Raw genomic sequence first — 270488 nt, forward strand, 5'->3', positions numbered from 1 at the left:
ATTGGCCATGGTCGGTTGGCAAAGTCCGCGATGAACATCTCTTCAGCTGTCTTGTCTTGGTCTTTCGAATGACAGGCGATACTCACTTCCTAAGCACGTCTTGTCAGCAGAATATAGTCTGTGTGACCAATGACTACTATACCTATTACGCTTCTTTCCAGACTACGGCTTGTCTCATCATACCTCGTCGTCTCAGCTCCTCTTACAAGCCGGTATCCATATGGTAGACGAAGCGTAGCACTCAAGCGTCGAAGTTGAGGAACATTTATCTCGATCTTTCGATATTTAACCAAGAATCCACTAGATCTTACCTCAAAAAGACGGTTTGTTCAATGTCGTTTGTAGACGGGCGATTGCGTCTCTCAAGAGCTCCATCTCTTTCACCACCAACCCCAGCCTTTTCAGCCTCTGCTAAACAAGCAGCGGCACGGTTCACAACACCTTCTCCTTGCCCAAAGAGAAGAAACAAGCTACATCGGGTGTAAAACCGCAGGCCAGGAACCTCTGCTGGTGGCTCATACACAACCAGCACGCTCAGCCAGCTCTTTTTCCCAACGACGCGGCTGTGGCAGGTTTTTGTCCTACAAGGGGCCCTCCCCCTACTTTTGCTGCATGCTCTTGCACCTCTCCCCCTACCAGATCATGAACCACGGCATCTTACCTCTCTGCATATGCGCGTCATACCTGCTTTGCAGGCTTTCCTTTTTTTCCACTCCTATCATTCTGCTGCATGCTCCTGCTGCATACACTTCGTGGGATGGCTCTCCTCTGCGCGTGCGCGCGTGCGCAAAGCCCTGTGCCCCGTGCTCTTTGTCTAGACCGCAGTCCCTCGACTGAAAACCACGGCGAGCTTTTGTGGGATTTGACGGGGGCAGCATCAGCCTCCGGGCTGCCTCGCTGCAGATCTCTAGTCGGGGTCCCCCGCTAGATTCGAAGCATACGATGCTGCCTGCCTGCTTGATATGCGGTCAACAATTGTTAATTTGACAGAGCAGAGCAGAGTACAATGTACAACCAGAAATTCTCGATGCAGAGCCTCGGCCTTGAGATCTCGGCTATGGAACCGCTCATTAATGTGATATGAGCCAGAACATGGGGGTCCCAGCACCGGTAGTACCACAAGTAGTACTACTACTAGGTATCACAATGAATGCCATGTCCATACCGTTTAATCTCTCAACAAGGGCGGGGTGACTTACATAGATCACCCGTCAACGCGCCATGCCGCTTTGCATGCTCTCTCTTTGCAGAAATCTTTCTCATCTTCAGCGGTTTTCCTCGCCGACCGTACAAGAGCTGAGCTATGTACCTTGGCGGCGGCTGCTGCTCAATGTCGCTTCTCCTCACCTACATACGGAGTCCCGGAAGCTTCCAGCCAATCCCCACCTTGCAGGCTACCAAGGTAAGATAGTGTGCCATGCACGGGCAAGACAGATGAGCCTCCATGCACATGTACGTATGTACGTCAGTTGGAGACGTACATACATGCCGAATTCACATGTTGGTACCTACTGCGAGTACCGTCCGTGACAAAATACTTTGTGCCTCAGCGCGCCTCCGTGCGTCTTTTAGCTCATATACTCACGCGAGCATACAAAGCCCAGTCAGTAGGTTTAAACTGAGGGATCATAGAGCTCTGCTGGCAACCGCCCTGCTCATTCATTGTTCGTGCGGTAGCAGAGCTAATGTATCTCCACAGTTGGCACGCTTTGCACTTGAATGCTGTACATCCCAACATATGCTGCTTGCGTGAGACGAGAGAAGGAGAACCCAACCCCGTATCAACCACCCAGATCTTTGTGAGCTCGGACATCTCTTTTAAACGCCATCGGCCACGCAGCGTACCACACAGGGTAGGTCCCCATATCGAGTGCTATAATAAGTGCCATACGGGCGCCAGCCACTCTAGTTCTCCTATCGGCAGAGCTCCCTTCTCGCCAGCGTTTCGTTTTGCTCGTACATATGTGATGGTGATCATGCTGTAAGGAGCATTAATGACGAGGGGGAGTTGACCGGGGGCCGGCCCTGGCCACCCACAACGCAGGCAGCTGTCATGGCTCTATTTTTCCTTTTTTGTTTTTGCCCTCTTTGCCGCCAGCCGTGGCCCCGGCTACACCTAATTTGCCCTCCTTGCTTTTGCACCTACAGCTGCAGATTCCATGTACGAATAGGTGCCACCATTGCTTGCATACTTGCGTTTGGTGGTAGTAGTAGTAGTAATATCAATCTTGTCGTATGCTTTGACTACCACGGTTGGCCAAGCAATCCTTTCCAGTCTTCTGATTGAAAAGCGCCTTTGCTCTCCCTAGACATCATCAGTCTAGTTAAGCAGCCACCAACAGCTTGGCCACAGACTTGTACCGTGGCCATGGGAAAGGACTTCTGCAGTCTGCCCACGGACCGTCTTGTTGGCGGGCGGATCCTCCCCTCCCCCCCCTCCCCCCGGTTCCCTCTGAGCTGGCAAAGGACCCAGCACAAGAAAAGAAGGAGAAAGTACGTATATCAGTCGAACAGTTTGAGCGGGCTCACAGGAAGATTTGTGAGGAGTGCCTATAGTATACTGTAGAAAAAAATGGCTGGGCCAGCGAGAGCCTCCGTTAACCCAGCCGAATCGCCCGCACGCCCCCATCCGCACGCCCCCCTCCAGAGTGGCACCATGCAAAATCGGGTATGCAAGGGAAGGGGCTGCTGTTAATCCATCAGCGTGCGCGCGAGCAACGCAATAAGCGGTGAGGGGAGAGAGGCGCTAGGCAATGGAGCCACCAAGAAGCTAGACCACCAAGACCTAGGTCTATCAACGTCTCCAGTTTTGAGCGGCAAGACGATGGAAGAAGGGGATAGTACTCCGGAGGGTCCATCGTAAGGAGATGTGGCCATCGTCGGACATAGAAATCCATAGCGGCCGAGAAAAGTTTCGGTCTGAGCAGACTGCCGGCAGAGCCCCGAAAAAGACGTGGGCAAAGAGCGAACCACGGCATGTCACGTCCTCTTCCTCCGGGCATATGCTCCACTCGGTGTAGAAGCAAACGGACGTCGAATTGCAAAGTACATATAGCACTGACCACGTGGTTCCAAAGAAAGCAAACAGATTCCAGAGACTGTGCATGAGCGTGAATTGAGAGAGGAAAAGACGGAGGATTGACCACGCCAAAGATCCACCTCGCCATTATCTCCCAACTGCTACACGCAACATGCGTCTGTATATACAGTATCGTTGCTACAGTAGCTGCCGGGTTAGCTGGCCTAACTAGACGTTTATACCGTTTATTTATTTGCAGGACCTATTGCTCAGGTGAGACTACTACTTCATTAATAAACAGTATGTCACTAGGGCTGTGGAAATTCGCAGGGAGAGACAGTCCAGCGGTCTGTGCTTGTTGGTTGGCTGAAGGGTATTGAAAGCCAGAGACAACACGACGACCGCTAGCATCCTGGTAGCCACGGAGTGTCAAGAGCCAAGCTGTATCAAATAGTAACACAGACGGGCGTCGGAGGTACTGGACCTAATGTAGTAAAACCAGGAGAAGCCGTAGCATGGAGCCTGCATATCATCTTTCACCATGAAAGCCAATGCCAATTTCTTGGGAAGAAGGGTAATTGCCCGCGGATTGCCGTCAAATACACCATCATTTCGCCTCACCTCGCCTCGCTTCATCTTGTCTTGCCTCGTCCGTTTGGAGACCCCTAAACCTGACGGATGGCGGAATTAGTCTGCCCTTGACAAGCCATACGCGTTTCGATGGTGCCCTGGTGCCTTTGGAACAATCGGTATGTTGTACGTCGCGGACATGTAATTCACAAATAGGGTAGTAGTGGATATTGTTATTGTAGCAAAATGATGAGGGGAAGTCATATAGAACAAACCTCGGCCTTCCATGTGAAGCGGACCTTTCTTCTACGCATGTATCTGTAGACCGTACCCGTACTTCGTACAAGTCGAAGGTATACATCTGCCGAGCCGGGGCCAGTCTCACCAAAAACACACGCTTGTCCCATCCATCTGCAGGCAAGTGCGCACTTGTATGAAGCCGCGCCCACCATAATAATCAACCAGCGTGAATTTCTGAATTTCCTCTACTCAGACTTCAGGCTCGGGCCTCCTTTCCAGTTGGTCTAAGCCATGCTGTCTACATGTAGTACTCCATAGCGAAGGAATTGCAGATTGAAGTCTTCAAGGCAAGAAATCATCACCGGGGTCGTGGTCGTTCGAGGGTGCAGCATCAAGAGAAATCTGGCGGCAGACGCTAGCTTCTAGATTCGGCAGAGGAAGAAGCAGGGTGAGGAGCATGAAGATCAGAGAGCAACTGCCCAATTCCTAAGCAATCACTAGTCCCGTGTCGCAGGGCTCCTCTATGGCTTCGCTTATGAACATCCATTGAGTAATTGGATAGCTCATCCTTGGAGCTCCAACAGACGCTGGATGTGCTGGCTCGACAAAACCGCCCTTCTCTGGTCCGAATGCTCCCACAGGAGGTCCAGCCCTGCGGAGGAGTTGACGTGCTTGGCTGGTGCTAGGGTGGGAAGCCACACAGCAGCCCCGGCGACGGCGGCGGACGGTGGCCCTGCGCGGGATCTGGTGTGGTATGGCAGAGACGTGGTGTGCTCTCATTGGTCTGGCTGGTTTTGAGGACCCTCGCCGCCCTGGCCACTGGAGTCGCTAAAAAAAAAAAACCACCGCATGATACCAAAGACTCATCTCGTCTCTAGTAAGCCCTGGGAGCAAAAGCAGGAAATCGGAAAAGAAAGAGAGGGAAAAAATCTCCCCCGTGAATTTGACCGCAGCCACCAGTTCGATCGACCCGGCCCATGGCCAATGGTCTTCGGATGGGTGGGTTGTCGTGTTGAGAAGCTGAAAAAGAAGAGAAATATCTTTCCCATTCTAGCCGGACCGGAAGCTGTTGCAGGAATAAGTACTTGTGCCCTTAGCCATATGAGGATAGAGAGCGGATGTCAGAAATGGCGAGATTGCCATCAGCAGGAAACCCAAGTGCCAATGCTACACAGCCGAGAGAAACCAGAGGTCTCCATGCCATGACCAATTCGACCGGGATCAAGGCTTGAAGGCTTGAATTCTCCACTGTATGAAGCTTCAGCAGAGTTGGGAAGATCTTGCGGGCTTCAGCCGGCAACGTATTGAAGGCCTGGTTACTATATTCCCGTACTTAGAGTTCACGCTTCAGCTAGGCCCTGTCGTGGGTGAGTTAGAACTCAGCAACACTCAGCATGAGTAGGTACCCATCCCGCAACATCGTGCATTACGGGGAGCGCCGCCCAGCTGCTCCGGAGTCGGTACCCTTCTCTCCTGCTGGCTGACGGAAGTACTTGCTCGCATCCGGACGCCAAAGGAGACGGGAAGCCTAATGTAGGATCTACCAAACGAGAGCGACAACCTCCACCGAAATTGACACCGACACACAAGGTGGAGAGCATCAAGTTCAGCCATAGTACCATGCGGCGTGTCGGATAGAGACCATCCCAGCATGCCAAGGGATATGTTGGTTGTATCTTCTTGGCCACCTTGGAATAACAAATGTATGTAGCTAGCGAGGGCACGCTGTTGATGCTACCTCTCTCTCCGAGTAACATCATTAGTCGTGCTTGATATACGTAGTTGTACCCATGTACATACTTTGGACTCCATGGCGATTTAGAAAAATAAAACGGAGGGCTGGAAGTGGCTGGTGGTCTTGAAACGGCTCAGGAGGGTACCCCATGCCACTTGGAGTCTCCACGCGAAGCACATTGATTGGATAAATGTTAGACATACATAGCCGCTGTGCATCATGCAAGTGCTAGCAAGCTAGCATGGCCACCCCTCCCCCTCTTCTTCTGGTCTGGGTTGTATCATTCTAAAGAAAGCTTCAAGCTAGGAGCAAGGCTGCAGGGACTCTGCCGCCATCTCAACCTCGAGCTTTTGAGTCTATGAAATGAGGAAATGAAGGACCAGTTGGCTTCTACCTATGGCAGCATCTCAAAAAGGGCACCTTGAAACATTGCTGAAATTATTCGGGTGAGCTGGTGAAACGCCCACTCACTCATCCTTTATAAGATAAAGGCGATTTGATGATCTGATTGGGGAGACCGAAAACCGGTGGCGCAGAAATGTGAGTGTCGAGCTTGGATTGCGACGCGGGCTTTGAAATTTTGCCGGAGCTTGTATGACAGCAAAATAGATCGTCGACGCCTTGGGGCCTTAAGCCACTGAACTAGTATTTTGCGAAGTACGCCCTGCCCGCGTGGTGTGTAGGTTTGGTTTCACAGATTCCCAGAGTGTTACTCTGTGTACGGCAATTTTCAGTCGTATCTATCTGTGCGAGTGCTTCCAAGACAGTGGCATCAACGCTTTGATCACGAAAACGTCATTGCCGGAGGTCTTCCAAACTGAGCTGCCTTGAGCGCTGGACGGAAGAGTAGAAGGACGGATGATATCGCGCAATGTAGGTATACCGCTAGCCTTGAACCCCTTCCACAACAAGTCCAGAGAGTGTTTCGTTCTTTGCTGTGAGTATCTGACGGAATACTCGTCTTGATACTCTAGCAACCTTCAAGTGCCACCAGGTATCAGTCAATCCATTGTATTTGACCTTGGCGCCCCTGAAGTGAAAGAGAATAACGCCTTCTAAACAAAAGTCAAAAGCAGACGGTTGACCCATTTTCGAGGCTCTGGCCTGCAGCCCGCAGCGAAGCAAGGCTGGGGAATGAGATGCTTCGGCCAGGGTTGTTTGTATAGCCGTATGCCAGATCAACTCATGCTTCATACTGCAGCATGTCATGCATAGCGAGTCTCGGGCAGCCCGCACAATGTGCAGCGTATCAGTAGCTAGCAGAACAGAGTGCCCACCTCTTCACTCGCATGGGACGAGAGCCGAGAAGGAAGCAGTAACAACCGCTGTCACTTGATAACATTAGCAAACGCTGCTAGCTGAGCATTCATAATCCAGTCGCAGCTCCTGAACGAAGTACATGAGCGATGATTGGGCGCGTATCCGTGTTATCGCTAGCATCACTAACATGTACTGCGTCGAGGGAGGACTGCTAAAGCCTGTGTTCTGTTTGCTTATACGTACAAGAGTATCCCGCCGAGTGGCAACTCCCTGCCCTGTTTATTGGGCTCTAATGGTGATCACAACTGGGTACGAAGTACAAGAAGCAGCACCCTTTTACTTACCGCACTTGTATTATCACCGTCCGCTTCGTTGAATTTGATTCGTACATCTTACTACTTCCGGCCGCTGGACCAGGCCGTTATATTGTGGGCACATGCTCGTGGGAAAGCACTCATCCATCTTATTCACCTTTCGTGTGCTGCGTGATGGCTGTTCCGAAGCAAGACAAAAAAAGATCAAGATCATGGCCAAAAAGATACTAGTTACTCCCGGGAGCGAGTTGGTTGTGTGGCTGGCCATGTGTCCTTTGTTGAAACGTGCTGGCGAGATGATACAGCCAGTGGGGAACGGCCAGCTGTCAAGCCTCCCCAGATGCAAGACACCACAACCACTCTAGTTGGCTGAGTCTCTTGTTCCCCGCCCTGCAAGATTTTCCCGGTAAGATACGAAGACCGCCCACGATGTAAATTCTCAATTGGGGAGGATTTCAAACGCTGTCTGAGCTGGGTGTCGTCCATTCGCATAGCGGCCATCTGTTTCGTCGCGAACCGAGTTTTCTTTCTGGTAAGCCGTACCCTGAGGGAAAAACTCTCACGAAAAGAGAAAGAGCAAGTCAAAAAAGAAGGCGAAAGGAGCTTGTCAATCCATACCCCCCTCCCCCTCATCTTCCACTCCCTTCTCTTCCACTTCCCCTACGCTCAGGCCATGCCTCAATAATAGATGGCTGGTAAGAAGTACCGGTACGGGGCAAGTGACCTTTGTACAGTGCGAAGACCACAATCTCCCACTTCTTTTAGCCATGGTACTTTGTAATCTTGTGAGCAGCTGTGTTGCGATGGACCTTTTGCTACCAGTTAGCGGCTTTAAAGTAGGCACCTGAATGAGAGCAGAAGAGAGGCAGAGTACTTACATATTTGAAACAGATGCTGCCAACCCTTCCTTGATGACGGTATGAGCCACAGAGATAATTGATATAGTGCCGCCGTTTACACGCGTGAAGAACCTAGAAGAAAAAAACCCCCCCGATTTTATCATGCTAATACGGGAGCGGATGTCGGGACATGGTCCATGAGTCAAGAGATGGCGTGGGTAATCGATCCCTCATGGAGGCTAGTATAGAGTCTGAAGCTGAGCATCCGTACACAGCATGGCGAACGCCTTTTGTTGTGGACATATCGCGGTTGTGACCCCAGTCGTGAAGAAATCCTCAGCGTCGTTGGTGGCAAACATGGTCGACGGGCTTCGTCTACCGAGCGTGCATAACGCATTCATGCAAGATATGTGCAAGACACTCGTGGTAGGCAAAGCCGTGTCAAAGGCATGCATGTTATGGTTATGCAAGTACGAACTCTTGCACACGCCGTGGTAAGCGTGCATCAGGCAAGATGAGCGGCGCTTTAGTCCCCGACGGAATCTTGCATTCGGTCGGCAGCACCCCACTCCTTTTCTGCAGTGGCACCACATCCCAAAGCCGGCATGTCGCGGATATCAGATCCTCGCTCGCCGTATCAAGGCATGCGCAAACATGAGTAGAGCATCGCGACAAGAGCTTGGTACGGATGCTGCAGCTAGGTACGAGCCAGAACCGAGGCGCAAGAGGAGCGAATAGCCGCCTCCCACGAGCAGCCGTCTTCCGCGGCAGCATGCAATGCGGAATGAACTTCTCCGGGATCGCAACGGTTAGCAGGGAAGTCCTTGCAAACGCACTTGCGCTTACACTTGCGCCTCTCCACACATGCCAGGCCCTTGGTGATCTCAAAACGCCCGCCTGGTTGGTTTATCTTCCAAACTGTGGGGTCGCCAGGCTGTATGCACGTACTGCTTGTACGGAAAGCTGTATAAACCATAGATGGGATGTTGAAGCATTATGGTCCTGGCAGTTTCATTGTACGACCAACAAGGCACAAATTCGAACCATAGCAGCTATGCTTTCAACGGAGAGGCACTTGAGTAACTTGAGCGATGCCAGCAATGAGGGCCGCGATTGATCTAATTTCTCCGATGAATTGGAGGGTTGGCTTAAGTTTATGATGAAAAGATGGTGGTTGCTAAAGCTGGCTCTGGGGCCATGATCATCGGAGTCGTATCAGGAAATGAAATGATGCAGATAGCGTTCGGTCCAAAGTAAACACTAGGCCTAGGCGAAGACGTAGATCGGGAATTGCATGTGACATTGGGGTTGACAATCTTGTTTGCGGTGTTTCCTATTTTGCTTTTGTTGTTTCTGTGTGCGCAAACGTGTCTCTCTCGGTAAGCGCTGCATAGGTAGGCATGTGCGGGAGCTAATGAGAATGAGATACTTTCTTTCGGTGTCTTTGGCAATGATATAGCTAGGACGAGCCCAATGCAAGCTAAATCTTTGTGGGCGAATGTCTCACCACACAACCATACAAGCCTAGGATTAGCAAAGAGCCTATGGTCGTCCGCTCAAAGGCAAATTTGCAGCAAATGCTACTTGTACTTCGCCATGGCTGCGGGCTAGCTAGCCGGAGCCGAGGGACCCAGAGCCTATACGACCACAGCGCCTTGGATCATGGCCCGGCCAGGCCAACAAACTCAATGGCTTGCAAGTGCTATATGTCGAGCCACCGGCGCGAAGGCGGGCTTGCAGAGGCGCCCATGAAGGAGTGCCTGCCCCAGTATGCATGATCCTGGAAGCTTAGCCATGCGCCGTGGCCAATGCAGAAAGGATGCATCGTGGAACTCTGTTCCTGATGCGAATGTGCGCCGTTCCCCATCGTGCGTGCGTGCATCGTGCGTCGCGGCTCTGGGTGCATGTCGGCACCATGCCATGCCAGATCGCCTTAATCGCCCGCCTCTTGCAAATCCCATGCGGTCGCCAAAAGTCCGTGGAGACAGAGGCGGCTTGTACTGGGTATCTCGTGTCGTAGCTCCGCTTCTATTTTCGGCGGGTTTCGGTCAAAACGCTGCCTACCCTGAATTATCGCGGCACTTTTGGCGAAGCCGGATGAGCGATGGAGCATCAGAGTGGGCAGAGAGATGAGGAAGAGAATTGGCCTCTGCCATCGCGAGAATGGGGGACCACGGGCTGCTATTCTTGACAAGCCCAGATTGGAGTACAAGTACTGCGCCTGCCTTGGATCGCTGCAAAACGTCGATCGGAAAGCGGGGTGGCCAAGATAGCAGGTGCCACTTATCGATAATGCTGAATCGAGGGCACTTCGTACTCAACGTTTGGGGCATTTACAGGTACAAACTTCAAGCCGCAACGGCGCATTCCGGTGCCTCTAGTTGACAGCGCCACGTCCCTGTCAACCCAACAGATCATCTATTGTTGTGCGTTCGGCGTAACTCACTGCTCGAACTGCATCATCATAGGGCAGCTCACGCCCTCCAGACTTTACTAGAGCACTCCGCAAAGCCCGAGTACCTGCAGAGGCTGTGCGCCGGGCTAGCAGCCCGAGCCGTAGCTGCTTCAGCCCGCGATGTTAATTCAGCCCGCGATGCTAATAACGCCGGATTTTTTTTTCCTCAACTTCTTTTTGACTTTGTCCATGCCAATTAGCTCTGTCATCTCAACACAGTTTGCTCCATTCGACTCATGTGCTATCATTTTTGAGGAGCGTTCCGTGTACCCGAGCGGATAGCGCAGGTGCAAGCGATCACGTTAAGAATTGCAACGGCAGAGGTGGAATACGAAGGCTGAGAGCGGGCTGGTGTTAGTCAGTATACTAGCCAGAGTTAGCGGAGAACTCAAGCTTCATACTTTCAGGAACCGGCCGAGGAACAATGAATGGAAACGGTACCAGAACTTGGGTATCACACACGTGTTTGTGCAGCCGCTGCTTTTAGCACCGTTATTAACGCGGAGCTATCCGATTTAGTGCTTGAAACAGAGTTTTGCGGCATATCGCTGCAGCTGCTGAGCATACAAAGCAGCCATACGAGGACAACCTGAAGCATTAATTTGGACTGTCCGCTAGTCATGGCATAACATTGTGCTGATCAGCGGATAATGCCCTTAAGATTGGTGTCTGCGCCACCACAAGGTTAAAAAGATGGCGCTCTTCCAGATAGGCCCGCAGCCGGCTATTTGCTCAGGATAAAGCTGAGATTCGAACTCCCTCAAATATTGCTACCGGTACAGCTATGGAGCTAGGACCTGGCCAGCATGATATGTGCTTGAGTAGTTGTCATACAGCCTGGATTCTGCCGGTGTTGCGAGGATCAAGGCGGAGAAAGGCGCCGGAGTGAGGATCGGCTAAGCAGAAAGCTTGTAGCATCGAGACGGAAGCAACAAGAGTGCAATGGACTTGTCTCGGCAACGCCTGAGCAGGGCAAAGTAGTGAATGGGTTTGCTGACGGTGGCCCAGCCACTGGTGAAAACAGTCGGACCAGTTTGAAAATGCTTTGTCGGCCGACGACTAGGCCACTACTAGACTAGCATGGGTAGGCAGGCAAAAGAGCCAATGGCCTGAATTTGTGTCGGTATCGCACTGGTGGCCAACTTTTGCCATGGATCTTCGGTGCCGGCATACGGCGCACCGCTCGTGCTTGTAAATCCCAAGGGGAGCATCGCGACGCTAAAGGCTCTTTCGCGAGATCATGGTGCTCGTAGCAATTCCGCTAGGACATGATACCAAGGCAGGGACGGGAAGTTGAACTATGACGATGGATATTAAGCCCCCCTCCTCTCAGGCTTCTCATGAGAGAGAGGAAGCGCTTGTACCTCCCCCGAGAGCTCAAAGTACATCATTCTCCGTAAAGACAGTATAGCAGGACGGAGCACCGTAGCATTGGCCTGCGCTCTCGCTAAGTCATCGCAAGGTGGCTAGCGCATTCTCCATTGCCCGGCCCCCCAACCCAGAATCGTCTTATCTAGGCAAGATCTCTGATGCGATTGTCTAATCGTATCAACCCTAGTCTCATGTAGCACCGTGCTCCGTATCCGCAGCAGGAGTGAGAGCTCTCAGACTGATAGCACAGGGTCCATGTCCGGGCATACAGGTGCAAGTAGACTCGCTCGAGCCTGGTCTCCGGAGCAAGAAGCGGTCCACAGTCCAAGATTCAGGGATGTCAGGCCACGCCCAATGCCTACCTAGCAAGGGGACAGAGACAACGCGTTACCGGCGGCCAGAGACAGACGGAGGGAGCGCGAGAGAGCGGTGGACGAGAGTCAAAAAGGGCACAGCACAGCAAAGCTCTGCTCTGTTGACGGCAGCAAAGGGCAGCGCCAGCCAAGCAAGCGCCGTCAGCACTCTGGGATTTGGCCGGAAGCCCCGTCTGCCCGTTGTCCGTCCGTCCCCTGTCGACAAGTATGGGTGGGTCGCAGCTCCTGCTAACGACCATCGTCCATCACCACCTCACCTTGACCCCATCGAACGAATCCTGGTGCTACGCTGATCCACCCACGCCGCGCTGGCACACCCCTCGGACCCTTGTCCAGACCCAGGCCCTGCGTTGGACGCCCAGCTCCACCCCAAATCGCACGTCTGCACGTACAGGTACCAAGTACCGTGCTCTTTTCGCTCGGGAGACAGCTCCTGCAAGCTTGCTCGCAGTGCGCGCCCAACTGTGGAGCTGGCGCCGTGGCGGGAGAGACTTGCAGCTGCTGGCAGGAAGAAGGTTCGTCGATTGCTGCAGCGTTTGGGCCTCCACGGGCGAAGGATGGCAAGATATCGCCCCTAGCCAGCAGGCGCTGACGGGCCAGAGGGCGAAGAGGGAGGACGACGAGAGGGAAGAACGAGGTCGGTGAGGAGTCGTGAAGGGGGGGGGGGACGTCCAGAGCTGAGCGGTGCTATGGAGAGAAGAGGCAGCGGCTGGACCGGGCCAAGCGCTAGGTAGATGGCCGTCCTGTGTTTTTTTTCTCTCTCTCTATTTTGCTGCTCCAAGCACTATTTGATGGAAGCGCGCTTTGGCTCAGCGCCACAGGCTGCCTGTCCAGCGCGCTCCAGCGGCAGGTGCCCTGGCGAAGCCCCGGGGCCAGCGAGCCAGTGGAACAGAACGGCGTCGGTACGGCGATGGGGATGGACGCCAATCGCACCCGACTGTACCTTGCGTGGCTCGTCAACGTCTGGTCCTCCAAGCTCTGCGCAAACCCACTCCAGGCCTACCAATCCACAGTCTGGCCTAACCGCGACGGGCTGCTTGGCCTGCGCAGACCCCCTAGCTCCCTCAATCGCCTGTATACGCGCCCAAGGGGCCCGGCGCCTGGTCGCTCGTACCGCCTGGCCGTACTGTACCTGGGGCGGCGCCGCCACGGTCTGCGCACTGTCCCGGCCGCTGAAAGTGAAAGTACCGTCACCACGCCCACTGTAACCAACTGGCAGCGGCCTCTGTTCCCCACCCGAACCTTGACTCTACCGCTATTCCCTGGCCTGGCCCCGTTGGTCTGCCTCCCCTCAACCGCCAAAAACAAAACCGTCCCCAGCCTGGCCTGGCGACAGTCTCTTCGATTCTCTTCCTCTCTCTTGTCTTCACGACTCCGCCGACCTCCTCAATTTTTTCTTCTCTTCTTCCCTTGTGGTTCAGCTTCCGAGACTGAGAGGCGAGAACGAAGGTAAGTCGAGCATTGATTGAGTCCTTGTCGCTGCCCTGTTGGCGGCGTCTTATTCCCCACCGTCATCAGCCGACTGAGAAGAGAGGAAAAAAAAAAGAGACATTGCCGGATAAGCTAAGCTGGCCAGGCCTCTACATCTCTTTCTCTTTTCTCTCCGCCATCCGCACAACCCTCCTCGACCGCCTTTCTCCTTTCCAACTTTTCTTCTTCTTGTCTTTTTCCTTTTTCTTTTCAGCATTTCTCATGCCCCAGCATCGTTCCGCCTCTTCTCTTCTCTTATCCGGCATTCAACGCAGCTAATCGCTCTGCATTGCAGTAGTGGGCGACTTTGACAAGGAAGCGAACAAACGCCTGCAGTTGTTTGCACACAGCTGTGGTCCGTCTTAAGGCTTCCTCCACCTCTCAAAACCGACCTTCTCCCTCTCACTTCGACACAGTCTTCACTCGCTGCTGGTATTCTGTTACTTGCGGCGTCTGTTGCACCGCCTTCATCACCGACTTTTTCATACTGCCTCAGCTGTTCTTTGAGAAGTCTTTGCTACGGCGTCTTCGAGGCAACATCCTCTCGCATGTTTTACGATTGAGACGAAACGATTGATATTGATGCCCTGTTACGACTAAAAACGCTTCTGTCACGAGTATCTCTTACTGTTTCGCAAAGAAGAAAGAAAAAAGTTCCGCCTCGTCGTTCTCATCGTTTCTCAAGCGTTTGATCACTAGATTTGTCGAGCCTGTTGGACCTCCTTGGACCACCTCCGTCTCCCCAATTGCCTTGTCTTTCCGATTGACTTTGGACTCTTTCATTGCGAGCGTTCTTCGTTGAGTGGCTAGCGTCGAATTCCATCGTTTTTAACGTCTTCTTCCTATTTTCCAGACAAGGCTTTGCTCTTGTCTGCACCATCCCCTGTTCTTACAAACAAGGAAAACAACCGGAAAGCTGGATTTGCCACACAGCCAAGTGCAGACCCGAGGGCCTTCTGACCTCCCGTACTTGGGCTTTCACGCTGCTTCCCGCTCATCGTTTATGAGCAGCGATAGATTGCCGTCTCTTCCGCCGCTGCCATACCAGGCAGACTCTTCAAACACCTCTTCACCGCGAGTTGGTTCCATTGCCTCGTCAATTAGCTCTCATACTGGGTCTCTGTCGTCGTATACCTCTGTTTCATCGTCAAACGGCCCCAAGACTCCGTCTCCAACGCTGCCTGCCCAAGCCATCACGGGGCCGGCCACTGCCATCGTCAGTTACGACGCGATGAACCAGAGTGCCGACATGTACTACGCAGGGCACATGTCAGCTGGGCAGCCGCCCCCTCCTCAGACCGTTACTTCTGGTCTGACGCACTATTCACACCAGCCTCAGTTGCTCCCTCCTGGGCCTTCACCTTACTCCAACCAAGCTCCCTACAACCAGTATGGCTACAATGGCATGACATCCCCTACGGCTGCACCTCCGTCAGTATCAAATCCCATGGGCAACCAGTCAACTGTTCTGCCTTCTATTCCCGGCGTGGCTGGCCAAGCTCAGTACGTCGGATTCGATACTACAGGACAGCAACCCCCTCCGGGCATGAAGCCTCGTGTCACCGCTACACTGTGGGAGGATGAGGGCAGTCTTTGTTTCCAGGTTGAGGCTCGAGGCATCTGTGTTGCTAGACGAGAAGGTATTGCAATCCCTGATATGTTTACACGCCTTCTAGTATAAGACAATTGCTAATTTGATTTGGTACAGATAACCACATGATTAATGGAACCAAGCTACTCAATGTCGCTGGTATGACTCGTGGCCGTCGAGACGGCATCCTGAAGAGCGAAAAGGTTCGCCATGTTGTCAAAATCGGCCCCATGCACTTGAAGGGCGTTTGGTATGTCTGCTCATCCCCCTTTCTCATTGGTGAGAAAAGAAGATGAATTGATCTCCAACTAACATTAAATCAGGATTCCGTATGAGCGAGCATTGGACTTTGCAAACAAGGAGAAGATCACCGAAATGTTGTATCCGCTCTTTGTTCACAACATTGGTGCTCTCCTGTACCATCCTAGCGCGAATCCCGCAAGGACAAGCCAAGTCATGACCGCCGCTGACCGACAAAGACGCGAGAGCGTTCCCATGCGAAACCCACCTCCTCCTGGCCTGCCATCAATCGGACAGCACCACCCATTGGCTCTGCCCGGGCCTCAGCAGTCGCTGCCTTCACAGGCAACCACCAGCAGGCCCCCTCTTGATCGTGCAGTAACCTTCCCCACGCCCCCTACTAGTGCTTCTAGCGTGATGGGAAGCATGGCCACCTCCGAAGGCTTCAACTGGTCGAGCCAGGGCATGAATGGATCACAAGGTGCCAATTCCATGACAATGGATGGCGGCCTTAATGGCGCACGCTCTATGCCCAATACTCCTGCTGCAACTCCTCCGGGCTCCATCCAAAGCATGCAATCTTATCCCTCTGCCGCTCAAGGATATGACAACCAGCGTCCGATGTACAACGCACCGTCGGCTCAGCACTCGCCTTACCAGAACTCGGCGAACCCTCCGCCGGACCGCCTGTACAGCCAGCCTGGCCCGTATACAAAGAGCGAGATGGGCCCCCCTGCAAGCCGACCCCCTGCGGCCATCTCTGGCGAGCAGCCTGACACCAAGGGTCCTAATGAACATCAAGGCCAAAACCACCCCGAAGAAGAGGGTGAGCATGAGGCGGAGTATACCCACGACAGTGCTTCGTATGATCACGCTCGTGCTCCGTACAACTACAGCAATGGAGCTGGCGTAGCAGCTATGCCCAACGATGCAAACATGCCGTCTGACATGGCCAACTCTCAGAGCCATCCTCCTGCCTCAGGGCGAGCGACGCCTAGAACAGCGGCGCCTCCCCAACCCTACTACCAGCACCACACTGGCTACAACTCCCCGCAACGGGTTCAACAATCTACCAGCAACTTGTACAACGTCATGTCAAGGGACGGGGCGCCACAGAACGGTGCCCCAGGCAACGACGTATATGCACAGCCCACCGACATGCCCAGCACCATGTCAAACGGCTATGCTACCCAGCCTCCGGTAATGAATGGCTCAGGTCAAGGCATGAAGAGAGGGCGGGACGACGATGATGACATCGTGCGGCCCGCAAGCGATGATATGGGTATGGACCTTAAGCGACGAAAGACCATGCTGGAGACAACAGTATCCGCACCTACGTACGACGCTCTGAACCGACCTGCTTCGGCTATCGCAGCTCCCCGCCGCGGGCGATAGAACCAAACTACGTAATCTGAACTTTTTGCCTTGAGTTTCATGTTTCACTATGTTCCATGTTCTCGAGGTATAGCAGCATATCAAGGTCAACCACGGTGGGGGGAAAACAGCGGCGGCGTCATGAAATAATATTTTTTTCTTTTGCAGCGATTTGTGGCACCATTTGCTTTTGGCCATTCTTCTCTTTCCTCCAATGGGGGTGTAACGACATTCCTTGCCGTGTACTTTTTTTTTTTTTTACACTTTTTACGTTTCTTTGCACCCGCAAACGACGATTCATGGGCTTTCGCTCCATGCCAAAGACGCAATGATGAATTCACGACTAGCCATCGATTCTATGTTATCTACGATGCCCCTGTCACGGATGTACATGGCTGATAAGTGACGGCTCCTTTTTTTATGCATGGAGGAATTTAATTGCACAAAAAGAAGGCGGCACGCGGTTGTCGGCTTACTCGTTCTCTCTCATTGTTCTTCCCCGTGGCTCTTAAGGCGGAGTTTGCGCGGACGGAGAAGATTAGAGGATTTACCTGTAATGATCTTCAGGCGAGATACAGTCAATCATGGGGTGGATTTTTCCCCATGAGTTTTAGCCTCAGCTTTTGTCTTTGATTTTCTTTTGCTTTTGTTTTTTTTGGCCTGATTTGTCCTTTGCCTTTGGTTTCTTTTCCTTTTCTTCTCTTTGCTGCTCTTTTTAGCTTCGAGGATTTGTTTTATTTCGCGAAGACGTGCGGGTTTTGCTTTTGGAAATGAGAGAAGACGTCGGGGCAAGTCCTGATAATGACCTTATGACCTTACCCTTGCTTTTTATTTCTTCTCTTCTCTGGTTATTAGCCATAAAAAGCACTACAGACGGTGCATTGGATGGGTTGCGTTATTAGGTAACGAATTTATGAAAAACGACAAATAAAAGCTATTGAGTATACGTTGGAAAACAAAAAATAGACTATCGAGTGTTTCTTGTGAGTAATTCTTTGTGTGTATGCATGTGTGAATGAAATATACCTCGAGTAGCTATCTCTGCTTGAGGGACTGTTGTTTGTGTGGTGAGTAAAGGCGGTTGAGGAAGTGAGGCCTAGTACAATTCCCAATGAGGTTGTTGTAAAATATTTGTAAGCATTGAAGCAGAGATTGTTACATTTTCCCATCCATTCTATGACCATTTACACCGGCTGCCTTGTTCTTTTTACATTTTGTTTTCTTTCTATTTTATGTTCTCACAACATGTATTCCCTATCATGACTCCAGCGGTGGCATAAACGCCATACCTTTACCCTCGCCTCCATTCACGCTCTTACTTCGAACATGCGTCCTCAGCTTCTCCAGGATCTGGCTATCCTTCCACCGTTGCGGCACGGGCCTGTACGCAGGCTTGAAATTGCCCACGGTCTGTGCCCATTCGCCCTTGGGAGGGTCCTTGGGCAGCTCGTCCTGCTTCCTCTCCATGAACTCGGAGCCTGAAGAGGCGCTGGCAGGGCTGGATGTGACGGAGGGGTTGGTGGAGGAGTTTGGTTCTTTCTGGGTGGCCCAGTAGTAGATGTCCCAGTCGTTTTCGTCGAGGAAGAGGTCGTATTGGGTCAGTTCCTCGGTTGCCATTGTCGGGAGGTTTTGAGAGGCAAAGGTGGAGAGGAGAAGATCCGACTCGAGGGTTCCGCGCTTCCGAGACTGGTCTTTTCCGAATCATAGTTAGTTCGAGGCTGAAACAATTGATAAGAGCTTTTTGTAGACATACATAGCAGTCTTGCGCGCTTGGTTGCATCGTCTTCGCCGACCCTTCGGAGAGGCTCAACGCGGAACGTTGCGCCTTGCAGTTCTCCCACTTGAAGCTCACCGGGCGTGACATTGTCGCTTCGTCGGAGGGCGGTTGTGCTGATGGCGCATCGTTGAAGCAGCGTCGTTTGAATAGAAGATGAGCGGGCGATGAAGCTCCGTAGAGGCGCTGCCACAGGGCGCATGGCGGCTGCACTGACAGACGGTGACATTGTGGGATTTGTTGTGGTTGAAGGCGTTTACGAATGGGTTTATCAGATAGCCGGAATGGCTGCTTTGACGGAACGACTAAGTTGCAAATTCGGCTATGGCGGGGCCGAGGACGGGACGCCACAAATAGCCTAGCGCTGTCTTTTGTCCTCGCAGTGCGCAGTGCCCCCTTTCAAGGGCCTTAGAGGGCCTTTTCAGGGCTTGTAGAGCGACTTTCAGGGCCTGCAGTGGCCAGGATTACAGCGATTGTGAAACTCTTGTAATGTCCCCTCACGTGAAAATCAGCGCAGGGCTAGTCCCGTTGCGGCATAACGCATAAAAGTTACTGGGTCAACAATGCCGCATAAACACCTTGTTCGCATATTTTGTATTAATAGGCCAAGGTGGTGGCCCTGGGGGGGAAGCCTGGAGAAGCTTAGCGGTTCAAGGTTGCTTGCTTCTGAACCCACCTCAGTGACACCAAAGTTCCACCAGCGAAACGAAACGCAACCACAAACAACCTCTGGGAAACAAAAAAGGAGGAGAAAAACGTCAGCGACGAAAAATAAAGAAAAGGGAAAGGAATAATAATTTTTTTTTGTTTCTTTCATATCATGTCGTCGCCGCGATCGACGGCCTCCGATGCAATGCTGAATTCGACCTCATCCGCCTCTGGAAGCGAGAAATACGAAGACGCCTTGGACGATGGCATGACCAGCACGCCCAAGACGGAGACGTCCAGCAGCAGCAGGCCCGAGTCGCGGGTCAGAAGCGACGATGCACGATCCAGCCAGGAAAGCGTGTCGCCAGTCAAATCCCGCCACAGCCGTATTATGTCAGGCACAGAGCTGTCGCCGCTCAGGATTGTGGAGAGCCAGCGCAGCTCATTGGACGGTGCGCTGCTCAAGGCAAGTGGAGGTGTGCGCAGCCCTCGCAAAGTGTCGCCCGATCGCCGGTTTCCTGTTAAGATCAACATCGGCGGCAACACCATATCGCGGGTCGCAAACGAGCAGTCGCCCAGCATCGACGAGGTGGTTTCCGACAGCGACGGTTTCAAGCGGCCAGTGTCTCTTTTCGACGACCGGCGGCGCAGAGGCATCCAGGAGGAGGACGAGGAGGCGGCGAACCACAGCCAGGCGGGGGACTCTACGATTGGCATGGAGGACGTCGAGACGCACCACCGCGGCGACGCGACCGCCGGCGACGAGGACTTCACCATGGACGTCAGCACCTTTAGCAGCTTCTCGGCGGTGCCCAACATGGCGATGCTGGCGAAGCTTGGCCGGACGCCGACGGGCAAGCGCGGCGCCCATGCGATGGACGATGACAACTTGAACGAGCGCCCAAGCCGCTCGCACAGGTCGTCGATTTCCTCTAGACGCGACATCTTGTCGCCTTCGCGGACCACGCCCAATCTGCCGTTGACGGCGACACCTAGCGGCAAGCTCTCTAGTCTCATTGACCTTGACACGCCTAGAAATGTGCCTTCCATCACGGCTCGAGAGTTGGAATCGCTCAAATCCAACTTTCTATCTGAAATATCCTCGCTCAAGGCTTCGCTGAGTGGCAAAGAGGCTGAGGTGCACTCTCTCAAGACGGCCGTCGTGGATGCCGAGACAAGGGTCGGTGAATCGATGGAGAAGATGCGTGAGGAGCGTTCGCTGAAGGAGGAGATGGAGAATGTGCTCCGGATTGTGAGAGAGGAGATTATCGAGACTCAGAGAGAGAAGGATGAGCTGGAGCAGCAGCTGGACGAAAGCGAGAAGAGAAGAGAGATGTCGGAGATGATGCACCAAGAGGCCGAGAGCAAGCTGGCCGGCATGCGTGCTGGTAGAGATATGGAGAAGAATGCATCGCCCGAAAAGCCTTCTAGCAACACCCGTGAGGTGGAAATGGCCGTCGAGCGGGTGGCACGCGAGCTGCACGCCCTCTACAAGAGCAAGCACGAAACCAAGGTTGCTGCGCTGAAAAAGTCATACGAGAACCGATGGGAGAAGAAGGTACGAGAGCTGGAGGTCAAGATCCAAGGGCTGACTGAGGAGAATGAAAAGCTCAAGTCTGGTGGCGACGTGACCATGACCAAGTTTGACGCTGTTGAGATGGAGGAGTTGAAGCAGTCATCCGTGCGAGACCACGCGACCATCAAGGAGATCGAGGCAGACGTTCAGCGACTGGAGGCCATCGTCTCGACAATGCGAGCGGACAATGACGAGCTGCGCATCAACCTGCAGCAAGAGAGAGTCGAAAAGGGAGAGCTGGTTCAGCTGGCGGAGGAGCTCATGGCCATGCAGACGGTCCAGCAGGCGCCGACACCAGCACCGCCGCGTCAACCGTCTCCGCCCCAGCCTGCACCCCAACGAGAGATGCGGTCGCCGCCGCCCCGAGAGATGCGATCACCGCCACCGCGAGATATACGATCGCCACCGCCGCAGGTGCGCCAGCCAACCATTGGACGGGCAGACTCGGTGTCGTCCAAGGGACCGAAAGCCAACCCCGCCAACCGCCTCTCCGGACTCCGGGCCCCGGGGACGATGCTTCGACAGCCGCACGAGCGGGGAAAGGGCAGCGTGGGAGGCTTGCCTCGGCCAAATGGCGCGAGAAATAGTGGCATCTTGGGCAATATTGAGAAGATGGGTTACAGAGGACAATAATGCAAATGCTGCCCTGTGCTTTGTTTCTTTTTAACCCTCGCAAGACAAGCATAGCGACGAAGGGTACATAGAAAGAAAAGATACACTACTATATGGAGTTTTCTTTGCTTTTCTCCCTTCTTTTTGATTTAGAATTTTGCCACTTTCTCAACTACTCGCGCTTTTTGGGTTTGGTCTTGGATGGAAACGGTCGGGAGGTCCTAGGAATGACTTGTCTTTTGTATGAGAACGTGCGCACTGTGTTTCTCTTGTCCCCTTTTTCTTTTGAAGAGGGAGAAGAAAGAAGAAAATAGTTGCTGCCCGCTTCATGAGGAGTTTATTCTTTTATGATGAGATGATATCCTATTGTTGTTGTTGTTGTTGTCGTCGTCGTTATTTGACAAAAGTGAGGGGTGCCATTTTTCTTCTTTTTTTCTTTTATAGCTCCCTTCTTCGATCTTGTTTTCGTTTCGTCTTTCTGTTTTGCCCCCTTTTTGTAAGGACGGAATGGAGAGGGTCGTTTTTGTTAGTATTACACTTGGATGATGATGATTTTATGTTGATGAAGACAATTTATTTTACTCTTATTTTATACTTTAACAATACTTCTGTTTGCGCTTGGGTTTGAGATGTGATGGTACGAGTGATGCTTGCTAGCTTTGAGTCTAGAGATTTTGTTTCTCCAATATGCATGCTATTATGTTATGTAGAGCTAGATAAAGAGGTTCATTCATACATCTCATTAAGAAGAAAAAGATAAGGAAAAAAACAACGAAAAACTCTCAATTCGTCGCCCTCACAGTTTGTACGCCTCCTTGGCCGTGCCCCCAAAGATCATGGCCCGCTCCTCATCGCTCAGCGAGCCCATGTAGCACATCTTCTCGACAACCTCCTTCCACTTGGGCCAGGCCTCGTCCACCTCGTCCATCTCCTCGTTCTTGTCCTTGCTGTCAAAGCCGACGGTGCACACGGGCCAGTCGCTGGCAAACATGATGCGGCTGGGGCCAAAGGTGGCGAGCACGACGCCCAGCCAGGACAGCGTGGACTGGAAGATGTGCGAGGGGTCCTGTTCGCGCAGGGCGGGGGTCATTTCGGCGAAGCCGCCGGAGAGCTTCATGTAGGTGCGGGAGCATTTGCCGAGGGAGAAGATGGCGGTGCGCCAGGCGGTGAAGGAGGGGTCGGAGGAGACGTTGTAGACGGTGAGGTCGGGTTTGCAGAGATGGTCTGTTATTTGGTGTTAGTTGTATAACATGCGTATAGTATATAGTATTGGGGGAGAGACTCACTGATGATGAAGGTGACCTTTTCCTCGTCTGGAACGCCTTCGTGTGCCCGCCCAATCATCTCGACAGTCTCTTCCAGCTGCTTCCTGCCGCGGCGGTGCTGGTCAATGGCCACTTCGAACACGAAGCCTCGCTTGCCCAGGTACTTCAGCCCCTCGATGAACTTGTCCTCCAGCATCGTGCCGTGCGGCTTGTCCTGAAGAAGGTACCTAAACCCCTTGATCTTAGGCCAAGCCTCACCGGCCTCCTCCTCGACTCTGGCAATGTATTTCTCTAAAATCTCAGCGCCGCAAATGATGGGCGCCCACGGCACAATGGCCAGACATAGCGACTTGTCCTCTGGAGCGTGGCCCTCGCCGTCGAGGGGCGTGCCGAGGGCGACGCGCTTCAGCCAGCGGACTTCCTTCAGGGGTCCCTCCCAGCCGGCCTCGGCCTCGGCGCCGCCAGAGGTGATTGCAGCAATGTCGTGTTTGCGGTCCGTCTCGACGAAGATGAAGCCCAGCAGGGACGGGGCGGTGCGGGTGGCGCGCTTGTACTGGTCGAGAGAGAATTGGCCGGCGAGCGGGTGGTCGGGGGTGGCCCAGGCGAGGTTGGAGACTTCGGATTCGGGGTAGATGTGGATGTGGGAGTCGATGATGGGGAGGACGAGGCGGTCTTCGGGGGAGGACATGGTGGTGATGGAGATGTCGGTGTATGTGAGGGAGGGAGGCGATAAAGAGGATTGGATTGGTGTTGTTGCTCTTTGTTTAGTGGATTGGCAGTGAAGAACAATTGACAGCTCAAATGGTGGTAAGAGTCACGAGAGAGAGAAAAGGGAGATGGAATCTATACGAAATACAAAAAGCATCTCGAGCGTTGCTACCCCGAGCTCAGCTCATGGAAGGTCCCCTTTTTATTGACTTGACTACCCCGCCATGCTGCAGAACTGAAGACCCCCCTGAAAGCTCCGAGTGGGGGGAGTGACGTCCCTGGTGAAAGTGCCGGTGGTGGGCAGGAAGAAAGTGGGGGATCAAAGCCTGAGAGTCATGCTGCTGGGAAGAGCAACTGGAGGCCTTTAACCCGAGGAGCCGGAGGGCATCAGGGGATTGGAGAGAGACTTGTGAGATTATGAGGGGGTTCAGGTTAGTTTGACGGTTTAGTATACAAGGCAATTGGCAGTGTATGGTGGCTGAGGGAACAGGCAGTTTGTGGAGCGTGGTGGCTTTTTGGTGGCTGCGCGCTAGGAGTTATTGTTTTGGTTGTTTTATATGCGACGGGTATTTTGGTGTTGAGATGGTTGGTATATACCGTGAGGATGTGGATATATAGACTTGAGCCTCATTTAACTAGATGAATAATGGGAATTTTCTTATTCAAGACGATAAGAGCTACTGCAGTGTAACTGATCTGATTGATAGGTTGTACGTTTCTTGGTTGCTACTTGTCCAAGTCTAGCTCTCTTATATCGAATCTACTCTGTACCAGACACTCTGAACTATAAACTACATCATGATTCTTCCATCACAATGAATTCTCAAGCTCTATCAGCCCCCCCACCGCAGCATCCACCTCGCCATCCAGCTTCGCCGCATCCACCGTGCTCCCCAGCGGCCGCCTGCTCCTCCCGCCGCCGTAGCCATAGTACTTTTGCAGCGCCGCCTTGATGCCCGCGATGCCCAGCTGCACCAGCGCCCAGTCGGCCCTGCTGAAGCGCGTCTGCAGCTCCTGCGCCTCCTTCAGCCTGCCCTCGTCGTAGAGCCGCAGCATGTGGGCGTGCGTCTTGGGCAGCAGGTTGGCCGTGGCGGCGATGACGCCGTGCGAGCCGCCGACCAGGCCGTGCAGGAAGAAGTCCGTCTTGCCGGCAAACGCCGCAAAGGGCCGGCCGATGCGCGGGTCGTGGGCGATGCGCTGCAGCTTGCCCATGTTGCCGCAGGTCAGCTTGCAGCCGACAATGTTGGGGCTGGCGGCGGCGAGGCTGGCGATGAGGTCCGAGTCGAGGTCGATGCCGCCCGTCACGGCGGGGAAGTTGTAGAGCAGGATGGGCAGCGGCGAGGCGGCGGCGACGTCGTGGAAGAAGTTGAAGATGACGGGCTTTTGCATTGCGCCGACTGCACCGTGTTAGAAGGGATTGACTCAGATATATAGGACTTGACTTCGTACCCCAATAGCTCGGCGACAGCACCAGCGCATAGTCGGCGCCCGCCTCCTTGGCCTCCTTGCACAGCTGGATCGTCTCGCGGGTGCTCTGCACGCCGCAGCCCGCAACGATGACGGCGCCTGGCTTGCCGTGCTCGTCGAGGACCTCGCGCGCCAGGCGCAGCACCTGCTGGCGCTCGTCGTGCAGCATGTGCATGGCCTCGCCGTTGGAACCCTGGATGACGAGCCCGTCGACGCCGCCCTTGGCGAGGCGCGTGAGGTGCGCGCGGATGGCGTCAAAGTCGATTGTCTCGTCGGGGTTGAAGAAGGCGACGGCGGGGACGTAGATGCCCCGAGGGGGGCAGGGAATGGAGGCTGTCATGGTGGTGGTGTATGCTGTTGTTTGGTGTTGCTGCTCGGCCTCTTCAGTTTCTACTCCAATTCAACAAGAAGCAAAAGAATCGACTATTCAATCCATCAACGAACCATTACACTCAATGCTTCTCTTCGGCTTAAGGATTTAAAATCCATCAATGGGCGCCCGATTGCGGAGACCCATCCCGCCGTGTAAGTGGTTCTGCTGCAAGAGCATTACCCCTCCATCTCCAACCCGCCAGCGGATTTTTATCCTGCTCAGCTGTATTGGCGTCTTTGAGTTGGATGGCTCATCTTTCTACCGCTTTTACACCCATTACCACATATTAATGAGCAATTGCAGATACTACCCATGAGTGAAGTGAAGCACGTACCAAGGCCGATACGGCTTGATTTCCCCTGCATCGGCTTTTTATACAATATGCCGATGGCAGAGATGGGTTGGAGAGTTTTGGTGGTCTTGGCCTGAATGGTGGCAGCGAGTGCTCAGTGAAATTGAAGAGTAGATGGTTGGGACTGGCGACATGAAGTAGTATTATACGCTAAAACTGCAGCCTGCTATAGGAATTGGGTGGCATGAGACGGACTAAATCAAAACATATAGCGTGCTGCTTGCTAAACGCCGAATGGCCTGAAAAGGATGATACTAGGCCCAATTGTTAATAATTTGATTCCTTGTCGACTACGATGCGGACTTCTGGTCGAAATCCATGGCTTTAGCAATATCCTGAGCGCCGGACATAACCAAAAAAAACCTAAGAGTGGGGTTATGATTCGGCCCCAGAAAATTGGTCTCGGCAGCGCCAGCCGGGAGTGCTTTGGTGGGGGGAGGGATCCATGGACGACTTAAACGCCGAAATCGTCCAATGGCGTTAGGCCCACACGCTGCATTCTACTACTTGGCTTCGGACAACAACACGTCGAGGGAACTAAAAGACATGTATGAGAATGAAGCAGGGGACTTTCATCCGGAGATGAGCTGGAGATTTGGAAACGTTCCCTTTGTAAAGCCCGAGTATGACCGTGTGGCTTTTTCTTTTCTTTTCTTTTCTTGGATGGCTTCTATTTTGTGAAGAAGGGTTATAAAAGGGGATGAGATGGCTCTCAGTCCCTCGGCTTGAATCTCGATACTCACTTCAGTATCATCACCTTGATAACAAGCCAGTTAATCAGTTCAATTGCCTTACAAGTCTTTCGACTTACATCTTATACCCATACATAGCAAGTCGTACACAATTGCTAGGTAACTACGCAACATATAATACCCAAAGCATCAAATAAGCCCCAACAACCTTAATTCAACCACCATGGCCGTCACGCCCGTCTGGTTCATCACCGCCGCCTCCTCAGGCTTCGGCCAGGCTATCGCCATCGCCGCCCTCCGCCGCGGCCACACCGTCATCGCCACCGCCCGCAACCCATCCCGCATCCAAGACCTCGCCGCCGCAGGCGCCCACACGCTGGCCTTTGACGTAACCTCTCCCCTCTCCACCATCGAGGGCGTGGCTAAGGACGTCTTCGCTAAGCACGGCCGCGTAGACTACCTCATCAATGCTGCGGGCTTCATGCTCGAGGCCGCCGTTGAGGAAGCCACGCCCGAGGAAGTCTACGAGAGCTTCAACACAAACGTCTTTGGCGTGATGAACACGCTGCGTGCCTTCTTGCCGTACATGCGCGCGCAGGAGGTGGCTGATAATGGGGTCCGCGGCGTGGTGGCCACGTTTGGCAGCTTGGGAAGCTGGCGAGGCGTTGCTGGCGGAGCAGTCTATTCCATGACTAAATGGGCGTGCTCTGCACTGGCTGAGTCGCTGGCTACCGAGCTGGAGCCGTTCAAGATCAAGGCCACGGTTGTTGAGCCGGGATACTTCCGCACGGGGTTCTTGAACCCGGGAACGTTGGCCTCGTCAAAGGTTCGTATTGATGCGTATGAGGACGAGAAGACGCCTACGGGACAGACGAGGAGGCGGCTTGTAGTGACGGATGGGAATCAGCTTGGCGATGTGAACAAGGGCGCGGAAGTCGTGGTGGATATGCTGTCTGGTACTGGGGTTGCGAAGGGGCGAGAGCTTCCGGTGAGGGTTGTGCTTGGAAGTGATACGGAAAAGGTGATTCGGGACAAGTTTGAGAGCACGAATAAGATTCTTGAGGAGTGGAAGGACGTTTTGAGAAGTACCGACTCTCCTTTAAACTAGACAAGGCGGTATCTGATAGAGGTTAACTTGCACCATGATTTCAGCATATTTGCTCAGCGCCATAGATAGAAAATGTAATGCTTCAAATTCGTTAACATATGTGCTACCTATGCTGTCGTGAACGCATTAGAATCGTCTTTTCATTTCATATCATCCATAAAAAACTGTGAACCATTTTCATGATTGATATAAGGCATAACCTCTCCTCCATCCGGAAAAAGCAAATAAACTCCGTGCTCTTTTAAAAAAAATCCCTAAAGACCCAAGGCGCCTCGCAAGATCTGCATAAACTTCCATACGTCCTCAAACCGGCTGTATAGCGGCACTGGTGCCACACGTAGCACGTCTGGCTTTCGCTTATCGCACATGACTCCGTTTGCCTCCAGTGCCTGGGCGATGTTGTCCAAAAGACCCTCGCGCAGTAACAGACTCAGCTGTGTGCCTCGTCGGGCGGGGTCTCGAGGAGTGATGATCTTAAAAAAGGGCTGCGCGGCGTTGGATTCTGCGTTGATCTTGTCTAGCAGGTGCTCGGCATAGGCTGTCAGCACGAGGGCCTTGGACCGCAGCTCGTGCATGCTCGTCTTGTTAAAGATGGAGAGGGCGGCTACAACGCTGGCCAAATCCAGCGCTGATGGGTTCGACACCTGATATCCGGCTGCGCCCGCGGTAGGGACAAAGGTATTGGCCATGTTGAAGCGGACCCGCTTGTCGCCTCCGTACCAGCCCGCCAGGCGTGGCCGGTAGGTTGGGTTCTCGGGATCGTTGGAAAAGTCGACCTTGCCGTACTTTTCGTGCACAAACGCACCCGCGGTAGCTCCCGGTCCCGCATTGATGTACTTGTATGTGCACCAGCAGGCAAAGTCGACGTCCCAGTCGTGCAGCTTCAGTTCCACGTTACCGGCCGCATGGGCGAGGTCCCAGCCGACCACAATCCCCCGCTCCTTTGCATAGGCCGTGATCCTGGGAATGTCAAAGAACTGGCCCGAGTAGTACTGGATACCGGGGAGCAGAATCAGGGCGGTGGAGTCGGCATGCTCATCAATGGTGGCCAGCACCTTTTCTGTGGAGATGATAAAGTCGTTGTCTGGCTCAATCTTGATCATGCTTTGGGCCGGGTCGTGACCGTGCCAGACAATCTGGCTCTCAATGGCATAGTGGTCGCTGGGGAAGGGCTTCCACTCCAGAATGACCTTGTGCCTCTTTGCGTCGGGCTTGTAGAAGCTGGCCATCAACACATGCAGATTCACCGTCAGGGTGCTCATGTAGACAATCTCATCCGGAGACGCACCCACGAGATCGGCAGACCTTCTGGCGCAATCTTCGGCCATGTCTTGCCATTGCACCAGCGGCGACTTTCCCATATCCAGGAAGTGGCCATTGACGCCGACAGACGCCCACGTTTCCAGCTGGGCAAGGACATACTCGCGGACGGCCTTTGGTTGGGCGCCGAGCGAGTTTCCAACAAAGTAGATGCCCTGCTCGGCCTCTGATGCATTCCCATTGACACCGTTAGTGCCATTGCTCAGCTCACCTGCAGCATCCAATTAGCATCTCAATGGCTCATCATTACAGTACAATGAATTTACAATGAGATCAAAAGAAAGGATGATCCATGTCCACGACGCTGAGGTGATGCCGTGACGGCCTTTGATTGGACATACCGGGAATGGTGCCATCCAACGCTCGCTTTTTCAACGAGCCCTTGGTGGGCAGAATAAACTCGTCGCGCAGGTGTCGCAGCGAATCCTGCGAGTCTAGCTTCTGGGCGAACTGCAACGAGTCTGCGTCCGCCGGGAACTTGGGCGGGGCGCCGCTACGAAGGCGCTCGACAAACGCTGGCAAGTCCATATTGTTGGTGTTGTTGACCCTGCTATTGTTGTTGCTGCCGTTACCGAGAAAAGCAAAGTCGCTGGCTCTGGCTCTGGGGCTGAATGCAAAGGCTCTATTCAGCGCCGTCGTTGGTTTGAGGAGCTGCCGTCGGGGCTGAAGTCTAGCGAGAACAGACATTGTTGCGTTTTAGTGGCTTTGGTAATCACTTTATGTTTCCACGGCCCGGCGCCCCTTCCAGCAGCCAGAGCGGTTGTCCCGCGCCCATGGCTCAAGTCCGTGCCGATTGTAGCAAAATAGGCGGCAAACAAACTACGGCCGTAGATAGAGAGAGAGAGATAGAGGCGGATCTGTTGGGCCTATTCTAGCCGCAGCCGCAGCCGCCTGTTCCGGCATGGATCATCCGCTCTTCCGCGATCCGAACTTCCGCGATCCGTCTGCCGCAGTATCGCATCGCATCGCTCGCATCTCAGCAGCGCCAGCTGACGAATGTGCTGCTGTGCCGCATCCTGACGCTGCCCTATTTGGTAATGATGTCGTATACGACTTCCGGGGTGGATCCCGGGCTCGGGGCTCACCAGGATGCCCAGCTCAGAGCTCTCCTGCAAGGTTTTGCTAGGCTCATGTACGTGCTTGTCTATCCAACAACAGCTCTCCTCGATAGCACTAGTCTTACTGATGAATAGCAGCGGAGCTTCGGATGAAACTCCCTAATCGCGGATGGCGGATCGAAGGATGCTAGAATCCGAAGACCAACACCCGCATCTGCCCCATGCTCCCTGCTCTTATTGCTGTTATGCCCTGAGCTGCATGGATTAGACGTGCAGACGTTGGACCGTGGCAGGAGATGGTTCCTGCTGAACAATATTACGGAACTACTCGCATGGCGTGAAGCTTTCTCATTCCACTCCAGCCGCTAGTAATCATTGTTCCTGTTCCTGACCGCTCCCACGTGCGATACCTTTCATATAAGGCCCTTAGCTGCCCCGTGTTCCGTCAAACTCAGTGATAGAGGCATTACCAGCGAAACAAACTGAAGCAACAGCGTTATACTGTCTCGAAAAACTTCAGTTTGGTCGATCCCCCCCACAAAGTACTACCAACAGTAGTTGTCCATCATGTCTCCCCACGCTATTGATTCACAGACTCTGGGCCAGAACGACCACTGGAACCTATCCAAGTTTGCCGTCACAAAAAATGCCTTCCTCCCTGAGGAGAGCCAGCCCAACAGGTTGTCGGACCCCTACTACGAATCATGGGAGCTCGTTGCCCACAACCTAGCAGAGCTTATCGAGGCCGGCCGAGTTCATGATGCTATCAAAGAACTTCCCGTCCTGTCAACGGACTTGCTCAAGTCTGAAGCTGAGTGGCGGAGAGCCTATGTTATCCTGGCTTTTTTCACTCACGCATATGTCTGGGGAGGAGAAAAGGCTGAAGAAGTATGACTGCCATACCATCCATCTTTATCCTATAACCATAATGCATATTTGAAACTAACACTGATATCATTTCATAGATTCTCCCAGCTTCAGTCGCCGTTCCGTTTCTCAGAGTCTCTGCCCGCCTCGAACTCCCCCCTGTCTTGACCTATGCTGCCTGCAACTTGTGGAACTTTAGCTGCTCAGGAGACGACTTCTCCAAGCTGGAAGACCTCAGCACTCTCGTCACCTTTACTGGAACTGAATCCGAAGCTTGGTTCATGCTAGTCAGTGTTGCTATTGAGGCCACTGCCGCACCCATCATCCATACTATGCTTCGTGCTCTTGATGCCGTCAAGACCCGCGATTACGAGGTCATTATTAAGTCTCTGCAAGAGCTGAAAGTTGGCATTGATAACACTAGTGACCTCATGGAGAGAATGTATGAGCGCTGCGACCCCATGGAATTCTATTACAAAGTTAGACCCTTCCTTGCCGGCAGCATGAACATGGAGGATGCCGGTCTGCCAAATGGAGTCTTTTATTCCGAAGGAGATGGTAAAGGCGAGTGGCGCAAAATCAGGGGTGGAAGCAACGCACAGAGCTCGCTGATCCAGTTCTACGACGCTGTCCTCGGCATCGACCACAATGGCCACTCAACCTCTACAAAGAGCTTCCACGACGAGATCAGGGAGTACATGCCCGGTCCTCATGGAAGATTCCTGGTGCATGTAGCCCGTTCTGGCAGCCTCCGCGGATTGGCCCTCGAAACACCTGTCCGAGAAGAGCAGCACCGTCTCAGAGAGGCTTACACGGCTGCAGTGGATGCCCTCACCGAGTTCAGGGGCAAGCACGTCAAGCTCGTGACAAGATACATCATCATTCCCTCCAAGAAGCCCTGGGCTGGAACCACGCGCAGAAATCTGGCCAGCTCTTCATCGAGAAAAGGAGGAGAGGGACTGATGGGCACTGGAGGCACCGAGCTTATCCCGTTCCTGCGGCAGGCAAAGGTCGAGACCGAAGTTAACAAGATTGAAAGGCCCGAAGATTCTGAGAAATGATGATGTTTTCATGATCTTTTCCGATTCCAAAAAGATGAAAGACGGTCTCAACATATATGAATAGGCGTTTTGGATGGTTTTGGTTTTTTTTCTGTGCGAACAGACGGACAGCGAGTGTTTATTGGCCTTTAACAGGTACATTATTCTACAGATACAGGCGTATCAGATATCAATATAGTAGAGAACATGTAGATATTAGAAGCGGCACATGTGTGCCTTATGAGAAAATATGCATCAATTGCTATGAAAAAGCTCTCGTAGATACCTACTGTCAGGAATTTCAACAAACTTTACAAGCAACTTCCCTGTTCGTCGTCCAAACATTCAGCCAGTTCGGTATATGGATTCGAATTAGCTCAACTAACGGAACGAATTTTATTAGCCTGTGAGTCAGTGAGCCAAAGCCCCTCGGTGGCGCCGCCGCCGCAAAAGACTCGGCAGTCACTCGCTATATACTAGTAATCTGTGCTACAGAACAATATAGGCAATTATGCTGACCTACAAGATCTAGTTCCCGTCTGCAAGGCCGTCTCGTGATCGACTACTTGGGTAAAAAATGCTGCTATATTCTGCACGATATGCATGTCACGCGTCCTATGACTGGATGGATGCCGTTATGCAGTCCAGAGTGGGCGCTCTAGGCTGGAGATGCTGTGCCCCGCCCAGTTACAGGCGACCTTGGGCCCCTAAGCACTGTAGCTGCTGCTGCAAAACAGAGCCAGCAGGGCCCAATTAGCGGCTCGCTATCGCCTAGCGGAAAAAGAGCGGTGACGACGTTTTTTGTGTTCGTCGTACAAGAATCTTTGGGCTGTCAATGCTGGCCTGAAAGCAGTTTAGTGAGTCATTGGAGTTCTAGCTGGGGGCGAATCAGATCGCAGACCCCACCATGAGAACTAGAAAAAAAAAAAAGGTTTGGGAATGCTGGCAAGAGGTACCTGGTACCCTGTACTACTAGTATTATTTCACTCGCGGGGGCCTTCAAGATTTTTTTTTTCGTCTCCTCTCTTTTGCTGCATCATCCGCAATCAACCTTTCAAGCCAGACAACGAAGTCGCCCTATAGCCCAGAATTCCCACTCAGAGTCCCCCCAGTCAGAAACTTCGTCGAGCCACAATGCCTTCGGCCGTCGCTGAGCTGTAAACGCCCACTGCGGGCCGTGCCCATCACGGCTCGCAGTCCAGCAGTTCAACGAGTCTAATCAACAACATCTTCGACGTCAAGTTTTTCAACAGGTTTTTCCCGCTATTGAGTCCGCATGCTCTTCCGAACAAACCTGTCTCTGAACCCGCCAAATTCTGCTAGTTGCCCGCTTTGATAGGGCCTTCAACGTCTCAATTGCTGGAAAAAGTTTTCAGTTACTCGAATCTTTGACAGCCATTGCCTTTACGCTCCCCCCCTCAACCCTCAACCCCCTTCCTACGACCAACAATTTATATTGCAGTCGGCATCCAATTCGACACCCCAACATATCGACTGGAAAAAAAACAAAACAGCCTCCGAAACGAATTGAACAATCATTAGATCACACTTACGACGTATCTATTCATCTGCCCATCCCTCCTTTCAGCAAAAAAAGCTCTCTAGAGTTAGCCCCCTTGTATAAAGGACAATTTCCAGGCCCACAAGTTCATCTGAATACAACTCTTTACATAATGTCTCGCAACATCCGTCAAAAGTATCCCGCAGCTGCGGCTAAAACCCAAAAGCGTCGCCGCCTTTCGGAGTCTTCCTCCTCCCTTGATCTCTCCGACGATGAAGGCTACTCAGCCGTGGAAGATATTAGCGACTCTGAGGACAACGATGAGGAGGATGTAATAGCGGTCGAGGAGGAAACAATACTCTTTGAGGGTTTACCTATCCCCCCTCACGCTCCTCGACCGCTCTTGGATGACGAAGACGAAGAAGAAGGAGAAGCAGAAGCAGAAGACGAAGGAGAGGATGCTGATGAAGAAGAGGAAGAGGAAGAGGAAGATGACGACGACGATGGAGACGAACACTTGGACGAAGATGCTGACAATGCAAGCTGGGCTGGCATACTGTCAGACGTTGAAGATGGCCAAGCATCCGACTTCTATCACGACTCGAATCCTTTTATCTCAGACCCCATTATAGAACGACATGTCCGCTTCGATATACCGGATAGCGACTCAGACTCTACTGAAACAGAAGATGACCACGCCGATCTTTTCCCCGACATCTTTGTCTCACAAAACTCTCTCGACCCTGCGTTCCGCAAAGAGATTGAACATGATACTGATGAATCGTCCGGTTCCAACTCCTTTTGGGATTATCATGGCCACTACGAAGAAGAAGGGGGAGACGACTCGGAGTCAGAAGCTGAAGAAATAGTCCGACAACTTTCGGATGACGAAACCGTAGCTGCCGTGCCGACTCCTGACGCCGCCATTGTACCGGAACATTTTAGCCCTACCTTTGAAGAATCCCTAGAGCTTGATGGCTACGAATGTGAGTCCTACTACTTGAAGCGGGACACGGGTGCCCTTTACTACCTTTTACTAATACCAATGATTCAGCTGATGGTGACACCACTGATGAGGAAGACATTCCTGAGCCTGTCATCCGGAAGAAGGCTCGACGTCCATCTAGTGCATTGAGCGACGAAGCTTCAGACTCAGAGGCGGATTCGCCTGTTAAATCAGAACGCGGCCAGCCTCGTGTGGGCCGCTTCAACCTGGACCGGTCTGATAAGAAACCCATTGCTGTCCTCAATCCCTTGACTCGAAAGATGATGATTTTTACTCCTCATCGACGGAGACATCTTGACTTGTCACCGGAGCAGTTCAACTTTCCCTGGGCGATAGAGGACCAGACCACTCCGCTGCTCAGCAACTCGGCCAACATGATGCTCAGTGCCATGTTCTCTTCCAATACGTTTGGAGACTTTGTCAATGCTCAGACAATGGGCCCTGCGGAAGCATTCTTCCCCTTCCCCACCGAGACCAACGAAGATGATAGCTCAACATCTCCCAGCACGGATGGCGAGGACGACGATGAAGAGAAGCTTGACATCAACGACTTTATCACGTTTGGTGAAGCTGCCGATGACGAATCATCTGGCGATGAAGGTGATAATGACAAATGGGGTGCGTCACCCAAGCGTCCAGCCACAGCTTCTGGTGACATGGGAGCGCTGTCACATCTTAATTCGAACACTGTTGGCGCCTTCCGCCGCAACCAGATTAATCAGCAGCTGATCCTGAGCAGCCAAGCGACTCAGGACTCGCTGGCTTTCAGCGGTCCATATAACTACACTGCTCTTCGAGGTCTTAAATCTGACCGTTTCGATACTGCGACCGTGCCTTTGACCCCCGCTCGACGGCACAAGAAGCAAATCAATGAATCGACCCGGGGCTCTCTGGAGTCAACTTCGACAAAGCGTAAAGCTGCAGGCGAAGCTGCCGAAAGTAACCATAAAAGGCACCGGAGCATTTCTGACGTGACTTCTCTACGGATATAATGCGTATAGAAAGCTGCGCGTGAAGCTACTAAATACGAGCGAGGACGGTGCATAAACGTGCCCCTGGCCTCGCCATCTGATACATTCTTTCTGGCGTCTCATTCCCTTTTTTTTTCTCTGTCCATTTTTGAACAATTCGACGAGGACTCGATATTTCGTCCCAGCGTTTACGAAAGTTGACGGCTTCTCCATCGGGTAGACGGCGTAGGCAGGAAACGGTCTTGGAAACAAGCTATGTCGTTATCGGGATACTAAACATGGTTATAGGAGAATCTCTGGGAACACAAGCATTAGAGGCTCATATTCACACCAAAAGTTTTTCTTTTCTTTGTGGTGCCCAAAGACAATGCAGGCGTGCTTTGGTCTTTGGGTATAAAAGCTTCCCTTTTGCGATTACCGCGATACTAATGACTTAATGCCCATCGATGTGTGGAAACAGCGGAGTACATAGTCTCATTCGGAGCTATGGCTCTTGTTACTTTTGCGTGTACAATGAACATGGTCTGAGAATTTCTCATGACTTTTTTTCATTCGTTTTCTGTGTTACTGCTACTATTTGTTTTCTTTTAGTATGTACGAATTGAACTAAGGACATTTGAAAGTTAAACTTTTTCCTATTCCTCTTGCTATGTTTGTGTGCATCTCGCTTATAGTCCCCTTGCACAGTGACATTGTTAGGCGACGAACTCACAGGGATGTGAAGCCCAAAAGAAGAAAAGCAAAGAAGAACTAGCAAGGGTTCTTGGTTACCTATTGAAATAGGATTAGATCTCACTCAGTCGGTGAATTTTATAAGTGATAAAACAATTAACAAAAAGCGAGTAGATAAAGAAGAAAAAAATAAACATAAGTCTAGTCCGATCTAGCCAGGACTCGAACCTGGAACCTTTGCCACCGGAAAGCAACGCGCTGCCATTGCGCCACTAGACCAATAGTTGTGAAAGAAGAAAATTATTTGAGCATATATGCATCGGCAAAATTGTGTATTCTCAAGTGATGCTTGATTGAGAGAACTTGATTGAGTTTTTCAACTTGTTGTTTATTACGCACAAGGTGATTACATGTACCTTGTTTCATGCACTCATTCCCCAACATCAAGTGCGTCTATGTGTTCTACATAAAAATTCTATTGAACTCTCGCTAGATTCATGCTAGTCCCGGATCTGAAACCATGGGAAGGATGACAGTAGCTTTCAAGCGGGTGGCAGTAAAGGATTCATTTGACTGACTCACCGGACACCTTGTGACTCTTTTTGGGGTCTGCCGTGATTCATAATGGAAATAAGCTGATATCGTCGGGTAGCATTATGCTGCCGGCGCGGGATATAGCGCCCGTTTCTGAGTGTTCTTGGGTGGATTTTGGACACGTCAAACCAGATACCTTCACTTAATGGCGTTTGAAGTAGCAGTAACATGGTTGAGTTTGTGGGTGTTTTGACCTGAGAAGAGGAAGCTAATGTGGAATATGGGCCACGGGCCTTATCGTCGCAAGGTGTTCCTGTGTGCTTGGTGTAAGTCGAAGTGGATATAGGATGCCGCATAAAAGCTACCGTGTATACGGCTATGCAGCCAACATCCGAGTCTGGGCTTACGGCTGGCGGAGAACGGCAGACTAGATGCATGTTTTTGAAGAGCTTATCCACAGAGTACATGTACATGCAATAGGAAGTAACCTGGATGGGGTTAGGACAGATAGGTATGCAGCCAAGACAGAGTGAGCTGTGCATGTTGGATATTGCCACAGGACGGTTCACCGCGTGATGTTGGGCCGCTATAATAAGATGGAGTGATGATAACAGTCTTTTGCGAAAAACGTGTCTATCCGGCAAGTCATGAATCTCAATGCTTCTATTTCGTATAGGCAACAGTATAACAAGTCATTGTAAACGATGAATGTCTTTTTCACACAAGAATAAGAGTTTGAGAGACTGCACTAGGCATGCATGATGCATGATGCTCTCCCCCTGCAGATAACGGCACGGTGTTATCAGATGTCGATTTAGGTGCGGCAGAGATTCTCACCGTCATTATCAACATGCATTTTCCATCTGTCCAATCCGGTTGTTATTCGAATCGACGTGCTTACATTGCGAGCTTTCATTCGCTCTTGCTATTTGGCGTGCTTGTTGATGTGTATGCAGGCGCGGTTACCGGGTAGGAGATGGTTGCGAATCAATGAGAAATCTGGCTTGGCATTGGTGGATGTGTATAGAAGAGGAAAATGCCTACCCCGAATCCATCCATTTTATTGTCAATGATCGGTAAGTATAATGTACTAGATACTTTTGATACTTGGAGCTTATTAGAGATGGCGTTGATAAACAGCTGATGTTGAAATTAGAGCGAGACATATTCTCTTGGGTTGATCACTCCCTGTGTTATTAAGCTCTGCTATTGACGCATTCTTTTACAGATCCTACCGCCAAATCATCATTCCCATGACTTGTATGTAATTTTGTTGGATTCTAGTTGAATGGAGTGGAAGGCAAGAACATGCTATAGTAGACCTGGCTTTACTCCTGTTGGCATATGTTTTGCAAGGACAATAGATGCGGGAGGGAGTGGAAGTTGATTATTGTCCCTACGCGTGACTGAAATTGAAACTCTGTTTCAGGATTTCCATAAGAAATGTGTGACATAGGCGATGTTGTAAATGCATGGAAGGATAGGCAGTAAAAGCATTCCGTGGGACTTGGCTGTCAGTGAAAGTAATCATAGTTAATAGGATTCTATTCTTCAAGCGAGAGCCGTTAGTTTCTATTGATACTATGCGAAAAAGTTCCAAATAAAGTGCTGCGCATGTTGTTTTCTTCATCGTCTTAATGGCCAGGAATATTGCAAACGCTGTAACTTATGCAGCGAAGGGCATCCCTTTCAGTTTCAGGAGTATCAGCATTTAACAATAAGACATACGTTTTCTTGCTGACAGAGAGAAAGGAGATCATTGTTCATATGTTTCATCAACATATTGGCTATTCATATGGCTGGGAGCACGCCGTGGACATCTGCCCCCTCCTGATGCAAAGTGACCTCATTGTAGATGCTCTTGGAGGCATTCGCTCCTCATGTCTAATGGATCTATCCTATTTGGCATTGCGTATAATAGATGATATCCTTGCTAACGAGCGGTTACGATGTATTTGTCGAATCATATCACGTTGGCGAAGCAAGACGGGCTGCAGCCACGGCCCGGGAAGTGAAAAACGTTTCAATGTCGTCCATCTACTGAGCAAAGTTTCTGCCAATGGAGATTATGCAAAGAGTGATTGCGAAAGTCAGGCGGATTATCCGGTTAATGAACCTGAGTGTCTGGATTCAACCCATACATAGGAGTGCAATAGCTGGCGACTTGGCAGAAGTTACCAAACCCATCGTGAAGCCCCTCAGGGTGATTGAACGCTGCTAAATATGTGTCGATCTGGATCCCGCCTCGAGGCATTAGTGGCAGATATTCTTCGGAAAGCTGGAGGACACTCTTCGAAATTTAAGGAAACCGAAGGGAACTGGTATCTCGAAAAAGGGGAACAGCAACGGGAGGCTGGAAGAGACAGAGTACGAACATCTGGCAATGCTGCATATGTCAACATATCACTTGCTTACATATACTGAAGTCAGCTATTCCAATTGTTATGAGCATAAAGGATAAACTATCTATGCCAATCTTGGTAAGTATCTAGATGAGCGAGATCATATTGGAATCTCCATAAGCGGCGTATCAAAGGAACAACTCTTGGACAGTCTCAGTAGGGTCTCGTTGCTCATGGATCGAGAAATGGGCAAACCGATGCAATTATTTTCACGAGTGTGAAAGTGTAGACATTGAATCATAAGAAGGAGGCTTGGTTTAGTGCAGGGCTCTGAGATTAAACAAATGCAATATACTAGGATGTTTGGTCAGATAAACACCTTCTGATTGATACAATTGCGAATTCATGTGAGCCACTTTATAACATCTGAGATAGATTCGTCAATATTGTGTCTTCTAGGTGTTGTGGGGATTTTAAGATGACGAGTTCACGTCGAGTTGGATGAGCATGCGAGATATTCGTATATGCCATTAGAGGATTGCTGCGAAGAATGAAGTTATGAAGCGCGCTTTCGCTATATGATACCTCGAAAACGCTGTTCTTGTATAATCAAAAGTATCAGCCTGACTGTGCAAAAATACTTTCAGACGCCACGAACGTGGAGTTTATTGGAGCAGTAATGGAGCATATGGAGAGACTCTGGGGTAATCTCCAGAAAGCCATCGACTAACTTGCTGGCATAATCTTGAATATGGGAGCCACTGTCATGACAACTGTCCAATTTTAATACCCTTCTTAACTATACTGATATTATAACACGCGGCAGCCTAAGCTGCTGGTTCATGCTAGAAGTGCAGATAGAGAGCCAGGCACACGGAGATAGATGTTGCTACAATTATACATGTAAGCCACAACCATGAAGAAATGTAGGTATATATTTATATAGAGTGCACAGCTATATCCACATAATTACTTGTACAATGATTCGATTAGCTAACGGGCTTAGATCAAAGATGATGCTAGTACGATACAGTACTGGCGTTGTATTACACTGACTGTAAATGGCCTACTTGTTGCTTGTAATGACTCTGGCAAGACAGAAATGGGCTATAATATTACCTGTTAGTACGTAATACTGCTATTTGGTTGGCCCAAGATCGAATACGAAGCCAGTCCGGATTACTGCCGTGATCTGCAGATCTCTAAGCTGGGGCGCGCGGCCTTTTCTGGTTTCAGCAGCGTCAGACTTTCAAAGGGGGTGCCACATACGACAAAGATGTATCCGACTGCCGTATCTCCTAGCCAAGAAAAGGACTATTGCTCGTTTTCATCAGACGTGAGACGCAATGGAAGAGAGAGAGAGAGAGACGAGATGTGAAAATGGCATAACTAAAGTCGTGAGGGATGAATGAGGAATGCGAAACCTTCTATTGTTAGGGCCAGCGCCGCAACATGGTTGCTGGTACCAGCTTTCATCAGGGCCACGCGCAGTAGACTGAGTACAGAGTACCGCTGATGCGTGGCGTGTGTATTACGAGGTCCAAGCCGTGACAAACGTGGGGAAGAAGCACGAGACACAAAACAGAATCGCCTGCGCCATTCCACGGACTCTCCGCACGCAATTTTTTATCCTTTCAATCCTCCCTCAGCACAGCACCTGTCCTTGTTCTTTTGACCTTCTCTTCCGCCTCTCCTCCTGCTCTATGCGCAGCCCCTGAAAGACGACGCCGATAGCAGCAGCAGTAAATAAATCAGTCAATCGCCTTGATTTCTGCCAGCGGATCTCCAAACCGTGTCACAAGCCGCTCGGAGCTTTTCCGTTGGCGCATCGCAGGCCCGCTGTCGTCATCGCTTCTGCTCCAGATCCACTCGGCAGGGGCTCCCTTCGCTGCGACAAACGCCGTCATCGACGTCGCTGCAATAAATAGCATCAGCATCTTGAGTCCGCCATCATGACCTGGGAGCTCAACCGACGACGCTTTGTCCGAGCCGTCAACAGCAAGTTCATCTATGGACGTTTGGTACGTGCGCCGCTACACGCAGCGAGACATTTTTCGAGTTTTGCACCGCCGAGTCGTTCATTCATTCCCTTGAGCTAGCGATTCATGTTCGCGGCCTCGCTCTCTCTACCCCATTCACACTACAACGCCATTGCCAGAAACCCGTTGTCTCTTTTTGCATAGATTCGCTCGCTGACTGATTGATTGCACTACTCAACAGCCTCTGCTCCACACAATCATCTTCCTTATCGAAATGGCATTCGTTGCCCGGCTGACGGCGCGTTTCAATGCGTACTATGAACAACGACCTCGTACGTCCCCACGAGCGATCGCGCCATACAAGAATATACCCAATTCTACCCCTCGACTTCTGCTATACATGATTGCTAACTCGATAATCTGCATCCGCAGTCATGACCATGATGGTCACCAATGCCATCCTTGGTGGCATCGCCGATACCGTCGCGCAAACCATCACATCTGTGCGCGAGCGTGCTCTCCGAAAGCCAGGCGGCATCACCAAGGACGATGACATTGCGATTGAGATACATGAACTAGATGAAAAGAATCCGTTCACAGACCGCGAGCTCATTCCCGACTCCAAGAAACTGCCTCCGCCGTTCGACTTTGAGCGACTTACAAGATTCATGGCCTATGGTTTCTGCATGGCTCCAGTTCAATTCAAATGGTTCAAGTTTCTCTCATCAGTCTTTCCCATCAACAAGGGAAGTGCATTTGGGCCTGCCATGAAGCGAGTTGCCTTTGACCAGCTCATCTTCGCGCCATTCGGTGTCGGCGTCTTCTTCACGGCCATGACTCTGGCTGAGGGAGGGGGTCGCCGCGGAGTCGCTCACAAGCTACGAGACATGTATGTCCCTACGCTCAAGGCCAACTACGCTATTTGGCCCGCAGTACAGGTTATCAACTTCCGCTTGATGCCCGTGCAGTTTCAGCTCGTGAGTATCTATGTTTAGACTGTAATCTTTGTCCTTGTAGCTAACATTGGCCATTAGCCATTCGTCTCGACAGTTGGTATCGCCTGGACTGCCTATCTCTCCCTGAGTAATGCGTCCGATTAAACCCCAGGACAGACGAGTCTCCACATCGACCAAGGCTTCAATATGTCGGGAGTGCCACAGAGCGCTTAGTGGGGGGGGGGGGGGTATTGTGAGGAGGAAGTATGACAGCTAAACCAATAGCCTCATCTAAACCCATTAAACAAGATCTGATAAAAGTGGCAAGCATAGCAGAGCTGCCATTGAAAGAGTACGATATACGTTATTATCAAGATGAAATTTCCTGCTTTTTGCGACAGAGTTTGCAAACAAAGTAGTGGCGTTTGGAGTTTTGGCTACAAGACTCGTTCATTGGATGTCTTCAAGCTGCTATGGCATTTTTGAATCAACGGAGCAACGTGCCTCTGGATTTTATCGCTCATCGTTTTGTGTAACGGAATAGGATTATAACAACTAGAGTGAAAAATAAATAAAACCAGAGGCGAAAAACAGCATTTACCAACCATACGAACCATGGCAGGTTATCTGAGCACCATGCGGATACGGCACAATTGCACGACCCTGGATAATAGCTAGTCTAAGATGAGGGTTCAAATCCATGAAGTTGTGATATGACCTGATTAAAGTCCGACTCTACGTGATGTATCGCCATTCATCATTACAGATACAGGTGATGATGGCAAAGACAGATTAAGCGTGATTTATGCCGTCGAATGGGCCTCACGTCACTCTGGCGTGGTCCGGATGCAGCCGCTTAATGGCTCTTGGTCCAATTGACTGGCCGCTGAGATACAGAGGGTGCCCCCACCACAGCTCCCTGTATTAATCAATCGATTAGCTGTAATCTATTGAATTGATTGCCCGTGCTTCAGCACGGACCCCACCTCGCTGAGCCCCTCCATCCTTCTTGGCCGTCGCAGCTCAAAGTTCTGCGTGCTTTTTCCTTAAAAACACAGAGCTCGTCTCTTCATCCACAACGTCTTCCTTTGCAGCGCGAGCCTTGTTCCGCTTCACACGCCAATATCCAGCCAAAATGTCTCTCTCCAACAAGCTGTCCATCACCGACGTCGACGTCAAGGGCAAGAGGGTCCTGATTCGGGTGAGTCCGGATTGCCCCGCCATTGCAGTGATGAAAAATGGAGGGGACGATGTTGGGAGCTTTAAGCATCGACGTCAAAGCTCTGCTAGAGGAGCGCCGTCGAAAAGGCCAATTTCTCGCTGGCTTTGGGCGACATGGGGATATTGATGGCAGATATCCGAAGTTTTGCTTGCTCGTACTTGGCTGACTGAATGTGTTGTGTTTATCCAGGTCGACTTCAACGTGCCCCTCGATGAGAACAAGAACATCACCAACCCCCAGCGCATTGTCGGTGCCATCCCCACCATCAAGCACGCCCTCGACAATGGCGCCAAGGCTGTCATCCTGATGTCCCACCTCGGACGCCCCAATGGCGCTGTCAACGCCAAGTACTCCCTCAAGCCTGTTGTTCCTAAGCTCGAGGAGCTCCTGGGCAAGTCTGTCACCTTTGCCCCCGACTGCGTCGGCCCCGAGGTTGAGGCCATTGTCAACAAGGCCGACAACGGCGCCGTTATCCTGCTGGAGAACCTCCGGTTCCACATTGAGGAGGAGGGCAGCTCCAAGGACAAGGAGGGCAACAAGACCAAGGCCGACAAGGCCAAGGTTGAAGAGTTCCGCAAGGGCCTGACTGCTCTGGGCGACGTCTACGTCAGTAAGTGCAATGCTCTCTTCTCGTCTGGAAAGCTGTTTTGTTTTCATAGGTGGCTAATTTGTGTTGCCAACTAGACGATGCTTTCGGCACTGCTCACCGTGCTCATTCTTCCATGGTTGGCGTTGAGCTGCCCCAGAAGGCCGCCGGTTTCCTCATGAAGAAGGAGCTCGACTACTTCGCCAAGGCTCTCGAGTCCCCTCAGCGACCTTTCCTTGCCATTCTGGGCGGTGCCAAGGTCTCTGACAAGATCCAGCTCATCGACAACCTGCTTGACAAGGTTAACACCCTCATCATCTGCGGTGGCATGGCTTTCACCTTCAAGAAGGTCCTCGACAACCTCGCCATTGGCGACTCTCTCTTCGACAAGGCCGGCGCCGAGACCGTTCCTAAGCTGGTCGAGAAGGCCAAGGCCAAGAACGTCAAGATTGTCCTGCCTACCGACTTCATCACCGCCGACAAGTTTGACAAGGACGCCAACACTGGCCTCGCCACTGACAAGGATGGTATCCCTGATGGATGGATGGGCCTTGACTGTGGTGATGAGTCCATCAAGCTGTACAAGCAGGCTATTGACGAGGCCAAGACCATTCTGTGGAACGGCCCTGCCGGTGTCTTTGAGTTTGAGAAGTTCGCTGGCGGCACCAAGGCCACTCTTGACGCCGTTGTCGAGGGCTGCAAGAACGGCAAGATTGTCATCATTGGTGGTGGTGACACTGCCACCGTTGCTGCCAAGTATGGTGTCGAGGATAAGCTGAGCCACGTCTCCACTGGTGGCGGTGCCAGCTTGGAGCTGTTGGAGGGCAAGGAGCTCCCTGGTGTTACTGCTCTGTCCAGTAAGTAACTGCATACCCTACTTATGGGTCGAACGATCGAGAGAAATAAATTGATGACGGGGGGATATGGCATAAAAAGGTCGGCTCGGGGCACCCCATCTATAACGGAAAAAAAGTATATAAACATATACTAAGGGGGGGGTCTCTAGAACAACCAAATCCCTATGCTAGCTTCACATAGCACAGGGGGCACGCTAAATAGGAAAATATTTAATAAAAAACATTACTTTAGCGCCTTGCTATTTTATATAAGGAATTAAGTACTTTTATTAATAAAATTACTTTAATTTCAGGTTGTTTTCCTAAGGGATAAATTGAAAATAATTCTTTGATTTATATTCGTAATCGAGGAAGTGCTGCTTGCCCCTCCGGGTTTGGCCGTCCTCCCAATCGCAAGACCCCTGCACTGCGCCTCCAGTACATAAATATTCCAACCTCCGCCGAGGCCTTCGACATGTACTCTTGACTTCGACCTTCTCCCTTTTTCTTCTCCTCCTCCACCTATCCTACTACATTATCCGCTCATCATGTTGCAACCCGTCGCAAGCCGTGATTTCGTTCCAAGCTCGTCATACACGCATGATGCGGCCGTTTGTCTCAACTCTCGATTAACCGTCGCCGTCTCCTCGTCTCTGCCACACCTCCGTTGACCGAGTTCATGTGACTGCTTTGACCACCGTTTTCTCTACGAAAACTAGAGCTACTACTCCGATACACACAACTCCGCCGGACCTATCACACCTCGAGCGATTCACCAATCTTCCAAGTTGTTCGTCTCCCATCCACGTCAAAATAAACCAAGCGTTATTTTGGTCACCTTCGTTGATCGCGCAAAGCAGTAGCCGCAGTAACAAGCCTTCTGCCCCAACTGGTGCAACGGCCGCCGCCCAGAATCTTAGGACTCGCTCAAATTGTCATAGAAACTGCCGCAGTCGGCTGATTGTGTCTGTGCTCGGCGCGACGCTGATGTAGTTGAACCAACATGGCCCCATGAGGGGAGCCTAAACTGCGGCGAGCCAACCTGAGCTGGATTATCTCTCTCTTGCCACACGACCATCCGGATGAGGCGTGATTCGCATCAGCAAAAGACCCTCCGAATCGACTGCTCTCCGTCGCCTAGGCGCAGTTGTGCTCTTGTTGCCTGGCTTCTCCGCGACGCTCGCCCAATGTAAGTTCCGCAGCCGAATCAGGCCAATGCCACGACAGCGCCCGCCGGAACTTGTCTGCCGTTGCACCCAATCCGACCGTGCATTGACTGGTGGCACTAAGACTCTTCATGTCAAGCCACTTTCACCACATTAAATAAGAATTATCACTATTATACACACCCAGATAACTACCCTCAATAAGAGATAGTCAAAATAGCATTATCCAGCGTAAATCCAGTATCTGGACCCTTATAAAGGAGCAAGAAGACGTATATAAGGTGGCGCAATGCACCTATCCATAGTTATAGAATCAATGCAATATCACGATACCTATGTGCTTTTTAGAACTTCTGACAATTCACTCAACAGTTTTGCTTTTTCCCGGACTCCCGGCTAAGAACCGTGAAGGCCGCCGGTTCGCTCGCGCATTAGCTGTCGCCGGGTCTTGTCCTTTTCTGCAATCAACCGCCGTTAGCAAATAGCCATATGATTGTGTTACAGTCCCAGGAACTATAGCTTACCTCTGTCATAAACCAAGAACTCGTGGAGGCCAGCACCTGCTGGTACCATAGGCAGGACAGGCACCTTCTTATCGGTAACAACCTCGAGAAGAGCTGGGCCGTCTGTGTTGATGAGCCACTCGAGGCTAGCCCGAACGTCCTCTGGCTTGGAGACCTTCCTCGCCTGCACACCCATTGCGTCGGCTAACTTGATAAAGTCCGGATTCCGCTGGTGGGTGTGTGCATAGCGGTCCTCGTAGAACAGGTTCTGCCATTGGGTAACCATGCCTTGCTCCTCGTTATTCAGGATAATAACCTTAACGGGAATGTTGAATTGAGCCGCGGTGGAGAGCTCTGTTAGGGTCATGTTAAAGGACGCATCGCCGTCAACGTCAATCACCAGGGCGTCTGGTCTCGCTACTGCAATTCCAATCGCACTTGGCAGCCCAAAGCCCATCGTGCCTGCATCCCAGGGTCAGAATTAGGGTCGTTACAAACTTCAATGACTAAGTAACATGACAAGATTTAGGTTTGGGGTTAGGAAAGGCCGGAGAGAAACGGCCAAGGTGCTGCAAAATTATCACATACCTAGTCCACCGCTCGTGACAAACGATCGAGGCTCTCTCCACGTGAAGTGCTGTGCTACCCACATTTGCTACTTCAAGTCAGTTGGTGTTCGTAATAGTGCTGGCTGCTCATGAGAAACTCACATGCTGGCCCACTCCAGTTGAGATGATTGTTTTCTTATCAATTTTAGAGGTGAGATCGCTCAGCTCCTCAATTAGGGACTGGGGTTTAATGAGACCGTTGCCTCCAGGAGAGTCAGCGCGCTCATAGTTGGATAGAGGCCACTTGGCCTTCCATTCGGATATCTTGTTAAACCATTCGCTTCGTTGCTCCATGCTTGTAGGTGTGAGCATAGGCATAAGCATCTTGAGGTTAGTGGCAACATCGCCCTCGATAGCCTCAGTTGCTTGAATGACCTTGTTAATATTCTTAGGTAATATATCAAAATGAATAATGCCGCCTCGCTTCTCAGCTGCTGCAGCTTTCGCATTAGGAGCAAATTTTGAAGTATTCAGGACAACACGGTCATCAAAGCGAGCACCAAGAGCAATAATAAGGTCGGCCTCCTGCATAGACATATTGGCATATGCCATGCCATGCATACCCAACATGTGTAATGACTTCTCGTCACGCTCATCAAACGCACCAAGGCCCTGGAGAGTTGTTGTAACAGGAATAGAACACTTATTAGCTAGCTCGCGAAGAAGCTCAGGTCCACCATTAGACTGGATAATGCCTTGGCCAGCGTAAATGATAGGCTGCTTAGCTACTTTAATAAGCTCAGCAGCACGACTAAGGGAGGTATTAAGCTGCTTCTCCATTAGTCGTTTGGCAGCCTGAGAAGCGATGCTTGGAATAGAGGGTAGGCGAGTTTGTGTTGGTATAGCTTTTCGAAGAATTCCGGCTGTAATATCCTTAGGGAGGTCAACGAGAACAGGGCCAGGACGACCACTGGTAGCAATCTCAAAAGCCTCGTTAATTCGACGCGGGAGCTCAGCAATGCTTGTAACCATGCAATTCCACTTGCACGCACTCCTGCTAATGCCCACAGTATCGCACTCTTGAAACGCGTCTAGTCCGATCGCACTTGTTACGACCTGTCCAGTGAAGACTACTAGGGGAGTGCCATCTGAGAGAGCATCTTGCATGGGTGTGATGACATTGGTCGCTCCCGGACCCGATGTGACGAGTACAACGCCAGGTTTTCCGGAGGCACGTGCGTACCCTATGATATGTTAATATGACCCCTTGTTCAACCAAGCAAGTCTTACCTTGTGCCATGTGGCCGGCGCCCTGTTCGTGTCGAGGCAAGATAAAGTCGAAGTGTTCCGAGTTGTAGATGGCGTCAAAGACGGGGAGGATGGCGCCTCCGGGGTAGCCGACTAGGACTGTTTAGCACGTGGGTTCTCATTTGGCCCTGCCGGCGAAGACAAGTTGGCTTGGAGAAGGGAGACAAACAAATATGCTTCACATCGTGTCTGAGCATCATCTCATGAAAGATTTCACCGCCGGTCTTTCCGATAAATCTGAAAGTACATGAGCAAGGGCTTATCGTGGTTTGAGAGAGAATTCTTACGACTCATCCATCTCGGGTTTCGATCGGTTGATAAGAGGCTGAACATGATGACGAGATTCGGGTTCCAAGTTGAAGGCGGGGCTGGGCACAGGGTGAGTCTGACTGTAAAGCAGGTCAGCAACATGATTGAGATAAGATCAACAATGAAACATCGATTGACTTGGTGGAGCGAACGTTGGCGTACTCCTCGGCGTCTTTCGAGTCAGGAACACGGATAGTTGTTGGGCGTTGAAGCGTGACACCACGAACGAGGTTATGAGGGTGCAAAGAACCAAGGAAAACAGTCAAAAACTTACGGCGCGGCAGAAGTGGTAGCAGTGACCTTTGTTCTTTGCGTCGCGGGCAGCTTTGACTGCGCAAGAGTGGCTGTGGGCGGCGTCGTCCAGGCCCTCGCCTGGCCAAGGGCGCGGATAGCCTTTCTCGTAGGGCGATTTCGGAGCATCGCGGAGGAGTAGAAGGATTCGGAGGGGAGGAAAGTCGGGGTGGGATGGGAAAGTTCCCAATTGCGTGAGTGAGCACAAGCGCTCAGTGAGAGAAAGAGAATCCGAAGGTGCCAGTCTTTGATTCGGGATCGAGGATAATGAAAAAGAAAAGTTGTTGTTGGAGGAAGAGGCGCTGGCGCTGGCGTTACTAGGTTAGTGCAGCGTAGCGCAGTGCGAGGATGCGAGGGAGGTGGGAGAGGCTAGCCAAGGAAGGTTTGGCTCTAGATCGGAGCAAAAGCCGGACGAAAACCTGGGGCAAGACTCAAAATTTTTTTTAAAAAGAAATGAAAATAACAGTCACTGTAGAGTCGGGCGACATCGGAGTAAATGATCCATGACGAGCTGCAGCCACTTCCAACTCTTCCCCTCGCCCCATCCCGCCTCCGGTACACGGAGCTAGCCAAGTTCTCGAATCGGTCTGGGGCTGGAACAGACAGATCTAGATCTACATACATCAGCGGGGAGGAAGACCAAGGCGGCGTCCACCACGCATGCAGTATTGCGACAAGAACAATCTGAAAACTTTTCTCTTCTTATTTTCTGGTGGTCGCACGGCACACGCGAATGGACTTTGTCTTCTCAAGTGGTTGTTTTGTCAGGCACTACAGGTTACACTGTCTTGCTGAGTTGATGAAATGATTATCCAAATACATAGTTTAGTAACACAAACCTGCCCCGATTCCAGCCCAGCAACCTCGCAAACACCTGGTTCGTCTCACAGTCCTTGTCCACAGAGCTGTTGGACTTCGCTTCAGCTCGAGTCTCGCTGAGCATGTACTCAGCTGGCGAATAAATATCCGCCGAAAACATGACATGATAACAAATCACACAACATTCGCGCGTTCCTCTGTCTCCTCGTCCAAAGAGCCGCTGGTCTCGGCTTTGGCTTCGGCTGCAGCTTGTCGTAGATATACCCGTCTAGCACGAAGCGCATTTACGGTTCGCCCCATACCAAACTTATCCACAAACGCCATGTGGACTGATTGCCAGTCCTTATCTTCTACTTCCTCCTTCGTCACTGTCAGCAACCAAGCGTCTTCCGATGGGCCCACCTGCTGCATCGCGCCATGCTTTCCGACGCGTCTGATAGAGGGTACAGCCTATGCTGGATGGCATTTGTAGTCCGCGGATGTCCGAATGCTTCTTCCCACGTCGGGGCGAGCTTCTTGGCGAGCTTCCATCTTTTGCTCAGGTCAGGATAGGAGCGCAGGTAATTGTCTTCTTCCAGTGTCCATCTATGAAGCTCTCCACGGGGACTTTTAGACAGAAGAACAAGTCTAGCTTTGAGACTCGTCAGAGTCCTGGTAGGGCCAAACTCTTTCTTCCAAGCCTGATACCTCCTCTCGTCGTTGTATCCATCCCGGAGGGTCTCGAGAAATTCGGCTTCCTTTAGAAGTCCAACGTTTCTGTGAACCTTGGAAAGACGAGGAGTGATTGTCGCATTCGGGATCAGGCCCGTGACCGAGATTGAGGCTGAGGTATTCAATTCTCTGGATAATGTCCTTATCGGTTCGCTTTGTCTCGGTCGCCGACTTGAAGGCCTCAGTCATCGGCCGCGTCGTATCAAGGCCCTCGCATGCGGTCATCAGCGCTGCGTCCTCCTCGTCAGTCCAAGGAACAGCTGTCTCTGCTGCAATAAGCTTGAGGCGAGCAACCACCACATCCGGAGTTCTCTTGGAACCAGTCTGCTCCACCCACGATTTCACAGCGGTTGGTATGTGCTCCCCCGAACTCACAATAGTCCGGAGGTGAATGAACTCTGAAGGACTCCATTCCGGGTGCCCAGACTCGGAATCGGGCCCCATCAGAATCTTTCTGTCTCGATATCGCATTGGTGGATCGATCGTTGTGGAATTCCTTGTTCACTTCGGCTGCAATCTCACTGGCCGATTTCCCAAGCTGTGCACCCAGTATGATCATCGCTTATTCTGCCTCGGTATATGGCGCGGCCTTTTTAACAAGCCTCAATTCTTCGATCCTTTCTCGAACTTGATTGACCTTGACTTGACTGGTGCTGCTGGGTCCTTGGCTCAGTTCGGCCGATTTGCCCATGCGTTTTCCGCAACTCCAAACCCAGTTTAATGGTTTCGTCTTCCTTGGGGGTCCAGGCCCGCTGCTCGAGTCTACGCATCAGTTGACCAACCCTCTTGTATATCGTGCTTTGGGTTCGGTCAATGTCGGATTCCTGGTGAACTTCGGCCGCAACTTGCTGCTGCGTTTTCCCCGACTTAAAGTAAGATTTGATCGTCTTGTCTTCCTCAGGGGTCCAGTCCCAGCGCTTGCTTACGTGCACCGGTTTACCATCCTCATGGGTTGTCGTATCCGTGGTACGATCGGTGTCAAATTTCTGGTTCACTTCGGTCGTTATCTGTTCCTCCATTGCGCCCAGCTCCGCATCCGACTGCATCATGTCGTCCTCGGCGTCACAGCAATGCCGTTTCTTACGCTTGTGCTTCGGCCTGGGTAGAGGCGAGGTTTCGTCGGCCGGTCGTTTTCTCGCCGACGAGGTAGAAGTCGAATGCTGTTCGAGTTCAGCATCCCCTTCCGCATCCTGGCCAGCAGTTCCGTGTGAGGGCACCGAAGGGCTGCTTTGCTGAACAGGTAGCTCGCTCTTGTCAGCAGAGCCATCAGGTTGGGCAGATTGGGGATTCAGCGTTTCAAGATAGAGCATGTCGATTGCCTCCATCAATGTCAAAAGAAAGGGTAGGTGCAATGATGCCTCCTGCGTGTAGTCTCTGGGGAAAGGGAGCGTAGATAATACGTGGGGGAAAACTTCCTCAGTGTCCTCGTGCGAAAGTTTCGTGTGCATCCAACTACGGCGTTCCTTGACCCGAGAATGTTGAAGTCGCTTATGCCGATCGATTTTGTTGAGGTGTCCCCTGGCTCTCAGTTGAATCTCTTAATGAGTGGGGTTGAAACCTGATAACGAGCAGGCTGGGCCAACATAGGCCATTTCGCCATGAGCAGACTCGGCTTTGCAAGGGGCGTGAAGAGCGTAGACACCAATCAGGTTAGGTATCTGGCCAATCCCGTCCGCTAGCGACTTGCTCTCAAGTCTACCGAGCAGGTCTTTCCAGTCCCTTTGGCCCAAAGCGGCTCGGTTTCGAAAGGACCGCACATGTGAATGGAGCAGAGCCATCGAAATGGCATCTCGTGCAGCACCCGTGTTATTGTTTTGCAGCCATCGAAAAAAAAAGCAGGATCAAATGGCGACGATTTGACTGTTTCCCACGTATAGCTGGCCGCTGCGTTGAGAATACTGTTGAAGATGGCCGTGTACTAATAACCATGGCGCCGAATGTTTTGTTGGACACGCTCAGGGCCTACAGAGATGAAGTTACCTTACTCATTAGTAAGGTCTTGTGTAGGCAGGCCCAGGAGAAGGGGGGGGGGGGGGGTGCAGAGGATACTTACACGACTGTATATCGGCCACTGGGCCCATAAATAGACATAAGTCGTCACAATGATATTCTTGGCATACGCGGGTGTGAAGGTGATGAGAGAGATGAACTTGTCAAGCGCAACGCTGGCCTCTGTTCTGACTTCGTTTGCATAGTCGTCCGCGGCCTCTAACTCTGACTCCTAATCTGAGGCAGGCTCCGCGTCATCACTGTCGTCAATAGTGTGCATAATCCAATCCTTTACACCCCTCATCGGATCCAATGCCTCAGAAAGTTGAGGTCGGCGCCGTTTCTTGGACTCCTGATTCCGAATAGTGTGGCTCCGAGTTACCGGGCTGGGCTGGGCTGGGTGATGTTGAAATGCACCGGCAGCTTACCGAATTCGGCGCTGTAGTATGTCTCCTGCGAGGGCGCCATGCTGGAAGAATTCGTTGATGACTGTCGCGGAGATTTCGATGAAAGAAAAGAAAGGTAGGCCAAGTTTTGATTGAATACCATGAAGTGAGAACTCACCGACTTGACCCAGCTGCTGCCCCCTTTTGCGTCTACGCGTGAATATTACTACTAGTAGTACTACCTACCTAGTAGGTATTGAACGGCAGAGCTAGTCCGTAGTTTAGGCTAGTACACAATGGGCTAGCATATCAGCATACTGTACCTTTGTGTGCATCTGTACCGGTTCATTGCTTGACTTTCCAACCACTTCCGTAACTTTGTCGGAGATAATGAACAGGATCGCTTGCTTGGGATAGAGGTACCAGTTAGGCTGGACGAACGCTTTTGACCCATCCCACTGCTACGTCCTCGTCGAGATGCTCTGGATACCATGACCGGCAGCACCCAAGGTAGCCACAAGTCGGGCTAGTTTGAGTCCTGGGCTGGTATATAAAATACTGGCCTCGAATATGTACCAGAATATGATGAAGTAGAGGCTGATTCAAAATTCAGGCTGGTACATTGATGTGCTAGCTCGAAGTTTGGACTGGTATAACCATATGCTAGCCCGACTTTTGGGCCAGCCCAATTGCAGGCTGATACACTCTTCGCCGGCTGACAGGAGGGATTCACTGCCTGATGTGCAGTGTGCAAAAGTGCTCACACCGCATTCTAGGAGCGAGTGCGCCTCCAAGTTCTGCTTTCTCTATCTCTGAGGGCGCTCTCAGTGTTTCCCGTTTCCCTATTTTCCTACTTTCCTGTTTCCCTGTATTATGCGGTTGCTTGCCCCCAGCTTCTACCTTCTACATTCTGAAAGCGCTCCCCTACAGCTTTTGGTTTCTCTATTACTAAGGGCGCGCTCGCCCCAAGCTTCTGGTTTTCTGGATCGCAGCTTCTGCTTTCTTTATTCCTGAGGTCTCAGGTCGCCTTTCAGAAGCAAAGAGGTGGAGAAGGCTTTCCAGGACTTGCACTACACGGAGACGCTGTTTCTACGAGGGAAGCTTTTTCTTTTCTGTACATTCTCGAAGCGAGGAGCTGCGAAGCAAATAAATATGTAAACCAATCTTTTTCACTTCATAGGATATCCCACGATTGTCAATGCGAGGGCGTGTGTCATTATTAGAACCGAGAAAAAAGTTTACCGTCCCTAACAAGCCCTGTTGACGTGATGTTGGCTCGCCCAACCGATGTCCCTGTCGTTCCTTGTTCTTCCCTCCTCCTCAAGTCTATCTCCGCTTGGCCGCCTCAACCTTTTTAAGCTCTTCCCTATGAATAGAAAAACACGTCAGGATCCGTGTACTCATAAGGAATAAAACAAAAAGCAAGGGAGTAGCAAGAGTGTGTAAACAAGGAAATATGATGATAAGAAAAAAAGAATAAAGGAAAAGATAAAACCCAAGAAAATAGTAAACATTATTAGTCCCATGTATATATGTATGTGTGTCCCCCCGTGACAAACGCGAATGTTGGGGGGGTTATTTAAACCAGTGTGTGAACAATAGGAGAACAAATTCTAAATCGACAGCAGCAGCAATGATATAGCAACGACAAATCAGGTGTTATAAATCAAAGTGTTTCTCATCGAAAGCGACGACGGGGACGGAAATCGAGGGACAGCGCTGTGAGGAGAAGGGTAGAAACTAAGAGAGAGCCAACCACCCACTTGAGCTGATTCGAAAAGTCGTCGCTTGTGTCGTCGTCGTCCCAGCTCTCCTCCCATAGGTGCTTGGTTTCGCCGTTGCGCTGGGCGGCTTCGGTTTGGTCGGCGGGCCAGTCTGTTTGGCGATGAAAGAAGATGGCTTGGGTTAGCATGGCTGTTCTTCGTCTTTGATTCTTTGGTATTTGCTTCTAGGGAGAAGGGCGAGAAAGGGAGATTGGAGTGCTTCGAAAGTGGCCATAGGAGAGAGGAAAGGAGAGGAGGTGGCAATGTACCGTCGACGGGGAAGTCTTCGAACTCGTCGTCTTCGCCTAGGGCCAGGTGCTTCTGCTCGGGCTTCTGCTGTTCATTTGGGGTGGACTGTTCGGGCTCAGCGACCTTGGGCTCTGTGGTTGATGCCATTGTTGGGGAGAGAGTGATGATGCGGCGAGCTTTCAGCCTAGCGCTGGTGGTGGAATTGCGCTTGAGGTGTTATCGAACGGAATTTGAGAATGGCGATGGGCCAGCAGTGTTGTGGAGAGCTGCTGGGATGACGGAGATGAGAAAGAGAGGGAGATGGCTGAGGCCCTGTCGTGGTTATCGTTTGGCTGCTGTTGTTATTTGTTGTTGATGCAAGGATTGGCCAGGGACTAGCTGGCGATGCTGGCTCGAGCTGACTGGTCGTGACGACTAGCTGTGGTTTCCTAGGAGCCCCCCCAGGCAGTACGGCGGCAGCGGTGCGGCCGGTGCCGGAAGAACGCTGGGTCCGGGGAGCTGCAGGTCGCTGCGCTGAGCTGAGCATATGGGCATCATTGTTGCGGCTTTTAGTGCCGGAGGTGCCTGAGCGGCTTACCAGTTTTGCCTGTTTTAGGGGACTGGCTTGACTGGCATCTGCGGGCGGACCTTTTTAGGGGCTTGATCGAGCCCCAGGATACAGCGAGAGGCGCCTATAGCAAAAAAGCGCGCGGACTAAGAGATCGTGTGGCGAATACTATTTTCCCTTGTGCCTTGATCTTCTTCTTCAATTGCCTTACGGATGCAGCGGCAAAAACGGGAATATGTAATATGAATAGTCTGGACGTCTACACAGGAATCGACGGAACGGTATGACGAAAGACTCCCTGCCGTAATTATGTACAAATATGGTTAAAAACAGCAGCGAGTAAAATGAGGGCCGCGCAATGTGTAGATGTCATCTCCTGGGCTTAACGGACTCGTCGCTCCGGAATTCCGCAGAGATCTCGGGGCTGAGCGTATTGATTATTACCGAGCTGATTGAGGGCATAAGAAATGGACTTGACGTTGACTGCGCACTGGTGTTTAGTATAAAGCCAAAATAAGCCCGGCGAGCCTCCGGGGAGAGACGCCCCCACGGCGAAAACTCGACTTTCTACAACCACCTACAACTGCAGCTTCTTTTTCCACTCTCTTCTTTTCTTTCCCTTTCCATATCTAGAACGGGTGGCTTCTTTATACTTATTTTCTTATTTCTTTTTTGCATTGTCTAAGTTTTTTTCTGTCGAGCATTGGCCTACGCTGCTTTTGCGTTCAACGGCTGCCAGCAAATCGAGGAGCCACGAGGGGTGCATGCATGGCATAAGCGTCGTCCATTTCTCTGATTCTTACTACTAGCACTACCGATTCCTTTTTTTTGGCGGCAATTTTTTCATTCATGCGGGATTGTTAGTCGACGCAGCGGTGCCCTATCATCTGTCACTCTCGCCGACTATTTAGCTGAGCCACCCGCCCAATTCGAAGGGTACCCGATATCTCGCAGATCTTTGTAGGCGAAGAGGCGTGTTGCACTGGGAGGATTGATTACGCCTCGATACGCCCGATCTTGGCACTTAGCCTCACTCGCAGTAACTGTCTTATTTAACGGCTTTGTTCCCTGCTATCGCTCTTCTCTTTCTGCAGCATCAATCGCTCCCATCGCCACTGCTGGACAGACCATTTGTCCACCATGAGTCGTTTAGCCGGTTGGTTCCGCTCTAGCGGGAAAACTGAAAATGGTTCCAACTCGAGCCTTACCGCCACGGACAGCATCGCGAAGGAGAAGGAGAACTTGGTGGAGGCAATGGATTGGATCGAGCTCATCATGAACGATGACATTGACGGCGCCTGGGAAAAGCTGCAGACGGGCGACTCTTCCTTCCACGAAATGGGCTCTGCGGTAGCCTTCTTCATGCGATCCGTGCTGGGCTTTGAGAAGCAGATTATGACTGAAGCCACGGCAAGACTGAATGACTGTGAAACCAGAGCGTGGTCAGATCTCAAACGGGCGCAGAAGCACGGTGCGGCTTACAACAGCAGTAAGCTCTACCCGCCGGGGACCGAGTACGAGTTGATCATTGCCGAGACGCAGCTGATGGGCGCCGTTGTGGGCGTGCTGCACGAGAGTCTGGTCGAGGCCATGAAGAGCTTCTACAAGCTGCGAAAGGCGTTCCTGACGCTTGATGCCATTGTGACGTCGGAGGAAACGATCTTTAAGAAACCTACGCCGGGCTCATCTCGCATGTCGCTCATAGGGAGCAGCTCACCTGGCGACGGGTCTGAGACGGAATCTAATGGAAACACGGCCACGCCTAGTAGCGACTCTGAGACCTTTGTAGATGCCAGGGAAACTTTGTCCGGACTGCAGACGCCAAGCGATCAGACCGATGCTTCGTCGACATCGGCGGCCTCAAAGCTGGAGAAGCTGAGCATCAGCAAGTTGGAGGATACGTCGAAACTGAGCCTGCGGTCCAGAGATTCCGATTTGAGCTCAGACGTCGAACTGGACAACCCCGTCGACAAGTTCATTCACTCTGGAGCCAACATGTGTTTTGGAGTCCTATTGCTTATCCTCAGTCTCATCCCTCCTGCCTTTTCACGCATCCTCTCCGTTGTTGGATTCCACGGAGATCGCCGACGAGCTGTCAAGATGCTCTGGAAGTCAGCCGTGCATTCTAACATCAACGGCGCTGTGGCGGGTATGATGCTGTTGGTGTATTACAATGGACTTCTTGGAGCCGCGGACATTCTGCCGGATCGCAAGGATTACGATGAGGATGCCGAGGCTGTCGGACCCCCGATCGAAAAGTGTGAGCAGCTCTTGGCCGATATGCGAAGACGATATCCCGACTCACAGCTGTGGCGAGTGGAGGAGTCGAGAATGCTGGCCAACGAACGAAAGATTACGGAAGCGTTGGAATTGCTCAAGTCGGGCAAGGAGTCGAAAATGAAGCAGGTTGCTGCTCTCAACAACTTTGAGCTATCGCTGGACGCCATGATGTCCTACGAATGGATGCTGATGCGCGATTCATTCCTGAGGTGCTTGGAAGTCAACGACTGGAGTCCATCACTCTACTACTACCTGGCTGGCTGTGCATCTTTGGAGCTTTACCGAGATGCTTTTCACAGCGGCGACAAGGACGAGGCAAGACGGCAAAAGGCCAAGACAGAGGAGTTCTTCCGCAAAGCGCCAACTGTGACTGGCAAGAAGCGACTGATGGCACGCCAACTTCCTCTGGAGACATTCTTACAGCGAAAGGTTCAGAAGTGGGAGGACCGAGCCAAAGCCTTGGGCGTTGACTTGGCGGATGTTGCTGGATCGAGCCCTGCACTAGAGATGTGCTACGTGTGGAATGGACAGAAGCGCATGGGCACAGCACAACTGGAGAAGGGACTTGATTATCTCAAATGGGAGAGATGCACAGCGAGCAGAGAGGTCGTTGCTAAGATTCAAGAAGAGAAGGATGAGATGGCTGTCTGGGCGGTGAGCATGGCATCGCTTCTTAGAGGTTTGGGCAGGCTGGACGAGGCTAGAACACTGCTGCAGGAGAAGGTCATCGCTTACGACCGGTAAGTGTATTTTCTACGCGAGGAACTAGAAAGAAAATTGCTAACAAAAATGAAATGCAGATCCGTCTTCAAAGGCACATCAAAAGACGACTATGTCCTGCCATCGGCGACTTATGAGTTGGGCGCCATTGCGTGGGCTGAGTGCTGCGACCCTCCAGAAGGCGAAGCTAAAGAAATTCTGGAGTTTAGACGCAAGAAAATGCTGGAATGCGAAGAACAGCTCAACAAAGTCAAGGTGTGGGAAGCCTACGCCTTGGATACGAGAATTGGCTTGAGAGCGCAGAGCGGATTGGAAACTCTGGCTTGGTTCAAGAAGAAGAACGGGTGGTGAAATGATATGATTGGGAAGTAAAGCTTTTTTGGACAGGCACTATATATGGGTTGGATTTTACACAGACCGGCATAGAGGGACTAACTAGACGACGCACGCGATACTGCTTCGCCCAGCTCTTATCTGGGATTTGATCTTTGGGGACTATATATAAATGGACGGCTATCATGGCGTTTGTGTCACGGGTAGGGCGTAAAGATTTATACGGAGGGAGATGGGACTTTCAGAGGAACAAGCATAAAGGCTGCATTTACATTTGCATATGCATATTGGACATAGATTGGAAAGCTATATTATCATCATCCATCGTTCCCTTTTTTTTCACCTCATAGTATTAACCGCCTCGTTAAAATTAAAAATAAATACATGAAGAAAATTGACTACACTAATATCGTAATTCATAAGGACTATCATCATGGTATCAATACTACTTTATTCAAAATAACAAACAAACAAACAGTTGACTTTTCCAATAACGCCCTCACTGCGACGCCTTCTTCCTACTGCTCCTCCTTGTCTTAACCCCCTCCCTCACCGCACTCATCCCCTGATCAATCTTCTTAGACGACCGCTCCTTGACGTGATGCTTCTCCGCCTCCCTCTTCACATCCTCCAGCACATCCCTCCCCTTACTCGTCCCGTTGACCCAGTCCAAGATGCCCCACGAGCCGTAATTCGACGTGCCCTTGCTCGCGTAGTGGATCGCCGAGCGCTGCACGATGCCGCCCATGATGATGCCCGGAACGACGGTGTAGCCCGACATGGCGAGAGTTTCTTCAAGGGTGCAGATGGTGAGGACGAAGAAGTAGGTGAGGATGTGTGGGCGTATAACGATGGCGGAGAGATAGAGCGGGAGGAAGCGGTAGAAGAGCAGCGGAAGCGGGTGGTCGGCCATGAGGCGGAGGCTGAAGGGCGCGCCGGCCTTGGCGTGCGCGTAGGCCTGGTGGCGCTTGGACAGCCAGCGGTACGATTTGCCGTGCAGGACGAAGCGGTGGATGTAGTAGAGGAGCGTTTCGCGCGCCGAAAGTAGAATGAGGACGTGTTTGGCGATGCCCCACGGCAGCGGCAGCGTGGTCGTTGTTTTGAACACGGGCTCGTTGAAGATGAGCATGAAGACAAAGCTCAGGACCCCTTCAATGGCGGTTATGATGGAGACATTTAAGAGCACCAGGCCGAGCAGCTTGGCGAGCGCGGCGGCATCGCGGGGAGGCAGGGCGGAGCGCCCGCCGTGCTTGATGCCCTCTGCGAGGCTGGGCAGCGAGACGTCGAAGAAGAGCGTGGCGAGCGAGGGGATCAGGAAGAAGACTATTCGGATGGCGAGGATGCCGAAGATGTGGACGACGATGGGCGGCTGCGAGAGCACGAGGGTGGACCAGGTCATGTAGAAGAAGAGGAGGTTGAGGGAGGTGGACCACGAGGAGAGGGCCGGGCCGAGCAGGTACCCGAATATGGGGAGCGAGAAGAGGACGTCCATGGTTTGAAGATCCTTGTTGGTGATTACCAATTGAGTGAATATGGTGATGGTAATCAATATAGCTCTTGGTGTTTGTGTTGGCGGTGAGAAGTTGTAAGCTCCATGTAGGTATGGGTTGGTGGCAAAAAAAACGTGGGTTGATGTATGCAGGTACCGCAGAGCTTAAAAAGAAGACTCAATAGAGAAATCACGGTTACGAAGTAAGTTTCGCTTTAGCTCTCTCTGGATCGAAATCTTGATTTTTGTGTGTGTGCCGAATGCTACTCTCACAGAAGCTGTGGTTCATGGTGGGGTGCTGCTGATATGACGTACATGAGCGCGATGGACGAAAGAGGCTAGCCAATGACGACGATGGCGAGGCCAGGCTGTGAAGGTTTCTTAGTGGAGGCTGCGATGACATGCGAGAGAAGAACGTATTTGCTCTATTGGAGAAGAATTGGTAACTGCTAAATTTCCTCTAAGCTAATTGATATATTCTATGTACAGTTGTGAAAAGAAAGAAATGTCTTCCATCTATATGTTCGTTAAATCGTTAAGAATCATGGCCAAAGCTATGCTAGCAAGATCATTTCCAAAATTGGACGAAGCGACAAAAAGCATCTGGTCTAGGTAAAATATGGTATATTGCTTGAGTGGCTGACTGGGACTAAGCCGACTCAGCGTAGGGGTAAATAAAATGAAACAAATAAATAAACAGTGCTGTCTGTGAATCTGAAATTATGAAAGTAGGGGTCATGTTGGAGGTGGAGTGCCTGCCTGCTCTTGCGATTGACAAACGGGAGGTGAGACAGCAGCTTCCATAGCAAGAGGAGGCTCTTCATGGCCTCCACCGCCATCACCATTGTCGCTTGGGCTGGGGGGTAGGCTTCGACCTCCACTCATTGCTATTATCGGTGTAGTTGTTTCGGGGCAGTGAATATTCAAGGTGTTGTAATGGCTCACTGTAGGAACTTCAAGAGTGTCACTTCTCATCCTCTGCCTTCCTCTGGTTTGAGCAGGTGATAGAGGTGGACTATTGTTCGGAGGCCCATGTGAATATCCTCCTGGCAAAGTGCTTGCCCGATACTGTCGTGAAGGGGAGGGAGAAGGTCGAACGATGGAATGAGAACGGGAGAGCGATAAGTCTGGCCGAGGTGATATGCCTCGATAGCTGCCCGCTCGGGAACGAGAGCGTGGTAAGGGAGTAGTATTACCATCTGCGTCTCGAGGGACGTTGTACGCATGCCGAATTCTTAGCAGTTCTTTGTTTCTCCATTCCTCTCCAGGAAGCTCTGGAAAATCGAGGGCCTTGCCTGATTTATCCTGATCATCGACCCAGGTATGCGCCTTGTTACCGAGTGCGTTGCCCACAGAAATAAGCATCTTTGCAACCTTTAGTCTATTGCCCGAGTCTGCGGCGGAAGTTTGCACTGTGCTACCTGAAATATGCCGGCCAATGGTGGATGCGTCATTTGAAATGCCAGTTTGCATGGTCGACATACGGTCAAGAGCACGGGGTGATGCAGTAGAGAATCCTGTATCGGTATGCCTCATTGCTGGGAAATGGACCGACTCTGGTGTTTCTGGGGAATCCACTTCTCCAGAACTCCGAGGTTGGCCATCTCGGTCAGTTGAAGAAGAAGAATCCGTACCGGGAGATTCGCGTCGACTTTGATATTCAAGGTGCTGATGGGAACTTTTGCACTCTTGAACGACATGAGGATCGTTCCCTTCTTTGGCGGCTTCTACATCGGCTGCGAGAACAAGGTAAAGAGAGCCTATGGCAGCTAATCCTGTTCCAACAATGGGCGCCCACTGGCCTTTTGCATTGCAAAGGTACATTATATATGTTAGCTAAATGAAAAACAAGGAGAGAAAATACCATGCAAGTCAACTTTGTGCACTCACCAATGCTTGCTAGAGGCTCGACCTGGTAAGAGACTGGGCCGCTGAAAAAATTAATCTCTCCAACTATAATGATAGCAAGCCCGGCGCCCCCAAACACGGGAACGGCCACGACGGAGAGGAAGAGACGAATTTTTCCGTTTACACTCGTCATAGTCTTTTTTGTTGCGCCGTTGGTACCTGAGATTGGTTCATCAACCGGGGTATCGTCGGCCCCGAAACCAAGGCGAAGGCGAGACTTCCACTTGCTTTCGAATACTTTGTCTGTCATAGACGCCATCCAGACAATTGTATGGACGCAGCAACCCGCCGCTAGCAGTGTGGCAGTGCCAAATGTGAGTATTCTAGGAGCGGGAATCACGTAAATGTTGTTTGCTGACCCTTGTCTCATGGGAGAAGACGGCCCATCCCCCACGGAGCAACGCAGTCCGCATTTTGTGTCATCGCCATAAGGGAATTTTGAGGGATTGTTAGAGATTGGATTTCCTTGGCCATCCTGATGACAAGGATATGATTGGATTCGGTAGAATTCGATGGATAGGCTAAGGAGTCCTGCATGCAGCAAGGCGTAAGTCAGCCGCTGGATCCATCAAATTGATATTTAGTGGTAGATGAATGCTTGGAGGGCAGGCATCTGAATCACTGACTCAAAATGGGCAACAATGCTCACCAGAAAGAATCAACCCTGCCCATAAAAAGATTGTGTTGCGGCCACGGGTATTGAAGTAAGTCTCAGACAGCCTGACTGTCATTGGAGCGACCAGAATGGCAATCGAGCACAGCTGAAAGGCGCCGTATACGTCCATATCTACGGCTTCTAAGCATGGCAAATAAGCAAACAAAAACTGAATCAGCTTGACGGTTCCAACTGCATAACTGATCGGGCCTTTCTCTCACCGTCTCGATGCAGAGCTGCAAGGACGATACCATGCACCGCGGCTACAGCCGGGAAGAGCAGCGCTGCAGCCAAACAAGCATTTTTGATCCACTCAGCTTTTCGAGCAAACACGCACGCTGCTATGAGCACGTAGTATCTGTAAAGGGATTCAACCGAGTTAGAAACATGGTAATGTTGGGGGTGATGCTAAACCAAGTGGTAGCTCAAGTGGCATGGCTTACAAGACTCTCGATCCCGGGCCATATTGGCCAGAAACGGGCCATGCGCAAATGACTTTCAAACCATCGTCGGCAGGAATCGTGGCGTTGCCTGCGGATGCGAGAGAAGCCGATAAAATGCTGCGATGAGAGACATCTACATCACCCAGCAGCTCAGCCCATGAAAGCGCCGGCATCAGCCCTCTGCGTCTGCCGAAGGACTCGGCCAATTGCTTTGCAGCAAGCGAGTATTGGTCGCTATGCAGCGGCTGAGCAAACAGCTGGTTTCTCTGGAATGCAAGCTAAAATCAAAACTCCCCCAACAACTGACGCAAATCCAAAGGAGCCTCATGTAAGGGGGAGGATGGTGTTGATGGTAAGCGGGCGTCTTATAAAGCGACGACAAGACATGAGAGAAACTGTCTTAGTTGCTGTGAGGCTCTTCCATGGTTCTCTCACTCCCTCCCTCCTCCTTGAGCCGACTGAGGCACTAAATCCGCTCCTCGTAATCTGTGTAACACACGACGAAAACACATGTCTGCGAAGGGCAAGGCGTGGGTGGTTCCGAAGGATTGTCTCCCTCGTCACACGCAGTTGCTCGCAAAGTGATATCGTCCAGGTATCATCTTGCAGCTAGAAGGATCCAAAGTGGTCTAGCTGCTGCCAGAGCGTCGCAGGCAACAGAATTATCTCACTCGCCCTGCTGCAGCAGGCTCTCAATGAGGCATAGTAGAGCATAGCCATGATTGCTGAGCTGGGGTTGCACGGCCTAGGTCGAGGCGGGCAGTCGCTGATAGGGCCAATAGAGGGCGGATCGCCAGTAGCTGGTGTGAGCCCCCACAGCCGGATACATGTATTCGATCGTCGGCCCCAGCCGTCGTCACCGGGGTTGCCACCGGAACCAGTTCAAAGCTTGTTCTTGCCCAGCCCAGGTCCATCCTCGTCTTCTAGAAGTTTGGTCAGAGAGTTTAGGTCGTGGCTGTGAGGCTCCAGTGACGGTGATGCACTGCACAGGGAGCGAGGCGAGCCCAGGATGCAGAGCCGAGAGCCGGGCTGCAGTAAGGCAACCCTTATATATGAAGTTCGGTGACCCGATGGAGAGGCAACCATTTCATTCCGAGGTGCTTACAGAAAGCTGGGTGGCTGCAGCTGCGGGCATTTGAACAGGAGTTGATCAGCAAACTTGCCAAGTCCGCCCGTCGTCGATGCTCATCGCTCATTGCTCATCGCTCATTGCACAGTACCAAGAGTCCAGCGGGTTTCTTTGTTCAATTGTAGCCGCCAAGTTTGCGCTACTGCCAATCCGAGGGACACGTGAAGCTGTTTGCCGCATTGCCCAGAAGCGCCAAGTATCTGCGCTCTGGCCAAGAGAAGAACGATTTAGGGACAGGAAGAAGTCTGACGGTTGGATTTTTCTTTCCTGTTCTCGCTCATATTGCTGATGAAAAAGGCAGACCAGAAAGCTGGTCTCGAAATCTTCCCAACCCTTCAGCGCTGCTTGTTTAATACAGCAGCAGCCTGGCCAGCGTCTGCTGATCAGTTGTAGCGGCTGAGTGGCCTGAAGAGGCCTGTAGCCAGGCGGTGAGCCTAGTTGGTGGAGCGGGAGCGACCTACTCATTTTCTTCAGCCTCTTCTCCAGCTCTCACCAGTTAAATTTGAGCCAGAGATCCATTACCTCATCACGGTCCTGCTCGACGAAGCCGCCATCGTCGACATGGCTCAGAGCGACAGCGATTCTCTGTCGACGAGCCAGATCAAGGACTGGCGGTCCATTATCACATTGATTGTATTTATCCTCACAAGTGAGTTTTGGCGCTGCAGCACCATGAGAAGAAAAAGGATTTACTGACTTTCATTCTTGGTTGAAATAGATATCAATGTGCTGTGCCCATTTCACATTCCCATCTACATACCCCGGAAGATATCGAATCTCCTTGAAGACGGCCTCGGAGCTCTAAGAGTCATTCCTAAACGAAAGTATCGCCCTCCTCCGCTTGCTGAAGACGACGACAATGGCAAAATCAAGCCATGGGTGCGATTCAACTTCCCTATGAACTTTGTCACCGCACCTCTCATCGCAGATTTGTTTCTACTGGCAATTCTGGCTATTGGCCGACAAGAAGTCCACGATGGCATCATCGGCGCCGATAACATCTCACCAATCGATATTATGGCCTTCTTCCTCACCCTGGCCTACATCGCCATTTCGATCGACGCATCTGGCCTCATCCGATACCTGGCGTTCAAGGTGCTTCAAAAGGGCGGCAAGGTTGGACATCGACTCTTCTTCTACCTCTATGCGTTCTTCTTTGCTTTGGGCAGCTTCATTGGCAATGACCCAATCATTCTGTCAGGAACCGCCTTCTTGGCCTACATGACGCGAGTCTCGAGCAACATCATCCATCCAAGGGCATGGATTCATACTCAGTTTGCTATTTCGAATATCGCATCTGCCATTTTAGTTTCTTCTAACCCGACGAATCTTGTCCTCGCAGGAGCTTTCAACATCAAATTCATCCACTATACCGCCAACATGATTGTTCCTGTCGTCGCTACTGCCATTGTTTTATTCCCCTTTCTGCTATACATTGTCTTTGCAAATGAAGACCTCATCCCGTATTCCATAAAGATGCATGAGCTTCCAGATGAAGTCAAAGCGAAGAAACCCGTGAACCCCAACATCCCCCACGCAAGAGGCCATATTGACGAAGAGGAGGCCGATCTTGCAAACAACGAAGAAGGGAAATTGCTGTCGCTTGAAGAAATCATGAATCCATTTCTTGATAAAGGCGGAGCCGCATTTGGCGCTGTCATTATGGCTGCTACTTTGATCACTGTCTTAGCAATCAACGCTGCGAGTGCCAAAAGCGGCGCCCATCCTGTGTTTTGGGTTACTCTTCCGGCAGCCTTTGTCATGTTCTGCTGGGATATTGGTTTTGGATGGTACCACCGAAAGGAAACTCGAGAAATTGCGAGAAAGGGTAGGGAAGAAATCATAGCAGCACGAGCCGAGAGAACTTTTCACCAAGCCGAAGAAGCGAGACAGACTTCCGCTGCCAATCTGGAATTCCGAGGCGAGACCAGCTCTTCATCTCCAAACTTGGAGTCAAAAGAAGCACGGCTCCAAGACTCAGACGGTGTTTATGAATCGAACAATACCAGTCCGCCAGCTGCACACGTAAAAGACGGGGAAATGATACTAAATCCTGCTGTTCATGCCGAGGGACACGCTCCGACTCCCGCAATTCTCCTAGTCGAAAACACCGATGATCGTGTCCTTGCAGCGATGTCATCGGCCGGTATGGAACGCTCGATATCCCCACATAATGGCTATACAGAGAAGCCGGAGAAAGGAAATACAACAAGTGAGATCAATTCGCTTGAAGAAAAGAGCATTTTGAACCAGAATAGCTCTGATTCACCCCCACAAGGTCTTTTTGTGCCCCAGCCGGACGAAGATTTGGAAAGAAGACGTCGAAACTCAATGGCATCCATCTATTCGCCCGGCGGGCCAGCCACCCTGAAGTCTCTTGGCCAGGACACGCTCATATGGTGCCAAGAGACGTTTCCCACGGCTGCTGCCGTTGTTCTTCACCTACCGTTCGCCTTGGTGCCGTTCGCCTTTTGCATGTTTATTCTTGTACAAGGGCTGGTAACAAAAGGTTGGGTACCAGTCTTTGCTTATGGGTGGGAGCACTGGGTAAATAAAACTGGGACAGTGGGTGCTATTGGGGGGATGGCCTTCCTCTCTGTTATTCTATGCAACGTACGTATAACCCTAAAGTCGATTATGGTCGCAAGCTAACTGGATTATAGTTTGCAGGGACAAACATTGGGACCACGATACTGTTGTGCCGGATCATCCAGAAGTGGCAAGAGATCCATGTAGTGAGTGGTGTCCCCATTAGCGACAGAACGTTCTGGGCAACTGTGTACAGCATGGCACTCGGCGTCAACTACGGTGCGTTCAGTGCTGCGTTCAGCGCCTCGCTGGCCGGCCTGCTTTGGCGCGACATCCTCGCCAGGAAGCATATCCGCGTCAGAAGTCTCGACTTTGCGCGCGTGAATCTTCCCATAATCTCCATCGCTATGATTGTCGGATGTGTGGTTCTCGTGGGCGAAGTATATATCGTCAGGAAAGAAACGCCCTACAAAATGTAGGTGTAGTTATGAGATAGATTTTCTTTTTGGTTACGATTTACGACATGATACCTTGCTTGCCTTGCGGCACGTACACGAAGAGATGTTCGATGACGTTTGTGCGTATAGACTTATTTATTCTATTTTCATCTTTGCGTTTTTGTTGCGAGCGTTAGTAGGCATAATCCAAAGAACATGCGAAACAGAAAAGTTCAGGGAGTTGATGATCAACATAGTGAATATCTGAGTATGCATCTGGTGTTGCATAGCCAATCAAGAATAAGACAATTCACACAACCAATCATAAATGAGGCGACTATGTTTGCAAGTCAGAGGTAGACGGTTCATGAGGGTTGGCAGGTTAAGTCTTTGAAGCGGCTTCGCGCCTAGCGTGACAGATAGAGCTGGTAGCTCAAGGCTTAATTGCACAGAGAAGTCACCAACAGAATCTGATTTAGAAGTTAGTTGCTTACGTATGGCTAGACATGATATGGCTAGGCTTGTGGCAGATAGAATTCTGGCATCTGGCGATATGAACGTGACGTAAGGCGGTGATGGCCGACAGACCGACTTCGATCTCGCCTACACTGCTGTAGCCAACATTTGCAAATGCAGCTGTCTTTATCGACCATGTATCCCATGCAAACGAAATGTCAGGCTTGGCAGAATACTTAACTCGAGGCCGCATGAGGGTCTAGGGTGTGCATTGCCTGCTCTTCTCTTGCTCCCCTCCTGCTCTTCACCTTCTTTCAATTGCCAGTCAGATCAGATCACATAAGACCAATTCTGAAACACAAAGAACAGTCACACGTTCATAAATTCCCAGTTATCGATCAAAGGCTGCTAAAGAGACTTTGTTGACCTTTCTAGCCCCGATATCTCTACTCGGCGTCTGCATATTTGTGGCTGTCGAAGTTCAAGCCATCTTTCCTGATTTCGCAACTCTAAATTTCCGATAAACAAACAACGCCAACTCAGCCGCCAAGAGATCATATTCTTTTCATCTCTCCATCATCAAATCAGCTTTTCGACATCTTCAACTATCCTGCATCTTTTTGGGACTGCCAACGAATACTAGATAACGCTTTTCCGTCACGCTCGCCACCATGTGCGGATTCGACGACTTGCCAACAGAAGTCTTTGAACAGATCATCGACGACGTGACGAGTCTCCGAGATCTGAGCTCTCTCAGCCGCTGCAACCGTGGACTTTACTGGGCAGTTTCAGATAAACTCTTTACAAGGGCATTTGATAGACGTGCCGCGTCGAAAGGAATCGATCATGCGGTCTCGCATGTCTTTATGCATACCGTCAAACACGACTCGCGGCATCTGATCCAGTGGTTGATGTTTCGCCAGCATGGCCCGAGATTAAGAGGGTGAGCAAATATGTGGAGGCTGTGTCGGTGCAGAGCTGCTGGCTAATGACTATAGACCGTTTCCTTTGATGGAAAGTTTTACTTTTCTCCATTACGCACTACTACAGGATGCTCCCAAGGTAGCGATTCAACTTCTTAAGCACGGATCCGATCTTGATGAAGATGCCGCTCTTTATCCAGACCTAAAATCCCTGTATATTTCAGTGGCCAGGCCTCATAGCAACAGTCTTGGCGCACTGGACGGGGCTCTTCGCATCGCAAGTAGCTATGCTCTTCCAAGGATGGCGGAGTATCTCCTTATTCGCGGCGCTGATCCGAACACGTACAGCGCATTCGGTTTTGCGGCAATTCACATCGCCGTGAGTAAAAGGGTACCATGGGCGCAGTTCAAAATGTTTGCCTGGTTTGAAGGCCAAAAAGATGCAGAGAGTGCTCTATGGAATGCTAAGAACGCTCGCACTGCGGAAGTCTTGCTTCGTTTTGGCGCTGATTCCAGTCTTCCCATCCAAGGCTATCGCAGTCATTCGTGTGGAGCAAAATGCTGGAAGTCATTGGCCTGTTGTCCCAGGGAGCAGCGAGTTCTGCATGTTGCAGCTGGCGGAGGATCTCTTGCAGTCGTTTCGATGCTTGTCAAGCAGAAAGTGAGCTTTTTCCAAGCCGATGGGGAAGGAAACTTACCTTTGTTTCACGCTATGGTTCAAGGTCATGATGAAATCGTTACCTTTCTTATGGAACAAATGCGGCTTGTTCAACGGCGCAGAAAGAAGTCGACAAATGCAATCATCTGCAAGTCTACACAGAGCACTTTGCTACACATCGCCTGTCGATTTGGATACTCTGATGTGGTCAGCGCCCTCATAAAGGGCGGTGCTGATGTGAATGTGGAGGATGCTCTAGGCCGACGACCGATACACGAAGCTCTTGGGCAATGCGCTTCTGATATGGAGGACCGTATCGTGGAGACCCTTTACCTTCTTTCAGAGAATGATGCTTCCCCAGATGTTGTTGACTATGACGGCAGGAAAGCCAGGGGGCTTGGGGAGAAGCACATTTTTTCCGGTGTGCGAGCCCTCTTCGAGTACGCCACTATGGCAAAATATGAGTGGTCCCGGCTCACAGAGTCGCAACGACCTGAGAAATCTGAAATGTAAGCAAGCAAGCTCTCGACGCAGGCTGTGTATTTGTGTTTTAGCTAACAGAGGTCCTTTGTTATGACAGGGTCAATAAGGTGCTGAACCAGGTAAGGGCTCAGGCTCGACCCAGTAAAAAGGATCACCAGAATTCTGAATTCCCCTCGCTTGCTGCTCTTAAAGCAAAGGCTGCAACCAAGGTCACCAAGTCCCCGAAAGCCGCCGTTTGGGTCCAGCAGGAGACGTTCCCTGAGCTGAAGCCTTCGATGAGAGCTCCCCAACTGCAGAATAAAACGGCAAAGTCTGCTTCAAGCGCAGGTTCGGTTTGGGATGCTCCTCAGAGCACCACTAAACCAGCGGATGTTGTTGCAGAGACGGAGGTCAAGCAAACTGTGAGCAAGGAAGGTGGCAAGAAAAAGAAGAAGTGGATGCCAGTATCGCTTAAGAACATTCCTTGAAGAGTGATGTGTCTTCATTTTCTTTCATTATTATTTGATTTTGCTTGGTTTTCTATTCTATTCTATTCTATTTTGCTTTCTTGTCCTATCCCATCTTTTCCTTTGTTCCTTTTACGCCAACGTACGCAGATGCTTTGTGCATGGAGTATAGGCGTCTTTTTATTTACCATTTCTCCCAATAGATACCTGTATGTTGACCTTCACAGATGTGGTTTTGTTGTATAATAGACCAAGAAAATGAAAATGAAATGCTCGTGTTAGCTTTCACCAAACTCCAATTTGAGATCAAGCGATTAGTGTCACTTTAAAAGAGAACCTTGAGTCCCCAGCCAGCTGCCACACCTCGAGCAAGGTAAAGCGTGAAAACAGTCGCTGCGTAAAAGACGCCCGCAAATATGATGACGCCGTCATAGGAGCCGTTGTCTGCTCGCAGAATGGCGCCCGCAATAGGAAGACCAATGAGTACGCCGAAGCTTGCAATGAAAAAGGCTGTGCCAGTTCGCTTGCCAATGTCTTCAATATTGCATACCCTGCTGATGCACACTGGCGTAATGCTAATCGCAGCTCCGGACCAGAAGCCATAGAGCACCGTAAAGGAGTAGATGGCTGACTCGTTGGTGCCGGCAGTGTACCACAGCGCAAAAATCAGGGCTGCGCAAGTGGTAGATGTGAGGGCTAGGACGTTAAAAGCACCGAAACGATCGGCGGCAAAGCCTGGCAGAGCACGGCCAGGAATGGCACCGACGTTTACGAGGGCGTTGAGGAGATAGGCTCGCTGGGTGGGCATGCCGGCGTGAATTGCGTAGGATGATATATAAGTGTAGGGGATAAAGACAGCAAACTCAACCAAGAAAACTGCAAGGGTAGTGAGGGCATATTTGGGGTCACGGAGAGCCTTCAAGTCAATAGCGCTGCCGGGACTAATGCTGGTGTTCTTGTTGTGAGGCAGACGCTTCTTCATGAAGGTGATGGAGATGCCTCCCATGGCGAGGCAAATGAAGCCGATGATGCGGGTAGCCCAGGCGAAGCCAATCTCAGGAGTGATGTAGAGGATCATGAGAGGGAAGATGATGCCGCCGAGACCACCGGCGGTGCAAGCGATGCCTGTTGCGAGGGCACGGCGTTTATCGAAGTAGTGGCCGATGATGGCGATGGCGGGATTGAAGAGGAGGGAGGCAGAGGCACCGCCTAGGAGGCCGAAGCAGAGGAAGAATTGGTAAAACTCTGCGAATAAGTGTGAGTATAAGAATAGATATGCTCAAATAAGATGGATATACTGACCTTTACATAGTCCGATCAGCATCATGGACACGACGATGCCAATGTTTCCTGGTATCACGAGGGCTCTGACATCGTACGCATCGAAGATAGGTCCTAAAAGACTATAGTCAGCAATCTGCTCATCTCGTCTCTTTATGAGCGTACATCTACCTTCCCTGTACGACAACTTCAACCCAGGGATGTCGAATAAGATAGAAATGAAAGCTTTTCCATACCAACTTGGGCGCCGCAAAAGTATAAGAAAAAGGCATAACTGCTCAGAATCCATCCAATCGTTGACTCTTGTAAATTTCGAAGCTCATTCTCTGATAGTCTTGCCTGCAACACGGCCATGGTGTTGAGAAGACCCATGGAGGGGATCATACAAGCCCAGGAGCCCAAGACGACGAGCCATGCTTGGAGACCGCCATCGGGATATGTCATTACTGACAGGTCCCCGGCAGTAGTGAGAGTGGCTAAATATACAGCAGTTAGTATGAGATTAAGTACAAAACGGCGTTGGATTAAAACCTGGGGTAATACAACGGGACTCATGCACAATAGGGGAGAGGTGGACGCACCGGCTGTCATTTTTATTTCTAAATGTGGGAACCAACAACTGGCGTCTTTACAAAGCACAAAGGAAAAGAGAAATATATGGGCAAGGCCAGAAGAATCACAAACAGAGGATCCCAAAATCTGGGAAACGGGCATTAGGGGGACTTTTATTGATTGATAACTTTTAGACTAAAGAATTATGGATTAGACTACCGGCGTGCCAAGAGCTTTTACAGGAGTGGGTTTCGGTGAATTTTACAGGTACGCGCCCTACGATGTACGAATACGCTTGAAATAGTGGCCACCATGCTGCTCTTTTGTGATTCACATCGTAGAATCTTGAGTAACATGGAGATTAAAATATTCTTTTAAAATTAAATGTTCATATTTGACATGGAGCATCTTCGTACCTGCAAGTCGTACTCGTGATATTGTTGAAGCCATCTAGGAGTCGAGCTAGACTAGGCCACCGGGATACGCAATTTTTTTTTTCTTCGCCATCTCCAAGACCCATCGCGGAAAGCGCCGGTTTCAGAACTTATGACTAACAGAAACGTGCTGGGGACCACTGCAAAATTCTTGCGCGATCCGGATGGGCGATTTCCGTGCCGTTGGCGAGATCCATTATAGTATCTAGTATTACAGTGGCGGTCGAGATAAGTGTTTGCAACTCTCAATTGGGAAGTGTGCACGAACTGTTCTTGTGGCGCTGTATGACTGTTACAGTGTAGTATCCAGTTGAAGTGGAACATTTCCCTGCTGGACACATTTTGTGCTTACCTTCGCCCATAAAAGCCATGTACTATATTATTCGAACATAGAAAAAGTCAACGACCTGCAAATCCGTAATACTGGCCCGTACTGGGATGTTAGATGGTAAATGTGATTATTGCGTAACAGCGATTTACTTCCACCGGAACTTTTGTGGATAGGTATACAACAGTAAACGCAACGCCGGGTAGATGTAGCGAAATAGCATTGATGTAAGTATCTGTCTCATGCTTCTATAGAATAGTATATCTATATAGCATAACAAAACCATGTTGAGATAGTCTTGTTCTCAGAAAAAAAAAAAGTGTTCCCATCTAGAAGAGATTTATAATTCAAAACACTTGTCTGAATTATGTTTAGCTAGTAATCTCCAAGTTACAGTACACTGACGCAACATTACTCTCTTCGAGGACCCAAGTCGTTGCTGCCTTTTCAATAAAAGACGATGCATCGCAATCGTCCTCGCCTAACAGGTATAATGAATCAGCCAAAGCAATATCTTGAACTAAAACGATAACTCACGAGTATAGGCTGCATCGGACTTCCAAATGTGGAGGGACAATGGGCTCGGCTTTGGGTGTCTTTATCGACTTCACATTGCGATACCTTTCCTTATAGTCAGCTTTATCCATCAGTACATGTAGTCAGACGATTAACTCACACTGCGCCTTGAAGCGTGACACAGCGACGACCGACGTCGTTGGCACCGAGGTCAAAGCTATGACCTTGCATATTCTTCTCAGTGCAAAATTTGGCCTACAGTTGTTTAGTAAGTGTACATGAAATCAAGGGTGATGGGGATAGATACCCAAAGAATTTCACCCTGTGAAAAAACCGGAGTAGAAAAAGCAATGATACAAGGGAGTAGCTTGGAGAAATGCATGATGATGGTGATGGAAGTAGTGAGAGATGCTTTGGCTGAACTTTTCCGGTGTTGTTTTTGAAGGTACAAGATTTGAGCTTTCAATGCTGGTGGGAGATGGCCATTTTTGTATTTCAATTGCCAAGCCCACCCTGTCATATCTAGAAGCACCGTTGGAGCGTTATTACTACCATCATGTCTTATATAACATATACCACTCGGTCAAGTTGGGGAGGTTAAAGCAATTTTACTACTACCATATCTCATATAACATATGCCATTCACAAAGACTGAGGACATGATCGACGGATTCGGCAGGCTGTGTAACCAATAGCCCTGTCTTTATTACTCAATTCTCTTGTCTGTCCTAAGACAGCTTCATACACCCTGTCTCGAATATACTACCGTTCCACTGTGGAATCGATGATCATTCAGTATTCATAAGATTATATGTATCAAACGTATTTCTTTACTCATCCAAAGACAAGCATGGTCCCTCGCATTTTTTTTCTTTAGCCAGTATTGCCTATAGACCGCGTCCAAGAATTATCCGGTTCAAGTCATGTCTAATCCTTCTGAAATTGCAGTTAAACCACGCTCCAATTGTGCTCCAGTGTATCTTAGACAGTACCAACCTCATAGCCTTAGGTCAGTCTAAGTATTGCAGTCTGTTACTCATTCATACTACTGGACATAGGTCTGGGGAACAGCAATCAGGCTAGCAGAATGGCAGTCTATTGTGTGAGTTGATTGCTTCTTGGCATCAGTTAGACCAGGTGTGCGGCTTGGTTCAGGCTCTGGAGTCCGTTTGGCCAGTAAGTCGTTAAAATGAATTGGAAGGCTCAGATAAGCTGAAGCTTTCAAGTGTTTTTGTTAATGCTGTGTGCTTCTATTCCTTGTTACCAAGACGTCGGAAGCAGCATTATGGATGGTTCAGTATATAAGATGATGTATTCTTCTTTGAAGTTTTTAAAGACCTCAGTCTCATATAGAATGCCTAGTCTAATATAGCTGCGAGAGAGGAATTTATTGTTATTCCATTCTTGTAGATGCACAAAAGTGGATAAAGCTCTATTCATTGGTGATAACATCATCTGTGCCAATCGTCAAAGTGAGCAATACCCTGTGCACAGTATGAAGAACTTTTGTGAGGCTGGTGAAGATTGACGCAGTGATTGTTCGAAGCAGACTCTGCTCAATGTAGAACACAGATAAGTAAGCACGACCGGAGTTGGATTTGTAGAATTTATCGAATGTAATTACACGCTCTACATGAAGGCTTGGAGCGAGGTTGTGAATTCTTGGAATAGCGCCCGCCAACAGTGCCCCTCTGTGATTGCCGTATTCGGAAACAGATCTCTGCGGAGAGCGGTTTGTCCAATGATCACGCAATTTGGAGCATACAAAATAGCAGACCTCACTGCTCAATACTGGCATTATTCAATATCCGGATGTTTTGAGAGAGAAACTATTTCAAAATGTCGAACCAGGAACATTTGAAGAATGGAGGCCAAAACACCAGTGGTATGCCAGACCCCATGGCCGACTACGACCTCTCGCGTCAAATCCAGCCCGCAATCGGCATGAGACAAGGATTGCCAAACTATGGCGACCCTCACTTTTCTCTTTTCCTTCGCAAAGTCTTCATCAAGGCGCTGGGGTATAGCGAAGATGCGCTTTCAAGACCCATTATCGGCATAGTCAACACTTATTCGGGCTTCAATCCTTGCCACGGCAATGTCCCGCAGCTCATCGAGGCCGCAAAGAGGGGTGTCCAGCTAAACGGCGGATTGGCCATTGATTTCCCAACTATCAGCGTCCACGAATCGTTTTCTACTCCGACTAGCATGTTCCTACGGAATCTCATGAGCATGGACACTGAGGAGATGATCAAGGCGCAGCCGGTGGACGCATGCATCGTTATTGGCGGTGGGTTTCTAGTATTCCCCTCATTATATCTTCCTGTGGTGTTAATAACTCCTTGTGAACTAGGATGCGACAAGACGGTTCCGGCTCAGTTAATGGGCGGGATATCAGCTAATAAGCCCGTATTGCCCTTGATAACGGGCCCAATGATGCCAGGAAGCTTCAGAGGCGGTCGCATCGGAGCCTGTACTGACTGTCGCAATAATTGGGCTGCTTTCCGAGCCAATGAGATAGATATCGAAGACATCTCCGCTCTTAATGAAGAACTTGCGCCGACAGTGAGTGAGGTTCTAATTCTACTATTGTATCTAGTGACTAATAAATGACGAATAGGTTGGGACTTGCGGCGTCATGGGCACAGCGAGTACCATGGCTTGCCTGACAGCTGCTCTTGGACTTATTCCTCTAAGAGGCGGCGCAACAGCTTCTGCTGTCTCCAGCGCCCGGCTTAGGATAGCAGAACAGACAGGCGCAAATGCCGTACGAGCAGCTCAAGACAAGCGTACGCTACAATCGATCCTTTCGGAAGCATCTTTCCACAATGCTATTACTGTTTTGCAAGCAATTGGGGGGTCTACCAACGGCATCGTCCACCTGCTTGCTATTGCGAATCGCCATCCGGAGATTTACGCGAAAATCACGCTGCAGACAGTGCATGAGATAGGAGAGAAGACACCTCTGCTTGTGGATCTCAAGCCTAGCGGCGATAACTACATGACCGACTTTCACAATGCGGGTGGCATTCCAGCTCTTTTTCATACTCTGCGGCCTCTCCTGAAGTTGGATGCTCTGACAATAACGGGCGAAACACTTGGAGAGGCTCTGGATGCCGAGAACTTCCGATCCTTTCCTTTCTCTACACAAATTATCAGACCTTTGGCTGATCCCTTATACCCATCCTCAAGTCTTGCTGTATTGTATGGTAATATTGCGCCAAAGGGGGCTGTCATCAAAGCCAGTGCTAGCAAGTACCGACACTTGCTCAAGCACCGAGGCCGAGCCGTGGTGTTTGCCGGCCTTGAGGATCTTGCTAAGCGCATTGACGATCCAGACCTGGATGTTGACGAAAACTGCGTCCTGGTTCTGCAGGGAATAGGCCCCATTGGCTTTTCAAGCCCAGGCATGCCAGAGGCCGGGCTGATTCCCATTCCACGTAAGCTCGCAGCTCGCGGGGTCAAGGACATGCTACGTCTATCAGATGGGCGCATGTCTGGCACGGCGGGAGGGAGCATCATCTTGCATATTTCGCCAGAGGCTGCGTTGCCGGAAAGTGTGTTGGCGATTGTGAAAGATGGTGATATTATACATTGTGATGTTGAGAGTCAAAAGCTCGAAGTAGAGCTTAGCTCAGCTGAGATTGACTCAAGGGTGAAGGAGAGGATTGACAGGCTTGAGGGTAAATTGGAAGCTCGGGGGCCTGCAGAATCTAGGAGACAGCCGACTCGTGGATATAGAGGCTTGTATGAGAAGAGCGTGACGCAGGCTGATAAGGGTGTGGACTTTGACTTTTTGACTGCCCAAGGAGTGGTTCCATGAACGCCGCCCCTTTGACTTATATTCGATGGCTATGAAAGAAATTCAAAGCGAACGGGTCATTTAAAGGTTTATTTAAAAGAGACTCATTGGATACTGCATGTGAGAAGCCGGAACAGTAAACTGGAAGCAACTATAAAATTCAACATCCCAGTGTTAGGAAGAATCTCACATGTTATCATTCTAACAACTGCGACTATGGCGTGCTTATGTATAATAGATGTGCTCACGAACTTTGGTATTTTACCTGGCTACCAACAATAGTATATAATGTATGAACACCTTGCTCAGCTGAGACCGATTTCATATCAAATGGATCTTTACGCCAGATTGTAACATCAGCAAATCGGCCCGGCGTCAGCATACCTCTCAAATGCGATTCCCCCAAAAATTTAGCCGCCTCTGTTGTATGAAGACTGATGGCTTCTGGCCACGTTATAGCGTGCTCCTCTCGCAGCACTCCAATGACGGTTCTGCGGGTAGTCAAGCCCTCTAATGAGTGCATCGCATCATAGCTCCCCGACTGGAAAATCCGAGTCGGCAGTGGTCACGATGCCTGAGTCAAGCCATTGCTGTATTGGAAAGAAGCGTGACACTCTATCTCGGTCGTAGTATATCTCAGATATGCCTGCAACGTCATGAAGCAGCGGGAATTGAACAGTAACGGGAATTTTAGGGCCGCGGCTCGCGCTCGCTGCTCGGCTGATGCGAGTTCTCCATGCTCTATGACCAGGGTCCCCGGTGGCATGTTGGGATGCCGTTTAATAACCTCTTCGTATACATCCAGAATGATTCGCACGGCTCTGTCGCCAAATGCATGCGTGCCAACTCGCCATCCTCGACGGACAACCAGGTCTAGGAGCAGCAACCATAGTTTTTGCCTCCCATAACAAACGCCCTCTATACTTGTTTATAGAGCCGCAGCCGCAATCTTCTCCTTCTACCTATGGCTCTTCCATTGCACTTGATTTGACTCCGCCATCCAACATAAATTTGAGGCCCCAGATGGAGAAGTATGGGTGATTCTGCAGATGGCGATATTGCTCCATCTGATTGAGCAACTTCCTGACTTCATCCACGCTAGACAGCCATATCACGGAAACCAAGCCCTTGAAACGAGTTTTGAGCTTCCAAGCATCATATGCGGCTTTGAATATTGGTACATCTTCAATAGGGACCTAGCAATCCCGAACGCAGCCGATGCCGGTTGAAGCACAAGAGGTACTGGCAACGTCCAAGCCATGAATCCGCGTCTCAGCATCAACTAGAGCCTGTAACTTATAGACGAGAGCCAAAGCAGAGTCCTGGATAAGGCCCGCCATCCCGCCGCTTGGATCCTTTCCGATTTTACAACCTGGAGGAGGAATCGTATCCTTGGTAATGTCGGCAGCCGCTAAGGCGCAAAAATTTATTATCATATTATGGCCGCCTCTACGTACAACGATTGGATGCATGGTGCTTATTATATCGAGCTCTTGAATGGTTGGGAGTCGCCTCTCTGGGAGATTGAATTCTTGTCAGCTCGTGGTTGTGAAGATCCATTCCCCAGGCTCGGTTTTTGCGACATGGCGGCGAATTGAATCTAGTATTTGGCCAAGATTCTTTGCTTCATGGACTGGAACATCGACATGCATCTGTGCAGCTAGCATGAGATGAGTAGGAGTATCATCAAAAGCCGGCAGCACGATAGAGTCTTGTCTCGTCAATGACACGAGTACCGGGCCCAATTAAGTAATCCAAGTCATCTTGGCTGCTGAAATGGAGAAGATGTGGTGGCCGACAATGGCAAGTGAGCGTTGTGCAGGTACTCCAGGCTGAAGAGTATAAATCTTCTTTACTCGGATTCGAATGACTGCCTTGGTGTTTCCTGTGGCGACAATATTTGATGCCATTCTGATTGATTATAGATCTGAGGTTTTACAGTGGATGTGAAAGTAGAAGCTGTGTGGCGGTTTGACAACTTCATATTTTTTGGATTGTTTACTCACTATATATCGAGGTGCACCTACTTGAACAATTCCGTGAAATTTGTTTTGTCAAAGACTTCAAATACTACTATAACAGCGGCGGGCATCTTCCAAACAACTGAAGGATCATTATGCGCGGTGAGAGCGCTCAATAACAGTTTGTAATTATATACGTGTATCCCACCGCCTCGTTTTGGTAGCATTCGGAACTGCATCCCGGCAATCAATAACGGGCTTCGGCATCCGGACAACGGCCGCCCTCATCGGTCGCAAAAGACACCTCGTAATAGCCGTCTCGCGTAGGTCGAGCGCCGACGCGAGGGCGAGCGGCTGTTTATCTGTGGATAACGAAGATGTTCAGAGTGCGCGAGATGTCTTTTGTACTTGTGCTCTATACAGCTAACGTTGAAGCTTGCGCTAATGGAGCTAATAAGCTAAAAAAGAGCCCCCCATTGCTCTTAGTTCTGGGTATGACCACTTGGATATCTTGCACGAGTTTATCTTGTAAGGCTCAAGGAGGCTTAAATCATTATTCAAAGTTCTTGTTCGTCTGGAAGAAGAGTACCAGACAAGCTTCTCAACGGCTCTTTGCTGAAGACTTGATCGGTGATCGGCGAGCTGGAATCGCCGACTAGCCGAGGCGGCTGTACAAGAACCCGAGAGCAGCTTTGAGAGCGTATCGTTTACACACTCAGGTATTCAGATGCCGCCGCTTATAGCCATGTTGATAAATATATAATTTTCTGTTAGTACAAATGACACTTGGAGAAGATGCACAGTCTCAAAGAACTATTGATATTATCATATGAAACCCCGATTAAGCCCTATGTCGCGTGCTCTACCTAATACTACATAGCTTTAACTCCCAATTGACGTTCATACTCATCTATAGCCTGAACAAGCAAGCTTTTCCAATCGTATGAAAAGACCTTGTTTATCCTTTCTGAAATATCTTTTGCCCACAGAGCAGGGTCGCTTCCAATACCAGGATTGCGCCCCTGCGCCGATTTGCCGGCAAAGCGGCTGCTGGAAACAACCCATTGCCCCCTCTCTCGCCGGACAGAATCGTATGCCTTGAACGCAGCCTCGAGTGCTCTGTTTTTGGCACCCGAGCGTTCATGCAGACCTTGAGTATCCGCAACTTTCTTTAGAAGCGTTGCCAAGACCAGTGCGTCTTCGATGCCCATCCCGGCGCCGGCGCCATGATGGGGCGTAGACGCATGAGCAGCATCTCCTGCGAGAACGATGCGTCCATAGGCGAAAGTCGAGAGGGGATGGTCAAAGGTGTCGAAAATGGCCCAGCGGTTAAGCTCTTCTGGCAGGGCTGCTACAAGATCTCTCACCGAAGGGCCGAAGTGCGAGAAGGCTGCCACTACATCTTCCTTCTTCCCCGGAATAGTTAAATGTTTGGAATCGGGCCATTCGCTTTCATCGTGTACAAAAGCGGCCACATTCAGAGTGTTCTTGCTCACGATGGGATACGTAAACAAGGATGCTCCTCGGCCTAGATACGTGGCAGATTCTTTGGAGAGCCTTCCAAGAGCCGCCTCTGCCTTTTCCATGGGTACTAATCCGCGGTAGGCACTTGTATAAGTGTAGTGAGGGAAAGCTGCCGGGTCATCGTTGCCAAGGACAATGCGCCGAACTTGTGACTTGATGCCATCGCATGCTATGACTAAAAGAATCAAATGGCATATATCAGCAACTTTGAATTTTTGAGCAAGCTTCTAGCAAAAAGGTGTATGTCGAACACTTTATAAAACTGTCATACCTGCGTCGGCTTCGGCTGCAGTACCATCAGAAAACTGAAGCAGAAGAGGCCCTTTATCATTATCTTTGTGTGTAATTGCTTCCAACCGTTTTCCTAGTTTTATATGCTCTGGTGGTATAAGCGCAAGCAGACCATCGAGCAACTGGGCTCGATGAGTGCTGTGGTATGAGAATGGTTTAACCACCACGTCAAATAGCTTGTCTGCCGGGCGAAGTCTCAAATCCTCATCACTACAGCCGTTGATGGCGTTGAGGTTCTCAAAAACTCCAGAGACTTTCTGTAATCGTTCTGTTATGGTGGGATTCAAAGCCGTCATGCAATCCACAATGGGTGTGGGAAATGCAATACCGGCGCCGATCTCTTTGACTTGGCTCGATTGCTCGTAGACGGTGACCTGGATGTTTCTTTGTAAAAGACCAATTGCAACGTGGGCACCCACAATGCCTGCACCTATAATGGCTATGTTTAAAGGAGTATTGTTGCCGTTCATTGTGTTTTGGTCGTTGCGTGATTCGGACGGAATCTTGGATACTGGAGATGGGGAGACGGAAATAGTGCGGAGCATGGAGGAAAGCTCGCCATGATATGGGCTTCAGATCGCAGATTTAAATCCTTCTGGCTAGTGTAACTTCCGATCACTCATGTGTCTAATGTCCATCTCGCGATTCCGAGGAAAGGAGCGCTTCCAGAGGGGCAGGCGGAAGAGAGTCGGTGTTGGCGGTCAAGTAACATCGGGCCATACTGGCGCCGACGCGAGACAATGTCTCTCATTCGGTTATTTTTGGTGATTAGTTATAAGAATTATAGCAAGGAAGATGAGCAGATAGCTCTATAGCTAAAAGTTCATATAGGCACAGAACAGCTCATTACTTTAGTATTGTTACATGAATTAAGCCAGCTCACTGTGCCACGTACCACTTTGCCGAATACTGGATTCAACACGAAATCGGTATTGAAGATTCGACGAGTATACCCCTCTTTCCCATACTAGCGCTTGAGGGGTTGCAGATGATCTCTCCAGCAGCTACCTAGGCTGTATATTACAATTCAATGTAAATCGGCTTTTATTCATCTCGAAGGATTGTATCGGCACGGACCTAGGTTGAGACTATCTTGTATATTAATGGTAGCAAGAGGCAATATCCGTGTTGCCAAGTGACTAATAAGCTGCCGTGATACAAGTACCGGCATATCTCAGCACACAGGCCAACATCATGTGGGGTGCGTTGCTAGAGACTAGCTGTGGAGCAACACAACAGACTGGAGGCACCAGAAATCACAAGCACCAAAATGAGAAAAATTTTTACTTGGCTTTCTCTAAGCATGGGTCGCTTGCGCAACCTGTTTGTAAAAGCGGGTCGCCAATGTTTGAACTCAGCAGCTACATGTGATGTACTGATCTTTGATCTTCAACACCATGAAAGCACATGCAATGACCTTGTGGCCATTGTAAAGACAAATCCACAAACGCTATCTTGTATATTCCATAAGCGGCAGACATCCTAGACTACCTTGCCAAATATAGGCACAGCTTTCTGCCACAGCAGGCTTACAGAACACGACATGCCAATCTCCGAAGACCAAAGAGGATAAAGGATTAGCAGGAGCGTTATACATGGATGCATGTGATTACACTAGGCACCATCTGGGCACTATGATCTGAGATTGACGCAATAAGAGCTGATTAAGTGTGACAGAAAACGGGAAACATGGGAGTACGAACCATGTCATTTCTCTCTGTACTGTGCCTGTAGTAGCTAGAAGTAGAGCTGCTAGCCCGTGCCGCCCATCTCATAAAACGGCATCAATGCTCCGCGAACCCACCCCTGGAAGCCACCGCACAGAGGCCAATATAAATCCATGCCCGCTAAGCCACGCTTGCATTGAATCGCCTGAAGCCGGACTGTCGGAATAGTGGAGCAGGCGCCGGTACCACGAATGGTGATCTCCCGTGTAAGCAGGGCGTGCATTCCGGAAGCCCCATCGCTGCTCGGGAGAGCCCCAAGAGCTCAGGCTGCAACTTCGTCGAGGCACTATTGACGGGCTGCTCGCTTGCTAAGATTAAGCCTTGCGCCTCGCCAGCCCGCCGTTGGAACCAGCAGGGCCGCTGGCTCGCCGGGCCAATGAGCGCCAGCAGCAGTCACAGGGACATCACAGGTCTGTTTACAGGTCAGATCCCGTGCGGAGAAGGCGTTGCGGTGTCCCTTACGTCATGGCGGGCCGGATAGGAGTAAGAATAGCAGCTGCCAGCCCGGCTATTGTGATATTTGATATTTGACGGGTGGAAACCGCCGTGCTGGGCCGGGCCTCTATGCACTGCACCTCTACTCTATCGATGTACTGCACTGCACTGCACTGCACTGTACTCTAGCTCTTCATGCGCCTCTAGCCTCTTCATGTACCTCTCCGCAACCGCCAACACTTGCTTGCAACTTTGTGCGTGATGCCCGTCAGCATTCGGCGGCAATCATGATCTCTCAGGGGGCTGCAGCGGCTGCCACCACCGGCTCCAGCAGCACCAACAGCGCGGGCGCAGACGCCGCCGACCTGTGCGATCTCTCGCCCGTGCCCACGCTGGTCGTGTCGCCGGCCTTTCGCATCCAGCGAGTGTCCAAGGGCGTCGAGGACGCGTGGCATCGCGGCCGGCACGAGTTCCTGGGTAAGGATCTGTTCACCGCGCTGTATGGAGGCTCGCCGCTGGAGCGCTTCGACCGAATCCCCCTTGTCCGCGCCATCGAAGAGGCCGTGGCCACCCGCAACTTTCGACTCTGCTACGCCGTCTACACCGCGCGCGGAGTGACCTGGTCGGCGCGAATCATCCCCATCTTCAGAGGCGACGAGATGCTGTCGCTGGTTCTGGACTGGGACCGGGTCGAGCCCAAGACGGCCGACGCTGGCGGCGAGGTCATCCAGAGCGCCCTCTCCGTCGACGAGGTGCTCCGCCTTCTCATCCAGACGGTCAAGGACTATGCCATCTTCCTGCTCGATACCCGCGGCTACGTGGCCACCTGGAACACCGGCGCTGAGCTGCTCAAGGGCTACAAGAGGGAGGAGATCGTTGGCAAGCACTTTTCAACTTTCTACGGAGAAGACGATCTGCAAGCTGGCAAGCCCGAGGACGAGCTTCTAACCTGCCTGCGCGAGGGCCGAGTGCAGGATGAAGGCTGGCGCTATCGCAAAGACGGAACCCGCTTCTGGGCCAACGTTATCATCACGGCCTTGTATAGAAATGGCGTCCACATCGGCTTCGGCAAGGTCACCAGAGATTTGACTGAGCGTAGAGAGGCTGAGCTGAGGCTCGTTGCTGCCTACGAAGAAAGCGCAAAACTGAAAAACGACTTCCTCGCCAACATGAGCCACGAGATTCGGACTCCAATGCACGGCATGCTCTCGGCCTGTACTCTCCTACTAGACACCAAGTTAGACGAGGACCAGCGTGAGACGGCCAACATCATTTCGGAATCGGGCCAGATTCTGCTGCAGGTCATCAACGGCATCCTCGACTATTCGAAGCTGGCATCGGGCAACTTTTCTGTTAACACAGACTTGGTTGGCGTTGCGAGCATCATTTCTTCGGTGGTAAAGAATGTACAGATGACACTGGTTCCAGGAGTATACATCAAACTCGTTTTGGCGCCTGGACTGCCTAAATCTGCTCAGGGCGACCCGCTCCGCTTCCGGCAGATTTTCCAAAACATCATCGACAACGCTGTCAAGTTTACCGAGAAAGGATCCGTTCAAGTTGATGCCTCCATATCTGCCGAGGACGAGACATCGTACACAATACTCACCCAGGTGACTGACAGTGGAATCGGCGTGCCCGAAGATGATGTTCAAAATTTGTTCAAGCCGTTTACACAACTCGAGAAGCCCACGAAGAAACGATTTCAGGGAACCGGATTAGGGCTGTCCATAGCCAAGTCTCTGGCCGAATTATTAGGCGGCCAGATGGGCTATCGACCGAACCCCGAGCACAGCGGCAGCATATTTTGGTTTACGGTGAAGCTCAAGAAGATTGCCAACTTTAACCAACTCGGTATTCCTGACATGCAACTCGATCAAGAAGCCGCAAAGTCTCAACAAGATTCCGAGAAAGAAAGGATGCTACGCCGGATTAGGGAGATGGCACCGCACAAGCGAATTCTCGCCGCAGAAGACAATCTTGTTAATCAAAAAGTGCTGAGTCGTGTTTTGAACTCACTTGGCTTTCAAAATTTTACCATCGCTTCCAACGGAGCTGAGGCTGTTTCTCTACTGAGTGCTTCGCCCAACGCCTACGACCTAGTTCTCATGGACATTAGTATGCCAATCATGGATGGCTTTGAAGCCACTAGAAAGATTCGGACATATGGCAACCCAATTCCTATCATAGCCATGACGGCTTATGCCCTTAGAGGAGACAATGAAACCTGCCTAGAAAAAGGAATGGATGATTACATCTCGAAACCCGTTAATATCAACAAGTTGTTACAAAAGCTTCTTACATGGCTAGATTCGCCCGACTGGTCTAAAACTGGAACTAGTGAACCAACTTGACGACGTACTCAGCTCACAACATGCGAGACCGTTGTCATGAGTCTCGCTTTTGCTCGTCCGAAACCTCTCAACAACGCCATTCTAAAAGTCTCTAGACTGTTGTTTTGCTATAATTTGGGATTCACCAAATGGAGTTTAAGGAAAAGCAACGATACAGGCGATGTTTACAAGACATACGCGCCGTTTGCTCGGCTCGGCGATTTCGTGGAGTAGCTCAATCTGTTACTCAGGATTATCACAAGGATCTACGGCGAATTCTTGACTAGACATTCTACAAGCACGAGGAGAGGAAAATCTTGGCCTCTTTTTTTCTCTCTCTTTTGGGCGTGGGAGAAAACCGTCGCCCAAGAGGGGCGCTGCCCCAGGGTGAGAGATGCTGGGAATAGCATTCTGGACGTTGACACTAGTTATTCCTTCTGATCCAGTTGCAATGTTGCTTGCTTCTGGTGTTCTCTTCGGATTATTAGGTATATATTGGTATGCTGGTTCTATAATTGGGTGGTAGAGACGAAACTTGGCGTTTCTTTGGGGAAAACTGTCTTTTTTTTTTGTTCTTGTATTATTCTTTTTCATTAGATTCCACTCAGACAAAACCTCGTTTTGTGACTGAATCCCAATTTTTTACAATTTTTGATTTGTAACTGGTTCAAGAGTGACACTATTTAGCTCTCTCAATTGTTCATTAGTAAGGTCTGATGTCTTCAGGAGGGAAACGCATTAGCAGAGGCCCGCTACTCAATATGAGAGCTTCGTCGCCACTATATCGATCACTTGTTCTGGGTGGGCATTATGGCCAAGGTGCTGCAGGCACTTGAACTTATATCTACTTTGGATGCCCACGGAAGTCTTCCGTGCTACTCCACGACCAGTTTCCCCAAACGCAAAACATTTCCTGATCCGGCAACATTAAGCACTTGTCACTTGCATTTTAGCCGGAGCTAAATGGAAGGATTCGGGAGCATTAACGCTTACACGACGGGGTTAGCGGGTTGCTGGGAATTGTTGCGGTTATTACCGATATCTTTTGGGCTTTGCCGTGCTGTCTGCATTGAATGGCAACAATTCGCGAGATGGGCAGGTAGCTGTATGATTAGGTGCGCGTTTTGGCAAGTGATGCTCTTGATATGATATATTAAGTAAGCCTATGTGTAGAGTGACGCTCTTCATCTAATATAAAGTAAGCGTTTTTGTAGAGTGACGCTCTTCATCCAATATAAAGTAAGCGTGTTTGCAGAGTGACGCTCTTGATCCAACATGATTAAGTGAGCGAATTTGTAAAGTGACGCTCTTGATCCAAGTAAAAAAGTGCTAGTTTACGATCATATGCCTTGTTTGAATTAGAGTATAGTGCTAGTGAAGCTTGACATGACGCTCTAGATGTATATAGCAATGGGTAATTAGTAATATAAAAAATTGGGCACAACACGCCAATGTCATGGCTACCTACGTTTAGAGTTCACAATTGTCAGATTGCTTGATTAATTCGCTGCACTTTATAGCTCTTTCAATGTAGAAACACTTCTGCTTCGGAACGACTCACCGCCCCTCTCGGCACAGTATATGCATGGAGTCTTGATACCAGCCCACCATTTCCTAATACGAGCTTAGTTATACCTACGGCTAAGGTACCTACCTACCTGGCGTTGCATCAAGTGGAAGAAGCAGCATCGGGCCGTTGTGAACTAATAGGCATCAACTAATGGATAGCCATCTGTACTTTGTATGGAGTGGCAATCTCATTCTTTGCACTACCTTATATATATGTAGTTGAGGCTCATAACAACAGCCTGGTTTGCCGTGCAGGCAGCAGTACTACCGCACTTCTCATCTTGCAATTGTAAAGTGTGTCAAGCGACAAAACATGTCTACAACGCAATCCACAATTGTCTTGCCGCCAGAGGCACATGGCGAGGATTTCTGGTCCTCCCATTCTCTATCTGGCGCGACACCTCTCGAGTCGCTCCCGAGCCCAGGCGACCAGTCTCTTAGCGAACAACAATTGTTCCCATGCACGCCTATCCGACCTCTAGACACTGCCAGTGTCCAAGAACCCGCGCCTACCGCCGTTCTCGAGTTGAGCGAGCTGAGGATTCGACAAGTCGATAATGCCACTGCCAACGGCTCATCACCCACTGCTGGTGCTGGCCTCTTTGAAGAGGGAGGCAGCCCGACGCATCCCGTCTCGCAGGGCGTTCCGCCTGAGCTTCGCAACTTCTTGGCGGAAATCATCTTTGTCCTTGTTTGCACGGCTGGGCAGGTCATCCTATCGCTGACTTTGGGCCAGGTTGTGGTGAACCAGTTCGTCTTTCGGGAAGCGCTGGGAATAGTCCCGGCGCAGACTCCCTGGCTTGTGGGATCCTCGGCGTTGGCGAGTGGTTTGTCCGTCATTGTTTTCGGGCCACTGGCTGATCTTGCTCCCCCGAAACCACTCATGGTGGGAGCTTTTTTGTGGGAGGCAGTGTGGAACGCAGTGGCCGCCTCGGCTATTTCTCCAGAGCTCAAGATCCTCTTCTTTGTAGCCCGAGCCATGCAGGGCTTGGCTGTTGGAGTGCTTGTGTCAACTTCCATGAGCATTCTCGGGCGGGTATACAATCCAGGCATCCGCAAGACTAGAGTCTTTTCGCTAATGGCAGCGGGAGCGCCGTTTGGATTCTGGATTGGTTGCGTCCAGGGAGGTCTCCTCACTGCTCATCTCGACTGGATATTCCGCAGCACAGCCATTTTCCTGGCTGTTTGTGCCCTTGCTGCTTATTACACGATCCCAAACCTGCGGCCGGCGGCGGATAGTAACGCTGCAGACGCGCCTTCGATAAGACAGTTTGACTATATGGGCGCTTTACTGGCTTCGCTGGGCAGCGGGCTGATTCTGTTTGGGCTTACGCAGGGCTCGGCGGCACAGTGGAATCCGTATACTTATTCTTTGGTCATTGTTGGTTTCTTATTTCTTGTCGCATTTCACTTTGTAGAGCGCCGTGTCGCTCGTCCTCTAATCCCAAACGGCATTTGGAAAACACCCGGGTTTGTTGCGGTTTTGGTATCCTACGTTTTCGGGTTTGGAGCTTACAGTGAGTTTAATCTCCATGTGTCTACGACTATCTGGATTCTCAGCTGACAAGCTATTTCTTATCAAGGCGGCGCGTGGCAGTTCTATGCCATACAGTTTTGGATACGCTACCAGGGGGCCACTCCGCTCACAGCAGCGTTGTATATTCTGCCTAATGGTATTGTAGGCATTCTCGCAGCTTGGATCGTCTCAAAGACTCTTCATAAGGTCCCTGGTCACTGGATATTTGCCACGAGCATGGTATGCTTTGGCCTAGGTCCGGTATTCTTCCTTCCGCAAACCCCCAATACCTCGTATTGGGCCTTGTCGATGCCTGGCGTGGCTTTGGCAACCTTTGGGCCGGACCTCAGCTTTGCTGCGGCTTCAATCTTCATTACTTCGAGCGTACCGCGGTCCTACCAGGGCGCTGCTGGCAGTCTGTTGGTTACGGCGCAGAACTTGACCATGGCAATCATCACCTCTGTTGCAGACTCTATTGGCATCAAAGTCGACCAGCTTCCTTCAGGAGAGGTAGGGCTTGAAGGCATGCGCGCCATCTGGTGGTTTGGCTTTGCTTCGGCCATGGTTGGGGCCTTGATTACCATTACAATGGTTCGAATTCCCAAGGCAGAGGAGAAGGAGCACGTGCAGTAAAATGAAAAGCAGGACGATATACTGCATGTCTTGGGGCCGGCTGCAGACTTAAGTAGGGATGTGATTGATGGAGTGCGGGCAGTTTGAGTGCCAAATAAATGTTGATTAAATTTATGAATGGTGCCAAGATCACTTCATAACTGTCCTTTGCCTTGCCTCTTTAATCTATTCTACTTAGCTCCTTGACAATCATAATCGTTGTAATTCACATTCTTATGCCACCGACATTTGGGGTATTGCGCCTAGCTCACTCTCATTTCCCTTTCCTTTCACCAACTCAACACTTTTCACCGTCTTCAGAGTTCTGTCCCACATTCAAGTGAGCATAGTTTTCCACAAGATTCGCCAGGATGTTAGAATCCAGATCCTCCTTCTTCTTGACGACACTAACCGGCCAATGGCTTCGTACAGCTTGTGCCATCCCCTGCCTCTCGTTCCATTCTCTCTCGTCCAGTTTCATGGAGTCTTTCAACAGGGCAACTTCGGGGCGTCGCATCCGTCCCAGAATGACCCGGAACAATGCTTCAGCCAAGTAGTGGTTCCGGCGTTGGTTATAAAGGCCCGTTGCAGCTAGAATGAGCGTGGATCGCAATAGTTCAAGCTGATCTGTGGGCATTTGATCGTTTACAACTTCGACACAGTCGGAGGCAATGAGCACCAATGGTATGACGATGAATAGGTCCATGGCGTCGTATCCGTGGCGGATATAGTACAATCGAACTAGAGTATGGAGATACTTTTTAGCATCGGCAATGACCTCGCGTATGCGGAATTCTTGTGCCGTTTCCTTTTGCAATAGCGGCTCAAAGATGGCAAGGATTAAATGGTAATAATAAACACTGTAGCAATACAAGGTTAATAAGATTCAATCAATAGAGTGCATTACTCAGTGAAAAGAGGGCCTACTGGAGTTGCAATTGCCCAGGAAGTGCAATCGTCTTGGGTAAAAGCGAGGCTGGTAAGCCCTCAAACCAGTCCTTAAGCTTGTGGAGCAGCTTCTCGGCTATATCGAGGGTCATCATAAATTCCTTGTCTTTTATGTAGGCCGCTTGGCAAAATTCGTGCATGATGACACGAAATTGGGATTTTGCATGATACATTTGACCAAAATTCGACGGTATCAGGCTATAGCTAAGTGGATATTTCAACCACACTTCTCCATACCAGAGTGCATTTTCTGACGGGTTTGGCAAAGGATAGATCGGGGGCTCCTTGAGCTGCGGAGGCGCCATGAAAGAGAAGCTTAATAGCCTGAAATAATCAGAGACAATCAATTATTAGGATCAATGTACTTACGTCTCCCAATTAAATAACGACCATGCAAGAAACACCCTGCCCTTCTGTAGTCTTATTGTCCGCGGATCCTCGGTCCGTTCGTCCAGAGGGCTGTCAAAAAGCCGAATCTCTTCAGCCAGCTCTAAAGCTTGTGTCCTATAAGACTTTCCAACCTCGTCCAAGCCGCAGAGGTTATAAAAGACATTGAAGATTATACCAGCTTGTATCGTGGTGAGTCGTGGAATGGCCGATTCCAATTCCCAAAGACGCTTTGCCTCGGCTGCAAAGGAGTATCCGAGTGTTTTGGGATTCCAATATTCTGCTCGATCGGCGAATTTTGGGTAACAAACCTGGTGACACACTTAGACAGGGTCCCTCTGAGGCAGGTAAGACAGGAACTAGGACAGAAAATTTCATACGCATGAATAAGCCAAAACTATGTTGACGAGCAGTGACGAGCAAAAGTCGCTTCGTTTCGCGGTCATGTCTTCCAAGAAGTAATCTTTCTGGAAAGCCGAGGTGAAATGGTGTTCGCATCTGAACCAGACTGAGAGAAGGTCTCTCATTAGCACATCATCATTGCAAACTGCCGTCCATAACGATGGTTTTGCATTGGCTAATAGCGGATCAATCATCTCTGCTGAGTGAAAGGGTTTTACATAGAGACTTTGATACTCGTCGGAGCCCAGGTTGCCACCATAGTTGAAAGCGGTGAATCGAGACGGGTTAGAGTAAAGCGACGCCGCTTCGTATATCTTCGACTGCATGTAAGGATTGTTTATGGTGAAAGCTTCGGGCATTTCTGATCGGTATGGCAACACATATCGCAATCGGGTTTCGGGGACAACGGCCATCTGTAATAACACGTTCCCGACTCTGATATGATTGAGAATGGTTGCGACATCGGCTCCGGATCTAATCCTTTGAAAGACGTATTCAGCTTCATCATCAGATAAAGTTCTTACAAGCTCAAATAGCTCCTGGTGAGGTGACTTATAGCTTCGCAAGTCTCGGTAGCCTCGTTTGAGGGCCTGCGCGCTGGTCTCTCCAGGTTTTGTGGTCCACTGGCATTCAATTCGCCTTTGAATACAGCGACGGCACGACGGCCTTTCGCCGGAACACTATTAGGATGGCCGGTCTTAGCAGTGCTCGTGATTTTAGTATTGATGGTCGCAACGTACTTTGGCCTTGTGCTTGCGACAAGCGACACAGGCCGCCACAACCATGTTTTTCCTGGAGGATGGTGGTGGCGGTGCAGGCGGTTCTTCCATCTCTGGCCTACTTGCTGGTGCCGGCAGCACGCGGCGCAAAGGTCGGGCTCTCGAGATATTTGCCTCCTCAGGCATGATGAACCGACATTGAAAGGCCAAGTAAGTATTTCGGCTTCGAAGCTGCCGCGGGAGGATGAAGGTTGGAAAGGGCGTCTAATGCCAGCTCGTAAGACTAAGCGCCGGTGCCCCAAGGCTGCGGCTGAACCAAGCGATATCCAGGGACAGGGATGATCCAAAGGCTGGAGCTACATGCACTGTCTCAGTCGTAAGTAATAATCCAAAGCCCAAGGCTGCTCCAGGATGCTCGAACATTCTGCGACCCCTCATTAGCAGAGACGTGGCCAGCGCATAACGCATTCCGCTACCCTCCGTAAATGTGCACACTTGCAGCAGGGATGGATCTGAGAAGGTGATTGGCTTTCGCCAAACCGGAGAGTCCTCCGGGGTGGATCACGAACTTGTCACAGCAGACCTCTCTTGCTCAAGAGATGAAAACGAGACTGACGCCCCTACTCGCGAGTAAGGTATAAGACCACGGCTTTGTTGAGTTACCGCGATGCTACATTACGTCGCCACCTCGAGCTGAATGCTTTTTTTACTTTCCAGATATTGGCACAAACATTCGCATCCCTTGCGTGGGAGGGGGGGACGACTGCTGCCCAATCGGAGCAACGCGAGGGGGCGCCTAAAGCGAAAGATCGGCTTGGAACGTTGTATGAGGTGGCAAACTTCTATGTAGCCAATAGAAACATAGAGGTAAAGTTATTACTACAGCCGCGGGTGGCTGCCCTTTGGTACCAGCGGTGAGGGAGCTACATGGTATGCCTTCTCATTCGGCATCTCGAGAATCGAACCCCTTGTGTTTCTTGGGCTACGCTAACTGAAAGTGGTGCCACTTTCTCCGCGAGTTGGAAATTGGCTGCTGCTACCAGAATGAAATGTAAGCTAAGGGCGTGTATGATGGTTGTATGAAGGTTAACTTCGTTCAGTAAGGGTGAGACCAGACCCGTTTTTTAACCTACAGCTATGGGAGGCCCGTCTGCTTTTTCTCCAGTCGTACAAATTGAGAGGGCATTACAACTGCTATAAAATGCGTTGTATACTTTTTGTTGTATTATAATAAAGGTTCGATAGAATAATATCAAAGAATTGCACATGTCACGGCAGCACATGTGGTTTGGAATGCGCTGTTATTCAGGTGACCCCAAGTCCAGCAGCATCTTCATACAGTACGACTTCGAAACTGGATTAGCTGTTTCGTAATATTCACTACGTAGGGAAAAGCGCTTGGCTCCTCTGCCTCTTGGTTAAACGTCTGTTAATAGTTCTACATCCGTTGACCTATGGCAATGCATCTTCCTCTACTTCATCAACTATCTGAATCTTGATACTTCCATTTTTTGGGTCGGCTGCGAGATGCAGAGCGTCAACAGCATCTTCAAGGGGATAAACATGCGTTACTAGAGGCTTCAAATCAAGGATTCCCCCACTAAGACACGCAATACCTGCCGGCCATGTGTCGCGGTATCGGTTGATAAACTTGAGTTCGATCTGAACATATTGATTGTTTAGCGACCAAACTCGACGTAGCATCGATATCTTGTGATCATATCACATACCTCAGCGAGAGAAATGTGCATAAAAGGCAAGTTGTTCATGATCGATTTGCCTACTCCAATGATGCAGATGGTTCCTCCCCGTCGAACGGTATACGCGGCAGTACAAACGCTGCTTTCCACCCCTGTGCACTCTAGGACAGTTCTCGGTGCGTAATACTCTTGATTGAGATCCTGTCCAAGATCCTGTGCTGTATCGCTATAATCATTGCCAAAGAGCCTTCGGATTCGGCGTCCATTCTCCGCCGCATCCAACGAGGGATCCACCCGGTAAGTCCGGCACGATGGGACAAATTCTCGGGCGAATTGAAGCCTTCTTGGCTCGATGTCTGTGATAACGATCGGATGCGCGCCAGACGCTCTCGCTGCGGCCAAAGCAATTAGCCCTATAGGGCCCGCGCCACAGATTACCGTGCCGCAGCCAAGATTCAAGCTTGTGGTGCGGATGCCATGGAGGACAACGCTTAGAGGCTCAAGAAGGGCGCCTTCAGCAAAGGATAAGTTGGGAGGGAGCCTGGTTGTTCCATGTTCAAAAGTTAGGTGCATTTGTATACGAGAAAATAAAATTGGGAACGCACTTGTGAAGCCATTTAGCAGCATGGACCTTGTATCTCTGTATTGTTCCAGCGTAAGGATAGACGCCGGAGAACTTGACGTCTTCGCAGAGATTGTACCTCCCCTCTAAACAAAGGAAGCATTCGCCGCATGGCATACCCGGCTCAATAGCTACCCTGTCCCCTGATCTTACCATCAGTATCAGCTACACAAGACTACAAGATTGCAAACCCACCAGGTACAACATTCGTAACGCCTTCTCCACATTTGAGGACAACTCCGGCAGCTTCGTGGCCCAAGATGCAATCCCCTTCAAAAACTAATGAGCCTATGCGCCCGGATTTCCAGAAGTGGACATCCGATCTTGCAAGAAACCCATCAGCCTCTTCTAGACGGAATATACTTTGCCGTTAATAGTACTCACCCGCAAATTCCAGTAGCCTTCACGTGGAGCAAGACTTCTCCCTGGCCAGGCTCTGGAACCGGAGCTTCGACCAGTTTCAGGCGGTGGTCGGCTGTTGCTTGTAAAGAAGGATTAGGCCGCGGAGTTTTGACAAAACTTTGGCCATTTGCAGATGCAGCTGCGCCAGCTTCTTGCTGTATCTTTGCTGATATCTCGAGCGAATTCCCACTGGTAATTGTCGCAGGTGCCATTCTTTCTTCCTTTCTTCAAAAACTAGAATTAAAACATGTGTCAAAGATTAGACATACAGCGCCAGTTCACGATTTCGCGACCTGTGTGCTACAGCTTATATAGGTAGGTTGCTTAAACCTCAATTTAACCCTACGACGCTTTCCGTCCGAGCTGCGATATGCCTAATTGAATAGCAGTCAGTCAGTTTAGGCTAGAAAGAGGAGAAGAGCGGAAATTATTTCCAAACAGGATTAAAAGTAAAGTAATAAATGTAGGAGATCATGCGACTGGATGATCTTTTGGAGGGGCCCAATGGTTTGGTGCAAGATCTCAGACGAGGTGGCTAAACTTTCCTATTTCGGCCATCCTTCTGCACTAGGACAATCGCTGGCATCAGTTGAAGTGGATAGGTATTAGGTGTTGGCTTATAATAAGAAATAGGATTGTAAGCTTAAGAAGATGTAATGTCGATATATTCTTTATTCTTATCCATCGTCTCTACCTCTCCCTCATACTTCATATTTGTCTAAGTTAAAGTCGAAATACCCTTGTCAACTATTATTTTGCTTCTTACCAAGCAAATGGCTCCTGGAATTCTGTCTGTCCAGCCAGTTGTCGCTAAAAACGGCGTAGCAGATGGCAATGAAAACAAGACTGCACTTGATAAACCCCCTAAAGAACATGACATAGTCCTCAAGACCTTTCGTTTGCTTATCAGTGACCTCTGCCAACAATTCAATGGCGGCCATCCTGGCGGCGCTATCGGCATGGCTGCGATTGGAGTCGCTTTATGGAAGTATGTGATGCGCTATGCACCGCACACCCCAGATTTCTTCAACAGAGACCGATTTGTACTCTCGAACGGCCACACTTGCTTATTTCAATACACCTTTTTGCACTTGGCGGGATACCGCGACATGACAATGGATCAGCTCAAGTCATACCACTCGAAAAGATGGGACTCTATCTGCCCTGGCCATCCAGAGATTGAGATTGAAGGCATCGAGGTAACAACAGGGCCTTTGGGCCAAGGTGTCGCTAATGCAGTTGGCTTAGCCATGGCCACCAAGAACCTTGCGGCAACATATAACCGACCTGGATACGATGTTGTGTCGAATCATACGTGGTGTATGGTGGGAGATGCATGTCTTCAGGAAGGCGTTGCGCTGGAAGCCATATCTTTCGCGGGCCATCTCAGACTCAACAACCTGACTGTTATATACGATAACAATCAGATCACTTGTGATGGCTCAGTGGATTTGACAAACACTGAGGACGTTGACGCAAAAATGCGTGCGTGTGGCTGGAACGTGATCAATGTTGAGGACGGCTGTTACGATGTGGAAGGTATTGTGGCTGCATTACAAAGAGCTCGAGCTTCTACTGACAAACCCACGTTTATCAACGTGAAAACAATTATTGGATTGGACAGCGCAGTTGCCGGGCAGGCAGAGGCACACGGGGCCGCTTTCGGCGTTGATGATGTGAAGCATATGAAGCAAGTATATGGCTTCAACCCAGAAGAACACTTCGTCGTCGGTGACGAAGTCCGCCAATTCTTTTTTGACTTGCCCAGTCGTGGAGAACAGACCGTTTCACAGTGGAAGGAGCTCGTGGATCGATATAAGAGGGCGTATCCAGGCATCTCCGAGGAGTTTCAACAACGCGTAGATGGAAAGCTACCATCACACTGGAAGACACTATTGCCTGGTCCAGAGGCTCTTTCCGATAAACCAATGGCGACGCGAGCGTCGTCTGGACTGATGGTCAACCCTCTCGCCAAAGATTTCAGCTCGTTCGTAGTCGGAACAGCAGATCTCTCGCCATCTGTCCACATGGCATGGGAGGGAAAAGAAGATTTTCAGCATGTAAGTACGGACTTTTGCTACAAATAATTGTTATAGCATTTAATGACGATATACACAGCCCGATCTGCGGACAACCTGCGGAATCAATGGTTCTTATGCAGGACGGTATATTCACTACGGCGTGCGAGAACATGCAATGTGTGCCATATCCAATGGATTAGCAGCCTTTGCACCGGGCACTTTTATTCCAGTTACGAGCTCATTCTTCATGTTCTACTTGTATGCCGCGCCGGCGGTACGAATGGGGGCCCTGCAGCGACTGCAAGTAATCCACGCAGCAACTCACGACTCTATCGGAATGGGTGAAGACGGGCCAACCCATCAACCCATCGAACTAGCGGCACTGTATCGTTCAATGCCAAATTTGCTGTATATCCGTCCAGCAGACAGCGAAGAGACAGCCGGTGCCTGGATTGCAGCCATCGAAGCGAAGGATATGTCGTCGATCATCTCGACTTCACGACACAAAGTCCCGCAGTTGAAAACTACCCGCCGAGATGGTGTATCAAAAGGCGCTTATGTGGTTCAAGAAGATGAAGATGCGCAGCTCACGCTCATTGGCGTTGGCGCAGAGTTATCGCACGTTCTTGATGCTGCCGTTCAACTGCGCGAATCAAAAGGCATCCGCTGCAGAGTAGTCAGTTTCCCGTGCCAACGCCTGTTTGAAGGTCAGTCTTTGGAGTATAAACGGGATACTTTAAGAAGGCATCTCGGGATTCCCGCGATTGTCATTGAGCCATACGCACCGAATGGGTGGGAGAGGTATGCCGATGCAGGCATAAACGTGAGGCGGTTTGGACACAGTCTTCCAGGCCCAGAAGCGTACAAGTACTTTGGTTTTGATGTCGACAGTATTGTGTCTAAAGCTTCAGATTATTTCAGGAGAGTCCGTGAGGATGAAGTTCTGAGAGGAGAGTTTGTTGATCTGTAAGATTAGAGTGTTTCACTTATTATTTTTGTAGTGATTGTACATCGTATATATACCATTTATCCACGCCGTCCAATTTTTTCATTCAGTTTCTCTTTATTCTTTATCTGTAATCGCATTATACATGTGCTCTCATAGCAGGTGACCCCGTCAATCTACTTGCGTATAGCTGCCCTCTCCCCACGACTGTATATTACACACTCAAGTTGCATTTCGGCAGTTTCAAGTGCCAGAAATTCTGTTCTTGAAGCACCTAAAGCCCCCATCTTCTCTTTGCTTCTATCATCCCGTATATTTTAAAGCCTCATGCTCTGCTTTCACTCAATCAAAGTTGTGAAATGCGCCTCAGAGATAGATACCCCGCATGCGAGTGGCCCTCAATTAGCATAGAGATAGCTTTCGATAGTGCTGAGCCTACGCAGAAAATGCCCCATACTCGCTGATATTGGCGAGAGCGAGGATGCCAATTAACCGAAGCTGTGCCTATATATACCAAAATGGGTACAATGGATAAATGAGGGTGGCGACACTGCAGCAATTGGGCTGTTTGCTATTAGGCCTAGAACTTTACGATCTATCGGGAGATGTTTGCCCCTCGCTGTGGCATTCATTATCTGGAATATCTTGAGAAGCACTGGAATACCTTGATAACCGGATTCCGACGTTGGACATGGCAAGTCAAGAAATAGTTAGTCCGCAGAGTGCCCGAAAGAAGCGAGCGCGAACAGGCTGTTTGAGATGCCGAACTCGGCGACGCAAATGTAAGTTGAAGTGTATCGTAATTCGAGTTCAGGGCACATCCCTCCTAGAGGTTTTCCCCACTACTATTTCTCCCTGCTAAACACTTTATGAAATGGTAAAAGGTTGACTAGAAAAATACGTAGGTGATGAACGCAAACCTCGCTGCCAACGCTGTCTCGATGCAGACGCAGAGTGCAATTATCGCCCGAGGCTTTCGTTTCTAGAGAAGAACACTATTACGGCTCCTAATGTCGATCCTCTAGATGGGCAATACATTGATGTTAGAAAGTATTCTAAAATTCAGGTTAATATCTCTTCTGTTCTTGTTAAAATTAACACTGACTTCATTCAATGGAAATAGTTTGTGGACGGCGAACTCGCTGCATCGAAAGATGCCGGTCTTAGCAAAACTGCTCAAGCTTTAATACATTCTCCTCTTCCTTCCGAGGGAGAATACACATTTATATGTGACATTCCACCTCTGAGAAGCGACCTGGAACCGACTACATCTAGTACTCGCATTCACGAACCGCCAACTTTCTGCTCAGAGTCTAATGACACATACCGCAAAGATGATACGACTGTCACGAAATCTCTGTATTCGCGAATACCACATGATACGCCGTTTTGCCGCCATGAAGATAGCCACCAAGATCAGAATATGATGAGGCAGGGCGATGGTTTCGAGATTGCGCTAGATGTTCTGATGACTCTTGGCGCTCGAGATCATGAGGCCTATACACCAGCTCATGTTGGCCCAAACACAGGCGATTCTGAAGGAGGTAACGTATTATCGCCGCTGTCAAATTTGAAGAGCATTGGCAATATTGGCCCGGTGAGCGACCGTGTGGCACTTCAGCTGTCGACAGGACGGTCAGTTGAGCTACTGAAGCACTACAGATATAAAATCGCTCCATGGGTGAGACGAATTTTCCTACTCTTAAATGCTCGAGGACGTAAACTAACATGTATAACAAAGTTGGACATATGTGACATGAAGCAAACGTTTGGTCTTGTCGTTCCGCATCTTGCAATGAGATCAGAGGTGTCATTTGATGCACTCTTGGAGCTTTGCAGCGCTTCATACAATATTCATCATGACCATACGGATTCTAGTAACAGTCCAATGGAACCTCGTACAAGTGATTTCACATATATAATAAAGAACTTCATCGAGCACTCCCAGCCGTGGGAAGTTAATCTTTGGTCAATATTGGCGGTTACAAAGAATTTCCTCACTGACCCCCCTAGATCATGGAAAGATACATTGAGCAAGTATGATATTTTACATGAGGCTTTTCTTGAACGAAGTTCATCAAATGACTTGAACGCATGTATGGTGTGGCTGCTTGCCAGACTAGGTAAGAAATCGATTATTAGTTCTGAGCAGAAGAATATGTATTGACCATGTCAGGTACTGCCGCTGCTTTAGTAAAAGAATCCAGCCCGATTGTCAACAGCAACATCCTTAGATCCTTACTTCAAAGTTCTTCTCACAGAGCACCTAATGTCGGATGCTCTGAATATTACGCGCATGAGGCTCTTGCTCTATGCGCTGAAGTGCTTGAGTTCTCTTTTGGAGATCCATATGCGGCCACTACTTTCGATATTGAACCCCCCACGCCTCCAGCAGCTCGCTGGAAGTCCATTGTTAATGAACTCAATGACTGGTATACGAATAGGCCGCCGATATTTCATCCGGCCATTGAGATTAATGATGAAAGAGCTCCATTTCCACTTATATATTTCACCAATGGAACGGCAACTCTCGCCAATCAGCTATACCATACCGCCATGATGATAATGCTGGCACATAAGCCAAGGACCATGCAGCTTGAGCAACGGCGGACGCCATCTTTGTCGCAGCTATGGCATGCTCAAAGGATATGCAGCATTTCCATTAACAATAATCGATGTGAATGCTGGGACCCATGCCTCTTGGCTTCTTTTTATATAGCCGCGCGACAAATGACACACGAGTCTCAGCAAAGAGCAGTACTGCATGGATTTGGGCACATTGGCACTCTAGGCTGGCCTGTTAAAGGCTTCGTTGATCAGCTAAAGCAAGAGTGGAACGCTTCAGAGCCACTAGCGGTATGTTGAGCGAGGTCATCTTTTGATTGCTTCTTGCATGCTATTACCCAGATTGAGCACTTTGTGGCGAGCTGAGGTCGGTGTGCCTGGCGTAAGAACGTTTGGAATAGAATACCCCCACGCTGCTTCAAGATCAGGAATTCTCCAAGAAGTTCCCCATCCCGTAGTCGACTCAATATCGCGGATAAGATTCACCACGATTGTATGCTCTGATTCGTGGCTGAGTAGCCTCCCTGCTAACCAAAGCGGCTGGATGGCGTTGTTGAGACATCCCTGGTGAGGATTGGTCAACGAAATGCCGCAAATTCGTTTTGCATGCCAGATACATGATCCAATTACACCAGGTATGGCGTCCTGTCGTCTCGGCGTTGAAGATAGCATCAAAATGCAAGCAGTGTGGTATAGCTGGTTGGAGGAAATTGCGGCCCAGTGGAGATAGAGTATCTGTGGAAAGGGACGAGATTCAATAGTGGACATTGGCAACAGCTCACCAGGACGATAATCTATCCAAGCTTGTAGATCATCCCACAGGTCATTCCAGCGAGATGAAAACGATTCTGTAGTACAGCCATTGGGGACACCGAGTTCGTCATGCTGTGTACGATCCGAAATCAACTCGCAGGCTTTAGCGCAAAGATAAACAGCGTAGTTGGCGTGCATATCGGGGCTTTTCACGCTTTCAAACAATTGGCGGGTAGTCAAGTTGTCGGTACCAGGAGGCAGCCAAGCGGCTGGTGTAATTATGGTACTTTGCGTCCCATCAGATATCAAGGCACCGCATAAGTCTATTTCACAGCCTTGGTCAGTTCAAATGCTCAATTTAGGTATTGGAATAGCGAGTAACATCATTGTAAACGCACCCATCCTGGCGTGACACCAGAAGACGGATTGTAGTAGTCCGCCACAGAATCCGTGGACTTGGAAAGCGTCAAAGAGAGCAGCACATCCTTCTAGATGCCGGCGCCAATCGCGCGCACTGGCGGACATCATTTCAAGGCAGCATAGTATCACGCAGATCGGAATCACTGCTTGATCATGAGCTTGTAGAAGTGGCGTCAGAAGTCGAATCGCTTCTTGGTACAGCTCTAAACTGTCAAAGCTATTCTGCGGAGTCGGGTTTCCGTCGGATGCCTCTTTACGCTCTATTTGTCGCGCGGATATGGCCAGAACTGCACATAAGAGAGCTGGGGACGTCTGTGCCAGGAGAGGTAATTGTAGGCCAAAGGCATGTGAGCTGTCAAACATATCAAGCTACTCATCGATGAGTACATTTACATCTGAAGAAGCCACAAGAGGACATACCCATGGTGCAACCTCGCTTATGTAATTCTTTAGATATTCAATCCTCCGTCCCTGTGAAAGGAGATGTGAAGCCTGATGGCGTTCTGATGACTGATACTCGCTTTCATGCGAATCCTGTCTCAGTGTCAGGCTGCTTTCGTGAGTTGGAGATGGCGGGGCAGTCTGTGCGGTGCTCAGCATCAAATAGCGCAACTCTTCTCGAGATTCGACATATCCCGGCTCAAAAACAAAGTTATCAAGTTGCCAGCTTGTCGATGGAGTCGAAAACTCATCGAGCGAAAAGCGACGCTCGGTTGGAATAGCTTCATGTTGCCGCTCTTCGTCATGCATGTTGTCTCTAGCTAGGTTGCGAGAAAGACATTAAGTTTTCGTTATGTTCCAAAAATAAACATACTGTATAAATGATAAAGGTCTTTCGGGAGCTATTCAGCAAACATGGTCATGCCGTTAGTGTAGTTCAAGAGCACATGGGAGATGTAGCAGGCTAAAATCGGCGTGGGCGCGAGTGATTAATAAGCCCGGTGGAAAATGCGAGAGGAAAATCCTGCTAGGACTTCCTTCGTATTGTCAATTCACGGAGCACAGATTCATGTTTCCAGCTATCTTCATGCTGCTAGGAGCGCTACAGCTGGCTCCGAAGAGCCAAACACTGATACCGGTGGCGATGAACCACCTACTGTACTCAAATGGCACAAACATAATGTGACCTGATGTTACATCACAGTGAGTAGTTTTGAAGGTTCTTGCTATCTGGTTTATTCATTCATTCATGACTTATGACTAGCATATCTGGAAAGGACAGCTCCTTTGAAGAAACGAGGGTGTTTTACTACATGTACCTAAATGGTGTCTTTTAGTTTTTTGGTTATTTTTTCCCTCTTTTTCTTCACTTTTCTTTGTTCAATCACTGTAGCTGTAGAGAAAGAGAGAGAGAGAGAGAACGATGAGCACCTCATTGGACAGAACCTTTTTCGGCAACACTTTTCTGGTAGCACCTTTATCAACAACACAATCAGTCATCTTCAGCATCGCGAGGGTCATTCTCCTGCCAGAACTTCTCATAACCATCCCAAGTCTGCGAGGGAAAGGTGAGTGGCACAGTAATAGGGGCAAATGGAATACCCGCTTCCTCAAACTCTTTAAGACGAGCGTCAGTCTTGGGTCGGCTCCTGTTGACGCTGTACACCGAGATCCGGTGGCAAGAGCTCGTAACATGCAAGCCCCAGTTCCAGGCTGTGCGAATCTCGGGAGGCTGCGTGTTCAGAGAGTTATCCCAGCAGCGGACCACAATCTCAACCCAGCCCTCAACGTCGCACGGAAGGTCATAGCTCCATGTGCGCCAGGTCCACTTCCGCTTCTTGGATAGGTTCTCGAGAGGAATGGTGTACCAGTTGAAGCCGCCATCGGCTGACAACTCGACACGCTCTGGCCATCGGCCGCCTCCAGAATAAGCCCAGCCCTTGCAGCGGATCTTGCCGTTGTGGATGACGACTTGCTTCGCCCATGGGAACATGATGGCGGAGCTGACTGGCATCTCTTGAATTTGAATGCCGTCAGTCATTTGCAGGTTGTGCTTTCCGACCTGCTGCGGGAAGTAGAGATACTCTGCGCTTTGGACCGGTGCTCGAGACGGAAGCTTGATGGCCTTGACGCGGTAGAGCCACTTGACGCTTCGAGCTCCAATGTAGCCAAAGACGACGATGCGGAGAGGATATCCGTGAATGCGAGGCAGAGGCTCGCCATTCATTTCCCAGGCGAGCATCACTTCATTTGCCTTGACCTTTGACCAAGGCACACTGACAAGATAGTTCATGCACTTGTCATCCTTGAAGTAGGTCTCGCAACCATAGAATTCCAGGTGCTTGGCACCTTCGATCAAGCCGCCGCACTCTTTGATTACCTTCTTGAGACTGATGCCGGTATATTCAGCTGTACCAATCGCACCCTCGGCCCAGGGAGCTTGAGGAATCTCATCACCTTGACCGGGATACTTCAGAATCTGTTCAATACGGCGGGTTCCAGAGCACTGAATAGTAATTTTCTTTTTGATGCGTGGGAACCGAGACTCATCCATGAGATCATCCAAGGTGTACTCACGTGGCTTGGCTACAAGACCGTCCATCATGAAGCTGTACTTATCCTTGTCGATGATCGGGATGCCTCCATGGTTTCTCACAAAATGAAGGTTGTTGGGAGTGATCTCCTTGTCAGTGACCAGACGCTTGGGGGGCTCCCCGTTGTATGGAAACTGCAAGAGATGAAGCATATCCTTGTGCTTCTCTTTGAGGACACAGTTCCAAGAGTCATCAGGAACTCTGCTGAGTTCACCGCCGACAGCATGGTGCCACATCTTCCAGCGAGTGCCGGGAAGGACAGGATTAGTTGCCGGAATATCGCCAAGCTGGAATTCAGGGTTTGGTGGAAATGTCTGCGACGTCAGGATCTTGTGCGCCGCTGCCTTTTTGTCGGGATGATTCTCCCATTCGACAAAGCTTGCGCATATCATGTCAGCATAGGAGCAACAGATCGTGTTGTTCACGTCAATGCATCAAGTCTTAGACAATGACTTACCCGATCCAGCCATCTCGCTCCCGAGCAAAGAGCTTCTCAGGGTCCCCCACGGCCTTGATAGCTTCCTCATCCTTGGTCAATTTCTCTGGGAAAACCTGAAAAATGAGAGACTTATTCTCTGGCTCGGTCATATCAATGACCGGGAGCTCGGCTCCGGCCAGTCCTTGTTCAATCTTCCATTCATTAGGCCGACTATTTGTCGGTATCATTGTCTTGAAAGGCGGCATCTTGATTCAATTATTCTGGCGTTCACTGATTAAAAGATTATATTAAGCGATGAAGAGAGATTTACTTCTCGCTTGGGCGGGCAGATCGCAGCGCACTCAAACTTATAGCTACCCGATTCCCCGCAGTAAAGTCCGAACAGATTGCGAACCTCTCATTGTCTCGTCCTCAATCGGGCTGGGAAGATATGCACGGCAATTAACCGATACAAGAATCTGCGTCATCATGAATGAAGTGACGCTATCGAACCAATCAGGACTGCCACAGTTCAAGATATACTTTGTCCCCGCATGAGGTGGCTTGAGGAGCTTCATATGATAGCTGAGCCGGATTGGTGTAAACGCCATGCAGAACCTTCTCATTGCATGCAAGCTCATGAACTAGTAGAACTCTGCCTTAGCCCGGGCTTTATCGCCAATCCCTCATACGCGAAAGCGGGATGACGGGAATCTCAGCCATCGGCGGACATTTCAACATTCCATGATGAAATCGTAAGCGGGGAATGAACGGTTTACGAGATGGGCGCGCATGTTACAAAAACCGGCCATCTGACGAGTACTAGAGGGAGGAAGAATTGGAGAAAAAAAATCAGGATCTGGCAAAAATAAGCTATCGCATCCTCTTTGTATGAACGAAAATACTATCGCCTGAGAAATACTATTGCTTCAGCAATACTCAGTAAACATGGTGAGTTACTATATGTCTATTCTATGAAGAACTAAGACTCACAATTTCTAGTCGTTTTCTTCTTCTTCGGACCACCCTACTAGCACTATGGCCAATGGTAAGCTTCCGTTCAAGATTCTGCTCCAGTTATAGAATATCATCATCGATTTCGTTTTCAAACCAACCCATTCAATGCATCAATTGACTAATAGTCTCTAGGCCAGCCAAGCGCTGATCCAGGCTCTGTGCAGCAAATTCGATATGGCAACGGCAACGGTGGTTTGGTTGTCTTGAGTGATACCCAAACCATTGAAGTCCTGGCTCATTTTGCCCGCGAACGTATTCCTGAAAGGTAAGGATAAGGCTCCATACTATGTTGTTGTGTGGTTATTGGACTTTGAATACTCAACTAACTTCGCATTACAGGAGCGTGCACGCAAAGGCAGCCGGCGCCTTTGGCGAGTTTGAGGTGCTTGAAGATGTCTCTGACATAACTGATGCGGATTTCCTCACTGGCATTGGAAAGAAGACCAAGGTTTTGACCCGTATGTCGACTGTCGGTGGAGAAAAAGGATCTGCCGACACAGTTCGCGATGTCCGAGGCTGGGCACTCAAGTTCTATACGGAAGAGGGTATCCAGGACTTTGTCTTTAACGATCTTCCAGTCTTCTTTATCCGGGACCCCATCAAATTTCCATCCATGAACCGAAGCCACAAGAGGCACCCTCAGACTAATGTGCCAGATAACACCATGTTCTGGGATTTCCACAAGAATAACCCGGAGGGTATTCACGCTCTGATGCACCTGTTTGGATCGCGTGGTATTCCAGCCTCCCTCAGAAATATCAATGGCTATAGCGTTCACAGTTATACCCTGAGTAAGGCTGTAAGATAACTTCTCCAAGCAAGCTATCTACTGTATAGCAAACGCTAACAATTTCTAGGATGGAACCTATGTCTACGTCAAGTGGCATTTCAAGCCAGAGGATGGCGTCAAGACCATGGACTCAAACACGGCTGTCCGCCTCGCCGGATCAGACCCAGACTATCATGTCAAAGATCTGTTCAAATCTATCGAGGACGGAAACTATCCAAAGTGGTCTGTTTGCGTCCAAGTCATGAAGCCTGAAGAGGTCAAATCGGCACCCATTGACATTTTTGACTGCACGTTTACCTGGCCTTACGATAAATATCCTCTGCGTCGCATTGGCCGCTTGACCCTGAATAAGAATGTGAGTTGGTCACTCATATTTCGAAAGAGATGATTCATACTAAGCTTTTGAATTTAGCCGGGCAACTACTTCCAAGACATCGAGCAAGCTTGCTTCTCACCCTCTAACATGGTTCCGGGCATTGGGCCCTCGGCAGATCCTGGTTTGTAAACCCATTTGTACTCTCAATAGAGAATGCTGTTGCTGATAGATATGACGTGCAGTTCTGCAAGCGAGAATGTTCAGCTATCCTGACGCCCACCGCTATCGCGTTGGACCAAATTATTTCCAGCTGCCACCAAACAGGCCAACTAATACCGTCTACGCACCCTATGTGCGAGACGGCCCTGGAACTATGAATGGAAATTACGGTAGCGATCCCGACTACGTCTTCTCGGAGCTTCGCCCAGTTTCTCAGAGCAAACGGGTCCAGATACCACTTCAAGAGCACTGGGATGGAAAAGTGTCGTCCTTTGCTACGAAACTTTCTGACAATGATTTCGTGCAAGCTCGTCATCTTTGGAAGATCATTTGCAAGGAGGAAAAAGGCCAGGAACATTTCCTCTATAATATCATTCCGACGTTGCAGGACATCCCTGTCGCCCTAAGGAAGGAGGTTCTTAGTAAGTCATACCCTATGCGGGAGCGATATGTGGGTAAGAGATGGAAAGCTGACATCCGTGCAGAGTACTTTGGGCGTGTTGATCCAAGCTTGCAGCAGTGTCTTGAAGAAGACCTCGCGAAACATTAAATATTAATAAAGACATTAAGAAAAGGAACACGAATAAGGACACAGAAGAATGAAGAAAAAGTGAAAGCCAGGTCTAGCTACGATCATGATACGATGCCTGGTGGTATTTGCATGTATTCACGGACCTTAGGAACATAGGTATTTTTAGGTGATTCGAATTTTATTCTTAAATCGAACAGAACGCACAATAACTCCCGCAACTCCAACGCCTCTTGTTCTAGTAAAATCAAAAGGCATGTGAGTGGTGTGAAAAAAAAAAAAAAAAAAAAAAAAAGAAACCCCCCATAACACCGTAAAACTTGCCGGCATCGGCATCGTGAGATCTACCTCATGTAATTCCTGTATGCATCAAACCACAATAACGCTTACGTGACGCTCCTTCCGAGCTCCTTGCACCAGATCCTAAACTTCCACTGCTCAATCATCGGCCCCATGGCATTTTCATCTGGCACCAGCGTGCTTGCATCGGCTGTGGTTCCATACCAGATGTTCTTGGTGGAGATGACAGCTTGCGCCACCCAGACAGTTTGCGCCAGGAAAAGGCCGCCCAGAAGGCCATCCTCTTTGCGCGCAGCTGGGTTTCTGCTACGCTCCAGCGCTGTTTCAGCCAGCGCCTGAGCCTCTGCCTCGACGTGAGGGAAGCGAGAGGGCACAAGCGACACCAAGAGTCGCCTCTTCAGCATACCGCACGTCATGAAGGTGCCGCGGAGGACTGGCCACGGCATGGAATTCACTCCTTTGTTGCAGCCAGGAGCTGCGAAGATGAACTTCATGTTATTGCTTGGGTCCATGTCGTCTTCACTTGGAGGGGTTTGCCCTTGCTGCTGCTGCCGCAACAAGTCTTCCCACATTCTCAGGTAAGTCAGGTCCTTCTGCAGCTTCTCGACTGCCGCCTCAATCTCACTTTCTGCAGGCGGCGTGGGCGACAGGATCAAGCCGGTGACTTTTTTGAATATGTTGGGTCCAAAGATGAGGGCAGACCAAAGCTTATAGATGAGCTTGCTCTGCTCCGCCGGTATGGTCGGGTCATGGCAGATGGCGGCGCGCAAGACTTTCTTCCAGGGCCCCTCGGTCAGGAAGCACTCCTTGTTATTGAGGAAAGATTCAGTGACCTTGAGTGAAGGGTCAGCTATGAGCTCTCAATGCGGGACTACCTAGGTATGTCTCTCGCCTAGGTATACGTACTATTGGGCCGATGTGGGCCATAAAAAGGGCCAGCTCAAAGTCGGACTTGAATCTCTCAGGGCCACGAAGCTGAATTAGCCTGGCGGCTCCTGCTGCGTGGCACTTCCAGGACGCCATCTGTGGATTGGGGCTCAGAAGCTGCACGATTGAGGAAAAATCAAAAGGTCAGTCAAAGTGCTGGGCGGTATCAATAGAGCTTTTTATCTAACGCATGTTGCATTAGATCTCATTCATGACATACCTCAAAAATCCCAAGCAGTTCTGCCGCATACAGCGTCTCCTGGGCCATTCGGAGCTCCTCATCATCGATTGCCCTCTGAATTTCTTTGAGGGCCTTGGCATAGTGATGGAGAACATCGCCATCTATCTCTTCCGTTGAAGTATTGCTAGCCAAGCCGCGGGTGATTTGACCTAGCCTTGCTACAAGACAATCAACAGTATAAGTCAAGGCGGTAGCTTTTCCATACAGGCTCGGCAAATAGTCCAACAGCCTTCTGCTCTGCATTTGAGACAACGGCAATGAGAATAGTCCGTCTCCAGTCCTACCGGGCTCCAAGGTAAAGCAGGAGATGTAGGCCATCCCCAGATGCAGGCCTGTGAGTGGTGCAATGAGCTCCAAGATGGGGAACCTCGTGCTGAACTTTTGGCTGTAGTCATCGACAACGATTGTGTGGATTCGTATGAGCTGTTGCTTGGTCGGCTGCGGGCTGCTGTCTGTCGCCTTTTTCAATAGCTTACGCTTGGTTGCTCGCCTCTTCGCTACAGCTTCTTTACCAGCGGGCGCATGGCCAGCACACGCATCGTGCGAGTCCTGGCCATACAGCACCGACTCTGGATACTGGACCGCGTTGCCGCGATAGTTTCGCTTCTGCTTCCTCGTCGTGGCCACATCCCGCATAGCATGCCGACGGATTAAGGTGCGAGACTTTGGGTCCTGGGGTACCCTATGGTTGTCATAGCTTACAAAGGAGAAGATCGTCTTAGTGGCCGCGGCCGCCATTGTTCGATCGATGTTACCTGCAGTTGCAGTTGGCTCTGGGATTAAAGAGTTGGCAGTGTGTAAGGGTCACCTGTGAGAATGGCACGGTTCCGTTTCGGGCGCCCGTCTTGCTGAGGTGGCGCGAGTAGAACTTTTATCTACGACCCAAATTCGTACGACACAACAGAAAGTTCAGGCAGAGTTCAGCAGCTCGCCTCATATATCAAATCCAGCCCTGCATCTCGCAACCACGGCGCTATGCTGCTTCGGGGCAGTAGATGCCTTGTCAGAGTTGCATCCAAGCTGACGGCGGATATGCATATGCAGGCATGCCGTTAGCGCCAGCCACTTGGACCCTTTGTCTGGTGGCTTACAGTATATACGATATATAAAGAGCAGCCTATTTTTCGACAGGATTCAAGATAATCGCTCGCAATTGTAGCCGGAATTCTGCCAAATTGCAACACATGCCTTGCAGAGTTGACAAGGGAGTCCTATCTGGATAGGAATAGACAGGCTTACCACCCACCGATCAGCCCTATCTACAAGTACTTCAGATGAGAAACCTGATTTCCGGTGAGCCTGACAGGACTTTTAACAACTAGCACTACCAAGGTGGGTAACAGCCTGAGAGGTAAGAAGTATCAACTATTGTACAGTAAGTCTGTATGGAATGCCTACCTTATTGTTGCAGGTCCTCAACGTACTTTCCCTTGCCCCCTATGTCGCCTCCTAGGGCTGCTCCGATAAGAGCTAGGAATGCTATTCCATTGGCACAGAATGAATCACCAGCTAGTGCTGCCCTGTCTGTGTTCTAACTTCTGACTTCAAATTCTCCCGAGACAACAGAATCCTCCAGGATGCGCTGGCCACGCGACTAACCAGATCATCTCATCTCAGGCGCCCTGTCATTCGTTTTTCCCGCTGCTCAAGATCCATTATCTCTTCTTCGCGCTTCTTCTGAATTCCCCGCCTTCCAGGAATGGCTGCAGGGATTGTGGCTAATCTGACAGCGCCAGGCCTTGGCCGTTGCACGCGGAAAAGAAGCTTATAATACACATGAGTAACCATCGCGATTGCGAGAGTCGACTCGTGTCTCACCAGTGGTCAGCTCACAATGGCCAGATCGGCACTGAGCGCGGATGTCCAGCTCCTATCGCCATGGGGGGTCTCGCTGACGTACAAATATCACGGCACGCATGTAAGCACCCACGCGTATTACCCAACGCTGCCTGCTTCTGCCCAGCACTAGGTCCAGTAGAGCATCGTGACGGCATACCTAGTACCACCATCATCACGCATCCCACGCATCCCACGGTGGCACACAGTGCCGGTCCAGCGAAGCGAGGGCAATCCAGCAAAGATCGTCACGGGGAAGCGGGTGAAGACGCACCGCCCGCGAGTGGCAAGCAGATCCTCTGCAACTTTGCTTATAGAGCAATGTCGTTGATATACTGCTCTAATGCGCGCAGGCTTCAGTGTTTCACTCTGCTGCTGGCTCTGCTCTGTGTGATTGCACATCTCGCTTGCAGGGATTCCATCTGACAGTGCATCGCGGATGCTACGCCGTTGAATGCGATTCCGACATCCTTCTTCGGCTTTCCGCAACCGAGTTGTCAGCGCCCTATCTGGGACTGGACAATGCACGACAGCAAGCAATTTGCTCACCCAATGCTACTTAAGCGTGTGGTCCTGTCTCTCTCATCTTGACGCTCGATTCCTGGGAATGGATACGAACATCCGGATCTCGGAACAGGATCAATGTGTCGCCGAAAGGATGGACCCGCCTTTTTTCTGCTCTCCACCAGTCTACAGAACAATTTGCACATCCCTGCCACCGCTTGAAGCCGTCGAATCAGAGCTCTCCCCACCGCCTCCAGTCCGCGGTTTGCGCTCGTGGCCGAATCATGCTCGATCGATGGTCTTCTCTAGCGGCAGGGGTCTCGTTGATTGCCCGTGCCGCAGCCAAAATGGCGCCTAGGCGAGACTGGCGATTGGAGTGGACCGTCACCAGAGCTGTCGATAGGGGTCAAATCTCCCAAGAGCTCGCGAGCACCAGGAGCTACTGGCGCTCGAGAAGTGTCTGCCGTTGGACGTTTTTGCTGCCGTCGTGATCGCTACAGTTGTCGCTGTTGCTGCTGCTCTGCTGCTGGCCCAGCTTGGCTTTGTGCTGTGTGTCTCTCGAACCAGAGCACGCTCGCAAATACTGCAGTAGTGCGTTCGTTACAACTCGACTCAAGCTCGGATTGAAATTGCTTGGACAAGCGACACAGCTAACTCTTGACCCTGTGCTAGCCTCCAACTAATTTCCCTACCTCTTCTGTCTCAGTGACTAGAGAACGGTCCATGCTCCAACGAGTTGTCCGCGTACGCCTCTTGAGTCTTTGGCTGCATCCGAGCTCACACTATTGCACGCTTCAGCGCTCAATATCCATAACTTTCCTTTCTTTTCGTCTTCTTCTTATTCCACCTAGTTGTTGGTACCGGTCTTTGAAGGGGCTCGCGCGCATTGGTCGGGCCACAACCTACCGAAACTCCGGCTGCGTGAGCGTGGGGAGCGTTTCATGCAAAAGCAAAAGCTCCTCACAGAACGTTGTTTGCTGCCGCCGGGGCCAGACAAACGTGGCTGCGTGCGCCAATTTCACGCTGCAGCCAGGCGAGACAGTCGACATTAGACACTCACCGTCTCAAGCTATCGAGTCCCAGCGTTGGACAAGTCGCCCTGCGGCTCGCCGCTGCCGCCCACCATGGAACGTACTTCCATAGATTCGATGCCCCCTATCCCAACACGCACCCACCGTGTTCACTCGTCTCAGCGCAACCGCATGTCGTCGACGCCCACTTCTGCCGCCCGCAAACGATACGCCATTCCGCCTGGGAGCCCTGAGATCATCTCCAGTCTCATCACCAGCCTTAGCGCCATCGCTGAGCCTGCCAACCACCACTTCGACACCGGCCTGACTTCAGCGACTCTCTCTCTACCAACGAGCCCAAACTCTGGCCAAAGTCGCCGGAGTTCTCGCTCTAGGCGCGGCTCTGGTAGTTTCGGCGTTGACTACGGGGCGTACAAACAGCCTGCACTTTACCACGAGCACGGCGGCCCTGTTTCTCTCGACGAGCTTGCGGCCAGCCCGCCCGTTATTCGCACAGCCAAGCCTCCGAGCGGCTTTTCGCCTCTGACCGCGCCGCAAAGCCCTCGAAGCCACCGAAGTACAAGTCGAGAGAGTGGATTCAGATCCTTTATACGTAGCGCCGCAAGCTCTCGCCCGTCGTCCACGGGCTCGTTTGCATCCAAGAATGATGATGCTCGCAGCATCGGCAATCTTTCTGTAGAACGTGGCTCTGCGCCTCACCCGGAGCTGAGGCCACGCCGGTCTCTCGACAGCTGGGGTAAAAAGTCGAATCGCAATAGCAGAGTGCTTAGCTATATGGGCTCTAGAGAGCACCTTCGCGAGCCTCAGGTTGATAGAAGACGTGCCTCTTCTACTCCAATAGCTGGCGGCAGCGCGACCGTAGGAAGCAGCATTCACAGCGGAAGCAAGGCAGAGCATTTCTTTGGGGAGAGCCCCATCCGCGAGGAACCAACGGCAGTTACTGCCGATGATAACCTGCTTGGAGACGGCCTACACCATATTCCGGCTCGTGATTCAAGTCTACGCAATTCGAGTTCAAGTAGGAGGCGATCCAGTGTTCGACGACCAATGAAAGATAGCGAAGGATTTGCTGGGGACAAAGTGCTCGAAACTACAGAGTCCGGTTACGGTCGTGATTTTGCGAAAATGAGGCATCGCCGCTCGGACTCAGATACCAATAAGTCGACCACTAAGTCTTCTTTATATGACGTTGAAGAGAACTCGACACGAAAACTAAAGCAGCGGGCGTCGAGTAGCTACTTGAGCGCGAATTACATTGCGGAGGAGAGAACAGACGAGCTCGAAGATGAAGGCGCTCCCTTCCCATCAGTCTCACAGGGGCGTCGGCGAGATGAGTTTGATCGCAGAGACCAACGCCTTTCTAGCCAGACAACACCTGGACCCAGCGATACTCTCCGTTTGAAGCGCAGTAGCTCCAGATTAAAGCGCCTCTCAGTTCCTCTTATTCCTCAAGACAATAAACGCGCAAACGACGAATCGACTCCGAATACTAAGCCCACGGGGTATGAGAGACCCCAATCTGCTGATTCTGTCGATGATGCTGTGGAATCTTACCTTTGCTCGCCCCGGTTGTCCCAAAAGATTCGCCATCCCGAAACTGGCCGAGTGATTTCGTTTTCGGAAGTTGGAGACCCAGAGGGCTACGCAGTTTTCTGCTGTGTAGGAATGGGCTTGACGAGATATATCACTGCATTTTATGACGAGTTGGCGTTGACGCTGAAGCTTCGTCTTATTACCCCTGATCGACCTGGCGTGGGAGACAGTGAGCCTTATGCTGATGGAACGAGTACACCTCTCAGCTGGCCTGGTAAGTTGCTATGGCTCTATTTGCAATTGTGCAACTTTCATATGTAAATGTCTGCTAACAAGACGTGCTACAGATGACGTGTACGCAATCTGTCAAACTTTGAGAATCAGCAAATTCTCTCTGATGGCTCATTCTGCTGGAGCTATCTATGCTCTAGCCACGGCTCTTCGCATGCCTCAGCATATTCGAGGGAAAATCCACCTGCTTGCGCCATGGATCCCGCCTTCTCAAATGAATGTTTTTGGGTCGTCATCGCTAATGCCGCCATCACACACGCTTCCAACGGCTCAAAGAATCCTACGGGTCTTACCAACGTCTTTTCTGAAAGCGGCTAACAGTAGTTTCATGTCGGCAACCAGCTCATCAATTACAAGCTCTTTACCAAAGAATCCTCGCAAGTCTAAGCGCAAAACGGGCCACAAAGATGGTAACAGCAGAAATGCTACACCATCTGCGGACAAAGAAAACGGCAACCACGCGGCGGATGGCAAGGACTCAAATGGCACTCTGGTCAATGAAGGGGATCAGGCATCTCCTCCCTACGCCAAAGAAGGCGTGGACAAGACTCTGCCTCAGCCTCCGCCTGGCAACGAGGCATCCGACCTACCCACATCTTTCGACCCTCTCGCCGATAAAGAACGACAGCAATCTTATGACATACGGCTAACACATGCGATATGGGATCTTGCTACGACGAATGCAAACCCAGCTGTGGATCTGCTGATTTGTCTCGAAAGACGACATACCATTGGCTTCCGGTATGTCGACATCACTCGACCTGTAATTATTCGTCATGGTAGCGAAGATACACGGGTTCCTGTTGAAAATGTCAAATGGCTAGGCAAAATCATGAAGCGATGTGAAGTGCGAGTACTCGAAGGAGAGGGCCACGGATTAATGGCCAGCGCCACAGTAATGGGTTCCGTGCTGATGGAGATAAGTAAAGAATGGGAAGACTGGGAGAGAGCAACGAGGAGTGCGGGAAACAAAGAACGTGAAAGAGGACGACGCGGAGCCCCTGGAAAATGAGCTTCACAGTTCAAGAGGGCTCCCCCTCATTACTAAGACTTTTCTAATAATCTAACCATGCCATATCTGTAGGCATTTTCTTCAAGCTAATATGTAATTGGGAGGAGGGATCATGGCGTTCTTATGACAGTAGAATTAGCAGCTTTTAGATCACAGAAGCCAGATGTTCTGGCAGCACATGTCTTTACAAAGGAGGAGGAAGATACCCCGAAGGATGGAGAAGAGGAGGTGCCAAAGAATCTGCGATGACTTTTACAATTTTGACTTGTTTTAATCAATTACTGCTCGCTACTTATGTCAGGTCTGATGAAGCATCAGCGTACATGGCGATTTATTTCTTGTTAATCACAGATTCTATCTTCTTCATATCCATTCAATAAATTAGTGGATAGATCTAACTGATCCTGAATTTTACTCAAACAAGGCGGCTACCTATGATTGGCTACCTATGGTTAGACCTTTTAATTATGCCAAACATTGTATACAAAAACTTGGGAATAAGTTTGTCTTACGACGCCTCAGTCAACACTCTCGTCCAGTCAAATTTCCTCCATCCTTTTTTAAACCCATCAACCCTGCTATCAATCTTCACCCACCGCCCCTGCTTCTTAATAATGTGTGCATCAGCATCCACGATACCACCAATAATCTCTCTCGCAAAGAGGTCTCCCTTCGGCCAGCGATCCGAGTTCTCAACAACGTGGCCCAGCCCCCCGTCCAGCGTAAACCACACGTGAAAGTAGGGCATCTCCTTTGCGATACACCGGCGGAACGCCGAGCGGCCCATGCCCTCCTTCGCCTTGGCGCCGGTGTCGATGATCTTGCGATGCTGGGACCATTCCTCGTCGGAAGAGAGGAACGCCTCCTTGAAGAATGCGGGTGCCATGGCGCCTTGGTCGTAGGGGATAGGGATGGCCATCATAGCAGCGTGCATGTGCTTATGCGGCGCGGCGGCGTTTTCGTAAAAGATGACTTCTCGGCCCTGCTCGTGGTACATCCTCGTGAGGCTCTTCATAAAGTTGCGAATCTCCTCCCACTCGTCGTCGTCGCACTCGAGGAGGTTATTCCGATGCGCGGTGGGGACGATGACGGCGCCGCCTTCGCTGATCTCGGGCTCGGTGGCCAGCGTCATGAAGACGCGCGTGGCGAGGGAGATGACGGGCGCAATGGGCGGCAGGCCTTTGTCCTCCTTGTGGCAGAGGGGGCAGTTTTCGAGGACGCGGTTCATCTTCTGGAACTCGCTGACGGCCATGTTTTTCAGGTTGACCTCGCTCTTGTGGATGCGCTTTGCTAGCTTTTCGGCGTTTTCGTCCATGTACTCGAGGTCGTCGTCGAATTTGGCGTCTTTAGCGATTCTCTCGGCGAGGCGCAGGCCTTCGCCGCCTGCTTGGCCCTTGGTTCGGCGTTCTTCTTGGAGCATTTGCTCGATTGTCATGTCTGTGTTCTCTTCGACGAGGCCACGCTCGCGTCCGCGCTTGGTGTCAACTGTTTTGACTTCTCCACGAGCGCCGGCGAGTTGGCGACTCTCCATGACTCCGAGGACGACGGCTTCGGGGGCATTGAGGCGAGGCGTCATTCCTGCCGCCGCAAGATTGTACTCCTCTTCTAGCTGAGCTGCATTGGGTGCTTTGCGTAGCTTTGCCTTCATCATTTGAGCACGGAGTCTGTTCAGGGCTGTCTGGTCCATTGGAACAGGCACTGGCTGTAAGTGATCCTCTTGCACAACTTCGCCTTGACGGAATTCTTGTCTTGATGGTTCTTCACGCTTTTGGCTCTTCATCCGTTCTCGGTAGAAATCGCCCGTAGGCTTGTCTTTTGTTTTGACATCATCACCATATAATCTCCTCCTCTCCAGCTCTTCCTTCTCTTCGCGCGCATCGTCAAAGAACTCCAAGCTGCCAAATTGCTTTAGGGCAACTTCTTCCACCGACTGGCCCGAGTCCTCCGCCGCAGTGTAAACAGCTTTCAGTTTAGTCATTCGCCATGATGAGCCAGAATCGCCAAATGTATAGTCAACTGTTCTCTCAGATGGCTGCTCCACAACGGACGGCAGCTTGCCGCTATTCAAGTCTTCAAGGTAGCCGCTGTTTATCTCTCGATGGGATATTACTCGCTTCGGCGGTTCTGGAGTCGGCGACCGGGCTTTGTTTTGTCCTGGACGGTGGACATGCTCGACTTCGAAAGCCGATGGCGCGGTCATCCAAGCATCTCGTTCCAGTGGTTTTGACGTGCTGGTCGCATCTTCGTTTGAAGACTTCTCCTGATCTGACGGAGGCGCATTGGCCTTTTCATTTGACGACTTATGGTGTCGGTCTTCTCGATGACGCCGCCTGCGGTGCTCCTCGTCCCCGTTGCCATCGCCCTCGTCGCGTGATCGGCGGCTTCGCTTGTGCCGACGGTCATCGTCATCGCCATCTTCGTTGTGGTGTCGGCGACGGCGATTGTCGTCTCTGTCTCTGTCCCTCTCTCTGTCCCTCTCTCTGTCCTTGTCACGATCCCGGTTACCGTCCCTGTCTCTATCTCTATCTCTTTCGCCTTCGCGATGCCGGTGTCTGTGTCTTTCTTCGCGGTCTCTGTCGTCGTCTCGATCTCGGCGATGGTGGTGTCTATGCTTGTGATGGTGATGTCGCTCGCGGTCTTGTTCTGATTTTTCGCGCTCAGCTTTTTCAGCGGCGAGCTGCTGCTCGAATTCGTCTAGGCCATCCATGATGCTGTGGGAGTTTATCTTGGTCGAGGTGGATCGAGCAAGCTCTAAAGAAGAATACATGGCCTGGTCCGTGTTACGTCAGGGTTTTTGGCAAACTGTAGCTATCGTTGGCGCTAAGTCCCTGTACAATTAGCGCCTAGTAGGCCTATAGCTGGCTGCTTGACGATGGTATATACTAATGGCAGCTCCAAGGCCCAGAAATACAGCTTTGGCTATTATCTGACATTTGAAGCTTTCTATAAAGGGTAGACTATTATCAACAAGAAGGATTACTAGACTCTTTCCAATTATTTACAAATTTCTTGATTCATTGAGCAAAACAACTGCTGTTGTACTGGTCTGTTAGCTGCTTGCCTATTTTGGCAGTTGAGCAAAAGCTCCCTGTACTTAGGTACACCTCAAGCTTACCCTATGAAAGCGAGATTTCATGATTAAAATACATGCTCATTTCGCTATTCACTCTAAGTAGATTTATCAAAGTCGCTAAAGATGCTATCAATCTCTTCATGTCTGCGAATAGCATCTTTGAGTCTTGGCCAGTCTCCTCCCTCAGGAACGGCCGAACGATCTGCCTGTTGAAACCACTGAGCATATCGGTTATACATTTCTCCAACCAGCTTTCCTCCTGGTGTGGGCAGCTCGTCTTGCCATTCTTTCCATTCTGTCTCCCATGGGATCTCGGTTGTTTCATCCGTAGTATAATCATGGAGCTCAATCTTGATAGTGGGTACGGTGGCCGCTTGTATGACAGGGCCGTAAGGATTTGTTATCTTCAGTTCTCCGTTTTGACCCTGGATATACCACACGAAGGGTAACTCGCCCTTGAAGGGGTTACCACTCCTGAAAACAACTGACAAGGTTGCGCCCTCTTGAATATTTGCGGCACCTGGGGCAAGCTCTCCATGAGCTGTAATGAGATCTGGGATGTCGCTTCGCACAGTCCGCAGCTGAGCTCCCGCCTCATCGACAACTCTAACCTCTGGCCATCGAAGCTGTGTTGCGGTATGAGAATTCTTGAACTCTCCCAACACAAAGTGTACGAGGTCAATCATGTGAGCGTACAGAATAGCAACAAAGTTACCTCCGATTGCTCTCTGAGTAAACATGTCTTCCATGCCACCAGGAAGAATCGTGCCAGGCCGTTTACCCCATGCGGTAGCGCTGAAGCCACGCACTTCGCTAGAAAGAACCTTTCCGATCCTATCAGATGCCAGTAATTCCTTGACTTTAGTGGTTACCGGCGAGAGTCGTGCCTGTAGGCCGATGATGCTGGTTTCGTGTTCTTTGCTGTCACCCAGAAGAGCGACGCTGCGCTCCAAGCTCTCAGTCAGCGGCCATTCGACGTACACGGCCTTCCCCGCCCTGATGGAAGGCTCTGTGGCTGAGTAGTGTTTGTCAACTCTGGTGACTACTGAAACGAGGTCGACTTCATCGTCTGCGGCGAGTAGAGCAGGATCGCCGTATGCCTTGACGGCGGAAGGGAGATTGAAGTGTGATCGAGCCTTTTCAGCTGCCTCTTTGCTGGAGTTCAGAAGCGCGACAATTTTATACTGAGTCTTGCCTCGAGCGGATTGAAGGTATGGGAGATGGGCTACTGCTGCCCATGATGTAGTTGCATTCGATGAGAGGCCGACCAAGGCAACGCGAATAATTTTAGGAGCCATAGCTGGAAAGCGCACTACTAGACAAATGCAAAAAGAATTCCTAAAGAAAAGATGTTTCTGGCATAAGATATGAATGAGCAGGTTTATTTATATAGCTATATGCTTGTATTCAGGCATATCTGCTACTTATAAATACATTCATCGCGATTCCACTGCGCGCGCGCCGCAGAGAGAATGAAATCAGCACTATACTGCCGTCGAAATGGCACTAGATCTGATGGAGCATTTGCATGAGTAAACAAGAGGCCAATCATGTGGTTTGGAAATATGTGCACTTTCCTTAAAGCCATAAGCTCCGTAATTCTCCGAAAATTCAAGCTCCTAAGCTACCCACAGTGGTAAAGAACGCTTTCAGAGAGGAGATAACAAGCCACGATTTCCGCGGAAAATGAATGGGACTGCTTTTTGAGTGGAGGCTCTAACACAGCCCAGACCCTATGTTGATGACACAGATTGTGTCCTTGTTGTTTGAGTCTTTGCTATGAGCAAAACTCAACACCATCTGAACTCATCTTTTTCTCCTGTCGATAGCATTAACCAATACGGCGAAGATGCTGATCACCAGGATTTAAAGTATTGTCCCGTAACATAACGACTTATTGGCAAAGAAAGAAATATCTGGTAGTAATAGAAGAGATAGAAGGGGTGTCTACTAGTTGACATGAACATAGGTACTATCCACCACAAATACCTACCTACCTAGCTAGGAGTGCAGCGCTGCGGTAGGCGCTTTTACACGCCACCCCCAGTTGATCATGAATTGTTTGTTCACAGAAGGTCCAAACAGAGACTCTTGCAGACACTGGGCTTAGATTGAATGCCGAAGAACAAAACAAACTGCATTATATGTAGAAAAAAGAGAGACAAAAAGAATAAAGGCAAGATACCGTAAAGAGTGACTACATAGATATATGTAAAAAGAGATCTTCAAAATGCCCATATGTGAATACACATCCCGTGATGAATTAGCTTAACGCGTAGCGTAGCTACATGTACCTTGTATTGCCTTTCCACGCCAACTCTCTCTTCCTCTGCCTCTTCCTCTCCGTCTCTCTCCCTATATTCCTTTGTCGAGCCCTCCACCTCCTCATCGGGCGATCCTGCGAGCTATTTCTCGAAGAAATTTGGCATTGTGAATCAGGTACGCAAATTTCAGCTTCTTTCCGCCACTGCCCTAAAGTTGACAAGATATCTACCGTAGTTGTATGGTCTTGTCCCAACTCTGCCTCAGTCGCTGACAGACAGCTCTCCATTAGGCTAATCGCTTTATCTGTTTTCCCCATTTGCTTTCGAATACGAGCAAGTAACACCATGGTTGAAATGATCTGCGGGTGGCGGGCCCTTAGTATCCCTTGTTGTTTCTTGAGTATTCGTGCCACCAAGTCTTTCGCTATTTTGAACTTGCCTTCAGAGCAGTACATATTCGCAGGGTCATGCAAACTCATCAGCGTGGACGGGTGCTGGTCTCCTAAAGCAATATTTCTAAACTCAAGCGTTTGCAGCTCCAATTTTTTTGCTTCTTCAATCCGATTTTGGTGGCGATATACTTTTGACAGGGCCCTCATGCTCTCAAGTGTGTCACGATGAAATTCTCCTAATACTAGCTTTCTTCGCTCGAATGCATATGAAATCAAGTCTTCTGCCTCTTCGGAGCGGTCTTGATCTAAATATACAATCCCAAGGAGATACATACTTTCGAGCGTAGAGCGGTGCCAATCTCCTAGTATCATATGTTGCAACTGATATGCTTGTTTGCTTAAAACTTCTGCTTCTTTCAGTCGACCTTGCCGATGGTGTACTGCCGCAAGATGCGTAGTTTGTTCGAGGGTCGCCGGATGCCTTCCCCCAAATCGTATCCGAGTCATATCTAATAGCTTTTTCACTAAATCTCGTAATATTTTTGGATAGTAGCCATTCCCCCAAAGATATGATATGATTTGACTCAGAAGCGACGTGCCGGCTGCATACAAGTCATCATTGTTTAAGTCAGATCCTGCTTTTTCAAGAACGGAGTTTGCATGAGCAAGGTATCTTAACAATGTTTCAAAATCTTCGGTTGGAAACAGCTTGATTGGAAACAGCTTGGAGATGACTATCATTGCATACCGAGCATATTCAGCCATTTGTTTCTTGGCGATGAGCCGCTTGTGTATCACTAGCTGCACGAGACGATGCATATTGATTTCTTGGTCTGTTCCCTCGGATATAAAAGAAAACGATCTGAGGAGATCTAATGCTTCTAACAACGCAGATGAGGTGCTGTTTTCATTCTCATTTGGGTATAGCTCACGGTAGTAATGTTCAATGAGTTGTTTCGGAATGGCCTGGAAATGCAGGACACCTAAGAAAGACAAGATGTCGCTTGCAATTTGGTCGGTTCGCTCGATTTGTTTAAAGGAAATAGTCCAGGTTGCTGCAACTGCGTGTAGCGCCCTGGAGTCTCTGCCCTCAATTTGAAATGGTCTACACAGCATATCAGCGAGCTCAGAGTCTCCCTCATCTAAGCGATCGATATAATTGCGTATAGTTATGCGCCTCTTTTTAATGAATAATGCCGCCTGCGCAAGGGCGAGCGGCAAATGGTCGAGCCGGGAAGAGAGAATAGATGCGTCTCTAGTGGAGATTTCGCCCGGTAAAATGGCCCTCAGGAGTTGGTAGGACTCGTTGCCAGTCATGCTGGGGACTTCAATAGGGTCCCCTCCTCGGCATAGGTCAACTGCCGCATGCATGTTCCTCGTCGTAGAGAGCAGCATGCATCCCTGATGGCAATCTGGTAAATAATGAACCAGCTTGTCGTCTTCGGAGTCCAATTCGTTTTCTGTAGCGTATAGCGCATCTTTTCTATCAGAGAAAAACAGCTCATTGTCGTCGGCATTGTCAATTATCAGAAGCCAACGAGATTGATGCTGTGTTTCCAGCCATTCTTTAACGAGCAATAAAATGTTCGCTCCAGGGACATTGATTCCAGGAACATTACAAGCTTTAGCAATGCTAGCATAAGACTCCCGAAATCGATGGGCATCGCTGGCATGGACCCAGAATATCGAGATATCTGGTTTCACCTGTCGGAGCCAGTACGCGAAAGCTATTGCTATTTGCGTTTTTCTATAATTTGTTAGAACTGAAAAGGTATAAGTATGGCCAAAACATACCCGTTGCCACCAAGGCCATAAAGTGAAACCCTTCTACGCGGCTGAGATGGCCCTTGATATTCGCCCAGGCCAAAGTGCCGCCTCATTTCATTTTGGATTTCTGGCCTTTCGATGAAAGCTTCATTTGGTGGATATGGAATGAGAACTGGAGCTAGGTACATACATTAGTGATAAAAGATCGCGGCTATTATTAGTCTTGATTACATACATTTTGCTATTTGATCGTCTCCCACTGTGAGGGCCCGCCTAGATAGACTCCTCATCCTCTCTCTAACGTTTTTATATTCAGTATCGTAACGCCCGAATTTGACTATCTCGGAATGTGTGCGAGCAATGGCGCAAATGTGTTCTGGGCCGTTTTCCCACGGGCGGCAACTTGTAGCTGAAAACTTGGTAACTAAAATTGCAGCAGGCCCAGTGATTTCCCAGCGTCCAGACTCGTTCTATATACTGTGATTAGCTGAATGCTAGATAAGCAAAGATATTTTGGAGTAACATTTACTTGAACTGCTGTTGGTGATTTCAAGGTCTCATAAAAACAGAAAACCTCTGACTTGCCCTGCTCGCCTAGAGCGCTGCAAAAGTCTCTCTGTTGAGTGCTTAGCACCTGCGAATTGCAGCCAATAGATTGAAGTAGAAATAGATTTGGTCCGTTGCCAGCCATGGAAATAAGCGCACTTATATTCATGCCATTGTGCGGAGTACCAAAGAAGATAACGCCGTATACGGCGCAGAGAAGTTCTTTGTCTTGTGAAAACTCCGACCTCGACAAGGATATTAATAGCTATGACACAGGATATTAAAATAAGAGCTTTCTGAACACATGGTGCACGTTGCCTACCTGTTTGATAATCAATCCTCCGAGACTGTGCCCAACGAAGATGATTGGCTTGAGTTTCGAACCAGTTGCTATTGCGAGCAGACTAGTATGGAGCGTAGTGGCCAAGTCTTCTAGATTTTGCGTGTTGCTGCTGTTTACAACACCTGACTCATATCCATATATCATTATTCTCGCCATTGGCTTATTCGTAATTTCTGAAGTTAGATCAAATGGAAGGGAGTCACGTAGCCACATGTGGGACCCTTTCCTTTGTCTGAACGATCCGAACGCGTGGCTTCCGAGGCCAGATAATGCGATAACGCTAGTACAATTAGTCAATGGTTTATTGAACAAGATGTAAACACTTACTCTATCTTGTGATCCCTTTGAGTCGGGGCAAAAAGTGTTGTTAAGCCGTAATTTGTCGATGCTTAGGTACTGTTCACCTGCAACTATGGCATTGAACGTTTCTGGCACAACAATGTCCCAACGAGGATACTTTTGAAGCCGTGAGGGCAAGTTCGGGAATGTGATTGTGGCCGATTGGTATTGTTCACCGGCTTCAGTAGCAAGTGACTTAATGGACGCATCCAGGTCATTTTCTTGGTTCTTCAAGAAGCTTTTCAGTTGTTCGCGGCTCCAGCTAATCGGCACGCCGCGAACTCGAAATGAAATGCTACCGGACTGCGAATCTGTGTTCGTGCTCTCGGATGCTGCCGCCCCTACTGAACTTACCAGAGGCAACTGCAGATTCGTGACCATATGTTCTTTCATGGTACTAGTTGGAAGTATTCATTGTAAGCGTAACAAGTTTTGGACAAACTTTGCTGTAGGGGCAGAACAGTTACAAGTCTAGCACCCAGGGAGACAAATGAATATAGCTGGAGGTTACACAGGGAGGTAGCCGATATCTATTTGCTAATCTCCTCTTTCATGCAGGATGAACCAACATTAGAAGCTCTACGGTGTACAAAATCCACAGCAGTTTCAGCGACCTTGCGATCTTCGGAGATGAGTGTTGGTCCAAAACATCGTCAATGTCAAGTTCATTAATATGTTGTCTACCTTGCAATATCATCTAAGATCTTACTTACCCAGGACACCTCTTTCTTCCTCACTCTTCTCTTTCTCACATCCGAGATTCTTCGTCATGGGAAGCAAAGCCATTGCGGTCTCGTTGGGGCAGCATCCACTTTGTGTAACCTTCATGATAGTGCTTTTGCAGCCTAATTTCAACTAGCGGCCTTAGCTCAGCTGGGAGAGCGTCAGACTGAAGCCTCAACTTCAAGTCAATTGATATCTGAAGGTCGTGTGTTCGATCCACACAGGCCGCAGTTTTTTGCCATTTAGTACACAAAACTTGGTTATTTTTTTTTTCTTGCGTCTACAGTAGAGTAGGAGCGTTGTATTTCTTCGTTTGGCACATTCCTAGTTTTTCTCTTCTCTTTCACTCTTATCTCTTCATTCGTCGATCTCGCGTGGCAGTTGATCATGTACTCGCTTATTCATTGCGTGTGCGAATTGCTTTAATAAAGCAACGCACAACATCGCTCCAAGCTTGATGGAAATCAGTACACAAGATGAGTCGCGCGAATAGATTGTATCTTTGGTTGGCAATTAAAGCTCGTAAAATTCCTTTCATACATCGATCATATGTACCAAATACTCCATATGTATGTACACTGATAACAAATCCCTTCCCCGCCATTCATATATGTGAACATGAAAGCCAAACGCCCAAAAATGCAACCCAATGAAACATACTCCGCAGCATCTATCTACTATCTAGGATAAAGATCCAAACTCCGATAAATGATCCGCCATGTACGCACACTAAAACTCTTGTCTACTTACAACTCTGCCCGCCTATCCGATCGTTCAACTTTATAAGTCGTCATCACAACCGCATGATCAGTCGTCCATTCGTTGTCCTGGTGATTCGGCTCTGCAGCGGGCTCGCCAGCGACAATCGTTTCCGACCGGAGAACCTTGAGGCTCTGGCCCTTGTGGTAAACAAAGTCAATGCGATCTAACGGCTCGGGTCGACCGTTGTTGTCCAGATAAATCGGAGACCAAGTGATGCCGGGCTCAGCGTTGGGGTCGGGGTGAGCCTCGCGAAACGAGTCAATCAGACCCGACTGGATGGGAAACTCGGAGCTTGGCCAGGGAACAAAGCCATAGCCACAGTGCGCCTTCTTGGTTGCTTCGGTCCAGTCCAGGTGAGATGGCGCATTGAAGTCGCCCGTCAGGATAACGGGAATATCGTCAGCCTCCGAGAGAGCATCTTGCATAGCACTGACAATTTCCATGATTTGTGGAGTGCGCTTAGATTCATACTCCCGGTTGAGGACTTGGGCCAGAGGCATGTGGTCGTAGCAAAAGTCGTACGGACCATAAGGATCAAATCCCAGATGGACGTTCCACATTATGAGCTGGCTCTCGCGACCGTCCAGCTCGATGCGAATAGATCCGCCGGCAGATTGTTCGGGAAACGTCTCCACGATGGGGTAACGGCTGATGATGCCGACCTCATTGGGGCTCTGCCAGTAATACCACCCGAGCGCCTGAGCGAGACGAGTTGCCTGGCCATTCCAGCTCTCTTGAACGCCGACAATGTCGACATTAATGTTGACGAGAAAGCGAATCTGCTTGTTGTGGTAGTCCTTCACGTTTGTGCCGCCAAACCACATATTGTACGACATGACCTTTATTTCTTCCACGAGCGGCTCGCCGGCTTTGCGCACCGGGATCTGGACCTTGATCGTCGCAGAAGATCCATCGCTCGCGGTCGCTTTGACGACAAAGTTTGTGTCCTTGTCCTTCTTTCCAGGAGTGCCAGAAATGGTGCCGTCCTTGGAAAGATTCACCCAGTCAGTGCCGTAGCTGGTGACTTTGGTGAACTGGGTGGCGTTGTCCTTGGGATTGGCAATCAGGCGACCGAGCTTTGCCTTGAAGGGGCTTCCTTGTCGGGCATTCTGGGTGATGATCCGATCGGTGACGAATTCAATCGGGCCAGAGCCGGGGATGATGACGTCGATTGGCTTCGAAAGCCATTGGTATCCGCCCTTTGCTAGGAAATAGGCCTTGTAGAAGCCCGGAGAGAGATTTGAGACATCGACCAGCACCTTGCCCGTCGCATCGGGCGCATACGACCAGTCCAGCGAGCCAGCAACGAATTCTTGCTCAACAGGGCCGCCATAATATGACTGGTACACTGCGATCCAGTTCGAGGGGTCCGGGTTCGGCGTCGAGTACTTGAACGTGAAGAGCGACTGTCCGACGTCGAGAGCGAGAGTCCCGGGAGGGGAAGCGGCATCGCGCGGCGACATGATGGCAGCGGCCGACGATGGCGATGCGCCGAAAAAGAGCGAAAGGGCAGCGGTCGCCGCCGATATCAATGAAGGGAGCCTCATGGTTTTGGCTCTGCGTGGTGTGCGCAATAGCAGCGAATGTCGAGCGTTTAATTCTCTCACGGGGCCGCAGATCGGGCAGATCAACTGCGGAACCTGTCGGGCAGAGAGACGTCTAGCATGCGACGAAGGTGATGATGGCGGGAGGAAGTCGGCGGCGATCTCTTTATACGGAGCCTCGGGGCACGGCCCAGCAGCCACATCTTGAAACGCAACATGATGGCGTCGTTACTTCATCGTCATCGCCCTCTTCCGGCTCCAATTTAGCGCATCACGAGTGTCTCGTCGCTGGCGCCTCGACAAGGCCAGGCGCTCCCTGCTGTTCCCTGTTAGCGCATTTTAGGGGCCTTGAGATCCCCCCAGATTGCGCGCTATCGCTGCTAGAGGCCCCTATAACGATGCGGGCGCTACGGTGGAGATACAGCGGTTGGAGGGGATTTGTTCGTGGGACGTGGGGTGATACACCGTACTACGCGGCCTTTTTGGCGCTAGACGGCTGTCCAAGACAGCACGGCGACACGATCCTGGGTTCTACCAGACCAGTCGTTGCGGCACGAGTTCTTCTGGCGGTCTGTTAGAAAGCGCCTCATGATTCGGCTTTTGCATTCGCGTGATCCTTATTGAACAACAAACAATAGTATGCCTCGGGCTTTTTTTTTTTTTCTTCAATTGACTTTTCTAGATCTTGCATCAAGTTAGAGCGAACAAACCTTTTTGGAAAGTCTATTTCTGTTTCAGGCTGTGGCGATCTATCACGACCAAAAGTGGAGGTCCCTGTATACTGCTACGAGCCACGACGCTTGCTCGTCAATGTCTGGAAGCGAGTATTCAATATCAGCGCGCACTGTAAATGTTCAGTAAAAACTTTACAGTCGAAGAATATGAAAAAATATTCCAACTTGATAGAAACTAGCGGATGCGACATTCAGGGTCCCAAGACCTCCTCTCGCTAGCTCGCCCGTTTACATGTACCTGTCGCTGCTTTGCCTGAGCCGCTACTGGGCTGGAGGTATCGCGATGTAACATCAAGGTACATGCAGCTGATTCTGTCACCAGGCGGCCGGTTTTTAAGTCTATATTTGCAAGATGTATCGTGATGCTCAAAACTCTTTTTAAAATTGAACGAGTGATGTACTCGGCACGAGGTTATAGCCGAGTGATTACATGTATCGACCGAAGAGGATAACAGCTTGAGGTCTACTTTCGATGAACAGAGTAGATGAGATCAACCTTTCGTGGCATCCTACTTGCATATAGTTGTTGAATCACAGGATGACTAAATGCAAAAGGTTTTGTGTGAATGCAAGGAAAATAGCGTCATCAAACTGACATGTTATCAAGCCGGACTCTCTATAACCGCTGTCTCGCTCATATGATGATGATGTATTCACATGATGATGCGGCATAACTAGTTCTCTTTAATAGGAGATAAGCCAGATCTACCAGATAGACCTAGCGCCACCTTTACCAGTGAAACTTCATATAATGGCATCTTTGCAAAACTGCGATACGTACATGGTGGAGGACTGCCTGCATGAGATCTTGTGTGCGTACTGTATGTGGCCCTCGAAACAAGGAGCTATAGTTTCTAGAATACGCCGAAACTATAGACTTTGTTAAGGTAAGTATATACATGACTTCCTTTTTTATTTCTATACTCATAAGTAGAGCCTCAGTCACAAACTTTTGTTACATATGAAAGCACTATAATATCCCCCTTCTTAATGCCAACAGCCCAAATTCAAGGATCAAGGTATAGCATAATTACAGAGATATCGATCATTAAATATATTTATTCATCTTGATACTCGCTATAGCGAGTATTTGCCAACTCCGATCAGGTCCAGCTCTCATAGCTGTCATGGATGAGGTCAAAGAGGTCACGAGGTTGTTAATAATGGTTATTTGAACGATTTATACCAAACACGGTAAAAGAAAAACAATAAACTTTACTCTCATTCGTCTAAATTCACCTAGCCGAAAGCTTCAATGAGCTCTGTTACTATCGAAAACGCCCCGCCAAATGAATGTCATTGCAACAGCATTGAATGGGGCACAGTCTGAGTGCCACGGATCGACAGCAACCAAAACCCGGTACGGCATACAGTCCTCGCCATTGCTTGAGACTGTATCGCCTGACAAGCTGGAGATGGCTGCGCCTTCAACGCGGGGTATCGCCATCAAAATCGAGCTTTTAGGGGTGATAGCTCTCATCATGACGTTGATAGCATCGGGCGATCACAGCTCTACGGCAATGACGAAACTCTCTTGCGTAGCTTCTCTAAACAGCTATAAGAAAGCTAGTTTCCTCCCCGCCCCTTCTTTGTGAGCTTATTTCCTAATTCCTTCACCTATCTTCAATTGAGTACTTTACATAAATTGAGACTCTATCAAACTCCAATATGAACACCACGGGCGGAATAACAGACGAGGCGGCGATTGAGACGCACGACCTCATTCACGAGGCCGAGCTCGAGGAGCAAAGGGTGTGTATACTCTGAATTACTGTATCTTTACTAATGGAAAATGTCATTTAATGACTGGTGCTATATAGTCCCATGGCGACCATGCAATGACCCAGCCCGACATGGGCGAGGAGTCTATGAACGCATCAAAACAAATGGAGACTGGACAGAAGAAACAGGGCCGCCATTCAACGATGGACAAGATGAAGGAGGCTCTGCATTTCAACAAGAAATGAAGAGATGGACAAAAACGTAAAATCTGAAAAGAACAAGAAAAAACTCGCTGATTTGATGCTGTCCAAATTTATTGAGAACAAAACACATAACCAAAAAAGGGCACGTATCTATGTTTTACTTTTCCTTTAGTTGTAGGGATCCCTAATAGTTTAGTACCGCAATATGAGTTCCATTCGTCAATCTCAATCTGATTGTGTATCCAACCCGGCAGTGCTACTCATGTTCAAATCGAATCGTTTGTCCCATCTGATTTGCTTGTTCTCCAGATCTTCCGAAGGCCACAAAAACTCCACTGCCCTTTGTAAAAAAGATGCTTTGGCGCATCATCTGGAGAATCGGTGGAGCTGCCCACGTTTTTCCCGCGGCGGCTCCATCGGCAAAGGCTGCAGCGCCTAGCCCCAACCCCGCCTAGCGCGCCTGATAATCCCCTGACCACCAAATTTCCCCCAGATTTGGTGCATCTCGATAGTCGAACGAGTTTTTTTAATTTCCTTCTTCCTCACACTCTCTTTTTCTTTCATTGTCGCAGCTACGCGTATACACGCGCCATCGCAGGCTTCAATTTGCTTCGGCGCAAACGCCGCCATTCATTCTTTATTTTCTTTCGATTTCGTTCGGCCATGCTTCAAGGCCTCGTCCGTTCTTTATGACAAACCGGCGAACCACTTTTGACGAACCACTTTTCCCGGTGATTGATACGAGCAAGCAATGCTGCACCTCCACTCTCTCTTTTCAGCGCTTACGCTGGCGAGCCCTGCGCTCGCTGCTTCAATCCCTCGCAGCAGCTCAGTGCCCTACTCTTCAACAACCACAATCTGGGCGACCCCCCACGAGCAATACTCCTCCTCCGTCGGCGTCCTGGGCTGCAAGATCAACACCAACCGCGCCGCCTACTGGCCCGAGCCCGTCAACTGCAACAACATCTGCGTGTCCGTTTCGTACCAGGACCGCCAGGTCTACCTCCTCCGCGTCGACCAATCACAGGGCGCGCACGACATGAGCTACGATGCCTGGAATTACCTCGTTACCGGCTACTCGGCCACGAAAAAGCCCGTTGCGGGAGGCCCCATGGAGATGACTGCAGAAAACGTCGACATGTCTAACTGCGCCGACCTGATCCACACAAAGGGCAGCAAGCTTCCCCTCAGCGCGGCAAATAGCATGAACTTTCTATTCAGCTGTCTGCAGCAGGAGAGTTCGTGGGTTGCGGGCAACTACGTTTTATACAATATCATGGACGCAATATGCACTGTTGGACAAGACCAGACCTGTACCTTGGACCCGCCCAACAACCAGCCAACCTGTCCGGGCACCCTAGGCTTGCCCGACAAACTCACAAACGATCCCGTCTGGAACATCCAGTATCCTTCCGGCGACAAGGTCCTTGCCGGAGCACCGCCCACTGTACCAACTGGAGTACCTGTTCCAGCACCGGCGCCTTCTGCCACCGGTGACGACGAGAGCGCTGCGCGGAGCCTAAGGTGTCGAGACTCTCTCATCTGGATGCCAGTCCTTTCATCAATTTCCGTTATATATACGTGGATGCTGTGGTAATTATTATGAAGAAAAGAAAAATCCCGGCGAGGGAACTTATGTCTTGGATATGATGTTTATTTCTTGATACCCCCCATTGTTCATATTCTCCCGTATATCTTAGTACTACTTGATGGATTCATGACAGATTTCATCAAGGTTTATTTACTTATCCATTCAATCATTTACTTAGTCAATCATTTATTCATTCATTCATTCGTTTATTTCATTTCATGTATCGCTGTACTTAAACTATATCTGGGGTATCTTGGTCATTTCTTCCTCATACCTTGCACAACTTTGCTGCTGACTCGTCTAATCCGTATATATGCTCCTCATCCCCCGGAACTCCTACTTGAAAGCCGGTAGCCATGCCTGTTCCCATGTGCACCAGCATATGGCAATGCAGCATCCACATACCGGGATTGTCAGCCACAAAGCTGAGTACCACATGGCCTTTCCTCGGTACGCTGACAGTATCTTTTCGCAGAGGCCTCTCTCGATTCCACTCGCCCGGAGAGTCGCTCTCCGAAGTCGCATAAGGGTTATAGCTGCCCAGGCTGCCGCTTTCAGCGCGGAACGAGGACAGCACATGGAACGAGTATCCATGAAGGTGGAACGGATGAGAGCCATCGTCAAGGTTGTTGATCACAAGCTTGACTCTGGTAGGTTTTGATCCACTGGGGATAAAGGGAATGAGCTGCTTATCATCCCACGATGAACGATTCTGTGATAGCAGTGGCAGCGATTGGGGATGCCATGATGTATGGTTAATGAAGCCAAGAGGAATGTTCCCATTCACTGAGAGCGTCTGGGTTGAGGCGTAAAGCAGAATTGTCTGCTCTTCATCCGCAGTGACAATACGAGATGGTTCTTCTGTTGAAGAGAGCATGGCAAGATCCATGTGGTGATCGCGAAATTTCAAGGGGGACGCATATTCCCTATCGTGACCGGTTACGGTTTTTGGGAGCGCAGGAAAGGTATGGTTCGGATTCAAAGCGGGATTTCCAAAGCCGAGATTTCTAATCTTGTTAGTTGTACATTTTCAACTTGGCTGGAGAAGAATAAACTAGTTGGGATACGCACTCATGGTCTAAATAGACGTTGAACCACGGCTCTGCGGCCTGGTCGCTCTTCCACTTCAGAAGCAGATCAACTCTCTCGCCAGGATATAGGGTTCCGACAGAATCGCCGGCGTTGGCATCAACCTTGCAGCCTCCGTCTACTTCCAATGGCTGGAGCGATGCACCGTCAACTCCCAACGTCAAGCCCGCGACTGTGCCCGTATTCACCACCCTGAGGCGTGTTTCTCCGGCAGACTTCTTAATCAGAGGTGGGAAGTCACTCAAGGCCGTGGCCTTGCAATGGACAGGCCTAGCTGGGACGGCCATTGAGCAATCGTATCGGCCACGGCCGTTGATGACTATGGAGTCGGGGACGGGCTCCTTGCCTGCACTTGCTGGGCTGGAGTACCAAGCAAGGATATCGCCCTGCTTACGGTGAAACCAGTCACCGATCAACAGCAATGCTTCGTCTTGCAAAGCTGCGTTGGCATCATGACGACGGGGCTCATGGATTACGAGCCCTCCGAAGAGACCGTCTGCCCTCTGTAGCTGAGCGTGACTATGCCACCAGAACGTTCCGTGTTCGTCGTCGCGGATGCGGAAGTCATAGACGAACGAACTTGCAGGCGAAATCGGGCATTGGGTGAACCCTACGGCACCATCCATGGCATTGAAGCCTTGCATGCGCAGGCCATGCCAGTGCAAGGAGAGACCCTCATCCTTGAGGTCGTTGTAGACACGGACGATGATACGGTCTCCAGATCGACCCTCGATGGTTGGTCCAGGAAAGTGTCCTGCTAGAAGCATTAATAGCTAGCCCAGTCGGGACTTTGAGTCGGCTGCAAGACTCTGCATAGGTTCTTACACACCATTAACATGATAGACCTGCTTCTCCACTCCATCCGGGGCTCTGGTGCCCAGGGTGACGTGCCACTCAAAGGTTAAAGTCGTGGGATCTCGTGTGGAGTGCTCGACGGGGTGCAGAGGAATAGCGAGCTGGCTCTCGTCGAACGAGTCGCGGGTATGGCGATCAATAGCAAAGGCGAGGACGACGATGGAGGCGAGACTAAGGGCAAGCAGGAAACCGACGATTCGCAGCACCGTAAACTTGGATCTGGATTTGGGGCGTGTTACAGCAGGCTCAGTTGGGAGAGCTGCCTCTTCGTTGGCGCTCAGCTGCGAAGCCACATCGTCGCTGTCGCCGTCTACTTCGTCAAGCAGACGGCGGTCTTCGAGACGGTCCCTCATTTTTGGTGGTTGGAAGTCGAATCTTCCGTGGAGAGACGTCACAGGACCATCCACAGAAGAGGAAAAAAGTACAGGTAGAGAAACAGACAAATAGCAAGTAGTATAGTACTACATCATAATAGAAAGGGAAGAGGTTCAAGGGCGGTGACGGTCGGACCGCATCACCAGCGTTTTTGCTAGTGATATCATGCAATGGCCGCGTGGAATAGTACGTAAGTGTTCAGGTAGGTCGGCGGCATCGACTGCCGAGCATAGGCCAAGCACGTGGGGACAGCCCAATCCAACCTGCTTGAGCTTTTCTTGGCGATGGCTGGGATCAGTTTCGTTAGCGGAGGCCCACAGAGGAGGTCTGGAATCTGTGCTGGAGTCTGTCTGGGCTAGTACAGCGCCTCGTTGCGGTTTGGATCTGGATTTGATAGGAATTCCACAGATCCGCTTTGGCGTGTACGCGTACGACCCAGATGATAGGAGCGTTTACAGGCTCTCTTCATTTTGTTCCATACATATATATGCCTGAATACTTGGTCGATGGGCATTCCATATCGACCACCTGGCCTCATGCCGCTATGAGGCTTTTCCGTCCCGTCCATCGCCTCAATATTAGCCGTTGTCTTAGTCGCCGGGTCTTCACCTACGTGCACTATCTTGTGACTGTGGACCCCTGTTGACGAAAAGTCCCGTCCCTTGCTCCAGGTCTCGCAACCCCTGCAGAGCCTGCAGAGCCTTGCAAGCTGCAGCCAACCACAGCCGCCATCACGAGGGCTGCCGTGCCGTTGCGATTGGCCTCTTTGCTTGGCACATGTCTCGATGGCCCGCGCTGCCACCTCGCCATCTGCCTCGCTCAAATAGCCAATGACATCCCTTGCATGCAGCATCACGAACGATCTTCTTCTCCCATTTTTTTGCTAAGACGCAGAGAATTTTCTTCAGCGGCTGGGGCCAGGCATTTTTCGCATTTCATTGCTATAATGGCAGGGCTCCGGCTCTTCTGACCCCACGGCGATCATCTGCCCGCCGTTGGAAATGACTTGACCTTCCGGTTTCGGTTCAGGCGACGATGCGACACTGGGGGGGTGCAATATCTACCAAGGTACTATGCTATTGATTCTATTGTTTAACCGCACAATGGAATACAGCGGCTCGGCAGGGACGGCCGCGCTTGAGACGCTCGATGCTACGTCGTGATCGGCGAATCACGGTGCCTGGAATATCGAAAAATTGAGAGGCATGCTTGCACAAGAGGGGTCAGTCGCTCTGATCAGCATGTACATATATATAGTATATACTTTGTACGACGTTTTAATCTTAAAAGATGCTTGAATGTTTCTTCGCTTTCTTGGTGAAGCAGGGTGGATAAGTCAACCTGGTTTTTTTTGTTCTATCAGTTTTACTATCACGGCAGACGCTGAAAATGGCTCCTCCTCGAGGCCTGGGGTCTGCTTCGGCGACCCTATTCTCCATCATCAGTCTTGTCAAGGCTGGGAGTCTGAAAGATATCGATCATGTGGTTCTCTTCATGCAAGGTTTGTTGGCACTCTATCTTGCGGATTCTTATCAAGCCTTTACTGACGATGGGATTGATGCCCGTATACAGAGAACCGTGCCTTTGATCACTACTTTGGCACAATGGCAGGAGTTCGAGGATTCAGCGATGCGAATCTGCAGATGAACGACGGTGTGCCGGTCTGGAAACAGATTACAGACTCTTCATTAACCACGGCTGCCGACTATGTGAACCCGTGGTACATCAACTATCTGGGTGGCAACTGGACCGGGGCCACTCAGTGCATGCTTACCGGCACCAATAGCTGGCAAGAGAACCATGCTGCTTGGAATGATGGTACGAATGATCATTGGGCGGTGGGCAATAGCCCCTACAGTATTGGGTTCTACAAGCAGCAGGACATTCCCATCCAGTGGGCGTTGGCAGACAACTTTGTCGTTGGAGACATGTACCAGGTGCGTTATACCACAGCCTAAAGTATACAATTCGAACAAAAGTTAGCTAATAAGAACCACAGGAAGGTGTTGTCGCCGCAACAAATCCCAACAGAGTCACCTGGCTCTCCGGCAGCATCAACGCCCCCGGCGGTCCTCAGACCCCCAGCGAGGGTGGCAACCCCTACATTGACAACAACATCACTCCTGGCTGCGAATCCGGCGGCTTCAACTGCTACCCGCTGAAATGGAAGACCGTCGGTGAATTCTACGAAGATGCCGGCACAACCTGGCAAGTCTTCCAGGACGCCGACAACTTTGACGACAATTCCTACGCCCGCTTCGAGCAATTCCAGAACGCGGCGCCGGGGTCCAGCCTGTACAACCGCGGAATGAAGGGTCTGACGCTCGACACGTTCTACGCGCAGGCCGCCAACGGAACCCTGCCCGAGGTGTCTTATATCGTGGCTCCCATGGAGCTCTCCGAGCATCCTCCCTATTCCCCCCACGACGGCGCCTGGCTGCAGTACCAGGTGGCCCAGGCCGTGCTCAACTCGCCCAAGTACAACAAGACGGCGCTGATTGTCTCCTACGACGAGACCGGCGGCTGGTTCGACCACGTCGACCCATACCGGTCGCCAAACGGCACATCGGGGGAATGGATCCAGGACCCCTACGGCCAGGTCGGCTACACCTTCATCGGCCCGGGCTTCCGGCTGCCGTTTTACATCATCTCGCCCTGGACGCGCAACGGCGGCGTCTTCACCGCGCACAGCGACCACAACTCGCAAATCATGTTTGTCGAGAAGTGGCAGGCCGCAAAGGGGCGCAACGTGACGACCGACCAGATGGTGCCGTGGCGCCGCAGCCACATGTCTGATTTGACCGATGCCTTTGACTTTGACCACCCAGACTATACCATCCCTTTCATCCCGCAGCCGCAGACGCCTCATACAGATTCCAGCGGCAACTACGATGGTTCGTCGTACTGCCAGTCTCAGTATGGCAACACGCAGCCGCCGGTGCCGTACACGGGAAACGGTGTCATTGACGACATGACGACCCAAACCCAGCAGGGCTTCAAGGCCATCCGCGGAACGCTCACAGAAGGCCGCCACCTCGTCCTCGAGCTCAACGGCTTTGCCCTCGCCCAAAAGACAACCTTCACAAAGGCAATTGTCCTGGGCCGAGCTACATCGCGCCACGACAACCCAGCCCAGCGATGGATTGCCCACGCCGTGGTCATCGGCGGCACAGACTTCACATTCTCCGACGACAGCGGCAGGAATTACATTTGCGCGAGCCAGCTGCTCTGCAGTGATCCAAGCAAGGCTGTCGTCTTCACGGTGACTTACACGGCGGGCAGGGGGTACGTTATCAAGGTCAAGGGCACGCAGAGTTACCTGTCTGTTGGGGGTGGGGGGACGTCGAGCTATGCTACGATGACGGGGGGACGTGACTACTGGCAGATATATAGCGTTAGCTACTGAGATGTCTCGGTATATTTCAGGGTACATGTACATATAGTATAACGACTCGGAGGTTTTGGGGGGAGGTATGCAATGCATTTAAGACAACATAACGGTTAGACCCATGAAATGAAACAGTTAAATCATGTCATCCTTTTAAATACTTTAATTGCCGGGCCACCCTCCTCCAAGAATGAAAAACCAGGATTCACCTTATAAACACATTCCCATCCCAAAGCCCCCCCCCCCCTTTTCCATAACTCATTCATCCTTCTCATCCCACCGTCGCAATACTATCCAGTTGCTCAGGCGCCGGCCTCAACGCAAAAATATCCCCCCCAGGCGGCGCAACAAGCCCATCCACCGCCCTCGCCGCCATCCAATCCCCCTCCTGCGCCGCCGCCCTCACATTATCCGTCGCCGCATACTGCGTAAATCCCAACTCCGGATAGCTCCACTGACTGCCTCCCCCTGCCGCCGCAGGAATCACAAACTCCACCGCTTTAAAGAGTGACTGTCCCTGCGGGCCCTTGTACTTGAACAAGTCGACGCCTACTTTGCGCGCGATGAGTGCGAAGCGCAGGTGCGCGCACAGGTCAAAGTTGGAGTAGTGGAAACTGCGCGTGCGGGCGAGTTCCTGTGGTTGAGAGCCGTTTGCTGTGATTTGGCTGTTGATGAAGCTCTTGGCCAACTGGCTCTGCGATACGGCCAGGGAGTGATTCCCCGTGAAGAGCGCCAGTGCTGCGATTTGCATGTTGGCAAAGGTGCCGTGGTTGTTCTGCGCTGAAGCCTCTTGGATGCCAAACGGCGAGTCTGCGAGCCACGAGAGAAACCGCTTATTCCAGCTGACAAAGGCTTTTGCGTCGGCGGACGTCCATCCCGGCGCGCCGGTGTTGAGAATGGCCACTGCGTCGACGACGTTTGTGTATTCCTGACTGAAATCAATAATGCCAATGGACCGGCCCGAGTTGGCGCAGGGAATGAGCTGCGCGTGATCGAGATTCGGATTCATCGCCGTAGCCGAATCCAAGAACCACGTACGCAGAATATCAGAGGCGTGCTTGGAGTATTTCGGATTGCCCGTGTAGTACCACGCCAGCGACAGCACATACGACGAGTTGAACATTTTCCCCACGGAGACGCGGTCCTGGTACTTGTCCACCTCGGGATTGCGCACGCCATCCTTGTTGATGTACGGGCATCCGTCTGGCGTATTGGGATTGGGCCAGAAATACGGTGCTTGCGACGTGTAGTCGTGGAGCGTGCCGTTGGGGGGAGGAGTTGCCTTTGCGGTGACGGTCCAGGGGCCCTGGCTGAGCCAACTGTCCGCCTGGGCTGTGAGATGCTTCAGGGCAGACTTGAGGCTGTGATCGCCGAGGTCGAGACGCAGCTTTGCTTCTACGAGACGGTAGCCATCAATGACAACGGTGTTGGGGATGAGTGTTGGCCAGCCAGAGCCGAGAGCAGGCAAGGCGTGGGATATGCCCGCCACGGAGAGCACAGCAAAGGAAAGAGAAGGGAAATGCATCGTGGCGGTCCTTCAATCTGTCTGTATAAAAGGAAGTCAATTGAAAGGGTCTGACCTCCAGCCAAGCTTCACTATCAAGACTCACAGCTGCGGTCACTCCCCCATTTTGTACTCGCAAGATTTCCCCTCTCCCCAGATTTCCCCAGATTTTACCCCGGACCCATTGCTTCATTGACGGATACTTGTCCGGAATTGCTGCGCTGAAACGATCAATGAAGAGGAGGTAGAATTGCATATCGTATACCATATCAGAACAGACTCGGGCAATTCTTCCGAAGAGGGCACGCAAAATGTTCCACCAATCAACGCTCCTAATCTAGAACGCATCGTGGGAAACCCCCTGTCTGGTAGCATTTCAAGATCAAATACGATGCCGCTAGAGTACGTAATGGAAGGTCATCGTCTATCGCGTTTAGGGGACAAGGATGTCATTGGTCTCATTGAGTCAATAAGGATAAGCCATAACTGTATAACACTAAAAATGCCAATGCCAACTCCTCCGCTTCCAGGTTCGCCGTGTGTCGTTTTGTATCGTCTCTCGTCTCTCCCGCATTAGGTTTTGGCTGCTAATAGGGCTTCAATTCTTCCACGTTTACGCCTTCTCGACCTCTGACAGCTCATCTGCTACAGCCCGTCCAGCTGCGCGACCCGAAAAGATACAGCCGCCCAGAAACGTGCCCTCGAGCGAGTTGTAGCCGTGGACACCTCCGCCACCAAATCCTGCCACCTCGCCCGCGGCATACAGACCCGGGAACGGCGTCATGTCCTTTCTCATCACGTTGCTGTTCAGGTTGGTTTCGAGGCCGCCAAGCGTCTTGCGGCTCAGCAGGTTCAGTTGGACGGCAATCAATGGACCGTGAGCAGGGTCAGTCAGGCGGTGCGGCTTCGCAACACGGCTACGTTTGTCTGGCCAGTACGATCTCGCATTCTGGATGAGCATGGCCTGCGCATCTTTTGAGTAGGAGTTGTTGAACTGATCATCACGGGCGTCGACAACGTCCTTGACCTTTTCAAAGTCGAGGATGGGGCCGTTTCGCTCCTTGGCCAGCTCGTTCATGCCATCTACCAGGTCCTTGAGGTTATCGCGCACGATAAAGTCCTTGCCGTGCTCCTGGAACTGTTGCACATTGATGGTCCCCTTTTTGCTCCACATTCGGTTCTTGAACACCTCCCAGATGCTCTTGGCGGTGAGGTCTGGGTTCTGCTCCGAGCCAGAAAGGGCAAATTCACATGCAATGATGGACTGGTCCAGGATGAACCAGCTGTAGTCGTAGCCCGTTTCGCAAATGGCCTTCAACGTGCCGAGCGTATCAGTTCCCGGGAACAGGTAGGGCGGGAAACGCTTGCCAGTGGCATCAAGCCAGAGAGATGAAGGGCCCGGCAGGATGCGGATGCCGTGCTCTGGCCAAATCTCGTTCCAGTTGTGCAAGCCCTCAGTATAATGCCACATCCTGTCTCTGTTGACGAGGTTGGCCCCAACATTCTCCGTGATTTGAAGCATGCGGCCGTCGACGTGAGCCGGAACGCCAATCACAAAGTGCTCGGGTATCTTGGGTCCAAGTCTGTCCACAGGCCAATTCTTCTTGACGGCCTCAATGTTGCCTCCAATGCCGCCCGAGGTGACAATGACAGCGGCGCCGTGGAGCTCAAAGCTGTCGACGACATTTCGACTAGTCTTTTCTCCTCTCGCCGAATTGTCCTCCTCCAGAATGCTTCCCTTGACGCCCACGGCTCGCCCAGTCCCGTCCACAATCAGCTCGTCGACCTGGTGCCGAAACTTGAACTCAATCAGCCCCTCCGCGGCCGCCTTCTGGACCGGATCCGCAAAGACCTTGACCACCTCGGGCCCGGCGCCCCAGGCAATGTGGAAGCGCGGCACCGAGTTGCCATGGCCGTCGGCATATCCGCTGCCACGCTCGGCCCAGCCCACGTTGAAGAGGAATCCCAGGCCGCGCGCGCGCATGTAGTCCTCAAACTCGTCCGTGGCAAAGTCGACAAAGGCCTTTGCCCACTGGCGCGGCCAGTAGTCCTCGTTGCGGTCAAACTGCGCCGACCCCAGCCAGTCGCGCATGGCCAGCTCGCGCGAGTCGCTGATGCCCATGCGGCGCTGGTAGAAGGAATTGACCATGAACAGGCCCCCCAGCGACCAGAACGCCTGCCCGCCCAGGCTGTTTTCGTTCTCCTGGTCGATGATGACGGCGGGCACTTTGCGCTCGGCCAGCTCGAAGGCGGCCACGAGGCCGGCCAGGCCGCCGCCGACGATGATGACGGGCTTCTTCTCTTCGGAACCCATGGCTGTGCGGGAAGACGGATGTTGCTCTGCAGGATGGAAGAGAGACGGGAAGAGAGAGGAAGATGCAAACAGCTCGCCGCCTGTCTGTCAGTCTCTGCCGGCTAAGCTATTGACGTGTACACATCTCGCATGCGGGAATATTGTGCCCGCGTTATCATGCAGCCATGAGGTACATGTACTTGCAATCGATTGTTATCGGGTGATGTGGTTGCCACCCCGCGTACCGTCTATTATACGAAGGAGCATAGCAGCAACAACACAGCTTCAGCGACGAGGGCAGCAGCCACAGGGGATGCGGGCACCAAAGGCTTGGAGCACCGTGGCTAGACAGCCGCTAAATCGAGCGCTAAGTCCATTGCTCAAAGTTAAAAACTGCGAACCCCGCTACCCCGCGCCCATAAAGCAGTAAGCCAGTCACTCGCTTCAGACTGAAGCTTTCAACGGCTGACAGTCAGCAAGATGCATGTATCTACTTATCCAACTGTTAACTGTTGTTGTAAAGCAGCATGAGTTGAGCTCTTGGGCATTTAAGCAACGTTTGAACCAACCACGCCGTTCTAAAGTCATGGTCAGCGCACTGCCTATTCATAAGACAGAGGAAAAGTACATGCCACCAATACATCGTCGCTAACACCACCAAGCGCGGCCGAGGTACCTCGCCATTTCCCCACCTCCCATGTCGCAGTACCTCCGTCTACTTTTGTGCCGCTTCGACAACGCACTTCACATGCAATTTCCCCGCCTCTGATGCCTTTCATTGGGCACATCAGGCTGAGGTGACCATCGTGCCACTCTGGTGTGTATCGAGCATGACTATTTGTATGACCTTGGCACAATTTCTCTGCATAATTCACATTATTCAATGGGATCGCGTGCTTGCGTTGCGTCTGGCCATGCGTTGGCCCAATTGAATCGGCGCTTGCGATGGATGGTGATAGCTGCATCACCTTGATGGCCTTATCAGTCTCATCCGATTGTTCCATTCACCACGTCTGTTGTGCTAATAAGTAGAAGTAAAAAGAACTCACTAAATACTGGTACAGAGAGTGATGTGTTTTTTTTTCCCTTTATAGCCATTGTCGTATTGGAAAGCAGGAGCTTTACCCACACCTGAGATCCTAGCCTCATGCAAAGTGCTTGGATGCTAGAGAAGATGTAAGGCACAATTGTATCCATCGGCCATGCGCGCAGCAAAGTTGTCTGCGGTACATGTACATGATTGCTCTTATTGAGACGCTGGATTGGCACGTACGAAAATAATGACAAAAGACACATGCATAGTGACGGCTTTGAGTTGTCTCATCAGGGCCATGCTAATCTCCACGTACCCTACAGGCCTCCTACTATTCCAGTAAGAGCACGTATCCTAGTCTTAGAGCCACCGGAGATTCAAGCTCACTATATGAAACAATAATATACAGCTCTATCTTTTGATGCAGGGAGACTGGCATCCTGTCCAAAATCTTTAGACTTGTCAGCCCTATATGTGTCCAATTCCCCTGAAGCACAATACCATCAACTTTCTATAACTTTCTACAACAACATTACCCTTTCTCTCGCACTCTTTCTTCTTCAACTCTTCACCTTCCCGACTATAAATCTCAACGATACCTCTTATTCCTCTCCAACTTCCCCTCCACATTTTCCACCTTTGCCGCCAACATCTCCGTCCTCTCACGCTGCTCCTTCAACAACTGCACCAACACCTCAATCACCCCCCCTTGCTCCAGCACAATCTCTCTCAGTCTGCTAGTCGACAAATCCGTAAAGATAGCATCCCTTCTCTCCCGAAGAGACGGCACCCGAATCACAAGCTCAGACATTTTGTCGTCGATTCCTCCCGCCGGCGTCTCCTCCGGCTCAACGCCCGCCTCGCGTGCTATTCTCTGTACACGATCTTCCTTCGACTCCCCTTCTCCTGTATACAGGCCCTGCACCCGAGGACATTCCAGGTGCGGTTCAGCTTTCGCACCTCCAGCTTCTCCAGCTCTGTCCCCTTGGCTCACAGGCTCATTCTTTCGCTTTGCTATGGCTGGATGTTCCAAGCACCACGAGCACCCACAATCCTCGCCCACATGACCATCTTCAACCTCCATCGTCGGGATATTCATTATAGGAGGGCAATTCATCCGGTTTGTCTCCAAGACTTCTTCCACATCTCTCGGAACAACGCCCGGCGGCACTCCTTCCGCAGCCCTCTTATATTTGCCCTTGAACTCCTCCCACCATTTCTGCCTCGCACATTGTGACGCCCCAAACATTGCTCTCAAAATGACAAAATGCCCCCAAGTCAATCTCTTATTCCTCCGCATATATCTTGCCAGTCTATGATTGACAATACTGTTTTGTTGCTCCGTAATACGCGCCCTGGGCACCCATCTGATAAAGTCTCGTCGCTCTTCCAGAGACCACCGCTCCGACTCACTTTTCCACAAGTTCCTCAGTCGAGTATAAATGTGCGAGTCAATAACGTTGTACCCTTCAAACGGCGGCATTGAAATGCTTCTTCCCCTTTTAGTCATGACTTTCTTTCCTTCACCCTCGATATGCAATGGGAATGGTACTGGGACTGATGCATCTTCCTTCCTTGCTGTTTCACTGCGCTGCTTTTGCCACCAAAGGTACTCCTGTATCTGCAATGCTTTCCTTTCCCCGTTCATTATTTTGTTCCTGAATCTGTTGACGCCTCAAAATCCAAAAGTATCGTAGGCTAGTATAAAATGCCAAAAATTGTACCATGCTAGAGTTAGTGATTGGAACAATGCCGGCATGGAGGACGTGGGGAACCAACAACAAGCTAATTCAGCCGTCTACTTTTCGCAACTACCTCATGACCGGATTATGGAAAGCAAAAAATTATTAGAAACCCAAACAAAGAAAATGAGTGGCAAACGCTCCAAGAATAGAAGAAATGAAGAAGCTGAGGGTTGAGGATTGAGGATTGAAAACTGGGAAATTGCACGCGTTCTTTGACGGTGGTCCCACATGTTTGGGAATCGGAAAGAAAAGTGAAAGCAAAGTGAGTTCTCGAGTTGTTGTAGGGCCAGCTGCCGGCACCCGTACCGGCTCAAAGTTACATGTCCAGCTACAGCACTTGCAAAAAAAGAAGAGCTCCCAACTTAGTGTAACTCATTGTATTAATACCTTGATGATACTGCTATATCTATATTCCCAGGCGCAAAGAAGACAGCAAAGAGGACAGCAAACAGGTTGATCAGTGGAGGTTATTGTGCGCAATCAAGTTCGGGCTTTCACCCTTGAGCTTGTGAATCCGACCTCTCGTGCCAAGGGCCAGGATTCTTTCTCTCAACGCCGTCGGATTGTCAATCTTCTCCAGTGCACACAAATACAGCGCAAGACCAGCCACATGAGGGGCTGCCATCGAAGTGCCGGACAGCTTGCGCGTTGCCATGTCGGTGCTGATGTACGTCGACTCAATGCCAACTCCGGGAGCAAAGATGTTGACCTCTGGACCAAAGTTGGAATGCTCCCAGTAATGCCAATCGGCATCGATGGCGCCAACCGTGAATGCATTTGCCGCGGACGCTGGCGAGAACTGCCGAGTTGGTTTTCCCTCGTTTCCAGCTGCGACGACGGTAAGGATGCCCATATCGAAAACAGATTCAACGGCATGATTCATGGCACGAGAATAGGCCCCCCCTGCCGCAACGTCAGCCAGTCTTGCTACACTCGGAGGCCAGAGTCAAGCTTCCTCTACTGCCACTTACCAAGAGACATGCTGATTACAGCGAGACCCACGCGGTTTTTGGTACGAATATCGTTTGCTGACCACTGATATGCGTCCATGACGGTCGACATCAGCGTCTCATGATTGCGGAATGTTTTGACAGCGATGAGCTGTGCCTGTTTAGCCACTCCAAAAGACTTGCTCCCGATGATTCCGGCACAGTGTGTTCCGTGCCCCTGAAGATCAGTAAACTCTCCATCCACTGCGTTGTAACCATACGATGCCCGCCCCTCAAAGTCAACGTGGTTGACGTTGATGCCAGTGTCCAAAACATAGGCAAAGGTTCCGTTGCCGGCACTCTTATCGTAGTGGTAAGTTCCAGTGTTGCGTCTCTTGCTGGACAATGTCGCGAGGCCCCAAGGTGCGTTGGGCTGAGATGCAGCCTTGTATGAAGTCGAGTCGTGAAGTCTGACGACCGTGTCGGGCTCGATTTCCGCAACCTGCAAATGCCGCTTTTGTGTCAGAAATGATTCTCGTCGCTGGGGTAATTTTGCTTACCTTTGTATCATTGCGGATCATCTGGAGTGTATCTTGGTCAAAGGCTCCAACGTAGGCCCGAAACTCGCCAATGGCATATGACTTCTCGATGCCAGTATGAGGGAACCTGTGGTTACCCGAGTTACGGTACTGGATAGCCGCAACCCTGGACATGTGGTTTCTGACTTCAGGCATTGGCATGTTGTTTTGGAGGGTGACGATGTATCTTCCCTCGGCGCTGATGGAGTTTTCATTGATGTTGACATCGTTGACGTTGATAGCGTTGACATCGTTGACGGGAAGAGCAGCGATGCGCGGCAGAGCCGCCATCAACAAGAGTGCGAGATGCTTGAACAAGACCATAGTTGCTGTTGTCTCAAAGAATATGTGATGCAAATGTGATAAGAAAAGATATTGAAAAGTGATGTTCACAAAACTGCTCAGTCAAAAGGCAGATGCCGGAAGATAATTTGAAGAGCAAAGCTTCTGATGGCTGATATTTATAGCGTGTTTACGACTACATGGCCACTTCCTACTTCGGTTGCGTACTTGCCTTTTGCTTTGTGGTTGCTCCTCCAACAGCTTCTCCCGATAGGTAAGCAAAACCAACTTCCTCCTAGTATCTACGGTAGAACCACCTGGAAACGACATAATTTGAGAAAGTACAACAGACCAACGCTCGGCTATGGAGCGGTGCTGCCACAATCGATCCCAGTAGATGGAAGACTGCGCTCACTATTAGGCACTCAAGTATTTCTCCAACTGGCATCACGCAATGCTTCAAGAAAAAGTTCTCAATAATAATATTTTTATATCCTGTGAAACACTAGCCTAGGCCAAAAGACACGCCTGTCAATGATTCCCTAATGCGTAAATCCCAGCCACTGCTTCTATCCAGTCTAATGCACCTTCGCGATCTAGTCAAACATCTCTTCCATTCTCCTTTACCCAATTAATATCCCTGGTATCAAACTCCAAAAGAAAGAAACCGCTTTCCTATGCAGAAATGCTATATACAAGAAATCCGACTTCTGCATCTGCGGCAGCGACAAGCAATAAATTAGCGCTCTGATTTGCTTTAAATGCACGCTTATGCCAAAACACCGTTGGCCGCAAGCTTGCCCAGCTCCATGTCCTTTACTGCAGCAGCCACCTCGGGCTTCCTGCTTGGGAGAGCAGGCAGAGCCTCGACTTCTTTGCGAGTGATGCTCAGCTTATCTGGCGACAATCCCATTGACTTGAAGAATGAAATGGCCTCTTTCCACTCATGCTGCTTCCGCTCTCCAGACCATTGAAGCTCCTCGCCCATGACATCAATGACACGAGGGAGTGCGCGCAGAGCATTTTCAATGTCGAGGAAGGCAAGGCGAGTGCGTCGAGAGATTACATCAGCAGCTGTGCAGGCGGCTTCAGCGCGGACGCCATGTCGAATCTCGGCCTCGACAAAAGGAAGCGATGGGATCAGGCGGGTGGCAGCGGAGTTGGAAGCCGAGAGAACTGCCCAGGCGCGGTCGCCATAGTTGCGGGACAAGTGCTCAGCAATATCGGCATCGATATGATGAACTTCCATGAGCTGTGAGGCAAGAGACGTCGAGTAGCCGTGGGCTCCGACAAGGGGCACATTCTTGGTCAAACAGTTGCCGGTAGCTTGAAGACCAGGCATTCCAGTGCCACTGATATCGGGGAATGACACAGCTGAAGGTGCAAGGTCGAATGTCTTGATAGCTTCGTCGACGGCGTCTTCAGCCATCTGGCGGTAGGTGGTCCATTTGCCACCGGCACAAGTGAGCAGACCAGATTGCGAAACGGTAACAAGATGGCTTCGTACGAGAGATTCGGTGTTCTTAGCCTTGGGGTCCCGGACAAGAGGGCGAATGCCTATTTCATGTTAGCTTCATTGGGCCTATAGAGATCAGATTCCGAATTGATACGTACCAGACCAAGTTGCCAGAATATCAGATTGGCCCAAGTGCGAGTCGGGTCGCAGAAGCTTGTTCACCTCCTTAAGAATAAACTTGACATCTTCTTCCTGCGCAACCGGCTCTTTCTCAATCTCGCAAGAGTTGTCCGTCGTGCCGGCAACAGTGTATCCCTGCCAGGGCAGCACGAAAATGACTCTTCCATCGGAGGTGGCATCAAGCATGCCCATTCCATTCGGGCAGAGACTACCAGGAAGCATGACGTGAGCGCCAGAAGCGGGAGCTACGAGAGCCATGCGGGAAGGGTCGTCCATGCGTTCGACAGCATCAGTAAAAGGCCCCGTGGCATTGATGACGCCTTTGGCGCGCACGGTAAATTCCTTGCCATCGCCGTTGCCCAGAGTATCTCTGAGGGTGGCGCCGCGGATTCTGCCGTTCTGGTCTTTGTTCAGGCCCGTGACTTCAACATGGTTCAAGACGGTCGCGCCGTACTGTTGAGCGGTAAGAGCGAGAGAGACGTTCATTCGGGAATCATTGTGCTGGCCGTCGTAGTAAACCAAAGCACCAACTACGTTCTCTTGGCGCAATGAAGGGAAGTTGGCAGCGGCCTTGCTCTTACTCATAAAATAAGAGCTCTCGAGGCCCTGCGAACCTGCGAGCAAGTCGTAGGCTTTGGTGCCGATCCACATATAAGGAGCCTGCCACCAGTTTTGGAGGGGCAGCAGAATGGGGAGCGAGTTAGAGAGGTGAGGAGAGATGGTGAGGAAGGTCTTGCGCTCATGCAGCGCCTCCATAACCAGCTGCAGCTGGGAGTAATCCAAGTTCATGACAGCCTTTTCGAGATAGCGCACGCCGCCGTGGACCAATTTGGTGCTCTTGGAACTGGTGCCCGCAGCGAAGTCATCGCGATCCACAATAGCGACCTTGAGGCCGCGAGTCACAGCGTCAAGCGCAATTCCGGCGCCAGTTGCACCCGCGCCGATAATGAGGAGGTCGTATTCTTCGAGATTGTCGTTTGTTTTGCTGTGGCGCCGCAGGTCGGCAAGCTGTTCGAGTCGAGATGGCACCGCGGGGAATGACGGGGGAATAATGCGGCCATTGCTGTCGCGTTTTACCTCTGCGATCGGCTTGTGAGTGGTATGTGAAATACTGCTGCGAGCATAGAGAGCAGCGCCTCCAGCTGTAGCGGCGGCGGTCAGGCCCAGGAGAGGGCGTCGAAGGCGCGAGAAGCCTCCAGCCATGGTGACGAGATTCGAACAAGATCAGCAGCGATGCGCGAGTCTGCAGGTAATCTGAATAACTCGAACACCGACAGTAGGATCTTTTGTGAGGTAGAGCGATGAATGAGCTTTAGGCAAAGAAATGTCGTGGGGGGCAAAGGCGGTTGTTTTAAAGGATGCAGGAAGCCAGGGCCAAGCGCGATCGGCGACAAGGAGATGGCTAGATTCAAGGTTCGTGGGTTTCCACAGAAAGCCAAAAATGGAGTATAAAGGCGAAGAAAGAAAAATAAAATAGGTTTTGCGTCAGATGAGGTGACTTTGAGAATCAACGTCAACTGAGCTCGGTCGATGATGCCGACGTGGGTCCAGCGAGGTTTCGCTCGATACGACGATCAAGTTGGGGGTCCCCGGCAGCACTGATTCGTGGAACCAAAGGGGCGAGTTGATTGGGAAAGCACGGCGGAGAAGAGAAATTGTAAGGCTGCATAGGCTTTGATGAAGTTGCTTTTCGATGCCACGCAATCTGGCCTCGGAATATTCCACGTGGTGGCTTGGTCCTGTGCCCAGGGCTTCATAACCGATGCAACTTTTTGTTTGGACTTTATCCGTCAGAGCCTCATAATCACAGCCTCAACAAGGTGATGTCACGGGCTCGGAAAACCACTGCCATGCCAAAAAAATCATCGACTTTTCTTGGCTGCGATCCCGGTGCACCCGGTTCGGAAGTAGTCTGGATCGGATTCCCTGAAAGGGTTCAGGTTGTCGCCTCTAGGCCAATCACGCGGCAGGCCGTCCTCCGGGTTACGGACTTGCGCGGGTCGTGCTCCAAATATGGCGGCGGCGGAGTGGAGTCGAGTGCCTGACTTGGGGGCGATTCGGGCTTGGAAAACCGAGGACGATCAGCCACGCGTCAAAGCTGAGCATCTGAGTGGACAGAGTCGATGACTTGGTCGGCTGTGGCTTGCGATATGGGTCCAGCTCTTGGCATTCTCGGTATCTATTCGGTATTAAATTACCGAGTTTGATATCCCCCAGTTTTTAGGCTGGGGCCAAAACTCATAGAAGACTCACGATGTGCCGCGCTTTCGCCAGCTTTCTCCATTGGCGGAACGCCATCACTCCGGGTTGCTGTCTTGGGTATGAGGGGTTATCCCACCAACTGAAGAGGCGCTTTCTTACTTTTCGAGCTGTTGCTTGGCAATAAGCTTAAAGGCAGACGGCCTGCACAACCATTGCGATGGTTAGGTTAACGTTGCCTGCGTTGTTTCGGCCGAGACAAAATGCTGTTCCAGCGGCTGGTCACATGTCAGCCAATGCAGACCGGACAGTGCAAGCCACATTCCGCCATTTTCAGCCACAGTTAGTCAGCCAGCCACGATCCGAGTCTCCTAGCTAGATGCATCTAGACCTCCAAGGGTCCTGCATCTCTATCCACCAAATATTGACGCCAATAACCAATAACGGGAATTTTGGTGCGCTCAGCTTCTGACGAGCCGCCACCTACCGACGACACTGAGGCCAAGACCATCGCTGTCCTACCGATAGCATTCAGCTACCATGTCCAGCGCAAACATGTATAGCCTCCCGCTTCAGCTGAAAACTTGCGTTACCACACATCATCTCATGCCATCTTGAGGTCGGCAAACTCAGCTGCATTCAGACCGGCTACCAGTATTACCAACTCTCTCGTCCAATCCCATGGCTCCGCACCCGGGTTTACGCGGGAGCGTCAGACCGTTTTCAACGTCTCCCGTTTCTATTGTCTCAATCCCGTCTTTGTTTCCCACCGCAGCACAGACGCAGGGTGTGTGCATACTCGATACCAGGTGTCGCGCAGAGGCCACTTCTAAACCGAGGGAGAACCCTACCCGTCTTCCCGTCCAGCTCCACCGACTGCAGCACGAGGCCAGGTGACCATGGCCGGGGTCTCATTCTGTTTCTCATCTTTTGCCTCTCAACTCATATTCGGAGAAGCCCGTGCAGCTTTTCTGACCAGTCGCGGATCTCACACCGCAAGGGTTGAGTGAGAAGAGAGGGAAAAGTCTTGGCAAAAGGGCTGGAAGATATCGCTTAGCAGCGCTTGGGCCTGGTAGTGCCAGGGCGTGTTGTCAGAATCTCGCGATAGTGGCATCAGCCTTATCGGTGTGATTCCTGTGGTGTTGAACAATATTACACCAATGCTTTAGTACAAAGCAAGAACCGGTGAGCCAAGTCATTGGTTTAGGGGGATCGGAAAAGCTTTTGTTCCCCCTAGATAAGGCTGGGTTCGCATTTCAGCCCCTTTTCATGTAAGCCACTCGAGATGCAGTAGCTCTGCCTCATGCTATATATGGTAACAGTGACAATTGGGCCATACAGGCTACCTACCTGGCTGAATTCTCCGAGCATATCACAAATCTAGTATTCATCACATTTCATTTCACCATCTATGCCGTCTTGCATTTGCATTTCCAGCAGACTGGTCCAGCTGCACAATTACCCCAGCCTTGAAGCCCCCCGTTTGAACACGTACCCTTGCTCTGCAGCTTCTCCATTTCAGGGCGCTAGGCAGATATCACATCACAGAGTTCACAGTTCTCATTGATACCCAACGACACTCCTATTTTCTAAGGCTGTTACTCATTATTACTACATGGCTGTATACCAATGTCGCTCGCTAAATTACCTTTCGCTATACTTGTACATCTGACCTTACTCCGAAATCCATCAAACACATACCCAAAACCAAGAAACAATTCGTCAGCACCTTTGCCATAATTTCCCTACCCCTTTCTCCCTTCTTTTGTACAATAAATAATGTCTTTTAACACCCCGGTTCACCGTATTTTTTTTTCCTGTAATCTTCCCGAGACCATCTCGTTCTGTTTTCATAAAGCGTTGAGCATTTGGTAGTAGCCATTAGACTTTTGTGTCAATGGCTGAGGGGCGAGTGTTCGACCACACATTCTTGCGAGGCCGGAACAGGCGCGTAAGGCCCAGCATCGGAGTGTTGATAGGGCTGTCTCCCGTATAGAGGAAAACATCGTACAAGAACCCGCCAAAGGCGGTACCCAAGAATGGGGCCACCATGGGAATCTGCAATGCATAGTCAGCAACATGAATGGTTTATACAGGGGTAGATGAAATTCGGCATACCCAGAAATAGTAACCACCGGCAGACCAAACCTCATGGCCGTATCCGATCATGTATGAAACCAATCGAGGACCAAAGTCTCGAGCGAGATTGATGGCATAACCCGTCTCCCAGCCAAAGCAAGCACCGATACCAAAGATGAGGAAGAAAAGAGCAAGGGGCATCATGTGTCCAGCATTGACATTGTTGGGGTCAGCCAAAGCAAAGATACAGAACATGAGAATGCTGCTGGCGATGAATTCAGAGAAGAACATGCCTGTCCGAGTCATGAAAGCGGCAGGGTATGTGCAAAAGACCCCGGCTGTTGCGGTAGGGCCAGTCACCGTCCGGATACCAGCGCCGCCCTCAAAGGCATCGAAGGCCGACTTGTAGTTGCCATATACGATAGCGGCACCAGCCATGGCTCCGAGAAGCTGAGCAAGGGCGTAGACGGGCAACTTGCGCCAGGGGTGGCCGCGGTACAGACAGTTGGCCAAAGTCACCGCTGGGTTGAGGTGGCCACCAGATTTACCGCCAACAAAGACACCGAACATGACAGCAATTCTATTTCGCCAAACGTTGTTAGCAACAAAAAGAAAACTCTGACAAGGGTAACTGCTCGGTCACTCACCCCCAGCCCCAAGAGATACTCTGGTAGTCACCCTTGGTGTTACCGCTCAAGACAACCTGTGCAACGACGCCATCACCGAAGAGAATGAGGACCATTGTTCCAAAGAATTCGGAGAAGGCATCCATGCAGTATTCTCGAATCCTGCTCCAGGCCAGCTGCTCTTCTTCCAGAGAAGGAGACATCAGCTCCAGCTCTGGTGTATCCTCGAGTCTTGGATTTCCCATGTTGGCGCTGTAAAGGGGAAGATGAAGAGGAGCAGGCTTTTCGATGGAAAGTTCTGAAGTCTCTGGAGAGTTGGTGATGGACATGAGGAGTGAGACGATTCTCGGCAGAGGGATAGACAAGTGTTTACTCGAAAGAGAATGGAGGGAGTGATGTCAAATTATACTTCTTTTGCTCCCACGCTCGATGGCCCAGGCTAGCGATATGAAATACTACGCGGTCAAGGGACGGACAGGATATTTTACGTTTCTCGTGGGGCTTGCACGGCTTGCACGCCCTGCTCGTACCGCGGTTGAGGCTGGCTGGGATTCAAAGAAGAAAGATCGGGTATGTCGGTCCTGCAGACGCAGACGCAGACGCAGGCGAGATGAGGGGGTGTACGAAGATGACAAGATTCCCACAGCTGACAGTCAGAGATTGGATAAGATCTGGTCCCAACGACAGCTTCAATTGTCTGTGGATCTTGAGAATCGAGAACACGTTCTTCCCCGCCTTTACTACGGGGATGCAATGCGAGTTTGAAGGACTAGGATATACGGGAAACGACTGAAAGCGCTAGGGAGCTACGAGTAATATCTCGAAGCTCAGGTGATGTCAAGGTTACAAATGCTAATGTTTGCCCGGACGGGTGAGGGGAACTGGGAATCGCATGATGGGTGTTGAATGGCAACCTAGAGTTAGGGATTCGAATGCATAATGACGGGGGCGTCGTCGCCTCTTTCGCTCTCTCGCCTACCTGCGCACCCTCGGCGGCTTACACCGAATCAGGTCATACAGACTATTTTTCATGGCTAGAGAAGGAGGATGGCTGGCGGGCAGCGGGCGTGGCCGAGACAATGCGCAGTCTTTTTGTGTGAGAAGGGTGGTGGTGGTGGTTTCGATGTCAAATTCATACCCCCTCCCTGTCCAAATTAGACAAGAGGATGGCTAGGGCTTTGTGAGACCCTCGCGGGGGAAACAAAACGCCAGTCTGGTCTGAATCCGCGCGGCGCCGGACCTGACCGGACGCAAGAGCGGTATTAGCGCAGGGAAGCGGAGTGAGACTGGACAACGGCTCTCTGGACAAAAAGAAAGGGGAGAATGGCGGTGCGGGAGAAGGAGAAGAAAAAGGGGAACAGGTGCCCCCAGCGAGGATATAAGAAGGCCGCAAGAGACGAACAAAAGACACATCGAGCACTCTGCAGACCACGACGACGCATCAGCATGGAACGCAATCTCAGACACAAGACGCAAGTTGTGGACAGATCAACCCGGCATTAAGCTTCTGGGGCCTGGACACACATGAAGCAGCCTAGCTCCTCGGTGCATGGATGCAGCGGCGCGCATGTCCCCGTTGAGACAAAGCGGCAATGTCGAGTGTGTGCACAAATGAGAGGATTGGGGCTAGGGCCATGCCATGCCGCGATGGGCTCATGGACGTTCACCGGGGAGGCCGCTTCTTTAACCGTTTTCCATGGCTGTTTCGTTAGTAAACGGCCTGCTCCTTTGGACCACGGGGCGCTTATCCGTTTCCTAACCAAATGGGTGTGCTGCCATGCTAAGACGGTCAGGATCCCCCCCCCCCTCCCGCCACTATTCGGTATTGCAATCCCAAGCTGCAGCCCCCACCCTCGCTATTCTTTCCGATCAAGATCCAGACGCTGGCCGTTTTTGTCCCGAGCGTAGCGGCGCTTCTAGCTGCGTTTCCAGAGCTTAGGCGAGCGAGAGCTGCGAAGCTAGCATAGGGCTTTCTATGGCTGGGCTGGGCTGACGAGGCGTCACCAATAAGGTCGGGCGGGAGAGCCCGAGACGGGAATTGGGGATTGGGGACGATGCAGGTATTGTTATAGCGGCAGCTCTATTTCAGCGGCATCTCATCGGGGTCCCTGAATGCTGTCCTCGGGTTGCAGAGGCCCGAAAACAGAAGGCCCTGGTAGGCGACACAGCCTCGCGTCGTGCGGGGATCCTTGCCGCTGGTGTAGGCTTTTTTTATTCTGTAAATGTTTGTCTATAATTGCTACCAACACCGTAGACTATCGAATTTGATTTTGCCTGGAAGAGCAAGTCTGTGCGAAAATGGCTGGCTGGACGGCTGCCGTGCATGACTAAGACTTGCTCGGGCAAATGTCCAGCTGAAAGTGGGCGTTGTTTGAATTGGATGACATGTGCAAAGTGAATTGAGTCAGGTTCAGTTTCCGATGGATGACGGTTCCCGATGGATGACGGTATTTGTCTGAATGACGGTATCTGTCTATGCTGTTTGCCATGCCCGTGGAGCAGAAACGCAGAAACCCATTTTAATTTTGAGCCTCTTGAGTCGTCGACGTAATGGCCACTCGAACACGTAACGGCCACTTTTTACACGTAATGCCCGTCTGGTCCAACTAAGCAGCGCAAAAAAAAAAACATCGCCGATCTGCCACCATAAATCTCCATGTAATAGGCGGCGGTGCTTTCTTTCCACCCCCTCCACCGGTTCGTTCCCAGCCCAGGTCCAGGTCCAGGTCCGTAACGTAACCCACGTCTCATTGCTCGCCTTAGCGCCCGACTGTCGGCTCTGCTCGCCTTTCCTCGTGACCGTCGCGCCTCCACAATCTGGGGAATGAGGGGTAGCTCCCATGTGGCACATTTTTTAGTGCTGAAATGCAAGCCTCTGGACCACTCGGCTTGCCTTCCTGGGAGCCTCGATCCTGCTGGAGGGAGTTTGTCCGGAGTGCGCCACCGGGGGGGCTAAGCAGCACAAGCTTTAGGGCTCCCCCTCTCAGTGGACTGCGTGCTATCGGTTTAGTGCACTAGACTTCTGCCGCGTGCCTGCGAAGACCGCATCGTCGGAGAATCGCGAAAAAAGGTTCCAGGTCGCTTAAGCGTAACCGCACGTTCGACACACACTGACTGACTCTGGCTGCCCAGACCCTTTTTTCTCATTATTATATTATACCTCGTAATTTCCGCTCTCCTGTCCTCCTCTTTTCTCTTTTCCTCTTCATTCTTAATCATAATTTGCAAGCTCTCTTGTTTTCTGACTCTCAAGCACGTTTTTGTCTATATCATAAGGACTTGTTTCTGCCCCCTTTTTTCTCTACACTTTTTTTTCGCCACGCAAGCCACACACTCCGTACTCGCACTTTTTCCGTCTTGCTCTCTCCTCTGCAAGCCCTCTTTTCTCCTATAAACGCAAAATTGCGTCCTCCTGTGAATGCTCTCATCTTTTCTTCCAAAAAGACTTAAAGATAGGAGATTGCGGAAATCAAAGACCATGATTCGTCCCACCTTTGTTGGAGCTATAGATCAGGGCACCACGAGCTCTCGGTTTCTCATCTTTAACCAGAAGGGAGAGGTGGTTGCGACACATCAGCTGGAGTTTAAGCAGTACTATCCTCATCCTGGGTAAGTAAATTTATATGCATGCCACTGTAAGAATAGAAGAAGAAAAAAGGAGATAAGCTTATCATTTCCCCCCCGTTTAGTTGGCATGAGCATGATCCTGAGGAACTTGTCTCCTCTGTAGAAATCTGTGTGGATGGTGCTGTCGAGGAGTTTGAGAAGCAGGGTCACACGCGCGAGCAGATTGTTGCCGTCGGCATCACCAACCAGCGTGAGACGACTGTTGTGTGGGACAAGACCACTGGCAAGGCGCTGCACAACGCCATTGTCTGGACCGATGCTCGATCTCAGGAGCTGGTCCGCAAGCTGAAAAACCGCATTGGCGCTGGTGAGCTGACCAGCCGGTGCGGCCTTCCCCTTTCCACATATCCTTCAGTCAGCAAGCTGTTGTGGCTGCTTGGAAACGTCAAGGAGGTCAAGGAGGCGTATGAGCGCGGCCATCTTGCGTTTGGCACAGTCGACTCCTGGCTGGCGTTCAAGCTGAATGGCGGAACAACTCGCAACATCCACGTCACAGACCCGTCCAACGCTTCACGGACAATGTTTATGAATCTGGAGACACTGGACTACGACGCAGAGCTCATTGATTGGTTCCGCTTGGACCGAAACAAGATTGTTCTGCCGAAGATTGTGCGCTCATCAGATACCGAGGCATACGGCTCTTTGGCCACCACTTCATTAAAGGGCACTAAGATCGCAGGATGCTTGGGTGATCAGTCCGCCGCATTGGTTGGCCAGAAGGGGTTCACAGCCGGTCTCGCCAAGAACACATATGGCACCGGTTGCTTCTTGCTCTACAACGTCGGCCCCAAGCCTGTCATCTCAAGCCACGGTCTCCTGACCACAGTTGCTTTTGACTTTGGCGAGGGCAAGAGGATGTATGCGCTGGAAGGCAGCATCGCCGTTGCAGGATCCAGCGTCCAGTTCTTGAAAGACAACTTTGGCTTTATCGAGTCATCCTCGGATCTCAGCGCCCTTGCCGAGGAAGTAGAGGACAACGGAGGCTGCACGTTTGTCACTGCCTTTAGCGGTCTCTTTGCCCCTTACTGGATTGATGATGCGCGAGGCACCATCTTTGGCATCACATCTTACACTAAGCGTGGCCACATTGCCCGCGCTACCCTCGAGGCCACATGTTTCCAGACACAAGCCATTTTGCGAGCCATGGAAAAGGACAGCGGAAAGCCGCTGGCCGAGCTTGCCGTGGATGGTGGCATGTGCAATTCAGATTTGATCATGCAGGTATGTCAAGCTAAAATTTTATGAAGCAAAGATTATCGAGCATATTGAACTAACTGTTTTTATAGACTCAATCTGATTTCACTGGTATTGCCGTGAACAGACCCGGCATGCGCGAAACAACAGCCCTTGGTGCTGCCATCGCCGCAGGACTGGCCGTGGGTGTGTGGAACAGCTTCGATGACCTAGAAAAGGTCAACAACGATGGACGAACCATCTTCAAGCCTGCAATTTCAGCGCAGGAGGCGGGCAAGAAATTTGCCCGGTGGGAGAAGGCGGTTGAGATGAGCAGGGGATGGCTGAATGAAGCATAATAGCATAATGAACATAATGACTACCAAATACTGTTAAATAGTTGAGAATTAATATACTGCGAGCGGTTTGCGTTCTTTTACAACTATCGGCCGAGATCTTAAAGTGAAAATGACATATATCATACTTGTATCTACGACGCATGCACGCATAACCTCCATCATGCTTTGCATCGTGCATCATGCATGCATTGTGCCTTGATGATACGCTGAAACGGTCTGCCCGTGTGCCACACAGCTTTCAGCTGTAATCTCAAATGCAGGCACCGCGGCTCGGGATATCACCAGCTGATACGAAATTTTGTCTTTGCCTTTTTTTTTTTTTCTTTGCACGTGTAAGAGGCTTGACTCGTGAAATAGGTACCGAGCATACGGCTTTCGTGGATACCCATTTCCCGGAAGATCACCGAAAGCGTGCCTGGGCCCTTGTGGATTTCTGCCCTCAAAAAAGAAACATCAAATTGCACATTTGTGTCTAAAGGCCTTTTTCGGGGTTCCTTTTACCGGCGCTCTTGAGCGGCGCGTGGGGACGGCTCGGTTTTGCAAAAGCCGACACAGGACTTTGTGGAGACGTCCAAAGCGGACCGTTCTTAACGAAGGCATCGCTAGGTTTAGTTGGAAGCTATGGAGACATGGAAAGGGCTCCGTTTTCTGCGTATAAACGGAAGCAGTGGGCGCTAAAAACGTCCGTGCAAGTATCCATTGGAGGTCATGCTGGAAGAGGAGTTTTTTCCCTTGCTCGCCCAGAGAAGTATCGGATGATCGCTTTCCTTGTATGGTATAGAGCGCAATTTGCTTATGCCCGCTAGCGAGCATGACGATCCGGGGTCGCGTAGAAAAAGAAGCTTCTGGGGAAGAGAAGCTCCATATTCTTCTTTGGCGACGATTATTTGCCTCTTTCGAGACGGAGGTGGAAAACGGTGCAGGGAGTTGTTGCCCAAAGTGGCAGCATGGTTTCTATACGCTGGCGAGAAGAGGCTCAGTTTACCGATTTTTAATAGCTTCTTCGAAATTGTGCGCTCTGCCGTGCTCACGGAGGAGTTATACGAGAAGGGCTAGCTAGGCCCTCAATTGCGGGTGGTATTAGTAGTAATTCTCACCACTTTTGCGTCCCGCCGGACAAGGGGGTGTAGCTATAGCCGGTGCTTGTGTGCGCTAGACAAGAAAGAGATCTATCTAGGAACTTGATGGGAAACCCCGGAAGCGAAGTGCTGCAGCTTAATGGCTGTTTTGTGAGGGGGTTGGAACATGCGGAGAGAGAAACATGGGTGATCCGATGGAGAGAAGGAGACGAGACGAGGGGAAAAAGAAGAGGAGTAGAAGGAACAAGAGGGTGTGAGAATGATGCGTTTGGGAGGCAAAAATGGGTGTCGTGGAGCTTGGCTCGTGATGCCCTGCCCTGCTCCGGAGCATATATCCTCGGCAATTTGTCATATCAGTGTGTTGAGGCAAGATTATGTAGGAGATTTGGCGATGCCCCTCCCCGCGTTGTGTTGATTTTTGGTCAAAGTCAGATTGATTAGATGGATGGATTGATGCTTGAGAGGCGATGCTGAAAGCAGGAATTTTGGTGATTGCTGGATGCAGTTAACAGCCTGGTGAGGGTGGCGATTGTAGTAGATCGATGATTGATTTGTAGGACTTGAAGCAGGTATTAGTCGGTTTGGATGACAGTTCATGTTTCTGTTCTTGGCGTATGAGGGATCTACGGAGGGAAATCAAGTCTCAAGTGCAGTCGGTGACACATTTTGATGCTCAAAACTTGTTCCTTACCTAAACAAGCACTTACTTGAGAGCGGACGAAAGTACCCGAAGCACCGAAAACAAGAAGTTGGATTTCCAATCTACTGCCTACATGTATTACGCTTTGATTCAGAGCTCAGGCCAATTCAGCTCTGTCTGATCTCATCGTGTCTTATCTCATTCTCCATCTCCATGCGGTGCGGTATGCTGTCCGCCAGTCCGTCAATCAGCGTCTCGCTCTGCTTGCCCGAGCGCCCCAATTGCTTCGGGACTTATAGCGAGCACTTAGTAATAGCACAGGGATTCGATGCTCTAATCTGAGGCTAAACGGGACTGGAGAATTGATGAGCAAGGCCAGCAGCATCTGCACGAAACCCCTGCCGCCATGAGCCCTGGAGCCGCACCAAGTACAGCGCGCGAAGAAGCCTGGAAGGCCACTAACGGGAACATTGAACCTCCAAGTAAGCAAATACGCCTAAAGAGAAACGGGGAGTTCCCCACCTCCGAAACCGCGGCAAGCCACATAGACAGCAATCTGCAGCATCAAACCACCAAAAAAGCACTGCTGGGTCGCAGGCAAGTCATATCGCCCCCCCCCTCTAAGGAATGACGAGATAAACACCTTTTTTCCCTGCCTAGATCACGGCGTTTGTTATCAAAAAGTCTCCGGATGCGCGACACGGAGGCGACAGGCCCGGCAGCGCCCCAGACAGGCCCGGCGGCGGGTGAGAGCCAGCAACGAGAGCAGCAGCAGCAGCTGTGGAATCATGCCGAGCCTCCACCGCGCGCTGGCCTCTCGCTGTCCGTGGCCGAGGACGAGGCAAACTCGGCGTCGAGCCACGATGAGGGCTCCAGCGCGGATGAGACGACGCCGGCGGTAGCCTCGTCGGAGCAGAATGGCTCGGGCGCGACCAAGAAGCGCAAGAGGACCAAGTACCAGAAGACATCGTATGTTGATCATTGTCGTTCCGTTGCCCTGATTGCCACTCCTCTGCCTTGTCTTATCATTCATTGCCATGTCGTTTTCGCCGGTGTTTGCGAATCAACATGGCAACATCAACTCCACAAGCCGTCTCTCAGCCTGACTAATCTGACTTGATATCACCAGATGCGAGCTCTGCAAGGCGCGCAAAGTCAAGTGTGACCGCGCCGAGCCCGCCTGCTCGTGGTGCGCGCGGCATAACCGGACCTGCGTCTATCTCGAGAGGCAGAAGCCGGGCAGCCGCATCGGCTTCAGCCTGGAGCTCGAGGCCAAGGTCAACCGCATTGATGCGCTGCTGCAGAGCCTGGGCCGCCGCGTTGAGGAGCACATCGCAAACGATCACCTGGCCGTTGCGCAGGCTCAGAGCCTGTCGCCGGCTCTTACTAACCATCTGCCGTCTCCAGGCGATGGCTATCATCAGGATGCCTCGAGGCTGGGCCACGCGGGAGCGGCGAGAAGCACTCCTGCGGCGAGGCCAAGTCTTGCTGCCCCCGTCTGGGATGCGAATGGCACCGAAGAGTATCAAGACGGTCGAGTGCCGTCAAGCAACTCGGTCTCCGCAAGCAACTCCCACGCTCAAACTTATCCTCCCTCAGGTTTCTCAACGTCTCGGAGGGGCCCCTCATCCATCAGTGCCGCTAATGACCTTCCCCCCCACGATATTGTCTACAACATTGTCGATCTCTACTTCAAACATTGCAACCCCTGGTGCCCTATCCTGGACCGCAAATCTATATTCGGCATCTTTTTTGGCTCAACGTCTCTAAGCGAGCCTGATCGAGTCCTTTTACACGCCATCGTCGCAACGACTTTGAGATTCTTAAAAGATCCTCGGCTGTCTCCGGAAATGAGGGCCCACCACCATGCGGTATCGAGGCAGATTGTTCAGATGTACGCCATGGAAAATGTCACCATTACAGCTCTAAGGGCTCTGGTAATCCTCAGTCTGGACGAATTGGGCACGTCGAATGGACCCAAGGGATGGAATATGCTCTCGCTTCTGGCGCAGAATGTCAAACAGCTCGGACTGTGCGAAGAAAGCAGCGTGTATTTGACCGTTCAAGCCGACAATGTGCCCCATACGGGATCGATACGGCGAGTTGTTACTGGACGGCCGGATTCGTGGATTGAGGACGAAGGACGTCGACGGATCTGCTGGATGGTATATCTGCTCGACCGATACGCAACAATAGCGACGACGACTTTCGACTTTATGCTGGAGGATAGGAAGATGCACCGGGTTCTCCCGTGTTCGTATGACTTGTTTTCCAGGAATGTCCCGGTCGAAACGCGTTCTTGGGTTTCGCCGTCTCAACAGTATGGCACCACTGGGTTTGCGGTGAATAAGCCAGAGAATCTAGGGAGCTTCTCTTACCACTGCGAGATTTTGAGGATACTCAGCAAAGTTCATAATTTCCTAAAGACGCCCGTCGACATAACATCATCAGCCGACGTAGCCAGCTGGCGGAACACCTACCGATCACTAGATGGCGCGCTGGATGGCTGGTTGAGGAGTCTGCCAAGCGACTATAGCAAGATATCGGCGCTGTGTCACTCTGACCCTGGAAGCCGAGTAGCAAATTGGTTCATGTTGCACGGTGCATACGTCACGTCAGTGGTGCGACTGCATTCCTCTGCTGCATATCCTACGGTCAGATCACACCTCTTCGTGCCGTCGTACTACGCAATGCAACGGTGTCTATCTGCGGTCCAGAGCCTGGCGGATATTGCTCGGGACGTTTTTGAAGCAAGTGGTCTGGATAACCTCGGCCCTCCTTTTGTGTTTGGTCTCTGGGTTGCTGCCCGTCTGTTGCTTGTCCACGCAGCATCAATAGGCTGCCCTGTCGACCCCAAGATTGAGTTCTTCATCGAAATCTTGAGCCACATTGGACAGTACTGGGAGGTTGCCAACAACTATGCCAAGATACTATCCAGAGCTGTCCAGAGAGGACGGCAGGGAGACATGAACTTTACAGCTATGCGCAGGTGAGTGCTTATAATATAAATGCGCCAGTGATTCCATTTGCTACGTCCCCTATGCTTACATCACTTTTAGGAGCGCACATGATTTAGCAATCTTGACGTCGTCAACGAGAGAGTCGGGCGCGGAACCTACATCAACGCAGGTGACGTCGCTGAGCGAACTCGACAACATTGACATTTTTGATTTCTTCAACTATCCGAAATTATCAGAACCAAGGACAGGAAATGGCCAAGCATGGCAGACTCAGGGCGTTAATGGATTAACGGGAGAGTCAATGAGGATGCCAGATCCGGAGTCGGACTGGCTAGGGTACACTTCACAATATCAGTAAGCCTTCAGAGGAGGGAAACAGATGATCTGATCGGAATCTTTTGACGGAATTGTTTTTAGCGCGACTGGGTTTTGTTATGAGCAGCGATACCAAAAGCAACAGAATTGTTATGTTATGTATGTGTGGTTTAGGGCGTTGCGAATTGAAGAGTTGGATTTAAGGGATATCATTTTGTGGAATATATTCAGTCCCGAGATGTGCATAAATATAGTTGCTGTTGTATATTTCACTATGTCTGATGCTTGCGTGGCGGCTGTAGTATTAAATATTGTCTATTGTGTCAATAATGATTGTCCTTTCGCCGGTAGGAGTAAACTCCAGTTAATCGCCATTACGAGTATGCTTTGTAGGTGATTGTATAAGATCTTGCAAGCCATTGTGCTTGTTTAATGTTCTATTAGTCTATATATACTGCCATTAACGCGTCTTCTTCCGTTCTTCTTTTTGCCTTTAAATTAAGAATAACAATAATGATTACAGCGCTGTGGAATAAACACAACCCGCAAACCTTGACATCTGAAAGTAGAGAAAAACGGCTTACATATATCTTTTGTTACTCAAGAACTCAAATATGGCCGCTTCAACAACTGCGAGCCCATCGTTACGCAACTATTACCTAGCCGCCGCCAACAGGGGCAATGTCGCCAAAGAGCTTCTCTCGCTTCATGAGGAGCCCGGTTATCATATGGACGCCACCTCCCACACATACGGGGATGAATGCCTTTTGCATGGCTTTTGTAATAGCTAGAATAGCTTGCTCTCTTAGATCGCCAGTAATCTCTTCAAAAATCGTACTCTGAGCCCCGGCAATGGCGTTTTGAATGTCTGCGGATGTGAAGTTGAACGCGCTGCCTGCCAGCACTTTGGTCAAGTTTTGGGTGGCACTGGTTTGGAAGATCTGACCGGCGATAACAAGAGAAATGACAGAGCCGCCGATTTGTGAAACGTTTTGCAACGCAAGTGCGTCACCCATGTGCTTGGGTTTCACTTTGAGTGAGGCGACTGCATAACCAATCTGGAGAGTTAGGCCGGATCCTACAGCTGTTATGACGGTAAAGCCATATATATAATTCGTAGGGGTGTTGGGATCAAGATAGGCTGTGAGTAATGCGCCGCCAAGGGTGATGAAGAAGCCGGCGATGACGTAAATCGGCATGTAATATCGGACTTTGGAGAGAAGATAGCCGGCAGCGAGGTTGAAACTGACGGTGAGAATGACGAATGGAAGAAGTCGGATGGCGGCCTCGATAGCCGAGTCTCCGTGGACGAATTGGAAGTATATGGGGATGAAATAGACGATGACAAAAAGGGAGGTGATATTTGATGATGTTGCGATGTATAGGAGGACTTGAGAGCGAGATCGTAAAAGATGAATTGGAAACGAACGATTTTCGGGGGTGGTCAGGATAGAAAAGGTTTGTTGAATGGCAAAAATGATTAAAACAGCCACGAATACCACAATCGTGGCTATGGTTCGGCCATCGTTCCAAGCCCACTGGCCACCTGCCATGGTGAACGCCAGCGTAAAAGAGACCCAAGTGCTGGCACCAAGAAACAACCCAAGAAAGTCAATCCGTTTGACGCGTTCAACAACGGAGGTAGTGGCGCCCTCAGCTACATGAATGGATGGGAGGCCAAAGAGATATACCGGAGCAAAAGCAGCAGCGATGATGAGGTTGATGTAAAAGGCCCAGCGCCAAGTAGCACTGGATTGGACAAAGGAGCCTCCAATTACAGGACCGAGGACAGCGCCTATGCCCCAGCAGAAGCCCGTTCCAGTGATGTATATTCCCCTCTCCTTGGGCGTCGTCAAGACGGTAAAGTAGTTTAAGCATCCCATGAAGACGCCACTACCGCCAGCTCCAGCAATGACTCGTCCAACAATCAAGGCAGACATGCTCGGAGCTGCACCGCAGAGTGCCGAACCAGCTTCAAACAGAACTGTAGACGCGAGGAACACCCACTTTATATTGTAGTTTGTGTATAATTCGCCGTATAAGAGGATGACGGAAACGGAGCCGAGGGGAAAGCCGGCGCCGATCCAAGCAAGCTGCTCAACATGGCCAAAAGCCTCGACAACTGAGCTTTGAACATCAGCGGCGATGGTGGTGTCGAGGCCGTAGATGAAGATGGAGACGTAGAGGGCGACATTGATGAGGATCCAGCGGAAACCGTGGATGGAGCGAGATTCGGTTGTAGTTTCGGTGGAAGCAGAGGAGGGGCACTCGTCGGAGGACGCTGGTATGGCCTCCTTTTCGATGTTTGGCGTATCTAGATCCATGGCAAGGTGAGGTGACTCAATGGATTGATGTGTTTGAGTGTCAAGCACCTAGTGGTAACGACAAGACAATGAAAAGAGTGTATGAAAAGAAAGCGTTGAATATATAGTATAGGGGGAAAAAATCCTTTAGCATGTTCTTTGACAAATTTCAGCTCTTAGCTACTATCACCGAAAACTACATCTCTTCCTTTATATATCTCCGATGTCAACACTTAATTCTCCGCATTTTCCTAAACTGGCAATTTTTCAGCTCCTCTCATATCTTCGTCTTACAGTTACGTGATCAAGCCCCTCAACATATCAAATGAAGAATTGGTAATCGACAAACATCCATCCAAAGCCTTTTTGGCGGTTTCGAAACCTATTTCCATGCCAATATGCCATACACTAACTTGAGCGCAATGACACGGCAGCCAATGAGGCGAAGTTATCGCACCCCATAGTCTAGTTGAGAGGCAGGTTTTTGCGCCGAGATTTTTTTGGGGGGCTAGGCCTGGTTGGTGCTTAGCGGGCGGGATAGCAAAAAGTTGCCCTGAGAGGAGCGCCTTATCGTTGGTTTCATGATGGGATGAAGCAGAGATGGGATTGTCGTGCATCTTTTTGCGAATTTTCATAGGAGCTTGGTTGATTACTTCAGAATTTACGTCGGAAATGGGGTATCCAATTACTTAAGGTTCATTGGATTATGCTGGCTGAGAAATGAGAGTTGGCTCTATGAGAGGCGTCTTTACATGGTGCTCACATAATAAACGTTACTTGTATGCCCTTTTATTAAGCATAACTTTGGCAGACAAGTATATGCAGGTCGTCTTACTTTGTAGTCCTATTCGAGGCTAGCATCTTGATTTCCAAGCCGGCGTCTAGCTTTCTTCTCCCCACGTGGCTCATATGCCCTGTCAGAGATTTTATTGCACAATTTACATACCTATATCAATCGAAATTGAGAACCCTTTTCTTATTTTTTACTATGTTCCCAATGATCGATTTGCTAAACACATTTGGCAGAGTCCTTAGAGGGCCACGGAAGCTTAGTGTACTAGTTCGTGTATTCCTATATAAAGGGTTATTAAGATGAAGAATAGGGAAGAAAGGAAAGGAAAGAACAGTTGAATCCAATTGAGTCAGCGAAGTAGAGTGTTCTTAATATGAGACATTGGATATTATCTAGACAGTAATTGGTTGGGAGCTCGAGTGATAGGGAGTGTATGTAAGCTGTGGCTAACTTTATTTCGCTTTTTGTGGTGGGCATGCCTGGGCTCAAGCCAAACTCCATTTTATAAGAGCCTTTGCCACAAAGACTTTCGCCGCATTTCAAAGACCATCATTGTTAATTTCAGTCAGGTTCTGTTAACTCCACAAAGAGATATATATCATTTTCTCTGTATATTCGCTTTTGCATGATGCTGAAACTAAGGCGTTATGTACGTAAATGCTTACGACCTATCGATATCCTGGGACCCGTGTCAGTCATAAATGTAACGGTGATTCTTGTATTCGTCCCTTGGAGAGTGTCTTGATGATTCATTTATGTAGCCGCTTAGTAGCCAAGTAGATGCTGATCTGGCAATGTCGAACGAAGTTAACAGGGAATTCCGCGCTCTGTCTCATTGATAAGACTATTGTCAGGACTGGGTAACACAAGAAGAGTGATAGAGGACCAAGTGGGCCAATTGCGATCTTGTTAGTAGGCTGCAGCTAGATCTCATGAAAGGACTATATTCTTTCTAGCCTCTTTTACAGAGCTAGGGAGCTCCGCCCCTTTCATATATCTATTCTTTTATGGCAACTAGGTTCTAACTAGTCATGTCACAGTTTCTTTGTTTTTTGTGATCTGACAATTGTCTTCCCAGCTTCGTAATTTTACTAATGAGTGACTGAGGTAATTAATAAGAGACGAAAAGAGTATACCTTAGACGCTACTTGTACAAACTGGTGCCATGTATGTACAATTAGATTTTTAACATGCAACGTCTATTCATGCCAAAAGTGAGTTTTGCCAAATTTTATTCACAATATATATTAACTCAGGTAATAGAAGAGATGCAGTTATGTAAATCTGACAAGAGTGAGAGGCTACCCTAAGTCAAACATTCATATGTGCAGACAACATTGAAAGCAAAAGAACAGTTGTAGATGAGTAGGAAACTTGAATCAAGTTAACAGACGGATCAAATCCGAAGTGGAATATAACTCGTGTAAATGGAAAACAAAAGAGATAAATCGCACTATGAGTTGACCATTTTTGCCCGGCCTTCTTCTTTGGGACTCTTTGAGAATTGGGTCACTTAATTATCCAACGGACTTGATAAACTACCCCAGTGATCGACACACACACAAAACACAACAAAACTGATTTATAATTCTTCATTCTTCAATGAGAACAGTTTAAAGTCGATTGGCCTCTTAAGGCAACATTATGAAATAATCTCAATTAATTTACGCACTGCTGTAAGGGAGTAGTAGAAACGAGACATTATCACTTCACTCTTTTGTGAGAACAAAGAGTTCTTCGCAAAACGCTATATATCCACAGTCTTCACTGACAAATCAATGAATGTTAATAGACAAACATGAACCGTAGTTACAGTTGTCTCAGTTATTGTGTCTCAGCATGAAACTGTACGCCTCTTAGCTGAGAGTTTGCAAATTTGAAAGGCAGGTCTGAGTTGATGATCCAGTCTGCCAGCCGGCCTGAATGCTTCACAAAGGGTTCAGTTGTCTAAAACCGGCAAAGGTCCAAGTTATGGACCCTAGTTGCTATTCTTCTGTTTTAATAAACGGCCTCATATGCGACATGTCGATCGCTATGTCTAAAATAGAGACGCCAGCTCCAAAATTTATCGTGTTTCAAAACAGCTCCCTGTCTCTCACTTACTCTTAAAGACAAGTACGCCGCAGATCACCCAAACAGGGTCTTCGAGGCACGAGACTGAATTCTGCAAGTGCGCACTCAGACTGATTGACTGACTCGCTGCAAGTTACATTCAAAGCAGGAACGGCAAGTTTCCAGCAAGCCACGTGCTAGTTGATTAAAGTGGCGTTTTTCGGATTGGCAGGCCATCTAGATCACCAACGAGAGATGCGAAAGGGGTGCTCTGTAAGCTGACAGTAACAAAACACACAAACGCGCACATGCACACACAAACCGGGGAGTTCGGAACTTGGCTCGTCGATCGTTTTGCGTTTAGTATACGACTCACGAGAGACCACCCAATTTGCTAAGAGATGACTCTGGCTGTCTGGTGCTATGAACCACCGTACTAGAGGCCCGAATTTTGAAGAGGTGGGCTCTCGGTAGTTGTCTGCTAAAAGGAAGCGCACTTTGACCGAGGCGATCTGGTTCGTCTCGCCGCTTCGCGCTTCGCGTAGCATGCTAGAGAGAGACAGCTCCATATGGCACACCGCCGGATGCTTGGCGTCTCTCGGATATTGAACCGACCATCGAACGGCTCTTGTCTTGGTGAGCCCATTTGCCCATATGGTTTGATGGGTCGGAATGGTCGGTTAGCACACAAAGGCACATTAGGCACCAGAATAAAAAATGCGGGCATCTGGAGCCTCAGCCCCAGTGCAAGCGACAACATGTTGGAATTCTGAGGAGACTCCACGGGGAATGGAGAGCACTGGGGAAATACGACGCAGCACGGCGGAGAAGAAAGGGGTTGAAAAAATTATCAGCATGCGGCCGAGCTGTAAATGCCTCCTCGAAATACTGCAGCCTGGAGCAAGAGAGACGGCGTAAGCGGCGGATGGAGAAAAAGATGGACAGGATAGTGATACGATGGCTCGTGCAGGCTCAGCTCATGCCGATTCAGTGGATTGATTCCATTTGAGCGGGAGAGAGAGAGAGAGGACAGCTGGCTGCGACGAGAATAGCTGAGACTCATGGTTGATCGACATTCGCAGGGAACAAAAGACTGGGTCGACAGCAACGGCGAGAAAACCGGCCAAGCAAGAGAGACCAGAAAGTCACCGCGGACGGGCGTCGTTGGCAAGGCTTGACCGGGCGCGGGTGGCCAAACGATTCATTGTGCTAAAATAGGTTTCAGGATGAAGTCGTTCAAGGGGCGATTAGTGTCACGAGGAGCAATCGATCTACGTGAGTTGGATGGTGTGTGTGGTGGTGTTATGTCAAGTGTGTGTGAGTATGAGCGTGGTCTGTCGCAAGATGGCAGATTGAGCCGAGGATTAAGCGACCAGTAGAAGTCTGGTGCCACTGGTACTGATTTAGCACTGGGAAACTATTGCCGGCGCATCGCCGGTGGGCAAATTTGCCTGAGGCTGAGGCAAGGCAAAGCCTAGGACCAAAACGGAATAAAAAAAACTTCGTCTTCACGATTTCTTCTAGAAAACACTCATCCAAGTTTCATGGCCGTACCCTCTCCTCGACAATTGAACTATTCGATATAACTTCTAAAATCTCTATCCGCCAAGCAACTCAAGCCTCCTGGCGCCCCATATCGCAATGGCAAATGCGACTTGAACGTACTGCAACGACTCCAAGCACTGACTCGGGACCCACGATGACTCCATCTTCGGCGCCTCGCCCACTTTTGCGCCGGCAGTCAATTGGCCGTGGCGCGCACAGGCTCCGGCTGGTCCCATCAGCCTCCATCACGCAGACGTCATCGACGAGGGATCAGCATCAGGCAGAAGCTTTTCGAAGACCCATTGAAGGAGAAAATTTCGCGATGGCGTCGGATCGGTTTTGCACAAGATGCTTCGTCTGACAAGGTCGCAGCGTGGCAAGTAAATGCCTCGCCGATGCAAGGGCAGCAGCAGCAGCAGCAGCAGCAGATGCAAGTCAGGAGGATTGGCGAGCCAAGACAGCGGCGTCTGGATGGGCCACTCGAGCAGAAGCAGTTGTCGATACCTGTGTACAAAGCACGCGACGAGTCTAGTCTACGAGGAGCATCGATCGATACGGGCTTATGTAGGCTTTGCGAGCGGCCTGCCATTGGCACACGCTCTCCGGCCCCCGATCGCATCTTTGCTCCCTGCTAGTTTCTTGTCAATTGCCGTACTCCGACCCCCTGCCGCCACCACTCACAGCGCCGGCCTGGCGCCACTACCGGACAGACATGGACCTGCTTGGCAAACTCGAGAGCGCCTTTGACGTCTGTCGAGGCTAGCCTGGCCTAGCAAACGGGACCTGGGACTAGTTCCTTTGCGCTGGCAAAACAGGGAAATTTGGAGAATGTGCAAAGATTGAGAGAAGTCTGAGCACAGTGGGAAAGCGAAAGTGGCATGTTCGAGGCCATAGCCCATGGTGATGGTATCGCAACGTTGGCATCAAAACAATGTTTGCGGGCAGCGCCGTGCGGTCTAGAACACCGCATGGACAGACAGAAGGGACAGATGTTAGAGAATGGGCTCTTCTCGCTTTTAATCTGGCTGCGTGTCTCTGTTTTGAGCATGGCCGAGAACGTGCGAGGACCCTCGAGGTGCTGGGCCGTCCGTTCGCGCTGATTGAGTCGTGTCTCAGTGTGCCCTCGTTGCTTGGGATACTACCCCATGCAGCCGCAAGCGACCTCCAGCATTCCCCAATTCTCGCTTCTGTTCGGAAAATGCGAATGCTGGGGTAGTCTGTACGTACTTTTTTTTTTTTTTTTTCCCTTTTTTTGCGTGGGCAGCCATCGTCCGCGAACGGCCGCAGAGGCGCTGAGCAGACGACGATTTTCGACATTCTAGGCCTGGGGTACTGTCCGCGTGCGTAATCTTAGCATCTGCATTTACACTCCACGATCTGAGCTCTGCTCGGTTTGGCCGAATACGTTCCAGGTAGTGCTACCACTACTCTGTATAAATCTCCATGGCACGGTTGGATGGGGCAATGGACGTCATGTTGACTAGTCTCGGTGGGTGTGGGTATTCTTACTTTTGCAGCGACATGGTGAGACCCGGAATCCCCATTCTTTTTCTTTTCGCCGCAGGATACCAGGCCAGCTTGTTCTCGGTCTATATGCCATGTTACAATCTAGTCCAGCCAGCTTGAACCCTGAACTCCTCCACGATCTGAATGCAGCTGAAGTTAAATACCCAGGCTTGCCCTCCACAGTAAACTTTTGCTCCCCTCCTTTTTCCCATTCCCATCCTCCGCAGTCTGCCTTCTTCTTTTTCTTCTTATGCTTCTTCTTCCCCGGATCTTCTCTCATCCAATCTCATGTTAGTGGTTCCAATTTTTTGAAGAAGCTGAAGAACAACCTCTGCCGTGGTGCACATCAACATGGCCGCGCCGCACCACACACATTTCTCTGAGGACCCCCCTCAGGTCCTGAATCAAAGGGATCTGGACCTTGCCAATGAGAGGCTCAATGCCAATGGCTCACAAACGGGCAATGGGTCCAGCACAGACAACATCGAGAAGCAGGAAGATGCCAACCTGCCTACTGGCACCGACAACAAGCTGGAGAAGCTGGGTACTTATGATAAGTATGAGATTACGGAAGATGACTGCTACGAAGAACTGGGCTACTGCTATCCCAAGTGGAAAAAGTGGTACATCCTGACCGTCATCTTCTGGGTTCAGGTATCAATGAACTTCAACACCTCACTGTATTCTAATGCCATTCCCGGCATCTCAGAGGAGTTCCATGTTAGCGCACAGGCGGCACGATGTGGTGCCATGATCTTCTTGGTACTCTACGCTTTTGGCTGTGAGCTGTGGGCGCCCTGGTCTGAGGAGTTTGGCCGCTGGCCTGTCTTACAGCTCTCTCTGTTCCTTGTCAACGTCTGGCAGCTTCCTGTCGCCCTCGCTCCCAACTTTGCCAGCATCATGGTTGGTCGTGCTCTCGGTGGTCTTTCTTCTGCTGGTGGCTCCGTCACCCTAGGTATGATTGCCGATATGTGGGAGGCCGATAACCAGCAATATGCCGTCGCATACGTCGTCTTCTCTTCCGTCGGTGGATCCGTCTTGGGTCCCATTGTCGGTGGCTTCACCGAGAAGTATCTCGACTGGAGGTGAGTAACCAACCGAGCAGTTATATCTCTTTACCGTTGCTGACATTACTGTTTTAGATGGTCTATCTGGGTTCAGCTTATTCTGGGTGGATTTGTTCAGATTCTGCACTTCTTCACCGTTCCTGAGACCCGTACCACCATCATCATGAACCGCATTGCCAAGAAGCGTCGTGAGCAGAACAACGAGAACATCTGGGGACCTGATGAGCTTGTCCCATTCCGCGATCGCTTCTCTGCCAAGGAGGTTATCACCACCTGGATCCGTCCCTTCAAGATGTTCCTCACTGAGCCCATTGTCTTGGTGCTTTCTCTGCTCTCTGGTTTCTCCGATGCTCTCATCTTCATGTTCATCCAATCCTTCGCCTTGGTCTACAAGCAGTGGGGATTCGGCACCGTTGAGATCGGATTGAGCTTCATCCCCATCGGTATTGGCTATGTTATCGCCTGGCTCCTCTTCATCCCTGCCATCAAGCGCAACATCAAAGAACGAAAGGCCAAGCCCGATGATGAGCGCGCCCAGTACGAGTCTCGTCTTTGGTTCCTTCTGTACACTGCGCCCTGCTTGCCGATTGGTCTCATTGGCTTCGCCTGGACTATTCAGGGCCCTCCTATCCACTGGATCGGCTCCATGATCTTTGTTGCGATTGTCGGTATTGCAAACTACGCCATCTACATGGCCACCATCGATTACATGATCTGCGCTTACGGCCCTTACTCTGCTTCTGCTACCGGTGGCAACGGTTGGTCTCGAGACTTCCTGGCTGGTGTCCTCACCATTCCTGCGACTCCCTTCTTCACCAACATCGGAGCGTCAAGTGGCAAGAATCTGGAATACGCTAGCACTATCCTCTTCTGTATCGCCTTTATCCTGGTACTTGCCGTGTACGTTATCTACTGGAAGGGCCCGGCCCTCCGTAAGCGATCGCCCTTCGCTCAGCGACTGGCCGACGCTCGTGCTGAGAACGCCAACGAGGGTCGTCGCGGCAGTGCTTCAATTGACCCCATGCGCCGAAGTAAGTTTATATCAATCCCTGTGTTTTCAATATCCAATACTAATTCAGATACAGCCTCTACCTCATCTGGTATCGCTGCTCGACCTCACCCCGACAGGCGATACAGCCAGCAGAACCGCTTCTTTGGCGAGAGCAGAGTTACTCCTCGTGGTACTCCCAGAGGCACCCCTGCTGCTAGTCGTCGCCAGTCTCTTGCTCCCAGTCGTCGCCAGTCTGTTGCCAATGTTGCAAGAAAATAAAAGCGGCGTATGTGTGCGTAATGAGGTATATACAGTTATGGGATAGAATATAGAAACTACGTCCATTATATTGTTCTATTTTTGTTTTTTTCTTATCGCAGAGCGAGTTTGGTCTGCATATTCGCTGCGAATTAAGGGTCTACGTGATTTGTGGGAATTCATTATTTACGTCTTGCTTTCTTTTGTATCTTATACCATAGTCCTTTGGATGAGACGTACTTTATTGATATCTGAACGATAAGATTGTTAAACTCATATTATTTGATCTCGTGGTGCTTTATAACATGGCCTAATCTATTACCCATCTATAGGCCCGCATCTGACGACGATACGAATATAGTGTTGCTGAGATATCACACACGCACTATCGTCTAGGCGATGACTCGTTTGAACTTGCTGTCTACGGCTGAGAGGCGTTCGTGATCCATCTGGTATCAAAAACAGGTTTGCGGTCGGAAGTGGAGACTTTGCTACTAGTCTAGACTTTTTAGCACCTGCGCTTAGATCCTGATGATGCTTCACCAAACGTTGCGTACAAAGGATCATCGTCATCATGTGGAGCCGGCAGATGGCGCCCATCTCGGTCTAATTACGAGTTTACTAGTAACTCTATTGGATTTGGAAAGCTAAGGATTCCAGATTGGGAATTATCAAGTTTGTCTCCCGAGAAGCCAAGGGGATAGATCTATTTGACCCACTATCACAATGCGGTAGAACGAACTCAGATGCAGCTAAAATAGCAGACTGGGTAGTCGGTATCGACCGGCTAATCTCGTGATCCACCTGTTCAGCCTCTTGTTGGAGCTACGGTTCACCCAACAATTATCTAATATGGGAGATCCACCTCTCAAAGACCTCATTGAAATCACTTGGGACCCATATCAAGAGACTGCTGCCTATGGCGGCATTTGCACCACCTCAGAGTATGTCAAGATTTGCGGCATGCTAGCTGCTCAATCAATGTGATGCTACCCAAGCCGGATGAATGCATTGTCTAGGCATCTCACTGTAGACAAGTGATTATAATGTGCAATCTGATTGGATGATATTGTGGATGGATCCTGTTTGTGCAGAAAAACGGTCAATATTTATGCAATATCACCTTGATGAAAATGAGAAGTAAGATTTATAGTGTGTTTGAAAGGTGATTTTGAAGTAAGGAATGCCATGAAGCTGCAAAACGTTCCCAATGTAGCAAGTGGTTACATGAAGAATGGTGTAAGAGATGTTATAAAACCATGCCACTTCCTTTTTTTGAATTGAAGCGCTCACGATTCCCCGAAAAACACTTTTCGCCTTTTTTGTATAATACGCTGCTCATTTCCCGGCTTCAGACGCTCCCATATAAATTACTCCAGTCAACTTCACCATGGCAGATAGCACAAGAGACCTGATCCAAAAGCTAAATGCAGCTGCTGCGATAAAATTTGGCGACGATGACGCTACACGACTAGAAATGGCCATGGCGGCCCGCAAGCTCTATCACAAGTTGGAAACAAATGCAGAAAAAGTCTTGCGATTCATAAATGAAGAGCCTGTCGTGTACCCCGCTATCTATGTTCTTATTGATACGGGGAGTTTGGGATGCTTGGACCGGTAGTGGCGGAGGCGAGAAAAACATTGACGAGCTGAGAGCGATTGCCAAAAAAGATATTGACCCAGAGCTTCTACGTAAGTGCACTAGACAACGTGAGTACTAGTTACTAATTGCTGATATATGGATAGAACATCTTTTACAACTATTAGCTTCAAGCAATATTATCAAGGAAACCGGCGAGGATCTTTTCCAGCCGACGAACTTTTCGCTCTCTCTGGGCGATAAGAGGACTCTCCTTGCGCCAGCACTCCGAGTAAGGTATGCATGCTCAGTACATTGTTTGCAGTAGCTGCGAAAAAGCAAATTGGGATAACCACTTGGTTCTAGAACTGATCATGTTATGCGTCCTTCTATTCACTTTCCCGCATTTCTGGGATCACTGGTGCTGCAGGATTTGCCAAAGGTGATTGCTATGGCTAAGTTTACTACGGATAAAATTAGAGCTATTGGACATAACTTTTTCGAGCCCCAGCCAGTTAAAGGTCAGTTTCAATGCTCGATGCAATTCGCACATGTTACTCTTTGGCGGCTGAATACTGACAGCAGATACAGGCAGTCGAGTATACTTCTTTCACGCTGTTCTTCATGATTGGCCAGACAGCACGGTGGTCAATATCTTGAAGCAGGTCGCAGCTGCGATGAAGCCTGGCTACTCAAAGCTGTTGGTCAATGACATAGTACTTCCACCTGTGGGAGCTAGCATCTATCAAGCCGGGTTGGATTGTTTCATGCTGCAAATATCTGGCAAGGAGAGAACAGAGGCGGTCTGGAATAAAGTGATTAGTGAAGCTGGTATGAAGATTGTGAATATCTGGCCGGATGGACGTGGCTATGAGAGTTTAGTTGAAGCGGAACTGCTATAGATGGGAATATTGTGTATTTTCAGTAACTATGTATAGTGCATGGAGAGTCGACACTCATGTATTGCTGGCAACGTTGAGACAGTCATGAGACATTGTTGAACTATAGCTTCTTCTTTACCAGCAGCAAGACCATTGCGACTTCGCCAGTTAGTGTTTCTTCGCCAGGCTTGATACCAGCTTCGTGCAAAAGGCTTTCTATCCGCCTTCTCAGCTGCCTTACTATGTCTTCCTCTGTCCCGACCTTGTCTGGGTGAGCTTCCCTCCATCGACTGACCGGACTAGAAGTACCCATGAGCTTCTCAAACTGCTCGGGTGTGACTGGGCCTCCTGTGCGAATGATGTCGTTTTCTATGCCTGTCTTATCCTTGTTCCACTCTTTGCGAACGAAGCTCTCTTTATCGAACTCTACTACCGGAACTTCAAGCGTCCAAGGCAGTGGTAGGCCAATGTAGAGATCGCGAGCCAACAAGTTGCCTACCCTTGCCCATGGGCGTAGCCCAATGTAGAACTCTTCTACGAGGGCCTTGATTGCGACCCCGTTCGGCGTCTTTGTAGCGTTGATCGCCGCTCCAGACCGTGCCCAAATCGCAACGGTGCCGCCAGGCTTGAGAATGCGCGATGCTGCTTTCCAGAAACCCGCCATATCGAACCAGTGGGCCGCCGTAGCGGCGGTGACCATGTCAACGCTGCCATCAGAGATGGGCGGCTCCAAGTCAATTCCCAGGGTTTCGGCAGTCGATACCTCAAAGCGTATAGGCAGGTTCGCAGACTTGGCAGAAGCGCGTGCGGTGTCAATCATGCCCTCCGACGGATCCAGGCCGATGGCATTTTCGAAGAAGGGAGCCAAGTCCTTGATAGCCTGGCCAGGGCCGCAGCCGACGTCAACAACGGTGTGGAGTTGGCCGCCGGTAGAAGTGTGATGATCAATGATGATTTTGAAGAGCTCTGGAGAATACCCAGGGCGTACCGACGAGTAATTCTGGCCCTGGGCTGCGGTATACCCACGAAAGATGTCTTCTGTGACTTCCATGGCTGAAGCTCTACAACGAAATGAAGTTGAAAGTTGAGAATGTTACTTATTTAAAAAAGGTTGGACATGCGCCAAAACTTGCAGCCTAATCATGCATTTATACCCTTTGCGAAATGCGCTTCAGCTGCCGAGCCGGAGACCGAAGCTATACTAGACGTTGATTGACCCCTTGAAACTATTTTTAGTTGCCGAATCGGAAACCGAACCTGTACCAAACATTGTTTTATATCTTGACGAACCTATTTTTTTGCCGAGTCGGGAACCGATCTGGCGTTAACAGTCCCCTGTAGTTTTTAGTTACGTCCCGGCGCATCGTAACCTGGTTCCTATTTTGGCATGATTCTAACGTCTTGTTCCTGATCTAAGAGTGCATCGGACTATTAAGTGTTAGCGGAGCCCTTTAGTAACAACTGCTAGTAACTGAGAACCGAGACCCAGCTTACTTAACCTAAACTGAAACAAATAGTTGAGCTATAAGATGTATTGAGAATATTGATAGAAGCGCATTATAGTCAGCGCAACTACTCACTAAGTCTTCAAGTAATTGCCGTATACATTTACATCGTCGTATATACAAAGCGAATACATCTGTCGGCTCCTAGATTCCGATTTATATAGGGCTGGACCCTCGGCCCAACAACGACCTAGCAAAGTTCGAATTCGTGAAAATCTACCCTCAATGTGAATTCTCTCCCAGATTAGTATGCTTTGGAGAGCTACTTTCAAACATGAAGGCACGTAGCTTGTGTGGGAGTAGAAGTGAACTTCTGAAAGGACGAAGATGGTTTGAGGCGAGGCTCTAGGAGGCACATCATTGTTGTCGCCTGTTAGTCAATTACTCTTGCGGCTATTTCATAATGAAATTGAGATCCGGGAGAGATTACAATTGCTGTGAAAATGCGGCGCAGTCTGACGGCGTCGTAATCATGGTAGGTGGCTCAGCTAGATTACATAACATTGAGGATCAATGCCGACTTGGCTCTATCACCTCTACTGTGTAGTGGTATGCAAATTGTAGGATAACTGCCAAGTGATATAGCTTGCAAACAAGGTAGACTTTTCTGTTTCAGTCTAGAAAAGTTTTCATACCAATTTACAATCAGAATCCCTTTGCACATCTACATTCGGACGGCGCATGAGTTAGCTTGCGCTCTTCTGCCTCTACCTTTTATTCTCCCTTTCTTAGCTGTGGGCTTATGTAAATTGAGGTAGTACTCCTACATATAACTATTTTCTCCTTCATCACTTATAAAAAAAAGTGAAAATTCTATTAATCTATGCTCCAACAGAGGCTTGTCAACTCGAGGATAGCGTGCTCACTGCATCTTTTGTCATTGTCGACTGGTTCACCCTGGTTACAGCACGTAATTATCTAAAAATGAGCCAATATTAGAGGCATAAATACAGTCCATATATATAATTGTACATATATATATTTATCCTGGATTTATGAAACTCCGCCGCTTCACTCAAGAAGGTGAAAAAGGGAAGCGACATTCGATGGCCAATATCTACTACCTCGGCACCGGTGGGTTATAAATCCGAGCTATTCGATAAGTAGCATAGTTTCGTGCCTCGTAGAACGGGAACTTGGCTCTCTCCGGAAGGCTACTATTGCCTATTGTGTGATTAGACTCCGCCTCGGGCCTCGCGGGTTCCTTGCAGCTGAATTACCCCGGATCAGACTTATTTAGCTTCTATAGGACTCTCAGATTCGGGCAGTTGTATGTGGCCCGATCCTGTGTAGCACGAGGTTAGCATCACGGTGCGGCGGACATACCCTCTCCGCCTCTACGGTAAGGAACGTAGCATCTGCGGGGGCGATCTTCCTAATGCATTCTTGTGTTAGGAATTTAGGTAGCATCATGCGGAGTTTTTGGGATATAAATTGAGTATATGGTGACGGCGTCTCCCGTTCGATCGAACACGAACAGTAGCCATACTGATACTACCTAAAGTTTTACTTTTGAGTCTCATTCCCTCTATAATCGCCTTCCTCCGAAGTGGGGCTACTCTGTCCTAATGGCGCAAGTTCAAGGCCACTACGATCCCAAATTCGAAGAGCTGCGGAAGGTTTTTCAGAAGAATCTGGATTCTAAAGCCGACGTTGGAGCTTCCATCACTGTGAACATAGACGGCAAAAACGTTGTTGATATTTGGGGTGGATATGTTGATGAAGAAGGTACTCGTCCCTGGGAGGCTGATACTCTTGTAGCGGTCTGGTCATGCACGAAAGGAGTCGCGAGCCTAGCTCTTTTGATGCTCATTGATCGCGGCCTGGTGGATCACGATGCAAAAGTTGCTCAGTACTGGCCCGAATTCGCTGCCAACGGGAAGCAAGATATTGAGATTCGACACCTTCTGTCTCATACGTCAGGACTTTCAGCGTGGGAGGAGAAGATTACCTTTGAAGACTTGCCTGACCAAGACGCTATTGCGGCAAAGCTTGCAGCGCAGGCTCCTCTGTGGGAGCCTGGTACAGCGTCAGGATATCACGCGGGTACTTTTGGAGTGCTGATAGCCGAAGTCCTGCGACGTGTGACAGGCAAAACAATGAAACAGTTTGTCGCTGAGGAGATTGCGGCTCCTCTGAACGCAGATTTCCAGATTGGCCTCTCGGATAAAGATATTTCTCGCGCGAGCAACAGTATTGCGCCCAAAGACACACCACCGACGCAAGCAATGCCTGAACCAGGATCAATTCCATTCAAGACGCTCGCCAACCCATTCTTTACTCCAAACTTTGTCAATACGGAAACAATCCGAAAAGCAGACCTCAGTTCTTTCAATGGGTTTGGTAATGCTCGCGCAATGAATCGCATCTACTCTACCCTAGCTCTCGGTGGTGGAGTGGACGGGGTGCAGTTGCTGTCTGAAAAGACGATTGACCTGATTTTCCAAGAACAGTCAGATGGGATCGATTTGGTGATGGGATTTCCCATGGCTTTTGGCATTGGATATGCGCTCGGAGGACGAGGCTCCGCAAACTTCATGCCAGGTGGGAGAGTTGGCTGCTGGGGAGGGTGGGGAGGATCGTTGTTCATCTTTGACATTGATCGGAAACTCACATTTACGTATGCTATGAATCAAATGTCACATAACATAATGGTTAAAGGGAGAGAAGGGGAGTACGTGAAGGCTGTATATAAGGCTTTGGGAATAGAACTAGAATAGCGGCTATTTGTCAAAGCAATTCCTCACTTGAGATAACGAAGATAATGTTATGAGCAAAAAGAAAGACCAAAAAGATAACTATTTCTAAATATATTACAACGTCTTCATAGTAAAGAGAGGCCTTTCCCCTCTTCGCGCCCTCCAAGAATTGGTCGATCTAAATAGCTCCACGCATCCTCCTAGAGTCCAACCCCATTTCTGGTAGAATTCTTCTGTTACCTCCCAAGATGCTACATCGCATGGGTCTCCCCAAACAATAAGACCGCCTTCTTTCTGAGCAGCATCTAGCCCAACCATCCAATGACATAGACTATCTGCATCGTAATGTGAATCACTGGCTATTGTGTCCGTATGTAACTCAAGTCGTAAAAGATTATCTCTCATCTCCGGAAAAGGTAAGATATCGAACCATGGATGGTGCGGAACAGACCTTTGTAGATCAGTCGGCCTCAGACTTTTTGGGAGATTGGTTCGAGGTATGTTGTTTGCAGACAGATGACATGAACGAGCGAGCTTAGAATAATAGGGAGATTCACAAGTATCATCTGTCAGGTTTGCTGTGGATAATCCGATAATGTTGCTAATCGTTCCAAGTGCTCTCATAACATTAAATTGCATAATGCATAGGAGGTGATCCCTAGACGGCGAGCGTCCTATGTGGCGCCCAAGCTTCAGTGTATAGAATTGCAAAGATACCGCCGTCGGGTTGGTGTACCAGGGAGCTGTGTCAGGGTGTCCTTCTGTATCTGCTCCATGCTTATCACTGGCATCTTGATCGCACTCCCGAAGTGGAGCAAAATTGAGGTTGCTCCTCTTGCATGACTGCTCTTCAGAGACCAAAATGCCGGTTGGTAGATCAGGGGCAGGTATAACCTTGCTATGAGCAGCTCTCTTCCATATCGTATCGGAGACTTTGAGCATCTGTTTCCTTCGTAGCCGATATGCCCTCTGATTGAGCCGATTTTGCACTCTGCGCCGCACTTTGGGGTCGGTTGTGCCTCTCCATTCATCATCGTCAAAACGCGCTATAGATACAGCATCATATGTATCATGCATCTTGGGTATTTAACGGGTCCTTAATCAGATGATTAGCTGATTGTAATTGTTTTTAGGGGTTCTGCGCAGAAGAGAAGATGAGACATGTCGGGAGACTTGGCCGAACACTTGCTCAGTTAGTACATACATGCGCCTGAACCTCCAAGCGCTAATGATGCCGCTTGCTTACACCTCTATAATCATTGGTGCGGCGAGTCTCCACAATGTTGTCCACAATCTTAGATCGCGAGATGGAGTATCTTAGACAGAATCCTCATCCAATCATAGCTAAAGTGTAAGCTGCTCGCAGACTGAGGCATTCTGATCATTCTGATGAGGGAAACGCCAAACTGGGAGGACGGTGTGGTAGTTTCCCGCAAATTTGTAATCATGGAAATGCCAATGCAAGATTGGCATATATAAGGATCAAGAATCTCTTTGTAGATTCTTCAGAATAAGCCACTATACAAACACCTTATTTACATCGACAATGGTAGCACACACATTTCTCATCACTGGCGCTTCTTCTGGCATTGGCGTGCAAATCGTCTATGCTGCTCTTGCGGCTGGTCATAAAGTGTTAGCCGCTACTCGCAATCCCCAGACAGCGGCCGCCAAATATCCCACAGTCCAGCAGCAAGGCGGGCAATGGGTTGAGATAGATGTTGACAAACGCGAGACAGAAGCTACTGTTGAAAAGCTTGTCAAAGAGAACAGTGTTGATATATTGGTCTGTAATGCTGGATATGCAATGCTAGGTCCTCTTGAGGAGATGAGGTAGGAGACTCATGGTATTCTTTGGTATCAATTTGCCTCTGACTCTTTATGTTAGCATCGATGAATTTGAGGCTCAACTGCAGACAAACACTATTGGAGCGGTGCGCTGCATCAAGGGCGCCTTGCCTCACTTTAGGAAGAATGGCGCGGGAACTATTGTGAATGTCAGCAGTTTGGCTGGCTTCTATGGTGCCCCTGCAACCACCGCCTACACGGCTTCTAAATTCGCTTTGAGCGGCTTCTCAGAAGCTCTGGCGACTGAAGTAGGCATTTTTGGCATCAGAGTCATACTTGTTGAACCAGGCTCTTTCCGGACCAATTTGGTTACCAACCTGGTAGTCCCCGCGCGCAAAATAAATGAGTACGATGGTACTCCTGCCAGAGGGCTTGTGGAGTATCAGCATGCGTCAGATGGCCAGCAGCCAGGAGATCCTATCAAAGGAGGGAAGAAAATAGTAGACGTGGCAACGGATGTAGCAGGCGAGGAATTGGCGAACAAAGGAAAAGGAGAAGTTTTGCGAGTTCTCCTTGGATCCGATTGTTTCGGTGTGGCGAAGCAAAAGCTGAAAAAGGTGGAAGAGCAATTGGATATTACAGAGGAGATTGCCAAGAGCACAGATTTTGTCTAAGATTTGTCTATAGCTTATCTGGATATTCATGGGTGTAAGAAGAAAAATGAGCTCTTTGGTCAAATAAATGTAAAATTATCAGCGTTGAAAAATTTAGTATACATCTCTTGATACGTATAATAAGGCGTGTAATATACTAAAAATGCCTTTCTCAATATACATATCCTAGTGCAAAAGTCACTCACTGTATGGAATGCTGCAGCAGCAGTATATGAGTTCGGAGTTTAGATTGCAAGTGAGTTAATTTACCCAGCGCAAGAGAACGCAACTGAAAACTCCGCCTATAAATGGGTTATGGGTGTCCGCCTCTCGTTATAACGCACAAGGTGGATTACTTGGCTCGGCTCTGCAGGCGGCAGCATTCTTTCTCAGGCCAGACGTCTACTATCCGCTTACTGTTAAGCAAAGAAGCTCACGTCAATGCTCGCGGCGGATAACATGGCAGTGCCCTGAATGCCGCCGTTATCGCACGCATCTGGGACATTGTTCAGATTCTACTCGAAGCTGGTGCGGTGCCTGACTGCCACACGTTGTTGGAGCCTGATGAAAAGTGGCTTCGAAGTGTCTGGAAGACGAAGACGATGGACAAGGTGCTGTGGAGAGATATAGAAAGTTTTGGGAGGTAGAAATGGCAAGACAGGTAGAGAAGGAGAAAGAGAAAGCATAAACCTCTGCCCACACTCTACAAGCATCAATAATCAACTTACATCAAATTAATACCCGTAGAAAGATTTCAGTTTCATCGAATGCATTGTTTACATGAATATGGAAGGAGTTAAAACCATGTATTTAAAGTCGTGGTTTACAGATACTCAGATATCGCTTATCATTCTTGACATCCGAGTACAATTTTCACTATAGTAACTCTATGCAATCCGCCATCAATTCATTTCCTTTTTATCACTAACATAACTTTTCTAGTTTTCAGTAATCAATATGCCACACTTCTTCCCTGGAGATGATACTTCGGCTTATCGTTACCGCCTGCAGCATGTATAACCAATGAGCTGCAACGATGCACGCCCCTTATCTAAACGGTGTTCACAACCTCTATGCACCCTTCTACATATTCCTACCTTCCCCGCATTTGAATGCGACCTGACAAGCGGGATAAAACAGGAAACTGCAATCAATTTGTAAATAATCGACATACATTACTGCTATTACGCGCACTACAATGAACTACCTAGGTAGAACATAACTTTGGTTGCATTTCATTCATGGATCACTTTATATAATACTTGTCCATTCTCATGTCAGAGAAGCTATGTATTTTCACTGTAACTAAGGTACTGAAGTAGTAGACACAAGCGGCTTTGTCAAGCCTTTGCTAAATTAGCTTGAGCCTTAAAAATGGAGGTTATTGACTATGAGAGACAATGCTTTCATTCTACAATGGTATGTGAATGCGTCTCTTGCGGTCCCTCTTTTGTAAATGGTCGCGCGCCCGGAATCGAAGGATTTAATATCCGGACAAAAGTGCATCCTACATTAATCCTATAGAAACTCGCTATCTTAGGCTAAAGCACATATAGATACGTAGGTGGCAACATGTATAATCAGTATTCATGACCAACGTAATAGTTTCATGTCCGGAGATTTTCTTTCTCTTACATTTCTATCTTCAAAATAATCGTCAAAGAGCATCTAACTATGGTTTCGTGGCCAGCTTTCTCGCTGGATAATTTTCAGACCACTCCTGGAGAGCGTTACCAAGGACCACCACGCAATCTAAAACCCATTCGAGAGTACAAAGTCAAGCCAGAGCTACAGCCACCAAATTACGAAATCAAGGGTATAGACCCAGCTTCCAAAATTCTCTTTGTAAATGTAAACATTATAGAGTCGAGCGGTCGCGAACCCTACAAAGGTTCCGTATACATTCAAGGTTCGTGTCTGAGCTTTTTCTCAGCCTATAAAGCAAAAGCGGGAAAGAAAAAAACATATAACACAAACAGGCGAGCGCATCGTATTCGTTGGATCCATCCCTAATGAAATCGAACTAAAGAGGGACCCGAGTGTTAGTGTATGCGATGGAAACGGTCGCACTATCATGTCTGGCCTTGGCGATGCCCATACACATATGACCTGGAACGGTGGAGACATCAGTCAGCTTGGAAAAATGAACCCCGGCGAGCATTTACTGCTGACAGAGGAAAATGCAAAGTGCTACTTGGACTCTGGATATACGATGTGAGCAATTCATCTTCATATACTTCGAATCTGTATTAACTTCGCGCCATTAGGTGCTTTGGCGCTGCGGCTGCGAAAGATCACCTCGACATAGCTGTTCGGGACGCTATCAATGCCGGGTCCATTCCAGGGCCTCGTTCTCTTGCAAACGCCCGCGAGATTGCCAAAACAGATGGTGAACTGAGCCTTGATATCAGCTTCATGGCAGACAACGTTGATGGTGGGTTCCTAAAAAGCCACTGTATCAGGATATCAGATTAACTGAGAACTAGACTTCCGCCGTGTTGTCAAGACCATTGCAGATCTCGGCGCTGATAACATAAAGCTTAGCATGTCGGGGGAGGCTATCACTGAGATTCGTTCCGCCGAAGACTGCTATTATACAGAGGAAGAAACCCGGGTGGCTGTCGAAGAGGCGCATAAGTTGGGCAAACGCGTCTGCTCCCATGCTAGAGCTCGAGACTCTGTGGTCCAGTCCGCCAAGTACGACGTTGACGTTATTTTCCACGCCTCATATACCTGTGATGAAGGTACGGGACAATGGTTAATCTTGAGCTGGACGTGGGTTAATTGCTGATTGCTGCCAATTAGGCATGAAACTGCTCGAGGAGAAGAAAGACTGTATTGTTGTCGCTCCTGCAATCAATTGGCTCTGGGCCACTCTCTATGATGCCGAGCCTTTTGGATATGCTTTCAATGCCGCGGAGGCGATGGGCTATAAAAGAGAGACTGAAATTGCCGTTGCGGCTTTAAGAGAGATGCATCGCCGTGGCATTATTGTTTTGCCAGGAGGGTGAGTTGCCATATTACACTACTTTTTTTGGAAACGGCTGAGCAGTAGCAGGCTCTATGCTAACGTTGTGATGTAGTGACTATGGCTTCGCCTGGTGCCCACATGGTACATATGCACGAGATCTCGTGCATTTCCACAAGCTGCTGGACATGACTACACACGAAAGCATCATAGCTGCTACCGCAGGAGTGGGAGCTTTAATGGGTCGTCCACACGAGCTCGGCAAGATTCAGCCCGGATACTATGCCGATTTAATCTTGGTTGACGGAGATCCCATGAAAGAGCTTGAGATTCTTCAGAATCATGATAAACTCAATGTCATTATGATCAATGGACGCATCCATAAGGCCGGACCAAATGATTTCGTAGAGAACTGAAGTAATAGGAAACATACTCATCGCAGACATTCTTACAACGAACCTGCCAATTCGAGTGCGCCACTGGGCAAAAGATTCAGTCATTGGCCTGCTATATAGCTACTAATGCAAATAAAGTATTCTGATAAAGATCTTTTCATCTGTTGAGAAGTGGGTAACATTGCGTGTCATTTTATATCTCTGTGCTGGCTTGTACATGTCACTCTGTCTTATCGGCACCTTGTCCCCGAAGAGTCGATTGGAGTCAATTTGGAAAACTGTCTACTTCGGCTACTATCAACAAAGACTTGAATTGACTGCTCTAATCGAGACTCTGATTCCTATCTAGGTGACATCACCTCGTGGTTCGATGCTATCATCTTATGGAATGGACTGGTACCCAGTTTGCATGACAAAATTATGTATGTTGGATAATCGACACATCAGAAACACAGCTCACTTATTTGTTTTCGATCACGACAAATCTCATCAGGATGTCGAGTCATTATGCTGTTCCACATAGATATCTATATCTGCATGACATGAGAGTTAAGATATGCTTTCCTTGCATGCCTTTCAGTAATCAACTAATTGACATTGGGAGCCTAGGCGGTATAGACGACGGCCTCAATAAACGGACTTTTCTTAAATCCGATAATTTTTGCAATACCTTGCGGAGCGATTGTCTGGTCTATATCCGAAGCTGAATTTCTTGGGACTTGGTGGCATGACTTATGGAAGTGGGGTGCTGAAATCATGTATGATTATAGTAGATCTATTGCACGTTTACTTCAAAGGGCGAAGTCTGCTGACAACGCAATTGGTTGGGTCTCAAGAATCCTGCTGGATGCTAGGAGTACTATAACTACTACTTACGCCCCTCATATGTCGCGTAGTGACATGGAGCACAAGCACATAGAAGCCCCTTGACTATAAGGATTCTAACACGGGCCATGTTTTTGCTGTCCAATGGGCCAATTGGCCTATTGCTTAGAGTTTTTACTCTGTCAGCATGTGAAGAGAAAACAGCCGTAGATATACAAATCAGCGTATATGCATATATATAAGAGTTGTCAAATTCACATTTTTTTATGAAAATACGTTCCTTGCCTCTTCTAATCCAATGCCGATATTTCTTGTAGAAACACTTCTTGCGCGAGTTGCACTCCCTAATAAAGCATTGCATTAGTGAATGCCGGATCGATCTCCTCTGTGGAGGCGGTCAGCACACTAGTCCGTGTTTGTCTCGTATACCCGATTTGGCAAACGAGGATGGCTGGGGTCATTGCCGAAAACATACTGTGCTTCGTACTTTGTTTGACTGCAGTATTGCATATCGGAGATATATACCTTGAAAGCAGAGAATACTTGCCGAATTGGGCATACGAGCGTACCAAATTCGAAATACGATACGATGCTCTACAGAACTAGAGCCCGTAGTTCGAGAATAGATATAAGGAGGCATCTGCCATAGGAATTCCAAGAACCTTTCTTTCTTCAGCAGCCAGAAACAGATCCATTTAGATACATTTACCCATAAATTCCATTATACATCATGTCTTCAATCAAGAACAAGTCCAACAACCTCCCTGCGGATGCCCCTCCGCCCAAAAGCTTGCTTGCCTATCATCGCCAATTGTCTCCCACGGCTGCGGTCAAAGTCAGTCCCCTCTGCCTTGGAGGCATGGGATTTGGAACAGCATGGGAAGACATTATGGGCAGCTGCGACAAAGAAGCGTCTTTTGAGTTGATGGATTACTTTTATAGCCAAGGAGGCAACTTCATTGATACGTGCGTCCTAGAGACTTGAGCCAATCTACAAGAGAAACTATGCTAACTTTTTACGTGACCAGAGCGGGAAATTACCAGTGCGGAGAGTCCGAAGAAATCATCGGCGAATGGATGAAAGCACGAAACAACCGAGAGGAGATTATTGTAGCCACCAAGTACACGTCTGCTTGGCAGTTGCACAATCAAGATACAAAGATTCAGTCCAACTATGGCGGAAATAACAAGAAGTCTCTGGTGCTATCTATTGAAGCGAGTCTCAAGGCACTGCAAACGTCCTACATTGATCTGGTTAGTTTCTGCCAAGTTTCTTTCTTGAAATGTTTGCCGAAATTGCTGACTTGAGTATCCATTAGTACTATGTCCACACATGGGACTTCACGACCAGCATCCCAGAACTAATGCACTCTCTACACAATCTCGTTGCTGCCGGAAAGATCCTCTATCTAGGCATTTCCAATACTCCAGCATGGGTTGTCGCCAAGGCCAACGAGTACGCTCGTCAGAAGGGATTGACTCAATTCTCTGTCTACCAAGGGCAGTGGAATGCTGCTGAGCGAGAAATCGAGCGCGAGATTGTCCCCATGTGCAACGATGAGGGTATCGCTCTCGCACCCTTTGGTGTCCTGGGAATGGGCTACTTTCGCACCTCGGCCCAACGAGAAGCTGAGAAAGAACAAGAAGCTAGGGAGGGCCGCAAAGTGCCTTTCGTCGATAAGCCCCAGAAGACTGTCATGGCCGATACTCTGGAGAAGTTAGCTTTGGCTCGCGGCACTTCCATTACCAGCATAGCCTTGGCCTGGGCTAGAACCAAAGCTCCATATGTCTTCCCTATTGTGGGTGGTCGCAAGACCGAACACCTCAAGGCCAACATTGAAGCACTGGGCATTGATTTGACAGAGGAGGAGAGGAATGCGATTGAGAGTGCTGTGCCATTCGACTTTGGATACCCTCAGACATTGTTGGGTGGACCAAAGGGCACTCAGCATGCAAAGGATGCTTGGACAACGAAGAGAATGGGCCACTTTGATTGGGTATTGCCACCACAGGTACGTTGATGATAAGCGAACCCCAGGCTGTTCAACCTAGGCTAACACTGCATGTATATAGGCGCCCAAGCCTCATCCTTTGTAAGGTCGCGGCATTTTAAGGACGCACACTATTACATATATGTGTAGCTCGTTTCCGAGGCATCACATCCATACCAGACTACATGTAGCTACATCATATATAGACGGCAGTTGGTGTATTTAGATATCATGCTTGCAGTCGAATCCATTCTTTCACAAGCCCGCGAAGGGTTCATTTACCTCTTGTTGAGTTTACACTACTGTTCCAATGCCTCTTGGCTGATGCAGCACTTATCATACAACGTCTATAATGCAGGTCAATCGGTGCATGTATGTATTTATCCGAACCACTGTAAAAGCACTGTGTCAGCTTTCCTGGTCGCACTTCATCCCGGCTTGGCGCTAGCGAGCTTCCAAGCGGCGGGACTTATTTAAAGCACTATTCATGCTTCTCTCCTTACCGAAGTCATTCGATAGTTGGTATTCTTCTTCTTTTCACCGTATCTTGAAACAATGTCAGATCCTACCAGCGGAAACTTTGGAGTCTTTGCGATCTCAAAGACAGGAGAGAGCACAAAACTCTCGCCTCCTAAAGTAGACAACCATGGGCGTGAACTACGCCAACGAAGACGACATGCCAAGTCCCGTGCTGGGTGTCTGGCATGTAAATCATCCAGAGTCAAGGTACAACTACAAGCGATCGAGTTATCCATATTCATCAAGTTCTTCGGGACGAATGAGGGGCCAAATATTGACTGATAATCGAACAGTGCGACGAGCTGCGACCTGTTTGCGTGAGGTGTTTAGCCAAGAATATACCGTGTCAGTATGAGTTTGGTATCATGTCTATGCTACCAGACCATCCACAGCATCAAGTTCACTGCCACAGATCTGAAAATGGCTATATCTCGAGATCTCTTGGACTAGGTCTTGATATGCCCGTCCTACAGCTCCTGCATCATTTTGATCGCCACACCGCATCGACACTTGCCTTTGGCACTTCTGTTTGGAGAGACAATGTGCTTCCTATAGCGCTACATGTTTGTCAATTCATGCGAATCATGTATACTTTATCAAACACTAATGGCCGCTAGAATGAGATTCTTATGCATGCAGTTTTAATGATATCGGCATCTCACCAGCATAGCATTTCGCCAGATAATAGCACATACATAAAAGCTATGGCTTATCACCTAGATCTCACGCTCTCCGGATTCAGAGGTCTCCTATCACAAGGAACAGAAAACTGCAATCACGATGTAGTTATCGCTTGCTCTCTGCTGCTGGTCCACTACGCTTGGTCCATGCCCTTTTTTGCATACGCAGGCGATAAAATCGATATGAGAAGCGAACCGGACAAGCTACTCAAATTTTCGGCTGGTCTCAAAGCAGTCATTATTACTATGAAAGAAGAAAGAGGATGCTACAGAGGCATTTTCAAGTCTCCCTTGTCAAACGATTCGATCCAAGCATTCCAAGACTGGGAGTCAGCTCTAGGAACCACGTTTGACTTTGGCGAATACTTCTTTGGCGCACGATCAACTGCCTTGGATGGATCCTTCGGATGTTGCAAAGATAATGCATCAGCTGATCCATATGAGCGGCTGGCCCCTCTACTAAACACGATGGATGCTGTATTGAACGGCCATGCCATCCATCACCTAATGGTACAGATACAGATATATACACTTTTCTGGCCTTCTAAAGCCTCAAGGGACTTTGAGAACGAATTTTTCATAAACCGAACCGAAGCATGTATTATCATGCTCACCTTTTATGCCACCGCGTGGTGGCTTCTTTCCGAGAGCGTGTGGTGGGCAAGAAGACGTACAAAAGTCATGTGCGAGTCTATCCTTGAGAGCTTGGATAAAAAGAGTAAGGACAAGAGGTGGGAGGCAAATATTGAACAGATTCGCCAGTATTTTAAGTTCACGCCGAATGGCTCTGGGGGTTGGACAATTGGTGATCCTGGCTACCATCCAGCAACAGAGTATTGAAAACATGTCAGTGGCAATAAGAGAAAAGGGTGCTGTATTATATATCGTAATTGATTATCATCTCTCTTTCCAGCTCACTACATGGGGAAAAATTAAGATACTCATGCAATCAAAAAGTGATTGCGAAAGTATGCCCCGCAAAAAGACAAAAAGATATCGAAGCGACCACGCCAGGAGTCGAACATGGAATCTCTAGAGGAGGTGTAAGAACCGAAATCTAGCGCCTTAGCCATTAGGCCACGCGGCCGGGGTGAGTTATTGATTTCGAGTGATCATCTTGATACTCATAAGCGTATAGAAAAGCAAAAGATTGCGATATACGGGAGTTTCAGCCAGCTGGGATTTCGTTGGCGTGGGCAAAAGATCTAAACGTTGGAAATTTCTGCAAGGCAGGTGCAGAGCAGGCAGGCGCTACGGCTGCCATACATTGCACCTGCTTCATCACCGCGGGTAGCAGAACGGCAAGAGCTAGCGCGTGCCGATTACCTATTCTGGTAATAGAGATCAATCGTGCCCCGTTATGGCAAGTGGCAGAGAAGAATGAATGCGAATACGGTAATGATAGAAAAGAGAAGTGAAAAAAGGATAATCATCTATAATGTCTGATATCTCTAGCCACAGAACCCATCCTCGCCAGTCTCAACCTAATGGTCCTCCACGTTCTCGTCTCTTCCTGGATACATAATGTCTTGAACCCATACGGCCCGGACAAGGTTGACAAAAACAAAGACAAAAATAAGGACCATACAGATGCTCATTCCCGTAGTCACCCACTGCAAACTACCACTCGCCAATTCTTTCCCTATCGAGATTGTTGCCAATGTGAAGCCTGTGTTGGGAAACACCATAGACCACCAGCCCAGATGGAAATATTTCGGTGGCGATGAAACAACAGCAACGACAGCGATGCCGAACCACCAAAAGCTGAGGGCCCAGAGAGAAATGGCCACTAGGACCGCGATGACTCTGATGACGCTTTTCTCGATAGCTAGCTCCTTGATGCTGCCTGGTACTCCGTTTGCCATGCCAATTAAAGCCAAGGCTGTGAACGCTGGGGGACCAACGCACATGAACAGACCAGGGCGATGTTCTCGATTCGGTAGGCCGGATTGAATCAAGCGTCCAATCATGTGGGCATACATGAGTATGGCAACCGACATCCCAAGACCTTGGCATGTTAGCCCGGCGATGAGAATTGGCATAGCGGCGATTTCAGGCTGTGTTGATGCTATGACGGACGCAATTGTCCCGGAGAGCATGATGGGGAAGATTGGCAGAATTAAAGTTGGCATGAAGCTCTGCAGGTTAAGACTATGAACCGCAAAGACATAGCTGTATTGGCCAATAGCAAGTACGGCCGTTAAGGCGACATATATCCAAAAAGCTGCTTGTATAGCCCACTTCAGCCCAACATGGTTGTCCGGTATGGCATATCGTTGGGTACTTGTGATAATGGTGGCGATAGAGAGAAAGAATGTCGGGAAAAAGAAGCCTTCTCGTGGGTGAGTGAGAGAACGGACCATTTCGCCAGTGTGGAACATAAACCGAGCTGCCATGGTCATTGTAACGAGCGAAAATATGATGATGTTCACGATATAGACTACCAAGCCAATAGTTTTCAACCCGTTGAATTGATTCGGCTGTGCAAATATGAGCAAGGATAGCCCTCCTGCGCTCATCGGCAGAGTATACCAAGCCCATGTAAAGTGTTGTAGTCTCTCTCGTATTGAAAGCCTTGGTCTATTCGGATCGTAGATATCAACGGCTGGTTTCTCGGTGGTTTCCTCGACGATTGTGCGATGCTTGTCATGTGTTGGCGTGTTGACGCGAGTTACATCGCCAGAAGGCACCCGTGTGTGGTTGGTGGCACTTGTGTTAGGCCTTGCAGCCTCAGCGTCATCGTCATTGGCGGGAACAAAGAATTCTGAAAGCTCCTGTCCCTCAAATTCGGATTTGCTTGAAGCAGGTAGTTTGTCCCATCTCAGGGACTGTGCGTTATGAGCCATGATGGAGGATGTGGCGTGGCGTCGAACAAGCGGCGCTTTGGAGAAAAAAGTATACTATAGTATATAAAAAGCTCTGTAGAGTCAAAGCATCTCGTTGATGAATTTTGGACAAGAGGAGATTTCATATCTAAATATTCTAGAACCTCCTTCCCAACCCTGTTTGCCATCCGAGAGCAGGCGAAGCAAGGACCCCAGCGACTTCCCGACTTGCATTTCTTGGACAGGTGGCTGTACTGGGAGCTGACGCAGCAAACGGAAAGCCCGGGCGCCATAGTTGGGTATCAAGAGGCAACCTTGTCTCATTTCATCAATCGCCTGGGTGCCAGTGAGTTACATTAGCCACCTCGCTGAAGCCTCATCACGTATCAAACATCTTGGCCAAGATGTAGCATAGCAAAAGTCCCGAGCTTGGCACCGGTACTTGCGCCGCCCTTAAAAGCCGATCACACTAATCGAGTGTCAAAGGGGAGTATTGGCCAATTTGGCTAGCGAGTCAATCTGCCGGTAAACTATCAGGGGTTGATACGATCTTCAAGGGCTAAAATGATGTCCGCATTATGCCGGGCTGTGAGGTGAAAATTCGCCAAGTCTCTTATCATCTTAGCGTAATCACGGCGGAGCAGTCAAAGATAGAGTATAGAGCAGGCTTCTAAATAAATCGACGAATGAAATGGTTGATTGCGTTGTTGCCATGGAAAGAAAACATGGCAGGGCTGTTGAGCAAATGGAAGTAAGTGGAGCTACCTAGCCATTCAAGCACAGGTCTGTAAGATAGCATGCATAAGTATTCCGCGCCATATAAAGTTAAGACTACATATACAAAGTCCAAAGCCTGGTTTAAATGCTTCTATCTAGAAATGACATGTTTCTGTGAAGGTCTCACTGTATATGTCGTCGAAGATGGCTTGACAAACTTACTTCGTTAAGCTTAGAACGCTTGCGCCAGATCTTCAGGATTACCCATCATCTCTAACACGCTCAATACCCACAGAATAAGCTTGGCAGCCAGAGATAAGAATTTTAGCAAGGCCGTATGCGCCTCAAAATAAGTCTTGAAGCGTGAAACGTGGAACATACAGGGGCAGCATAAAGCTTTTTTTAAAGGTTAATTCGGAAGTCCACCGATTCCTTCTTGGGCCGGCATACATGGCACACATCTACAACTAAAATCCTACAGCTCGAATTTCGCTCTGTTTCAACAACTGCGTAGAGAGAGGAAGAGGCATGGCAAAGGGGGGTTAATACACCAAGTGCTTGGGTCTCAAGTGATCGGCTGCTTTGGCTTGGCATCGGTGAGCCGGCCCCCTGTCAATTCTATAAGGAAAATAAAGCCTGTCGGCATCAACAAGTAAAACGACAAAAATGCCTTATTGCTATTTCTTGGCAATGTGTATGGCCACCTTTAAGCACGTGCGCGGAGCCCAACAATGGAGTCGCCGAGTTGTAAATGAGACAGATTACGCGTTGCCTGCTTGTACTGGCAAACCCCAAGAAAGCCCATCAAGACAAGCAAGGATTCTGAGTCGAGGTTTTCATTTGCTGCAGGCTTTAGCGCGATAACGACCAGGTATAACGGGATAACTGAGACAGACATGCACCGCCTCTCTGGATTGTCCACGCATTTGACATGGCCAGGTGCTGGTCTCTACAATATGTTAGGCGCGTTTGTCAGCCGCCCTCTGTTGAGCAAGGAATATCGCACACGTTCGATCTGGCGCTCGCCACGTGCCAAGATATAACGAATGACGGCTATAAAATTTGCGAGGCGCAATCAGGCTCCAAGAAAGCCTAAGAGTCCCTTTCTGAAAGAATGAATGCCATAGATATGCAGATCTAATACCGCTTCACCTGGAGGCTCTAATTTCGGTACAAAGATCTGCATAAAACAGGCCTGTCAATTTTTTCCCTTTCTATAAATTCCTTATCTATAAGCGATATACTCAGCCTCTCGAGAATTGCGAAACACAGAAAAGGGGACCTTTGGATGTGACAGATATTTTATCGCCGCTCTGGGCTCGTATATACGACAGGGCAAACAATTTGATGCCCCAGCTGGAGAAAACAACTATAAAACCTTAGATTCAACCCCATGCTCGTTTGCCGCCCAACTCCTTAGCGATGCTAATTGCTATAAATAAAAAAAAATTTCATCATAAAGCCACAAGGATCTTTACTAGCCCTTCAGCCAAGACTGAATGATCGACAACCACGCGTTTCAAGTACTCATCTCATATTTGCTTCTCGCCCTCAACTTCTCCCCATACGCCCTGAAAATCCACGGAATCGGCGCCATGGCCACCGTCACAAATGCCAAAAGACTCGTGGCCCAGCTCGCGCCGAGGTGCTCATACATTTGCAGCGCAAACAATGGAAAGGCCGCAGAGAGCAAATACCGGCTGAACATCATGGCTCCAGAGGCGGACGCTCCATACAACGGGCCGTAAGCGTCCAGCATAAAGAGTTTGGCGCCTGCATAAACAAGCAGAGAGGATAGCATAACGAGGCCTTGGAAGATGATGGGCACAATCCAGTGGACGTGAAAATGCACCGTCCAGCCAACAATCAAGAGACAAATCGGCAGCATAATACTCCCTATCAGAGCAGACATGAGTCGATTCTCTGACGGCAGCGGTTCGTCGTCCTCATGGCCACGCTGCCACTCCGTCAAGCGCTTTTGATAAGACTGAAGATCAATCAAAACTAGGGGCACTGCTGCAAGCGCCGTGCCGCACATGAGGCCCAAGTACGACAGCGGCTCGCTCTCCACGGACCACCCATAATAGGTCCGGAATATCCAAGGCACAGACATCACAAATGTATACAGCAGGCCAAACAGGAACCCGTTATACACACTGACCAGGGTAACAATCGGCTCGGTAAACAGCATGTGCAGGGGCCTCTGGATCAGCGTCGTGAAGAAGTATCTAAACGCTCGTCCAGGCGAAGTTCGCTGCGACGCCGAGTCTCGTAGTCCCAGCCGCGTAGCACGTCGTTTTAGAATAACCTTCTTGTACGTCTCGCGAGTGAAGCATACAGGGATATAAAACGCCAGCGTGATAAATATAGATATCCACTGCGTCCACTGCCACGGCTTGACGAGGAGGACGAACCCTCCAATCATCGGACCCAGGGCCGCTCCAAAAGACGGCACGGCATAGTATCCCCCCAAACTAACACCTCTGTACCGCGGTGGCGTGAAATCGAGCAGCGTTGCCGGCGCATTATTGATAAGAGGCGAGGCAAACACACCCGCAAAGAACCGGCAAGTCGTCAGTCCGCCTATTGACTTGCTGAAACCAGACCCGAGTAAAAATAGAACAAATACTGGAGTTGATAGCAGGAAGACGGACTTTCGACCATATGTCTCCGAGAGCGGTGCGCCAACCATAGGTCCAAAAGCAAGACCAAGGTTGTACAGCGAAAGGGGCAGGACAGCAACAATGCGGCTGCAGTGAAAGTACGAGGCGACGGTATCCTGGGCGGGCGCATACATGGATCCGGCTATGGTGCCAATCATGGCAAGCATAGTGATGGCAATGGTGCTGAAAATTCGTAGAGACGCAGGAAAATTGCGAGGATTATCGGGATCTTCAGGGCCGGTCCAGTCGTAGGCGGCGTTGATAGTCGGAGGGAGGACCATGTTTGGCTCTTCATATCGACCCTGTTCTTGATCATGGCTCTGCTTCTCGTTTTGATGATATTGATCTGCTGCTACCGGTGCGGTGTCTATAGCAACTCGGGATATCACCACCTCGCTCTGTGGAGACGGCGGTGCCAGTAACGTTGATCGATTCATATTGTCCCGTATGTAATCTGTATTAAAACTAATAATCTCCGGTGAGGACATGGAAACTTCTCATGTATATCCTCATAACAGTTTCTTGTTCTATTTGCAAACTTGTTGAGCATGCAAGCTGGAGACAGGCTTTTCTCACACCAGTCTCATAGCAAGAAGTCTGCTCGAAACTTCACGTCATAGTAGTGGGAGAGGCAGAGAAGAAGTCAAAATCCCGGAAAAGGGAATAAGCGCATATTAAAGCAGAATTCAAACGGTGAGATATGCGCCTTCTCGCATTGTCAATCAACAATACGAACAAAATGCCCCCTCACGCCGATAATTCATCGGGTTCAACTACCGAATTGCCGGCGTGATTATCGTTAGTACCCGCATCCGGGTTCGGCGCCCTAAAATCACCCCGGGCTGGTAGCGGGCCCATCGACAGTTAATTTAGCCGCGAAGGTTGAGTAATTAGGATGACTCAAAGGCATATTGGACACAAGTCTTGCATTCATGTGTCTTGAAAGGAAATCGTGAGAAGTAGAGGATATTCGTCATATTAGGTTATGTATGTATGTATATATAGGTATCAATTGCTATACGTTATCTTGGTATCATATCCGTCCTTGCATCAACAGTAAAAAAGAAAAGTTTAGGCATCCTCGTCGGCAGCCTTGCCAACACCAGGTTGGTTCTGGCCAATATACTCGGACTTCTTGAGCATGTTCCACTTGTCTTCCTCGGAATCGAGATGGCGGAAGCAGAACCAGAAAGCAATACCACCGACAAAGGCAATGCAGGCGACGGTGGTGTAGTTCCAGACCAACAGGGGGTCGTCAGACATGGGAGTGAAGGCCTCGCCAATGGCGGCGGAAACGGCACTCATGAACAGGTTGACACTCATGACCAGAGACTTCATGTTCTCAGGGGCCTTAGAGTAGGCATACTCGTAAGAGGTGACGTTGGCGAAAATCTCGGCAATACCAATCAGGATGTAGGGCAAGCACTGGGCCCATACATTGATGGGGGCGGGAGGGCAGGGCACTTCCTCGCCATCAATGATGGTTGTTCCGTTGGCGTGGTTACCGCAAGGGCTCTTCTTGTAGATGTAGTATTGCATGACGGCAGAGGCAACCATGGAAAGGGCAGCAATCAGGAAACCAGTGGCCATACGCTTGATAGGAGTGAAAGCAATGCCAAGCTTGCGAAGACCAGGGTAGAGCAGGTGATCGATGAGAGGAATCATGATAACAATGGAGATGGGGTTGAGGTTCTGAATAATGTCGTTGGGGACACCATGTCGCTCAAGAGTGCCGGCTTGGATGGTCAGGTTACCAGTCATCTGGTTGTAGGACAAGAAGAAGATGGGGAGGAAGAGGAAGACCTTGCAGGCCATCAGACCACGGCGGACCTCATCAACCCAGGCGTCATCGTAAGTCATCCACTTGGGGCGCTCGCTAATGGCAATGCGCGAGGGACGAGCAAGATCCCAGTTGATCTTGAAGCCCTTGGACTGCTTGCGGGCGTACCAGAACATCTGCAGGAACTTTTGGAGCAGAGAACCAGTGGGAGGAGTGAGCTTGTACTGCTTCTTCTGGCTCCACAGAACGAAGGGAGCAAGAAGGAACATGCCGGTAGGGATGAGGAAAGCCAGCCAGAAACCGACATACTTCTCAACGTAGACCATGCTGATCTGACCGGCAAGAGATCCGATGTTGATGGCGAGGTAGAAGTAGAGGAAGATACGGGTGTTGGTCACTGCAGGGTCAACGATGACACGCTCGCCAGAAGGGAGAACCTTGACACGCATGCGTCTGTCTTCATTCTGGTCGGCAAGTAAAGGAGAGACGTTGGCCTTGAAAAAGCCAGTGCCGGTGCAGAGGGTGATGAGACCGATGATGAAGGCGGCAAAGGCGCTGTCCTTCTTGACAATGACAGCAGGGGCGGCAGCGGCGACGAGGATGACGTGGGCAACGGTAGAGATGGCAATGGCAACGTGGAGAGTCCAGAAACGACCCATACGAGCATCAGCAACCCAGGCACTGTTTTCAAAAGCATTAGCATCGAAGCCATATGGAACGAATTTTGCATAAAGAGACAACTTACCCCAGGAGAGGCATGATGTAGGCCCAGAACTGGTTGAACAAGCTGATACCCATGGCAGCCTTGGGGCCCATTCCCAGAGCGCCAGGAAGACCATCGGCAGAGGGAGCAGCACCAGTCGTGGAACCAGGAGGAAGAGGTCGGTTCACAAAGTTGGTGTACAGGATGGACGATCCATAGTAGGAGAAACGCTCGCAAAGCTCAACAAAGGCAATGGTGTACATGGCCCACTTGATGCTTCCCGAGACACGGCGCAGAGTGCGCAACTCGTCCTCGGTGGGTGTGTCGTCGAATACCTCGTCATCGTTGCTGATAGTGTCAACGTCGACGTTGGCATGTGCCTTTTCGTCAAAAACAGTCTCCTTGTCGTCAAAGCCAGCCGCGCGACGGTCGGCCTCGGCAATGACATCGACCTCAAGGCCGGCAGCGTTGCTCATGGTGAATGTAGTTGAGGCAGGGCCTGATGAGCTTCTGAATGGCGCAAGGTGTCAACCCAGGAGGATGGAGAGGGCAGAACAGACGGGCTACACAGCACAAGGAGGAGGGAGAGAGGGCTCCTCGTCAGGCCGTTCTCGTCGACTTATATAGACGACTCGAGACAAAGCTGCAGACGTCGACAAGCCACACAAACCCCCCAACTTGCCCAACCCGACCCTAGTATCCGCTCCCATGTGCTGACCCAGTCTTGTCCTTCCTCTGCTGTATATCTGGCGTGTGGAGGCGAACCAAGTCGACGCCCAGATATCGACTCGGGCCAAGACCAACAGCCGCCGGAGGGCGATGCTCGAAGCAGCAAGGCCTGTGGCAACTAAACAAAAGATCCCGGACCAGTGCCGGGGCCATCCAGGCAATAGATGGTGTAGGTGGAGGTAGCGAGAAGCGTTGGAGGGTGCGGGCTAGAGCGAAGCGGAGAGGACGCATGGCGAATTGCCCGAATTGACGCTTGCACCACCGTCTCGCAGGCTACTGGCAAGCCACAGCCGCTAATCGAGTTGGTGCTGGATGCGAGGAAACACTGACCGCTCGCGTCCAGGGGTCCTTGTGCTCTACAGTACACCATGTGTGGTTATACAAGTCCTACGCCCTGCCCGATGTACTGTATGTGCTTGGCTGCAACGTTGTTTGGCATCCTTCTTGGCATCTTACGCTGTGGTCACGATCAGGCCTCGTCTTCGGCCATTTACCCATTCGCTGGATACGTCTATTTAGACTCGCACGCATCGTCGGCAGTCGCAATCACAGCATCGTCCACCAGGAACCTGGATCATCCAAATACTAGATATACTATCAAACGCTCAGACTTTCAGCCTCCCGCACCTGTGTCTCGCGAGGCTCTCTCCATGCCCCCTAAACGATCCGGCGACTTGGCACGCCAATGTTGGAGGCGATTGGCGCACAAGCACACGAGAGAGCCATGTGATGGCGGCGGGGCGGCGACCAGATAGCTCTGCTTGGCATCGTTAGCGATGACTCTGACACGAATAATCGCTATCTAGGTATTAGCCGTCGGCGACTCTCTTCATTGTCTCGCATCTATCGTATCTGCCGTATTTGCCGTATCTGCATGTCTAGAATTTCCGCTAAAATAGACGCCTCACAGGGCACCTGCATGCGGCTGTGCGCGATCGTGGCTGCGTCTAAGGAGCCCTTTTTTTAAACAACAAAAATTCTCCTGTAACCTCAACCTTAAGCTTGTTATGCTTTTTTTCCGAGTCCGTCTGCGACACCAAAATCCCACCCAAAACTCGCCGCCACTCACAGCAATAAGCCTGCCCTAGGCTGCTCCAGGCATGGCGCACGGCTCTCGACTCTCGTCTTGGGCGCCACAGTTACAAAAGTCCCTCGCCCGCCGTCTCGGCCAATGGCATCGCGCCCATCTCCTGTTTAAGCTCGCGGCGTTGCAGGGTCGACATGCGAGCGAGCTCCACAGACACGGATCCGCTGCGCTGCTAATTTCAAGTCTAAAGTAAAGCTCAATGATCAAGGTTACTTGAAGATGCTGTGCTGAATCCAGTAGCGCATTCCACATGGAGCTGGTCGCGATTGCGAGTGCCTAGTGTTCCAAGTACAGAGTCCAGTCTCCTCTGCTCCATACTGCAACTGATACCTGCATCGACAATCCAGACCGTCCAGAAGCGATTAGCGCTGCGCGATGTCGCCCTGGACGCCGAGAGCCGCCGAAGCACGCAATTTGGCGTTGCGGCGACGACGATGAAGAGTCATTCGACTCAGGTCGCAGCCTCAGCCGAGAGCAGCTGAGAATCTCGAACGAGCAAAAAGTGTACGGCGTAGAATGGCGGCAGTAAGTGGGAGCGCCATCTGGCTGGGCGGTTCTTTTGTTCCTGAACGCCTCCATTTGCCGCTGGGCCAAGCCCAAGAGCGGGTGGCGTGATGGCGGCGTCCAGCCGATAAGGGAACCATGCTGCTAATCCTCGAATCCTGCAGCTGGCTGCATTGCCGGGGCGTCCCAAGCCGCATGGCCGTCGGTCTAAAGCTGCAAGATGGAAAGCCTTGTCCATGTGGCTTGTGCAAAAGTCCTCTGCCAAGAACCGTCGATACGGTTCCCGATGCAAAGAGCGCTACTCATCGCGATCGAGCCATGTACAGCATACATTCACAGCTTCCAAGATGATGGGATCATGGGCGGTTGCCTCTCCCACCTCTGGCACCAGATGGATGCAACCCTGGGGCTCTCCCCGAGGCCCACAGCACCCAAGTCGTGCCAACCTTCGGTTGCACATGTTTATCTTGGCCGTAATACGGGGATTTGTGGGCCGCTTGCCACTGGCGTTGCTCAGTTACGCAAAACTCTCGTAATAATATCGCTTTTCAGAGCGTTGAGATGGAGATGAAAAGCAATCTGTTAGTCAAGATATTGGGGAATGTCTGGGGAGAAGACCAGTCTGCTGGAGTTTGACGGCGGCACGAACCACGAAATCTTGATTACCCCATACTGTACGGGGTAGACGAGAGCATTGTTAAGGGTACCTTTGTGATCGGTAAACCCAATAAGCTTCAGCTCATAATCAAGGCGATGCTATTGCCACTACATGCTCGTTCTGCCTTTTGCCAAAAGATTCATTCCGCAGTTGGTACATGGGACGGCCAGAGGCGGCTAGTCAAGGCTGTTGGGCGACTTGTTCGAAGGATTTTCTGCGGGATTATAGATCGAGGAGAAAGATCCTGTTTTTGACACTTGCAAGCACACCATCTCGACCTGAAAAGCCCTTCGCCCTTCGCCCTTCGCTACACGTAGCCTGCCTGGTATTCTCCGCTGTTCCAGTCTCATAGGCGCATTATTTCAATGTCCTTTCATCAAAGCAGAATCTCGGACATTTCTTGCTTCTCGGAGTCACCTAACACTTGCACTTAGTCTGCTATACGGAGTGCTCCGTTCTTGTAATTTGCATGTAAGAGTAACATCACCCTGTCGGCGCCTTTCCAAACGAAGCCAAGGGGAAACACGCGCGCGTGCCAAGCCTCCCTAGTACAGCTGCTTTGGGCCAAGTCGCTCGGCCATTTCTCATCCTGTAAGAGCGCCACGAGTTGGAAGCCTTCGACAACACTTCTAGGCATATCCGGGCTGCGCCAGTGAGTGGGGACGGCGCATCCTGGCCGTTGATAATGGGTCGGCTAGCATTGGATGGATGGTCAAAAGCGACGCTGTGCTCAGTTAGATTCCCAAGAGTAGCAAACATCAAGGCAGCTTCGCACCGGGTGGCGGTTTGCCGAACCTTCCAACTTACAATGGGTGGCTTATCAGTGGCCAGTTCCCCAAATCTAGCCATAACTGGGGGAAGATTTGCCAACACCACTACGTTTTAGAGTTGAAGGCTAAAGAAAATCCCGTTTCCATCACCGAGAAAAACTCTGCAGAGGCTGGAGCCGTGTTGGCTGGCAAGCTGATCTGCCCACCAAGCAGCCAGTACAAGCCCTTTGAAATGATATCTTTGCATCGTAAACAACTTGCGCTTATCCCACTTTGTTGTCATCTCCGTTAGCAACGCGCTCGTCTCCACACGCAAGCTCTTGGCAACTGGAGGTGAGCGTTAGTCAAATGTGATACAATGCATGGCACCACACTTTTGGTAGCATTAGCGTCCAGTCGGTAACTTCGCATGCGACCTATAAACTCCGTTTCAATTTGATGTTGAGAGTGAATTGTTATGCGCGATGCAACGATACGGAAGAAATACGTAAACTAGGCACGGAGTGGCTGATGAGCTTGCAAAGCCATGTACATCATTAGTTCGTCGCCAACAAAAGCACCAGTTGGTGGCGGTCTCACAGGCGATTTGGCCTCTTTCTATACGAATGAGAAAGACGATGCCCCTGAGTCAAGCAGTGAGACCGGTGCGGCAAGGCCAGCTTACAGATTGTCTTTGGTCGACATCCAGCGCGCATGTGGGACGGCTTGATATGGGCGAGAGCTCGCTGACGGTAAGACATTTATATACGACATCAACATTGTTGGAAAAGGCGTTTGGGGAAGCTTTGGACAGTTTCTCTAGCCAACTGCTCTCTAGCTATGGCTGAGTACTCTATGCTGTATTTCAGAGTTCAAATAATGCACCTCGCATGATAGCTGATCTCTCCACCGGAAGTTACTCAGAGCACATGCTGCTAACTGAAGAGTTAAAGGCGTAAAGATCGCCCCAATATTCCAAATCCTCCAATTCTTCTTCGGAAAGTTGTACACCGGCAAAGTCTTCTCTATTTGGCGTGCGAAACTGGGAGTGGACGACACCCACATCGTCCCAGTAAAACCAACCAGCGTGCTCCCAGTCGACGATGCCCACAATTTGATCATTCCGCACAATGATATTCGAGGGTTGCAAATCGTTGTGCATGAAGTTTAGCTCTCTTGAATCCCTTTCTGAGCGATCACTAAAGAGGGTCGCGCCTTCGACCGACGAGATATCTCGATTGACCATAGGATTCGAATCGGATACGAGATAAGTTGGCTCTAATACTGTTGAAGGAGGCTTCACGGTGCTAAGTTCGAGTATCATCTTTCGGGTTTGCGTTTTGAAAGAAGCCTTCTGTGTAGGCGAGAGATATGGCCATGCTACATTCAGTGCGACGCCGGGAATTCTTTCCTGGACAATGACGTCCTTTCCTTTGAGCTATGAAACCATCAGTAAAGTATACATCGCTAGCTTTCGAAATGATTTTCACCTTTCCACTAAAAAGGATCCGGGGTACTGGTACAGTCTTGGGAACCAGCTGTATTGCCGCAACCTCATTTTCGTCTGCTATCGAATAGTCCCGAGACGACTCTGCGCCAGCATCTCTCGTTCCCAAGTGGCATGACTTGACGATGATGCTGCCGAGAGCGAACACATCTCGGCCTCCAAACGGATTCTGATACACATAGCATGTCGCATCACACTTTTCGATAACTCCTGTCCAGTACTGCAGTGCTTCTTGCGTGTTTGAGTTGCAGTGTTCCTCTAGTGGTTTAAAGTCTTGTGGGCTGGGATTATAGCGGCCATAGAGGGGGAGATCATAGTAGAGGTCTGTAGGCGGGATTTTGCCCGCTTCGGCTTCGTAAGGATCCATGGTTGCTTGATGAAACAGTTCTCTTCTGCGAGACGGATGAGTCGCCAAACGATGAAGAGGTGAGGAACTGTTGCCTCAGGCAAAAAGCACGATTGCTTTGTCTTCACTTTCTGCTCAGCGAATGGATGAAATATTGCTCTTATTCGTTGGAATAACATTCGTGCGACATTATCATTCGTCAGCTTTTTGGCGGAGAGAGAATTCTTGCCGGATTATTGTGCGACAACTGATTCTCGTCAGGCTCTATGTGTGCGACAATATGTTTTCGTCGGGCTTTGTTTTCGTGTAACAATTATTTTCGTCAGGCTTCTGGGTGCCTAGGCACGGAACTGTTGATTGGGGCAGAGTGTTCTGGTATTCCACGTGGCGGTTTCACGGCCTTCACGCACGTACCACCATACCAAGGTCAATAGGACCTGGGCAGGTAGGTAGGTAGGTATTGGCTTGTACTAACAATTCAACTAAAACTGAATTCTTTGCTACCATAAGTGCGAAGTTTATATTTCGGTATACCCCATTCGCAAATAACCCTGTCGAAATTTATAAGCTTCAATCTTTTTCAAACACCAATACATATATATTTATAAAGGATATTTTACTATTGGTCTTTGTCATTGCACCGCTAAACTTCATAATTCCTCATTTTTTATTTCGTAGGAGGCCTCAGTTACACAAATACTATACCCTAGTCAGGTAGGATTACCGTAGTACGAGATGGATTGAAAGCGTACAACGCAAATCTTGAAGAAACAGCAGCATGCGCCTTCTCAAAGGCATCATCGTGATACCACAGATATATAGGTAGGCAGCAATAGGCTAAACGCATATACTTGTATGGAATTGCTAGTGCTGAGTTCTTGGCAGAGGAATATCAAAGTTATAAAGGTCCCAGATGGCCAAGCTCCTTAATTGTTTATACACAGCAAGCATTCCATTACTTTCTCCTCGAGCTCAAATCTAATCTGAGTTATTCGATATTTACTCTCCCCTTTGAACAATAGCGCCACCATTTTATTATGGCTGTACGTTGCTCCGCCTGCGGTCAATGGATCCCAACAAGGGGTGGCCAGCACAACTGCCCAGGCGGCCCTAGGCGAAGGAGATAAGAGCGCTCGCTCCAAATTTCGTAAAAACTTCGCCAAGTTAGTTTGCAATGAACCTTGACATGATTTGGTTAGAATCTAATTCTCATACCAGTGGCGTCTCGGGAACGCGGGCTCCTTTGGATAAGCCGGGAGCATAACGGCAGAGCGAAAAGACGAACACACAGAGCAAGAATGTGTATGTGAGAGTGATGAGTCACAAAACAGAAAACAAAACATAATTTGGCTATATCTAGAAAGACTTACACCTAATTTGTTTTTTCTTTTTTTTCGGACTCCTATACCGTAATTTAACCAAACTTTGTTTAACTACCGAACCCGCTTTGTTGGTGAATATTTAATTGCACGCCGGGTAGATGTTATTTCGGTAACTGACTTGAAGTCTTTATCATACATGTATACAGCAAATAAAGTCAGATTGATAGGTAAGTAGCTGTCAACTCTGTTGAAAGAACATGTAACTCGAAATGATTGCTAGTGAGGACTGCGGTCCCGCTTTGATAAGATGCAACCCTTGTACATGCATACATACTTCAAACAGACGGAAAAAGGACTTGGAGCTGGAGCTTCGCTGCTAATGTGGAAACCTTGCTTAGTGCCACACACCTTTTCCGTTATCTTCGGCGGACTTTGGCACGAGAAGCCGAAACACCTGCTTCGGCTCCTAGTAGCTCTTTCCGAAACACAATGGACTTTGCTTTGGGTATGTATCGCCGGATTCAGTCAAAATGTCATTAGACTGCGGGTTTGATAGAATTCTCCTCCACTGACAGCTACAATTGGTCAAACGATTGCCAAGATTAACTACCTAGTGAAATACTTTATAAGGAAGTTATCGCAGTCAAATCGTTCGACGTAGCAAGGTACTTAATCCGGCATCGATAATCTTTGTAAATCTCAGCTGCTGCTATATCTCCTCATCGCCTAACCAATTCTTTTGGAGCCTTGCTCGTCCATCAGTGGAGTGACGGGCAAGAATCGGGCCTTTGCGCCTGTGATCATCGACATGTAATACGATGGTTGCCCAATTTGCGCTGGTGCCACCACTTCTACATCGAATCGTTCGAATAGGGCTGATACGACTTTGTACACCACCATCTCGGCCAAGTTCTTGCCCGGACAAGTCCTTGGGCCACCGCCCCAGTTGAGGCTGTAGCGTTCCATGAGGCGCACGTCAAGAGCGTCGCCACTGAGCCATCGGTCCGGGTTGTAGGCCTCTGGGTCTGAGCCTGTCACAATGTTTGCATTTCGATGCAACGCCGCTGGGTTGCACCCGACTGTCGTGCCTCCCGGGATGAAGTGCCCATGGATATACAGGCCGTTATCAGGAACTCGGCGAGAGAGAGACATTGTCAAGGCTGGATGAAGGCGCATGGCCTCTCTTGAAGCGGCGCGTGTATACTGCAACTGGGCTGCGCCCGCATACGATAATGGATCATTGGCGCCCCGGATTTCTTCTGTTACTTTCTTTTGTACGTCGTTGTGTGTGCCAATCATTGTGAAGATGGCTGTCAAAGTCGAAGCCATCGTGTCATGCCCCGCGCCAAAATTCGTCATTGCCATTTTTCGAAGATAAACTTCCGTGAATTCAGGCTTATCTTTGTGGAGTTGAATGAGGTCTGCCATTAGATCTAACCGGCGATCTTTATGAGCTTTTGGGTTCATGGCAGTTTTAATCCTTCGAGATATACGCTTTCCCACGTCCTAAGTCCCTAAGTAGGTCAAAAATTGCTCCAGGAAAACGGAGTAGCTGCGGTTATACTGACAGGAAAGAATGATCGAAAGTTGGGTGGAGCAGTGTATTTCAAGTTCCAGACATCTCTGAATACCCATTCGAATAAGTTTGTACACATCGTCAATTTGGTCATTGTCGGAAACAGGCCCATGACACTCTTCCTCCTCCAAGCAAGATAGCTGTGGCCACTTGATCCCCAGTCAGTTCCAGCTTTGAGCAGTCCCGGAGACCAAGATAGTACGCAAGCTCCAAGGCACTCGACGGCAATGATGTGCATCCACTCTTTCAAGTCTATTTCGGCGCCATCCAAATCCTTCAGTCGCATAATAACTTGCTTAATAACATCGTTGACTGCTGCTTCGAATTTCGTCACATTGGCTGTTTGATAGACTCGCCCAATCAGCCGTCTTTGGAGACGATAGCGCTTCATGTCCCTCTCGGAGAGTAAATCTAAGCTGTCAACAAAGTGAGGGCGCAAGAGGCGATCTATTTTTGGCATGATTAAGCTGGTTGCCACTGAAAATTGGATGGTTAGTAAACAGTCATCATCATGCTCAACACATCAACATACAGTAGAAATCACTCTTGTCGTATCCTTTAGTGCTACCTATAATGAGTTTAAGTGTCAATAAGTCAAACAATTCCATCATGAAAGACATCAACTCACTGTAGATCTTGTCAAAGGCCTCCATGCTGTTGAACCAAAGTTCATCAGGGCCAACTCGCACGATTTCGCCATACTTCTGGTGCAGTGTGCATGCCAATTCGAACATGCCACCATTTCGCGCATGATATGCATGCCATACATTAGAGATGGCAGCTATTTTTGGGCCCGGCACTCGCGCAAGAGGATGAAATAACAGCCTATACAAGGCAATTGATGCGAGGCTCAGAAGTAGCAAACAAATGCCATAGCCTAGAACGCAAGCGGCGCTCCATATTAACCCGGATACCATGTCTTTTCACAAAACATCTAGCTGGTCGCTAGCAGAACTCGAAAACAAGAAAATAATAGTCGCAGCTATTCATGGCTTCATCTTTTCTTGGGCCGCTGTGCAGCGTTACACTTTTTGCAGTTGATAACAAGTGGAAAAGTTGTGGAAAGCCCGATCATTATATCGAGAGTTATTCGCTAACAGGGTCTGACCTAAGCGCTCTAGGGTAGGTTATTTTCATGCACGCAGATACTCCAACCAAGTGTAGATCTTTCATTATATTGCAACAACAACGCTGCTGATAGATGCAGAATCAAAAGATTTGTACTGATTGGTATATTTTGTATCTTTTTGAAACCTATTTCTTTTTTGGTATACGTGGTATAGATGCAAAAAAAAAATTTGGGAGAACGGGAGACAATTTAAGCAAGAACTCGTAATGATGCAGATAAAGCCAAACACTAGAAACGATAATTTCAGTTATACACGTACATACAATCATTATTACCAGTACGCGTATATTTAAGTAATATGAATAGTTCCTAGATCACTGCTCTAGCGGCATGTTCTAGATTTAGAGAAGACGTGTATTGGGCTACATGTATTCAATTCCTTCTAGACCCTTGTCCCTAAATGTAAGCTGCAAAATTTGAGACTGACAGTACTTTGTACTCGTATATTAATTAAATGTGTACTGATAAAATCTAAGATAATCGCTATGTAATATATGCTGTATGAGCCTTGCATGCTTTTAGAATTTGAGAAAAGGGTATCTCAGCAACTGTTCTAAATGATCCGTTTTTGCGCCATCTCATTTCATCATCATGGGGCAGTTTCTTCCTTCTTCTTCTGTTTACGCTCCTCCTTTGCCCTCTTTTCAGCCCGCCACTTGATGCCTCTCGCCATGATCAGACACAATGGTAAAGCACAAACTATATAAATGAGGCCAATCATTGTAAAGGACCAGCCCACGCCAATGGCATCCATCAGAGGAACAATTGCCGCACTGGCTCCGGCTCCAACTAAGCATCGAGTGAAGTTGTTCGCAGCAGTAGCAGTACCAGCTTTTCCAGGGTGGAGGTCGACGAGCAACGTGTTGGACGTATTGTTGAAGCCAATCATGCCCATGCCCATCAGACAACTGACGATGCAGGGAACTGAGACGTGAACCACTCGTTCCATGGCCCAGCCCCAGCCGATGAGAGAAAGACCGCTGACGCCAAGCAGTGGGAGTCCAATCTCCAGCCGCACGCGCTCAATGGGAAAGTTGGAAAGATCTTGTTGGCGGCTACGATCGAGAGGTATGCCTAGCTTCTGGCAGTGCCGTTTATAATTCCAGTTGATTCCGGGTCCGACAATCATGGCGGCAAGAACCGAGCCGGCTGCCAATGGCAAGTACATCAATCCCACTGTAATTTCATCGTATCCATACGAGTTTGCAAATAGAGTGGGCATCGCAGTGGCAATGCAGTAAAAGCCGGCAAAAATGAGACTGCTGGTGCCAAGGAGGAGCCCGGTCTCCTTCTCCAGTAGCATGAGAAGAGAGCCCAGGATATTAGGCGGTTTGAACTTGAAGGCATTTTTGGCCGGAGGGGCCTTGCGATCCTTGTTATGCCGTGCTGTCAAGATCTGCCAGCCTGATCTGTAAAGTGGTGGTGGATAGATGGAACCATCTCCAACGATGTGACGGCAGGTTTCGGGCAGAAACATGACAATGAGGAAAAGAGTAACTCCCGCGAATATGGTCAGAAACCAAAAGATGGCTCTCCATCCGAGCGTTTGAGAGAGGGCCCCTCCAATGATGGGACCGAGCGCCGGGGCGAGAACTATAGGCACAACAGTATAGCCGACATATTGGCCTCGCTCGGCAGACGTGATGACATCTGCCACGACGGCCATGCACAGTGCCACGGTGGTGCTTGAACCAGCAGACTGGAGACATCGAAGACCAAGAATAGCCCCGTAGCTTGGAGCAAGAGCAAGGCCAATGTTAGCGCCAATGTATATCACGAAACAGATGATATAGGCCGGTCGTCTTCCACCACTGTCCGCCAGCGACCCCAGGAACATGGGAGTAATGCCCTGAAAAATCATATAAGTCGTAATAGTAAGATTAATTTGGGTGCTCGAAACATGAAGCTCATCCGATAGCTGTGTCAACGCCGGCAGGTAGATCTGAGCTGATATAGGTGAGAAGAAAGCCGTGGAGGCGACTCCAAGAGCCAGCATTCGTTTCTGCCATGTTGTGAATATCGAGTATGGAGGCGGTACTGTCTCTACAACCGGTACGGGCTGTTTCTCCGCATCGGCGAGTTCAAGTGAGAGCCGATTCTTCTCCGAATCTGAGCCGCTTTTTGTGTCTTCTGGCGAGGAACTCATGATGTTGATGAGGATGCCGGAAATCTCATCCTTTTGTGAAGTTTTGAGAGATAGAAGATAGAAAGCTTGGCTTTTATGAAAGAATCTTAAACCGGGAATAAGAAGGAGGTTAAAAGTGAAAAAAATCAAGCTCCTCCTACTCCACGCAGGGCCGCATTATCGGTCAGTGGTCGGCAACAATGAGCCGTGAAGATCTCGCCGGGCTCGGTGCCGAAATCGGCAAATTTGGCTGGGGCGCCTGAAATAGGTAATATATCACGGTGTAACGCCTTTCTTGGTCATTTTGCGGTCAACAACGTGAAAGGGGGTTTTCGCGTTCTCGAGAGGCTCTTCAAATCTGATGATTATACACCTGCGATGCTGATCTGGTAGGATGCAAGCTGCGGTATGGGCCAATTACAGTTGGTGTTTTGAGATTTAACGTCCTAGTATTCCAATCGTGCCTTGCTTAGCTCCTTAGCTCCTTAGATTGCTCTACACTTGGCGAAACAGCTCTTGTAGTCTGTATCATTGAATCTTCTGATACACAATATTGTTTATTTATTCGCATACTTTATTTTCTTTCTCTCGGCTTGGTTCTGTCGACTCCACAGTTGTAATCGCGAATGTAGGCGCCGCGGTACTTTGCTCCGGTACCTGGTGCGCCACGGCGTGGAAAAACCCCACACTCCGGGGCATAGCAGCGATGTGGCCACTCAGAGCATGTCTTGATGGACGAGTAGCTCCAGTTGCCAGTCTCTCCTGCATAGGGGATAAGGATTGAGCTCTAGCTTTACATGCTTCTGTCGCTGCCAAGATGGTGAGTAGGGAGAACGACAGTCCATTGTTGTTTGTGTTTCCCCTTTTGCTAAACAACTGCGCTAGAACGTCGCATACAATACGGTGCTGCGGCAGAGCAAGGCCATCCGCAGTGACCTCTCCAATGTTCAGGCCAAGAATTCACCCACGCCCGCCGAGATTGGCAGCGTCTCAGTGTCCCTGACATCATTCGCAAAATCGCTCGACGAATACCACAACCTTGCGCGCCAGGAAATCGTCCCGAAGAAGCAAGAGGAGGCGCTTGAGCGGGTCAAGAAATTTCGCGAGGAGCTCTCCCAGTTCCGCGGCGACCTCGATGGCCTGAAGAAGGCGCGAGAGGAAGCGCAGCACAACCACAACCGATCAGAGCTGTTGGGGAGAAGACCGTACAATGCAACGCCAGAAAATCCATATGCCAATGCTCCCGCAACGGCGACGCATTCCACCTTTCAGCCTCGGCATCACAGCTCAAACAGCACCTCGATGACGACCGGCGCTGGCGATGAGTTCCGCGAGGCGCATGCTTTCCGAGAACAAAACTTCTTCAGTAACACGAATCACGCCTTGGACGATTTCATCGCCAGAGGACAGGCTGTGCTGGGGGACTTGGGCCAGCAGCGAGAAACGCTGAAGAACACGCAAAAGCGGCTATACGGCGTGGCCAATACCCTGGGCATTAGTGGTGATACTATTCGCATGGTCGAGCGCCGTGCCCGAGAGGACAAGTGGATATTCATCGCAGGAGTGATTGTATTTTTCTTCTTTTGCTGGCTAGTTCTTCACTATTTACGGTAAACGGGGACGCGGCATGTGGGAAAGGCGCCAAGGCGTTGGGTATGGATATCAAAAAATGGCCATTCATAACTTCTTTGAGAGCTATCAAGAGATGATGATAAAATTTCCCTCTTCCTTCCTTCAAGTCATACGATGCGCTAGCCGTCTTCCTCGCCATCGAGATTGCTAAGTGCTATCGTGAAGAGGACGTCTTTGGTCGTTTGGACCTCGACAATCTTTGTTTCTGGGAGAACGTGGTTGCTGGTGCTGAGCTTGCCGCCCATCTGCGTTTCCCAGTCAGTCACGTCCCACTCCAGGCCTTTGGTTGTGATGTGGCTCGGCTCCTTGAGCGGGATGATTCCGACGTGCTTGCCAAACACCTCTTCCTCGCCGTCCTCTTTGACCTGGATGCGATGCGTGCCGGTCTTGAGGAGGAACGTCAAGCTGGACCCTGAGAGAAGATAGATGCGGCCATCTGCATACGCGGGGTCGGATTGGAAGAGGTAAAGGTGGTGGAGCTGGCTGAGGCCTTGGTCGATTCGCCCGCCGATGCCGCCTAGGGCGATGATATCGGTCCCGGGAGGCTGCGTCTTGCGGATCCAAGTGATGGCCTTGCCAAAGTCGGTGGAGTATTGGTCGGCATCTTTGATGATTTGAGCAGGGGTGTGCTGCGAGGTGTAAAAGTTGTGAACCGATGGTCTCAACGAATCAAGATCACCGATGATGACTTGTAGGTTTGACTACAGATTTGTTAGATGCTATACGTGTCACGATAGTCTCAATAGTGTGAAGTGAGAAAAGAAAGAAAGCAAATGACAGAACAGAGTTGATGATTTCATGCCGTGATATGCGATGATGGCGATACTCACAAATTTGCCTTGAAATGACGAGAGCTCGTGAAGACGATTGGCGCCTCCATCAGCCGCTATGCGGAGAGACGCTGTGTCAAGGGTCAGCTGTTGGTTCCGTCAAGCTTGTTTTGGAGGGGCAGCAAATCTTCTTGGGCGGGCATACAATTTCTCCAGAGCTTGCGCAGGTTGCTGCCATTCTTGAGAGGCTGATTGAGCACCAGGAGAGCAAAATTCTGGCTTTGCTGGTCCTGCAGAAACCTGTTAGGCTGCCACTCGAAGACCGAGTCCATGGTGAACTGCTGCCGATGCGCGAGTATCGAAGTAGATTTGGCGAGGGAGAAGAGAAGAAGAAGGACGGCTGTCTCTCAGAGGAGGCGCATCACTTTTCTTGAAGAAGGGGGGCTATTTATGAAGGGCAAAACGAGAAAGCTTAAGAGAGGAAGAAAAAGATGGTCACTGCTTTTTTCTCTCCTCGATTTTTCAGTCAATAAAAGTGCTCGCGCGACCTGGAATTTCAGCTCAGCTCAGCTCGTAAAGGAGCTTGTGATGGCCTGTGATCTCAGTCCAAGCTCACAATTCACATCCTGCCGTGACCAGGCTCCCCTTGTATCGTTACACCAAAACTCAGGGCTGCAGGTACCAGTGCCCTTTGCTGCGGGCACTTAAAGTTCGGTTGCAGCAGCGTGGATAAACGTCGGAGCGAGGCCAGATGCTGGGGAGATCTGGATGCATTGCTCGATTGCTGATCTTTTTGTTTTGTTAATTAAACATGCATTGCAATGCAATAATAACTGTCATCCAGGCCATGTATTGTGCTGCTGGGACAGCCTGCTCTCATCACATTTTGAGTAATCAGCATCATTCGATTGAGGGGCTGAGCGCACTGGTGCAGAGAGTATGTCGGACTATTATGCGAAATAAATATCTTGTTCCCCGTCAATCGAGAGATTCTAATACTATGCAAGTTTGTTATTCATGGAACATTGCTACAATTGCAGGCATATTCGGGCAATGCTTGATGCTGAAGCGTAAAGAGCTTCTTCCTCTCAATACTGTCTGAATGATGGGTAATTGTCGGCTAAATGAGCTCATTTTGGCGCAAGCACTCTACGGAATTGGAGATGGGCTCGCGCTGACCAATCTTGGCGATTTTGTCATGCAGGCCATCTTTTTTTCTCTTCGATTACATATCCGGCCGCAGGCATTGCTGCTCTTCCCCTCGCCCACTAACCTCTTCTTTTCCCCCCATTGATTCTTCTATCCGTCTCTTTATATAATAATCCATCCACAATGTATCGTACAGCACTAAGAAACGCCTCACGGCCTGCTGCCAGCACTTTGCGCACCGCCGCTATCCGGACGGCCCCTCGGCGATTTGCCTCAACTGCTCCCGCGGATAGGTCTCGATCATGGAAGAGCTCTGCACTTCGATGGGGTTTGGCGGTTGCCGGTGTTTACTACTACAACACAAGCTCCGTATTCGCGGATGAGGTCGAGGGTATGAAGCTTTTCCTATCTTAGCTCTATCAATGTGTAAGTCTTTGGATCTTTTACTGACTTCTGACGCAGCTCACGCCCTGCCTATTCCCGCCCCGTATACCGAAAACGAGCTGCCCACCGTCGATGCATTGATCGAGAAGAAGCGAAAGGATGTTAGCCCCAAGACTGCCGAGCCGGCTCCCGCCAAGACAGAGGCCGTCAAGACCGACGACAAGTCAGAGGCTCCCGCCCAGAGCGCTGTTGGCTTTGGCGGATCTCCCGATGCCCTGGAAGAGGAGGCTAGCCAGGAGGGAGCCTTCAATCCCGAAACTGGAGAAATCAACTGGGACTGCCCCTGCCTGGGTGGCATGGCGCATGGTCCTTGCGGAGAGGAGTTCAAGACTGCCTTTAGCTGCTTTGTCTACTCTACCGAGGAGCCCAAGGGCATGGACTGCATTGACAAGTTCCAGTATGAGCCCGGATGATAGACGCTCTCGTTGAGGACATTTGACTGACAATTTGATAGGGGCATGCAAGAGTGTTTCCGACAGTACCCCGAAATTTACGGCTCCGAGCTTGAAGACGAAGAAGCTGAGGCCGAAGCTGGTGACGCCGCGGCTGCTGCTGCTCCCGCCGCCAAGGCTGCACCCTCCGAAGTCCCCGCCGCACCCGTTGATGAAGAAGACCGACAACAACTCCGAGAAGCCAAACTTGCTCAGGGCCGTCACTCTGATGCCGCTGAGACAGACAACCTGCCTGGCGTCAAGCTGGTGGAGAGCTCAGTCCCCAGAGTAGCCAGCGAACAGAAGGAGCAGAAATAAATAAAGTAATGTGAGAAGAAGCAAATATGAAGAGAACAAAAATACGGTGTTTAAAGACATAGATGGAGCAATAAAACAAAGGCAGCCGGTGGATTCAATGGGGATTGCCTTTGATGTATATTACGTGGTCTGTATGATACGGGGCCCAGGTGTGTTCCAATACTGCATGGATGGTGCGCAAAAAGGAAGCCATGGGAAGGTAGACGGCTTGCATCTATATTGTATTAACACATGAACAATTGATGATATTCAACTTCTCAAACTGCTGTTACAATACGCTGACGCTGAGAAAAACGCCCAAAACTACCTAGCCTAGCATGTGCTGAAATCCTATCTACGGTATGCAAAAATGTCAAAATGATTCAAGAAACCAACCATCAAAAACAACGCCTTTCCACCAATCCAAAGTCCAACCTATCCCAAAATTTCCATATTGCTCTGCTGATACCCGTTACGCCGTAGTGCTCACACCATTTAGCCCAGGCTCAGCTATAGACTCAGCCACAGGCACCGGCGCCGGCACAGAAACCGGCACAGGTTCAAGAACAGGCACAGGCTGAGGAACGACCATGGGCTCTAGCTCGGGTACAAGCTCAGGCTCAGGCGCGGGCTCTTGCTTGGGTTCGTGAAACTTTAGCATGAGATACTGCGGCTCGCCCAGTCTTGAGCCCTCGGCAACCTGCTTGAATCCCAGCGACTTATACAACTGCTGGCCCAGGGAAGATGAGATGATCCAAATGCCTTTCTTGTCTTCGTCTGCCCTGTCCATGCCCCATCGCGTCATCATCTTGCCGATGCCGATGCCTCGATAGTCGCCGTCTACTGAGATGGAGTTGAGGGCTATATGTAACTTGCAGTTAGAAATGGCGTCCTTTGAATCTCTGTATAATATATGCATGTACTCACTCCACATATTATGCCTATTCTCCCCCTTGAACGCATCTCTGGACTTTTCAATCAACTCCATGACTTCATCATTGGCATCCAGCAAGGCCCCCTTGTCCAGAAACGGCGGCAGCCTCGCCAGCCTCAACTCCATATCCTTGGCCTTCTCCTCCGCAGTCTTGCCCTCCTCCTCCTCGTACTCGCCCGCGCCCGCTGCCGGCGCCGACCACTCGGCGCATCCGACGATAATCTCCCCTTCCTCGGGCGCGTCCGCCAGCACGACGAGATGGTGCAGGTTCGCATCCGCCAGGCCCCTGCGCATCCGCAAGATGTTCCACTCCAGCTGGTCCTGGATGCCGGGCTTGATGCGCAGGCGTTTGGGGAACATGGCCTTGTGCATGGGGCTGTCGAGGAAGGCGGCGACGTCGAGGGCGGCCATGGCGGGGACGTCTTCGTCGCGGGCGTGGCGGAGGCGGAGGGAGTGCATGGCGCTGTTGAGGCTGGATCTGGATCTGAGAGGCAGCATGGGAGATGATGGTGATGGTGAGATACGGAAATTATTCGGGGTGTTTTCTTGGTGGAAAGCAGCGGCAGATGGAAGAGAAGCTCCTCGCTTTATATAAGGCTTGCTCGGTATCTTCGGCACACGTTTGCTGGCTACGAACTGCTGTTTGAAGTTTTATACTTGGTCTTTCTCTTTTATCTTCCTATTCTCAGTCGAGAGAGTAAAGTGTGTCTGGCAAAGGGATCTTCTATCCATGGTGAGCGGCATTGTAAGAGGGAGGATGAGATGAGATGAGAAAGCTGCCGCGTGGGATGCTGACGATGACGTCACGGCGCCGATAAGGAAGAGCGCCTCGTTATTACTTGGTCAGATATGAAACACAGAGCTACAGGTTGGTCGACTTTCTTCCTCAGCACGATTGCTAAGGCTTCTTCACGTGGTTTGAAACTAACTAGGGCAAGAAACTGGTTCGCGTACGATCTTCTAGGATGAGTATAGTCTGCTATATTCACACGACTTGAGTAAAAAAATAGAGGCACTTGCTTCTGTTTTTAAAGGATGTTACTCACGGCGCTAACCTAAGCTTTGCTTTGGGTTTATAATAAAGTAAGAAACCTGGCACTAACAACGAGCTCTCACTAAGAGAGTTTACTTGATTACATAATCGCCGGCTCGCGTAGCTCAGTTGGTTAGAGCTTCGTACTAATACTTCAGCTTCAGCTGAAATCTTGGTAATGCGGAGGCCGCAGGTTCAAGCCCTGCCGTGAGCAATGTTTTTTTTTGCACTTTTGCATGGATTTTATCTTCTTATTCATATCTACCTACTGATTGATGGTGGGTGACTCGTATATGAGTGTGTACATATCTGTACTTGGCAGATGTCGTTGCGAATATCGAATATCGAGTTTCGAGGTGATTTATGTAGAGTTTTAACTTTAGTATGGCTTTTTTATGCCATTAAAATTTCAAAAAACAAATTTCCCCAATTTAGCTTTAGGGTAGCTCTTTGTTATCTATATGTGAGATGAGAAGACCCACATTGTACAGCGATGGAGAAATATTAAATGCTTTTTGACAAGAGTATATTGATGCTGAATACATATTTGCAATAGCATAATCACAGCAAGAAACTGATCATCTGTGACAATGCGGCAATTGGTTGAGAAGTCTAGGTGCGCCTGGGATATCTTCACTAGCCAGCTTCAAAAATCACGCAGTCGTTACCAGTGCAAATCAGAAGAAAAAAAAAAGGATGGATATATGTTCATTGTTTTATATATTTAACGGCCGTAATAACAATCGTGGCCACAATTAGGCCTGAGAAAGAATCAACTGCCAAGCTCTCCCTTAACCCAGACGCCTAATCCTTGACAAAAGAAAATAAGATGGAGTTCAACCGTGATTAAACAAGTAACGCAAATCGCCCGCCATATTTCTTCATTTCGTTAGGGAGAAGACAAATCAATCTTTCCTGCCCCTGTACAGGTAGCGACCTAGCACCGCCTCCACGGCACCAACAGCAGCCAGCACGCCAACGCCAACGCCAATGTGCTTCAAGTCCAGCCTGCTCCTCTCATACAGGCCCCACGCGCGGTAGCCCAGGAAGCCGCTAACTCCCACGATGCCCGCCACGTTGGCAATGGCAATGGCCGTGACGCTGCCGTCGGAGAGCTGCGAGAACTTGCGCGTGATCCACGAGTCGGCCTGCTTGGCCTTGCTAGTGGCCTTGCGCTTGGCGCCCTCTTTGGAGCGCGCGGCCTCCTCCTCACGGCGGATGCGCTCGGCCTGCGTCTCGGTCTTGATGTCCTGCTCGAGGAAGTCTGAGTGGACGGTGTGCACGCTAGGCAGATCGACGTCGATGAGAGACGCGGTGGAAGCAGACTCGTTGGGGATGATTTCGGGCATTTGAGGGGCAGCGGCCTATGACATCATTAGCAACTGGCTGGGCCTCGGATGTTTTTTTTCTTCTTCTTTCTCAGGTGAATTGGCAAATCTTTTCATTGCGAATGGCGGCTGGAGAAGGAATTGAAGAAATTGTGTGTGTCTTACCTCTTCCGGGCTCTGTCTGGCACCCTGTGCAGTAACGTCGGCGTAGGACACTGTTCCCCATTGTTAGAAGACATCGCGAAATCTCACTCCAAGTTTGGAGGGGTAGCATGCTGACTCACTGTTGACGGTTTGGTTGATCAATTGAAGAGAAGATGGAAATGTAAAAAATCACAGCACTCGAGGTGGAAAGTGGTGAAATCTGGCGATGGTGGTAATTGACAAGATGTCGATTTTAGCTCTTCTCAGATTAGAAAGGGAAGGATGGCAGCGACCTTAAGTATCAGACTAAATTCTCGCAGAAAGCAGACAAAATAGCACCAGATGCATGTGACGCAAACGCAAAGTCACGCCAAAAAAATGGAAACCGAGCCAAACTAGCAGTCTCAAAGCTGTGATGATGACGTATGCGGCTCGACCCCGGCCGCGGTCGAAGCGATCCAAAAGCCTGTGCTGTGCCTTTTCGTGCGTGTTCGTGCCTTGGCAGGGAACAAAAACCGGCGTCGATTACATCAATCCCGGCAAGATTGGGGCTGTTTCTACGGGGTTCTACAGGAACAGGGGTTGGTTATGCATGTTTTAGATGGGAGAGGAACAAGCCACCACGGCGGTGCTGGTCACGTAACTAAAACAGAGCCGGGGCCCAGGTGCAGAGAAGTGAAATGACTTGCTTGAGACAAACTGCGGGAGTCTCCTCTCTCCACTTGTCGCATTCATTACTCGCCGAACCACGTTTGAAAATATCGCAATGCAGCTCGCGAGTGATGAGCCCCTGCAATGGTTCGCAGATCGATTGGATCGCGAGTAGTGAATAAAAAAACAAACTATGCACCTAGTGGTATGATTCGAATAAGCCTGCTGTACGGAGTTACTACGACCACATCGCAGAGTGTGATTCTCTCCACAGCACGAGCACAAACCAGCTGCAGCAGTCTTCACGCGGACGCAGTTATGCCATCTCATCTTTTCTGTTTTCGTGGGTTTTATTTTTTGTCTTTTCCAAATTGAAATGGCTTGATACAAAAGAGCTATTCATCCATCCAAAAATGACCGAAAGTCTCCTCTAGACTCCCACACATCGTCGACCAAGAGAAAAAAGAGAGCTTGTAAGCTTTGAAAGGTAGGTATATATGAGTTGAAACAAAAGAGAAGGAGAGAAAAAGGTGTTGTGGTAAAAGGAAGAGAAAAAGAAAAAAAGCTATAGGCAAGAAGTTGCTCATGAGAACAGTTTAAAAAGATGAATGCAAAAACACAACGCCATTCGGCCGTCCGCACTGATATAACGACAACAATCTTCGCTGAAATGCAATTGTGATTCCAACGCCGCGAATCGGGGTATCATGGTATCTCTCAACACGCATCTCCAAATGAGTCTCGACACCATCACGCCGCTAAAAGTTTGAAAAAACTCCAACAGTATTTAATAATACTGCGTCCGGTCTTTCGTACACAAAATTCGTCTTCATGGGGGTATCTCTAAAGTCGCTCTCTTCTATGTCTTGTTGCCACGGAGCTTTTTGATCCAGTGCTGCCGCAGATGCAGGGGCATCTTGCAAAACACCATGGCCTTGTGCTCGTCGCTCAAAACAGTCTCCGATATGTTAATCTTCAGATCCGCATCCTCGTCGGCAAAGTCCTTGAAGAGCAAGTCGACCGCCTCTTCCCGCCACATACGCGACCTGCTTGCCTTGGAAAAATAGTCGAGCGCTTCTATAATCGTCTGAAGATGGGCCGCCTGGGTTTCCGGACGGGATCGAGGGTCAGGGGTCGATTTCGTCCCCGCGGCTGGGAGAGAAGAGGCCAACAGGGGCGTAGGCACGCTTGCGCTTGAGCCACTGTCATCTCGATGGGACAGTCGACGGCGCTTTTCTGGCGAGTTTGGTAGTGCTGATTGCGACAGAGCTGGCCCAGATGCTGGCGAGGAAAAGTCTACAGAATGCAACGAAGCCATGGGCGAGGGTCGCTTCCGGCTTTGGGGCTGTGAGTCTTCAGGAGGCGTGAGAACCGTTGCCTGCGCAGCGGTCAGGTTGCGTGGCACAGAGGGCGCGGTGGTGGGACGCTGGTGAGTGCCTGATGCGGATGAGAGAGCTATAACTGGTGCTTGATTCTGGGAGCTCTTCTGCGGCGACGGTGGTGGTTGGCTCTGTCCATCGGAAGATTCTTGTACCAGGAGCGGCGTCGAGTCGGCCTGCAGGTTCAAAACGCCGGTGCCCGGCATCTCCGTGTCGTCGCACGGCTGGCCGTCGGTCTTCCGCCGGGGCTTCATGATCCTCTTGGGCGCACCGCCGGACCCAACAACGTCCGGGTACAGCACCTCCATGTATTCTTCGTGGTCGAACGGCCTCCCCCTGAGGGCTCGCGACAGAGGCTCGCGCTAAGTCAAATCAGCAAACCGGCGTCGGCGAACAGGCGTGTGGGCAAAAGCTAACCTCGATGTGCGCTTTCCATGCCTCCTCGGTCGCCGTCACAGTCCTCGTCTGGGCGTTGTACAGAAACTCCGGGTCCTCTCGCAGGCCTCGCCACAGCCGGAACCGCTTGCGGGCATTGTCGCTCTTGTTGATCAGGTGGCTTTTGGCCGGGTAGGCGCCGTGATGCTCCTGCAGGGCCTGGGCGGCGCGCTCCCACGCCTCGGCCTTGAAGCTGCTGTTCTCCCGCATGCCCAGCTGCACGCTCTCGCACAGGCTGCGGAAGAAGGTGGTCTCGTAGGCGGGCGTCCAGCTAAACCTCGGCGCCCGGCGGTCGCGATCGACGCGGCCGGGCCCTTGAGCGTCGCCGGCGAGATCGATGTCGTCTTCAGACATGGCGGGATCAGATCAGCTCGGTCCCCAGAGGCCGGGCGGCGGGCATCCGTCCCGGAGCACGGTCACGGTCAGTCACGGGGTGTTCGAGGCTCGCAGGCAAGCACGGCGAGGCCCCCCTATCGGCAGGCCCGTGTGAAGCAGCGGCTCGTGGGATATAAGCTGTGTGTTCTGCTGTCGGGATTTTCGAGCAGAGCACGGCAGAGCTCAGAGTCGGGTCGAGGCGCCTGCTCTGCTGGGTCAGCGCCAGCCAGAATCGTGACCTGCCGCATACGGGCCGGTGGGGTGGTCGGGTTTGGGTCCCTTGGCGTCCACATCGCTCTGCGCAAAAGGGGTCACGTGGGCGTCCCTTTTTCGCCGGCGCTGCTCGCCCGTCTCCATCGCGCCGTGGCCGCCACGTACGCGGGACTCACAGCGGCTGGCATGCACCGAAGTTACACGGTCAATGGAGGCGTGCTGAGGCTGCAGATTTGACTGACGCTGGTCATCGCCTGATGCGCTGGACGGGACTGGACTGGACGGGACTGTATTGGACGGGGGGCGATTATTTTCTGCTTGCATGTCGCCTCGGGGCTGCATGTACATGTACAGGCACCGGGCATAGCACTTTGGCGCCTATAAGGGTCCGCGCCGGCTGCATGTGCGCTGCTGCGGCTTTTTGACAAGCGCTAATCCGCTGACATCATGGAGCAGCTGGCCACATGATTTGCGCTGCGACACCGCCAGTCCAGCGGCAGAGCGTACTATGTATGTTGTTTTCGACATACGACCCTGGCACCGCCCAAGTACCGGGTACGAAACATTTGTGAGCATTTACGATGGGTCGTCCATCTGGCATCATGGATAGGTATTACACGTATAGGACAGGTAAGAGGTATTGTCGATGCCGGCTTGGCTGACTCGTTACACGACATCCACGTACTTAACTACATGTACATGCTGCAATAAAGGGCAAGGTCACAACATGTGTGTATACTAGTATTCTTTTAAGATACATGTGTTATTCTCAATCTCAGCCCAGCATCAATGACTCTTTGCACGGCTGGTCCGGTTTAATTAACATTACGAATGATGAAAAAGCTTAGGCACGCACATGTCCCTACATGTTTCGTCAGCTCAGAGTGGGCTCTCTCCGAGGACCCTGTTTCCCCATCAAATCTCGATCTGAATCGAACAGAGTGCCTGATAGAGGGCAGAACATTCATCTCGCTTTATGCGTACAACTCCTAAATCATGGCCACTGCGCCGGCAACAATCATTGCGGCCGTGACCAGTGGCTTCGCAGCAGCCGCAGCGGCAGTGCTCAGCGAAGTCGAGGCGCGCGTAGTCGACGCAGGTCTACCAGATGCCGCGGTGTTCGAGCTTACAGCCCCAGTAGTCGTGGGCAATGCAGATGATGTCGTCTGTGGAGTTGTCGTCTCCGCTGCTTCCGTGGTCTGAGTCGCGTTTGTCGTCTTTGGAGTTGTGGCAGCGGTAGCAGAAGTAGACTTATCCGCGGTTGTGGCTGTAGCCGCTGCAGACGCGGACGAAGAAGCGGCGGAGCAAAACTGAATAGCTGCGGGGAGGACCTTGTCTAAGTTATTGATACAAAATTGTCAGTTTGTTTACGCCATAATGCTGTTTACTTCTTATTTGCTCGAAAAAGTGGAATCTTAATCTTACCGACGGCAACATCGTTGCCACAGTCTTTGAGAACACACGCAAGTCCCGAGTTGTAGATGGCCTCGTAGTTGCTCTGTACACAGAAGCAGACTGCATCAGTTGTTGAGCAATCGGTCGCTTGCTTAGTCGCCTCTTCAAGACAGTCTATGGAGCACTTTGGAAAATAATCTGATAGACTCTGTGCCGCTACGACGCCAGCCACGGAGGCGGCAACGAGGAGTGTAGTTGTCTTCATGACGGCGGGTTGAAGCGAACGTTGCCTAGGAAAAGAGCTCCCAGTAAATGAGTTATCCAAACGAAAGCAAACGAAAAGAAAAAGGGGTAAAACAGATAGCTTAATGTCGAGAAAGGGTTTTCAGTTCCTTCAACCCAATGGTGGGGAGGCAACATAAATGTAGTTCAGAGACTCTTCTAAATCGCGCGTCAAAGCGTCCAGACCAAGGGCCTTTTGCCATCAATATCCGGTCTCTTTTGTCTAGAACTCAGGTCGCCAGCTAGCCTTACCTGTTTAAACAAGTACTAAAGCGCAGCCAAGCCTCGTTCCAGCCGAAATCGCTCGTATGCTTTTACTACTCTAATTTCACATGCGGTTTGGTTCAGTTCAATACTGCATATTCGCCGAGCCGTCAGGCCTTGGCAACCACCCGGCCTCAAGCTAAAGCGGTAAGTGCTGGCGAGCGTGTTGGCGCTAATACGAAGCTGAAAGCTCAGCGGCGTGCTGTGACTGGCAGGATTGGTGATGATGGTGGATATGATCTGATAAAATTTTTATCTGATGATCAGATAAGATCACACCTACTGGATGCCATCCCGGTCCTTACACACCTCGGAGGATGCACCAAGAGAGGGGCTCGCGGCCCTGATCCCTGATAATTCCCATGCAGCACGGCATCCTTTGCTGTTTATGTTAACGCTTTGCAGTATGCCGCTCTTTTTTCGTAACCCGATCGCTTTCCGAGAGGCATTTTAGAAAACCCTGCCGCTTTAGATCGCCTTGCCCACTCGCATTACTATCTATTAGGTATCTGTTTCTGTTAGCTCTACCACTCTACCACGCTTTGCCAAGACGTTACCGCCAGGCATGAAATTTCTTGTAAAGAAATAAAAGCCCGTCGGAGCCGATTCCCAGCCCCGGAAAATGCCCTAGTCTGTTGGCAACTGCTCCCCTCCTCCTCAGCTCTATTTTGACCTCTGCGTCTCTGCGAGCGTTGGTCAAACGTGACGAAGCTTTACTCGCTATTCACAATGGGTTTGTTTTCGAAGGCTGTCCCTGAGGGGGAAATAGCTACGGCTGTACCAGATATTGCCGACGAAAAGGGCAGAGGCCAAAAGGATCCCGCGCAAATTTCAGAGGAGCCTGACTTGAGCAGTGGCGGGGACGAACATGTTCAAGGTGGTGTCCAAAAGATCGAGGCGGCCGCACAGGTTTGGTCGACGCGGAGCATGGTCGGTGCCTACATTATGTGAGGCAAATCACAGAATTAACCAACTATGATGGTATGCTAATGTTGGTTTAAAAATTACAGTATCTGGCTCATCTACTTCATCACATCGATCGAAGAGGTTGTCACCGGTGCTCTGAATCCCTTTGTCACCAGTTCCTTTCAGCAGCATTCCCTAACGGCAGCGACTGGTATCATGGCCAGCATCTTTGGTGGACTTACCAAACTTCCACTGGCCAAGATTCTCGATACTTGGGGTAGGCCTCAGGGGCTGCTCCTTATGCTGCTGATCTGGGTTGTTGGCTTTGTTATGATGGCTGGCTGTAACAACGTTGAGACGTATGCTGCAGCTCAAGTCTTTTCATCTATTGGGTACGTTGAGTGTTTTTTCTGTTCGTTTCTTCCGAGCTGGCTAACGATCTGTGTACCCTCTTCAGATCTCAAGGCGTCAGCTACTGTATTACCATCTTCATCGCCGATACCACCTCCCTTATAAACCGACCTCTTATGCTTGCCTTTGCAACATCTCCATACATCGCCACCACATTTGCGGGTGGTCCAATCGCAGACAGCGTCATTGCCCATATCGGTTGGCGATGGGGTTTTGGAATCTGGTCCATCGTAACCCCCATTGTTGTCGGTCCTCTAGGTGCACTCTTCATCTGGAACCACGTCAAAGCTCGCAAGCAGGGGCTGCTTACATCGAAATCCGGCCGACTCACCTTTTCCGCTGTCAAGAAATACTTTATCGAGGTGGATATAATCGGCATTCTCATTCTTGCCACGGGGATGGCCTTGTTTTTGCTTTCCTTCTCCATCTACTCGTACCAAGCTGAGCAGTGGCGTGCGCCAATCATCATTGCTTTCATCATCGTTGGCGGCATTCTCATCATTGCATTTGTGTTCTACGAGGCATATCTAGCGCCTGTCAAGTTCATCCCAGTAAACTTGCTGATGGATCGGACCGTCTTCTTCGCGGGCATGATGTTCTTTTTCGTCTTTGCCAACTCGTCAATCTGGGGCAGCTATTTCAGCTCCATGCTGCTTGTTGTCTGGAACACTGGTATTACCAAAGCTACTTACATCGGTAACATTTACCGCGTCGGCTCGTGCTTCGCGGCTCTTGTCCTTGCCTACTTTACCCGCCTCACTGGGAGATTCAAGTGGACTGCGACTCTGTATGCGCTTCCTCTCACACTTCTTGGTGTTGGGCTCATGATACAGTTCCGACAGCCTGATTCAAAGATTGGCTATGTCGTCATGACTCAAATCTTTGTTGCTTTCGCTGGTGGTCCCATGGTTGTCGCTGGAGAGATGGCTATGATGGCTCCTTCGGATCATCAGCATATCGCCGTCATTATGGCCATTCTTGACCTCTTTTCTAGCATTGGTAGCGCCATCGGGTCAACAATTGCCGCCGCCATCTGGACGGGCACATTCAAGAAGAACTTGATCAAGAATCTTCCGGCTGATGCTCCCGTGGACGCAATCTACGGCAATCTCTACACCCAGCTAGGATACCCTGTTGGTTCGGAAATCCGGCATGGCATTTCCATCGCATACGGAGAGTCTCAGCGCCTCATGCTGATTACGAGTGTATGCTTCATCGTGGTTGGCTGGGGATGTACGTGGATGTGGCGAGACATCAAGCTTCGCGACCTGAAACAGACGCGTGGCAATGTCATCTGACCTTGGCAACATCAAATACGCATATCGCTCACCTTTGCTGCCTTGGAAGCATATCTAACAATTTCATTTTGAGTTGAAGAGTGTAGGTGTGATGGCAGTTAATACATGTAGTTGAGCATGTGGTAAAAGTTTGGGAGTTCCCAAGTGTAATGGAGCTGGTATAGAAAATCGATGAAGGAAGAGGGATGAAAATACAAAAAGTAGTCATCACCAGTAGGGTATGATGGTATTTCGTGTAACAGCAAAACAATTAGCATACCGCTCACTATCTATAATTCGATCCTTTGTAGTGTGCATAAACCATGGCTTCAGCAAGAGGTTGAAGAAGAATATCTATAGGAATACTCTATCATCAATATCATCAAGAAAGTACGACATCTTTGGAATTTTGATAAAGAGAAGAAGGGAACTGAGCAAAGCTCCACAAGCAAAGGAAAAAAAAAAAGGAGCGACACATAAGCCCAAGTGCTCATTAAAATAGATCTCTGAGAGACGAGACACAATTAACAATTTGACGCATAGGGGTATGGTAATCAACCAATATGGCTTAGACTAATCTTTCTTTTGGCGCTGACTTCTTTACTGAGTGGATTCTTCATGGCTTCAAATTTTTGATCAATAAATGCTCAGATTAGAAGAGAAAGAGGCTGACAGATTTTAGATGTATTCTCAAGACAAAAAAGAGAAAATTCGAGCGACGCCTAAAGCACTCCATGGAAGTTACGATTTCAAGGTTAGCAACAATCACGACCGATGTAATCAATGCTTTCGGAAAGAGTTTATAAAGATTGATTAGCTCAAAGTTGTCAACTCTTCTTCCTCTGGGTGGTCTAGTTGGTTCATGGCGTCTGACTGTAATGGAAAACATCTCATCAGAAAGTCGGCGGTTCGATTCCGTCCCCGGAGAGTACTCTCTTCGGAGAAGAGTTACATTTTTGCCGAAATCCTCCAGATGCATTCTTGTTTATCCATTTTTCTTTTTTTTGAAACTCGTCAACTCTGCCACTGTCTATTGAATACTCCCACTGTCGGCCCAAGTCTTCATCTCTCGCTTTTGTAATGTTTTATTGCGAATCGGGGCTTACTGTTTCTTCTAACAAAATCCCATGCGAGTTTACACGCCTTATAAGCGACTTGCTCGGCACAGATCACTGTTAAGTTGTCTTGATTAATTGCAACCTATACTATGGCTCAGAGTGAAACAACTAGGTTGCTCCAGATGCGTGTCCATTGTCGTATTTCCTGATTACCTCCCGACGGACTTTTGAGTTCTTAAATACCAACCATACGCTTATTTAAGCAGAAAATAGCATTGCAAATCAGTCATCGGGAGACGGGCCGAGCTGACTGCCACTTGTCATTGCCCGGTACAATTAGAATCGTTTTCCGCGATTTATAGCGTCTAAAATAGCCTAAACCGACTGACTAACCCGCTTGTCATCCCGATGAAAACAAGTTCACGAATCATAGCTCTGCGATCTAGCGGCAGTTGCCCGCCGAGCTCCAGCCGGACTCTCCGGAAACGTCACGTATAAACGATCAGGTAGAAGCATCATTGCGGTGTGGGGTCAATTGAATTGTTGCTCTGGTATTCTCTTCAATCGAATGTTGTGTGCAACATGTCGCTACCAGTAAGGAACAGGTTCTATCCTCGCGCTGGCGAGAATAAACTTCCTCTGTCTCACCCAGAAGTTGCGGTAGCAAGGCCCAAATTCTTTGGCGCAGCGTTGCTGAACTTTGTTCTGTACATCCTTTTGTTCTTCTGCCTCTTCTGCTATTTATATGGGTCCCTCTTTCAACAAGTTCCTCGAACACACAACATTCACATCTTATGGGTCGATTATGATGGCGGAATTATCGGCGATGCTGTGCGAAATGCGTACAGCTCTTTGCAGTCACTCCAATTTCCCTCTTTGATTGAGAAAACCGCTTCGCAATTCCCAACGCCGGGCGACTTGAGAGAGGCTGTTTGCAGATCGCACTATTGGGCCGCCCTATATACATCTCCTTGGGCTTCTGTCAATCTGGCTCAAGCCATTGCTGGAACTAACACCTCTGTATATAACACCTCAGACGTGCTCACATTCATCTGGAATGAAGCCAAATATCCTACTATTATGGATGGTGCCATCTCGACGAACCTTCACACGCTGGCTGATGCCGCACGAGTTTCTTATATCGCTCTCAATGGCTCATCTGCTTTTCTCACAATTCCGCCCAACAACTCTGCTGCTCTATCTGCCTTTACGAATCCATGGACTTTGAACTCTATCAACATTAGGCCGACAATCCAAGGCACCCGTGCGGTCTACAACACGATATCTTTTGTCTTGGTTCTCATTGAGGACTTCTTCTTCCTTGCTACATTCAACGGGTTATACAACCAATTCAAAATCTTTTTGCGAATAGGACCAGAACGAATCATCATTGTTCGCGATCTCATCTCTCTTACATTCACCATGGTCAGCGCAATGGTGAATTCTGCTGCCATCTGGGCGTTCAAGGCGAACTGGGATGTAACAGCCGGTCAATGGGCCCTAAGTTGGCTGACTTTGTGGCTATTCGCCCACGCCAACTTTCTCCTGTTCGACACTTTCACCATTTGGATTCCTCCACAGTTTGTGTCAATGTGCCTTGTCACTTGGATAGTGATGAACATCACCTCAATCGTGTTTCCATTCAGCATAATGTCGCCTTTTTATCGCTTGGGATACGGCCTGCCTGCACATGCAGCCTATGAAGTCCTTACCGACATCTGGTCCAACGGCTGCAATCCGCATCTATCTTACGCTCTACCAGTGTTGTTTGCATATGAAGTCCTCGGCCTTATCTTGACAAGTATAGGCGTATATAAACGTTGTCACAATGCTGTGATAGTGGAAGAGACTACCAAAGAGGCGATGCGACTACGAGTAGAGGCAGCGCTCAAGGCAGAGCGCAGGCGTCTCTCTTTAGCGAGGAAAGAAAGTCGCGAAAAGCGCGCTCAAAGAACTCCTACAGCAGAATCATCCCACGTAACTGATGATGTGGAGGATCACAGCAACGACACCACTGAGGATGAGGAGGACCTGGAAGACCTTGAAGCTGTCGAAACCCAAATTGAGAGAATGCGATCGAGAGCATCCGCGCTGTCTAATGTCGGCCCAGCCTTTCGTCTTATCGGTTCAAATGATTAGCAGCAGTTTGTTCTTACGTTGTCTTAATCGTTGAGCTAATCGCGTTCATATACAATCGAACTTACACGATTCTATTAATATCTATACCCTTGGCCTTAATATATGTCTACTCCTAAGCGGCTATCTGTTTCTTGTGCCACATTCCTCGCTTCATAAGCTAAAATCTGCAGTTGTTCAAACCCAGCCACGAGCTGAGACCGAGAATAGAATCCCACAGCCTCTTTGAAGCAGACTCATCCGATCAAATGTCGCACTTATCGTGGTGTGCTTGTAAAGCAGCAAATTATACATCTTTAATCGCGGGCAGACACCCTCTAGACGCCATGCCATCTATTTTTGTACAAAATACAATAAATATTTGGACTTATTCGTGAAAGGAAGAGATGCGACACACAGCGCAGCCACTACAACCAATCCTTCAATATTAGAGACTCACAAGCTCCATCGCCCAATATTTAAAACTGTCACTGAAGTCCAAAATCGTCTCAGTTTCTAATCCGCCGTTACAACAGAAACCCAAAACTTGCAAAGCCAACCCAGGAAACGACGCAGTGTTCAGCCATGCAAACCATCTCTTCAATAGATTCAGCTTCAGCAACTCGGCTCAATCTAGGTCCGCTACCAACAACATTTAGTCCCCCAGTGGCTGCACCTCGCTACGATTCATCAATAACAATGTTTGTCTTTATGGGCGCGGCTGTTGGATATGGCTGCCACGACATTCAGACTTCAACTAGGCCATGCACCGCCGAAGACACCAACAAGCGAGATGGAGGAGCTCCGTGCCCACTTGACATGAGTGGAATGGATTCTGGTGGTAGATTTTGCCAGTCACCTCCACCTGACAATCTACCTGGCACTCACCTAACAAGCTACCAAGTAACCATGGATTATTACGACTACGGAGAATATTAGCCATCGCGACTTTTCTCTTACTCAATGTTCAGTGGCACAACGGCGTCTCAAAGTTCAACCGCCCTCACAGCCGAAGCCCTGAGAATGTCAAGTCAAGTGATCCAACATCGTCTCTCAGTAGTTCATCGACCAACAACCCGTCATCGGGCAAAGCTTCTCACAATGGAGAAGAGATTGTAATTGGAGTAGCTGTTCCTTTAGCCGTCATTCTAATAGGCACGGTGGCCTTCTATCTCCTAAGGCGTAAGAAAAGACTACGAAAACGGATATCAGATCAAGAAGTTTTGGCCGAAGGAGGCAACTCAGGGTCAGGCCAGAAAGCGGAACTACCAGGCAGTATTGCGGCCGCCATCTCTAGGCCAAAGGGCGTAGCTTATCAGAAACCTGAGCTCGACAATATGGCTGTTACGATTTTACCTGAACTAGCTGGCGATCCACCTTGCGATACGATACAGGAGCTACATGGCAGTAGTATTACAACAACGCCAAGCGATACCACAACACCGGCTTCTAAGCCTCAGGGCCTAGTTAGTCACAGTGCTGCTGAAGATCAACAAACTCCAGTCGGCGCCTTGTCTAGCATCGACCTGAGCAGTGCTTCGGAATTGGGGTTGTGGAATTGGAATAATTTCGACACGCTGAAAGGATCTTCTGAGCACCCAGCAACCAATGCGCATCAAGGATAAGATTTGTCTCCTGAAGCATCTGAGTTACAATTCTGTAAAGTACTAACCTTATATTTTAACGCAAATTCGAGAACGGGCACCAAGAGCCTTAGTGGATATATGCCTAAGTAGCGTGTACAAAGAATTAAATGACGATAATAGTCGCTTTTTAAGCTATCTAGATTCTGTAGACTATCTTGTTTAGTCTTTATACATGCGTTACATCGTTATGCTCGTATAAAATCTCCGCTTTCCGCTTACTTCGACGCCCCCACGTAGCAATCAAACACGGCACAAAGATCAGATCGAGCTTCTGGAGAGCTAGAACCTTTTCACTAATCTAGAACTCGTATTAATTTCCATATTTGGTTCGACATTTCTTATTCAAATGGTGGATCTTGTTGGTATATTTCACCAACCGCGCATCAGTAGTGTTTACCATTGAACAAGCCCAAATCATCCATTTGAGATAATCCATATACATACCTATACAGCAATACAAAAACATTATTGTATGGGGAAACTAATGTTAGGCACAACTTGCAGTTTCTGGTGTCCTTGTATTGATCGAACAAGTGGACGCACCTGGTGTATCTAGGTGTCTTACTCTTTCATTCAGCGTAACACTTGCACGTACCTAGTAAACATCACTCCGCTAAACATCCTAGTAACCAACTGCACTCATTTCTACTGCATTGGCAAGATCTTAAAGGGCTAGTTGAACCGTGATGTTGAAGCAATCGACCCATGTTTGCAATCAACTGAAGCACAACCAAGGCGCCTTAGATCTGAAGCTAAATCGAGCGTTGCAATGTTAAATATGAATCTCCCATTATCCCTTTGAAAGTACGGTCACGTCTGTAGTTCTTCATTTTAGCAACCAAAAGCGAAAACTACGCAGTTCAAGCGATGTTTACAAACGGCATATAGTCCAGGCGCAAGGCTCGTGGTATAGCAGACACCAGGACGTCTAATGCTTCACAGCACAGTCTATATGTTTACATTTACCCTACAATCAAAGACTACTGACATTTTTGAGCGAGCATACGATGAGCTAATATACACACAGCCACTCACGTATAGACATCTAATTCTATATACAAGTAAGCCGCATGGCTATGAACAATAGCAATGTGCCCGTGAGTTACTGATATAGAGACAACTAAGCAACAGAGTGCTTTGACAGAAAGAATTATTGAAGAATTCATCAATTCCGAAAATGTATAGATGCCGAATGATGCGTACGAATCAGACAATGCCTGAAGGAGACACACTCTTAGGTAAGCTGTAGTTAAGCGGAACACCTCGGTCGTTTGCCCAGACATGGGCCCTGGAAGCAGAACTGTAGCGTCGACCCATTGTCAGGCTTTACCGCTGTGCTTTCTAGGCTAAAGTCCAAGCGGCTCGGTTTATTTCAGATAGCTAGCGGGGAGATCCGGTACTTTTCTGTTTCCTCTATATAGTAACTAGTAAATTGCAGGGGGAACACTGTACCTTGTAATGACCTTTTTCGTCCACCCCTGAAGAAGTACCAAAGTGCATTCAGCTATGCCAAGGATGTGCGTATGATGGATGATGCCACACCAGGGGCTCTGATCTCCCAGCAGTTAACTGACTGGGGCTAGCTTACATGTAGGAACGCACTTGCGCCGAATTGACGCCGGCACTGAACCTCAAGACGCCATACCTTTTGACGGTATATATCACTAACTAAACTAATTTAATTTAGATGAGTGCTGATACTAGTAATACGTTACACTGGTTTGGTGTTAAGATGCTACGATGAATATTGTGTATTGACTGTTTGACTGGTTGATGGCGCGTTTTCGCCAATGACTCTCTGTGTAAGCGGCTGACTGGCCTCGGTGTCAGCTGCGAGCAACTTGGATGATATATCGCTTTGTTCAACTCAGAGAATATTTCAAAACTGCCAAGCGGACAAACCGCCATTTAGACTTTAGTCTTTGCAATTGTCTCTGTTGCTTCCTCCTTCCACTCTGGTCGCCAGCGCGTAAGTGGTGGTCGCTCTTTGATGATGTCTCCAGTGCTCCATAACATCCGCTTCTTGTCTGTCTCCTCGGTAGTTTCGTTATCTGGGCAGATAACGTAGAATTTGTCTTGTTCCATCTTTTTATATAAGAAGTCGGCGACCTGCTCCGGCGCCCATGCACCCGCCGGCTTCTCTTTGGTCTGGCCACCCCCAGTCTAGAAAGGGAAGTAAAAAGTAAGCCTCATGTTTAGTAATACTAGTATAAAATGGTAGGATTTGTGTATGTATAGGTCGCTAGAGATTAAAAGGAAGTGTGTTTGAGTAGGAGCTACTCACCATGCCTGTGAACGTCCAGCCCGGGACAAGAAGGTGCACACTGGTCTTGGTGTCTCGCAGGTCCCAGCTGAGATGCTCTGCAAGAGTCTTTACAGCAGATTTAGACGCATTGTATGCAGCGTTTCCTGGAGGGTTGGTGATGCCCTGTTTGCTGCCCGTGATGACAATGGAGGTGGGTCGACTTTTGGCAGCTTCTTGAACCACCGGGAGGAAGGTGTTGATACCATTAATTACGCCAAATAGATTCGTCTCGAGGACCTATATAGTGTGCAGGGCACATGTCATTGTTAGTGGTGGAAATATTAGCGCTGAGAACACCACTCTGCTGCTTTGTCTTCATCTAGAGCCCTCTAGTATGTAGTAGGTAGTTGCAGGCACGTACGGTTCTAAAGTAGTCGTTATCTCCCCATGTCCCTCTTGCGCCCACGCCCGCATTCAAAACAAGAAGCTCGATTGAACCAAACGTCTTGGCAGCCTGGTCGCGGAGTGACGCCCAGCCCTCAAGCTTGCTCACATCAAGGACCGAAGTGGCCACATCTGATGAGGATGAGCCAACTTCAGCTTTTGCCTTTTCCAGAGCCTCGGCGTTGCGGTCTACAAGCAGCAGCTTCATGCCCTTGCTGCGGCAGAGCTTGGCAATGGCAAGGCCAACGCCGGAGGCCCCGCCGGTAATCAGAGCGGTTGAGCCCGGAGCGAAGACGGCAGCTGCGGCGGACATTTTACGCTGCTAAAAACGGGGTCGGGAAGGATGAACGATGATAGAAGCTTTGACTGGTAGGCGACGGTGAAATGCCTTCGGGTATTATACTATACCAGACTAGAATTGCAGTGGTGTGAAAGTTGAGGGAGCTTGTGACTGGATTATATCCATATGTAAGAAATTTAACATCTACGAGGTGCTCATATACAAAGTCTGACGCCCGCTACAAAGCAAAACTAACGCATGACTTCATTCTGCAAACAATGGCCGCGTCAATGAGGAGGTCAAATAGAAAACGCGGGGTTCGTGGAGAACAAACGCCGATTTGTCTTCGGCGATAAGACGCCGTTTAAAGCCTCAACTACGGGAAACCTAAGAGTATATTAGAACACTTCAAGCCTTCTTTTAAGCTCTGCCAGCATATTTATCTTTGAAGCAAACTCTATTCAGCCTTGATAAGGATCAAAGCCGTAGCTGAATGATCTGCATTCTACGATTGAATACTAATCATCATCTAAACAGGCCTTGAATAAAGCAACCCGACCCCATTCACCATGTGGTAAGCAGCAATGGTGCCCCAGGGGCCAGGGACCCAAGCTGCGATCCGTCTTATGCGAAGAACTGCTTAAAAAAGAAAAAGCCACAGATGCTCATAAGCCGCCAAGCAGCTGGGAACCTCTGTAAGGAGCGAGACTCTCCCGAGAGCTCTGGCTTCGGCGCCATGCGCTGTGTCTCTGTCCGCAAAGAGCATCTAAGCTGACAAGCTGGCTAACAACTACATGTACATGTAATACTACAATCCCGACACATATGCTGGGAGCGGAGACCTAATAACATGTGTTGCACTGCACTAGTAGCAATACGCAGTACACCGTCGGGATCCCGCATGTGTCCGCGTACCGTTCCGCAAGGAGCAGCAAATGTATAGAATAGAGCGTATAGGAATAGTCAGCTCGCCCACCTAGGCAGGCGATATGCGAGGCTTGTTGTGGCAGCTTCTTCGATGGGCCACCGATCCAGCGGCGCCACAATTCGGGATTTGCAGCGCTTTGTTCATCCGGCGGCTCTCCTTTTAAACTTAGCGCATGATGGTCATCTGCAGGTCCCAGACAGCTTACATACTTGTACATGCAGTACGCGAATAGAGTCTGATACGCTGTACTTGTAGAACCTGCAAGTAGATGTCAACAGCCTCCTGCATTCACGTCTGGTTTTTGTCCCGGCATTGACGCTAGATTCGGGGATATTTTAACCGAGAGCGAGGGCTCAAAGTGCCGAGGAAGTCTGGAGAAGGGGGCAGTATTCTCATATTACAAGCAAGCACACGCAATACTAAATCCGGGGGGCATATACAAATCCAGCAGCCCCTTGCAACACAAGTCCATGAGGATGGAGCCCTGGTCTTGTAGCGGCAGTCCTAGCGACGGATTCTTTCTAGCATCAACCAAGCATCGCGATCCTTCCATTGAGGCCTGGAAATATCAAGGACCTGCTATCACACAAGCCGCCTAGCCTTGACGGCCATATGTCGGAGACAAAGACGGCCAAGGCTCAAGTGCCGGCTATTATCGCCAGCTCTGCGGCTATGTGAGCCATTTCCGGCCATTTCCAGCCATGGAAGTTGCCTGTCTGTTTAGCATCCGGCCTAGTGCATAGCGTGCTCATCTGGTCAAGTCCTCATGCAGCCTGAACTATGCAGCGAGATGACTCGTGCCGAGCTAGCCACAAGGCAGCTACACATAACAGCCTCCCCGTAATATCAGAACAGCAGGAGAATCTTCCACTCGCATGCTGGATATTGCCAGACGCTTCCTCCACTAATCTTAATGCGGGAGGCGCCAGGCCACGCCGGACCCATGGCGCTGGCGGCAAATGTAGCGGCGCCGCGTGTGAGTGGTGTGGAATGAAAAGATGGTGTGGAGTCTAACAGCACTCCTTGCTAACAAGTGGTGTCTTGCGGCAATGTCTCGCTGTCACGCTGATGAACAACCCCGGATTTTCTATTAGTTAGAGGCAGCGTGACATTTCCACGATGACTACCTGGCACTCACGCGAGAGACGTGAAGAAGGAGATGATCACAGTGATCGGCCATCAGATGGCTGCGACATCTGCAGTAGCCGGCCGCGCATTGTGATGTGTTTCCTTCATCACAAGCTCAATGCGCGATCGAATCATGTTAATGCCGCCTCAAACGCCGGTGTCTTTGGCCCCCTAGCAGGAGTTCGCGCGTAGTTTACATGTAGCTTCTGTACCCCAGACGGCCGACCCCTGGTCAACAGGGCTACAGCCATAGTCAGGCACCAGCCTTTTCTGATTCTACCAGTTGTACTCCTTATTCCCTTCTTCACTCACCCTGCTCTGTAAATTATCAAAATATGGGTAGCAAATAGAATCCCCTGTCTGGATGGAGCACGGCGCCAACCGGGCCAAGCTTCCTTTAGGAGCCTTGCTCACCTTTTGAGGCTATTTGCCTATCTTCTCTACCGAGTCTCCCCAAGAGGATAGGCCAAAAACTGTGAGCACGAGGGAGATCTCCTCCGTTTCTTGTCGAACTAAGATCCGCGACCTATCCTCCGTACCTCGTGCACATCATGAGGCTGACAACGAAGATCGCTACTCGTAACCGCAAGTGAATAACGGAGCATGGAGCGGGAGATTGTCCCGATCAACATCTCCCAATCTCTAATCCACAAACTCTATTGTCTTGTATCTTGGCCGCATGAGAAAAGATTTAACAAAAGTCTACCTGAGTTGTAACAAAATCTCGTCCCACGTGTTCCATCCAGCCTATCGGCCCTTCCGTCAGAAGACGTACGCAGATTCCTTTTCGAGATAGCATCTCTACTCACCCAGCATATCCCTCCATCTCCCAATCCAGTCTCATGGCGCTTCTCCACCGATGAGCCCGTCTCCCGGACATGGGCCCCCCCTTTCTGGAGCATGGCCACTGCGAAGCTTGTTTTGTTCAGAGGCCAGACACACTAGAGCTCCGAATGGCCCTGGCTCGAGCCCATCTACAGACCCCTGCTGCAGTCCAATCATCGGCCCGGCCTCCTCCATTGTTATCGCGGGTGACGATGGCGTGTGGATGCTTTTCCTTGGTGGTTTGCTTGCATAGTCTCTTGGAGACTTCTCACCTTCCAAAACGGCATTGGGTATGACTTGGGTCATTCGGCGTAACTTACATAGATCAGACTGAGCTTTGTCATTCAATTTCGATGTATATGATGCCGTATATATATATAGGAGCAGATGCCTTCTCATCTACCAGATCTCCTGGCACCAGCACCAATATCTCGAGGATATCACAGCTTATTCTTGGCTCAGGAGCCTAGTATCGTCTCTCCTTTCAATCAAAAGCCTCAGTCTTCTGTACATATTCCCCGTTCTCAAGTTGTATATACAGCATCATTACATACGCCAAAATGTGGTCCCCTAAGATTGCTGCCGCTGTTCTCGCCTTTGTTGGAGCTTCCAACGCTTGGGCTCCCCCCTCATACTCCGGTTACAACCTTGTTTGGTCCGACTCCTTCGCTGGTAATGGCGGTTCTTCTCCCAACACTGGCAACTGGAACATCATCACCGGTTACCTGAACGTCAACGGCGAGCAGGAGACCTACTCCTCCAGCACCCAGAATGTTCAGCTCAGTGGTGGAAACACTCTCCAGATTGTCCCCTGGAACAACGGCGGCAGCTGGACATCTGGTCGTCTCGAGTCCACCTACACCTTCACCCCTGGTGCTGGCAAGGTGACCGCTGTCGAGGCTTCCATTCGCTTCGGTAACAACGCTCCGGGCAACCAGCAGGGCATGTGGCCCGCTTTCTGGATGCTGGGTAACTCCATCCGTACTGGTGGCGGCTGGCCTGCTTGCGGTGAGATTGATATCATGGAGGTTGTCAACGACCAGTCTGTTGGCCACGGAACCATCCACTGCGATGTCTACCCCGGCGGTATCTGCAACGAGGGTAACGGTATCGGAGGCAGCACCAACATCAACGGCGCCAACACCAACTTCCACACCTGGCGTGTCCAGATCGATCGTACGCCTAGCAACTGGCAGTCCGAGACCATCACCTTCTTCCTCGATGGTGCCCAGTACTTCCAGGTCGCTGGTTCTCGCATCAACAACCAGAATGTCTGGAACAGCCTTGCTCACAGCCCGCTGTACATCATTCTCAACGTCGCTGTTGGCGGAAGCTTCGTATGTATCCCCTTCTCTACCCATTCATCTTTTACTGTGCAAGTTACTAACACGAGAACAGCCCGGAAACACCAACGGCAACACCCTCGGTGGCTACGGCAGCATGATGGAGGTTGGCTACGTCGCCCAGTACTCCACTTAAAGGAGCTTCTATCTTATAGCATCTCTTTAAGAGATGCGATATTATAGTATATATGCCCAAGTTCTCCTTGGGCTCAGTGACGAAGCTGGAACGATATCCACTCGTTACTACGCACATACACGCCCTTTTATGATGTATATAGCTTCTTCTCCATGTATATATTGAAACCTACTCTGCGGGGATGAGTCAATACCTATGAATTGATGATACTCATGTTTATACGCACAAACTGTCCCTATTTTGCCATATATAAGTGAGGATTATTGTGTTCTCCTTTAAAACGCCCAGCGGCTGTAGCAACAAACATTCCATTCCATCACTTGGAGGCTTTTTTCTGTTTCGACTGGGTCTATACTAACTCATCTATATATGTAACGTATGATAAATTACTGCACTGTACCAGCGCTACCCTCCACTTGCTCAAGAAACTCATGTAGCTCAGCTATCTTCTTTTCAGTATCTTGTTTTCGCAGCTCTTGCAGGTCAAACGTCGCTCGCAACTCATCAACCATGAACGGTTTTAAAGGAGCCTTTTTCGCAGCCTTGTAATCGTACACCACAATGTCCTCAAAGCACTTGGCTGCCGGCCGCCTTTGCTGCTCTGAATACACGACAACGTCCAGGTAGAAGCGATCGGAGCTATAATCTGGCTTTGTGACGAGTTTGTGCAAAACTGTGATGCGATCCGGGAAAGTCATGGGCTGTTCTGATGTTAATCATAGCGCGCAATGCAGCGGAACTATCTTGTGATCGAAGAATCATTCGTGACTTACGAATTTAAAGTCTGTTCTAATACTTGCTAGTATGAGGCCGATGCCTTTTGGTGTCATAAGATCAAACCATTCCTGCTCGTACTTGGGGTCTGTGAACTGAGCAAGCTTTCGTGTCCAGTTGACACGGCCAGATTCGGCAAACCGGTTGTAGATGACGTTATTGACATGTCCTTTACAAAGTTAGCAATTTGAAACAGGCACAAGCCTAATTTTAGCTGTAATTCACCCTATGTTTCAAATAATTAGTCAGATTAAAGCAATAAACGAACTTGTCTCATGATTTCATCACATGATTAAAGACTCACCATCAAATCCTTTATTCACGAATAACGAGAACCAAGTCAGTACTGCTCTCGGATAACACATCATCGGACGAATAGCACATTCTCACCATATCTCCCCACTGTATCGCGTGGCCATCAACTCCTCTCCTCTCAGGCTCGGCCAAGAACCCTTCTCGACCAGCAGAAAGCATAAGCCAGTTCTTGTCCAGGTACGCAAGTCGATCTTTCACAGTTTCGGCTTTCTCAGGTGCAAGTTGAAGGGAAAGGGATTTTTTCAATCGGTGCTGTAACTCTGACAGCCATCTTGGATTGATCGCTCCATTTTCCGATGCTCGTGGCGGCGGCGTTGCTGCAGATAATTTAGCGGTTGTCATGAAGGAACGAATTGACAACGGTCGCGTAGCCCGAGTTGCGGCATAACTGCTGAATTTCGCAACCGCGCTCTTCATCTTGTCTTGGTATGTCCTTGAATATCGAAAGAATGACACAATGCAGCTCCTTATATGACGAGACTGTACTGCAGGGAGAGTTTTCTCGGCCTATCTTTGTAAGTTTGACGACGCCGGCTAGCCTCGGTAATTTTGGTCTTTGCCGTTGTCTGTGCTGTTTTAGCCTTTTCCTATTTGCGGGATCTACGGCTCATTGGATTTCTGCGCCTTTAAGAAAAAACAGATCATTAATCTTTTATGTCCGACCATAGGATACATATGTATGCTGGCATTATGATGAAACCAAAACGTGCCACAGATTAACCGCCCTGCGGTTACTTGCATGTACTCACTTAGTATTGCGCTCCCCCAATTACAAGCCATGTAATTGGATGAGACGGGTTCGCAGCTGACTGCAACATCCGTTTATGTATTCCCCAATCGGGCACTATATCGTTCATGAGGCTTCTTATTAGATAGATCCATGAGATCTATTTTATATACAAGTTTGGATTTATAGGTAGCCAAGAACTAATCCTGGACACTGCGCTCTGTAGGCTTATTAAGCCCTTCGAATATTATCTTCTGGATTTCACCTTAGAAGTTTTGGTTGACGCCTTCATAGCCTGGGTTTGCCTTTGCATACTTCACAAGCTCGCCTGCCCATGTCAACCTGGGTGTCTTCTCTTCATTGCGAAGTCCCTGATGCGCAAGTGCATTTCCCAGATCCTTCTCAATCTCAAGACGCGGCAGGTCTTCGTTGATAATTCTCCACTGCTCCTCCGACAGCGCCTCTTTTTCCAACTGATATCCGCGAAACTCGGCCCTGATGCCCAGCCGGACAGCCTGCGCGGCGCCTCCCAAGTTCTCCGGGATATGAGGCGTTGTGTGAAGTGACATTGCGAGCCAGGCCTCCCGAGCAGCAGATTCGCTCACACCATGCTTGAGAAGCACCGCAACTGCTTCGTCGCCAGCGCAAATTTCGAAGCGCTTGGGGTTGCTGTCATATTTCTCTAGTGTGCTCAGGTCGTGGTAGATGCACGCAACGAAGAGCACATGTGGCTCAAGCGGGATTCCCTTGAAGGTCTCGAAAGAACCTGGCAATCCCGCAGATGGGGTCTTCAATAGCGCTTGAGCATAGATAAACAATCGAAAGCTGTGATAGAAGAGCGAAGGCACTAGGGACTTGAGAGCAACGTCAAGAGCCTCGTGCGCAGCGGGATGATCGGGGACCAGAGCTCTGGCGGCGGCCGTCAGTGTGGCCCGCTCAGTGGATGAGGAATCGCCGGTTGTGAGACACATTTTAAGCTTATAATGCGTGTAACACGGTAGGTAGTATGAGTTTGCAATTATTCTTGTCTTTCCGGCTTTGGCATTGTCATGTATGACAAGGGATTGAGAGAAGGTGTCACTGGCTTGCTTTATATAATTCACTGGCTTCGACTTCCTCAGACTATAAAGGCTTTCTTTTTCATGACTGCTTACAAAAAGTACTAAGCCGCTGTCGATTAAAAATCACCAAGATTTTGCGCTCCGATGTCTGTAATGGCGCGCCTTTTGACCCACATGTCTTCAATGGCGGCCCATTAATCCAAGCACAATTAGCTGCTACGCGGTCTGGCGTTCTGAGTCGGGTAACTTGATTAGCGGCATCGGGTGCTTACTTGGGTTAGAAACCACTGCTATTGTACGCAACCGACGTAATGTGGGTGCATTAGCAATTGCCCCCTCATGTGTGCGAGATGTCGACGCAGCAGCTCTGTATTATTCGCAGAAAATTGCCTATTCAGAATGAATAAACGTTATCTGCGTTTTGTGTATATAAAGTATTCGCGGAGACTTTCCTTGGCTGGGATAAAAATGTATGTTGTGATGTATATTGCTTTGTAAGTTAACAAGTAATCCGCCTAAGGATTTACGTTGTAAAACGTTCCTGGCGTTTACTTCTGAACAATCAATTTGCTATGTATATTGTTTATGTCGAGAGGTTCCAGCAGACAACTTGATGCTCGGTATAAGTTCTACGAGAACTGCATGTATAATGAAGAACCAAGCATACGCACCTATTAGTGCCCCGTTCTATCCAGAAACAATCAAGTCGGAAAGATGCTTCACAGCATGTATCCGAAACTATTTTCTTACACCCAGCATATAGATGAACTTACAATTCAAAATGAGGCAACAAAACTTGACATATCATAAAAAAAAATTCTTCATGTATAAATATATAATTGCAGGTTTCGTCTATTCGTCCTTTGCAATTTTGAGGACAATTCGTCCCATAACTTCGCCTCTAACGAGCTCTTCGTAAATCTTTGGCAAGTCCTCAAATGGTCGAACGACAACTTTGGGCTTCACAACACCTCTTCTTACAAACTCAACCGCCTCTAGACATTCCTTCAGCGATCCAACCAGATTCCCTGTAATGTTGAGGGCCCTGAGCGCGATAGTGGCGACAGTTGTCTGGAGATAGACTTTGTCCGGGGGAAGGCCTACACAATTGAGCGTTCCGCCGATAGTAAGCATCTCTGCGGCCTGAGCATAAGCCTTTTGGTTGTTCGCTACCACTATGGCTGCGTCTGCTCCGCCATTTGTGAGCTCTTTGACCTTTGCGACAACATCGGGCGTAGTTGTAAAGTCGATATAGCCGTGGATGCCATATTGTTTCAAGAACTCTCCCTTCTCGGCGCCACCGTCTACACCATAGACAATAGCTCCTTGTGCCAATGCATATTGTACTGATGCTCAAGATTAGTCACTATGACTGTGGAAGGGAGGGTTCTGGTTCACAATGTACCTGCTAGATGACCCAATCCACCGCCAGCACCAACAATTACTACAGAATCGCCTGCCTTGACATTGGCATTCTTCACTGCCTATTCAATCTTATTGTTAATGGATGCAAAATCGCCATCTTGGCTGAATTTTAATCAGCGACTTACCTTATAAGTAGTCACTCCCGCGCAGAGAATGGGTCCCATCAGAACTGGGTCAATGTCATCAGGCAGCACCGCTAGATAATCAGCGCCTATGACAATATATTCCTGGAAGCTTCCATCCCTATGATGCAAGTGGTTCAATTGCTTGGCGCAGTATTGCTCTTTTGCAGCTAAGCAATAGTTGCACCGATGGCAAACACGAGCTATGAACGGGACGCCGACATAGCTGCCAATTTTGATATCCTCAGGCACTCCAGGGCCCAGAGCCACAATGCGGCCAATACCCTCGTGCCCTCCTACATGAGGTAGTTTAACATCGAGGATGTACGATCCATCTGCTCTCATCGCTGTGCCAGCTTGGGTATGGAGATCTGCTTGCAATGTTAAAAATGCTGCTCAAAGAATGCGTGCTACTGAAATTTAGTAAATGTTCAGATGGGTTCATTCTCACCGCTTTGACAAACTCCCGAATATAGAATTTTGGCCAAGACTTCATTTTGGCCAGGCTGGGGAACCGGATAGTCGTGCTTAAAGACAACGCCGCCGCCCAGCTTTGGAACCGTAGCCGCGGTCTGGGTCGTGGGAATGGCAACCATTGTTGTGAAATATTGACTGGGTGTAGATAGATGAAGTGAATTTATAAAAGAATGCGCATATACAGACAGGTACTTGGTTTGTGTTCTTGTTGGACGGCTACATTAGTTTTGCGACCGGCAATTACTGATCATTTATAAATTTCAAGATTAAAGAGTCTGAAACCATCCTTCGTCTCGAAAGCCCAATAATCTCTTTGCCCGCTCGGAATAACGTATGCTTCGTCATGTGGGATCAGGTTTCCCCAACTTTCCCCGCCAAGTTTGTCCAGCATTAGTCCGGGCGAGGCAAGTCCAGATCGGCAGTATCAATTACATTCGGCCACAGTGTCGCATTTTACGTGAGTACGCATTACTTGATAGTTTCGGAAGCCAAGGCGTGTGGCAGAGTTCCAGTTTCCCCAGTAGTAATATCGCTTCAAGCACGGTATTTCGAGTGCTATATACCCTGGTGAAATGCTAAATCCATGTAGTATCAACGTTAACCCACCTAGATTCGATTCATTCCGCATCACCACATTGCATTACCACATCGTCAAAAGCGTTTGTAAGTTTTCAAATCAAGGCTCCAAGAACAAACCTGTTTCCTGCCTAGTTACTGCAATGGGCTGCTTTGGCATTGCTATCAGAGCACCACAGCCAGAAGAACTTGTCTTTTGCTGATCGTCGCAAATTCCTCCTACTTTGTCTACAGCTTATCTTCCCGCGTTACCTCCCGCCATCTCCCGCTTATTCCGCTAACCGTCCCCCGCTCGATAGCCGTACGTGGGGTAGCACCGTAAAGCTCACAGTTAACTCCTTTTTCATACATAAGTCTGTAAGAGGATTTAACTGACACACTCGGCTGCAGGCGGAAAGTAGACAATTTCTCTCTCCATCGTGAATCTTGAGACAACCTCCGCCATTTGCCCGGCGCGTGCGGTACTTCCCGTCCGTCATTACTCCGGAGCCGGTTATCCTTTTGGAACTTGATCATCATCATATTCGCTCAACCTCTCATGGCCAAGAGGTCATGCGATTTCTGTGTCCAGCGCAAAACGCGATGCGATAATGGCCGCCCATGCCGCAAATGTCTTGACGCACAACCTCCACTTGATTGCACTTACTCGAGACCGGTGCTGAAGCGCGGCCCAAAGACTTCAAAGCTCACACAGCAATCCAATTGGAAATGGAGGGCCGACGGAGAGAAGCAGCCGCGGGTCGCAAGTAGTTGCCTAAATTCAGATTCAGTAGGGATCGCGGCAAAGGTCTCGGCTTCATGTTTGAAGATAGAAAGACTGGCTCTGTCAAGACTCAAGCCGATAATCGAATGCTACAGTGCTCGGCTGTATCCGGTGTGGCCAGTCCTCTATGCATCAAGTCTTCTCGCTAGACTTGAGGAGGTTGAAACGAACACGTTGGCGAGCCTGCCGAGCTTGCCGTGTATTGATGATGTCTACATCATGGCATTGGCTCTGTGTTCGGCCACTATGGCCCAGCTGAATCTTGGCGAGATGGAGGACATGTCTTCCCACATCAGTAGTGAATACTTGGAGAAGGAGTGTAACCGACTTCGCGCCCTGACAAGCTACCGGGAGAACCCATCGGTGGAAGGGGCTCTCACCTCCTTCTTTCTCCATGTTTATCACGCAAGGGCTGATAACAGAAATGCTTCTATGCTGTTCCTGCAAGAGGGCATCTCCATCGCTCGACTTCTCCGTCTGGATCGGATAGAATCTGAACCCAACCAGCTTCCAAACGGTTGGGATGATGACCCAACCACTGTAGTTGCACAGAAACGTCTAGTATACATCCTTTTGTGGGTGAGCGAAAGGTAAATAACTCTGGCATGATAACCTCCATATTTGTTCGAAGAGGTACAAACGAAGAAGTACAACAGCTAATGCTCTGAACTACGAATAAAGGGGCTACGCTATCCAACATGACCTTCCCATCTCCATACTCGATATAGTCGAAATACCATCTGCGAAGTTGGATGATTTTGATAAATATGGAAAGGGGCTAATTGAACTTGCTACGTTGTTTGTAGCCTTTGACGCCTTCTTCTACCGTACCACTCGCTACATGCATGAAACATCTCAGCCTCATGTTGAAATGTATCGTCTTATAACAGTTCAACAGTCTTTGAAGATGATTACTCCAAAGCTTTCCGAGTATGACTTAGTACAACAAGCGGATTATACTATTACAAGGCATTGGATGCGAATTCTGCTTTGGCAGCAAGCCATGTCTCGGAGTCTACTTTCATCCCATGCTCAACATGACTCAATGACTTTTCTCTTCCCGTCCCAAATAGCTCAGGAATTTCTTGCATCTATCACGACGAATTCTACGGAACAATTGACATCATTGGGAAGAGATCAGGTAAGTGACGGCTTATCAAAACGAATCTATAAAGAATATCGTTACATTACATCGACATCAAACTAATGCAGCTATAGTTGGTTAAGTCTTTTGAAGTCACAAACACGCTAGCAGATGTGATACTATGCACTACGAGTACCTACAACCATTCTTCTCTACCTAGCACTCACAATTCTCGACGCGAACCAAACTCTGCGACGCATAGAGAGAGCTGGAAATGCGGCCCAGCTGATTTTCTACATGCTTTGTACCAGATCATCTCGCCATTCTTAACGTATGATAGGCGATTGTACGACATGATACGTCTAAAGGCGGCAGATGCACTCTTACAAGCGCCGAGCAGGATTGTTCCAAGGAGCGTTGACGGAGTGCTAAGAGACACGGAGATGGATGCAGATCAAGAAGAGGAGAGGGGTATCGTTTTAGAGAAAGCTTTCGAGCTTACAGCTGAAGCAGATGCTCGCAATTTTGAATCAGAGGGCCTGGGTGGGCTGGATGATATAGAGAAACTGCTCTGGTAGCGGTTCCCTATATGGTGATTTATGACTTGGAATCTTTCTAGTAAACAATATTGAATGCAAGGCAGAAACATTTGTTATGAAGCATTCTAAAGATGATAAAAGATGGCTTGAGTGATCATGTCCAGATATTACGCTGCTTCATCTGCTGTAATCTGTAATTGTCAGCTCAGACATGGACAAGTTGACGGCAAGTGAATCCCAATGCAGATCAGCAACTCGACATATCAGTAAAGCAATAGATACCACAATTTCTAAAGGGGCCAATACCTGTTCTTTTTTTAATACTCCCACGTGATATATTGACTTCATTCCTCCCACCCTTTGTGTCTTTTTTCCTTTCTTTTCTCTTTCAGAATCCTTTAGAAGCCATTCGCACTCATACCTAGTCCCCTTCTAGGCGGGGATTGAATGACGTGCGGGTACCCGTCCTTATCGCGATAGCTGACTAAGGCGCTGGCAGCCAATGTCTCGCCACCAAATGCCCGCTATGAAAAGTACAGATCGCTTGGATTCCTCCAACTCCGCCGACGAGCTCCGTCTGGCAGACCTTTTCGTCTGCGGTTTTTCTTTCTTCTTGGATGATTGAAGAAAGCTGACATTGACCATTCGCTTGAATCGCATTTTTAGTTTCCTCCTGGAGGCACCGCCCTCCTCCAAGTCTGCCTGCCATGGCAGCCCTCGTGGACAATCCGCAGATTAAACATGCGGAGTTGCTTCGTCCGCTGCCATTCTACTTCCACGCCTACATCTGGCCCTTTGCCATTGTTTGGCCCATCTTCCTCCGATTCTATCTCTCTCAGGATCTCTACGATAAGCACATTGGCGCCTCGGAATGGACGTTTGTGTGGTGCGGAACCATCATCACGGCCCAGTCTCTTGTCTGGCTGAGCACGCACTGGAGCGTGGCTCTTGATGCGCGATTCACCGCAAGCAAGGCCCAAAATGTTCAAGATGCCCAGTTGATCAAAGTTCTTCCTATCGCTAACGCCGGCTCTGGCGAAATCTGCAAGCTGGTGCGAGATAAGGTGCGTCTCATTCGCAGTTTCAAGGATTTGTATCGTTTCGGCAACTAACGCATTTGTTCTCTATAGGTTGGTGGCAAGACCAACACCTCATTTTTGTTCCAGAAACGCCGTTTCCTCTACAATCCGGATACAAATTCCTTCAGCTGCCTCCGATATGCCATCGACGCCGAACCCAAGCCCACTATTGGCGAGTTCCAAACATGCCGAGGCATCGATAAGCAGTCCGACCTGACCCGCATCGAGCAACACTATGGTACAAACACTTTCGACATTCCCGTCCCGACATTTACAGAACTCTTCAAGGAGCATGCGGTCGCGCCTTTCTTTGTGTTCCAGATCTTCTGTGTCGGCCTGTGGATGCTTGATGAATACTGGTACTACTCACTGTTCACTCTCTTCATGCTTGTCGCATTTGAGAGCACCGTTGTCTGGCAGCGCCAGCGCACCCTGAACGAGTTCCGCGGAATGAGCATCAAGCCTTACGATGTCTGGGTCTACCGCCTTGGCAAATGGACCGAGGTCCAGAGCGATGCACTGTTGCCTGGAGACCTCGTGTCAGTTGGTCGAACAAAGGAAGATAGCGGAGTCGCATGCGACATGATCTTGGTTGAGGGTACTGCGATTGTTAACGAGGCTATGCTTTCCGGAGAGAGTACCCCCTTACTAAAAGATTCGATCCAGCTGCGCCCGGCTGATGCACTACTTGATACTGAAGGACTTGACAAGAACGCCTTCCTCTGGGGTGGTACCAAAATCCTCCAAATAACCCACGGCAACCCTGACGAAGAGAAGCCTAAGCTGGCTTCTGGTGTCCCTTCTGCCCCTGACAATGGAGCCTTGGCTGTTGTTATCAAGACCGGTTTCGAAACTTCGCAAGGTAGCTTGGTTCGAACCATGATTTATTCGACTGAGCGCGTGTCTGCGAACAACATTGAGGCCCTCTTGTTCATTTTGTTCCTTCTTGTCTTTGCGATTGCGGCCTCATGGTACGTCTGGGATGAAGGTGTGCGACGGGATCGCAAACGCTCCAAGCTCTTGCTAGACTGCGTTTTGATTGTCACTAGTGTTGTGCCTCCAGAGTTGCCCATGGAACTTAGTCTCGCAGTCAACACTAGCTTGGCAGCCCTTTCAAAGCTGGCCATCTTCTGTACTGAGCCATTCAGAATTCCTTATGCTGGACGTATTGACATTGCTTGCTTCGATAAAACAGGAACGCTTACTGGCGAAGACTTGGTCGTCGAAGGTATTGCAGGACTGGGCCTCAACCACACCGACGTTGAGGACAAGCGAGAAGGTGACGGTGCTCACTCTACCATTATTGATGTGAAACAAGCTAGCCTGGAGACGCAGCTGGTACTTGCTACTGCCCACGCCTTGGTACGATTGGATGAAGGCGATGTTGTGGGAGACCCCATGGAGAAAGCCACTCTTACTTCTCTTGGCTGGGGCCTTGGCCGCAACGACCTTCTTTCAAGCACTCCCAAGGCTGGTGCTACTCAGGGCAACGTTCACATCAAGCGCCGCTTCCAATTCTCTTCAGCTCTCAAGCGTCAAAGTTCTATCGCGTTTGTCAATGGCATTCACACAAGGACCGGCCAAAAGATCAAAGGTACATTTGCTGGCGTCAAGGGTGCTCCCGAGACAATTCAGAAGATGCTGGTTGAGGTACCTGCCGATTATGAGGAGACTTATAAATTCTTTACACGCAAGGGATCCCGAGTTCTCGCATTGGCCTACAAACAGCTTTCCGTTGATTCCGAGTTGGGTGCCAGCAAAATCAATGACTTGAAGCGAGAGAAAGTCGAAGCCGATCTCACATTTGCTGGCTTTTTGGTCCTTCACTGCCCCCTCAAGGAAGATGCTAAAGAGGCTGTACAGATGCTCAACGAGAGTAGCCACCGTGTTGTCATGATCACTGGTGACAACCCCTTGACCGCTGTCCATGTCGCTCGAGAAGTCGAAATTGTGGATCGAGATGTTCTTATTCTGGATGCCCCTGAAGATAATGCCGGTGGCGAGAAGCTTATCTGGAAGAGTGTTGACGACAAAATCAGCATTCACGTCGATCCTTCTAAGCCAATCGATCCCGAGATTCTGAAGAACAAGGATATCTGTGTGACTGGATACGCTCTTGCCAAGTTCAAAGATCAGGCTGGATGGTACGACCTTCTCCGCCATACTTGGGTCTACGCTCGTGTATCGCCAAAGCAGAAAGAAGACATTCTTCTCGGCCTCAAGGATATGGGCTACTATACGTTGATGGCTGGTGACGGCACCAACGATGTCGGTGCTCTGAAGCAGGCTCATATTGGTGTTGCTCTCCTCAATGGTACCAAGGAAGATTTGACCCGCATTGCGGAACATGCTCGCAACACTAAGCTCAAGGAAATGTATCAGAAGCAGTGCGAGCTCATGAACCGATTCAATCAGCCTTCGCCTCCCGTTCCCGTCCTTATTGCTCACCTCTACCCTCCTGGACCTACCAATCCCAACTATCAAAAGGCCATCGAGCGTGAGGCCCTCAGGAAGCAGATTACGCCCGAGGAATACATCAAGCAGAATGGCCATCCCGTAGAGACCATTACTTCTCCTGGAGCCCAGAACATCTTGAACAACCGTCAACAAGATGCCAACAAGAAAGCCGCCTCCTTGGCTGATAAGCTGACAACTAGCATGATGGAAGCTGAGATGGGTGATGATGAACCTCCAACTCTGAAACTGGGCGATGCTTCCGTTGCCGCGCCATTTACCTCCAAGCTTCGCGATGTTATTGCCATTCCTAATATTATTCGCCAGGGCCGTTGCACTCTCGTTGCCACGATCCAGATGTACAAGATTCTCGCATTGAACTGCCTCATCAGCGCTTACTCCCTGTCCGTCCTGTATCTCGAGGGCATCAAATTTGGCGACACTCAATACACCATTAGTGGAATGCTCATGTCTGTTTGTTTCCTGAGCATTTCGAGAGCTCGAGTTGTGGAAGGACTTAGCAAAGAGCGACCTCAGCCAAACATCTTCAACGTCTACATCATTGGATCTATTCTTGGCCAGTTCGCCGTTCACATTGTTACTCTTATCTATATTGCTCGTTTGTGCGATAAGATTGATCCGTAAGTGCCAAGCATCTCCTCGGGTATCGCATGATTTACTGACTTTGCTATAGACGCTCAGGAGACATTGATCTGGAAGCCGAATTCGCCCCATCGTTGCTCAACTCTGCGGTGTACTTGCTTCAGCTCATTCAGCAAATTTCTACGTTCGCCATCAACTACCAGGGTCGACCATTCCGTGAGGGTATTCGTGAGAACAGGGCCATGTTTTACGGAATTGTTGGCGTTTCTGGTCTCGCCTTTGTCTGTGCCCTGGAGCTCATGCCTGAAATCAATGAGCAGATGAAGCTTGTGCCATTCACCGAAGAATTCAAGACCAAGATGACCACAGTCATGGTTCTCGATTATGCTCTTTGCTGGGTCATTGAACTTGTCTTGAAGAAGGGTTTCAGCGACTACCGCCCGCGTGACATTGCTGAACGCCGACCCGAACAGCTCAAGCGCGAGGCTGCGCGTAAGCAGGAGGTTGAAAAGAAGAAGGCGGAAGAAGAAGAGAAGGAGAGATTAGCAAAAGTGGCTGAATTCGAAAGGAGAGTCGAGGAACGCAAGAGGAAGATTGAGGCATGGGCTGCTGGCCGTCAGCAGCCGGCGACGGGGTCATGATTTCCTTTCTTCTTGGGTTCTATCAGGACGGCGACGGCGGCGAAAATCGTTTGGCAAGATGAAGAGGTACAATTATAGAGCTGGAAGCTGAATAATGTTCTTAGATGTTCATAATTGGTAACGAGCAGCGTAGACCATGTAAAATACCAAATCTAATAGAGTTTCCTCTCCTAATAATATTACAAGAGTTACTGACAGAGATGCAATGACTAGGAAGAGATGGAGAAAGAGAAGTTGAGCTCAAAATTAGAATGTCTTTCTGCCTGTATTGATCATTTGTTTTGTCCAACAAGATTATTCCAAGGCTCTGCTTTGTAGACGAAAGTTAAAGGTATCTGCCACTACTATAACGTCGTTTCTCGCTTCTCATTTGGTCAATCGTGGCATCCAATGCAGTGCAATACAATGCATGCGACACTCTGTATAATTACTTGTCTCATTTACAATGCTACAGAAGTTTATGGATTTTATTTGTAACAAGCCCTGAGCAGCGTAATTACTGCTTTCGGCATGACTCATCTAGCTTTCCTGATAAGTAGGCGCTGATAAGCCCGCCAGCTTGGAGCTTTTGGCCCCTCCTATGCTTTTCAGTGACGCTACCACCGAGCTTCGCCAATTCAACATCTGCTGCCGCCGCAATGTCCATCCACCAGCTCTCTCGCCTGCTCCCTCTGCCAGACGATGAGCTGCAGCAGGTTCTCGACTATGCCTCAACTCTCTCCAAGCCCGAAGCCGTAACGCACTTTAGCAATCTTCTTGGCGACTCGCCTCCCGTCATCGACTTTATATCTACATTCAACGCTCGCCGAAAAGACCCTACGGTCCCTCAGCAGCAGCCCAAGCCTGCGGCTGCTCTGATCCCTTCAGCTTCATCGTCTTCGAAAACTCAGCCCAAAGCTCAAAAACCCGCTGCTGCCGCCGAAACGATAGAGCCGGTGCCGAGACATGCAAGGCAGGCTAAGAAAAAGAAGGCGCCGCTGCATGCACTGGAAGCTCGAAGGTTGGACGATTATGCCGGCCCGGCGGGAAAAGCATATAATAAAAAGGACTCTGATCTGGAATACATAACCCAGCGGTCCAGTGCGCCCAACAGCAACCAACCATCACGAGGAAATTCGCCCCCGAGGCCTTCTATCAAGGAACCTACTCCTGTGAAAGCGCAGCCTGCCAAGGTCGAAGCGCCGGCACCGCAACAGAAATCTTCTGCAGCAAGTGGTTATCTCATATCTGATGGCCTATCAAAGAAGTCAAAACCAAAATCTACACCTGTGTCTCGCACGTCTACGCCAAAGCCGGCAAACAGCGGAAATGTCACAAAAGTTTCAATATCAGGAGGCGTGCCGATGGCAGGCCAGTCTACGGCATTGGCAGATCTGGATGCGGCTATCAGGTCGTTAGAGATTACGACAAATCCAACGCTGGAAAAGGATGCAAAATCGAGGAGATGTAACTGCGTGGCAACGAGGCACCCCATTCAGGCAGCCGCACCAAACTGCCTCTCATGTGGAAAAGTCATCTGCTTAAAAGAAGGTTTGGGCCCGTGTACCTTTTGCGGTACACCGCTATTGAGTGCGGATGAGATCCAGGCCATGGTCAGGGAACTTAAAGATGAACGTGGCAGGGAGAAACAAGCGGCCAATGCAGCGGCTCATCGCAGAGCAGACGTGGCCAAAACACCAGCACCATTCACGCCTCCTCGTGGCTTGGACGGCGACGCACCATCATTATCTGAAGCAGCGGCCAAGGCGCGAGAGCATAGAGACAAACTGCTCAATTTCCAGGCACAAAACGCAAAGCGAACGACTGTGAGAGACGAGGCAGCGGACTTTGACGTATCGGGTGCCATGAGCGGAACGGGCAGCATGTGGGCAACGCCCGAAGAGCGAGCAAAAGAACTGAAGAGACAGCAGAAGATCATGCGCGAGATGGAGTGGAACGCGCGGCCCGAATACGAAAAGCGACAGCAAGTAATCAGCATCGACCTCTCTGGCCGTCGAGTCGTGAAGACGGTTGCGCCAATCGAACGGCCAGCAACGCCAGAAGAAGACGACGACGATGACTTCAACGACACGGGAGTTTTGCAAGAGACGTCTGGAAACAAGAATACCGGCGGGGCGTTTAGCACAAATCCGCTCCTTGGAGCAGCCGTGCGGCCTGTTTACGATGCCAAGGGGAAAGGGGGCGAGGCTGAAGGGCGAGGCAGCCGCCGTAAAGGATGGAGAAGGGTTCAGGATGATTTGGACGACAACGAGGGCGTTATTCTGGATGGCGGGGCATATGGATTACAGGGCGTTGGCGGAGATGAGCCTGAGCGTGGATGATGGTATAACGCAGGATTTGTAGAGCAACGTGAATAGAGAGTATAGAGCAATCATCATGACATCTACATCTTGAAGGAAGACACCTGAGCTGAGGCTTGCACTCGCATAGGTACATATCCCTATTTGAGCCATCTCATGATGGCCTGCCAGATCCCGCACGTGCTTCGATTGCAGCATCGAGAACCCTTACCCAGCGCCCACTACGAGAGCCACGGGCCGAGTCATTTGACGCTCTAAGGCTGCTGACTAAGAGGCTAAGACGTGTCGCGTCATTCACGTGATTTCGTGTCATTGAAGAATTTCTCAAGTTCATGGACTTTTGTTTAGAAAAAAAAGAGGCTTCCGGCTGGTACACGCCATTGCGGAGCGCTTTTGCCTCTAGATTCGCTAACGCCGGGAGAAAAGTTTAAAAGAAGAGAAACAGTTGCCAGGAAGAGAGAAAAGAGTTGGTTTCCATCGACTGGAGCCACTTTTGCCTGGCAGCTGAATTCTGGATAGGCATCCATTCCCAAGGGGCAGCAAGAAAAGACCCTCCAATCTCACTTTTTGCCCGCGGGGTTTATTTTTTGGGGCGGGGAGCGCGCGAGGATAGGCAAAAAGACCTCGTTCGTCCCACCACGCAACGGCCAAATGGTGGTGGCTAACGGGCGAACCCTGGCAATGCATGCCGTTTGAGGCTTTTCTGAGCTCTGCGAGAAGAAAAAAAATGCGCAGCCCACTGTATTAGAGGGTTGCATCTTAGTGGGCAAAGGTGAGAAGAGGCGAGAGAGGAGAGAGAAATGGTGCTTGTTTGCCTCTTTTCTTTTTCTGCTGCCACTAACATCCATGTACTATGATGATGTGAGCGGCAGCTGCAGATGGCGCTGCATCTTAGCGAGCGCTGAAGATTCTGTAAAGGAAAAAAGAAACGAAAGGGAAAACCACCGAAACCAGAGGGGTAGCATAGACCAAGTCGGCTTTTCTTTCTCATTTCTCCTCCTCTTGCATGGCATAACGGTCCATCAAGGTTGAACAGCTTTTTGCCAAACGTTTTTTTTTTCTTTCAGGCGTCAAATCTTCGAGTCTATACAAGGCGTTGGATCCACTAAGAATCCACCTACTTAGCGCTGCTGTAGTGCGCGTGATGCTCTGGCACTCTGGCAACTGTGGTGATGGCTTCGCGCCTAGCCTCAGTGAGGTAGGTCCGCTGGGACTGAACAGGCTCAAACAGTAGACTTCAAATAACATAGGGATTTGGTGGTTGAGTTTTAGTCTCTTATGCGCGAAATTCAAAGAGTGCAGTGCTCAATGGTAAAACTGTTGCCGTTAAAAGAAACAGAAAAAAGGTCAACATCGGTCCATTGGAACTAAATCTCTGGAGCGCCCATGGGAACAGTGAAAGCGCTGGAGTTTAGCGCTCTTTGGCACTGATCGGGGCCTCTTTGGGGACTTTTTGGGGGGATCCCGTCCTTGCCCGTCCCTCCCGCATCCGTCGCGACTGGACCGCGCGTAACCCACACACACAAACCAGAACTTCTTCTGTCCCGGTAGCCATAGCCCAGGCACCTGCTTTCTTGCTTCACCACACGACATCAAATTGACGACTTGGATACAGAAGCCGCTGCTTTGCGGTTCCATTGTTTGCTACAGTCCACGCCCGCATCGAGACGCGCCGACGCGCCCTTTTGCCGCTGCCGCCGGTCGCCTAGACCAGACCAGTCCCCGATTCAACGCCAACCCAGACCTCGCTCGCAACGCAACGCACGCCGTGGGTTGTCGCGCTCGCTCAGCACATCCGCGACATGCCTCCGACCATGGACGGCGCCAACTCTCGCTCGCCGCTGGGCCGCCAGTCGCCCATTGCCGCCTCCTCCATGTCCGCCACGACGGAGCTGGCGGGCGATGCGGCATCTTCGTCGTCCCAGACCGAGGTCGTGGAGGAGTCACCCCGCGCCTCGCGGTCCCCGAAACAATCGCAACAATCAGACGCCCTTGACGCCCGCGGCCCCGGCTCCGCTCTCAGCATTCCTCTGACCGTCACCAACTCTCAGGAGTCTCACGTCACCAGCTCGTCGGCCCATGCCGTGACGCCTCCCGCGAGCGACATCAGCAGCGTGACGGACAATGGCATTGCAGGATATCTTGGACAGCACTCGGCTCCGGCTGCCGACAAGACCGACCACCTGCTGCAGCTCTCCACCCTTGCAGCCGCCCGAGACAGAATATCGATCGGCACGGCCGCTGGTGTGTCTAGAAAACGCATGGCTGATGGCGAAGTCAAGGCTGGCATGGCAAACATGAGCCCTATCAAAGGTCGTGGCCAAGGCCATGCCAGGAATATGAGTGCCGTCAGCGTCGCATCGACCGGCAGCACAATAGGAGAGGTACGTAGAGGACAAAGTTCATAATGCATTGGAGCATATGGGCAGTAAACTGACTGCATTTCTAGCTGTCTGCCGAGCTCAAGACCCGTCTTTCTTACGCCATGGTCAAGGTCAATTTTGGCTGGCAAGGCCATTCCATCGAAGAGGTTGAGTCAATGGCCGCCTCGCAAGCCGCCTCCCCTACTTCTGGCTCCTCCACCATCCGACGACACAGCTCCTCTACGAGCCCTCGCCTGGATGTTACTGCGGCGTCTGCTCAAGTGCACCGCGCCCAGCAATCCGCCATCCGCCGCAAGTCTGACTCCCCCAACTTGATGTCCAACAAGCCATCTCTCGCTCCTCCGGCGACTATCCAGCCTTCTCTCAATGCTGCACGCTCCAACCCGCGCCGCAACTCAAGCCCTCGATATACTCCCACCATGCTCTCTCACTCTCATTCGGCATCTCCTCACACTCCCGCTCAGCCAATGGTGGTTGATTCGCACCAGTCCCTGTCTCAGCCCGCGCGTATGACCGATCCGATCCTTTTCCCGTCTCATCAGAATGTTCGGGAGCAAGATGCCATGGAGGCATTGCTTTTTATGAGCAGTCCTAATAACTCTGCCAATCTGAAGCATACATTTTCTCCCTCGGCCTCTCCAAATCCCCAAGTGGGTGCCTTCAGGAGTAGCGCTGCAAGACATGCGCTGCCCAGTGCACCCAGGAAGGGCCTTCCTGCGCATAGACCCTCGAATCTGAATCGAAGAGCCGGATTTGATAGGTCTCCAGGGCTAGTCCATCCTCCTGGATCTCCCATGGACGTGGACTCGCCGCAGCACGCATACTACAATCCCAATGGTGCTACGCCAAAGAGGCGTGTCAAGGGAACCAACAGCCATTTGAGGGGAGCTCTTTCGCTCCCCACTGGGCTTGGCGCCGGCCATGCTACTGCTAGGAGGGTGCTGCGAGATGAAGATATTGAGAGGATGCTTGACCGAGCCAGTGCTGAGGCGGCTGACTCTTCTGATGATGAGGAAATCCAAATTCCTCGCTTGAGGAATGAGGTGGCTGGCATGATGGGAGTCCGCGGCTGAGGCAGTTGAATCAAGCTGGTGATTCTCTAGATGCATTTTAACCCTATACTGTGCTATATCAGGCACCTGAAGGAATTACTGGTAACGGCGCCCGAGTTCAGTCGTCTGGCATGGCGCCTTATACCAAGCAAAGCCTATGCCAGATTCTAGTCGACTGACACATGGGACAGTGGCCACGTACACACTACGTCAGTAGCTGTGTGGCCAACTATGACACGGAGAGAGTCCCCATGATTGGTCTTGTGTTTGTACTGACTTTGTCAATCTTCAAATTGCCACGATTCAGCATCTCTGCTGCACCATTGACGGTCGATGCTGCGGGACCATTCCCTGAACCTTGTGATCAATACGAGGCAAGCGTGAGAGTTTGGCAGCGCTCAGTGAATCCGGCGGCTCCGATAGGGCCACCGCATTAGCGTCCGGTTATTCGTACCTGGATGCATTTCTGAGCGATATATCTTGTGGCGAGAACTCTCTCGGCGATGCCCTGAGATTGGAGCTCTTTGTCGTGTATAAGATCATTGTGATATTTGGCCCGCTGAAGAGCTCTTCTTCGGATACGAGCAGGCGTTTGTAAGCATGAATTACATGCATTTTCTGTGGGGCTGGGAACATGTTTCGATGCAATGTGTCGGAGTGTTGTGGAAAACTTCTATTGGGCAGTCGATGAGGATCATTTTCTGACACCTCGTCCAGATTGATAGGGTGTTTCAATTTAAGAGGGATGGATTTGGTGCTGCTGGAAGACTTTTCACAGTCATGAAGGCCATGGTTAATCGTTTTGAGCGGAGCTGCTTCGCGTGGCTCAGAGTTTTTCAGGTTGTGGTCAGTGAAACAGTTGAGATTTGTGCTGTGTGAAACTTCTAGAAATGCCCAATAGTAGCTTTTTAAAAGGAACTTGCTCTTCTTCTGCCCGTGGATAGCTTCCAATTGGCTTATATCAAGGCAGAAGAATACGTAAGAGAAGTTGTTGGGTTGATACAATAGACATAATAATGAATATTGATCTGTGTATATTCTGATTAGAGCTCTTTTTCGGCTGATGCCTGATATTCGGGAGCCGTGGCTACCGGTATGGGCAAGTAGCTCACGCGCTTGATAAGCCTCTGGTAAATCAGCTTTTCGACGTCACTTTGTTGCATTTCTATATTCTACCTTTTCATCCGCACAAAGTATATGCAGTGAAATACTCGAATGCGACCACTAGTAATTCAACCTATGCTCACTTGACGAATGAGGTTTCGATTGATATGTAATTCGCGCCTCGTTACGTTCACAGTACCCTTCTTGAGGTACGTAGGCGTGTGAAAATAGCTATTCTCCAATTTGTTCGCCCAGTCTTGCTCTAACATTTGTGTCTTGATGTTAATGGAGAGTAGCTTTGAATTGGGCACAGGAGCTGTCGAGATCAGGCCGCCAGATCAAGATCCCGCAGCCAGGCTTTGGCAAGACAAGACCTTTCTCGGTTTCAGCAGATAATTATAGCCTGCTTGCCTACCTGTTTTGGGCATACACGCTCTCGTGTGTCTGCTGGCATTCATTCAATGCTCCGGTCCAGACAAATACCCTGAGGGCACCAAAACAGAATATAGGCTGCTTCTCCCCGCTTGCTAAAACAACTCTGGTCTTAAGCCGGCAGTAGCTGCTCCAGCTGAAATAGAGAAGGGACTAGCCGGGCGCCAGCAAAATGAGCATTTGGCGATCGTGAGCCATAGTTTCACCTCTTACGGCGCTTCTGGGACCTAGGGCCGCACTAGGCGTCAGCTTCTTGCAGACTACTGAAATATAGCCCAACTCTCCAGGCCACTGGATTGCTGAAAGCATCATTCTGTAAGTTCTTCAGCTTCATGCGTTGCGAGCAACTATTGAGTCGGTCTAGCCGTCAAAGTCGGCCTCTGCGGATGGACAACTAACATCTCACTTTGTCATCTATCACTTTTCTCGACTTCGCCGCATGGGCAGGCAGAAGGCCTATGAACGCTGGAGGATGACGCGCATGTGCCAGCCCCAATAAGACATTGACTTATTAGCGGCTCTTCGAATGGGATGACCCGCCAATCCTGATTTGCAGCCACTCATCAAACCAGCGCCCGTGATCCGTTCCGAGACAGCCCATTACTATCTGCTACTGCTTGTTGATGCCCAGTCAGTTTCGGCCGCCGGCAGGATGGCCGTTGCGGACATGGCTTGACTCAGTCTAACATGTCAGAACTCGAAAGTGGATGGTGGACAGCACGTTAGACACACACTGGTCCGAGACACGCATGCGATACAAGCCTCGAACCTCTATCTTGCACAAAGCTCTGCCCATTATCAGAGACAGGTGTCTTGGGATGCATCGATTAGGCGCATGGTTGTAGGTCTAGGCGTGGCTGGACCTGTTCTAGTCTCCGATTATTGCCTTTTAGACACCGCTCTCTCACTCCTCTCGGCCGCCTATCATCATGAACAGCCGCCTCAACGGTTTTCGCTAGCTAGCGGTAGCTTCTGACGATCGACCGACAAGGGGGCAATGGAGAACCCACCACCGAAGTTATTCTAATATACAAGAAGGCTGTGATCGCCCGCTCTTCCCACGGCTTGTTTTTGCTCATCTTACGTAGCCTGGGCAAAGTAGGACGGCGAATATCTTCTCATTGGCCGGGCATTGTCCAGCGTCACGCATTGAAAGACGCCCGCTTGCGCAACGACTTCGCCTCTTTGCCTTCTTCTCTTCTTTCTCTTCTATTTATAGTTATTACTCTTCTTCTTCTTCTCATTCCTTACTCATTGTTACTGTTCATCATCATCATCACCATCTTCAATTACAAGAACAGTATTGTTTTCTCCAACACCAACACCCTCTCTGATACTCGTTGATTCTAGCGCTGCAGCGTACTCTTACAACATATCAGCAACTGATTGTGCTCCGTCTCATCCGACATCAAGCCTCAACTCAGCGGCATATTATATCATCAAGTGTTTTTAACAGCGGAAATTCTGCCATCATGGATCAGCCTCGACCTCCTCTGCGGCAGTACACTGGAAATCTCTCGGCGGTACGACCGGCTACAGCTTCGCCTGCACCACAACTACGCCCTCAGCCTTCCTTCCGGGACCGTTTCTGGTCCGCATCCAGCTCAAACTACCACGGCGAGGACAACGTCATCCAAGAGCCCCAAAACAACCTCACAAAAAAGGGTCCCTACGTCCCCCGGAATGCAGCCTCTGGCTTCTCGAGAACCGCAATGTCGCCGCGTGAACAGCAGCTCAGACACAAAGTCGAGAGACGGCCAAGCAAAGACTCCGTAATCGACGTCTACGCTAGCTCTCCTCTAAGTGAGCTAGCGGCGGGCCACTTATACATCCATACGGGCTCCGAGCCTCAGTCCAGCACCACGGACTTTGCCGACTTCATGACGACGGCCCAGAACGAAGAGCGCCTTCGCCGGGCCGCCAATGCCGTGCATGCGCGAAGCCAGTATCGCGACAGCGGCTATTACTCGCCGTCTACCGGCGGCCGGACCGATGGCCGCTGCTCACCGTCTGTGCCCTCATCGGCTTCAGCAGCCGGTTTGAAGAAGCTCAAGTCACAGCCTTCGATGAGGACGTTTGGGCAGCGCATTGCGGATTATATCAAGCCTCCGCGAGATGAGTCCTTGCCGCCTATGCGCCGGTGAGGAGGACGGACATTTAATCAGTCAACGAAAAGTTGGATAATGCACTACATTTACGGAAGCACAACACTTGGGTTATATAACATTGTGCTTAATGAGAAACAGGATAATAATGCGGACTGCGGGCTGGGGGTCATTATGTAGCTTGACGCTTTTCTGCCTCGTTCCTTGAGCTCACAAAAAGGAGGCAAACTTGGCTATCGGCAGCATCAAATACTCAGATACTACCTGTGTACTACTGGAAGGCGAAGGCAAACGCAAGGGCGTTTTGGATACTATGGATGGATACTATGGAAATGGATTTAGCTTACGCACAATTTCTTAATCGACTTGAAATCTTGAGCAGAAGCCAGTTGGCGGCGCTACGACTAATCCTTTTTTTTTCCTCTCTGAAATAATCGTTCAATTGAGGATTTCCCCCCTGTTCACTGCGCCGATCGTCACTTCATGCCGCAATTAAACCTTGACAATAAGTGGGAAGAACTTTCATGACAGGAGTGACGTCTGAACTCAAGGATAAGATTGTTTTCGTGTACGCTTTGGCAGCCTGCTGTTGCCTTATTTGTAGCATCCATAGCCAACGGTGGCGGCGTTTATTGCTTGCCAAGTTGGGTGGTGGTTTGGTATGAAGAGAGCTACATACGATGCCATCTCCTGGAATGAAGTTGCAATAATTGCTTCAATATAACGACACCAATACCCAAAGAGTTGCGCATATCAGAATTGGAGCTTCATCTTAATAATCTATTCACAATCTTCTCTCGCTGTCATTCCTTTTCTTTTGTTCTCTCCTTTTCTTCTCTCCGCGCACATCCCCATTTTCAGTTTCATCTCGGCTCATGGATCATCAACGCCGAATACGGGTATTCCAACGGCAGATGGCTAACTTTTTAAATATCGGGACCTGCCGATCTCCCTCCCTCACTCCTCTGAGGGACAGGATTGCACGTCCGTGCATTATGATTTTTAGTCTAGCCAGTTAGCTAGCTTTGGTTTGCTTGAATCATTGCGGCATCGGCGTACGTAGCCCAGGTTGGCAGCTCGGAATCAAGTCTCCTCTCCTACTTCCCAATGGACAAGGAACTTTCGACATATAGCGTTCCATTTTAGTACTTTTGAAAAGAAGCATATTATCATAGTTTAGTAGCTCGAACGCCCGGGGTTACATCGCGTGTTTGCTACCGGCCGATAGCACTATCCCGCCAAGATGGCGCACCTGGTACTACTGAACCGCACTTTGTGCACGCCGCTCGTATCTATCTGCATCTCGTAATACTCTTTACGGCTACATGCAATGTCAAAAGATCCCTCGGATTGTTTGCGAGGGCGGGAGCGGGCTGGACTATGATGGCGCAACTCGGCAATGCTAACTGCATTATCGCGAAGCTATCCTCTTGGCGAGCATGGTTCTGATCCCGACCTGCCCTTGTGGTTGTCTCACACGACGGCATACGCGCCGTGACCGACGGGGACGCAATTCAAGCTGTCGTCCCGCATCCCTAGGAAAGGCGAGGAGAAGGGGCATCATGTCGGCTCCATAAAGTCCAAGCAGCGCCGCCTTTGGCCTCTCGAGAGAACACTCCCTCTTGACCCCTTCATCCAGCACAGTATTCAGCACATCATGAAGTCGTCGGCACTGCTATGGGGAGCACAGCTCTCGCTCTTTGCGAGCCTCGGCGCCTGCGCGAAGCAGCTCGAGCAAGTCCTGGCTGTCCCGACAGGATGGGCAAAGTTGAACGAGGTCGTGAACCCTTCGCGCCACATTCGAATGTCAATCGCGCTGCGGCAGCCCAATATTGCCAATTTGGAGTCTAAGATGACAGCTAGCGGCAACCGCCTGTCGTTCGATGAAATCCGCGAATTGCAAGCTCCGGCGCAAAAGGACATCGACGACGTGCTGCACTGGCTCTCTCAGAACGGCCTCTCTGGCACTGTCAAGAACGATTTCATTCACGTCAGAACGACAGTCGCCAAAGCCGAGCCCTTGCTGAATATGAAGCTGAGCCGTTACTCGTTTGAGGGCAAAAAGCCTGTGCTTCGTACCACTAAATATACGGTTCCAGACTCCATTGCCGACGCCATCAGCTTTATACATCCCTTGGCCAATTTCATGTCGGCTCGCCACACGGCACAGGTCGTATCTGCACCAGCGGTATCAGCGTCCAAAGCCGTACAACATGCACAAGACGAGGCGTTTTGCGCCGGTGGTGTCGATCCGGCATGCCTTACGCAGCTTTACAACATCACATATTCGCCAGAGAACAATGTCTCGCCGGTCATTTTTGGGGTGGCTGGTTTCCTCGAGGAGAATGCCAATTTGCAGGATCTGCAGCAGTTTCTCAGCACATCTGCGCCGGAAGTCGCCAAAGCTGGCCGCTCCATCAACGTTGAGCTGATCAATGGAGGTGTGAATTCGCAAAACCTGTCCGAAGCCGGTGGAGAAGCTGCCCTGGATGTCGATTATGCTGTGTCGATTGGCTTCCCTACAAACGTAACATACTACATTACCGGAGGACGAGGAGTCAAGCTGAATGATAACGGGACGGCAATCGTAGGCGAGGATGACGATAACGAGCCCTATTTGGAGTTCTTCGATTACCTCCTTGACAAGCCCGATGGCCAGGTTCCTCACGTACTTTCACTCTCATACTCGGACGACGAGTTGACGGTCCCTCGCGACTATGCAGAGCGCGTTTGCAACTTGTTTGGCCTGCTCACGGCCCGTGGAACCTCCATCATCTTCGCATCCGGCGACGGCGGCGCTCGAGGAGGTCGCAACTCCAACTGTGTCACCAACGATGGTACGCACCGCCCAGTCACCATGGCGACGTTTCCTCCCACCTGTCCCTGGGTGACTTCGGTCGGCGCCGTGGTAAACACAGCTGAGCCGCCCAGTGGCGCCAGCTTCAGCACTGGTGGATTCTCCCAGTATTTCTCTCGGCCAGCGTGGCAAGAGGCTGCGGTGACGGGCTACATCAAGGCTCTAGGTGGGCACCTGGATGGACTTTACAACCCGTCGATGCGTGCCATCCCCGATGTCGCCGCAGTTGGCACCGATTTCATGGCCATCGTTGGTGGGCAGACGCATTATCTGCAAGGCACCAGCGCCAGCACTCCTTTATTCGCGTCCCTCATTGCCTTGATCGACGACGCCAGGCTGCGTGCCGGCAAGAAGTCTCTGGGGTACCTCAACAATGTTCTTTACTCGGACAAGGTCCAGTCTGTTCTGCAGGATATCACGTCGGGGCAGAGCGCCTCTTGCATCGTCAACGGAACGAGGCCTGGAGGGTGGCCGGCGGCCGTGGGCTGGGACGCCATTACCGGGCTTGGGGTGCCGAAGGAGTTTGACAAGCTGCTGGAGGTTCTGCTCGATGTATAGTAGAAGTGATAGTTTGTGTAGTATTGTGCCTGGCCGACATAATAAGAAAAAGCGCCATATACTAGTATAATCCGATGTCAAGATAAAGAGTGAAGATGGTGTCTTGGGTGTGTACTCCAAGTTGGATGCGTGCCTGTGCTAGCCGCAAGAGCTCCAGGGCGCCAGGTACCGGCCGAGCTGCTCCATCGCCGGCAATGATGCGCAGCGGCCAGCGCTAAATAGGTTGCTAAATCTAGACCAACTGACCCGCTGAGGGTCGCTGGCCGAGTCCGCTAGCCACGCGCTCCAGGGACCTCAGGGTCCCTCCAGAGCCGCTGACGGGCTTGTGGCAGGCCACCAAGGCCGCGCCGCTAAGCCGCCATTGGCGACGGACAACAGCGCAGTGGGCCAAACCCGCGACACCATGAATGGCTCGCGCGTCAGATGCTTCTCACCGACATCGACCGGGGGCTCAGCTCAGCTTGACCTCAGATTCGCGCGTTTCTTCTTGCATGGACCGGCAGCGCTTTTGTTTTCTTCTTGCCAGTGAACTGTGCTGTTTCGGACTCCTTTTCTCTGTTCCCCCGGTTTCTTCAACGGCCACAGATTGGTCGCATTTCGCACCGTCGCCCGTCTCTCCTAAGCTGTTTTCGCCCCAGCGGCACATTCAACCCACGTAAAGCTATCGCGCGCGCCGTACGAATCCTCCTCGGTCAATACGACTTTATATCCATATCAGATTACTGGGCAGCCTCCCGAAAAGAGAAGCTGGAGCCATTCCTCAACGGCTTCACGCTTACGGTCCGGTTCGGCCCAGCGGCAGGGATATTGCACTACCGTTTTCCTCTCCGCACTTTTGCATCTTCCATTTGTCACGATGCCGATTCAGGCTGTTTGCTGGATCAACTTGATAGAACCCTAAGTTTTTTTTCGACAAAGCAAATTACTTTCAGCCACCAGAACGCGGCGCCGAGCTTGATTGCTCGAACGCCTTGGACCAACGGGCGTGCGATACGCTTAAACCTTCTTTTCCCATTTCTACTGTTTATTTACCATTGTCTCGTCTTTCCGAGCCGCCAAGAGTCGCATCTCCATCTTCTTCTTTGGCATATCCCTCGCTGGCAGCTGGCCTCGCTCAATATCTCAAGATGCCTACGCAGCACGTCGAGCCGGAGTCTCACGATCTTCTTCAAGATGTCGCCAACGCGCTGCTCAAGGCGCGAAAGGTGGTTGTTGTGACTGGCGCTGGAATCAGTACCAATTCTGGCATTCCGGTTCGTCAATCGACTTGGCAGATGTGCTTCATGTCTGGCGAATACTGACTGCTGATCCAGGACTTCCGCTCCGAAAATGGACTTTATTCCCTTATTCAAGCTCAATTCGATGCTGCGAACCAACAAACACGATCGGCCGAGCGCTCCCGGGCGGATGGTACTGGCGCCGGCGCCGGCGTGGAGGAAGACGATTCGGCGAAACGTGCGAGGAGCATATCGCGGGAGCCTTCTCCAGACTTGGATGAAGTTGCTCAACAGCTAAGAGAAGATATCAAGGCGCGCGCAGAATCCGAAGCTCTGGCATCCGGCAAGGATACCGATACACAACGAACCGAGCCCGCCTCAGCTCCCGACGCGTTAAACGAAACCCATTCAACCACTTCACATCTTAAGTCTGCGCTTCTTCCTCCGCCACAACTGACGACATCTCCTCCGTCCTCTCCTCCGAGAGAAGCTTTTATACTTACTCCATCCTCACTGCGAGCCCAGCATGGCAACCATATCGCCGGCGCCTCTCATAAGCTTGTTTCGTCCCCTCTCTCTTCGCCTCCGCCAGTTCTCTTCGACCCCTTCCATCCCTCCTCTCCTTCAGATGAAAACATGAGTCGCCGCAGTAGCACCACACCCTCTGAAATGGACGAATCTCAGGAGTTGCCGTCCGCTTCCCAAGCGTCCAACATGGCAAGGACGTCTTTGCCCAACATGAAGGGCAAGGATCTCTTTGACGCCTCGATATGGGCAGACCCTACGAGAACATCGGTGTTTTACCAGTTCGCAACATCGTTGAGGCAAAAAGTCCGGGACGCCGAGCCTACAGGCTCACATAAGTTTATCAGTCATCTCAGGGATCGTGGCAAGCTCGTGCGATGTTACACACAAAACATAGATCAAATCGAGGAAAAAGTCGGCCTGTCAACATCTCTTCAAGCCGGCCCGGGCAGTAGAGGCCGCTTCTCACGCAAATCAACCGCAAACACGGCACAGCTCAATAAGATGGTCGAAGAAGTATCCAGCGGTGAGAACAGCGGCGATGCTGCTCCCTCTAGCAGCCAATCACCAAGCGAGACGCCAACAAATGCACCAGACCAGCAATCACAGACCAGCACCACATCATCCCAGCCCAGTGGTAAGACGGAAGATGAAACTACCACACCGCCAGATCTACCGAAGCCAATCCCAAGAAAGGAGGCGCCAGCGCTGCAGTCTGGTGTGGAGTGCGTCTTCCTGCATGGCTCTCTACACCTTCTACGGTGCTTCCTTTGCGGACGAGTTTGCTCTTGGGACGACGATGACCGCGAAGTGGAGACACTTTCTGGCCAACAGCCTGAATGCCCTCACTGTGTTGGTGCCACTGAGGCTCGCCAGGAAAGGGGCAAGCGTGCGTTGGGCGTGGGCAAGCTACGCCCTGACATTGTACTCTACGGTGAGGAACACCCAAATGCCCACCTTATCAGCCCCATCGTGACGCATGATCTTGCTCTATATCCGGACATGCTCCTGATCCTTGGGACGAGCCTACGGGTCCACGGCCTCAAAGTCATGGTCAGAGAGTTTGCAAAGACAGTGCACAGTAAGGGTGGCAAAGTGGTATTTGTCAATTTCACCAAACCATCAGAGAGCTCCTGGGGCGACATCATCGACTACTGGATCCAATGGGACTGTGATGCTTGGGTGGCTGATCTTCAAGTTCGCATACCAAAACTTTGGCAAGACCCGGAGCCGCCAAAGGTCAGGAAGAAGCGTGAAGTAGGGGGGGCCGGCGACGAGAACAAAGAGGAGAAGAAGAAGCCGCCTGCTCAGAATCCTGTCGCCTTGCGGGACACCAAAGTGAATGGCGCCTACTGCACGTTGAAAATCCTGAAAGAGCTGCGAAGAATCACGGGCAGTCCACCGCCGCCACCATCGTCTTCTTCTTTACCGCTTCATCTATCACTATCTCTGCCGCCATTACATCGCACCACGGCAGCCATTACCGCCACCCCTGAGCTCCCTGCTCACGTCGAAATCATAACTGAAGCTGCCGTCATAGACGCTCCACCTGTTAGCACGCCAAAAGCAAAGCCCAGGCGATCGCGTAGGTCGGCACCTGGAGCCATGGACAGGCCAAAGAGGACACCATCGACATTAAATCCAAATCATGGCCGGACAAAGAAGCCCGTAGAAGAGGCCAAACAAGAGGTGCCCGAGACACCTGACCAACCCTCTTCTGTCAACACGGTGGAAGAGTTCAGCTCCATTCTACACTCTGTCAAATCGAATCCCCGTATTAGGAAGAGGAAAATGATTGATGGGGAAGAGTTTGTGTTCCCTGCGGTTGGGAAGAAGCGCGCTGCATTGGATAGCCTGTATAAAGGCCCTGAGGAAGAGGACAAGAAGACGCTGCCCCCCCTACGTCCGAAGCCTGAGCCTGCAGTTTCATTTACGCCGTCGCTAGCTGGATCTGAAGGACCTGTAGAGGACGCTCTCACCTCGATTTCGGTAAACCTACGAACGGCGACGGCATTTGCAATGCCGGAGGCATTCTACATTCAAGACCCACTAGTCACATTGCTGGAAAACCCACCTCAGTGGAAAGCTCTGGAGATGAATATTGAAGGTAAACGCAGCAAGCGTCGCGCGTCCAAGAGGTTTCAAACGGCGCAGATCGAAACAAAGGCGCAAGCAGAAGCAAACGCGGCACTAGCACTGGCAGGCCTCAAGACAAACAGCCCTATGGTGACGCAGGTTGCCCATGCCGTTTCTGGCAGCGGACTTTCAGAATTGGCGGACTGGGCGTCCCACTGGGATTGCAGGAAATAGAGAAATGATAAAGAGACCATGTGGATATATGTCTTCTTTAAGAGCTAGCCTTTTCTTCTTCCTTTTTTTTCCATGCTTTTCTTTTTCATCCAACATCACTTATTCCTTTAGTGGAGAATTATGCCTTGATAGATGCCTTGGACAAGGGAAAGGTATTATAGAGAGTCGGCATATATGATGAGCATTTACACAGGTGTTGGTGGTCATGATGATTTAATACGACAGCGCTGGGAATATCGGGATTGTGCCTTTTTCTTTCTTACTATTTTTTTCTTTCAGGCACACATTTGAGTCACGAAGCGTTTAGGGGTTTAGACAACGCTCCGCGTGATCCATGCGTTTTTTCCTCTTTCTCTTGAGAGTATACATAGGGTGGACAATTCTATATCGGCTACAATGACATGATTTTGCACAATCGATCTGATTCACGTTTGTAATCAGGCCGCTACCGGCCCTACTATCGCGAATTGTTCATTCCCCTCACCAAAGGGCGTCGTTGATGTTTTAGCCCAGCTCAATACCCCAGTTGCCTAGGAGTTTTACGGGTATTGATAACAAACTTGGATTAGACTCACCTTATAAGCATACAATAGCGAATTCGTATTCATATAGTATTGAGAAAAAAAGCCACTGATGCGTGAACGGCGGAATTATACCGCCGCAGAACTATGTTACGGAGCTTAGTTGGAGTTTTCAGCTCGGTGGATGCAATCCTTAGCCTATCTAAGCGCTGCTCAAGCAGCGGGGCAGGACGTCGACAGTAATAGGACCTAGAGTCATCGGTTGCAAGCATGCATTAAGAAGTTTAGGATTCTAATCTAGCGGTTACTTGTGGTTGAAGCAAGTGACTCAACCAGAGAGGTTTCCGCGGACCGGTTTCCGGAAGAGACAGCTGAGTAGCGAATAGACTAAGAAGAGAACGGAGATAGATATATAGTCTAGGATAAGTCGAAGAGAAAGCACTTGCTGGTTCGAAAGGTTTTAATATAGCTGAACTCTTGTTATTGGTCAAAGTAACGCAACTATGGGTTCCGTGACGGTCCAGCAGCAACATGGCTTGGGAGAAGGGAAAATTGGAGAGGACGGATTCAAGGTGTTTGGGGGACAACTGAAGAAAGATTTTCTATTTGCGCCTGGGTGGAGGAACATTAATCATGGTGAGTTGTCTCATACAGAGAATTTCAACTGTTACCCCAGAATTGACCATTTCACACATGTATATGCGTTGATCAGGCTCCTGGGGCGCCATCCCCCGAGTGATTCAGGACAAGCTGCGTCACTACCAGGACCAAGTCGAGGCGCGACCCGATTTTTTCCTTCGCTACGAACATGGCAAGCGCAATGATGAATCCCGTGAAGCCGTCGCGACTATTGTCAATGCACCGGTCGAGACGATCACATTCGTAAACAACGCGACAGAGGGTGTCAACACTGTCTTCAAGAATGTAAAGTGGAACAAGGACGGCAAGGATGTAGCCCTTTACTTTACGACCGTCTATGATGCGTGTGGGAAGACAATTGACTTCCTGTACGATTTCCATGGCGAGGGCAAGTTTATCAGCCGCGAGATCAAGATTTCGTATCCCATTGAGGATGAGGACATCCTGCAGCGATTCCGCGAGGCTGTCAAGCAGGTCGAGGCAGAGGGCAACCGCGCCAAGATTTGCATCTTTGACACTGTCTCCTCGAATCCAGGTCTCGTTTTCCCATGGGAGGCCATGACCAAGGCCTGCCGCGAGCTCGGCGTGCTGAGCTTGGTGGACGGTGCTCAGGGCATTGGCATGGTGAAGCTGAACCTTTCAGAGGTAGATCCCGACTTTTTTGTGTCGAATTGCCACAAATGGCTGTTTGTGCCGCGTGGATGCGCTGTGTTTTACGTGCCGGTAAGGAATCAGCATTTGCTGCCGTCGACGCTGTCGACGAGCCATGGATATATCCCCGAGACTGGGACGCGGAGCACGCCGCCCGATATATATGGCTCGAAAAGCTTCTTCATCAATAACTTTCAGTGGGCAGGGACGAAGGATTACTCGCCAAATTATTGTGTCAAGGACGCTGTGGCCTACCGCAAGCAAGTCCTCGGTGGGGAGGAGAGAATCTTGAAATACCTTTGGGATCTGAACAAGAAGGGCAGTAAGCTCGTGGCGGAGGTACTGGGCACGGAGGTTCTTGAGAACAGTAAGGGTACGTTGACGAACTGTGGCATGGCGAATATTGCGTTGCCGGTGTGGAAAGGAGAAAAGGGGCTGGAAGCCAAAGAGACGGAGATTGTGGTGCCGGCGGGGGATATGAGCCTTGTTGTGGCGTGGTTGATGAGGACGCTTGCGGATGAGTATAAGACGATTGTGCCTATGTTTTGGATGGGGAATAGGCTTTGGTTTAGGACGAGTGCGCAGATATACTTGGATGTGGCGGATTATGAGCATCTCGCGGAGTCGTTGAAGAAGATGTGTGAGAGGGTTGGGAGGGGAGAGTATAAAGGCTGGAAACCTGATTGGTGATGGCAGTAGATGCAGTTACAAGGCCTAGAGGAGCAATCACATCGATTTCAACCTTGCAAATAAAATGATTACTAAACGTGTCTGGATGCTGCGAAGACTTGTACTGCGATATTCATCTCACACTCGGATCCAATACGAACAACATTAACGTGAGAGGAGCCTTGTGGGATTCACACTTCTGACTACATGTATACCATCCTGCAAATTGAATTGTTGGATTCTCCGACATATGTTAGCAAAGATGTCCAGTTCTATCTAGTCACACGAGGCAAACAAAGGCGAGTGGCATAAGCAAGGCAGAAGCAAGGCAGAAGCAGGAAACCCCGCCGCTCCAGTCTAACCTTTCCTCTGTTCATTGGCCCATCCACACACCCAGATATATCCTTGCACTCGTGCTATATAGCTTCGCCACAACAGGTAGATACAGACTCTGAGCCAAGGCTCACATGTAAACTGTGGGGATGGCAGTCTCAATCTTGATATATTCCCGTGGCCTACGCTCGTCGGAAAACAACAAAACTCAAAAAGATACCAAATACCGCCTTAGTAAAAGAGTAAAGGCACAGTGCTAAGCTAGATTTCAATTTCAACACTCTTATAGCAATCATGGGTTGTGTGGATCTTAGGCAGGATGCTGATGATCTGCCTCTCGAAACGAAAGATGGCCTATGTTCTGTCTGCCAGAAGCTTGGCTTTGACTGGTCTTGGGAGTGCCCCGAATGCGTTGGTGCTCCTCATTCGGATTCAAAAATTGAAAGACATTTTCACATCGGCACAGTGAAGCGCCTTCTTGGTAAACCGTCCTGTCCGGGTTGTCGACTCATTCTTTCTTCCCTCGAAATACCGGAACAAAGCCCGCCATCGCTCATGGAGCAAGAATTACAAGTTTCTCTCGGCTTTTTGGTAAATCACGGTGCATATTCTGAAAACTATGAAGATGGTTATGAGCTGCCTGAAGCGACTGAATCGCTCAATGAGGACGCTACCGTGTGGGTAGCATGTTTTGAAGTAACTTTGGAAGGCCCTCGGGTACCTCCTGATTCAGTACGAAGAGGCAGGATCATCAGAAATGGTCCATGGTATGTCAAAGAGAATAATGAAGGCGAAAATTCAGAACTGCGCGGTCGAGCCGTTTCTCCCATAATCGACGTCAGCATAATCAAAGACTGGATGAGAGTGTGTGAAGAGGGCCACAGCCACTGCAAACTCTTGGCTCCACTGTCATCGGATGAGAGCAAATTTCGTCTTATTGATGTTCAAGAGCAAAGGATCATTGATTCCACGCACTCAGAGAGGTATATCGCTCTGTCTTATGTATGGGGACTTGCTACGCCTGCAGTCCTCACAAAGGATACTCTTTCTCAATATTCTTTGAAGGGGGGCCTACAGGCTATACAGATACCGCAAACGATAGCCGACTGTATGCAACTTGTACAAAGCCTTGGTGAACGATATCTGTGGGTGGATTCCCTTTGTATTATACAGGACGACGATGACGACAAGCTAGAGCAACTCCGTACCATGGATACTGTATACCGCAGTGCAACTTTGGTCGTAGTTGCAGCTGCCGGCAACGACGCTCACGCTGGCCTTTGTGGAGTTGGCCATCTCAAACGACGTGAATGGCAAAGAAGAGAGACGTTGTGTGGCCTTGCGCATATTACAGCTCAGCCACCGCTTCGTGAGACTCTGAAGGGAACCACGTGGAGTTTGCGAGGCTGGACGTTCCAAGAAGCAATGCTCGCGCGACGAATTCTTTTTCTAACAAACCATCAGATGTACTGGAGCTGTAAACGCAACAATTGGCGTGAAGATATGACTTGGGGATCTCGGGCGAAATGAATCTGCGTTCTTCAGCCGATTCGTTCTGGGAGGCGCACATATCGCAGTGCCGTACAGCGAGATACTGCCAAGATGTAACGGCCTTTACGAAGAGAGAGATTAGGGAGCAAAGCGATGTCATCTGGGCATTTATGGGCATCCTTAAATTGCACTCGTCTCGGTTTCCGGAGGGGTTCATCTGGGGCCATCCACTGGAAAGGCTGGATGCGACGCTCCTTTGGGATGGATGCCCAGGCAATCACCAGCGAACTGCGCAGTATCCTCTGAGGTTCAACAATAGCGTGCAGTCTGTGGATTATCCTTCCTGGTCGTGGCTTTCCACAGACGCTGCAGTCGAGTTTGAGAGTGAATGCGGAGATTGTATAATCTCAGCAGTCAGCTGGCATAAGCCACTCCTATTTGGAGATTCTACAGTTACTACTACCGGCACTTACACGCTCGGAAGCCATACGAAAAGGGTCTTCTTGGGTTCACAAGACGATGTCACGAAATATGGGTTGTTGCGGTGTACAGCTGAGACGGTAGAGCTGTCTGTTGTTC

The 270488-nt window shown here is 50.0% G+C and overlaps 88 protein-coding genes across 88 annotated transcripts; 44 read left to right on the forward strand and 44 right to left on the reverse strand.

The window, feature by feature from the left end:
* Nucleotides 1-8216: 8216 nt before the first annotated feature.
* Nucleotides 8217-8570, reverse strand: TGAM01_v207621 (hypothetical protein; the record flags this gene model as incomplete). Its single annotated transcript, XM_024550132.1, has 1 exon — nucleotides 8217-8570. The coding sequence occupies one exon, from the start codon at nucleotides 8568-8570 to the stop codon at nucleotides 8217-8219; it is 354 nt and encodes a 117-aa protein (XP_024405097.1).
* A 4517-nt stretch (nucleotides 8571-13087) lies between these two features.
* TGAM01_v207622 (cell pattern formation-associated protein stuA) lies at nucleotides 13088-16873 on the forward strand (the record flags this gene model as incomplete). Its single annotated transcript, XM_024550133.1, has 4 exons — nucleotides 13088-13626; nucleotides 14548-15287; nucleotides 15356-15488; nucleotides 15562-16873. The coding sequence occupies 4 exons, from the start codon at nucleotides 13088-13090 to the stop codon at nucleotides 16871-16873; spliced, it is 2724 nt and encodes a 907-aa protein (XP_024405098.1).
* Nucleotides 16874-18109: 1236 nt separating this feature from the next.
* TGAM01_v207623 (hypothetical protein) lies at nucleotides 18110-18855 on the reverse strand (the record flags this gene model as incomplete). The annotated part of the gene is made up of 2 exons (XM_018805114.2): nucleotides 18110-18543; nucleotides 18606-18855. The coding sequence occupies 2 exons, from the start codon at nucleotides 18853-18855 to the stop codon at nucleotides 18110-18112; spliced, it is 684 nt and encodes a 227-aa protein (XP_018661564.2).
* Nucleotides 18856-19446: 591 nt separating this feature from the next.
* TGAM01_v207625 (hypothetical protein) lies at nucleotides 19447-21483 on the forward strand (the record flags this gene model as incomplete). The annotated part of the gene is made up of 1 exon (XM_018805115.1): nucleotides 19447-21483. The coding sequence occupies one exon, from the start codon at nucleotides 19447-19449 to the stop codon at nucleotides 21481-21483; it is 2037 nt and encodes a 678-aa protein (XP_018661565.1).
* Nucleotides 21484-22258: 775 nt separating this feature from the next.
* On the reverse strand, nucleotides 22259-23415 carry TGAM01_v207624 (hypothetical protein; the record flags this gene model as incomplete). Its single annotated transcript, XM_018805116.1, has 2 exons — nucleotides 22259-22686; nucleotides 22749-23415. The coding sequence occupies 2 exons, from the start codon at nucleotides 23413-23415 to the stop codon at nucleotides 22259-22261; spliced, it is 1095 nt and encodes a 364-aa protein (XP_018661566.1).
* An 830-nt stretch (nucleotides 23416-24245) lies between these two features.
* TGAM01_v207626 (hypothetical protein) lies at nucleotides 24246-25242 on the reverse strand (the record flags this gene model as incomplete). The annotated part of the gene is made up of 2 exons (XM_018805117.2): nucleotides 24246-24832; nucleotides 24885-25242. The coding sequence occupies 2 exons, from the start codon at nucleotides 25240-25242 to the stop codon at nucleotides 24246-24248; spliced, it is 945 nt and encodes a 314-aa protein (XP_018661567.2).
* Nucleotides 25243-26542: 1300 nt separating this feature from the next.
* On the forward strand, nucleotides 26543-27427 carry TGAM01_v207628 (hypothetical protein; the record flags this gene model as incomplete). The annotated part of the gene is made up of 1 exon (XM_018805118.1): nucleotides 26543-27427. The coding sequence occupies one exon, from the start codon at nucleotides 26543-26545 to the stop codon at nucleotides 27425-27427; it is 885 nt and encodes a 294-aa protein (XP_018661568.1).
* A 254-nt stretch (nucleotides 27428-27681) lies between these two features.
* Nucleotides 27682-29434, reverse strand: TGAM01_v207627 (hypothetical protein; the record flags this gene model as incomplete). Its single annotated transcript, XM_018805119.1, has 2 exons — nucleotides 27682-28958; nucleotides 29089-29434. The coding sequence occupies 2 exons, from the start codon at nucleotides 29432-29434 to the stop codon at nucleotides 27682-27684; spliced, it is 1623 nt and encodes a 540-aa protein (XP_018661569.1).
* A 938-nt stretch (nucleotides 29435-30372) lies between these two features.
* TGAM01_v207629 (hypothetical protein) lies at nucleotides 30373-31733 on the forward strand (the record flags this gene model as incomplete). The annotated part of the gene is made up of 2 exons (XM_018805120.1): nucleotides 30373-30693; nucleotides 30771-31733. 2 exons carry the CDS (start codon nucleotides 30373-30375, stop codon nucleotides 31731-31733), a joined length of 1284 nt encoding a protein of 427 aa, XP_018661570.1.
* A 1652-nt stretch (nucleotides 31734-33385) lies between these two features.
* On the forward strand, nucleotides 33386-35211 carry TGAM01_v207630 (hypothetical protein; the record flags this gene model as incomplete). Its single annotated transcript, XM_018805121.1, has 2 exons — nucleotides 33386-34199; nucleotides 34268-35211. The coding sequence occupies 2 exons, from the start codon at nucleotides 33386-33388 to the stop codon at nucleotides 35209-35211; spliced, it is 1758 nt and encodes a 585-aa protein (XP_018661571.1).
* Nucleotides 35212-40690: 5479 nt separating this feature from the next.
* TGAM01_v207631 (vacuolar membrane protein) lies at nucleotides 40691-41817 on the forward strand (the record flags this gene model as incomplete). The annotated part of the gene is made up of 4 exons (XM_018805122.1): nucleotides 40691-40759; nucleotides 40959-41049; nucleotides 41150-41694; nucleotides 41752-41817. 4 exons carry the CDS (start codon nucleotides 40691-40693, stop codon nucleotides 41815-41817), a joined length of 771 nt encoding a protein of 256 aa, XP_018661572.1.
* Nucleotides 41818-42787: 970 nt separating this feature from the next.
* On the forward strand, nucleotides 42788-44325 carry TGAM01_v207632 (phosphoglycerate kinase; the record flags this gene model as incomplete). The annotated part of the gene is made up of 3 exons (XM_018805123.2): nucleotides 42788-42853; nucleotides 43064-43484; nucleotides 43559-44325. The coding sequence occupies 3 exons, from the start codon at nucleotides 42788-42790 to the stop codon at nucleotides 44323-44325; spliced, it is 1254 nt and encodes a 417-aa protein (XP_018661573.1).
* A 1533-nt stretch (nucleotides 44326-45858) lies between these two features.
* Nucleotides 45859-48550, reverse strand: TGAM01_v207633 (acetolactate synthase catalytic subunit; the record flags this gene model as incomplete). The annotated part of the gene is made up of 8 exons (XM_018805124.1): nucleotides 45859-45920; nucleotides 45987-46427; nucleotides 46554-46620; nucleotides 46676-47757; nucleotides 47804-47914; nucleotides 47991-48058; nucleotides 48109-48210; nucleotides 48405-48550. 8 exons carry the CDS (start codon nucleotides 48548-48550, stop codon nucleotides 45859-45861), a joined length of 2079 nt encoding a protein of 692 aa, XP_018661574.1.
* Nucleotides 48551-49414: 864 nt separating this feature from the next.
* On the reverse strand, nucleotides 49415-50422 carry TGAM01_v207634 (hypothetical protein; the record flags this gene model as incomplete). Its single annotated transcript, XM_018805125.1, has 2 exons — nucleotides 49415-49673; nucleotides 49881-50422. The coding sequence occupies 2 exons, from the start codon at nucleotides 50420-50422 to the stop codon at nucleotides 49415-49417; spliced, it is 801 nt and encodes a 266-aa protein (XP_018661575.1).
* Nucleotides 50423-50544: 122 nt separating this feature from the next.
* Nucleotides 50545-51261, reverse strand: TGAM01_v207635 (hypothetical protein; the record flags this gene model as incomplete). Its single annotated transcript, XM_018805126.1, has 1 exon — nucleotides 50545-51261. One exon carries the CDS (start codon nucleotides 51259-51261, stop codon nucleotides 50545-50547), a length of 717 nt encoding a protein of 238 aa, XP_018661576.1.
* Nucleotides 51262-54004: 2743 nt separating this feature from the next.
* Nucleotides 54005-54485, reverse strand: TGAM01_v207636 (26 proteasome complex subunit DSS1; the record flags this gene model as incomplete). Its single annotated transcript, XM_018805127.1, has 2 exons — nucleotides 54005-54201; nucleotides 54359-54485. 2 exons carry the CDS (start codon nucleotides 54483-54485, stop codon nucleotides 54005-54007), a joined length of 324 nt encoding a protein of 107 aa, XP_018661577.1.
* A 1540-nt stretch (nucleotides 54486-56025) lies between these two features.
* On the forward strand, nucleotides 56026-58236 carry TGAM01_v207637 (hypothetical protein; the record flags this gene model as incomplete). The annotated part of the gene is made up of 2 exons (XM_018805128.1): nucleotides 56026-57905; nucleotides 57966-58236. The coding sequence occupies 2 exons, from the start codon at nucleotides 56026-56028 to the stop codon at nucleotides 58234-58236; spliced, it is 2151 nt and encodes a 716-aa protein (XP_018661578.1).
* A 481-nt stretch (nucleotides 58237-58717) lies between these two features.
* On the reverse strand, nucleotides 58718-59710 carry TGAM01_v207638 (hypothetical protein; the record flags this gene model as incomplete). Its single annotated transcript, XM_018805129.1, has 1 exon — nucleotides 58718-59710. The coding sequence occupies one exon, from the start codon at nucleotides 59708-59710 to the stop codon at nucleotides 58718-58720; it is 993 nt and encodes a 330-aa protein (XP_018661579.1).
* Nucleotides 59711-60442: 732 nt separating this feature from the next.
* Nucleotides 60443-62886, reverse strand: TGAM01_v207639 (hypothetical protein; the record flags this gene model as incomplete). Its single annotated transcript, XM_024550134.1, has 5 exons — nucleotides 60443-61509; nucleotides 61598-62146; nucleotides 62265-62411; nucleotides 62492-62628; nucleotides 62714-62886. The coding sequence occupies 5 exons, from the start codon at nucleotides 62884-62886 to the stop codon at nucleotides 60443-60445; spliced, it is 2073 nt and encodes a 690-aa protein (XP_024405099.1).
* A 1517-nt stretch (nucleotides 62887-64403) lies between these two features.
* Nucleotides 64404-66850, forward strand: TGAM01_v207640 (arsenite efflux transporter; the record flags this gene model as incomplete). Its single annotated transcript, XM_018805131.1, has 3 exons — nucleotides 64404-64491; nucleotides 64561-66455; nucleotides 66506-66850. The coding sequence occupies 3 exons, from the start codon at nucleotides 64404-64406 to the stop codon at nucleotides 66848-66850; spliced, it is 2328 nt and encodes a 775-aa protein (XP_018661581.1).
* A 1085-nt stretch (nucleotides 66851-67935) lies between these two features.
* TGAM01_v207641 (hypothetical protein) lies at nucleotides 67936-69795 on the forward strand (the record flags this gene model as incomplete). Its single annotated transcript, XM_018805132.1, has 3 exons — nucleotides 67936-68207; nucleotides 68263-69354; nucleotides 69426-69795. The coding sequence occupies 3 exons, from the start codon at nucleotides 67936-67938 to the stop codon at nucleotides 69793-69795; spliced, it is 1734 nt and encodes a 577-aa protein (XP_018661582.1).
* Nucleotides 69796-70099: 304 nt separating this feature from the next.
* On the reverse strand, nucleotides 70100-71769 carry TGAM01_v207642 (hypothetical protein; the record flags this gene model as incomplete). Its single annotated transcript, XM_018805133.2, has 4 exons — nucleotides 70100-71019; nucleotides 71077-71169; nucleotides 71292-71531; nucleotides 71637-71769. The coding sequence occupies 4 exons, from the start codon at nucleotides 71767-71769 to the stop codon at nucleotides 70100-70102; spliced, it is 1386 nt and encodes a 461-aa protein (XP_018661583.2).
* A 947-nt stretch (nucleotides 71770-72716) lies between these two features.
* On the reverse strand, nucleotides 72717-73267 carry TGAM01_v207643 (hypothetical protein; the record flags this gene model as incomplete). The annotated part of the gene is made up of 4 exons (XM_018805134.1): nucleotides 72717-72729; nucleotides 72907-72990; nucleotides 73046-73140; nucleotides 73193-73267. 4 exons carry the CDS (start codon nucleotides 73265-73267, stop codon nucleotides 72717-72719), a joined length of 267 nt encoding a protein of 88 aa, XP_018661584.1.
* Nucleotides 73268-74724: 1457 nt separating this feature from the next.
* TGAM01_v207644 (dihydroxy-acid dehydratase) lies at nucleotides 74725-76708 on the forward strand (the record flags this gene model as incomplete). Its single annotated transcript, XM_018805135.1, has 3 exons — nucleotides 74725-75175; nucleotides 75239-75450; nucleotides 75506-76708. The coding sequence occupies 3 exons, from the start codon at nucleotides 74725-74727 to the stop codon at nucleotides 76706-76708; spliced, it is 1866 nt and encodes a 621-aa protein (XP_018661585.1).
* A 2812-nt stretch (nucleotides 76709-79520) lies between these two features.
* On the reverse strand, nucleotides 79521-81008 carry TGAM01_v207645 (salicylate 1-monooxygenase SalA; the record flags this gene model as incomplete). Its single annotated transcript, XM_024550135.1, has 2 exons — nucleotides 79521-80347; nucleotides 80444-81008. The coding sequence occupies 2 exons, from the start codon at nucleotides 81006-81008 to the stop codon at nucleotides 79521-79523; spliced, it is 1392 nt and encodes a 463-aa protein (XP_024405100.1).
* Nucleotides 81009-82912: 1904 nt separating this feature from the next.
* Nucleotides 82913-84979, forward strand: TGAM01_v207646 (hypothetical protein; the record flags this gene model as incomplete). Its single annotated transcript, XM_018805137.1, has 1 exon — nucleotides 82913-84979. The coding sequence occupies one exon, from the start codon at nucleotides 82913-82915 to the stop codon at nucleotides 84977-84979; it is 2067 nt and encodes a 688-aa protein (XP_018661587.1).
* A 1861-nt stretch (nucleotides 84980-86840) lies between these two features.
* TGAM01_v207648 (membrane transporter) lies at nucleotides 86841-88676 on the forward strand (the record flags this gene model as incomplete). Its single annotated transcript, XM_024550137.1, has 2 exons — nucleotides 86841-88044; nucleotides 88210-88676. 2 exons carry the CDS (start codon nucleotides 86841-86843, stop codon nucleotides 88674-88676), a joined length of 1671 nt encoding a protein of 556 aa, XP_024405101.1.
* Nucleotides 88677-88953: 277 nt separating this feature from the next.
* TGAM01_v207647 (hypothetical protein) lies at nucleotides 88954-91297 on the reverse strand (the record flags this gene model as incomplete). The annotated part of the gene is made up of 5 exons (XM_024550136.1): nucleotides 88954-89515; nucleotides 89583-89927; nucleotides 89973-90301; nucleotides 90371-91072; nucleotides 91133-91297. 5 exons carry the CDS (start codon nucleotides 91295-91297, stop codon nucleotides 88954-88956), a joined length of 2103 nt encoding a protein of 700 aa, XP_024405102.1.
* A 1266-nt stretch (nucleotides 91298-92563) lies between these two features.
* Nucleotides 92564-94047, reverse strand: TGAM01_v207649 (sorbitol dehydrogenase; the record flags this gene model as incomplete). The annotated part of the gene is made up of 5 exons (XM_018805140.1): nucleotides 92564-92773; nucleotides 92842-93352; nucleotides 93417-93576; nucleotides 93629-93756; nucleotides 93818-94047. The coding sequence occupies 5 exons, from the start codon at nucleotides 94045-94047 to the stop codon at nucleotides 92564-92566; spliced, it is 1239 nt and encodes a 412-aa protein (XP_018661590.1).
* A 561-nt stretch (nucleotides 94048-94608) lies between these two features.
* TGAM01_v207650 (dihydroxyacetone synthase) lies at nucleotides 94609-96826 on the forward strand (the record flags this gene model as incomplete). The annotated part of the gene is made up of 2 exons (XM_018805141.1): nucleotides 94609-95895; nucleotides 95954-96826. 2 exons carry the CDS (start codon nucleotides 94609-94611, stop codon nucleotides 96824-96826), a joined length of 2160 nt encoding a protein of 719 aa, XP_018661591.1.
* A 2847-nt stretch (nucleotides 96827-99673) lies between these two features.
* On the reverse strand, nucleotides 99674-101290 carry TGAM01_v207651 (C6 zinc finger domain-containing protein; the record flags this gene model as incomplete). The annotated part of the gene is made up of 3 exons (XM_024550138.1): nucleotides 99674-100443; nucleotides 100519-100909; nucleotides 100961-101290. The coding sequence occupies 3 exons, from the start codon at nucleotides 101288-101290 to the stop codon at nucleotides 99674-99676; spliced, it is 1491 nt and encodes a 496-aa protein (XP_024405103.1).
* A 682-nt stretch (nucleotides 101291-101972) lies between these two features.
* On the reverse strand, nucleotides 101973-103758 carry TGAM01_v207652 (sulfite oxidase; the record flags this gene model as incomplete). Its single annotated transcript, XM_018805143.1, has 2 exons — nucleotides 101973-103452; nucleotides 103532-103758. The coding sequence occupies 2 exons, from the start codon at nucleotides 103756-103758 to the stop codon at nucleotides 101973-101975; spliced, it is 1707 nt and encodes a 568-aa protein (XP_018661593.1).
* A 772-nt stretch (nucleotides 103759-104530) lies between these two features.
* TGAM01_v207653 (catalase) lies at nucleotides 104531-106384 on the forward strand (the record flags this gene model as incomplete). Its single annotated transcript, XM_018805144.1, has 7 exons — nucleotides 104531-104540; nucleotides 104642-104774; nucleotides 104849-105308; nucleotides 105367-105654; nucleotides 105712-105796; nucleotides 105858-106256; nucleotides 106320-106384. 7 exons carry the CDS (start codon nucleotides 104531-104533, stop codon nucleotides 106382-106384), a joined length of 1440 nt encoding a protein of 479 aa, XP_018661594.1.
* Nucleotides 106385-106749: 365 nt separating this feature from the next.
* On the reverse strand, nucleotides 106750-108569 carry TGAM01_v207654 (hypothetical protein; the record flags this gene model as incomplete). Its single annotated transcript, XM_018805145.1, has 3 exons — nucleotides 106750-107496; nucleotides 107570-107707; nucleotides 107811-108569. 3 exons carry the CDS (start codon nucleotides 108567-108569, stop codon nucleotides 106750-106752), a joined length of 1644 nt encoding a protein of 547 aa, XP_018661595.1.
* Nucleotides 108570-111295: 2726 nt separating this feature from the next.
* TGAM01_v207655 (hypothetical protein) lies at nucleotides 111296-114038 on the forward strand (the record flags this gene model as incomplete). The annotated part of the gene is made up of 2 exons (XM_018805146.1): nucleotides 111296-113009; nucleotides 113083-114038. The coding sequence occupies 2 exons, from the start codon at nucleotides 111296-111298 to the stop codon at nucleotides 114036-114038; spliced, it is 2670 nt and encodes an 889-aa protein (XP_018661596.1).
* Nucleotides 114039-114546: 508 nt separating this feature from the next.
* Nucleotides 114547-116745, reverse strand: TGAM01_v207656 (hypothetical protein; the record flags this gene model as incomplete). The annotated part of the gene is made up of 1 exon (XM_018805147.1): nucleotides 114547-116745. The coding sequence occupies one exon, from the start codon at nucleotides 116743-116745 to the stop codon at nucleotides 114547-114549; it is 2199 nt and encodes a 732-aa protein (XP_018661597.1).
* Nucleotides 116746-117206: 461 nt separating this feature from the next.
* Nucleotides 117207-118409, reverse strand: TGAM01_v207657 (oxidoreductase family protein; the record flags this gene model as incomplete). The annotated part of the gene is made up of 1 exon (XM_018805148.1): nucleotides 117207-118409. One exon carries the CDS (start codon nucleotides 118407-118409, stop codon nucleotides 117207-117209), a length of 1203 nt encoding a protein of 400 aa, XP_018661598.1.
* Nucleotides 118410-124231: 5822 nt separating this feature from the next.
* On the reverse strand, nucleotides 124232-125794 carry TGAM01_v207658 (endonuclease/exonuclease/phosphatase family; the record flags this gene model as incomplete). Its single annotated transcript, XM_018805150.2, has 1 exon — nucleotides 124232-125794. The coding sequence occupies one exon, from the start codon at nucleotides 125792-125794 to the stop codon at nucleotides 124232-124234; it is 1563 nt and encodes a 520-aa protein (XP_018661600.1).
* A 2399-nt stretch (nucleotides 125795-128193) lies between these two features.
* Nucleotides 128194-128492, forward strand: TGAM01_v207659 (hypothetical protein; the record flags this gene model as incomplete). The annotated part of the gene is made up of 2 exons (XM_018805151.1): nucleotides 128194-128277; nucleotides 128346-128492. 2 exons carry the CDS (start codon nucleotides 128194-128196, stop codon nucleotides 128490-128492), a joined length of 231 nt encoding a protein of 76 aa, XP_018661601.1.
* A 709-nt stretch (nucleotides 128493-129201) lies between these two features.
* Nucleotides 129202-130047, forward strand: TGAM01_v207661 (hypothetical protein; the record flags this gene model as incomplete). The annotated part of the gene is made up of 1 exon (XM_018805152.1): nucleotides 129202-130047. One exon carries the CDS (start codon nucleotides 129202-129204, stop codon nucleotides 130045-130047), a length of 846 nt encoding a protein of 281 aa, XP_018661602.1.
* A 262-nt stretch (nucleotides 130048-130309) lies between these two features.
* TGAM01_v207660 (hypothetical protein) lies at nucleotides 130310-132338 on the reverse strand (the record flags this gene model as incomplete). Its single annotated transcript, XM_018805153.1, has 3 exons — nucleotides 130310-131048; nucleotides 131113-131884; nucleotides 131960-132338. The coding sequence occupies 3 exons, from the start codon at nucleotides 132336-132338 to the stop codon at nucleotides 130310-130312; spliced, it is 1890 nt and encodes a 629-aa protein (XP_018661603.1).
* Nucleotides 132339-133749: 1411 nt separating this feature from the next.
* TGAM01_v207662 (phospholipase C) lies at nucleotides 133750-135766 on the forward strand (the record flags this gene model as incomplete). Its single annotated transcript, XM_018805154.1, has 3 exons — nucleotides 133750-133861; nucleotides 133933-134297; nucleotides 134360-135766. The coding sequence occupies 3 exons, from the start codon at nucleotides 133750-133752 to the stop codon at nucleotides 135764-135766; spliced, it is 1884 nt and encodes a 627-aa protein (XP_018661604.1).
* A 253-nt stretch (nucleotides 135767-136019) lies between these two features.
* On the reverse strand, nucleotides 136020-137273 carry TGAM01_v207663 (hypothetical protein; the record flags this gene model as incomplete). Its single annotated transcript, XM_018805155.1, has 1 exon — nucleotides 136020-137273. One exon carries the CDS (start codon nucleotides 137271-137273, stop codon nucleotides 136020-136022), a length of 1254 nt encoding a protein of 417 aa, XP_018661605.1.
* A 592-nt stretch (nucleotides 137274-137865) lies between these two features.
* Nucleotides 137866-139566, reverse strand: TGAM01_v207664 (hypothetical protein; the record flags this gene model as incomplete). The annotated part of the gene is made up of 1 exon (XM_018805156.1): nucleotides 137866-139566. One exon carries the CDS (start codon nucleotides 139564-139566, stop codon nucleotides 137866-137868), a length of 1701 nt encoding a protein of 566 aa, XP_018661606.1.
* A 3214-nt stretch (nucleotides 139567-142780) lies between these two features.
* TGAM01_v207665 (alkaline proteinase) lies at nucleotides 142781-144154 on the reverse strand (the record flags this gene model as incomplete). The annotated part of the gene is made up of 3 exons (XM_018805157.1): nucleotides 142781-143226; nucleotides 143295-143754; nucleotides 143813-144154. 3 exons carry the CDS (start codon nucleotides 144152-144154, stop codon nucleotides 142781-142783), a joined length of 1248 nt encoding a protein of 415 aa, XP_018661607.1.
* Nucleotides 144155-144881: 727 nt separating this feature from the next.
* TGAM01_v207666 (FAD dependent oxidoreductase) lies at nucleotides 144882-146951 on the reverse strand (the record flags this gene model as incomplete). The annotated part of the gene is made up of 2 exons (XM_018805158.1): nucleotides 144882-145669; nucleotides 145727-146951. 2 exons carry the CDS (start codon nucleotides 146949-146951, stop codon nucleotides 144882-144884), a joined length of 2013 nt encoding a protein of 670 aa, XP_018661608.1.
* Nucleotides 146952-149828: 2877 nt separating this feature from the next.
* On the reverse strand, nucleotides 149829-150981 carry TGAM01_v207667 (MIP family channel protein; the record flags this gene model as incomplete). The annotated part of the gene is made up of 3 exons (XM_018805159.1): nucleotides 149829-150005; nucleotides 150066-150606; nucleotides 150674-150981. The coding sequence occupies 3 exons, from the start codon at nucleotides 150979-150981 to the stop codon at nucleotides 149829-149831; spliced, it is 1026 nt and encodes a 341-aa protein (XP_018661609.1).
* Nucleotides 150982-154070: 3089 nt separating this feature from the next.
* On the forward strand, nucleotides 154071-155811 carry TGAM01_v207668 (glycerol kinase; the record flags this gene model as incomplete). The annotated part of the gene is made up of 3 exons (XM_018805160.2): nucleotides 154071-154261; nucleotides 154342-155500; nucleotides 155566-155811. 3 exons carry the CDS (start codon nucleotides 154071-154073, stop codon nucleotides 155809-155811), a joined length of 1596 nt encoding a protein of 531 aa, XP_018661610.2.
* Nucleotides 155812-158221: 2410 nt separating this feature from the next.
* On the forward strand, nucleotides 158222-160848 carry TGAM01_v207669 (hypothetical protein; the record flags this gene model as incomplete). Its single annotated transcript, XM_024550139.1, has 3 exons — nucleotides 158222-158499; nucleotides 158660-160519; nucleotides 160590-160848. 3 exons carry the CDS (start codon nucleotides 158222-158224, stop codon nucleotides 160846-160848), a joined length of 2397 nt encoding a protein of 798 aa, XP_024405104.1.
* A 616-nt stretch (nucleotides 160849-161464) lies between these two features.
* On the reverse strand, nucleotides 161465-163129 carry TGAM01_v207670 (hypothetical protein; the record flags this gene model as incomplete). Its single annotated transcript, XM_018805162.1, has 1 exon — nucleotides 161465-163129. One exon carries the CDS (start codon nucleotides 163127-163129, stop codon nucleotides 161465-161467), a length of 1665 nt encoding a protein of 554 aa, XP_018661612.1.
* Nucleotides 163130-169355: 6226 nt separating this feature from the next.
* On the forward strand, nucleotides 169356-171341 carry TGAM01_v207671 (hypothetical protein; the record flags this gene model as incomplete). Its single annotated transcript, XM_018805163.1, has 3 exons — nucleotides 169356-170089; nucleotides 170147-171102; nucleotides 171157-171341. 3 exons carry the CDS (start codon nucleotides 169356-169358, stop codon nucleotides 171339-171341), a joined length of 1875 nt encoding a protein of 624 aa, XP_018661613.1.
* A 1369-nt stretch (nucleotides 171342-172710) lies between these two features.
* TGAM01_v207672 (hypothetical protein) lies at nucleotides 172711-173801 on the forward strand (the record flags this gene model as incomplete). The annotated part of the gene is made up of 5 exons (XM_024550140.1): nucleotides 172711-172883; nucleotides 172942-173012; nucleotides 173067-173196; nucleotides 173266-173420; nucleotides 173485-173801. The coding sequence occupies 5 exons, from the start codon at nucleotides 172711-172713 to the stop codon at nucleotides 173799-173801; spliced, it is 846 nt and encodes a 281-aa protein (XP_024405105.1).
* Nucleotides 173802-173901: 100 nt separating this feature from the next.
* On the reverse strand, nucleotides 173902-174831 carry TGAM01_v207673 (hypothetical protein; the record flags this gene model as incomplete). The annotated part of the gene is made up of 1 exon (XM_018805165.1): nucleotides 173902-174831. The coding sequence occupies one exon, from the start codon at nucleotides 174829-174831 to the stop codon at nucleotides 173902-173904; it is 930 nt and encodes a 309-aa protein (XP_018661615.1).
* A 2022-nt stretch (nucleotides 174832-176853) lies between these two features.
* On the forward strand, nucleotides 176854-178005 carry TGAM01_v207674 (beta-lactamase; the record flags this gene model as incomplete). The annotated part of the gene is made up of 1 exon (XM_018805166.1): nucleotides 176854-178005. One exon carries the CDS (start codon nucleotides 176854-176856, stop codon nucleotides 178003-178005), a length of 1152 nt encoding a protein of 383 aa, XP_018661616.1.
* Nucleotides 178006-179530: 1525 nt separating this feature from the next.
* Nucleotides 179531-180446, forward strand: TGAM01_v207675 (hypothetical protein; the record flags this gene model as incomplete). Its single annotated transcript, XM_018805167.1, has 2 exons — nucleotides 179531-179817; nucleotides 179873-180446. The coding sequence occupies 2 exons, from the start codon at nucleotides 179531-179533 to the stop codon at nucleotides 180444-180446; spliced, it is 861 nt and encodes a 286-aa protein (XP_018661617.1).
* Nucleotides 180447-182099: 1653 nt separating this feature from the next.
* TGAM01_v207676 (hypothetical protein) lies at nucleotides 182100-183809 on the forward strand (the record flags this gene model as incomplete). The annotated part of the gene is made up of 6 exons (XM_018805168.1): nucleotides 182100-182334; nucleotides 182405-182639; nucleotides 182693-182859; nucleotides 182912-183169; nucleotides 183231-183432; nucleotides 183509-183809. 6 exons carry the CDS (start codon nucleotides 182100-182102, stop codon nucleotides 183807-183809), a joined length of 1398 nt encoding a protein of 465 aa, XP_018661618.1.
* Nucleotides 183810-185343: 1534 nt separating this feature from the next.
* On the forward strand, nucleotides 185344-186710 carry TGAM01_v207677 (norsolorinic acid reductase; the record flags this gene model as incomplete). The annotated part of the gene is made up of 4 exons (XM_018805169.1): nucleotides 185344-185579; nucleotides 185642-185867; nucleotides 185933-186625; nucleotides 186687-186710. The coding sequence occupies 4 exons, from the start codon at nucleotides 185344-185346 to the stop codon at nucleotides 186708-186710; spliced, it is 1179 nt and encodes a 392-aa protein (XP_018661619.1).
* A 778-nt stretch (nucleotides 186711-187488) lies between these two features.
* On the forward strand, nucleotides 187489-188643 carry TGAM01_v207678 (hypothetical protein; the record flags this gene model as incomplete). The annotated part of the gene is made up of 2 exons (XM_024550141.1): nucleotides 187489-187686; nucleotides 187741-188643. The coding sequence occupies 2 exons, from the start codon at nucleotides 187489-187491 to the stop codon at nucleotides 188641-188643; spliced, it is 1101 nt and encodes a 366-aa protein (XP_024405106.1).
* Nucleotides 188644-189287: 644 nt separating this feature from the next.
* TGAM01_v207679 (hypothetical protein) lies at nucleotides 189288-190649 on the reverse strand (the record flags this gene model as incomplete). The annotated part of the gene is made up of 1 exon (XM_018805171.1): nucleotides 189288-190649. The coding sequence occupies one exon, from the start codon at nucleotides 190647-190649 to the stop codon at nucleotides 189288-189290; it is 1362 nt and encodes a 453-aa protein (XP_018661621.1).
* A 2215-nt stretch (nucleotides 190650-192864) lies between these two features.
* On the reverse strand, nucleotides 192865-194445 carry TGAM01_v207680 (hypothetical protein; the record flags this gene model as incomplete). Its single annotated transcript, XM_018805172.1, has 1 exon — nucleotides 192865-194445. The coding sequence occupies one exon, from the start codon at nucleotides 194443-194445 to the stop codon at nucleotides 192865-192867; it is 1581 nt and encodes a 526-aa protein (XP_018661622.1).
* A 634-nt stretch (nucleotides 194446-195079) lies between these two features.
* Nucleotides 195080-196967, reverse strand: TGAM01_v207681 (hypothetical protein; the record flags this gene model as incomplete). Its single annotated transcript, XM_018805173.1, has 2 exons — nucleotides 195080-196469; nucleotides 196534-196967. 2 exons carry the CDS (start codon nucleotides 196965-196967, stop codon nucleotides 195080-195082), a joined length of 1824 nt encoding a protein of 607 aa, XP_018661623.1.
* A 4167-nt stretch (nucleotides 196968-201134) lies between these two features.
* Nucleotides 201135-202092, reverse strand: TGAM01_v207682 (hypothetical protein; the record flags this gene model as incomplete). Its single annotated transcript, XM_018805174.1, has 2 exons — nucleotides 201135-201656; nucleotides 201709-202092. The coding sequence occupies 2 exons, from the start codon at nucleotides 202090-202092 to the stop codon at nucleotides 201135-201137; spliced, it is 906 nt and encodes a 301-aa protein (XP_018661624.1).
* Nucleotides 202093-204119: 2027 nt separating this feature from the next.
* TGAM01_v207683 (hypothetical protein) lies at nucleotides 204120-205886 on the reverse strand (the record flags this gene model as incomplete). Its single annotated transcript, XM_018805175.2, has 4 exons — nucleotides 204120-204899; nucleotides 204962-205446; nucleotides 205502-205537; nucleotides 205598-205886. The coding sequence occupies 4 exons, from the start codon at nucleotides 205884-205886 to the stop codon at nucleotides 204120-204122; spliced, it is 1590 nt and encodes a 529-aa protein (XP_018661625.2).
* An 801-nt stretch (nucleotides 205887-206687) lies between these two features.
* Nucleotides 206688-208244, reverse strand: TGAM01_v207684 (hypothetical protein; the record flags this gene model as incomplete). Its single annotated transcript, XM_018805176.1, has 1 exon — nucleotides 206688-208244. The coding sequence occupies one exon, from the start codon at nucleotides 208242-208244 to the stop codon at nucleotides 206688-206690; it is 1557 nt and encodes a 518-aa protein (XP_018661626.1).
* Nucleotides 208245-209040: 796 nt separating this feature from the next.
* Nucleotides 209041-209837, forward strand: TGAM01_v207685 (hypothetical protein; the record flags this gene model as incomplete). Its single annotated transcript, XM_018805177.1, has 2 exons — nucleotides 209041-209043; nucleotides 209109-209837. The coding sequence occupies 2 exons, from the start codon at nucleotides 209041-209043 to the stop codon at nucleotides 209835-209837; spliced, it is 732 nt and encodes a 243-aa protein (XP_018661627.1).
* A 137-nt stretch (nucleotides 209838-209974) lies between these two features.
* On the reverse strand, nucleotides 209975-210957 carry TGAM01_v207686 (hypothetical protein; the record flags this gene model as incomplete). The annotated part of the gene is made up of 3 exons (XM_018805178.1): nucleotides 209975-210556; nucleotides 210686-210756; nucleotides 210831-210957. The coding sequence occupies 3 exons, from the start codon at nucleotides 210955-210957 to the stop codon at nucleotides 209975-209977; spliced, it is 780 nt and encodes a 259-aa protein (XP_018661628.1).
* Nucleotides 210958-211957: 1000 nt separating this feature from the next.
* On the forward strand, nucleotides 211958-212967 carry TGAM01_v207687 (hypothetical protein; the record flags this gene model as incomplete). The annotated part of the gene is made up of 3 exons (XM_018805179.1): nucleotides 211958-212165; nucleotides 212237-212615; nucleotides 212673-212967. The coding sequence occupies 3 exons, from the start codon at nucleotides 211958-211960 to the stop codon at nucleotides 212965-212967; spliced, it is 882 nt and encodes a 293-aa protein (XP_018661629.1).
* A 312-nt stretch (nucleotides 212968-213279) lies between these two features.
* TGAM01_v207688 (hypothetical protein) lies at nucleotides 213280-214339 on the reverse strand (the record flags this gene model as incomplete). The annotated part of the gene is made up of 3 exons (XM_024550142.1): nucleotides 213280-213297; nucleotides 213647-213807; nucleotides 213874-214339. The coding sequence occupies 3 exons, from the start codon at nucleotides 214337-214339 to the stop codon at nucleotides 213280-213282; spliced, it is 645 nt and encodes a 214-aa protein (XP_024405107.1).
* A 1479-nt stretch (nucleotides 214340-215818) lies between these two features.
* TGAM01_v207689 (hypothetical protein) lies at nucleotides 215819-216515 on the reverse strand (the record flags this gene model as incomplete). Its single annotated transcript, XM_018805181.1, has 3 exons — nucleotides 215819-216277; nucleotides 216407-216456; nucleotides 216494-216515. 3 exons carry the CDS (start codon nucleotides 216513-216515, stop codon nucleotides 215819-215821), a joined length of 531 nt encoding a protein of 176 aa, XP_018661631.1.
* Nucleotides 216516-217895: 1380 nt separating this feature from the next.
* On the reverse strand, nucleotides 217896-219204 carry TGAM01_v207690 (hypothetical protein; the record flags this gene model as incomplete). The annotated part of the gene is made up of 2 exons (XM_018805182.1): nucleotides 217896-218777; nucleotides 218833-219204. 2 exons carry the CDS (start codon nucleotides 219202-219204, stop codon nucleotides 217896-217898), a joined length of 1254 nt encoding a protein of 417 aa, XP_018661632.1.
* Nucleotides 219205-222108: 2904 nt separating this feature from the next.
* On the forward strand, nucleotides 222109-223994 carry TGAM01_v207691 (major facilitator superfamily transporter; the record flags this gene model as incomplete). Its single annotated transcript, XM_018805185.1, has 3 exons — nucleotides 222109-222326; nucleotides 222390-222677; nucleotides 222743-223994. The coding sequence occupies 3 exons, from the start codon at nucleotides 222109-222111 to the stop codon at nucleotides 223992-223994; spliced, it is 1758 nt and encodes a 585-aa protein (XP_018661635.1).
* A 1619-nt stretch (nucleotides 223995-225613) lies between these two features.
* Nucleotides 225614-227170, forward strand: TGAM01_v207692 (hypothetical protein; the record flags this gene model as incomplete). Its single annotated transcript, XM_018805186.1, has 1 exon — nucleotides 225614-227170. One exon carries the CDS (start codon nucleotides 225614-225616, stop codon nucleotides 227168-227170), a length of 1557 nt encoding a protein of 518 aa, XP_018661636.1.
* A 675-nt stretch (nucleotides 227171-227845) lies between these two features.
* Nucleotides 227846-228771, forward strand: TGAM01_v207693 (hypothetical protein; the record flags this gene model as incomplete). The annotated part of the gene is made up of 2 exons (XM_018805187.1): nucleotides 227846-228049; nucleotides 228118-228771. The coding sequence occupies 2 exons, from the start codon at nucleotides 227846-227848 to the stop codon at nucleotides 228769-228771; spliced, it is 858 nt and encodes a 285-aa protein (XP_018661637.1).
* A 1929-nt stretch (nucleotides 228772-230700) lies between these two features.
* TGAM01_v207694 (hypothetical protein) lies at nucleotides 230701-231794 on the reverse strand (the record flags this gene model as incomplete). Its single annotated transcript, XM_018805188.1, has 3 exons — nucleotides 230701-230955; nucleotides 231077-231334; nucleotides 231459-231794. The coding sequence occupies 3 exons, from the start codon at nucleotides 231792-231794 to the stop codon at nucleotides 230701-230703; spliced, it is 849 nt and encodes a 282-aa protein (XP_018661638.1).
* A 3408-nt stretch (nucleotides 231795-235202) lies between these two features.
* TGAM01_v207695 (hypothetical protein) lies at nucleotides 235203-236121 on the forward strand (the record flags this gene model as incomplete). Its single annotated transcript, XM_018805189.1, has 2 exons — nucleotides 235203-235979; nucleotides 236041-236121. The coding sequence occupies 2 exons, from the start codon at nucleotides 235203-235205 to the stop codon at nucleotides 236119-236121; spliced, it is 858 nt and encodes a 285-aa protein (XP_018661639.1).
* A 386-nt stretch (nucleotides 236122-236507) lies between these two features.
* On the reverse strand, nucleotides 236508-237627 carry TGAM01_v207696 (hypothetical protein; the record flags this gene model as incomplete). The annotated part of the gene is made up of 3 exons (XM_018805190.1): nucleotides 236508-236822; nucleotides 236895-237064; nucleotides 237219-237627. 3 exons carry the CDS (start codon nucleotides 237625-237627, stop codon nucleotides 236508-236510), a joined length of 894 nt encoding a protein of 297 aa, XP_018661640.1.
* Nucleotides 237628-238203: 576 nt separating this feature from the next.
* Nucleotides 238204-238908, reverse strand: TGAM01_v207697 (hypothetical protein; the record flags this gene model as incomplete). The annotated part of the gene is made up of 1 exon (XM_018805191.1): nucleotides 238204-238908. The coding sequence occupies one exon, from the start codon at nucleotides 238906-238908 to the stop codon at nucleotides 238204-238206; it is 705 nt and encodes a 234-aa protein (XP_018661641.1).
* A 942-nt stretch (nucleotides 238909-239850) lies between these two features.
* On the reverse strand, nucleotides 239851-241141 carry TGAM01_v207698 (alcohol dehydrogenase 1; the record flags this gene model as incomplete). Its single annotated transcript, XM_018805192.1, has 4 exons — nucleotides 239851-240344; nucleotides 240404-240482; nucleotides 240549-240916; nucleotides 240997-241141. 4 exons carry the CDS (start codon nucleotides 241139-241141, stop codon nucleotides 239851-239853), a joined length of 1086 nt encoding a protein of 361 aa, XP_018661642.1.
* A 1439-nt stretch (nucleotides 241142-242580) lies between these two features.
* TGAM01_v207699 (hypothetical protein) lies at nucleotides 242581-242955 on the forward strand (the record flags this gene model as incomplete). The annotated part of the gene is made up of 1 exon (XM_024550143.1): nucleotides 242581-242955. One exon carries the CDS (start codon nucleotides 242581-242583, stop codon nucleotides 242953-242955), a length of 375 nt encoding a protein of 124 aa, XP_024405108.1.
* Nucleotides 242956-244691: 1736 nt separating this feature from the next.
* TGAM01_v207700 (ATPase) lies at nucleotides 244692-248761 on the forward strand (the record flags this gene model as incomplete). The annotated part of the gene is made up of 3 exons (XM_018805193.1): nucleotides 244692-245048; nucleotides 245115-248158; nucleotides 248212-248761. 3 exons carry the CDS (start codon nucleotides 244692-244694, stop codon nucleotides 248759-248761), a joined length of 3951 nt encoding a protein of 1316 aa, XP_018661643.1.
* A 638-nt stretch (nucleotides 248762-249399) lies between these two features.
* TGAM01_v207701 (hypothetical protein) lies at nucleotides 249400-251082 on the forward strand (the record flags this gene model as incomplete). The annotated part of the gene is made up of 1 exon (XM_018805194.1): nucleotides 249400-251082. One exon carries the CDS (start codon nucleotides 249400-249402, stop codon nucleotides 251080-251082), a length of 1683 nt encoding a protein of 560 aa, XP_018661644.1.
* A 1781-nt stretch (nucleotides 251083-252863) lies between these two features.
* On the forward strand, nucleotides 252864-254518 carry TGAM01_v207702 (hypothetical protein; the record flags this gene model as incomplete). Its single annotated transcript, XM_018805195.2, has 2 exons — nucleotides 252864-253445; nucleotides 253511-254518. The coding sequence occupies 2 exons, from the start codon at nucleotides 252864-252866 to the stop codon at nucleotides 254516-254518; spliced, it is 1590 nt and encodes a 529-aa protein (XP_018661645.2).
* A 1233-nt stretch (nucleotides 254519-255751) lies between these two features.
* TGAM01_v207703 (hypothetical protein) lies at nucleotides 255752-255997 on the forward strand (the record flags this gene model as incomplete). Its single annotated transcript, XM_024550144.1, has 2 exons — nucleotides 255752-255810; nucleotides 255898-255997. 2 exons carry the CDS (start codon nucleotides 255752-255754, stop codon nucleotides 255995-255997), a joined length of 159 nt encoding a protein of 52 aa, XP_024405109.1.
* Nucleotides 255998-257505: 1508 nt separating this feature from the next.
* On the forward strand, nucleotides 257506-258177 carry TGAM01_v207704 (hypothetical protein; the record flags this gene model as incomplete). The annotated part of the gene is made up of 1 exon (XM_018805196.1): nucleotides 257506-258177. One exon carries the CDS (start codon nucleotides 257506-257508, stop codon nucleotides 258175-258177), a length of 672 nt encoding a protein of 223 aa, XP_018661646.1.
* Nucleotides 258178-259795: 1618 nt separating this feature from the next.
* On the forward strand, nucleotides 259796-261553 carry TGAM01_v207705 (hypothetical protein; the record flags this gene model as incomplete). Its single annotated transcript, XM_018805197.1, has 1 exon — nucleotides 259796-261553. The coding sequence occupies one exon, from the start codon at nucleotides 259796-259798 to the stop codon at nucleotides 261551-261553; it is 1758 nt and encodes a 585-aa protein (XP_018661647.1).
* Nucleotides 261554-262680: 1127 nt separating this feature from the next.
* On the forward strand, nucleotides 262681-265605 carry TGAM01_v207706 (hypothetical protein; the record flags this gene model as incomplete). Its single annotated transcript, XM_018805198.1, has 2 exons — nucleotides 262681-262806; nucleotides 262867-265605. 2 exons carry the CDS (start codon nucleotides 262681-262683, stop codon nucleotides 265603-265605), a joined length of 2865 nt encoding a protein of 954 aa, XP_018661648.1.
* Nucleotides 265606-266629: 1024 nt separating this feature from the next.
* Nucleotides 266630-268106, forward strand: TGAM01_v207707 (hypothetical protein; the record flags this gene model as incomplete). The annotated part of the gene is made up of 2 exons (XM_018805199.1): nucleotides 266630-266762; nucleotides 266839-268106. The coding sequence occupies 2 exons, from the start codon at nucleotides 266630-266632 to the stop codon at nucleotides 268104-268106; spliced, it is 1401 nt and encodes a 466-aa protein (XP_018661649.1).
* A 606-nt stretch (nucleotides 268107-268712) lies between these two features.
* On the forward strand, nucleotides 268713-269948 carry TGAM01_v207708 (hypothetical protein; the record flags this gene model as incomplete). The annotated part of the gene is made up of 1 exon (XM_018805200.1): nucleotides 268713-269948. One exon carries the CDS (start codon nucleotides 268713-268715, stop codon nucleotides 269946-269948), a length of 1236 nt encoding a protein of 411 aa, XP_018661650.1.
* Between the last annotated feature and the right edge of the window lie 540 nt (nucleotides 269949-270488).

Source organism: Trichoderma gamsii (genome assembly GCF_001481775.2).
Source record: "Trichoderma gamsii strain T6085 chromosome Unknown Scaffold_29.2, whole genome shotgun sequence".
NCBI classification, from domain to species: Eukaryota; Fungi; Ascomycota; class Sordariomycetes; order Hypocreales; family Hypocreaceae; genus Trichoderma; species Trichoderma gamsii.